Source organism: Mobula hypostoma, chromosome 24 (genome assembly GCF_963921235.1).
Source record: "Mobula hypostoma chromosome 24, sMobHyp1.1, whole genome shotgun sequence".
NCBI classification, from domain to species: domain Eukaryota; kingdom Metazoa; phylum Chordata; class Chondrichthyes; order Myliobatiformes; family Myliobatidae; genus Mobula; species Mobula hypostoma.
Genome location: NC_086120.1, coordinates 35,230,316 through 35,518,673, shown reverse-complemented (window position 1 = coordinate 35,518,673; position 288,358 = coordinate 35,230,316). Strand labels below are relative to the sequence as shown.

General features: G+C 40.6%; 1 protein-coding gene across 1 annotated transcript; it reads left to right on the top strand.

Annotated features, from left to right (window-relative positions):
* Window positions 1-154,066: 154,066 nt before the first annotated feature.
* Window positions 154,067-286,243, top strand: LOC134337361 (guanine nucleotide-binding protein G(q) subunit alpha-like). The gene is made up of 7 exons (XM_063032299.1): window positions 154,067-154,761; window positions 227,784-227,968; window positions 260,291-260,445; window positions 265,853-265,981; window positions 270,639-270,768; window positions 272,134-272,287; window positions 278,279-286,243. Exons 1-7 carry the CDS (start codon window positions 154,626-154,628, stop codon window positions 278,467-278,469), a joined length of 1,080 nt encoding a protein of 359 aa, XP_062888369.1. The 5' UTR covers window positions 154,067-154,625; the 3' UTR covers window positions 278,470-286,243.
* The last annotated feature ends 2,115 nt before the right edge of the window (window positions 286,244-288,358 follow it).

Here is a 288,358-nt window from a genome sequence, read left to right as displayed (position 1 = left end):
TATTCCATTTTCATTATAAGAACAAGAAGTTAAGAAAAATACTTCTCCTTCCTTCTCTATTGCCGCATAATTTTATTGCATTTAAACATTGTCATTGTATTGACCATTACATAACCTCTTTAACCCAGTTCAGTTCAATTGTCAAGGCACGCAGTGACATGTCCCTGTAGTTTGATCTTAGTTGTTTTCAGTCAGTTGGAGAACCACATGATGCTGGGTGTGATATCCAGATAGATAGACATACTTCATTGATCCCAAGGGAAACTGGGTTTCATTACAGTTGCAGCAACCAAGAACAGAGTACAAACATAGCAATACAAAGTCACAAACAATCAAATAATAATATGTAAACCATGCCAGACGGAAATAAGTCCAGGACCAGCCCATTGGCCCAGGGTGTCCGACCCTCCAAGGGAGGAGCTGCAAAGTTTGATGGCCACAGGCAGGAATAACTTCCCATGACGCTCAGTGCTGTATCCCGGTGGAATGAGTCTCTGGCTGAATGTACTCCTGTGCCCAACGGCGTAAATGATGTTACACGCCAACGTCGGGTTGGAGAGGGAGGGATATACACAACAACCACAATTGCATGTGGGATTTCCCTTGGCAAGTAATATGGCCGGAGTCCAGCAGCAAAAATTTCAATATCCAGGCTACAAACACTTTCCTTGATCATAATATGACCAAGATTGCACCATCTGTTGTTAACCAGAACCGCAAGCCCCCCTCTTTTATGCTTACTGCTCTCAGCGCACTTCCGGTCAGCCCGAACAGTCTGGAAGCCCTTTATGGAAACGTTTCGGTTGGGTGCAGCCACGTTTCAGTAAAACACATAACACTGCACTCCCGAAATGTTCTCTGACTCCTGGCTAGCGCTGTCAACTCGTCCATCTTCCATGAAAATTTCAATAGTTCAATCTGTTAATTAGGTTGCAAACTTTATTAGTCCATCAAAACTTCTTTCACTTAATATGTGTTGTGATTCTTTGTAAGTTAACATATAAAACACTAGTAATACTGCATTTGGATTTTAAGTGCTATAAAACAAAATTATTGTTATACTAAGGTTGATTGCCAATTGGGTGTTTCTATAGGGAGATCTGCTTCCAAGATCATTAGCCTGCCCTCTTGATGTTATATACTACTATTTGTTCATAGGTTATGCCAGCATTTATTGACCATTCCTAGTTGCAATTGAGATTCAAGACCACAAGACATAAGAGCAGAATTAAGCCATTTGACCCATCAAGTCTGCTCCACCATTCCATCATGATGATTAATTATCCCTCACGGCACTACTTTCCTGCTTTCTCTTGACACTCTTACTAATCAAGGACCTACAAACCTTCCCTTTAAATTTACCCAATGACTTGGCCTCCCCAGCTGTCCGTGGTAAAGAATTGCATGAATTCAACAACCTCGAACTAAAGAAGGGTTAGGTCAAATTTCATATTTTGTGATTGGGGAAATGTGACAGATTTCCTTTCCTGCCAAACATTAATGAAAAAAAGGGTTTTACAACCAAATGAGAGTTTCATGGTTACTGTTATTGAGTCTAAATATTGCTTGAAATTCCAGATTTATTTAATTACTTGAATTAAATTCCCCAGATTCAAACATATCGCTCCAAATCAATAGTCTGGAATTCTGGTAGTTCAGTAACTTAATCACTGCACACTGTCCACTTTATATCTGATATTTTGTGGACAAAATTTCAGGGATAGTAATCACACTTATGGGAGACAGTCCTAGGTCTACACGACTACTTGTGTGTGATAAGCATTGTTGCCTCTAAGCCGTGTGGGTGTACGGCCGCGCAGTAACTGAAATGATTCCGTGCACATAGCCTTTATTGCCGCATGGCTGGAATTTTCTTTTGAAATTATGCTAATATATTTTTCAAATTATGTTAATATAATTTTGAAATCTATGTTAATATATTGTGAAATACACTGTAATTTAAAGGAGATGTGAGGGGAAAGCTTTTTTCACTCAGAGAATAGTGGGTGCCTGGGGTGGTGGTGGTAGAGACAGAGACATATAGACGGGCAAATGCATGTGGGGAAAATGGAGGGATATGGACATTGTGTAGGCTGAAGAGATAAGCTTATTTAGCCATTTGGTTACTAATTTATTTGGTTCAGCACAACATTGTTGGCTGATGGTCCTGTTCCTGTGCTGTACTGTTCTAAGTTCAATGATGTATGGGGAGCATTAAAATACTGCAAAAATGAACTTCAGAAGATAAAATAATGGTAAGGGAGCAGGGGAACATAGAACTGGGTGGTCCATTTATACAAATATTTGAAGATGGCAGGATAAGGGGCGAGCACAGCTGTAAAATGATCTGGGAGTAGAAATTTGTCCAGGATTATTTGTGCTAAACTTGGAATGAAGGTGCACTTAACAAAGACAGCTTTTGAGGTTACAATCCTAAAGTCCTTAGCAAAGAAATATCGGTATCTTTCAGCTTACCATGCCCATGCCAGTCATCTAGCGTCCAGCTACACTAATCCCAATTGACCAACACTTGGTCCGTAGCCCGCTTGTGATTCAAGGGCCCCTCTAGATACTTCATAAATGTTGTGGGAGTACCTGATTCTATTAGCTTATCAGGCAGTGGGTTCCAGATCAGACATGTTATAAATGGGTATGTGCTGTGACTGAGAAGGTAAAGGCAGCAGATTTAACCATTACTTTCAAATATGAACTGGTCCTTCTGTCTTTTGTACTTGCTTGCTTGGTGATGCTACATTGCAATAAAATTTTTTTTTCCATTGATATATATAAAATTTAGTATACTATTATGTTATCTTGGTTTCTTATGCTTAAATTACATTGTAGTATTTTCTTTTTGGTATTGTTATCTTTTGGAATTTTATTATACTTTAACATTGTATTAATGTTTATATGGCTTACCTTTTTTGTATACTTACTCAATAAAAAGATTTAAAAAGAAAAGAAAGAAAGAAAAATACTGGATTTGTTTCTCTCTACTGTTATTAATTCATTAATAGTGTATACATCATCACATAAAGAATTGAGGGCAAACACGTACCAGCTTACATTGGGGGTTCGCAGTGGAGATTATCAGCCGCTGTTAGTTCCTGGGAGTTAGCACAGAGGATGACCTGTCTGGGGCTCGGTTCTTCACATAGATACAATCACAAGAAAGGCACGCTGGCATCTTTACTTCCTTAGAAGGTGGAGGAGGCTTGGCATGTCACCAAACACTTCTACAAACAAACTTCAAACATCAAAGTTGCTGGTGAACGCAGCAGGCCAGGCGGCATCTCTAGGAAGAGGTACAGTCGACGTTTCAGGCCGAGACCCTTCGTCAAACAAACTTCTACGGATATGCTATTGAAGTATCCTGACTGGTTGCATCATGGTCCAATATGGCAATTAAGATGTGTAGGAATGCAAGAAGCTACAGAGAGTAGTGTACTCAGCCTATCCTATCCTACCCCACCATCAGTTTTATCCATATAAGGCACTGCCACAAGGAGTCAACATCTATCCAGGCCATACCATCTTTTTTCAGCTACATAGGGTAGGAGGTACAGAAGCTTGAAGATGAACACCACCGGGTTCCAGACCAGTTAGCTCCCTTCATGAATCAACCAGGACAACTCTAATCACTATCCTTGTATAGCAACACTATGATCACTTTGCTGTACAAAAGATTATTTTTGTTATTCATTTTGTGATTTCTCATGTAACAACTGTGTATCGTTTATGTTCTATTAATGTTTTCCTGTGAATACTGCTTATCTGGTGTTATGTGCCTGTGATGTTGCTGTGAGTAAACTATACATTGCACCTGTGCATATATGTATTTGCTCATATTGTGTATTTAATATATCAGTAAATATATGATTTGATTGTGCATTCTTTGTTGTTTATATGATTTGTTATGGGTTATTAATAACTATATGAACAGGATATGTCAGTGCACCACCATGTTATATGTAGACACATAGCTTAAAGTAAAAAGCAAGATAGACATGTTACCCTGGCTCCATGTTTTTATTTCTATTAGTTTTGTGTTTTGAAGTTACAAACCAAAACAGTAGTGAGGAGGAAGTTGTAAATGCAACTGAGACAACTTCCTACCTGTTGAAGCGCAGTGATATGACCAAGTTTAAAGAAAAGCCCAACAAGGAACAGTCGAGTTAAAGAAACAGCATAGCACCTGCTTCTTTGGGAATGGACAGACACAGATGAGTGAAGGAAAAGGGAAATTCACAGATTCATAGACAGTGAGTGTCGGGTGTTAATAATCATAAACTTAAAAAAGCAGGAATGGCTGGCAATGTCAGAAAGATAAATGCGTATGATTGAAAAAGTGATAACTGGATTATGTATACTGAGTAAATTAAATTGTAATTTGAAGCCAATTAAATAACCAATGAGAAGCAAGTGCCAGTTTTGCTGATTGCATTGAGTTTAAAGGCCAACCAAACCAGCCAAAATGAGCTTTGCTGATATCGTGAAAGTAATGCAGTAACATTTAGTACTGAAACCACTGTTGACTATTGAACACTTTAGGCTTCATAAGGGAATCAGAAGAAAGAATTGAAGAAATTGTCTTAGACTTGTCAGTTCAACAATTGGCTTAGTGATGCACTGAGAGATCATTGAGTTTGTGGAATCTGAAAAGAAAGTATTCAAAAATGGCTCCGAAATGAAGTACAACTTACATTAAAAAAGAGCAGTTGAAATAACTATATCAATGGAAACCACAAACAGAGACGCATTTGAGTTGCCGTCAGGAATGAAAGTGAGCATGAACAAAATTGTAATCTCTAGACAGAGGCCTGCCTGGCTGAACAAATTGTGTTACCGTTGTGGCAGGGGTTCATATACACCAGAACAGTGCAGGTTTAGAGGTGAAACTTACAGAAAATGCAACGAAGTAGGACACATACGCGTCAAGCTGTCAAAAATTAATGGACTGCAGAGGGAAGAGAAATAGATGAAAAGTCATGTTGCAGTTTCAAAAACAGCACTAATTTTCATGCTCTTAATGAAAAATCTGATAATGATGAGAGTGATACAGGACTGAGCAGCTTTAAAATCCACAATGTGAAAACTATCAATAGATAAGCAATTTGGCTGACATCAGAAGTAAACAGCAAATTAATTGAAAAGGAGTTGGACACTGGGTTGGCTGTTCCAGTCATTCCACAAAATGAGCTTGAACAGCATTTCAAAGATACTAAACTGAAGTCTGTAGATATCCAACCAAGAACTTATATTGGAGAAAAGATAACTCCCGTTTGAATGACATTCGCAACAGTGAAATATAACAACAAACAACTCACGTTGGGCTTGTATGTGGTAAAAACAGGAGGGCCACCATTGTGGCGGCTTGAGTGGCTGAGACAACTACAACTTGATTGTAGAGCCTTCCACAATCTGCATGCCACATCCCCTGCAATAGAGTCAACTGAAAGTGGATTAAGAAAGGTACTGGATGATGCCATAGCAGTGTTCAGGGATGGGATTAGAAAACTCAAACTTATCAAAAGTAAAATACTGTTAAATGAAAACGCCACACCTTAGTTTTACAAAGCCTGCATGGTTCCTTATACTATCCGTGATAAAGTGAAGTAGATCACATGGAGGCTGAAGGAGTTCTTTGCAAGATTGAATGGAGTCTGTGGGCAACACCAATGGTCCCATTAGCCAAGAAGAATGGGTCTGTCAGGATCTGTGGTGGTTTCAAGGACGCCATCAACATTATATTGGAAGTACATTAATACCCTCTGCCCAGGATAGAGGTATCTTTGCATGGGGGAGAATTTACACTCATTAAAGATTATCAACCACGTGCCCATTTTCAATCCACAGCAGGGTGTTCCACTAACAACAGCAGCATGAATGCAGAGAAGGGCTCTGTTTTTGGAAGGCACAATTACATCAAACTCAAGAGGGTGACTAATCATGGAAATGCTGATGGATTGACCCGTGTACCCTTGGAAAAGGAAATAGCTGACAAATTTACAAAGGAGGATACTCCTATTGACATATTTTCCCTATTATGGCAGAGATGATCCAAAGAGAAACCAGCAAATACCCCACACCATCTCAGGCCTACATGGCCACCCAAAATGGATACAAAGAGATAAATATTTAATGAATGTACTGCTGGTGACTGGTAAAAAGACCCTTACAAGGAAATGGTTATCTCAGGAGAGCCCAAATTTAAATGTATGGATGGAAATTACAATGGACATTTACAAAATGGAGAAGATAACAGCATCTGTTAATCATAAGTTGGAACAATTTTATTCATACTGGAAAAAATGGTTTAACTACATAACACCTCATAGGCCTGATTTTATTCTCACAAGTCAATGAATATGTTGTAAAAAAAAATCACTCCCTGCTCTGTACATAGTTTTCTTCTTCTGATTGTTCTTTATTTCCTCTCCTTTCTATAAGTGTATACCTCAGATAAATATTATGTGGAGATTTGCGACAAATATGATATATATGTTAGTATCTGAAATACAGCTAATGGAAATGTTTGTTTGATAATGAAATTCAATAAAAAATAAATTACAAAGAAAAGAAACTCCAGCCCCCCCCCCCCCGCCATCTTTACCAGTGCCAGGATGAACTTGCCCTTGACAGAGGCTGCCTTATGTGGGCATTGAGAGATGTTTTACCAACCAAGCTGAGAGCTAAAGTGTTGGAGGAGCTACATGCTGGTCATCTCTAGGCATGGTCAAAATGAAAGCATTATCTCAAAGCTTTGTCTGGTGGCCTGGGATAGATCAGCAGATCGAGCAGCTTGCCACACACTGTTCACAACATCCAGAAGAAAGGTGTCCAGAGCTGTCAGAACCACTTCCTGCAGTCCCAGTGTCAACTCCTACAACCACCATGGAGGAGGCCCCAGACCCTGAGATAGTTTCACAGCCACAAATCTCACCTGCCAAGCAGAGTGAACCTCCCTGTCAGGAAAGACAGGAAATCACCATCCTCCATAGTGATTAAATCTTTAGGCCTGAATGGGACAATTTAAAATGTACTATGCTATGGATGTCTGTATAGTAATTGTACTGTATCATATACTGTGTATAGTTGAGATGCATTCTGCATTGAGAAGGAGTTTATAGCTCAGCAGGGAGGAGTGTTGTGTATTTAATATATCAGTAGTATTTGAATAATATTGTAGATTTATTGTCTGATTAAGCATTCTTTGTTTATATAATTCGTTATGAATTTCATGTTAGAAGTATGTGAATGGCAAATGCCATTACACCAACATATTATATGTGCGCCCCTCGCTTAAAGTATAAACGGTGTTAGGCAAGTTGTCCCCGACTCCATATTTTTATTTCGGTTAATGTTATGTTTTGGAGTTACAAAGCATTACAGCCCACAACTGTGTTGATCCTTCAAATAAGTTAATTTGAACATACGTGAGAGATTCCCATCACCTGTAAGAAGTTTGTATATTTTCCCTGTGACCGCGTGAGTTTTCTCTGGTGCTCTAGTTTCTTCCCACACTCCAAGGATGTACGGTTAAATAGGTTAATTAGTCACATAGGCATAATTGGACGGCATGGGCATTTTGGGCTGGAAGGGTCTGTTAACTTACTGTATCTCTAAATAAAATAAATTAATAATAATCATTTATTTTAGTAGGGATCTTGTAATAGGGTCTAACACATGAAAAATTAAGAAAAATTATATAAATGCTTGAAAGGAAAGAAACTGCAGAACTATGGGACAGAGCTAAGGTATTAATTGGATAGTTCCTCCAAAGGATCTAAATTGGGCCCAATGTATCGATGCAGCTACAAAGAAGGCATAACAGTGGCTATATTTCGTTAGGAGTTTGAGAAGATTTGGAATGTCAGCAAAACCATTTGCAAATTTCTAGAGATGTACCACAGAGAGCATTCTAACTGGCTTCATCTTCGTCTTGACAAAGGGTTCCGGCCCGAAACGTCAACTCATCGTTTCTACGGATACTGCCCGACCTGCTGAGTCCAGCGTGTTGTGAGTGTTGGTTTGATCCCAGCATCTGCAGAGTATTTTGTGTTTATAACTGGCTGCATCACCATCTGGTATGGGGGGGGGGGGAGGGGGTTACTACTCCACAGGAGCGAAGTTAGCAGCAGAGAGCAGAGAGTCAGTCAGCTTCATCATGAGAACTAGCCTCATTGTATCCAGGACGTCTTCAAGGAGCGATGCCTCAAAAAGGAGGCATCCATCATTAAGGACCCCCATCACCAAGGACATGCCGTCTTCTCATTGTTACCATCAGGGAGAAAGTGCAGAAACACATACTCAATGATTCAGGAACAGCTTCTTCCCCTCTGCCATCAGATTTCTGAATCGATATTGAACTCATGAACACCACCTCACTACTTTCTTATTTCTACTTTTGCACTACTTATTTAATTTAACTATTTAATAATTACATATATGCTAACTGTAATTCAAAGTTTTTTCTCTTATATGTATTGCATTGCACTGCTGCTGCGAAGACAACAAATTTCACGACGTGCTTGTGATACTAAACCTGATTCTGATGCAAGTATGGTCTTGTTGGGCCAAATGGTCTCTTTCTGTGCTGTATTATTCTATGACCTTTGCACATGAATAAAAGGTAATTTTATAATAATAAAGCCTCATTGGGTGTACAGATGCAACATAAGTGCAATTTGTTACAGCAATGCAGTGATGGATACTTTACCAATATAGCACTATTGTAATCAAAATTAATTTATTTTTTATCTACTTTATTAGAGAGGATTTATCATTTTCTTTTAGCCTGAGCTTCCCTTATGATCTATAATTCACCCCGCGATGCATATGCACATTAGCGTGAGACTACAATGGAGCTGTTTTAACTCGCCGGGATGGGAGTGGGTTAAGCTCCACTCCTCTACGGCTCTGTGAAGACAGCGTTCTGATCCAAGCTGTATCTGATTTCCTACAGTTAAAACTTACAGCTGGCCTGATTCCATTTGCATGCCAGACGTTATTAAATTACCAGCCTGACACACAAAAAAAAACACTGAGGTTTATCTTCCCCGCAGAAATTGGCAAAAGGCACACATCAGGTGTTTTTTAACACGTAGATGCAAATCTCCTGCTGTGCATCTCAGGTTAACTCATGAGGTACAAGATAGCAACAGAGAAAGAAGGAGAGATGGCACAGGTTCAAAATTCAAAGGGAAAGGATAGCCCCTCTGGTAACATCATCTCTGACCTCCCCTTTCGATCAGAAGGTTCTGGGTTTGTACCATTCCGGAGACCTAAGCCAATAAACTAGGCTAAAACATGAGGAACTGCTCCATGGTGCTAAATTTCAGAACAGATACTGAAGCAAGCCGAGCTTGTTGCCTCAGGCAGATGTGCACACCAGTGTCAAAACAGGCAGGGAACATTTTAACTTTTCTGTATAGGAGAGTTGAGCCATACTAAATACAAAGTAATATCACAATACTATTTGAAGGAAGACACAGATGTTTTGGCCAACATTTATCCCTTGTTCATTACTTGGAAACCAGATTATCCATCCATTATCCCTTTGGTTGCATCATGAAAATTAGCTGCTGTATTTCCTGCATTGCAACATGGACTACACTTCAAAGTATTTCATTAGCCATAAGATGTCCTGAAAGGAAACAAAAGACCTATTAAGACATTGCTGAGAAGATGATGAGCTGGATACCAGAGATGGTGACAGAGGCCAGCACTCCTGGCTTATTCACAAGTAGTAGAACTGTGGAACTGTGAGATTAATTTGGGTTCTGCGTGCAAAAATATGCTGCAGTCTTGTAACTAAGGTTCAGTTATATTGCCAGTCAGTTCCTGTTGAGAATCCATTATTATGATGTCACAAAGGAATAAATTTTATGAAATCACTGCAGCCTAATTACAATTTTAATCTCAGCAAACACACAATTTAACATGTTATTAGCATCCTTAATTTTATGAGTGTGCTACTAAAGCAGTCCATATTTAGTTAGATACAGGAATTGGCAAGGCATAGAAGAATATTGCCAAATGCAGGCAAATGGGATGGGTTAAAAAGGTTTGTATGGACATGATAAGTCAAAGGTAATTTCTGTTCAGTACAACTCCATGCCTTAATATAATTCACATGTTTAAAACTTGGAACTAACGAATAAAGTCTACTTCGCATTCCGCAAGGATCCAGTAGCTTGGTGAAAAATCACACATAGTGGACTAATGGTCCATTGGATAATTGCACTGGCTGCTTAAGCCTGAGCTGAAATAAATCAGGTTTATGCCAGATCATCTCACTGAAGTGGTCTGGGGGAAGCAAAATGGCGATTGGCTTCAGGCTGAATGGGACTAAGAAATACAAATCGATAGTTGCTTCTGGTTGCCACGGCTCTTGTTGAAAAATATACATGGACAAGGGTAGAATTTTAAAGTTCTTCAAAAGATACAGAAATATCAGTGTTTAGTCTCAGGATTAATATAATATCAAATTTTAAAACTGCTGGTGTCCTTGAAGACAAACAGTATTTTTAAGAGAGAGACCTTTTACCAGCAGATGGCGGCATCGGGCAGTGCTGGTGTTGAAGTTGCCAACAGTCTGCAGCAACTGGGGATGTGACAATGGTATGACCACCTGACAAGGGTTACTCTTCTCCCATACCTAATTGTTTGTTGTCATCTAGAAAGCCATGCAAGATTTTAAGCACAGAGCCCTGTAGTCACAGTCTGGTAGAAATTCAACTTAACTTCACCGTCATATGGTACAAAAATTCTGCGGAGACAGACATATAGTTCTTCACTTGAACACGGTTGCTGACATATTAAATGTTCATAATCCCCACTTTCCCTGACGTGCCCTCCATATGTGCTGCCAATAGTTTATTCAAGAGCCAAGGAGTTAAATAATTGAAGAATTCCATTATACACATTCTTTCCCCTGTAAAGCTGTTGCCAGCACCTATCAGCAGTCCTAGCACACTGTCAGTCTCCAAAGGCCAATTCTTCAAACTGCCATCTGATTATGCCAGCCATAAATGTCTTTCAACTTGGAGCTATTTTCTGTTTTAATAATCAAATATGAGCACATTTCTTCCAAAAAGGCAAGCTGAAGGTTTTATGACAGGGCGGTCATCTAGCGAGAAAATTAGCTAGACATGTGCAGTTTTGGATTCTTAGACTGCTTTCTTATTTTGAAAGGATACAGAAAGTCCTCTTCAAGAATTCAACAAATGTAAGATTCCAGCTGGAACATTTGCAAATTGTTTCTTTCTTCCACATCACAAAAATGATTACTAGAGTCAATTAAAATATAATGCTATATGAAAGCTGCAGTCACTGCAGCTGAGCTGCTGAAGTGTTGGATAGCCATTGTGATCACTGAGGGTCAATTGCCAATGTCAATTGTCATTCAAGTTCTGTGACTGACTTTACCTTGGTGCCAGCCATATCAACACATGAAGCAAAGTCCTCTTGGGAAGGGAAAGGATCAGAGAATGGCACATAGCATTTCTTGTTTACTTCACAAAATATGCTAAAGATCAGTTGATAGTGGTTGATTATGAACAGCGTTCATTAAGATTGGCTAGACTTGCTAGACTGGTGGTACAAGTAGTACAGGGCCTTCGTGCAATCAGGGCGCTACCACAATGATTTGGGAACTTCACCAAATTGATCCAGCAATATATGCCAATGTCTGTATACTGGAAATGATTATGAAGTGACAAAATGACATTGTATCTTTGCCATAATTCTATCATCTAATCCATTTCCCTGTAATTCTAATTTTCTCTTAAATTTTCTGGTTGCTTGAATAGAGATGAGTGATAGCACATTCCAGATTATAAGAACCAGTGTGAATAAATATCTTCCAAATTGCTGCTTCTAATCTTAACATCACATTGTCACCATGCAGAAATATGACAAATGCTAATATTTCCACAATTTATCTTCTAAAACCTTTCCATAGTTATAAACATCACCCTAGTGAGGATTACTGGAGAGGCAGAGGGAGGGAGAGAGGGGGGGAGAGAGAGAAAGAAAGGGAAAGGGGGGCGAGGGAGAGAGAGGGGGAGGGAGAGAGAGGGAGGGAGAGGGAGGGAGGGAGAGGGGGAGGGAGAGAGAGGGAGGGAGGGAGAGAGAGGGAGGGAGGAAGAGAGAGAGAGGGAGGGAGGAAGAGAGAGAGAGGGAGGGAGGGAGAGAGAGGGAGGGAGAGAGAGGAGGGAGGGAGGAAGGGAGAGAGGGAGAGAGAGACAGGGAGGGAGTGAGGGAGTAAAGAATAGGATGAACTTCCTGAAGCACAGACTCAAACTTCAGGGAATTATTAGTAGAAAAGGGATGAAAATGAAGGGCAAATAGCATCATAGACAGTGTGTGCCATTTGCACTAAATTATCTATGCTGACAGGATATCCAATGATTATGCATGTCCCATATTTTGCATGGTTACTTCCTCTTCATTTTCCTTGTTTGCTTCTTTATACATGCCAATAATTTGCTTAGAGAATAATTATGTTACATCTGTTAATAATCAAATATTGTTTATAAAGCGTTTGTATTATTCAAGTGGGTTGGTAGGTTTTTAACTATTTGCAGGAACAGATGGCAGAGATATACATTACTGCAAAAGTCTTCGGCACATGTACGTAGGCAGGGTGTCTAAGGCTTTTGCACAGTGCTGTAGCAATTTTATGTATTGCACTGTTCTTTTTTTATTAATTTTTTATGCATTTCTGCAGTGAAACTACAGAAGAAAACCCAACAAGAAAATGGAGAGTTATACGGTGCGAAACAAACAAATCCAATATGTAATTCATAACAATAAGAACAAAGCCCCCAAAAGAGAACTATGTAGAATTAGTATCCACCCCAACCTCCCACTGAAAAAGAAATACCCAGGCCAACCATTCCTGCATAAAAAGCAAAAAAAAAAAAAATCAATCGGAGCATTCAACCCCAGAGAACTCTAAATATATATAGGAAAAAAGAATATGTAAATTGTTTATAACCAGAAAGTTGACTAAATTTATTAAGTGAAAACATTGAGGATAAGGAGGTAGTCGGGTTTGATATAAAAAGTAAAAGATCGTCAGTATAAAAGGAAACTTTATGCTCAACACCTCCCCTCCAAATCCCCATCACTTCAGCACAGCTACGAAACGCAACGGCAAGTGGCTCTATAGCCAAATCGAAGAGTAAGGGACTTAAAGGGCAACCTTGAGTGCCGCGTTTAAGACTGAAAGACTGGGATTGCTGAGAGTTGGTCAAAACAGAAGCAGTGGGACATGAATATAGCAATTTAATCCATGTAGTAAAACTTCATCCAAAACCAAATTTTTCTAAAACCGCAAAAAGGTAATTCCACTCAACACGATCGAACGCTTTCTCCGCATCAAGAGAAATAACACATTCAGGAATCCCAGATGAGGGTAAATATAAGATATTAAATAAACGCTGTATATTAAAAAAGGGAAGACAATTTTTGATAAAAACAGTTTGATCTTCAGAACTAATAGAGGGTATAATGTTTTCTAATCTACGAGCCAAAACTTTAGCCAAAATTTTAACATCAACATTTAGTGAAGAAATCGGGCTAAATTAAGAAAACTCTGTCAGATCTTTACCTTTTTTGGCTGAAAGAATGATACATGCCTCGTTAAATAATGCAGGCAATTTACTACGCTTAAACGAATCGGATAAAACAAAAAATAATTGAGACGAAAACAGTGAAGAAAATGATTTATAAAACTCTGCTGAAAAGCCATCAGGTCTGGGAGATTTACCCGACTGTAATACAGAGTTGGCAGATGATATTTCTTCTAATGATAATGGTTCATTGAGTTTTGCTTTAAAGTCAGGGGAGAGTGAAGGAATATTTAAACTATTTAAAAAATTCTCAACCCAGATATTCTCATTTAAAGACTCAGAAGTATAAAGTTGAGAATAATAGTTCTTAAATGTGTCACTGATGTCAGAATGGTTCGAAGTAATGTTCTCCCACTTCCAATTTGAATTTTTGTGATTTGTTGTTTAGCTTTAGAACGTCTTAGCTGGTTAACTAAAACTTACCGGACTTATCCCCATGAATATAAAATCGGCTCTTACTTTCAAGAAGTTGGCGTTCAACCAGCCGAGTGGAGATGAGGTCAAACTTAGTTTGAAGTTCTACTCTCTTCTTATACAGTTCAGGATTTTTGGTCTGGGCATATAATTGGTCTAAGCAGGATCTCCCACTGGCCACACATTTTAATTCCACATCCCATTCCCATTCTGACATGTCTATCCACGGCCTCCTCTACTGTAAAGATGAAGCCACACTCAGATTGGAGGAACAACACCTTATATTCTGTCTGGGTAGCCTCCAACCTGATGGCATGAACATCGACTTCTCTAACTTCTGCTAATGCCCCACCTCCCTCTCGTACCCTATCCGTTATTTATTTTTATACACACATTCTTTCTCTCACTCTCCCTTTTCTCCCTCTGTCCCTCTGACTATACCCCTTGCCCATCCTCTGGGTTTCCCCCCCTCCTTGTCTTTCTCCCCGGACCTTCTGTCCCATGATCCTCTCATATCCCCTTTGCCAATCACCTGTCCAGCTCTTGGCTCCATCCCTCCCCCTCCTGTCTTCTCCTATCATTTTGGATCTCCCCTCTCCCTCCCACTTTCAAATCTCTTACTAACTCTTCCTTCAGTTAGTCCTGACGAAGGGTCTTGGCCTGAAACGTCGACTGTACCTCTTCCTAGAGATGCTGCCTGGCCTGCTGCGTTCACCAGCAACTTTGATGTGTGTTGCTTGAATTTCCAGCATCTGCAGAATTCCTGTTGTTTGCGTTTTATATAATTGGTCTGTTGCTTTAATTTGACCAATCAAGTCTAAATGCTCTAAATAGGTCTTTCTTTTCAGATTCACAGTATTTGACCCCTCAAATATGCCTTCACGGCATCCCAGATGATCTGGGATGAGATTTCCGATGACATGTTAGTACTTAAAAAACAAAGTTACCTGGTCCTTCATAAATTTCACAAAATCATTATCCGACAATAAGGTCGGATTAAAACGCCAATGTTTGTTCATTTGAGGAAAACCAGGGAAATTTATGGACAGAGTAACTGGGGCATGAAACACTGTTCTGTTGCCATACAAAAAAAAATGAAATTCATGACGTGTGAGTGATGATAAATCTGATTCTGATACGGTTCTCTATCGTGGACTGAGAAAGGAAAAAGGGGAAGGGACAGGGGAGGGAGTGGATAGCACCAGAGGGACATTCTGTAATGATCAATAAACCAATTGTTTGGAATCAAATGACCTTGCCTGGTGTCTCAGGGCTGGATGTGTCTGCACCCTCCCCTGTCCCTGACACTCTTTCTCTGCCACCAGTCCCACACCTCCATTGCGGTGCTCCACCCTTTCCCAACATTCTTTGCTCCTGCCAGGTTTACAAACTTACTCTCCCACTCCACATTGACAAATCAAATACTTTGCAAAAGCCTTAGGCACCCTAGTCCTATACAGTATATGTGTCCAATACTTCTACACAGTACTGTAGTTCAGGACAATGGCAAAATCGGGCATTTAGCTAAAACAACTATTAGAAGTTTTTTTCTACTTTTTCCAACTTTATACTTTTTTCCAGGTAGAAAGGGTAGATCATTATCAAACAATATTACTGAACTCTGCTTAGAGGTCCCAGGAGATGTGGTGTTACTTGCTTCTGCATTGTATTTCTGTTGTCATGCCTCCAAACAAGAACCAAGATTTTAGGCAAACATTACATGAACAGTGTTGATATAATTTGCCCAGTTTTACACATTAGTGAAGCTAGGCCATATGAAAATTCCAACAAAAAGTCAAGAGTTTGATTACACAACACAAATAAGTCAATCTTCTGTATAGCCCAGATCCACCCCCCCACCCGAGTATGTAAATCAATCTCCAGGCACCGTGTCTTTTTTTTCACAACATTTATTTCCTAAATAAAATAAGACATAAAAATTACAGCCTCATACAAATCCTTCCAGACATCCCATACTTACTGAACCAATCATCCCCATTCTATCCTCCGAAATGGTCTTGATTTTGTCTCCAAACATTGCAGTGTCTGAAGTGGGAGTCAGTATCATCTGATGATAGATCAAATAATCCCATTTGTTCCTCTTATGAGTCTAGTAAATACAGATACTGTAATATAAAATTCTTAATGCAGAAGTGGACAAATTCTGGTGACACCTATATGTTTCATTTATCTTTTATTGGCCTATTTATCATCCATACATATGTCCATAAATACATTCAGTGGTCATTGTACCTCCCTTACCTAATGAAGTGACCACTGGGTGTATGTTTGCGGTCTTCTGCTGCTGTAGCCTATCCAATTTGCAGTTTCTGAGATACTCAAATCACCCCATCTGGCACCAATGATTCCATGGTCAAAGTCACTTAATTATATTTCTTCCCCCATTCTGATGTTTGACCTGAACCTCTTGACCATGTCTGCATGCCTTTATGCATTGAACTACTGCCACAGATTGGCAGATTATATATTTGCATTAACGTGCAGGTGTACAGATGTCACTAATAAAGTAGCAACTGAGTGTATGCCTTTCATTCTGCTAATTGTCAACCTGCTACACATCCCCACCATTATTTCTCTATCATCCATTTCCTTTTTGCCATCCAGCTGTGCTTTTTTATCTCTCTGTCATCCACCCTTGTGCCTCTTTCTGTCTTTTACCATTTGCATCAGCTTTCCTTCTCTCTTCTTTCTATTGACTGATGAAGGTAATCAAGGGGTATTGGGACAGGCAGGAAAAGGAAGTTGAGATGGATCACATCAGTTTTAATTAAATGGCACAGCAGCCTTGAGGATTTCAAGTGCCTAATCTACACCTCCCTATCATCCATCTCCCATCTGTCTATCTATCTATCTTTTGCCTGTCTCTTCTCTCTTGGTATTGCTCTTATTTTTCACATTTCATTCGCAATCCATTTCTTTCACAGTTCCACTGATTGATAGGAATAGGGAAAAATATAATACTTGTGAACTTCTGATTTGGCAAGGGGCAATGTTTTCTCCATTTGTGCTGAAACATAAGTGAAATTTATGTCCGAAATTTGCTAGATTTGAGCTTTATGTTTTTCTAATGCGCGCATCCCCTGACAATTAAATTGGCATTTTGGGAATTCGCAGAGGCTGAGTTCCCATAAAAGCCAGGAACAATATATTGCAATGTCAGTCCAACATGTTAAGCATCCAGAAAACATCTGCAGTTTCTACTCCTGCTGCACTGTTAACAATTGTAACACAGTTTTTACATTATCTGTATTAATATTTAATGTACTTTTGGTTGCAAACCCCCATATGTTTAAGCAGCAGGACACAGTGATAACTGGGGACCAATCACCCATAATCATCATAGTTTGTTACCCCTTGAGAAGCTTCACCACAAAAACAATGTCACTTTAAATTGAGAATCGATACTATGTGGCGTGATCAACAAGATTATGAAACAGGCTATGGGTGTGGCAACTATAAAGCAAGGTTGTCTAGGTAGTGTGCAATCACAAAGGCGTATGAAAATGCTGTTACCTGAAGCAATTCACAAGCGGCTGAAGAAACTCAATGCAGCAAGCAGTACGTGTGGAGGGAAGGGAATAGCCTATTTTTTAGGTTGAGACCCTGCATCAGGACTGGAATATGGAATCGTTGTCAAAGCACTGCAGAAAGGCAGTCTTCCAAATACTGTAATCACTGAAATCATGCCAAACTTTTTTAAAATTATTGCTCTACAGCACAATTTACAAATTACTTGTATAGATCAAGAATTCTTCTTGGAATATTACAAATAAAGACCCTTTAAAGATAGATGTAAGCATGCAACTTCATTCTCTATTCCAGCTAATACTAGGCAAAAGATTGAAAAAATATGGGAAAAAAGTCTACTTTAAGAGGAATGTCAGCATCTAGGTAATTTTTATTTACTAAACTCAATTTATTTCCCAATCCTAATAATTTTTTTTTCTTTATTTATTCCAACAGTACAAAGTTCAGAATGATTGTTTTTCTTTTGTTGGTAGCAGCCACTTTATGTTTCATGTGAAAGATTTCAATTGTTTTTCTAGGTATTAAATAAGTGAAACTGTAGCAATTATTAGAAATTATTAAAACATACAATTACATTCTGGTCAATCAAGTTTGAAGGGCTAAATGATAGTTTCTGGATTCAGACTTTATTGCAAAATAGTAATGAGATATTTGCAATTAAATAATTCAATAACAATGACCCGAATTTAGAATAAGTCATGAAATTGGACTTTCTAGCAACACACACAAAATGCTGGAGAAACTAGGCAGCCCAGGCAGCATCCAGTCCTGCTGAAGGGTTTCAGCCCGAAACATCGACTGTACTTTTTTCCATAGATACTGCCTGGCCTTCTGAGTTCCTCCAGCTTTTTGTGTGTGTGTTGCTTGGATTTCCAGCATCTACAGATTTTCTCCTGTTTGTAAATTGACTTTCTAATCTGATAAATCATCAATGAAATATAAATTGATATAAGATATTGAAAAGATAAGTACTAAGACCAGTCACTTTCTAAGGTAACAAGTGAATGTTAAGAACCTAACCTTCAATGACCTACTACGAAAAAAGTTTCATTTGTATAAAATTTTATCGAATCTTAAAGAAATGTTCCTGAAATATCATGCTAAATGAACTATCTTGAAGTGTGATGATAGCTAATTGATGGTTGCTTTTCCACTCCACTCCTCGTGGCACATCAAGCAGCAACCTTGCCCTTTCTTTAGGACTTATCTGTTTTTTATGAGGCCGAGTTGCTAGCTTGACTCCCAATGCAGCATGGATGGAAAGCGTGCAAGGAGCCAGCCTGATTCGAACCCAGGACCATTCACCTTCAAGTCCGGAGCGGATGCCACCTCACCACTGGCTGGCAAAATTGATGGCCAGATCATCAATTTTTTTGAACAGCGCAAGATGGCACTAGCTCTGAAGAAAGGGTTCAGAAATGAAACATTAATTGTTTTTTTTCCCACAGAAGCTGCCCTGCTGAGTGTTATCAGCAATCTCTGATTTTTACTTCGGACAATCACCATTAATCTGGCAGATTAATTGTCCTTTTTGCAATTCTAGCTGAAGGGTGAACATTTGACAGGAATTCAGAAGAACTTCCAGGTTCTTCTTCAAAATATCTGTTAGGTACTTCCCTCTGCAATAATGTGACTTCTGTTTACGTTCTCATCTTAAAGACGTCGCTTTAGTCAATGAAGTATGTCCTCATTATTGTACCCTAACAATCTAGGATGAGAAAGTTAAGAATCAGAAATTGAACAATTTGCCCCTTGAGCCCACTATATTATCCAATATCATGCCTGAAACTCTGCCTCAACTACTTTCCTGCTCAATTCCATACACAATAAAACTCTGATAATGCAGCACCTTTGCGACTTTGGTATGGCTGGGTTAGCAGATTTTTCAGATTACTGGATTGGCTTTCATTCATTCAAGGGTTGTGAGCTTCACAGGCACAGTCAACATTTAATTGACAATCCTTAATTACCATCAAGAAAGTGATGGTGAGCTTCCTTCTTCAAATGCTGCAGTCCTTGAGGTGTGGGTATACCCACGTCGCTGTTTGAGAAAGAACGGTGATGTACTGCATTTCACAATGGTGTGTGGCTTGCAGGGTCATGTCCGTCTGGTAGTCTACCCCTACTTTTGCTGACTTTATCAGAATCAGAATCAGGTTTAATATCACCAGCATATATCATGAAATCTCTTGGCTCTGTGGCAACAATACATTGCAATTAATAATAATAGAGAAGAAATCTGAATTGCAGTAATGTATATATTAAATAGTTAAATTACATAAGTATTGCAAAAATAAAAATACAGAAGTAGTGAGGTAGTGTTCATGGGTTCAATGTTTATTCAGAAATTGGAGGGCAGAGTGGAAGAAGCTTTTCCTGAATCATTGAGCATGTGCCTTCAGGCCTCTGTATCTCCTTCCTGATGGCAGCAATGAGAACAAGGCATGACCGTGAGGCTTGTGCCCACGATGGAGCTAACTGCATCATACGTTTCAAAATGGAAGATGTTCTGGGTTTAGACGGTGCTGTCTAAGGAGTACTGGAGCATTGCTACAGTTAACACCTCAACACTCTTTAATTTCATGTTCTTTAACGTCAGTTTAAAGGAATGAGGAACTAACCCCATGTGAATTAGAGGGCAGGAGAAAGAACTCGGCCTGTTTCAAGTTGTATGTTCCTACCTGCAGCACTTCATCAACTCCACCTATCAGTCTTTCCATTCTGTGTTCCACCATCTGCATGTCACTCATCACCTAGATTCTCTTATCACTTGCCAGTTCTTCCCCCACCCCTTCCCTTCACCTCTTTATAATTTCCCCTCGACCTTTCAGTCCAGATGAAGGGTCTTGATATGAAACACTGTCTGTCTATTTCTTGAAAAGGATGCCGCCTGACCCACCGACTTCCTCCAGCATCCTGCTTGTTGACAAACCAACCAATGTTTTGCTGTTCCTGACCTTGACTCTGGATCAAGCAACAAATGGCTCTGCATTCTGGAGCCCCTGTTGATGCTCCAGACTCCAGGATTACACTGCCAGCTAATGAGCCAGCTCAATGCTAAACCACCAGGATTTCAAAACAATTGAAAGCAGAGTGGAGAGTATCCTGACAGGTTGCGTCATAGCCTGGTATAGAAACATGAGTGCCCAGGGATGGAACAGTCTATAGAAAGTGGTAATACAACCCAATTCAACACAGGTAAAGCCTTCCCCACCACTGGGCACATTTACGTGGAGTGCTGCCACAAGAAACCAGCATCCAAGATGAAAGACCCCCACCATCTAGTCCATGTCTTCTTCTTTCTACTACCATTGGGCAGGAAGTACAGAAGCCTTACATCCTACACCACCACGCTCAGGAATAGTTATTACTGTACAACCATCAGGCCATTGAAGCAGCATGGATAACTACACTCACCTCATCTCTAAACTGAAACTACAAGGGCTTTTTACAACTCATATTTCCAGTATTTTTTTTATTTGCTCAACTAGTACATTGGATGTTGTTACTCTTTTTTATGCATATTTTGTAAATTCTACAATATCATCTGCAAGAAAAAAAAATTTAAGTTTGTATACGGTAACATATACATACATTGACATTGGATGCAGCATTATTAAAGAATATTCAGATTTCTTCACTATCTCTAATCTATTGATTTGAACCCTGAATACAATCAACAGCAGGAGAGAATTACAGTCTTCTTCATAAAAAAATTTCTCCTCATTTCAATCGTATGGCTGACCTCTTTGAATATGTCCCCTAGTTTTAAGCTTTCCTGTTGCAGAAAAAAAAATCAAGGCTTCTACTCAAACACGAGGAATTCTGCAGATGCTGGAAATTCAAGCAACACACGTCAAAGTTGCTGGTGAGCGCAGCAGGCCAGGCAGCATCTCTGCCCGAAACATCGACTGTGCCTCTTCCTAGAGATGCTACCTGGGCAACTTTGATGTGTGTTGCAAGGCTTCTACTCATTAATCTCTTCTATATCTCCATGAAATTCGACCAACAATGCAATATGACTGCTGTCAGAGAATAGAAAACAGTCTGCCTGACAATTACCTTATATCACAAAGACAGAAGTTTATAATCTTAAATCAACCTAAATTTTAAGGCAGCATATTGTGTGTGTGTGTGTATATTTCTTATCACATTAGAAATAAGATGGGAAGTTACACTAAAATTCCAGCAGATGTCACCTGAAGCCATGCAATTCTTGTATTAAGGCCGCATTAACCAGTAAAAGTTTAAGTGTAGTGGCAATGTGTACAAACATGTTTAATTATGCTCTCTTTCAGTGCCATGAAGAGTGCAATATCTTAAAAGCTGTAACTTCTGCTGGTGGATCCTAACTTTTGCTATTTGAAAAGCAGAATGAGAATAAACATTCAGTGACTACTTTATTAAGTACACCTGATTACTAATACAAGTATCTCATCAGCCAATTATGTGGTAGTAACTCTGTGCATAAAAACATGCAGACATGGTCAAGACATTCAGATGTTGTTCAGACCAAACATCAGAATTAGGAAGAAATGCCAGACGGGGTGCTTTTGAGTATCTCAGAAACTGCTGATCTCCTGAGACTTTCATGCACAACAGCCTCTCAGATTTAAAGACAGTGGTGCAAAAAAAAACAAAAAAAAATTCAGTGAGCAACAGTCAGAGGAGAATGGCCAGACTGGTTCAAGCTGACAGGAAGGTGAAGTAGCTCAAATAATCATGTGTACCACAGTGGTGTGCAGAAGAGCATCTCTGAAAGCACAACACATTGAACCTTGAAGTGAATGGGATACAGCAGCAGGAGACTACAATTAAGTGGCCAGTGAGTGTAAACTCCAGTGTCCTGATGCACTGGATTAAATCACACCTGTGACCATGCTAGTATGGATTTAGAGCCATTTATTTATTTTGATACATGTAATGACATCTTGTTTTACACTCTGTAAAAATCTAATTTTTCTATTTAAAACTTTTGTTCTTAAAATCATGAATTCCTTTCAGCTCACGCAAGTGTTGGAAGTGTTGAAAAACAAGAGCGGGGAGCGGGTGAAAAGATTGTTTACCTTGGCTCAGAACTGGGGGCAGTAGGGTGGGAAGGTCTCAAAGTAAGGTGTAGGCCACTTAAGAACGCAAACACGACGAATTCTGCAGATGCTGGAAATTCAAGCAACACACATCAAAGTTGCTGGTGAACGCAGCAGGCCAGGCAGCATCTATTGGAAGAGGTACAGTCGACGTTTCGGGCCAAGACCCTTCATCACATTTTAATTCCACATCCCATTCCCATTCTGATGTGTCTATCCATGGCCTCCTCTACTGTAAAGATGAAGCCACACTCAGGTTAGAGGTACAACACCTTATATTCCGTCTGGGTAGCCTCCAACCTGATGGCATGAACATTGACTTCTCTAACTTCCGCTAATACCCCACCTCCCTCTCGTACCCCATCCGTTATTTATTTATATACACACATTCTTTCTCTCTCTCTCCTTTTTCTCCCTCTGTCCCTCTGCCCTTCCTCTGGATTTTTCCCCCCTCCCCTTTTCCTTCTCCCTGGGCCTCCTGTCCCATGATCCTCTCATATCCCTTTTGCCAATCAACTGTCCAGCTCTTGGCTCCATCCCTGCCCCTCCTGTCTTCTCCTATCATTTTGGATCTCCCCTCCCCCTCCCATTTTCAAATCTCTTACTAGCTCTTCCCTCAGTTAGTCCTGACGAAGGGTCTCGGCCCGAAATGTCGACTGTACCTCTTCCTAGAGATACTGCCTGGCCTGCTGCGTTCACCAGCAACTTTGATGTGTGTTGTAGGCCATTTAAGACTGAGATTACGATTTAGGGCTGTAATTTCTTCACAGAGAGGTTGCCGAAATTTTGGAATTCTCCATCCCAGAGGGATATGGAGGCTTAATGAGTGCGTACATTCAAAAGCTTACATCGATAAGCTTATTGATATTAAAGAAATCAGTGGATACTGGGATAGTGCAAGAAAATTATGATCGTGTTCTATCAACAACTAATACTTGTATAAATTGTTAACACTATAAAATGTCTCACTGCACTTTACAGGAATGCCATCGAGCAAAAAATGACACCAATCCACATGATGAGCTGTTAGGGCAGAGGACCAGAAGCTTAATCAAAGAGATGGCATTTAGGGATTGTTGTGAAAGGATGAGGAGAGGTAAAGAGGTTTACGAGGGGAATTCTTTAGGTGTACAGATCTATGCGGTGGAATAATTAAATGCCAGAAATGCACAGAATGTGTCAAGAACAAAGTCCATTGTTCGTAGATTTTAAGGTGAGTACAGCAAGCAGGCATCTCAATATACATAAAAATGAAAATTCTAAATATAACCTGAAAATAAATCCAAGTCATGTAATATAAAAAAATGGAGATGTGACCTATTTTAAGGCAGTACAGAACAACATGGAGAAATGTCAGTGTTATTTATTTATCGACACAGCGCGGCATGGGCCCCTCTAGCCCTGCGAGCCACACTGACCCAGCAACCCCCAACACAAACCTGACTCACCCTAACCTAATCCTGTGCCAATCTACAATGACAAATTAGCCTACCCGGTATGCCTTTGGACTGTGGGAGGAAACCGGGGGAGCTGGAGCAAACCCGCACATTCCACGGGCAGTGACTTCTTACCTAATGGTGCCGGAATTAAACTCTGAACTCCGGAAAACCCTGAGATGTAATAGCGCCGCATTAACTGCTACGCTACTGTGGTACCCATAATGACAATGGAGATCAAGTAAGATAAAATACTGAGGGGTTGTCCAAACAGTTCTTCTTGAAACCCTTCCTCTAGTCCAGCAGACATGACTCATACCACCTTGCCAAAGCGGCCATTCAACATACAGCACATTAACTTTGAAGGCTTCTCTACTGTTTGTTTAGGACATTGAAATTGAGTCTAAACACATTTCAAACCTAATGCCATTATGTATTTTACAAGCTGCTTGGTGGCAATCAAAATCAGGACTCACACCTGATATTTTACTTTCCTAATCCTGGACACCAATGGCCATTTGACCATATCAACCACGATATGTTTGGGGAGCATAGTTCCATGGTTCACATGTCTCTTGCATGAAGAAGAACCTTCTACTATCTCTTTTGAATGAATTAGCTCTAATTTTAAGGTTAAGTTCATTATTCTAGACTCTCCCAACAGAGGAATGTGTTTTTCTCTTTCTATTGTAACAGCTTCTTTGATTATGTTAAATGTCTTACTTAAGTTTGCAAAGTGTTCATGTTAAGAATATCCCACGTGATCTGTCTGGGCTAATGACATACTGTTGTGTACAACAGGAATTCTGCAGATGCTGGAAATTCAAGCAACATACATCAAAGTTGCTGGTGAACGCAGCAGGCCAAGCAGCATCTATAGGAAGAGGTGCAGTCGACGTTTCAGGCCGAGACCCTTCGTCAGGACTAACTGAAGGAAGAGTGAGTAAGGGATTTGAAAGTTGGAGGGGGAGGGGGAAATCCAAAATGATAGGAGAAGACAGGAGGGGGAGGGATAGAGCCGAGAGCTGGACAGGTGATAGGCAAAAGGGGATACGAGAGGATCATGGGACAGGAGGTCCGGGAAGAAAGACAAGGGGGGGAGGGTGTGACCCAGTGGATGGGCAAGAGGTATATTCAGAGGGACAGAGGGAGAAAAAGGAGAGTGAGAGAAAGAATGTGTGCATAAAAATAAGTAACAGATGGGGTACAAGGGGGAGGTGGGGCCTTAGCGGAAGTTAAGTTACTGTTGTGTACAGGTACTTCTGAAAATATTCAAGAACTAGGTCAACATTTAAGCTACAATTATTCCGAAGAAAATAATAGAAGTTTACTGTGCATGGCTTTAGATGTGGGTGTATGCTTCCTGCATTGGAACATGAACATGGGAGGAGGTAAACAACATCTAACTTGAAACCATTTCAGAACTCTTGTTTCATTTGATGATACCTTTTGTAAACTTTACGAAGTGATTAATTCCATTTTTTCTGTAGAAATGGCTTCCAGTGGAACTCTTTACACAAAAGCATCTTAAGGAGAGCAATTAATCAATGAAAGTCATTCTCAGTCACAGGAGTGGATTTTATATTTCCCTGGTGATTTATGACTACAAAATAGGCCAGGACTACCAGAGGTCTATTATTACAAAAAATTTTAAAAATCCAGTTGTTAGTGGTCTGACATAAAACAGAAAATGTTAAAAACAAGCAGCCGTTCAGGCAATATTTGCAGAAAGTTACTATTTTGTTAACATATCAGTTCAAGGACCCTTTGTCAAAATGTTGATTTTATGAGTTGCTTAGGTGTACACCTTGGAAAAGCTGAAGCACATTTAAATTTTTATTCAAAGAATCTTGAGTTCAGTCTGTCAAGTGCTCTAAGCTAGTGTTTATTCTGCAAGGGACAATAGCTTTACCAACTAATCAACCCCATAAATTAATCAAAAGAGGTCAGGAAATAGACATTTTCAGAAGCGTTACTTCAAAGCTGAATAGCTTGATTGCCATTTATTTACATAATTTCTGGTTTGAACAAATTTCCTGGGAAAAATGTTTGGGATCAATGACCTGGAATTCTCCCAAGAAACAGCTGGAAAAGGGTGCCAGGGCATCGTGACAAAATGGGCTGAAGGCCCTTTGTCATCAGAATTTATCAAACAATCATTGTGATGGTGAGCTTGAACGTAACATTTGCTGAGTGCTTTTCATAATCTCTGAATGCTTCAATGTGCTTTACAATCAATGAAGTACTTTTGAAATGTTGTAATGTAGGAAGTGAAGCTGCCAAGTTGCAACAGCAAGCCTTCACTATCAGCAATCTGATCACGACTAGATAATCTGCTTCAGAGATGCTTAATGATGATCTCAACACATGGAACATGAAGTCAGATGAGTACCTGAATAACTGTAACTACAACGCTCTGAGTCAGGACCAGGGAAGAGGGATTAATGACTACTTCTTCCTGAGGCAGATTGAGGGCTAAAAATTGGCCAGGATATCAAAGGTAATTTCCTTTTTCACTTTGAGCTAGTGCTTGGAAATTTTTATGTTTACCTAAGAGTACAGTCTAGGCCTTACCTTAAATTCATCCAAAAGTGGTCACCTCTGGCAAAACAGCACTTCCATACTTGAGTATCATTAAGAACGTACAAGTACATTAAGCACAGTACAAGCCCTTCTGTCCACAATGTTGTGCCGACCTTCTAATCTATTCCATGATCAATCTAACCCTTCCCTCCCACATAGCCCACATTTTTCTTTCATCCATGTGCCTATCTATGAGTCTCTTAAATGTCCCTAATGTATCTGCCTCTACCACCACCCCTGGCAGCACGTTTCACAATCCACCGCTCTCCATGTAAAAAACCTATGTCTTGCACAGTTCCCAAATAAATTTTAGAAAGTTAAACAAAGATTTAAAGAAAAATAAGGTCAGACCCTGGACAGAAGGATGACTACTTGGAATTGGAATGAGGATTGTGGGGAATACCTAGACTGAAATCTGCCTATGAAGCAGTTTATAGATGTGGGATCCTCATCTGACGTCCCCCCATACTTTCTTTCAATCACCTTAAAATTATGCTCCCTTGTATTAGCCATTTCTGCCCTGGGAAAAAAATGCTGTCTGACATTGCATTTGGTTGATCTCCTTTAGCCTGTAAGATCCAGCTGTGAGAACAACAAGCAAAAACTTCCATTGAAATAGTACTTTTAACTGGAAAAACTACTTTTCTTACCTTTGAAGCTGTGATCCCACAAAAGTTTTTTTTTTATTAAGTGCAATCGTGAACAATAGCCGGATCAGAAATGTTGATCAAGTCAACTAGTTCCCAAAGAGAACTCTGATAGGCCAATCAGATGGTTCACTGTGGTTCAGTGATAGAACCGAAAAAAATCAGAGGTACAATTAAGAAACATTAAAAAATAGTTACTGATGATGCATGTTTAAAGTTCTGCTGTGCATGGAAACATTACACCTAAGAGATATTTGGTGAGTGGTGAGTGATGGGTTGGGGTGGGTGTTGGCAGGAGGCAGAAAGGAGAAACTTGGCTGTGTCACCAATACTAAGCACGCACAAGAATTTCTGCAACAGTTCTGCACTCATCCCTGCACACTTGGCTGCAAATTCTGAAATGTTTTCTTAAAAATAGGACATCTTGCGTAAGATTTAAAGTAATTACCATGTATCAATTATAATAACACAAGCATAATGCTGAGGTTTAAGAAAAAATGCAGTACAAAGTAGAAAGTAAATTTATTATCAAAGAACATATATGTCACCATATAGAACCCTGGGATTCATTTTTGCAGGTATTGACAGTAAATACAAGAACCATAATAGAATCAATGAAAGACCGCACTCAACAACACCCATGTGCAAAAGACAACAGATTGCAAATCCAAAAAAAGAAAAAAGGAATAATAATAAAAAATAAGCAATAAATATCAAGAACACGGGATAAAGAGTCATTGAAAGTGAATCCATAGGTTGTGGGAACATTTCAAAGACTGGGTGAGTGAAGTTATCCCCTGTGGTTCAAGAGCCTGATGGTTGATGCATAATAACCTTCCTGAACCTGGTAGTGTGGGTTCTGAACTCCTGTGTCTTCTTCCTGATGGCAGCAGTGAGAAGAGAGTATGGTCAGAAAATCTAGCAAACAAAAATGCAATCAGATAATTTCCTTCCCTACTGTCATTCTTAGAGTCATAGAACACTATAGTACAGCAACAGGCCCTTTGGGCTATCTGGTCTATGTTAAATCATTAATCTGCCTTGTCCCATTGATCTGCACCGGGACCATAGCCCTCCATACCCCTCTCATCCTTGTAGCTCTCCAAATTTCTCTTAAATGTTGAAATTGACCCTGTATCCATCATCTCCACTAGCCACTCATTCCACACTCTCACTGTTGAGTGAAGAAGTTTCTCTTCGTGTTCCCCTTAAACATTTCACCTTTCACCCTTAACCCATGACCTCTAGTTCTAGTCTCACCCAACCTCAGTGGAAGAGAACTTGCTTGAATATACCCTATCTATACCCCTCATAATTTTGTACACCTCTAACAAATCGCCCCTTAATCTTCTATGTTCTAAGGAATAAAGTTCTAACCTATTCAACCTTTCCTATAACTCAGGCCCAAGTCCTGGCAACATCCTTGTAAATTTTCTCTGCACTCTTTCAATCTTATTTACATCTTTCCTGTAGTTTAGTGATCAAAACTGCAGACAATACTCCCAATTAGGCCTTCCCACTGCCTTAAATCAACATAACATCCCAATTCCAATACTCAGTATAATGATTTATGAAGGCCAATGTACCAAAAGCTTTCTTTACTACCATATTTACTTGTGACACCATTTTCAAGGAATTATGGATCTGTATTCCCAGATCCCTCTATTCTATCACAATCTCCAGTGCCCTACCGTTCACCATGTAAGACCTAGCCTGGTTGGTCCACCCAAAGTGCAACACTCTACACTTGTCTGCATTGAATTCCATCTGCCTTTTTTCAGCCCACTTTTTCAGCAGGCCCAGATCCTGCTGCAAGCTCTGAGAGTCTTCTTCACTGTTCACTACACCCCCAATCCTGACATCACCCACAAATTTGCTGATCTAGTTTAGCACATTATCATCTAGATCTTTGATACAGATAACAAACAACAATGGACCCAACCCAATCCCTGCAGCACATCATTAGTCACAGAGAGGCTCCAGTTAGAGAGGCAGCCATTTACTACCACTCTCTGGCTTCTCTCGCAAAGCCAATGTTAAATCCATTTTACTACCTCATCACGAATACCAAGCAGCTGAACCTTCTTGACCAACCTCCCATGTACAGCCTTGTCAAAAGCCTTGCTAAGTTCCATGTAGACAACATCCACTGCCTTGCCTTCATCAGCTTTCCTGGTAACTTCCACGAAAAACTCTATAAGATTTGTTAGACACAATTTGCCAAGCACAACGCCATGTTGACGATTCCTAATCAGTCCCTTAGAATACACTCCAATACCTTTCCCACCACTGATGTCAAGTTCACCAGCCTATGATTCCCGGTCTTATTCTTACAGCCTTTCTTAAACAACAGAACAACATTAGCTATCTTCCAATCCTCTGGCACTTCAGTTGTGATTAAGGTGTCTTAAATATCCCTGCTAAGGCCCAGGCAATTTCATGTTTTTGAGGCCATCTCTAAGTACTGGCCAAGATACTCTCTGCTCGGCAAACAGCATCCTGGATGTTTTAAGCTTTCTTCCTGTGGGGTGAAGGGCAATAAGTGAAAGCAAGATGAGCCCATAACCCAGCGTTCACCCAAAAGTCACCAAAGCCCCAATTTTCAATCTAGAGAGCTCCCCAGTATGATTTCCTGAGGACTACTCTGGATCCTCAGTACAGAATCTGGGTAAATCCTGATATGTTGAGACATCCATGTTTGTCAATGTTATCTTTTCAATACTGAGAGAATACTCTAAGTTAGATATTCTACATTTCTCAAGTCTATATTAGTTTTTTTTTCACCGGCTGGTGGCGCAGTGACATCAGCGCCGGACTCCGGAGCGAAGGTTCCCGAGTTCGAACTGAGTCGGGCCGCTCCTGGGCACGCTTTCCATCTGTGCCGGATTGAGTGTGGAGCTCGCAACTCGGCCTCGTAACAAAAAGCTGCGCTGTGAGGAGGACGTGGGGGACCGTGGGGGGTCAGTAAAGCAACTGAAGCCTAGGAGCAACTCATTGAGGCTGGCTGGTTCGGATGAGTGAATAAGAATTGTGGATGAGAAGAGGGTTTACACTCACAGAATGCTTCCTCCAAGACAGCCACTTGAAAAACTGGTTGCCGAGGCACTGGCGGAGTATGGCACACAAGAAAAAAATATTAGCTTTAAGCGTTGCACTCAGACACATCAGTCTTTTACTTACGGCTGGTCCTCTCCCTGACCCCACCGCTTCTTTGTCCTTATTCAATCTTGCCCTGTAACTTAAATTACAATCTCAAAATCTCTCTGCTTCTCCTGATCCACATTTACACAACGACTCCACTTTCTTAAGCTCTTGGTGTCAGGAAGTGTAGAGGAGGCGTGACTCAAACACAGAGCAGTGGAGATGATTTAGTGGTGACCATAAACTTTAATAACAAACTGCAAAATAACAAGTCACGAGGGGTCATAAAACAAGAGAGAGCAGATACTTAAGTCAGTAAAGCAACTGAAGCCTAGGAGCAACTCATTGAGGCTGGCTGGTTCGGATGAGTGAATAAGAATTGTGGATGAGAAGAGGGTTTACAATAGGCTGCAGGGGATGAGTTAGAAATGAGAGGCATGTGACTCCCGCTAGCTTGGTGGAGACTGGGATGAGCCTGGGACAAACCACCGCTCACCCTAATATGACTGGCCTCTGATGACCCAGAACAATATAGGTGGGTCCTGTGGAACTCTCAATGAGCAATGGATCCAAGATGTAACTGGACGGCACCCAAGACCTTTCCCCCAGGCCAAACTCATTCCCAGTTGACCAGATACTACACACCCTCACCACAACAACGTGGACTCATCAACTGTGGCCAAGGACAATGGGCTTGAGATAGGGCACATGACCCTGAGGGACAGTGGCAGCCGGGGATGGTGATTGACTGGATTACTGCAATGGGTAATTTTGATGGGACCGATGAACTGCGATGAGAGCTTGCAGGAGTCAGTGCACAGGGGCAGAACTCACGGGGACAGCCAAACATGGTGACTGGCCAGAGTAGTCAAGCTGGGCACCGACAGCAGCTAGCTTGGCAGCAACAGGCACAGTCCGCAGCTAGGTCAGCCCTCTGTGCCCTCTTCCAAGAATTCTGGTGAACCAGGGCCCAGGCAGACAGTGTCCTCTGGGGGGGGGAGCAACAGGGACTGGCAGCCATGAAGCTACCAACATACCTGTGATACAGCCATGGAGGAGGAGTGTAGACTGTGGGACAGCTCAGTCCAAGCAGATATTTCTTCTATGTGGAAGGGTTAGAGACAGCAAATCATCACAGAAACTTCTCCACTTGCTGATTGGCTCCTCTTGACTGTCCATTGGTCTGCAGATGATAGCTAGAGGACAAAGTCACTGAGGAGTGGCAGAGGGAGCAGGAAGCATGTGAGAAGCGGAAGATGAATTGTGGGCCCCGGTCCACGAAATGTTTGGGGGAGGCCATGGAGGCACACTACATGGTAGATAAACAGGTCCACCATCTCAGCCAGTGACAGAAGTTTGGGGAGAGCAATAAAGTGAACAAGTCCACCACTGTCATGATCACCATGGCCCATCAAAAGATGGCAAACGTGTGATGAAATCCATGGCAAATTGGGATGACCAGTATTGACGGACCAACAGGGACCGCAGGAGCTCACAGAGGGCCACTGATTAGAGAAATTGGACAGGGCACACTGAGGGCAGGCAGCGACGAACTGAAGTACATCTGTAATCATGGTGGGGCCTGCGGAATCTATCCAGGGCCCACCATGTATCTGGATGGCTGGAGAGGGTTGAGGAATGGGCCCACTGGACTGCATCAGAGTGCATGGCTGCCGGCACAAACATGCGGTAGCCAGGCGTGTGGGCCAGAGCAGGCTTGTCCAATAGGACCAGGCAGATCCCAGACAATTGGGGTGAGGATCTGAGAGGACAGAATGAGGAAATGAGAGTTGATCTCCATTTCAGCTGTGTCAAGTTATCATGACAGGGAATCTGCCTTAGTGTTATTGGAGCTTTTTAATTTCGATTTGACCCAAATGGTATCTTCACCCTGATTTAATCAGATCTGAAGTCCATGTGTCAGAATGCCTACCCTGCAATGCCCTAAAGGAACCTGCCCATTTGCCACAACACATCAATTGGGAGTGACTGATTCCTACACTGTCCCCCTGATGTCCCAAATAAATCACTCCTAATGCACACAATGTATTCGTACCACTGTTTTTGACTGCATTAAGCTTATTGTTAATTCGATATTATCTAAACAGGGAGCTTACAATTTTACCTTCTATATCATACTTACTGAAAATTCAGCCTGTCAGTTACGATCGCTGTCAGAATACCTCCAGTCACGCAGATGTGCTGAGGATTTTTAAGACAGATAAAAAATCTTCTTCATAGTGTCGGTTTTGGTGTTAAGGAGTCAATAGAGTGAGATTCTAATTGTTGCATGTTTTGGATGTATGGAATCCTATCAAGGTGATAGGATTTTCTCTTTCATACACTTCCTGTGAAAGTGAAAGGTGAAATATTTGAGGGGAACTTGAGGGGGAATTTCTTCACTCAGAGGGTGGGGTGAATGTGGAATGAACTGCCTGAGGAAGTGGTAGAATAAGGTTCATTTGTAACATTTAAGAGAAGCTTGAATGAGAGATGTTGATGAATACATTGATGAGAGAGGTATAGGGGTCTATGGCCTGGTATAGGTAGACTAGGCAGACAACTGGACTGGATTGACTTAGATGGCCCAAAGGGCCTGTTTCTGTGCTGTAGTGTCAATGTCTCTGTAGAGTGTACACACACACACACACACACACACATATCTATAGCTAGGGTGCCTCATACTTTTGCACAGTACTCTATTTGTCAATGTGGAGCAGAAAGCGAGTTTGTAAATCAGGTGGGAGAAAAGGATATTGTGATTGGTGAAGTTGAGGCTGGAGCACCACAGAAGGGATATGGGGCAGTTGGCAGAGGAGTGCTTAGATAGTAATGGTGCAGGAGCAGACACACCCAGCCCTTTGGCACCAGGCAAGGTAATTTGATTCCAAACAAATGGTTTATTGAACAGTGCAGACTGTCTCTCTGGTGCTTCCCGCTCCCTTCCCCTATTCCCAACAATGATTCCCCTCTCCCTGCCCCCATCCCACTCTCAGACCACAACAGAGACCCACATCAAAATCAGATTTATCATCACTCAGGTGTCATGAATTTTTTTTTGTGTTTGTGGTAGCAGTACAGTGTAATACATAAAATTATGACAGTAAAGTGCGAAAGTCTTAGGCACCTTAGCTATATACTGTATAAGTGCCTAAGACTTTTGCACAGTAATGTAGTTTAGGTGGTAATGTCAGGAGTGAATAAAAAATAATGGGCATATTTACTGTATATTTTCACTGTTTCTTTACACATTATTGTTTTAGAGACTAAGAAATTGGAGAAGGTATTTACCATGATGTACCATGACGTGCAATGGCCCTATACCTGTTTGGTCGGTAACCACATTGTCATAAGTGGGTGGATATGAAAACATTGGAATACAAAAAGGTGCAGTATATTTCCATTTGCTGTAAGTGCTAAGCGATCTCTGTGTTTCTGGGACTAATCATGCCACAGGGGTGTACTGGTAAAAAGTCTGCAGTGGCTGTGCCTTTTGGCAGTCAGGAGTTGTCAAGCGCTGGTTGGAGACCCTGGAGGGGGCTTGACAATAGGTGGGATGGAGTGGAGGGAGACAGATTGTGGTGTCAATTGTGATTATGGGTCACAATGTTGTAATAAGGAGACACTGGGTTGTGAGATTGGGGTTTAGGAGCCAGGGGTGGTGGAGGCGGGGTGGGGGTGGGAACAGTTGATTGTGGTCTGGGGGGGGGCGGGGTTGAAATCATGGAGGGAAGGCCAAAGACTGGACCTCAAGATATAAGAAGGTATGTTCAGAAACTGTATCCATGGGAGTGCACAGGAGTTGAAGGACATAGTTGAGGAGTGGGGGCATGGTTGTTTGTGATTAGGAGCAGAGACCTGATCAAAAATCTGTGGCATATATTGTTCAAAGAGTAATATGAAATTACAAATACCATCACAAAGTGTGAAACTCCCTCGATTTCCTCACTTGCAGACCTCAGTTAGAATGGATTAGCAAAAACAGCTCCACCACAATCACCATCTGCACAGGTGCATCACAAGGCTGTGTGCGTAGTCCTCTGCTCTACTCGCATTATACTGATGAATGTATGGTTAAGTACAGCTCCAATATAAGATTTAAGTTTGTTGATGACATCACTGTTGTTGGCCAAATCAAAAGTGGTGATGCATTGGTATTTTGAAGGGACAGTGAAAATCTGGTTGAATTTCCACAACAACCTCTCAACATCAGCAAAACTAAAGAGCGGATATCTACTACAGAAAGAAGAAGCTGCAGATCCATAAGCCAATCCACATTAGGGGATCGAAGATGGAGAGGCTCAGTAACTTTAAAATTTCTTGGCGTTATCATATCAGAGGAGCTGTCCTGCGACCAGCACACACATGCCATCACAAAGAAGGCACAACACTGCCTCTACTTTCTTAGAAGTTTGCATAGATTTTGTATGTCACCTAAAACTTCGATGAAGTTTTATATATGTACAGTGGAGAATATCCTAACTAACTGCATCATGGCTTGGTATGTAAATAGTGTACAGAAAGGAACAAAAAGTCTCCAAAACTGGTGGATACAGCCAAATCCATCACAGGCAAATCCCTTCCCATTCAGCACATTTAAATGAAAGCAGCATCCATCATCAAGCACATCCACCAACCAGGCCACACTCTCTCCTCGCTACTACCATTGGGCAGGAGGCACAGGAACCTGAGATCCCACACCACCAAGTTCACGAACAGTTATAACCCTACAACTATCAAGCTCCTAAGCCAACATTGATAACTTCACACCCTAACACTGAACCGATTCCACAACATACAGACTCACTTTCAAGGACTCTATACTCCGTTCTTAGTAGGATTTTTTTTTTTTTTTTGCACAGTTCATCCTCCTTTATATGGTATGCATAACAGGGAGGTAGTTACGCCAAAGGAGCAGAGCACAGGAAATTGGGTCACTGTCAGGCGAGGGAAGGGGAAAGGGCAGGCAGAGCAGGGTTCCCCTGTGGCCATTCCCCTCAACAACAAGTATACCGCATTGGATACTGTTGTGGGGGGGGGGATGACTTACCTGGGACAAGCTGCAGCAGCCAGATCTCTAGCACTGAGTCTGGTTCTGCAGTGCAGAAGGGAGGGGGGAAAAGAGGAGAGCGGTAGTGATAGGGGACTCGATAGTTAGAGGTACAGATAGGAGGTTCTGTGGCCGTGACAGAGAATCCAGGATGGTTTGTTGCCTCCCGGGTGCCAGGGTCAAGGAGGTCTCTGATCGCTTGCATGACATTCTGAAGTGGGAGGGTGATCAGCCAGATGTCGTGGTGCACATCGGTACCAACGGCATTGCAAGGAAGAGTCAGGAGGTCCTGGAGAGTGAGTATAGAGAGCTTGGTAGGAAGTTGAAAAGCAGGACTTCGAGGGTGGTAATCTCAGGATTGCTACCTGTGCTACGTGCCAGTGAGGGTAAGAATAGGATGCGCTGGAGGATGAACAAGTGGCTGAGGAACTGGTGTAGGGGGCAGGGTTTCAGATTTCAGGATCATTGGGACATCTTCTGGGGCAGGGGGGACCTGTACAAGAGAGATGGGTTACACTTGAACTACAAGGGGACCAATATCCTTTCAGAGAGGTTTGTTAGTGCTACTGGGGAGGCTTTAAACTAGATTTGCAGGAGGATGGGATCCAGAGTGACAGAGCTGACAGTGGGGCTGGGGTGAAAATAAATTATGTTAAAAGTTCAAGCAAAGCCACAAATAGAAAGGTTGTGAGTGGTGGTAAAAATCTGAGGTGTATATATTTCAATGCTAAGGGTATTGCGGGGAAGGCAGACAAGTTGAGGGCGTGGATTGACACGTGGAACTATGACATTATAGCAATTAGTGAAACTTGACTACAGGAGGGGCAGGACTAGCAGCTTGATATTCCAGGGTTCCGATGTTTCAGATGTGATCGAGGCAGAGGAATGAAAGGTGGGGGAGTGGCACTGCTTGTCAGGGAAAATATTACAGCAGTGCTCAGGCCGGACAGATTAGAGGGCTTGTCTACTGAGTCCTTATGGGTGGAGCTGAGAAACAGGAAAGGTATGGCCACATTAGTGAGGTTGTATTATAGACCACCCAATAGTCAGCGAGAATTGGAGGAGTAAATCTGCAGAGAGATAGTAGGCAACAGCAGGAAACATAAAGTTGTGGTGGTAGGGGATTTTAATTTTCCACATTTTTATTGATTGGGACTCCCATACTGTTAGGGGTCTAGATGGGTTAGAGTTTGTAAAATGTGTTCAGGAAAGTTTTCTAAATCAATATATAGAAGTACAAACTAGAGAGGATGCAATATTAGATCTCCTATTAGGAAACAAGTTAGGACAAGTGACAGAAGTGTGTGTAGAGGAGCACTTTCGTTCCAATGATCATAACACCATTAGTTTCAACTTGATCATGGATAAAGATAGATCTGGTCCTAGGGTTGAGGTTCTAAACTGGAAGAAGGCCAAATTTGAAGAAATGAGAAAGGATCTTAAAAGCGCGGATTGGGACAGGTTGTTCTCCAACAAGTTTCTGATTGGTAAGTGGGAAGCCTTCAAAGGAGAAATTTTGAGAGTGCAGAGCTTGCATGTTCCTGTCAGGATTAAAGGCAGAGTGAATAGGAATAAGGAACCTTGGTTCTCAAGGGATATTGCAACTCTGATAAAGAAGAAGAGAGAGTTGTATGACATGTATAGGAAACAGGGAGTAAATAAGGTGCTTGAGGAGTATAAAAAGTGCAAGAAAATACTTAAGAAGGAAATCAGGAGGGCTAAAAGAAAACATGAGGTTGCCTTGGCAGTCGAAGAGAAGGATAATCCAAAGAGCTTTTACAGGTATATTAAGAGTAAAAGGATTGTAAGGGATAAGATTGGTCCTCTTGAAGATCAGAGTGGTCAGCTATGTGCGGAACCAAAAGAAATGGGGGAGATCTTAAATGGGTTTTTTACGTCTGTATTTACTAAGGAAACTGGCATGAAGTCTATGGAATTAAGAGAAATAAGTAGTGAGATCATGGAAACTGTACAGATTGAAAAGGAGGAGGTGCTTGCTATCTTGAGGCAAATTAAAGTGGATAAATCCCCAGGACCTGACAGGGTATTCCCTCGGGCCTTGAAGGAGACTAGTGTTGAAATTGCAGGGTCCCTGGCAGATATATTTAAAATGTCGGTGTCTACAGGTGAGGTGCCGGAGGATTGGAGAATGGCTCAGGTTGTTCCATTGTTTAAAAAAGGATCGAAAAGTAATCTGGGAAATTATAGGCCGGTAAATTTGACGTCGGTAGTGGGCAAGTTATTTGAGGGAGTACTAAGAGACAGAATCTACAAGCATTTGGATAGACAGGGACTTATTAGGGAGAGCCAACATGGCTTTGTGCGTGGTAGGTCATGTTTGACCAATCTATTGGAGTTTTTCGAGGAAGTTACCAGGAAAGTGGATGAAGGGAAGGCAGTGGATGTTGTCTACATGGACTTCAGTAAGGCCTTTGACAAGGTCCCACATGGGAGGTTAGTTATGAGAATTCAGTCGCTAGGTATACATGGAGAGGTGGTAAATTGGATTAGACATTGGATCAATGGAAGAAGCCAAAGAGTGGTAGTAGAGGATTGCTTCTCAGAGTGGAGGCTTGTGACTAGTGATGTGCCACAGGAATCAGTGCTGGGTCCATTGTTATTTGTCATCTATATCAATGATCTGGATGATAATGTAGTAAATTGGATCAGCAAATTTGCTGATGACACAAAGATTGGAGGTGTAGTGGACAGTGAGGAAATTCATGCCAGATGCAATTTAATGTGGATAAATGTGAGGTTATCCACTTTGGTGGCAAAAACAGGAAAACAGATTATTATCTGAATGGTGGCCAATTAGGAAAAGGGGAGGTGCAACGAGACCTGGGTGTCATTATACACCAGTCATTGAAAGTGGGCATGCAGGTATAGTAGGCGGTGAAAAAGGCGAATGGTATGCTGGCATTCATAGCAAGAGGATTCGAGTGCAGGAGCAGGGAGGTACTACTGCAGTTGTACAAGGCCTTGGTGAGACCACACCTGGAGTATTGTGTGCAGTTTTGGTCCCCTAATCTGAGGAAAGACATTGTTGCCATAGAGGGAGTACAAAGAAGGTTCACCAGAGTGATTCCTGGGATGGCAGGACGTTCATATGATGAAAGACTGAATCGGCTAGGCTTATACTCGCTGGGATTTAGAAGATTGAGGGGGGATCTTATTGAAACGTATAAAGTCCTAAAGGGATTGAATAGGCTAGATGCAGGAAGATTGTTCCCGATGTTGGGGAAATCCAGAACGAGGGGTCACAGTTTGAGGATAAAGGGGAAGCCTTTTAGGACCGAGATTAGGAAAAACTTCTTCACACAGAGAGTGGTGAATCTGTGGAATTCTCTGCCACAGGAAACAGTTGAGGCCAGTTCATTGGCTATAATTAAGAGGGAGTTAGATATGGCCCTTGTGGCTAAAGGGATCAGGAGGTATGGAGAGAAGGCAGGTACAGGGTTCTGAGTTGGGTGATCAGCCATGATCATACTGAATGGTGGTGCAGGCTCGAAGGGCCGAATGGCCTACTCCTACCCCTATTTTCTATGTTTCTATGTTTTCAAAGCTTGCAGAGGGATTTGGACCAGCTGGAAAAGTGGGCTGAAAAATGGCAGATGGAGTTTAATACAGACAAGTGTGAGGTATTACACTTTGGAAGGACAAACCAAGGCAGAACATATAGGGTAAATGGTAAGGCACTGAGGAGTGCAGTAGAACAGAGGGATCTGGGAATACAGATACAAAATTCCCTAAAAATGGCGTCTCAGGTAGATAGGGTCGTAAAGAGAGCTTTTGGTACATTGGCCTTTATTAATCAAAGTATTGAGTATAAGAGCTGGAATGTTATGATGAGGTTGTATAAGGCTTTGGTGAGGCCAGATCTGGAGTATTGTGTTCAGTTTTGGTCACCAAATTACAGGAAGGATATTAATAAGGTTGAAAGAGTGCAGAGAAGGTTTACAAGGATGTTGCCGGGACTTGAGAAACTCAGTTACAGTGCAAGGTTGAATAGGTTAGGACTTTATTCCCTGGAGTGTAGAAGAATGAGGGGAGATTTGATAGAGGTATATAGAATTATGATGGGTATAGATAGAGAGAATGCAAGCAGGCTTTTTCCACTGAGCAAACTCGAGGAATTCTGCAGATGCTGGAAATTCAAGCAACACACATCAAAGTTGTTGGTGAACGCAGCAGGCCAGGCAGCATCTCTAGGAAGAGGTACAGTAGACATTTTGGGCCGAGACCCTTCGTCAGGACTAACTGAAGGAAGAGCTAGTAAGAGATCTGAAAGTGGGAGGGGGAGGGGGAGATCCAAAATGATAAGAGAAGACAGGACGGGGAGGGATGGAGCCAAGAGCTGGACAGGTGATTGGCAAAAGGGATATGAGAGGATCATGGGATAGGAGGCCCAGGGAGAAGGAAAAGGGGGAGGGGGGGAAAAACCCAGAGGATGGGCAAGGGGTATAGTGAGAGGGTCAGAGGGAGAAAAAGGGGAGTGAGAGAAAGAATGTGTATATAAATAAATAACGGATGAGTATGGGGGGAGGTGGGGCATTAGCGGAAGTTAGAGAAGTCAATGTTCATGCCATCAGGTTGGAGGCTACCCAGACGGAATATAAGGCGTTGTTCCTCCAACCTGAGTGTGGCTTCATCTTTACAGTAGAGAAGGCTATGGATAGACATATCAGAATGGGAATGGGATGTGGAATTAAAACATGTGGCCACTGGGAGATCCTGCTTTCTCTGGCGGACAGAGCGTAGGTGTTCAGCAAAATGATCTCCCAGTCTGCATCGGGTCTCGTCAATATACAGAAGGCCACATCAGGAGCACCGGACGCAGTACATCACCCCAGCTGACTCACAGGTGAAGTGTCACCTCACCTGGAAGAACTGTCTGGGGCCCTGAATGGTGGTAAGGGAGGAAGTGTAAGGGCATGTGTAGCACTTGTTCCGCTTACAAGGATAAATGCCAGGAGGGAGATCAGTGCGGAGGGATGGGGGGGACGAATCACACAGAGAGCGATCCCTGCGGAAAGCAGAGGGGCGGGGGGGGGAGGGAAGGATGTGCTTAGTGGTGGGATCCCGTTGGGGGTGGCGGAGGTTATGGAGAATAATATGTTGGACCCAGAGGCTGGTGGGGTGGTAGGTGAGGACCAGGGGAACCCTATTCCTAGTGGGGTGGCGGGAGGATGGAGTGAGAGTAGATGTGCGTGAAATGGGGGAGGTGCGTTTGAGAGCAGAGTTGATGGTGGAGGAAGGGAAGCCCCTTTCTTTTCCACTGAGGCAAGGGGAGAAAAAAACCAGAGGACATGGGTTAAGGGTGAAGGGGGAAAAGTTTAAAGGGAACATTAGGGGGAGCTTCTTCACACAGAGAGTGGTGGGAGTGTGGAATGAGCTGCCAGACGAGGTTGTAAATGCGGGTTCTTTTTTAACATTTAAGAATACGTTGGACAGATACATGGATGGGAGGTGTATGGAGGGATATGGTCCATGTGCAGGTCAGTGGGACTTGGCCAAAAATGGTTCAGCACAGCCAAGAAGGGCCAAAAGGCCTGTTTCTGTGCTGTAGTTTTTCTATGGTTTCTATTAACCTTGTGAATTTTTCTATGGTTTTTTTCATTTTGGTTGTTTGTTAGTCTTTGTTGATATATAGTTTTCATAATTTCACTTGTATTTCTGTTTTCCTGTAAATGCCTGCAAGTAAATGAATCTCAAGGTAGTATTTGGTAACCCATACATACTTTGAAAATGAATTTATTTTTGACTTTGAAAAATAGCTCAGGTACAGTATATTGATCTAAAAATTGTCCAGATTGATCCTCAATCTGTGCATTATGACTTTATCTTGGCCGAGGTGGAAATGGAACCCACAATATTTGGCCTCTGCAACATTGGTTTCAAAAAGGAGGAAATTGTTCTTTTCGCTGATGATTGTCTCGTGATTTTTTTTAATGGATGTAAGTGTGCAAATTAGATGAAAGGTTGCATATCTGAGGCCAGTACTTGTCACTTCAAGGACAATATCTAAATTATCCTCATTCCCTGACAAAGCAGAAACTGTAGTCAAAACCCTGTCATAAAATTCTGTTCTTTTAATTTGACTGCCAAGATCAGAGGGTCTATATGTCAGCCCCTATATTTTAAAGTACTGGAATCTGCTTTCCATAACTCACCAGTAAACTCCCCATTGGTCAGGGTTTGGAATCTGAATTTAAAGAATTATATAAATGCAGCCAATTTAAAATATGTTGATGTCATACATCTGTCTGAACAAGCTGCCACATGGATAGTGAATATGCTGAGCAGATCAGCATTAGACTCTCACTTACCTAATTTATTCAGTTGATCTACTTTCATAAAATATTCCACAAGGACATTGGCAAAGTTCAGCAGATGGTTTTATGTTCATTGAATGGCCAATTGGTCCATAAGGAGGTCTCATTATATACGAACTTCAAATTACAATTGCTTGTTAACAATACACAATCATATTAGTATAATCATAAGTACATTCTAAAAATAATAAACATATCGGTTTTCAGTTGCATAAGATGTCCCAAAACAGCCAAAGAACCACTTTGGAGATCTAGTTACTTCCTAAAGCAACAGATGCTGCAGCCTATTAATGCAGAGAAAAACTCCACGAATGGCATTAAATAAATGGCCACTGAATCAGTTTTTCATGATATTCATTGAAGGATAACGGGTACACAGAACAGGTGGAGAGTTCCATCTCATTTTCAAACAGTACCATGGGATCATTAATTCAAAAAGCTGAATATCTTACATTTTGATCATTAGTTATGTGCCATGTTGTATGATATGGGCAATCATTGCCTTTCCATGACCATGATTGTTCTTAGCAAATTTTTCTACAGAGGTGGTTTGCCATTGCCTTCTTCTGAGCAGTGTCTTTACAAAATGGGTGACCCCAGCCATTATCAATACTCTTCAGAGATTGTCTGCCTGGCTCCAGTGGTCACATAACTAGGACTTGTGATGTGCACCAGCTGTTCATACAACCATCCACCACCTGCTCCCATGGCTTCATGTGACCCTGATCAGGGGGCTAAGCACGTGCTACAACTTTCCTAAGGCTAGAGAAGAGAAGAGCACCTTTCACCTCAGATGTATTTCTACTCTTCCACCCAATCTGACATATAAGCTTCTAAAAAAATTCAGAACTAAGCAAAATCTTGAGTGCTTAAATCAACCTGGTCAATTGCTGCTCATTCAGAAACAACATGGAAGCTGTTGCTGACAGCCCCATCACTTAGCACTTACACTAAGCTGCTCATGGATGGTCATTTAGGCATTACTAGGGCTGCCCAGCTCTTGACCTCATTATTACCTTGGTCCAAACATGAAGTAAAGAGCTAAATTTGAGGAATGAGGGTAAAGTGAGGGATTGATACTGAGGTAGGATTTGATTGAATGTGGCATTTAATCAATTTCCCCCGGGATCAATAAAGTATGACTATGACTATGACTATGACTATCAAGGAACCCTAGAAAAACTGAAAATAGAGGCCAGGTGGCAAACTCAAATTGGCAGAATTCACACCTTGTGTAAAGAAATATAGTTGTGGCTGTAAAAGGCCAATAACTCTAGCCTCTGGGCACCTCTGCAGACGTCTCTCAGCATAATACCCTAAGGCCAAACATCCTCATCATCCATTATTAGATCAAAAGTGGGGACGATAGCTTGTGAGTGCACAACATTCAACTCCACAAGCAACCTCATAAATGGGTGATAAATGGCAAGTAAAAGTCATGCCACACAACTGTCATCTCCAAACAGGGGAAGGCTAGCTACCTACCATCAATGCTCAATGGCTTTACTTTGCTATGTTCTCAATCATCAACACTTAGTCAAATTTAGCAGAAATTTCACTAGAGCAGCCACATAACTACTGCCACAAAAACAGATGAGAGGTTGGGTATTCTGTAACAAGACATTCACCTTCTGAAACTTCAAAGCTTTTTAAGCATTCACAAGTCAGGAACATTATGCAACAGTCCATATAGTCATGTATGAGTGAAGATCCAAGAGCACTCAAGTTACTTGACACCATTGGAGTCAAAGCAGTCCTTTGCTTGGCATTCCATCCCTCACCTGAACATTCATTCCTTCCATTTTTGAGGCAATAAGACTGCAGTGTGCACCATTTACACAACACACTAGTGTACTTGCATGGGTTGCTCTTACTGCAGCTTTCAAACCGACTCCTTCTACCAACAATAAGAGCAATGACAATCACTACCACCTTTAAGTCACACACACCATCAGAAATTTCTCATATCAGTTGGTCTAAATCTTGATCATCTCCATCTAGGAATATTGAGGGACTACTATTTACAACCTCCAGGAGGACCACAAGTATGTCGTTGTTTGGGGGCTTGCGTGCCTCAATGACCTGGAGGGATATGTTGGCTGTAGTCAGGACTTTATGCTTTGGCTCTTGATAGAGTCATCCATGCCCAAAAGGTCAAAGTGTAGAGGCCAGACTAAGAGTGGTCCACCAGTCCTCCAGGTTTGGGGGTTTAGCTCACGGCTAACAACCCTGACTGGTCAAACAAAATTGTTACGGAAACAGCAATGAAGAAGCCTTTGTCATCTGAGTGTGATGGTATTCCAGAGTCTCCACCCAGGACTTTCATGACCCACAACAGTGAAAACCAAGAGGACGCTACTGACATGATGCAGGAGGTCCTGAACACCGCCAGAGATGGAGGACCTTCATTGCTGCCCTAAACACCAGCAGTGTAACAGGCAGTCAGAAGTCAGATTACTTGTTAGACTATAGCAGTCCAAGAGGATGTCTCATCCCTATTATCTCAGGATTGGTTGGAACTGAATGATAGTTGTTGGTTTACATTCCATGAAGAATAAAAATACCTAAACCTCAAATTAATTACTTTATTGGTTCTTTGCAGTTGATGCTATGAGGTGGCCTGGCTTGAGAGGTCGCTGACACAAAGCACAGGGAGAGTCAGCGATGGTCAGTCATGCTGCTTTGTTTAATTGCAGTGTTCCGCCTGGTGGGCTATCGTTTTGCTGCCATGACTTGTTATTACTTGCATTGCTGTTGTTGTATGCTGGTCATTACACCAGGACTATCAGCTATCATTATGAAACCAAGATTGACTTAACGTTGGTATTAGTAAGGATATAAGTAGCATTTTCACAATTATCAGAAGCATATTATATTTACTTTCTGCACACAGTGTTGCTTTATAGAGTGTCTGCATTAGAGGCTGACGGAGGAACAAAGAACAGTGCAGTGTAAAACAACCACTCGCCCTTTGGCTCCAAGATATAACATAATTTACTATGCTCACATCCTTTCCTTGTGACTACTGAATGCCTACGTTACCCTGAACACAACAGGCAAATGTCACTATAAAGAGAATTTGCTGCTGACCTGCAAGATCTCCCATTAAATCGCTACACCTAGACTATAAAAATCCTTGGAATATCCGAAATCATGCTGACTACCAGTTGATTGTTCTAAAGGGAAATGCAGTCATTCAGCCTTTCACACTTCAACAAGTCTCAAACCTCAACAAGTACACAATGAAGGACAGAAGTTTTGAACTGGAGGTCAAGTACTAGAGTTTCTAACTATCTGTTCTGGTACTGGATTCAACACTTCATCATCATCGTTATGTGCTGTGTCATATGAAGTGAGCCATCATGGTCTTTGACCATAACTGTTTTTGGCAATTTTTTTCTACAGAAGTGCTTTGCCATTGTCTTCTTCTGGGCAGTGTCTTTACAAGGCAGGTGACCTCATCCATTATCAATACTCTTCAGAGATTGCCTGCCTGGTTTCAGTGGTCACATAACCAGGACTTTGTTACACACCAGCTGCTCATACAGACATCTACCACCTGCTCCCATGGCTTCACATGACCCCAATCTGGGGGCTAAGGGGGTGCTGCACCTTGTCCTAAGGTGACCAGCAGGCCAGTGCAGGGAAGAATTGTCTTAGACCTCATTTGGTAGAGATGTATCTCCACCCTGCCACCCAACACTTACTCTTGTGATAAATCAGTAGCATGCTGAAAAGTGGGCCTAGATGCATTCCATGTCTAGCACAGCTCTGGCAAGGACCTGTGTAAGAATGGTGACTTCTATCATTTGAGAAAGATTAACAAAACTGGAGAAAAGAATGATTGCTGATAAGTGCTTGAGTGACTTATTTCATTTGTTTTAAATTATTTGTTTGTATTTTAATGCATCGAATTACAGATCTTTATTTTTGTTTTTTTTTAAAAATAATCACATGAATCTTAAACAGTTTTTAACTCCAACTCTCAAAGATAATTAAAAATAGCTGAAACACCTTTGCAGGAAAAAACGCCCAAAGTATTTCTGTGGGTTCTGCATTTTACTTGTGGAGGGTCAACTACTACAGAAAGCCTGGTTGGGCAGGGAAAGTAAGGGGTGATTTTATGCAGCAGACTGGGTCCAGTTAATTCTCAAGAACTTCATAAAGAGCAAAGGAAATTTTACCTTAGCAGTGAAGTATACTACGGGTGAACGCAAACTGACAATGTGATAGATAAAAATATGTTGATGTACTTGCTGGAAACACTTATTCTTGTGGCAAGAACCTTACTCTTGTTGCTCAGGAACCCAGACTGAACACTCATGGTGAGAAGTGCACAGAATGAAGCAATTTTTTTTGGCCCATTCTTTGGGTGCATTTCAAAATCATGTGAAGAATCTGCAGCAAGTACGGTGTGGAAAAAATGTGGACAAAGTGTTCAGAAGGTTAGAAGGTAGTACATATATCCAAAGTAGAACACAAGGAGGAATGCGAGCCAAGATCAAACGGTGGATAGTATCAATTTAGGCAACCACGACAAGATACAAGAGGCATTCAATTTTTTCCAAAAAAAAATCAGATTTTTTTTAAAACTAATAACATAGTGGAAATAGCAATTCAAAGCAACAGTGCAAAAAAAAACTACCCACAAACAAAAGAAAGGCATTCTACTAGCCAACTTGCTGCCATATTGCAGAATAATTGATGTTCCAGTTAGTGAGGTCTTTGAAATGCTGTGGTTTCGTTTTAACCAGCCACCTCAAATATTTTTTCAGGATACATATTTAGCATTTTCAGCCAGAAGTCTGGAGAAACAATCAGCGAGTGAACTACTGTGTTAAAAAATTCAGCCATGGCAGCATTGCGATCTTCCCAGAGTAAATGTTATGGGAATGATTTTAAGATTCAAGATTCAAAAAACTTTATTGTCATTCTAACCGTACATCAGCTCTGCAGGGCAGAATGAGAGCGTTTCTCAGGGGCAGTGCAATCAAACATAACAAACACAACACTAAATAATAAACATAACAATAAATAGTAAACACAACAGCCACATGTCAGTTAAAATCAAGTTATAAGTGTCCAGTGCAAGTTAAAAGTGTCCAAAAGCAGAGTCAGGTAGAGCAGCTACATAGCAGTAAAACTGCCTGTGGGAGGAAGCTGTTTAGTAGCCTTGTGGTTTTAGTTTTGATGCTCCTGTAATGTTTGCCTGATGGCAGAAGAACAAACAGTTCATGGAGAGGGTGTGAGAGGTCTTTAATGATGTACCGTGTCTTCTGGAGGCATCGACTCTGAAAGAGGTCTTGAACAGAAGGTAGGGAGACCCTAATAACCTTCTCTGCTCCCCTAACCAGCCTCTGCAAGGCTTTTTTATCGACAGCACTGCAGCTGGAGTACCAGGTTGTGATGCAAAAGGTCAGCACACTCTCAACCATGCCTCTGTAGAATGTAGTTAAGATGTTAGTGAGGAGTGATGCTTGTTTAAGCTTCCTCAGAAAGTGCAATCTCTGCTGGGCCCATTTCACAATCCCAGTGGTGTTCCTGGACCAGGTGAGATTGTCCAAGATCTGCACCCCAAGGAACTTGATGTTTTCCACTCTCTCCACTGTGGAGCCGCTGATGCTGAGAGGTGTGTGCTCAGGCTGAGACCGTCTGAAATTGACGATCATTTCCTTGGTTTTGGTGACATTAAGCATCAAGCTGTTATCACTGCACCAGCTCTCTAGGTGTTTGACCTCCTCCCTGTACGTTGTTTCATCATTTTTGCTGATGAGCCCCACCACTGTGGTATCATCAGCAAATTTAATGATCAGGTTCTCCTTGAATCTGGCTGCACAGTCATGTGTTAGCAGTGTAAACAGCAATGGGCTAAGCACACGGCCTTGTGGGGATCCAGTGCTCAGTGTGATGGAGTCAGAGATGTTCCTGCCAACACGGACTGACTGTGGTCTCTCTGTCAAGAAATCCGGAATCCAGCGACACATGGCAGTGTTAAGGCCAAGCAGCGACAATTTCTCCACTAGTCTCTGTGGGATGATGGTATTGAATGCTGAACTGAAATCAATGCACAGGATTCTGGCATAAGTGTCTTTGTTGTCCAAGTGAGAGAGAGCTGTGTGCAGTGTGGTGGATATTGCCTCCTCCGTAGAGCGATTTAGACGATAAGCGAACTGTAAAGGATCCAGCGATGAGGGGAGGCTGGCTGTGATATGAGGCTTGACAAGCTGTTCAAAACATTTCATCACTATGGGGGTCAGGGCAATGGGACGGTAATCATTCAGACAGGCTACAAATGATTTCTTTGCTACAGGGATAATTGTGGAGGTTTTGAAGCATCTGGGGACAATGGCTTGACTAAGGGAGATGTTGAAAATGTCTGTCAGGACATCTGCTAATACATCAGCATATTCCTTGAGCACACGTCCAGGGATGTTGTCAGGACCTCCCGCTTTTCGTATGTTGATCCTGGCAAGGGTCCTCTGTGTTTGCTCTGGATCAATGATTGGAGCCGGCTGGTCAGATGGTAAAATGGTAAAAAGGGACTGGCTCTCCCCCTTGCTGTAGTATTTTATGCTTCGAAGCGTGCAAAGAAATTGTTAAGCCTGTCTGGAAGAGAGGCATCGCTGTCATCAGTTTTCTGCCTGATCTTGTAGTCTGTCAGAGCTTTAATTCCCTGCCACATCTGTCTGGTGTCAACCGTGTTGCAGAAGTGTCCATGTATTTTGCCCACGTAGGCCCTTTTTGCTTTCCTGATCCCTAGTGAAAGCGCAGACCTGGCTGAGCGAAGCGCACTCCTGTCCCCCGATCTGTAGGCTGTGTCACGGGCCTTCAGTAGTGAACGCACCTCTGTTGTCATCCATGGCTTTTTATAACCATGTGCGGTAAATTTGGGTTCAGAGGAGCATAAACTCATTAGAACACAGGATGTTATCTTTGATTGGGCATGTAATGTTGCCATTGCCATGGAAATACATTTCAGAAACATGAACTCAAGGAATTCTGCAGATGCTGCAAATCCAAAGAAACACACAAAATGCTGGAGGAACTCAGTCGGTCAGGCAGCATCCATGGAAATGAATAAACAGTCAACGTTTTGGGTAGAAACTCTTCTTCAGGACTGAAAAGAAGCCAGAATAAAAAGGTGGGGGTAGGAGAAGAAGGACAGCTAGAAGGTGATATGTACAGGTTGATGGGAAAGGTAATGGGCTGGAGATGAAGGACTCTGATAGAAGAGAAGGATGGACCATAGGAGAAAGGGAAGAATGAGGAGAACCGGGGGAGGTGATAGGCAGGTGGGAAGAGGTAAGAGGACAGAGTGGGGAATAGAGGAAAATAATTATTTTTACCAAGTGGTGAAATCAATACTCATGCCATCAGGTTGAAGACTACCCAAATGGAATATACATGCACCCTGAGGAGCACAAGAGGAGGTGATGAACCAACATGTGGAAAGGTAAATGGAAATAGGAATTAAAATGTTTGGCTACCAGGAAGTTCAGCTTTTGGCAGATGGAGTGGACGTGCTAAAGCGGTCCCTCAGTTTATGTTAGGTCTCACCAATGTAGAGGAATAGCGTCGTGAGTACTGACACAATAGATGGCTCCAGCAGATTCACAGCTGAAGTGCTGCCTAAAATGTGACAGAGTTTTACTTAATACAGAAAGTAAAAAGGCATGCAGAATTAAAGACTGAGTACAGTAGTCGTGTGTGATCTTCATCAGGCCTGAATCACAGATCTGTGGGAACTGTTTCCAAGGGTACCTAGGCCACTATTGCAGGGTGGCCATTCATCTCAAAATGTAGGGAAGTTCATTGTTTTTGCTGGAATTAAATGATACACAAAGCTTCATCCTGCAAAGCTAGACAAAACATTATGATTACAGATAACCACAGTGACAGATATTCTGACATTGCTCAAAAATAAACAGAGTGGTACTTTACAAATTAGTGAATGGAAACCAGGAAAACTGGGCTTTAAGTAGCACTTACAATTTGCACAGTAATGGGAAAGATCATCCGTAAATATGGTTTAATACATGTACATTCAGTGGCAATGTTATTAGTCACCTCCTGTACCTAATAAAGTACCCACTAAGCTTATGTTCATGGTCTTCTGCTGTTGTAGTCCGTCCACTTGAAGGTTCAACATGTTGAGCATTCAGAGATACTCTTCTGCACACCACTGTTGTAACATGTGGTTATTTGAGTTACTGTCACTTTCCTGTCAGCATAAACCTATCTAGGCATTTTCCTGACCTCTTTTATTAGCAAATTATTTTGCCCTCAGAATTGCAGTGCACTCCATGATTTTTTTCTTTCTCGCACCGTTCTTTATAAACTCTAGACACCATTGTGTGTGAAAATCCCAAGAGATCCACAGTTTCTGAGATACTCAAATCACCCTACTGGCACCAACAGTCATTCAATGGTCAAAGTCACTTACATCACGTTTCTTCCCCATTCTGAACAACAACTGATCTACATTGATTGGCCCTAACTCAAACGATAACATAGTGACCTACAGGGAAGAAGTCATCTCTCTGACGCAGTGGTGTCAAAAAAACAACTTCTTCCTCAATGTCGCAAAAAAAGCTAGTTGTGGATTACAGGAATGGAGACGGGCTAACCCCTATTGACATCAATGGATCTGGGGTTGAGAGGAAACAGCTTTAAGTTCTTCGGCATCCACATCACCGAGGACCTCACATGGTCTGTACACACCAGCTGTGTGGTGAAAAAGGCACAACAGTGTATCTTTCACCTTCGATGGTTGAGGAAGTTTGGTATGGGCCCCCAGATCCTAAGAACTTTCTACAGAGGCACAATTGAGAGCATCCTGACTGGCTGTATCACCGCCCGGTATGGGAACTGTACCTCCCTTAATCGCAGGTCTCTGTAGAGAGTGGTGCAGACAGCCCAGCGCATCTGTAGTTGTGAACTTCCCATAATTCAGGACATTTACAAGAACAGGTGCATAAAAAGGGTCCGTAGGATCATTGGGGATCCGAGTCACCCCAACCACCATCTATTCCAGCTGCTACCATCCGGCAAGCGGTACTGCAGCATAAAAGCCAGGACCAACAGGCTCCGGGACAGCTTCTTCCACCAGGCCATCAGACTGATTAACTCACGCTGATTTGAGTGTATTCTACATTACATTGACTGTTCCATTTATTATAAATTACTATGATTGCACATTGTACATTTAGATGGAGACGTAACGTAAAGATTTTTACTCCTCACGTATGTGAAGGATGTAAGAAATAAAGTCTTTTCATTCTCTTCAATTCAATGTCAGCATGCTTTTACGCATTGAGTTTCTGTCATATCATTGGCTGATTAGATATTTGCACTAATGATCAAGTGTACCGGTGTACTTAATAAAGTGACCTTTGAGTGTATCATAGTGTGGACCAGACAAGCAAATGTTACTTAACAGCAAATGCCGATAAAGGTTTGAATGATTCTTTAACTTCCTATGGAGGGAAATCAGCCCCATGTATTTTCCAAGTGATCATGGATAAGACAGAGCAATGCATTCACCCTTGCCTCTTTAATCAAGCCAACAAATTAATCTCTACAACAATGGAGGAAGAAAACTTGAGAGGTCTTGAACGTGCATTACAATCGCTTCACAAGCCAGCATAAAACAAAGCATGTGTGTGCTCTTCTCCAGAAGGAGTTGGTTATTTGGACCTGCAGATGGAAAAGAATGAACTGCAAAGAAAAGATCAGCAATATTAAATGCCCAAAGATCAAAAATTATTATGAACTTCGTGTTGTCTCTGGGTATGCTCATGTAATATACCAATTTCCTAGCAGACCTTGTAACAACATCAACAATTCCCCACCAACTTCTGTGAAAGAACGAAATGTGGCACTGGAAAAAAAACGCATGACAAATACAAGATGAGCACTAACAATGAGTCATTCCTGGTCACAATGATACTGAACTGATGCCAATACTTGCTTGTGAAACACTTAATTATGCTGATGAAGCCATCATCATTCAAATTATAGATGCTGGTCTTGGATGATCCATTACATATGCTTCTTGCAAACTGACGAATAGTAAGATGAATCAGATGCGCAAATTGAAACGTGGGTGACAATTACAAATTCCAGAAGTTTCTATTGGGATAGCTTTTTACATTCATAACATACCAGAAACATTTGTCAGCCACTCTAGCAGCAGAGATCACCCATCCCATTCAGGACAGCATTAAGGATGCAAAATTGGGTCATTTTGGTTTCCCAGTACAATTATAAAGTAGACCAAAAGACACAAGGGCAGAATTAGGCCTATCGGCCCATCAAATCTGCTCTGCCATTCCATCATGGCTGATTTACTATCCCTCTCAACTCCATTCTCCTCCTTTCTCTCTACAACTTTTGACACCTATGCCAATTAAGAACCTATCAAACTGCGCTTTAAATATACTCAATGACTTGGCCTTCACTGCTGACAGTGGCAATAAATTCCACAGGTACAACACCCTCTGGCCTAAGGATGTTGTCCTCATCTCTGTTCCCGCTGAGAGGGTTGTGCCCTCTGGTCCTTGTCTGCCCCCCTATAGAAAATATTCTTTCACATCCACTCTATCTAGCCCTTCCAATATTCAAAAGGTTTCAACGACATTCCCCCTCGTTCTTCTAGAGTATATGATCTCAAAACAAAATGCCACAGTAAAAGCCATCTTATTCATGGGTAACAAGGCACTTAATAAATAATAATAATAATAATAATGTTATTGGGCAGACTCAACATGGATTATGGAAGGGAAACCAAGTCTTACAGGACTGTTATGGTTTTATTGAGCTTATAACATGCAGCAATAATCACTGGAAACAAATGCATCTGGATTTCGACAAGCCTTCAATGAAATGCCACTCAAGAAGATATTATATAAAACAAGAGCATGTGGGGGTAACATATCACCATGGACAATGTTGGACAGAGTAGTGTGATGAGGTCCTAATTTACCCCTATGAACTGTGCTCGATTACCCTTATGAACTGTGCTTTTGAAAAGAGAGAGAGTCATTTAACACCGACATATTGCTTTGAAAAGAGAGAGACGAAGACTAACTTTTGGACTGTCATTTTAAGGCATCAGGAACTTTTGGATTTCTGCAGAGGGAGAGAGGGGGAGAGGGGGAGAGGGGGAGAGAGGGAGAGAGGGAGAGAGGGAGAGAGGGAGAGAGGGAGAGAACCAAGCAGCTCATAAGTCGCTATGGTGACCAAGGGCGGTGTTATTTGATGGACAATCAATGTTATAGTTTCTCTGGAGTATGTTTATACTTTCTCCAAGGACATTTGCCTTTTTGTACATTTCTTACACAGACAAAGAAAAGAGGAGTTATTTCAATGACAGTTGGTACCCAGTACGGTGAGATAAATAGGAGGTCAGATGATAGACCTCAGGCACATGTTTTGGACACTGAATGAGCTTTGTTGCGCCCACAGAAAAAGGTGGGTTTTTGGAGGATCGACCAGTGGCTCTTGCAGTGAGAAAAAGGAGCAACTGGTGGGGAGTTGTCCATGTGCCCACCCTTGCCTGGGTTGATAGCTCCACCACAGAAAAACAGTCCCCTTTGTTGAAGTCACAGTCGGTGACTTTTAAAGGATTGTGGTGGACAACGAGAAGATTGACGGGGTCAGCTCATCTGAAGACTCAAATCTCTCCCTCTCCCCATCACTACTCAACTCAACACCATGAACTTTACTCATCATCATAAGATCGTATATATTTACCCCTTGACTTGAAGCTTTGTTTTTCATATATATTTCCACACTTACTGATATACTTACTTATATATAATCATTGCTAACCTGTTTGATTTATCTACATTTATACTACTGTATTGTGTAGTTACTAATAAGTATTATTAGTTAATAGCAATAGTGGACTCCAAAGTGTTTTCCATCTCTGCTAGTTCTTTAACCCGTCACGGGGTATGGGACAGTAGGATTAAATGAGACTTTTTTCAAATTTTGAGGTTATCACCAATGGGATGCCTTAGGAAAGTGCTGAGCTGTTTGCTTTCACAATTTACACCAGTGATTTGGCTGAGGTGATCAACAGGAATTAACCAGAATTTTTTACCAAATGATTAAAAAGTATGAGTTGATCTCCAGCGTGAGGAAGGTGCTTCAAGGAAATGTAGACAAGCAGTAAGCAGAAATGATGCAGAAAGTTGTGAGGTCATCTACTATGGTATAAAAATAGAAAGACATGATATTTTTTAAATAGTGTAAGAATGGTAGCATAGCATTTAGTATCACACTATTCTGGCACCAGTGACCCAGGTTCACTTCCTGCCTCTGTCTGTAAGGAGTTTTTATGTTCTCCCCATGGCCATGTGGGTTTTCTCTGGGTGCTCTGGTTCTTCCCACATTCTAAAAACATGAGGGTTAGAAGGTGAGTTGATCACATGGGAGTAATTGGGTGGTGCGGGCTCATTGGGCTGCAAGGGCCTGCTACCGTGCTGTATCTCTAAACGAAAAGCTGGTGTTCAGAGAGGCCTGCATGTCAACTCGATCACTGAAAGTCAAGACACAATTTGTAAAACAAATTGTGTGTTGGACTTTAAGGCATTTGCAAGGCAAATGGCGTGTTGAAAGTTAACGCAGGCAGATTTGAGTAAAAGATCAAAAACATTTTTCTTAAGTTACATAGGGTCTTGAGAGAGTGCATATGGAGTATTGTGTACAAATCTCCCTACCTAAGGAATACAATGAAGGTTCACCATACTGATTGCTAGGATGGGAAGCGCTGTCACAGGAAGTCACCATCTAGGTCATGCTCTCTTCTCCGTACTGCCATCAGGAAGAAGGTACAGAAGTCTCAGGACCCACACCACCAGGTTCCGGAACAGTTATTACCGCTCAACCATCAGGTTTTTGAACCAGAAGGGATCACTCCACTCAACCCATCACTGAACTGTTCCCACGAACTACTGTAGGGACTCACTTTCAAGCACTCTTTACCTCATGTTCTCAAGATTTATTACTTACTTATCATTTTTTTTGTATTTGCACAGTTTGTTGTCTATTGCACATTGATTATTTGTCCATCCTGTTGGGTACGGTCTTTCATTGGTTCTATTGCATGATCTTTGACTTAGTATGAATGCCCGCAAGACAATGAACCTCAAGGTTGTAGATGGTGACACATATGTACTTTGGTAATAAATTTACTTTGAACTTTGAACATTGAACCAACTTGTGAGGAAACATTTGGGAGACAGGGCCAATAGAATTTAGAAGTTCATTGAAATATATAAAATTTTACAGAGTATATAGATAAATGCAGGAATGAAGTTTCCCATGTAATTTGCATCCCAATTACTGACTACTGTTCAGAGGCCTGTACATGACTCCCACTGAGAGCCTTTTTACCTTTGCAGTTTCTTAACTCTACCTGCAGGGATTTTACATCTTCCAATCCTGTCACCTCTTCCTAAGGATTTCATTTCAATTTTTACCAAGAAAGTCACCACCCCTTCTGCCTACCTGCCTATCTTTTCAATCCAATGTGTATCTTTGGATGTTAAGCTCTCAACTATGATCTTCTTTCAGCCACGCCTCAGTGATCTCCACAATGTCAAATCAGCAAATCTCTAAAGGCTCTACAAGATAACCTACCTTATTAGCTGTGTACATTCAAATATAACACTTTCAGTCCAGTATTCATCACTATTACAACAGGAATTCTGCAGATGCTGGAAATTCAAGCAACACACATCAAAGTTGCTGGTGAATGCAGCAGGCCAGGCAGTATCTCAGGAAGAGGTACAGTCGACTTTTCAGGCTGAGACCCTGAAACGTCGACCGTACCTCTTCGTAGAGATGCTGCCTGGCCTGCTGCGTTCACCAGCAACTTTGATGTGTGTTGCTTATTCATCATTATTTTTGTTTTTGCCCTCATGTATTTCTTCAATGAGAGTAAGAGTTTGTCACGGACTAGAAGGGCCGAGATGGCCTGTTTCCGTGCTGTAATTGTTATATGGTTATAGTTCATCCCACTGACTGTGATTTTGACCTATTATCTGTCTGCCCTTCCTTACAGTCTCACTATACACTGAATCTACTTGTATACCAACTGTGCTCATGCACAGTTCCCATCACTTTGTTTGAACCCTCCCCAACAGCTCTCGCAAACCTGCCCACAAGGATACTGGTCCCCCTCAGATTCAGGTTTAACCGATCCTTTTGTTTTGCAGGGTGTACCGTCCCTGAAGTTACCTTCTAGGGAAGGGGTGACCTGTACGAGTGGGATGGACTGCACCTGAATTGGAGGGGAACGAATATCCTGGGAGGGAGGTTTGATAATGCTATTGGGGAGGGTTTAAACTAGATTTGCAGGGGTTGGGGACCGAAGTGAAGAGCAGAGGATGAGGCAGTTGGTACACAAGTAGAGATAATTTGTAGGGAGTTTGCAAGGAAAGATAAGCAGATGATAGAGCAAAGATATACACAGCCAGATGGTTTGAGAGGTGTCTATTTTAATGCAAGGAGTATTATAAACAAGGCAGATGAACTTAGAGCATGGATCAATATGTGAAACTATGACGTTGTAGCCATTACAGAGACATGGATATCTCAAGAGCAGGAATGGCTGCTGAGTGTGCTGGGGTTTAGATGCTACAAGGAGGACAGGGAGAGAGACAAAGGAGGTGGGGGAGTGGCATTGCTAATCAGGGATGGTATCACGGCTGCAGGAAAGGAGGAAGTTATGAAGGGATTTTCTATTGAGTCATTGTGGGTGGAAGTCAGAAACAGGAAGGGGGCAATAACTCTATGGGGTGTTTCTTATAGATCCCCCAACAGTAACAGAGACATCGAAGAGCGGATAGGGAGACAGATTCTGGAACAGTTCAATAATAATAGGGGTTGTTGTGATGGGTAATTTTAACGTTCCTAATATTGACTACCATCTCCTTAGAGCAAGGAGTTTAGATGGGGTGGAGTATGTTAGGTGTGTTCAGGAAGGTTTCCTGATGGAAAATGTAAATAAGGCAACTAGAGGAAAGGCTGTACTTGATCTGGTATTGGGAAATAAACCTGGTCAGGTATCAGTACTCGGTGGGAGAGTATTTTGGAGGTAGTATCTCCTTTACCATAGCGCTGGAGAGGGATTGGAGCAGACGATTTGGGAAAATGTTTAATTGGGGTAGGGGGAAATATGATGCTATTAGGCAAGAACTTGGGAACATAGATTGGAAGCAGATGTTCTCAGGGAAATGCACGGCTTTCTGCATAGGTATGTTCCATTGAGGCAGGGAAAGGATGGTAAGGTAAAAGAACCATGGTGTACAAAGGATGTAGAAAATCTAGTTAAGAAGAAAAGAAAAACTTATGAAAGGTTTAAGAAATTAGGTACTGTTAGAGCTCAAGAAAATTACAAGGGTGCCAAGATGGAGCTGAAGAATGATATTAGGAGAGCTAGAAAAGGCCATGAGAAGGCCTTGGCAAGCAGAATTAAGGAAAACCCCAAGGCATTCTACAAGTATGTGAAGAACAAGACGATGAGTTGTGTGAGAATAGAACAATCAGGAGTGACATTGGAAACATGTGCATGGAGCTGGAGGAGGTAGTGGTGGTACTTAATGAATACTTTACTTCAGTATTCACTAGTGAAAAGGACCTTGGCAACTGTGGGGATGACTTACAGCAGAGTGAAATGCTTGAGTGTATAGACCATTAAGAAAAAGGATGTGCTGGAGCTTTTAAAGGTATTAAGTTGGATAAGTCACTGGGACTGGACAACATAAACACCAGGTTACTGAGGGAAGCAAGGGAGGAGTTTGCTGAGCCTCTAGCGATGATCTTTGTATTATCAATAGAGATGGGAGAAGTACCAGAGGATTGGAAGGTTGCAAACATTGTTCCCTTGTTCAAGAAAGGGAGTAGAGATAACCCAGGAAATTATAGCCCAGTGAGTCTTACTTCAGTGATGGGCAAGTTGTTGGTGAAGATTCTGAGAGGCAAGATTTATGAGCATTTGGAGAGACATAATCTGATTAGGGATAGTCAGCATAGCTTACAGGCCTGATTGAATTCGTCGAGGATGTAACAAAACACATTGATGAAGGTAGAGCAGTGGATGTAGTGTATATGGGTTTCAGTAAGGCATTTGATAAGGTTCCTCATGCAAGGTTCATTCAGAAGGTAAGGAGGCATGGTATCCAAGGAGACCTTGCTTTGTGGATCCAGGGTTGGCTTGCCCACAGAAAGCAAAGGGTGGTTTTAGATGGTTCACATTCTGCATGAAGGTCGGTGACCAGCGGTGTTCCACTGGGATCTGTTCTGGGATGCCTCCTCTTTGTGATTTTTATAAATGACCTGGATGAGGAAGTAGAAGGGTAAGTTAGTGAGTTTGTTGATGACACAAAAATAGGGGGTGTTGTGGATAGCCTGGAGGGTTGTCAGAGGTTACAGAGGGACATCGATAGGATGCAGAACTGGCCTGAGAAGTGGCAGATGGAGTTCAACCCAGATAAGTGTGAAGTGGTTCATTCCAGTATTAATGGTGAGACTCTTGGCAGTGTGGAGGATTAGAGAGATCCTGGGGTCCGTGTCCGTAGCACACTCAACGCTGCTGCTTTGTTGTTAAGAAGGCGTACGGTGTGATAGCCTTCATCAACCATGGGATTGAGTTCAAGAGCCTTGAGCTAATGTTGCACCTACTGTATATAAGACCTTAGTTAGACCCTATTTAGAGTACTGTATTCAGTTCTGGTCACCATACTACAGGAAGGATGTGGATGTATAGAGAGAGTGCAGAGGAGATTTACAAGGGTGTTGCCTGGATTGGACAGCATGCCTTATGAGAATTGGTTGAGTGAACTTAATGCCTCTCCTTGGAGCAACAGAGGATGAGAGGTGACCTGATAGAGGTGTATAAAATGATGAGAGGCATTGATCGTGTGGATAGCCAGAGGTTTATTTTCCCAAGGCTGAAATGGCTAACAAGAGCGGGCATAGTTTTAAGGTGCTTGGAAGTAGGTAAAGGGGGATGTCAGATGTAAGTTTTTCACACAGAGAGTGGTGGGTGCGTGGAATGCACTGCCAGTGACAGTGGTAGAGGTGGATACAATATGGTCTTTTAAGAGACTCTTGTATAGATAAATGGAGCTAAAAAAAAAAATAGAGGGCTATGCGCTGGGGAAATTCTAGGCAGTTTATAGAGTAGGTTACATGGTCGGCACAACATTGTGGGCCGAAGAGCCTGTAATGTTGCTGTAGATTTCTATGCCTTATGTTCCCCATAAGATATCCCAATGATCCAGATATCTGAAATTCCGCCTTTTTGCTGATTCCTCAGCTATGCATTCATCTGTCAAATCATCCTATTCTTACCCTCATGGGCCCGTGGTGCATGAATCAAACCAGAGATTACTACCCCGGAGGTCCTGTTTTTCAGCTTTCTAGCTAACCCTCTATATTCTCTCTTCAGGATGTCCACATTTTTCCTAATTATGCTGTTGGTACCAAAACGTACCGTGACTTCGGGCTGCTTACCCTGCCCTGCAACCCCCTTGAGAATGCCGTGTTCTCGAAGTGGCACCGGGCACCTGTGAGACAGCATACCTTCTGGATGTCTTCTTCATGTCTACAGAATCTCCTGTCAGCTCCCCTAACTATGGAATCCCCTATCAGTACTGCTCTCCTCTTCTTCCCCGTTCCTTCATGAGCTCCAGAGCCAGACACACAGTTGCTGTGGCTTCCCCCAGTACATGGACCCCAGCCCCAACAATATCCAAAGCGGTATACTTATTACTGAGGGGAGCAGCCACAGGAGTACGCAGCACTGGCTGTCTATTCCCTTTCCCTCTCCTGACAGTCACCCGGGTACCTGCTTCCTCTAAATAAGGGGTGATTACCTCTCTGTAGCTCCTATTTATCTCCTCCTCATTCTTCCAATGAGCTGAACATCAGCCGGTGGCAGTTCCAGTTCCTTAGCACTGTCTCTAAGGAGCTGCAGCTGCATGCACTTCGTGCAGAGGTCGAAATCAGGGAGACTGGAGGTCTTTCACAGTTCCCACGTCACACACAAAGAACATACCACTAAGTCTAGACCCATTTTCAGCACACCCGCATCATTGGCAGCCATCGATCCCAGGGGATCACGGGTTTGCACCTCTGGCAGACTGTGTCCTCTCCAGGGCGCAAGCCTGAGTGGGAAGATTTGAAGAACCAGCTGTTGCCCATGCAGCAGGTTCCCCCTCTCCACATCACTGATGTAGTCCAAGGGAAGGGCAAGCGCTGATACAGCTTGGCACCAGTGTTTCTTCGCAGAGGTTGTAAACAACATCAAACTGGCTTAGGGGCCCCGGCTCCAGATTTCTTTCTCAGGGTTTACTCCTGAAGCCTTCCTCATGGGTGGGTATGGCCGCAAGGCAGCGGAGCTTTAAAATCAGAGTTTTCCTTCTCCTAGGCGGACTGCTGTCCAAGGCTGATGAGCCCCACCTGCCCAAATTCAGCACACCAGCCATGTACTAATAGACACAAAAAGGGAAAAAATACTAGAAACTTACTTAGAACCACCACCGGTGCTTGTCCAGGCAAGTTTTGCCGAAGCCTATCGAGCCAAAGTCTCCTTCTTTAACACTGGCCCACTGCACAGCGGCCACTCCACCTACACCACCCTCTTTTTATTGGCTCAAATAAAACTCAATCCAAACAAGACTTATTCTTTTCAAAGGGCACCCATTCAGCAACAGTAGCTCTCTCTCTCACTCGCTACTTCAGATTACGATTCACTCCCAACGAGAATTGTTCTTTTCAAATGGCCCCTGCACTGTAACAACGTCTCTTTCTCACTCGCTACTTCAAATTATATTGAGCAGCAGTAAGTTATGCACGGCAATGGCCAATGGAGTTTAATCCTGATAAGTGTGAGCATTTTGAGGAGTCCAATGAGCGCAAGATATATAGTAGGATCCTAAGAGTACTGAGAAACAAAGGGACTTGGTCATTGAAATGTCCCTGAAGGTAGTGACATAGAGTGGTGAAGAAAGCAAAGGAATTCTTACCCTTCATTATCTGGACATAGAGTATAAAAACAGGAAGATTATGCTTCATCTTGATAAAACATTGGTCAAACCATAGCTGAGGTACTCAATGCCTGTCTGATCAGCACACTATCCGAAGGACGTGACTGCACTGAAGAAAATACACAGTAGACCCACCAAAGCTTTACCTGGATTGTGGCACTTTATGTAGGAAAACTAGGCAGGCTGGGTTCCAGAGGAAGCTGGGGGTGGGGGGGAGGGGGCGACCTGACAGAGGTATACAAAATTCCGAGATGAGGTGAACTGTAGGAAACATTTCCTCATGCCAGAGGAGTGTAAGACAAGGTGACATAGGTTTAAGGAGAAGGGTAAGAAGTTTCGAAGGGATCTGAAAAAGATCTTTTTCTCACTCAAAGAGTGGGCTGCAATCTGGAGTGCACTGCTTTAGAAGATGCAGAGGTTGACAACATTTAAGAAGTATCTGGACAAGCATTTAAAACACCAAGGCATAGAGGCCTTTGGCAAATGGTATTAGAATACAGGTCTTCACCAGTTTAAAAATCTTGTCATAATCTGGGGGGGGACCTGCCCATTGGTATTCGACGTTCACTATGGACATCATGGGCTGAGGGCCCTGTTCCGTATTGCATGCCTTGGTGACTCAATATCAGTGAATCAGGGTTAATGCAGGAACGTGTAGTGAAAGAACAGTCATAATTGTATTGAATGGCATTCGGGGATCTTGTATATGACAAAGATAAACCCCTGATCTCTGTATCTACCTTGTCATGGCTCTGGCAATTTATTTATATTCTTGAACTGCATTTTCTCTGCAACTGTGGTTTGGATTTTGTTTTTCTGTTCCTCTTGTTCTACCTCAATGTACTAATGTGTCTGGATTGCATGCAAACAAAAGTATTTCACTATATCTTGGTACATGTGACAACAATTAACTAATTATCAATATGCCTATGCCAAGGACTCTATGTGAAGAAGTCAAAAGGGGTTGAAAGAATAATTTTTCACATTTTGGCAATAGCCAACAACTTCCCAGACACAGACCTAGTAACCACAAAGGCTGATCAGATCTGCAGTCTCAAACGCACAAAGTGCTGGAGGAACTCAGCAGGCCAGGCAGCATCTTTGGAAAAAAGTACAGTCAGCGTTTCGGGCCAAGACCCTTCGACAGGACTGGAGAAAGAAAAAAAGCAGAGGAGCAGATTTACAAGGCAGTGGGGGGGGGGGTGGGGGGGCGGGGGTGGGGAAAGAAACACGAGGTGATAGGTGAAACTGGGACGGGGAGGGGGAGGGATGAAATAATGAGCTGGGAAGTTGATTGGTGAAAGAGTGCAGTGCTGGAGAAGGGGGAGTCTGATAGGAAAGGACAGAAGGTCATGAAGGAAAGAAAAGGGGGAGGAACACCAGAGGGAGGCAAAGGGTAGGCAAGGAGATAAGGTGAGAGAATGCTAAAGGAGAGAGTGTGGGGGAGGGGGCATTACCAGAGAAATTGAGAAATTAATGTTAACGCCATCAGGTTGGAGGCTACCCAGACAGAATATAAGGTGTTGTTCTTCCAACCTGAGTGTGGCCTCGTCACGACAGTAGAGGAGACCATGGACTGACGTATCATATATAACCATATAACAATTACAGCACGGAAACAGGCCATCTCGGCCCTTCTAGTCTCTGCCAAACTCTTACCCTATCCTAGTCCCACCAACCTGCACTCAGCCCATAACCCTCCATTCCTTTCCTGTCCATATATCTATCCAATTTAACTTTAAATGACAACATCGAAACTGCCTCAACCACTTCTGCTGGAAGCTCGTTCCACACAGCTACCACTCTCTAAGTAAAGAAGTTCCCCCTTATGTTACTCCTAAACTTTTGTCCTCTAATTCTCAACCCATGTCCTCTTGTTTGAATCTTCCCCAGTCTCATTGGAAAAAGTCTAACCACGTCATCTCAATCAATCAACCTCATAATTTTAAACACCTCTATCAAGACCCCCCTCAACCTTCTACGCTCCAAAGAATAAAGACCTAACTTGTTCAACCTTTCTCTGTAACTTAGGAGATGAAACCAAGGAAACATTTTAGTAAACCTCCTCTGTACTCTCTCAATTTTATTGACATCTTTCCTATAATTCAGTGACCAGAACTGTACACAATACTCCAGATTTGGCCTTACCAGTGCCCTATACAATTTCAACATTATATTCCAACTCCTATACTCAACGCTCTGATTAACAAAAGGCCAGCAAACCAAAAGCTTTGTTCACCACCCTATCCACATGAGATTCCATCTTCAGGGATCTATGCACCATTATTCCTAGATCCCTCTGTTCTAAAGCATTCTTTAATGCCCTACCATTTACCACGTATGTCCTATTTTGATGAGTTCTACCAAAATGTAGCACCTCACATTTTTCAGCATTAAACTCCATCTGCCATCAGAATGGGAATGGGAAGCGGAATTAAAATGGGTGGTCGCTGGGAGACCTGCTTCTTCTGCCAGAAGCTGATGGCATGAGCATCGATTTCTCCAACTTCCAGTAATGCACCCCCACCTTCTCCTTCACCTTATTGCCTTACCTGCCCATCATCTCCCTCTGGTGCTCCTCCACCTTTTCTTTGTTCCATGGCCTTCTGTCCTCTCCAATTAGACTCCCCTTTCTCCAGCCCTGTGTCTCTTTCAACAATCAATTTTCCAGCTCCCTACTTCATCCCTCCCCTCCCAGTTTCACCTATCACCCTGTGTTTCTCTCTCCCCTTGTAACTCTACGCCTCATTTTTTTTTTCTCCAGTCTTGCTGAAGGGTCTCAGCCCGAAACGTCGACGGTACTCTTTTCCGTAGATGCAGCCTGGCCTACTGAGTTCCTCCATCATTGTGTGTGTGTTGCTTGGATTTCCACCATCTGCAGATTTTCTGTTTGTGATCTCAAATTACTAATTACCTGTGAGCTGTGCATGTACAACTTAGTTTACACAGTTTCAGTTTACCATGAAACACATGACCTGAAAAATTTCCATTGACTGAAAGAAACAAAAATCACAATCAAATTCACCACCATCTTGCAGCACCGCGAGTATTGTAGGCACACAAAAGTCACTTTGTGTGCAGCAACATATAATAAACAGTGGTGACTTGAATGACTAAGAACAGTCTTTTGGTGTAGTTGATTCAGTGACAAAAAGACAAGTACACACATGCATTTCTGCTAGAGGTCACTTTGAGATCTCCTTATAATATGAAAGATGCTTGATGTGCAAGTTTATTTACTGAGCAGGTGGGAATAAATTCTTTGCTGGCTTTATCCCCTTCAACTCAATGATACAAGGTCAGTAACAAAGTTTGTATCTTTTCCCAAATGAAATTAGATAACATGGTGCAAACCACAAATTAGAAACAAACTCTGGGAGCTTCCTGGTTCGTATGGTTTTGCTAGTCACTTCCTTAATTATATAAGTCATTGGAGGAAATGAGATAACTTTTCCTGTTTGTTTCACAGAAAACAGTCTTTGTAAGGTCGCTACATACTTTGCACAGGTACAATGGGTAACTCTGAATTCTGAAATAGAATTGGGATAAAAATGTAATCAATTGATCAGTGTATTTTACTGAAATTGTAGAAGGGTTGAATTTATATCATAATTCATTTCTATAATTGTTTTTCTGTGCTCGAAAAAATACGCAGTGAAGTTATAATTAATTATTTTGTATTCAGAGGCCGGGGTGGGAAGGGAATAGCAGAGGATGATTGGAAATAGCATGTCATCTTGGCCTGTGATTGGAGTGTGGTGCACTCTAAGAGAAAGTAACATAATTCCTTTTTCGAGTAAAAATGTCTGAAGAGTTAAACTCTACATTGTTTAGTACTTTTAAACGACACCATCTTTGCCAATTGGTTCTTGTAATTATTTCCTAAGATCGTGTTCTAACACTGACTGACTCACTGAAAATAACCAGGAGTCAGTCTCACACTATTTGGGTTTAATACCTTGTGTACCATATCTCCAACGCAGTGCAATTTACCATTGTGAGATAAATATTTTCTGTTGATTGTTGTGGAGCATTGTTTAGAATTGATACTAGTGGGAATGTGAATTCAATACTGAAATATGTTCAGGAAGGTATAATTTACCTGCTACCCCTCCATATAGAAAGGATGATTTTTAAAATTATTTCTTTATGAATTGGTACTCACACATTTTAGTATAGGAGGAGTTGTTAATACTCTGTTTTCATACCCTACACTCCTTCATTTCCTGTAAATGATTCTGCTCTTTGGATTTTCTGTGAAGCCTTTTGACATGAAAAGAAATTGATGTGAGCCAGTATATTATGGTTTTAACACCACGTTGGGAAAGGTAAAAAGTTGCTTTGGGGGTGATTCATTTGGCAAATTTTGTCCACAAATTACTTTTGGACTTAGAACAAAATGTTGAAATTGGAAGTGATACAAGGTTTGTTGTGAGAGCAAGGAATTATCTCTTGAGTTGATGACTTTGCCCAAAATATTTTAAAATTATCTTTTGGGAAGCCCAGCAGTTATTGCACATCAGTAGCTGAGCTTGAAAAGGTGAAGGTGATCCTTTGTCTTAACTACTGCAGTCATTCTAATGAAAGCTCTCCCATACTTCCGTTAGGTAGAGAATTCCAGGATTTAAATATACCAACTATGAAGGAATGGTGATTTGTTAACCCAAGTTAGGGTGATATATAATTTGAAAGGGAACCTTCAGCAGATGGTGTTTCCTGGCACCTGTACCTTTCATTTTTTTGGTTTGAGGGGTGCTAATGGAGAAGCATAAGCAACTGACTAAAGTGCATTTTGTAGACGTGATATATCAGACACACTGTTCACCAGCTATAGTGTCATATAACATAGTAGCAGACTTTTTGGCCCAGTGAGTTCAAGCACCAATTTTTACATTAATCATACACTACAGAATTTGTTTGAAAGGTTGAATATGGTGGGCACATCAGATTCTCTCCCCATTAATACATCAATGAAAAATGGGCCTTTACGGCGACCTAGAATGTATGGTCATCATTGTGTTTTTCTCCCCTATATTCCAGATTCCTAGTTTAAAATTCCAATTCTATAGTTGCCTTTGAACACGAATTCACAGTTGCAGTTGTTATCTTGTTATTTAATAATTACAGCAGTGCCATCGCTTTGTAAAGCTGTAAATCAACAAAAACAGTTGTCTTTCTGAATAACCTTGCACTGTTAAATTATTTGCATACTTCTTAAACCTTCCCTATTTCTTTCAAAATAGATTTTAGCAACAGGAGATGCAAACTAACAATACAAACGAAACATGTGACTGAGACATAAAAATTAGTAAATGCTGGAATTACTCAACATGTCAGTCGGAATGATGTCCGGATAATGAACTTGCATCATACATCATATATCTTCTAGCACCTACATTTTTAAGGGACAGGAAGGATTTTTTTTGATAGAATATGGATCTGTGGAAGATACAGTACTACCAGTAGAAGCAGTTAATGCAGAATGAAGCACTACCAAAGGTAAATAGTGATCAGCTGATTATTGGGAGAGTTGGAAATTAACACGTACAAGGGTTTGTAATTGTTGAAAAGGAAGTCAGATAAAATGGCTTTAAATTCCCAGTTCATAATAGGACTATTAAAAATCCATAAGGCATTAGAGCAAAATTTGGGCAGTCAGACCTTCGAGTCCCCTCTGCCATTCCATCACAGCTGATTATTACCCCTCTCAACTGCACTCTCCTGCCTTTTGCCGATAATCTTTGTGTCATAAGGAGGGCACCGGGAAGCGGACCCAAATGCAAGACACCGACACCAAAGTACTAGGAACAGGACTAGCTGTGACAAGGAAGCAAGGGAAGTGGGGAAGAAACGACGCTGGACAAGACACAGGCCCTGGACGAGGCTAGGGTACAGGGCCTGGGCTAGGACTAGACTAGGAAAGCGGGACCTGGACGAGGAACTAGGAACTTGGAACCTGGACAAGGACTCCGAGCCAGAGACTAGACAGGGACCCAGAACCTGGGTCTTGACTCGGGCGTGGAACCCGGATCTAGGTGAGGACAAGACGTGGTTACAGTATGTGGCATGGCTACAGGATGGGACGTGGGACTCCTGGACAGATGAGGGACTCCAGCACAGGATGAGGGAACCCCAGCACTGGGCTGGGCGAGGCACATGGACAGGACGAGAACACGAAGCCTTGACTTGGTCGAGGGAGAACAGGAACGCAGAACACAGAGCCTTGGTAATCTTGGGAGACAAGAACACGGAACACAGAGCCGGACCCCTCCTTGGGAACAGGACTAGGGCCAGGACTCATACACAGAATGCTGAACACGACGAGATGGTTCCCAACACAAGGTAGCAGCAAACGGCCAGATCTACCTAGTGAAGGCGTGGACACAGAGACAGTTCCCAACACAAGGTAGCAGCAAACAGCCAGACCTACCTAGCAAAGGCATGGACACAGAGACGGTTCTCAACACAAGGTAGCGGCAAACAGCCGGACCTACCTAGCGAAGGCATGGACACAGTCGAAGGTAGCAGGCGAGGCTTCAGAAAGAAGGGGAAGGGGAGGGAACAGTCCAGTAACTGAAGCTTCTTCTTCTTCTTTTTTGCTTAATGGCGGTTGGCAACCAGTTTTCAGTGCATTACCGCAAAGTAACTGAAGCTGAACCCGGAGTTGTTTATGTAGTCAGCCCAAAATCAGAATCATGTGCCCCAATTAAGGCACACAACAGGACAAGGGAAAACCAGAAAACCTGAAATAAGGATCGATGGACCGGACCGGGAACCAGAAAAAGGACTTCACGGACCGGACCATGACACTTTGACACTCTGACTAATCAAGAACCTATCAATTTCCACTTTAAGAATACTCAATGACTTGGCCTCTACAGTCACCTGCGACAATAAGTTCCACAGATTCACCACCCTCTAACTGATGAAATTCCTCCTCACTTCTGTTCTAAATGGATGTCCCTCTATTCTGAGGCTGTGCTTTCTGATCCTAGACTCCCCCACCATAGAAAACATCCACCCCACATTCACTGTTATCTAGGCCTTTAAATATTCAGTAGGTTTCAATGAGATCACCCCATTCTTCTAAACTCCAGTGAGTATAGGCCCAGACTCATCAATCACTCCTTATATGTTAACCCTTTCATTCCTGGAATGATTCTTCTGAACCTCCTCTGGACCTTCTCCAATGCCAGCACATCTTTTCTCAGATAAGGGACCCAAGACTGTTCACGGTACTCCAAGTGCAGTCTGACCAACACCTCATAAAGCCTCAGCATTACACCATTGCACTTATATTCTAACCCTTTCAAAAATATTACTAACATTGCATATGCCTTCCTTACCACTGACTCAACCTGCAAATTAATTTTCAGGGAATACTGCATGAGGACTCCCAACTCTCTTTGCACCTCTGATTTGTGAATTTTCTTCCAGTTTAGAAAATAGTCTACACCTTTATTCCTTCTACCAAACTGCATAACCATACACTTCCCTATACTATATTCCATCTGCCACTTCTTTGCCCATTCTCCCAATGTCTAAGTCCTTCTGCAGACTCCCTGCCTCCTCAGAACTATTTGCCCCTCCACCTATCTTCATATTGTCTACAAACCTGGCCACAAAGCCATCAATTCCATCATCAAAATTATTGACATATAACATGAAAAGAAACAGTCCCAACACCGACCCCGGCAGAACACCACTAGTCACCAGCCGCCAACCAAAGAAGGCCCCCTTTATTCCTACTCTTTTCCTCCTGCCAGTCAGCCAATCTTCCATCCATGTTAGTATCTGTCCTGTAATGCCATGTCCTCTTATCTTGCAAAGCAGCCACATGTCCAGCACCTTGTCAAAAGCCTTCTGAAAATCCAAGTAAACAACATCCACCGACTTGAAGGTATGATTTTGGGTACTGTTATAACCTTGAGGTATTATTAATAATTCATCTTGTTGTCTCTGAAGGACAATTCATTCAGTCCTATTCCCTGATCCTCTCTCTCTATATCCCCATAGCCTTACAAGAATATCTCACTCAAATGTCAACCCAATTTTTTTCTACATCACTGCTAAATTATTTGCAACACCCTTGTAAGCAATACATTCAAAGCCATTACTACCAATAGCATTAAAAAAAAATCTTCCTCACATTCCCTTTTCTGGGTCAACATTTTAAAACTGTCTGTCCTTCAACCATCAGTAATGGAAAGAACTTGTCCTTGTATAATTATCAGAATCTGTTATTATCTTATAACCTATCAAATCTCTCCTCATTCTTGGCTCCAGAGAGAACAATCCCAATTTGTCTAACTCAATGTTGTCTAACTTCAAGTGGAGTGACCAGAAATAGATGCAGTGCTGCATTTTTGGCCTCACTAGCACTTCAAAATGGTTCAAGATAACTTCTCTGTCTTTTTTGTACCCAATGTATAGGGTCAAGATCTCATTTGCTTTGCAAAGTCCTTTTTCTGCCTTCTTCAAAGACCAGTAGATAAGAGCCCCAAGACGTATCAGTTTTTGCATATCCTATGGATATGTACTATTGCCTCTCTCTATTCATTGTGCTAAAATTCATTGCTTCATGCTTCTCCTGATGAAGGGTCTCAGTCCGAAATGTTGATTGCTTATTCCTCTCCATAGATGTTACCTGACCTATTGAGTTCCTTCAGCATTCTGTGTTTGTGTTCATTCGGGATTTCCAGCATCTGCAGAATCTCTTATGTTTACTTTATACTTCTCTTCAACTCTTTTCAGTTTGCTATATTTTATGTCCTGTTGAAGTCGTTTGGTTACATTTTCACTGTTCACCGAACCTAAACATTGAAACTTCAATTTGCCTTCAAATATCTATATAATTTATTTATACCAAAAACTACAGTTGCTGTAACAATTTCCTTTGAAGAAAATCCACTGATTATCATTCTTCTGACTTGTAAACAACTATTCTCCATGGCAAACTGTTTTTCATCCTTCAGCCAATATATTTATTCAAGCTTGCCCTGACATCCAAATCCACAAACCTCAATTTTGTTAACCAAACTTTTATGCAGAACCTTGTCAATTATCTTCTTTTGTCGTTACAACATTTAACATCCACGTCGACTTTTGTGTTAATTAATCATTTAGGTTAATCAAACACGATCTACTTTTTACAAGAGCCTGCTGGCTCTTCTTAATTAAATCAAACTAATCCAAGTGCCTGTTAATTTTCACCTCGCTTATTACTTCTGAAGTATTACCTACCACTGATTTTAAACTGACCTGTCAGTAGTCACTGGAAAACAGTTGTTATCCCTCAACTATCAGGTTCTTGAATCAGAGGGGATAATTTCTCTCAACTTCACTTGCCCCATCACTGAACAATTCCCACAACCCGTGGACTCTTCATCTCATGTTCTCTATATTTGTTGCTTATTTGTTACTTATCGATTGCTTATTTATTTATTTTTTTTCTTTCATACTTACACAGTTTGTTGTCTTTTGTACACTGGTTGTCCACCATATTGAGTGCGGTCTTTCATTGATTCTATTGTGGTTACTGGATTTACTGAGAATGCGCACAAGAAAATGAATCTGAGGGTTGTATATGGTGACATATATGTACTTTGATAATACATTTTCTTTGAACTTTGAACTTTAATGAATAAATACAGATTGAAATGACAGAACATTTCTTTATGATCTTGACAGGGCCACCATGGCACTCAAGGTTGGCAAATACCATAGACAGGTATTGTGTAATTTCACTCAATTCCATTTACAAATGATGGATTTGCTTTTGGCTGAAATTTCCCTGAGACATTTGTGGAGTCACATGAACAGTGAGACAGAACTAGAAAATTTCATATTGTCCAAACTTATACTAAATCTATCTTTTTAGCCCCCAAATATCCTGCTTCAGGAAACCATTGTGATATTTCTAATTCTTCCCAAAATTTATCTCCGACGGGATATCAAAGCCAACATGAGCAGCCATAAGAAAATGTAAAATCTTAATTTAATAATAACTGCAGGCTTCCTGAAAATACTTATGGAACCAATTTATACACCTACACCATGACACTACACTATCCTTCTGCTTCAGTTGTAATATATTTTACTGCAGAAGGGATAGAACCTGTATTTTTAAGAAAAATTACTCAGAAAACTTGTTTGATGTACAGAGTAGGGTCCGTCGATGTGATACCTCTTGTTGTGGGAAGGGTAATGCTTAATATTTATTTTTCATTGGATGTTGATCTCTTGCTGCACTTGCATGATTTGTTTGAATATATTTCATTAATCCTACAGAAGGGTGTTGGAACGAGGCAGCTGAAAAGGCCCAGTCATAAAAAGGCAATGTAATGGTTGACCTCTATCTTTCTGCCTTCACTTTTATCTTCATTCCACTGCACCTCCTCTGTTTTACCATGCTATTGAACTCATAAAAGCACATAGCCAATGTGACATCCAGGATGTGTTAAATGAAACAACAACAAACTGAAATCTTCTACCTTTGATTCCAGATTTAATCATTTTATGACTTGGTTTAAGCAGCTATTTGGACCCTATATACTGTGCAAACCCTGTTTCAATTGAGGAAACCATACCAAGTTTGGATTTAAATTCTCAAAATTGTCATTTGATCTTTCATCCTTATCACCTTCACTCCTCAAGCTCAAGTTAAAGTACAGCTCAGTTTGCCTTGGATTGTATTTGTTGTCTATTCAATGGACTGTTTGGACTGTTAGGACTATTAGTAATTGGGTTATTTTAACTGTGCGTAAACAAATGCACATAGAAATAGTTTGAACAATTAAGATTAACCATATTTCCAGACTCAATCCAACATCACAGAATACAGAACAGTACAGCACAGTACAGGCCCTTCGTGCCAACATTTTATCCTTCTCTGAGATCAATCTAACTCTTCCCTCCCACATTGCCCTCTATTTTTTCTTTCAACTAAAGTATGTGACTATAAGAGTGTCTTAAACTTCTATAATGTCCTTCCTGTACCACCTCTAGCGTGTTCCATACACCTATTAAAACTAATTCTGACATTCACCCCTCCCCTATACTTTCCTCCAAATACCTTAAAGTTATGCTCCTTCATATTAGTCATTTCTGTCTTGTGAAAAAGTCTCTGACTGTCTACTCTAACTATGCCTCTCATTATCTTGAGCACCTCTATCAAGTCATCTCTTACCCTGCTTCTATCCAAAGAGAAACCAATCCTCAGAAGACATGCTTTCTAATCCAGGAAGGCTCATGGTATACCCCCTCTGCACTCTGTCTAAAACTTCCAATCTAAGATTCATTTGGGTCATTTATTATCAAAGTATTCATGTAGTATACAGCTCTGAGATTTGCCTTCCCACAGATAGCCACGAAACAATGAAAAACCTGAAGCCCATTCAAAGAAAATCATCAACGCCCCCCCGACACACATGCAAAAAAAAGCAAATTGTGCAAATGGCAAAAAAGAAAAAGAACAAGCAAAAAACACAGAATATAAAACACAAAATTGAAAGAATTCATGCATATTCAGCTTAGCTCAGTTCATTTCAATCTAGTTCTGTGCAATTCGTTATCTGCAGGCCACCCTGATCAAAATCACCCAAAATAGCAACAGAAACTAGAAACACAACATAACGTGTACTACAGAATCCAATATAAAAACTGCGTCAATTAAACCTTGCCGCAGACCTAGGAACACGCATCAAAGTTGCTGGTGAACGCAGCAGGCCAGGTAGCATCTCTAAGAAGAGGTACAGTCGACATTTCAGGCCGAGACCCTTCGTTAGGACTAACTGAAGGAAGAGTTAGTAAGAGATTTGAAAGTGGGAGGGGGAGGGGGAGATCCAAAATGATAGAAGACAGGAGGGGGAGGGATGGAGCCAAGAGCTGGACAGGTGATTGGCAAAGGGGATATGAGAGGGTCATGGGACAGGAGGCCCAGGGAGAAAGACAAAGCGGGGGGGGGGAACCCAGAGGATGGGCAAGGGGTATAGTCAGAGGGACAGAGGGAGAAAAAGGAGAGTGAGAGAAAGAATGTGTGTATAAAAATAAATAATGGATGGGGTACGAGGGGGAGGTGGGGCATTAGCGGAAGTTAGAGAAGTCGATGTTCATGCCATCAGGTTGGAGGCTACCCAGACGGAATATAAGGTGTTGTTCCTCCAACCTGAGTGTGGCTTCATCTTTACAGTAGAGGAGGCCATGGATAGACATGTCAGAATGGGAGTGGGATGGGGAATTAAAATGTGTGGCCACTGGGAGATCCTGCTTTCTCTGGCGGACAGAGCGTAGGTGTTCAGCAAAGCGGTCTCCCAGTCCGCGTCGGGTCTCGCCAATATATAGAAGGCCACATCGGGAGCACCGGACGCAGTATATCACCCCAGCCGACTCACAGGTGAAGTGTCGCCTCACCTGGAAGGACTGTTTGGGGCCCTGAATGGTGGTAAGGGAGGAAGTGTAAGGGCATGTGTAGCACTTGTTCCGCTTACAAGGATAAGTGCCAGGAGGGAGATCAGTGGGGAGGGATGGGGGGGTATGAATGGACAAGGGAGTCGCGTAGTCGGCTGGGGTGATATACTGCGTCCGGTGCTCTCGATGTGGCCTTCTATATATTGGCACTACGCGACTCCCTTGTCCATTCGTCCCCCCCCATCCCCCCCCACAGATCTCCCTCCTGGCACTTATCCTTGTAAGCGGAACAAGTGCTACACATGCCCTTACACTTCCTCCCTTACCACCATCAGGGCCCCAGACAGTCCTTCCAGGTGAGGCAACACTTCACCTGTGAGTCGGCTGGGGTGATATACTGCGTCCGGTGCTCTCGATGTGGCCTTCTATATATTGGCGAGACCCGACGCAGACTGGGAGACCGCTTTGCTGAACACCTACGCTCTGTCTGCCAGAGAAAGCAGGATCTCCCAGTGGCCACACATTTTAATTCCACATCCCATTCCCATTCTGACATGTCTATCCATGGCCTCCTGTACTGTAAAGATGAAGCCACACTCACGTTGGAGGAACAACACCTTATATTCCGTCTGGGTAGCCTCCAACCTGATGGCATGAACATCGACTTCTCTAACTTCCACTAATACCCCACCTCCCCCTCGTACCCCATCCGTTATTTATTTTTATACACATATTGTTTCTCTCACTCTCCTTTTTCTCCCTCTGTCCCTCTGACTATACCCTTTGCCCATCCTCTGGGTTCCCCCCCCCCCCGTCTTTCTCCCTAGGTCTCCTGTCCCATGATCCTCTCATTTCCCTTTTGCCAATCACCTGTCCAGATCTTGGCTCCATCCCTCCTCCTCCTGTCTTCTCCTATGATTTTGGATCTCCCCCTCCCCCTCCCACTTTCAAATCTCTTATTAACTCTTCCTTCAGTTAGTCCTGATGAAGGGACTCGGCCCGAAACATCGACTGTACCTCTTCCTATAGATGCTGCCTGGCCTGCTGCATTCACCAGCAACTTTGATGTGTGTTGTTTGAATTTCCAGCATCTGCAGAATTCCGGTTGTTTACGAAGACCCAGGACTCCAGCATAATCCTTCAGCAGCATTGAGAGAAAGAGAAAGAAAGGTCTTTCGAACACAGATTCCTTCCTCTGGGAGTAGTGAGAAAGAGGGAGAAAGAAAGTGAGAGAGAGAGAGAGAGAGCGAGAGAGAGAGAGACCCATCACACATGAACACCTCCCTCGAGCAGCGGTGAGCGAGAGGCTGATAGATGGCGCTGAACACCAGTTTACCTTCCACTCACACTTCGATGATTTCAATCTTCTTCGGTGAGATCGCTTTAATCAGTGAGATTGGTGAGAAATGGAGTCAATCATGGGCTCCCACCCCATCTCCAGGCTTCTTGGCTTCAGGTCAGATGCTTTGCCCGAAACCTCAACGAACACCCTCGGAGTCTGCAAAGTGCCAGACCGCTCAAATGGCCCAAAAACACACCACAAAAATGTAAGCCACAGGCTTCAACAGTAGTAGAACCACATTTGAAAGAAAAAGAAGAGGTAAAATAAGTGAAAGAAGTAGTTTCAATTCATAGTCTTCCTGTAATGAAGCAATCAGACCTGAACACAATGCTCCAAGTGCGGTCTGACCAGGGGTTTATAAATATTACCTCACAGCTCCTGAACACAATACCCTGACTAACGAAGGCCAACTCACCATGAGCCTTCTTACCAACCCTACAAACTTGTGCTGCAGCTTTGAGGGATCTATGGAAGTGGACACCAACATCCTTCTGTTCCTCCACACTGAAAGAGAACCTTGTACTTTGCCTTCAAGTTTGACCTTTTAAAGCAAATCACTTCATGCTTTTCTGGATTGAGCTCTATATACCACTTCTCAGCCCAGCTCTCCATCCTATCAATGTCCCATTGTAACCTGTGACAAACTTTCACATTATTCACATCACCAGCCTCAGTGTCATCTGCAAACTCAATAACCCTCATCCAAGTAATTTATAAAAATCACAGGGGTAAATAAGATGTACAATAAATGGGACTAATGAAAGAGATTTCCAGCTTTTTCAGTTTAAAATACAAAATATACTTCAACAAGTGCAGAATTTTATTTCATAGTTGCCCATTTTAAAGACAAAGTTCAGCTATTAATTTTGGCCATGTGTTCATTACTGTCCAATAAGTGGCCCATCCTATGGGTGAAAGGATAGAACCTTAAGCATATTCTGTGGTCTGTTGTCAGCCTTATGAGGTAGGATCTGCTGTTATTAAGCATTTAATATTCTAATTACAAGGATGTTATGACAAAAGCCATCAAAACCAGCTATTGAACTTTGCTTATTAATATGCTACAATGACTTCTCAATGCAACAAGATGAGCAATCCTTACACTCAGTCGCCACTTTATATGGTACACCTGCTTATTAATACAACTATCTAAACAGCCAGTTAATCATGTGGCAGCAACTCAATGCATAAAAATATGCAGACACTGTCAAGAGGTTCAGCTGTTCAGACCAAATGTCAGAATGTAGAAGAAATGTGATCCAACTTTGACTGTTGGACTGATTGTTTGGCTTGAGTATCTCAGAAATTGCTGACCTCCTGAGATTTGCACTCATAAAAGTCTCTAGAGTGAGGGTTCCCAACTTTTTGTTATGCCGTGGATCCCTACTATTTAACTGAAGGGTCCACAGACCCTAGGTTGGGAACCCCTGCTCTAGAGTTTAAAGAGAATGTTGCAAGAAACAAAAAAAATCTAGTGAGTGACAGCTCTGAGGGTGAAAATATCTTGTTAATGAGAGAGGTCAGAGGACAGTGGCCAGACTGGTTCAAGCTGACAGAAAGGCAACAGTAACTGAAATAACCATGTGTTACGGCAATGGTGTGCAGCACAGCATCTCTGAAAACACAACATGTCGAACCTTATAGTGGATGGGCTACAGCAGCAAAAGACCACAAACATACACTCTGATGCCACTTTATTAGGTACTTGAGGTACACATTGAGTGCCCACTTTAATAGGAACAAGAGGTCCATAGTAAAGTGGCCACAGAGTGTATATACAGGGCAACAAAAATTATGACTCTAGCATCTCATTTACTATCAAATCTTTAGGAAAGAAGATCTTTGTTCCAACCTGATCTGGTCTAAGTATGACTCCCAACACACAGTAATGTGTTTAAAATCTAAAATAACCATTCAAATGAATCAGTAAGTCACTTTATTCAAGAGCAATAAAAGATGCACACCCATGTCCCATGCATGAACAACACAAAAAGATTAATTACAAACATATGAACATATGAATTGGGAGTTGGATTGACAACTTACCCCTCACAATCTGCTATTCAATAGTATCACAATAGATCTGATTGTGATAACCTTTCACCCACACTATTCCCAACTTCATAATCAGGAGTCTATCAAAAATTTATCCACTCTGCTTTTTAAGTATTTGGAGACATTTGTTCCACTGAACTATGAAGAAGATTGTGGCAAAGACTCACAACCTTCTGAAAGGAAAACTCTTAACTCCATCTCTGTCTTAATTAGTGGTGTCTGGTTCCAGATTATCTCAGAAGAGGAAACTCCCTCTCTCCATTCACCCTTTCAAGATTCTTCAGGATCTTATAGACTTCAGCCAAGTCTTCTTTCACTCATCTAAACTCCAGTGGATATGTCTTGTTGGTCCAAACTTTTCTCACCAGTCATCCTTCCCATTCTATGTATTTGTTTAGTAAACCTTCTTTGAACTGTTCCAATGGATTAATATCATTCCTTCAATAAAATTATTATACTCTATTGCTATTCAGACTTTAAATTTTGCAACAGCACAATTCAATTCCATTTCTGGAACTAATGAAAAATGTATAATTTTATTTTGTAATAACCTTTGGATTGAGCCTGCAAAAAAGCATGGAGGACATTGCTGAGCTTCAAATCACCATGTTAAATCCACAGGGACAAGGGAAGGACTGTCCAACTCTTCGCAATTTTTCCACACTGTAAAGCTGGTAATTTTGGGGTCTAAAAATATTTCTGCTAGCCAAGTTCACAACCTCACCCATGAATATTTTTAGAAGTGGGCTGTGTCATGTTCTGTTCACTGTACTGAACAAGGACTGCAGGCTATGGAAATCACAAATACTTACACCAGGAAAGCTATTTTGTTCAAATACAGAATAAGAGAATGAAATATTTAGTTTACTTTTTTTCTAATTGATGATATTTTAGAACAAATATTGTAATTCCATTTTCCACATTCTACATTCCAATTTCCAAATCCCTAATAAAGACTTCTATAGCTGTTGATTTCTCACTTGCTCCTCCCTAATTTCTCTTTATTGTTTCATGATGGTTTTTGGGGAAACCTGTAAATTCCTGTCTTAGCAAGTTTTCATGTTATGCTCCACTGTCTTGGTCCCTGAAATCACAGCACAGTTGCAAGACTGGTACACACAACAACAGATTGTACCCAACATCATCAGATCTGACTTGACAATATCATCCACTAAATCCTCCTTTCACTGCAGCTTATTGCAGCAAATACAGTAGGTGCAGGATTATCTGGTTTATATGTTTTTGAAGTATCAATATTCAAACTGTATTCCTTGTCCTTACTGAGATCTATGACCTTCTCTAACTTCAAATGCAATTTCACTTCAAAGTTTTGACTGCTTAGCTCATGGAAGGTAAAATCATAATCACTCAGCTTCCTTGCCTTGAGATCATTCCAGGCTGCTGTAGCTCAGCTTTGCTATATCTCACCATTTGCTATTCACTGCTGCAATAAAAACTTCACCCAAACTCCACACTGAAGGAGAGTAGGCGTTGTGTGGTTTTCTTTCGATGCTCAGGAGCAGGAAGTGTAAGCACAGCACTTTGATTACACTTCAGGCTTCCACAAGGCTACACTCAAATCCACATCAAACCTCCCTGCTTACCTATTCAAAAATTGCCTGCCTACAGCTTGAAAAACTCTGTAGAATTGTTGAAGAAAGAAGATAATTCAGCAAGCCCTGCTTTTCACTGTTCTGTCCAGGTCACTCAGCTCCACAGAAAGCTCTCTCCAATCTCCTTCTACCATTGCAGTGTTTGTTCATGCAGCAGCCACACTCTCCAGTAGTTGGAAGGGTGCTATCTCTGCAGGATAATGTTGATTGCAAAGGACAAATCAGATGGGCTTCTTACTGACCTGCAGCAGCAGCAAGTTTTTTTCAGCTCACAATTGAAATTCTGTATATTGATAAAAAAATTCTCAAGCCATGCTCTTTGATGCTAAAGAAAAACACTGTGGAACAATTTATACTTTATACTTTATACCTTATCGTCGCCAAACAATTGATGCTAGAACGTACAATCATCATAGCGATATTTGATTCTGCACGCTGCTCTCTGGATTACAGATCGATAGTAAATATTAAAAATTTATATTATAAATCATAAATAGAAAATAGAAAAATGGAAAGTAAGGTAGTGCAAAAAAACCGAGAGGCAGGTCCGGATATTTGGAGGGTATAGCCCAGATCGGTGTCAGGATCTGTTCAGCAGTCTTATCACAGTTGGAAAGAAGCTGTTCCCAAATCTGATATTTCTAGGGTAATATCAATAAAATTCTGAATATAAGTCATCTAGAAACTCTCAAGGCTTCAGCAAGTTAAGGGCAGTGTGTCAAAAGTTGACTGGTTGTTAGCAAATCAACTGTTAACCTTTTGATTTCAATAATCAGGGCATTTTGGATACAAGGGGAATCAAATGTTTAAGGAAATAGTGCAAACACTGCAACTGGGCAGCAGATCAGTCATGGTCTTGTTGTGCAAAGAACCAGGCTCCAGGAGTGGTATAGCCTATTCCTCCTCCAATTCCTTATACTTTTTTTAATATCAGAATCAGGTTTAATATCACTGGTATATGTCATGAAATCTGTTGTTTTGTAGCAGCAATACATTGCAATACATAATAATAAAACAAAACTACAAAACTATAAATTACAATGAGAAATTCATATTGAAAAAAAATAAATTAGTGCACAAAGTAAGTGAAAAAATGGTGAGGTAGTGTACAGGGGTTCAATGTCCATTCGGAAATCTGATGGCGGAGAGAATGAAGCTGTTCCTAAACGGCGGATCCTGACCCGGATCTGGGCTGTACCCTCCAAATATCCAGACCTGCCTCTCGTTTTTTTTTGCACTACCTTACTTTCCCTTTTCTATTTTCTATTTATGATTTATAATTTAAATGTTTAATATTTACTATCAATTTGTACTCCAGGGAGCGTGAAGCGCAGAATCAAATATCGCTGTGATGATTGTACATTCCAGTATCAATTGTTTGGCGACGATAAAGTATAAAGTATAAAACATTGAATGTGTGCCTGCAGGCTCCTGGACCTCCTCCTTGATGGTAGCAATGAAAAGAGGACATGTCCTCAGTGATATGAGTACACGGTTACGTTCTGATCCACGACTTCTATTCCAACCTACATTATTCTGCAACTTTTTCACCTTCTCTTGTCTGCAACCTTGTTACTTTATTGCCCTCAGTTAAACAATATTAATGTTTCATTTTGAGAAAATTAATGCAGTAGATAAGAATGTATCTTGGTGAAAGCACTTCAGAAGGATGGTACAGAGAAACTGCAGCTAGTAACTAGTCAGTGTTTTCAATTGGAAAATATTACTAAGGGAGCATATATGTTTCATCATCTCAATGGCCTATACCTAGGCTCCAAAATAGGTGGAGTCTAAATAAACAGTGGCAATAATTTTGCTATAAAGTCATTTGCAGGAAGTGCAATTCTTGGGAAAAAAAGGCATTGCAGTGGCATAGTGGTTAGCACAACACTACTACAGCATGGGGCACGAGTTCAGCGATCAATTCCAGCACCATTTGTATGGAAATAACAGGAATTCTACAGATGCTGGAAATTCAAGCAACACACATCAAAGTTGCTGGTGAACGCAGCAGGCCAGGCAGCATCTCTAGGAAGAGGTACAGTCGACGTTTCATGCCGAGACCCTTCGTCGTCCTGACGAAGGGTCTCGGCCTGAAACGTCGACTGTACCTCTTCCTAGAGATGCTGCCTGGCCTGCTGCATTCACCAGCAACTTTGATGACCATTCGTATGGGGTTTGTATGGTCTCCAGGTGACCGAGCGGATTTCCTTCCGGTGCTCCTGTTTGCCCCTACAGTCCAAAGGTGTATTGTCAATAGATCATTGTAAATGGTCCTCTGCTTAGACAAGTGGTAAATAAGTGGGTTGCTGGGCGGTATATCTCTAGAGATATATCTCTAGATATATCCGCGGTATATCTCTAGAGTCATAGAAAACTACAGCACAGAAACAGGTCCTTCGGCCCATCTAAACTGCCTAGTCCTATCAGCCTGCACCCACAACATAGCCTTTCATACCCCTCCCATCCATATACCTATCCAGACTTCTCTTAAATGTTGAAATTGAAATTGCATCCACCACTTGCACTCATTCCATACTCTCACCACCCTCTGAGTGAAGAAGTTTCCTCTCATGTTCCCATTAAACTTTTCACCTTTCAACTTTAACCCATGCCCTCTAGTTCTAGTCTCACAGAAATTCAGTCTCACTGTGTAAGATCTAGCCTGGTTGGTCCACCCAAAGAGCAACACTTCGCGCTTGTCTGCATTAAATTCCATCTGCCTTTTATCAGCCTATTTTTCCAGCTGGCCCAGATCCCACTGCAAGCTCGGATGGTCTTTCTCGCTATCCACACCACCTCCAATCTTGGTGTCAGCCATAAATTTACTGATCCAGTTAATCACATTATCATCCAGATTGTTGATAAAGATGACAAACAACTCCAAGGAGGCAAATCATTTTCATATTTTCTGGGATTGCCCTAAATTAAGTCTATTTTGGGAAGGTATTCATAGAACATTAGTTAAGGTACTTAGGTCCCAGATACCTCTGAACTTTGAGACGCTCTATTTGGGGCATGTATTGTTCCTTGAACAGAAGGAAGATATAAAGTTGCTGCAGGCCCTCTTAGCGGCAAGTAAGAAATCAATCACTAGAAAATGGCTAAATCCAATACCACCTACATTAGAAGATTGGTACGAAATTATCTTGGAAATATTTAAAATGGAAAAGTTGACTTACTCCCTGAGAACTCAAAAAGAAACATTTTATCAAATCTGGAATAAATGGATTGAATATATAACCCCAATGCGAGCAGACTTTAGATGACTCTCCTAATGATTTATATTGCTCTTCTCATCAACACAGTAATATTGCTAACGTAAGCACCCCTAGTCTAAATGTTTGTTGTTTTTTTTTGGAAAATAGAGAATTAACACAAGTAAAGGGAAAGATTTGGGAAAGGGATAAAAAAAAATGAAAAAATTAAGTAAATAAGTACATAGGGATTGGATAATTATGTCTGCGGGCAGGAACAAGCACGAACAAATTGGGATATAAACACCTACAATGGTTGGTATATAGGCTTGTATGCAACATTTTGGACCAGTGGAAATGGTCCAGAAGGGTTGTATGGAAACTATTATTACCATTTTTCTTAACAACTAATTTCATTACTTAGCCTAATAGGTTAGATTTACCACAGTACATAATTATCTATTTAAATGTTTATTTTCCTTTTATATCATCTCAATGTGTACTTAAGAATGTATAAATAATTGTAGTTTTATACATATAAAAAAATGGAAAAGGTTATATGTGTGAAAAAAGTACATGATAATTGTGAATTCCTTATCCAAATAAAAATAAAATTAAAAAAAAAAGATGACAAACAACAAAGGACACAGCACCGATCCCTGCGGCACACCACTAGTCACAAACCTCCAGTCAGAGAGGCTATCATCTACAACCACTGTCTGGCTTCTCCCTCAAAGCCAATGTCTAATCCAATTTACTACCTCATCTTGAATACCAAGCAGCTGAACTTTCTTGATCAACCTCTCATGTGGGACCTTGATAAATGCTTTGCTAAAGTCTATGTAGACAAAATCCACTGCCTTGTCTTCATCAACTTTCCTGGTAACTTCCTCAGAAAACTCTATACAATTGGCTAGGCATGACATATCACGCGCAAAGCCATGCTGACAATTCCTACTCAATCCCTGTCTATCCAAATACTCATATATCCCGTCCCTTAGAATACCCTCCAATAACTTTCCCACTACTAATGTTGCACGTCTGCCCGCATCCCACCACACCAGGGATTGGGTTCCTCTCGTCCTCACCTACCACCCTACTAACCTCTGCAACCAGCACATAATTCTCTGCAAATTCTGCCATCTTTCCAGCACTAATCACATCTTTCCCTCCCACCCTCCACCCCACTTCCTGCTTCCCACCAGGGATCACTCCCTACGCGACTCCCTTGTCCACTCATCCTTCTTCACTGATCTACCTCCTGGTGCTTATCATTGCAAGCAGAACAAGTGTCACACCTGCCCCTACACCTCCCCCCTCACTACCACTCAAGGCCCCAAACAGTCCTTCCAGGAGAGATAACACTCCATCTGCGAGTCTGTTGGGGGTCATCTATTGTATCTGGTGCTCCAGGTATGGACTCAGGTATTTCAGTGTTATTCAACGTAGATTTGGAGATTGCTTTGCCAAGCACCTACTCTCCATCTGCCAGAAAAAGAGGAATCTCCCAGTAGCCACCCACTTCAATTCTACTCCCATTCCCATTCCGACATATCTGCCATGGCCTTCTCTACTGCCACAGTGAGGCCACACTTAGGCTGGAGGGGCAACAGCTTATATTCCATCTGGGTAGTCTCCAACTTAATGGTATGAACATCGATTTCTCTATCTTCTGGTAATTGCCTCCCCTTCACCATTCCTCATTTCTATCTTCTCGCACCTTATCTCCTTACCTGCCCATCACTTCCCTCTGGTGCTCCTTCCCCATCCATTTTTTCCATGGTCTTATATCGTCTCCTATCAGATTTCCCATTCTCCAACCCTTTATCTCTTTCACCAATCAACTTCCCAGCTCTTTACTTCACCCCTTCCCCCTCTCCAGGTTTCACCCACCTCCTACCATCTTGTACTTCTTTGTCCCCTCCCCCCACCTTCTTTCTCTGAATTCTCCTCTTTCTTTCCAGTCCTCATGAAGAGGCTTGGCCTGAAATGTCAAATGTTTACTGTTGTCCATAGATGCTGTCTGGCCTGCTGAGTTCCTCCAGCATTTTGTGTGTACTACTTTGATTTCCAGTATCTGCAGATCTTTTCGTGTTACTGATGTCAGACTCTGTGGTGTGTAATTTCCTGGTTTATTCTTGCAGTCTTTCTTAAACAGTGGAACAACTATCCTGTAATCCTCCAGTACCTCACCTGACGCTAAGGATGATTTGAATATCTCTACCAGGGCACCAGCAATCTCCGCACAGGGACCAAGGGAACACCTTTTCAGGCCCTGGGGATTTATCCACACTGAGTAACCTCAAGACAGCAAACATTTCCTCCTCTGTAATCTGTATTGGGTTCACGACCTCACTGCTGTTTTGCCTCACTTCTATAGCTCGTGTCCGCCTCCCGACTATATGTAGGTGTAAAAAATCTATTTAAGCTCTCCCCCATCTCTTTTGGCTCCACGCATAGATTACTATTCTGATCGAGGACCAATTTTGTCCCTTGCAATCCTTTTGCTCTTAACATATCTGTAGAAGCCCTTAGGATTCACCTTCACCTTGTCTGATAGAACAACGTCATGCCTTCTTTGAGCCCTCCTGATTTATTTCTTAAGTGTTCTCTTGCATTTCTTATACAAGTACTTCATTTGTTCTTACCTGTCTCTACCTGCTATGCACCTCCTTTTGTTTTTCTTAACAAAACCTCAGTATCCCTCAAAAACGTGTTATCTTTGCCTTTTATTCTGAGAGGCACATACAAGTTTTGCACACTCATCACTTCAGTGAAATAAAATAAATTAGAAGCAATGCATTCATATTATCTTCTTCCTGGCAAAAAAATTACCTTCTGATTTGCTTCTAGGTCACAAGATTTCATGGGACACTAGTTCAGCTATCTGCGTAGGGGCAGGGAAAGATTTTCCTGTGCAAAAATGCAGCAATCACGGCTATTAAAATGATGTTGTACAATGTTCAACCAACAGGCCAATTAAAGATTATGTATTACTGTTCATTGTGACACCCTCACAAGCAGAAAAGCAAAAACACAAGTGTTGTTAAATTTGTGCATGCTGTGCAGATTGGTACAAGAACATGTTCTATTTTAGAGCTGCAATAACACAACTATTGAGCTTTGCTCTCATCAATACATCGCACCTTGTTATGTTACTGCCTCGCTTTACGTGTATAGATAGTGGGATGAGTGTACTGAGTTTGCAGGTACATTTGCTAAGATGTTTCTTTTCCGCATTAGATGCTTTCTAGTGTTACATCATTAAATCTATCTGTTAATAACAAATAAATAGGTCTGTAATTATTTACTGCCTGCCCAATGAATTATTGAGGTCACAGTGGCAAGAGAACAACATGAGACATCTGGAGAAACAGAAAGTAATGTTTTACTATAGTAAATTTCTAGGTCAGGGAATTTTATGTGAACGTGTTTAAAAAGGAATGTTGTCAAGTTTTGGACAACACTGCCATGGGCGGTATTTATTACTGCAGCAGTGGGTCTACTATAAAAGTATACTGGGCCTCTTCAGTGGCAGTTATAAAATCAACTACTATCTTAATCTGGAACTGAATTTAAATATATAGGAAAAATTAGATCAGTATGGCAGACTTTCTTCCTTACTGAAGGATCAATTCCACTTTTATGACAACCCAATGCACTCTGATCACTTTCACAGACACCGTATTTAAAATAAACATAAATGATCACACTAGTCAAGTATTTTGTCAGCCTGAGAATGGAGCATTAATAGTGGCAGGTTTCACAGCACAGTTAATCATATAAGTCAGATAAAACAGTTAGCAGCGCAGAACAAATATTTGAGTGAAGTTTGTTGTGCCGTAGAAGTGCATTGTGGCTTAAAGCTTTTCAGTTGGCTGCTTCAAAGAGTGTTCTTTGAACTAGAGCCAGATTCTTTAGACAGGATGCACTAATAAATTAAATTGTAACAGAAACCAACTACTACACTGAATGAGTTATTTCCAAAAATATGCCTGCTCTGTGCTTAAAGGTCAGAATTTAGAAACCTGTAACACTCTGGAAAATAATGCTTTTTCCTAAATTGGCTTGTAAAGAACCCTTGCTTGGTTGATTTTTAGTCATTGGGGCTTGAAGTTTGTCTTTGCTATTTTTGGTTAGCAAGTTAGGACATCAGAATCTACATTGCCTTGTAATGAAGTCAATAATCCTTCAGGTTAATGACCTGGTAAAAATAATCCATCCATGTATTTACCATGCACAGGTTAACCAACATGCTAAAAATAGTGCATTAGAGGTATTTCAAGTCTCTAATTATTTTTTTCTTTTAGCTCTCCGTGTTCTCTTATCTATTTCGATGAGAGTCTGGATTAGGTAATTCCCCCAACGCGAACATTTATGTTGATTTTAACATACAACATGAAACAGGCCCTTCGACCCACAATGTCTATGCTGAACACAATGCCAAATTAAACTAAATTCTAAAAAAGATCTAGTGCTTTGCCGCCATATATGATGAATAAACTCCTCTCCGGCTTCCAGCCAGGTACAGGTATTGATTCTAAAATCGATACCTGTACCTGGCTGGAAGCCCAAGAAGAGTTTATTCATAAACTAAGTTACTTTTTCCTGCACATGATCCATACCCTTCTATTCTGTGAGTCTATCTAAAAGCCCCTCAAACAGTACCGTTATAACTGCTTACCCCTGGCAGTTCATTCCAGGCATTTACCATCCTCTGTGTAAAAACATCCCCTGAACATCTCCTTTAAACATCTCCCTTCTCACCTTAAATGCATGTTCTCTTTTATTTGAAATTTCGCCTCTGGGAAAAATATTAAGACTGTCCATCCTATCTATTTTCCTTATAATTTTGTAAATTTTCAGGTCTCCCTCAGTCTCTGGCGCTCCAGAGAAAACCACCCAAGTTTGTCCAGCTTTTCCTTATAGCTCATAACTCCTAACCCATTACATCCTGGGAGACCTCTTTAGTACACATTCCTCCACATCCTTCCTTTAATGGGTGTGACCAGAATAGCGCACAAAACTCAAGTGTAGCCTAACTAAAGTTTTATACAATTGCAGCACGACTTACTTACTCTTCTATTCAATGCCTTGACCAATGAAGGCAAGCACACAATACACCTGCTTCATATTTTGCTGACTTAATTGAAAAAACATGCTCCTATATTGTTCTCATCATTCCCTATTTCATTCATATTAACGTGAAATTGAATATTTCCAGGGATTTGAGCAGAAAAACTCGGCCGACATCCAGTGCCACGATGTGAAAATCTTGTACCAGATGAGACATTATATCAAAGCCCAATCACCTCCCAAAGGAGATGTTAAATATTCAACCAAGCGCTACATCGTGATGATGTGGGAGGAAACCAGAGCACCCAGGGGAATCAACGCAAACTGCACACAGACAAGCATCAGAGGTCTGAATTAAATCTGGGCTACTGGAGCTCTGAAGCACCTGTTCTACTTGCTCTGCCATTGTGCTGCATATGTTCGACAAAGTCTTATTTCAATGAATTCAATAACCGTCTTGATTAAAGGCCTGGTAAAAAATAAGTTGCCCATGTACATAGGTTAGCCAGGAACCTAAAAAATTAATGCAAAAGATAATTTCGACTTTCTAATTAATTTTCTTTTAGCTCTCTGTCGTTTTCCCACTAAACTTGAAAAAAAAAGATTAGATTTCCTCAAAAGGCAAACACTTCATATTCAGACAAAATACTGGAGGAACTCAGCAGGTCAGCATCAATGGAAAAGAGTAACATTCGATGTTTCGGGCCGAGACCATTCTTCAGGACTGAGAGGGTAGGGTGCGGGGGAAGGGGTGTGAGGAGATGCCTGAATTAAAAGGTGGAGGGAGGGGAAAGAGGCTAGTTGTAATGTGATAGCTGAAGCCAAGTGGATTGGAAAGGTCAAGGGCAGAAGAAAGAATCTGATAGGAGAGGAGAATGGACAATAGAAGAAAGGGAAGGAGGAGGGGTCCTAGGGGGAAGTATCAAGAAGGTGAGAATAAGTAAAAGGTCAGAGTAGAGAATAGGGGGCAGGGGGAATTTCGTTCACCAGAAGGAGAAATCAATATTCATACCATCAGGTTAGAGGGTACCCAAATGGAACACAAGGTGTTGCTCCTCAATCCAGAGGGTGGCCTCATCTTGGCACTAGAGGAGGCCATGAATGGACACGTCAGAAGGTGGATGGGAATCAGAATTAAAATGATTGGCAAATCAACACACCTGAACATGTTGGAATTTCAAAGTTCAAATTTCTTTTATTATCAAAATATGTCTATATTATACAACCTTGAGATTTGTCTCCTATCAGGCAGTCACAAAACACCCAAAAAACCCCAAATGTGTGAAGCAAAATCTCTCTGCCTTTGTAGTCAATTCCCAGAGCAAATAAATAATAACATTCCATTAGTTTCCTAGCTACTACATTAAAATGTATGCTATGGGAGATTGCCAAAACTTTGCGAATGGTTTGGAGTAGTGATAGTATACAGTACTTCGGCCTAGGTTTTGTAATCTTTGTGATGTGCACAGCTAACATTGTAAAAAAACACACATCAGTATGGTAATTGTTACTGTATCAAGAATGTGGTAAACAGCTTGATTAAATCTGATTGCTATAGTGCTCTGTCATATGGTAGGAATAAGTTGTCATGTGACAGGAAGTTATATATTCCAGATACAAATGAAGGACATCATGGTATTGATGGAAAGAACGTCTTTGGATTTGGAGATGTGAGGGTGCTAAGGAGCAGAAACAGATGACATATTTAAATAGATTTTATGTGGCACTTTTTTTGAAAGGCTTCTGGAAGTGTGTATACATTACATTGACTCAATTCTATTTGTTAACACAACAAAGAAATTCTATCAGATTAATTAAATGATTTACACAGATAAATTCATGTTGACGACTTAAATCATTTTCTTCAAGGTGCCTGATAATTTTCCCCAGTTCAATGCTTCTAAAAGCTTTCCCACTACCACTGGCATCTAATTCAGGGATTCCAAACTTTTTTTATGTCATGGACCAATGCCATTAAGCAAGGGGTCCATAGACCCTGGCTGAGAACTCCATGGTTTAAGCTTACTCCCCTCTTTTGAACAAAGCAATAGCATTTGCTGTTCTCCATTTCTCTCACACCACATCTATATCTGAAGAACAGTTGGAGACTGTAGTCCATGATTTTCTCTTGTGCTTCTCTCAAAACTTTACAATTCATTACATCCATCCTGAATGGGGTGCGCCCTCAAGGAGGCAACATCCATCATCAAAGTTCCCCACCATCCAGGTTGTAATATCTTTTCGCAGCTACCATTGGGCAGGAGATACAGAAACCTGAAGTCTCACACCACCAGCATATACAGGAGACAGTTCAGATAAGATGATAGAGGGATGGAGGGGTTATGTTATGAGGAAAGATTATGTGGGATGGGGTCTGTGCTCGATGGGTTTAGAATAATGAGAGATGACTTTACTAAAGTCTGACAAGATGGGTGCTGAAATGATAAATCCTCTCATGAAGGTATTTGCAACTGAGACACAAAGTTTCAGAAGAAGAGGTTGCCCAGCAGAAAAAGAGGAAGAATTGCTTTTCACAGAAGGTTGTGAATTAGTGATATTTTCTATTTAAGAGATCTGTGGAGGCTGCATCATGGAGTGTATTCAAGGGCAAGATTAAGAGATGTTTGGTCTTCAGTCGAGTCAAGTCAAGACCAAGGAAGTATCACTTTAAAATGCCTTTGCTGTTATGGAAGAAGTTCTCAGATAAAGTGCCGTACAAGTCCAGATAACATTTTTTGTTGTTTGTTTGTCTACCTTATTTAGTGGAGGAGAAATTGTAAAAAGTGCTGATTTTTCTTATTTATTGCACAATTTATCTTCAAATTGGGCATAATTATCCGAAACTCTTGCAACTCATTTCCATTTTGTCCTATATTAAAACATCAAATCTCAAGTGTGTAAAATGGGACCAAGCAACAGAAAAGACTTTCACACTGGTCAAAGGAAAATCTATGTTATTATCATTTACTGACTTATTTACATTCTCTACTCACTTTGGAGTATTTACACTCAGTAGTTTACACCTGTACACCTGCTCATTAATGCAAATATCTACTCTGCTAATTATGAGGCAGCAACTCAGTGCATAAAAGCATTCAACCATAGTCAAGAATTTCAGTTGTTGTTCAGAGGAGAATGGGGAAGAAACGTGACCTAAGTGACTTTGACTGTGGAATGATTGTTGATGCCAGATGGGGTGGTTTGAGTATCTCAGAAACTGCTGATCAGCTAGGATTTTCATGCATAACAGTTTCTAGAGTTTACAGAGAATGATGCGAGAAACAGAAAAAAAACATACAATGAGCAGCAGTTCAGTGTGTGAAAACACCCTGTTAATGAGGGAGGTCAGAGGAAAATGGCCAGAGTGGATCAAGGTGACAGGAAGGCAACAATAACTCAGATAGGCATGCGTTACAACAGCACTGTGCTGAAGAGCATCTCTGAATGCACAACACGTCAAACCTTAAACCATCAACATACGCACAGTGACCACTTTATTAGCAGGAGGTACCTAATGAAGTGGCCACTGAGTGTACATTCTCTACTCACTGTTGACTCTGAAGAGTGTACTAGAATTAGACATAGCTTACTCCCACATTCATAATGGCCAATCTTGGATGCCTGGCCAGTTAAATTAATGTTAAACCATTTGTTTCTTTCCATTAGCCCTGTAAAGAATTGGTTCTTCTATCTTATGCAAATCTCAATTTTGAACACTCTTTCAGCCTAAAAACAGACAGGATTTGAACTGAAATCGTAGAACTATGTAGGAAATATCGAATAATATGAAAAATGCTGGTCGTTCTGTACGAATGCATTTCCTAAAAATATCAGTTTCTTCTAAAATGACTATGAAGGCCAAATTAAAGCTGTGGTATTATTTGTGAATTGTTGTAATTTTTTTTGTTGTGCACAATGTAGTCAAATGGGGATTACTGTTGTTGGACAAAGGTCAATTTCCATTTACTGTATTCAATTTACCCATTGATAGCAAATTGTTATCAAGAGTTCAATTTACTGCTAAACGACAGCAGGAGACACAATTTATATTGAACTTTGGTTTTCACACTTTCAACAGCAATTCTGAATGTTAAAGTACTACAGCTATGGTTTTGGAAAGGGACTGGATTAACACAACATCTCCATGACCTGAGTTAGGTTTTGTGTGAGAAATGTTTGAACATGGCTGAGTTTAGTTATATGTTGGTCCATATGAATAAACTGTGGAATGGTCTCTGGCATTCTAACACTTCCCCTCTGTTTAGAGGTACTGACCCAGCAGAGGCAATTAGTGGCCGAGCTGATGACTTAGCGGGTACAGATTATGGTCTATCCTCTAGCTTTTCGATTAGTCCTTTTCTCCTAACCCACCAAAAGTGAGAGTATGATGCCTTTGACACTTCAAAAGTATCTTCCTCATCCCTTTTTCAGTGAGAACATAGCAGCTTTGGGCCCCTTATCTAAGAAAAGATGTGCTAGCATTGGCGAGGATCCAGAGGAAACTCACAAGAATGATTTCAGGAATGGAAGAATAAATATGTGAGGAACATTTGATGGGGTTGTACTCACTAGAATTTAGAAGATGAGGGGGGAATCTCATTGAAACTTATTGAGTTTTGAAAGGCATAGATAGAGTGGATGTGGAGAGATGTTTCTCATAATGGATGAGTCTAGGACCAGAGGGCACAGCCTCAGAAAAGAGGAACGTCCATTTAGAATAGAAATGAGGAGAAATTTCTCCAGCTAGTGGAAATCTTTACCACATACAGCTGTGGATGCTGTTACGTACCCCGTAACTGGGTTGCCAAACCAGCAGAAATGGATCACTCAGTTGGAGTCTGGAGTACTAGAACTAAGAAAGTTTTATTAAAGAAACAAGCAACACAGTAATCGAAAGGATAATAAATGCAACAATTCAACAATGATAACCACACATGTGCACAGAATTAAGATAACAGCATCAATCAAGCTCTATCGTTGTCTAGGGGTAAATGACCAATTTCAAAATGACTCAAAGTTCAGGTCGCAGTAATCGTTGCCATGGCGATGGACAAGGTGGGGGAAGAGAGACGGAGAGAACAACTCATCATTCAGCACAGCTTCACTCACAGACCAGCGGGATGGCTCACAACCAGCTTTTGGGCGGGTCCTTGGTGATGTCACCTGAGGTCACCGACTGTGACCCCTCCTCCAGATGCGGTCGATCCTCTGCAGTGAACCCGGCACCCAGGCAAGGGCGGACACACACCGGGTTCCCGCTGATCGTACCTTTCCACCCTGTGCGTTGTCCGGTTCTTCTCACCACTCGTGAGAGGCGCACCGCTTCCAGGGTCTCGTTACCTCGGGTGGCGTGTGTGTCTGTCTTAGCGAACCTGTCCCTTTTTATCCCCCTGCTGGGGTATCGCCTGTCCATCACTTCAAACAGTTCAGGGCTCAAAGGGGGGAGCCGCTCCAGACAGCTCTTCCTCCCACATCCCTTCATTACACATCTCCAGACGCTGCTCCATTGTTCCTTATCTCTCCTTCCCCTGAGGGCAGGTGGCAGACCAACTGCTGATGCCACTGATGCTAGCCCAGGCCAGCAAACATCTTAATTTTATGTGTATTCTCGTAACAATGCCAAGACATTGGGTTTATTTAAAGCAGATGTTGTTTGGTTCTTGATTAGTTAGGGCATCAAAGGTTATGGGGAGAAGATAGGAGAATGGGGTTAAGAGGGATAATAAATCAGTTATGATGGAATAGTGGAGCAGACTTGATCGGCTGAATGGCTTAATTTTGCTAACACGAGGAAATCTGCAGATGCTGGAATTTCAAGCAACACACATAAAAGTTGCTGGAGAACGCAGCAGGCCAGGCAGCATCTTATGAAAAGGTGCAGTCAACGTTTCGGCCTGAGATGTCGACTGTACCTTTTCATAGAGATGCTGCCTGGCCTGCTGCGTTCACCAGCAACTTTTATGTGGCTTAATTTTGCTGCTACGTGTTATGGTCTAACTTGCTTAATCACTCTTAATAATCCAAATATCCATCACAATCTTCCTTCAAACGTCTGGTTACTTTCTACAGTGTCCTCTCATTTGCTGCAGCTTGTATTTTGTACTGTGGTGACCAGAATTATATATTATTCTCAGAGTAAGTGCCTCAATAATCTATAAAGTGTTGGGAGTACCTTGCTATTTTGGCTTAATATTGATATTTGTTGTGGATCATTGGGGTGCCAGTAGATCTGCTGCCTTGTAGCTCAAATAATATGGGTTCAGTCCTGCTGTGAGTGTGGAGATTGCGTACTCTGTCTGTGACTGTATGGGTTTCATAGAACATAGAACATTACAGCTGGTGCAAGCCCTTCATCCCATGATGTTGTATTGACTTTTTAGCTACTCTAAGATCAGTCTAACCCTTCCCTCCTACATAACACTCCAGTTTTCGATCATCCATGTGCCTATCTAAGAGTTTCTTAAATGCCCCTAATGTACCAGCTTCTACCACCACCCCTAGCAGAGTGTTCCACGCACCTACCACTCTTTATGTAAAGAACCTGCTTCTGACATTGCCCAATCACCCCCATACTTTCTTCCATCACTCTAAAATTATGCCTACAAAATGCTGGAGGAACTCAGCAAGCCAGGCAGCATCTATGGAAAAGAGTCGATGTTTCAGGCAGAGACCCTTAGTCAGTCCTGAAATGTCGACTGTTTACTCTTTTCTATAAATGCTGCCTGGCCTGCTGAGTTCCTCCAGCATTTTGTGTGCGTTACTTTGATTTCCAGTATCTGCAGATTTTCTCTTGTTTTTAAAATTATGCCTTCTTGTATTAGCCATTTTTGCCCTAGGTAAAAAGTCTCTAACTATCCGTTCTACATATGCTTCTTAACATTTTGTATTCCTCTATCAAGTCTCCCTAATCCTTCTTTCACTCCAAAGAGAAAAGTCCTAGCTCACCCAAACTATCTTCATAAGACATGCCCCTTAGTTCAGACAGCATGCTGGGTAAATCTCTTCTGCACCCTCTCTAAAGCTTCCACATCCCTCCTATAATGAGGCAATGAGAACTGAACACAATATTCCACGTGTGAACTAACACACATTTTATAGAGCTGCTCTTGAACTCAATCCCACCCCCAAAAAATGAAGGCCAACACACCGTTCACCTTTTTATCAACCCTGTCAACTTGTGTGGCAATTTTTAGAGATCTATGGACACGGACTCCAAGATCCCTCTCTTCCTCTATACTGCCAAGAGTCCTGCCATTAACCACATATTCTGCCTTCAAATTCAGCATTCCCAAATGAATCACTTCACAATCACTTCCTCTGCTTTCCTCCCACGTCCCAAAGGCAGGCAGGTTATTGGCCGAAGTAAATTGCCCATAGTCTAAGTGAGTGATAAATCATAGGGAACTTGAAGGGAATGTGGTGAGTAAAAAATGGGATGGACGTAAGATTAGAGTGATAGGCAGTCACACAGACACAGTGGGCCGAAGTGTCTGCTTGTGTGCTGTGTGGCTACGTGGACATATGACTTTCTAATACGGCCTGTCACCTGATTTATTTACTAAATGTCATATGGCATAAATGTCATTGTGCATTAATAGCAGTTCTGAGTAAAAGGTCATTGATCTTTCTACTTCCACAGGTTCTACTTGTACTGCTGAGTATGACTAGCATTTTTTATTTCAGCACCTGCAGTATTTAGCTCTTGTGCCATTGTGATAGTTTCAGTTTACTGGCCGCCAGGAGCTACAGACCTGTTAATTCCCAGGCATATTTTCATTCAGGTTTTTATTTGTTTTCTCCATGTGAAGCAATATGCATTCTTTAATGACATCCACCATCCATCTGGTCCTCTTTCAAGTTCATTCAAAAATGATTCAAATCCATAATTTATCAGCATCCTAAACTGGGGAGAATCCAAGCCAGGTTTGTAGAAAATAGTCTTATCATTTTAAAGCTTTAAGCTGACCTATTCCTGTTCTAGTCCAAATATATGTTTAGTGCTGTGTGAAATCCATAAATAAATCTTTTATTCCACACATTAGGCAAAGAATCAGCACAACTGAAGTGGTATCAGTTCTTCATCTTTGAATTCCAATATCTGTTCAAAACTCCAGAACTTTTTTGATTCTACTTGACATATGTGTAGTATCACTTAGTGAAGTGTACAACTTCTTTTGTTCTTGAATAACACCTGCATCCCCATAATTTCAGTTTGACTTTTCTAGTTCCAAAAGTGAGCTTAAATTTATCATTCATTGAACCTGAATATCTTACATTGTAATTGTCTACTCATCTCTTCTCACGAAGTTATTGTCATCCATAAACTTAAATGTCACATTCTCCATTATTTCCGCTGTTTGTTAATGTACAGTAAACATCTAAGGTCACAAACCAGTACTGACCTTTCACATCCTAGCAATCAGAGGGTGAAAGAAAGTTTTTCCCTATTCTCTGTCTTGCATCCCAACTAGCTATAGACCCGTATAACCAAATTACCTCCAATTCAATGCCTTTCTCAAGAGCCCTAAAGATTATCATTAATTGAATTCAAGAATAGACTTTTTTTTCAAAATACAAAAATGGATTCTTGTTATTTAGAACCAGATCAGTATTGAAGTAAATCCTTCGGAACGCTCTGCTCTCCACTCCCTCCGCACTAATCCTAACATTATTATTAAACCCGCTGATAAGGGGGGTGCTGTTGTAGTCTGGCGTACTGACCTCTACCTTGCCGAGGCACAGCGACAACTCGCGGATACCTCCTCTTATTTACCCCTCGATCGTGACCCCACTAAGGAGCACCAGGCCATTGTCTCCCACACTATCAACGACTTTATCCGCTCAGGGGATCTCCCATCCACTGCTACCAACCTTATAGTTCCCACACCCCGCACTTCCCGTTTCTACCTCCTACCCAAGATCCACAAACCTGCCTGTCCTGGCCGACCTATTGTCTCAGCTTGCTCCTGCCCCACCGAACTCGTTTCTGCATACCTCGACACTGTTTTATCACCCCTTGTTCAATCCCTTCCGACCTATGTTCGTGACACTTCTCACGCTCTTAAACTTTTCGATGATTTTAAGTTCCCTGGCCCCCACTGCTTTATTTTCACCTTGGATGTCCAGTCCCTATATACTTCCATCCCCCATCAGGAAGGTCTCAAAGCTCTACGCTTCTTTTTGGATTCCAGACCTAATCAGTTCCCCTCTACCACCACTCTGCTCCGTCTAGCAGAATTAGTCCTTACTCTTAATAATTTCTCCTTTTGCTCCTCCCATTTCCTCCAAACTAAAGGTGTAGCTATGGGCACCCGTATGGGTCCTAGCTATGCCTGCCTTTTTGTTGGGTTTGTGGAACAATCTATGTTCCGTGCCTATTCTGGTATCTGTCCCCCACTTTTCCTTCGCTACATCGACGACTGCATTGGCGCTGCTTCCTACACGCATGCAGAACTCGTTGACTTTATTAACTTTGCCTCCAACTTTCACCCTGCCCTCAAGTTTACCTGGTCCATTTCTGACACCTCCCTCCCCTTTCTAGATCTTTCTGTCTCTGTCTCTGGAGACAGCTTATCCACTGATGTCTACTATAAGCCTACTGACTCTCACAACTATCTGGACTATTCCTCTTCTCACCCTGTCTCTTGCAAAAACGCCATCCCCTTCTCGCAATTCCTCCGTCTCCGCCGCATCTGCTCTCAGGATGAGGCTTTTCATTCTAGGACGAGGGAGATGTCTTCATTTTTTAAAGAAAGGGGCTTCCCTTCCTCCACTATCAACTCTGCTCTTAAACGCATCTCCCCCATTTCACGTACATCTGCTCTCACTCCATCCTCCCACCACCCCACTAGGAATAGGGTTCCCCTGGTCCTCACCTACCACCCCACTAGGAATAGGGTTCCCCTGGTCCTCACCTACCACCCCACCAGCCTCCGAGTCCAACATATTATTCTCCGTAACTTCCGCCACCTCCAACGGGATCCCACCACTAAGCATATCTTTCCATCCCCCCCCTCTCTGCATTCCACAGGGATCGCTCCCTACACAACTCCCTTGTCCATTCGTCCCCCCCATCCCTCCCCACTGATCTCCCTCCTGGCACTTATCCGTGTAAGCGGAACAAGTGCTACACATGCCCTTACACTTCCTCCCTTACCACCATTCAGGGCCCCAAACAGTCCTTCCAGGTGAGGCATCACTTCACCTGTGAGTCGACTGGGGTGATATACTGCGTCCGGTGCTCCCGATGTGGCCTTTTATATATTGGTGAGACCCGACGCAGACTGGGAGACCGCTTTGCTGAACATCTACGCTCTGTCCGCCAGAGAAAGCAGGATCTCCCAGTGGCCACACATTTTAATTCCACATCCCATTCCCATTCTGACATGTCTATCCACGGCCTCCTCTACTGTAAAGATGAAGCCACACTCAGGTTGGAGGAACAACACCTTATATTCCGTATGGGTAGCCTCCAACCTGATGGCATGAACATTGACTTCTCTAACTTCCGCTAGGCCCCACCTCCCCCTCGTACCCCATCTGTTACTCTTTTTAATGCACACATTCTTTCTCTCACTCTCCTTTTTCTCCCACTGTCCCTCTGAATATACCTCTTGCCCATCCTCTGGGTCAACCCCCCCCCGTCTTTCTTCCCGGACCTCCTGTCCCATGATCCTCTCGTATCCCCTTCTGCCTATCACCTGTCCAGCTCTCGGCTCCATCCCTCCCCCTCCTGTCTTCTCCTATCATTTTGCATCTCCCCCTCCCCCTCCAGCTTTCAAATCCCTTACTCACTCTTCCTTCAGTTAGTCCTGACGAAGGGTCTCGGCCTGAAACGTCGACTGCGCTTCTTCCTATAGATGCTGCCTGGCCTGCTGCGTTCACCAGCAACTTTGATGTATGTTGCTTGAATTTCCAGCATCTGCAGAATTCCTGTTGTTTGAGTATTGAAGTAAATCTCAGTTCCTCTTTGGCAAATCATACAAAACTGCCTTCCATTTTGGCACTTCATTATATCAACATGGCTGATCCTGGCACTGAAAAGGCCAATTAGCTCATTTTCAGCTTGCTAATTATTGTATTTAATTGGATATTTTAACTTATCAATGTCCTTGCTCAACCAATATCAGAGCATTCTATTCACAGATTTTCCACAAAGGAACTAATACTAACCAGCAAGGGGAAAAAATAGGGTCTTTATTTCTTTGAATTGGGGTAAATTGTTCAATTCTTTAAATGAAAAAGCACATTTTAGGATTATGTACAAGCTAATTAGAGTGGACTGCTGTGTGAATACCAAAGCCACAGGTATTTTATGCAGCACTGTTTCTGCAGCAGTTTGGAGAGCTTTTTGATCAGAAGTATTAATTTATAATAGGTTTCATAACAATTGCACTACCATCAATAATTTCATAAGACAGGAGTTCACAACCTGGGGTCCATGGAATCCTTGCTTAATGTTCTTGATCCATGGCATAAAGAAGGTTGGGAACACCCGCCATAAGATATATGAACAGAATTAGGCCATTCAGCCCATCAAGTCTGTTCCACCATTCCATCATGGCCGATTTACTATCCTTCTCAACCCCAATATCCTGCCTTCTCCCCATAACCATTGACGTCTTAAATTAATCAAAAACCTATCAACCTCCACCTTAAATATGACTTGGCATCTACAGCCATCTGTGGCATTGAGATCAACAGATTCGCCACCCTGTAGCTAAAAAAAATCCTCCTGATCTCTGTTCTAAAGGGACAACACGAGTGAAAGAAAATATTTCATAATGTGATTAAAATCAACCACATATATAATGTACTTTTTTATGATTAGCAACCAGTTTGGAATTATTGTGAGTGATTTAGCTGCTTATAAGTTCTAAATGAGCTTATTAATTTTAATAAGGGTAAAATGCTTTTAAAATGTGAGAAGGAAAATTTGAAGTAGTCCACTGAATGTTGTTAGAATGGTAGTGTTGACGGCCTCAGATGTATTGGATTCCTAGAGCCTGAATGGCTAAAGTAGGATGAAGTAGATTCGTCCCAATGCATACGGGGGTGGGGGGGAGTGTGGGAGAATGGAAGATGGTATGGCGAGGAGTAACCAGGAAATGCCAGAAAGGTTGAGGTTTGGTAAGGTTTAAAGATAATACTCATTATTATTTACACAAGAGATTCTGCAGATACTGGAAATTCAGAGCAAGCATACAAAATGCTGGAGGAACTCAGTAGGTCAGGTAGCATCTATGGAGAAGAATAACAGTCAACATTTCTGGCTGAGATTCAATCCTGATGAAGGCTCTCAGTCCAAAACGTCAACTCTTTATTCCTCTCCAGAGATGCTGCCTGACCTGCTGAGTTCCTCCAGCATTTTGTGTGTGTTAACCATTATAATTTGTTAATTAAATTCCTCATGCATGGAGATCAGCAAGTAGCAAGCTCAAAACAAGTATCAGCCACCAAGTGGAAATTGTGGTTGAAAGCTGCAGCTGGCGGTTGATAACAAGGCTGCAGGAACTAGGGATGCAGCAGCATCAAGTATGGAGCAACCGTCATTGCTATTAAACAACGTCAGCATTGTATTTAATGCCTTTTATGGCTTTTAACCTACCATAACAAGTATTTTTGGATTCTCTGAGATAAGAATAAGTTTGGAATCTGCACTGACTATGGTCTCCTGTTGAGGAAGTCAAGGATCCAGTTGCAGAGGGAGGTACAAAGGCCAAGTTTTGGAGCTTGTTAATTTGAACTGACTGTGTAAAACACTAAACTGTAATCAATAAACAGCAGCCTAGCGTGGTTATTGCTATTATCCAGGTGTTCCAAGGCTGAGTGCAGAGCCAATGAAATTGCATCTGCTGTAGACCTTTTGTTGTGATAGGAAAATTGCAGCAGGTCCAGGTTATTGTTTAGGCAGGAAATGATTCTGGCCATGAATCAACTTCTTAGACCATAAGACCATAAGATATAGGAGAAGAAGCAGGCCATTCGGCCGATCAGATCTGATCAGCCATTCAATCATGGGCTGATCCAATTCTTCCAGTTATCCCCACTCCCCTGCTTTCTCCCCATACCCTTTGACACCCTGGCTAATCAAGAGCCTATCTATCTCTGCCTTAAATGCACCCAATGACTTGGCCTCCACAGCCGCTCGTGGCAACAAATTCCACAAATTTATCACCCTCTGACTAAAGTAATTTCTCTGCATCTCTGTTCTAAATGGACGTCAAATGTTCCTCATACGGTAACCCTTAAAACATTTGGTTTAAGTGTTCTTAAAACACTTTATCACAGTAAATGTGAGTGCAACTGGGTGCTAGTTGTTGAAGCAGCTCACCCTGCTCTTCATGGGCACAGGTAAAACTGTCATTGTTTTGAAGCAGGTGGGAACTTCCAACTTCAGCAGCGAGGTGTTGAAGAAGTCCTTGAACACTGCCGCTAGTTGGTTGCCACAGGTTTTCAATGCCCTATCAGGTACACCATCAGGGCATGACACCTTGCAAGGGTTCGACCTCATGAAAGGTGATCTGACGTCAGCCTTCGAGACAATGAGTACAGGGTCATCAGATGCTGGAGAGATTCGCACAGGTGTAGTTTTATTCTCCCTTTCAAAGCATGCATATAAGGTGTTGAACTCATCTGGGAGTGATGCATCACAGCCGTTCATGATGTTAGGTGTTGCTTTATAGAAAGTAATGGCCTGCAAACCCTGCCAGAGCTGACGTGCATCCAATTCCGTTTCTAACTTAATTGGAATTGCTTTTCCACTCTTGAAGTAGCCTTCTGTAGGTTGCAACTGGACTTCTTGGACTTCTCTGGATCACCGTTTTTGAATGCTACATACCTAGCCCTCAATATACTATGAATCTCCTGGTTCATCTACACCTTTTGGTTTAGGCATGTCTGGTATGTTCCCGAAGACATACACTCATCCACACAGGTCTTGATGAAGCTGGTGACATTCAGATTCGAGGATGAATCCCTGAATATTGTCCAGTTCACCAATCCAAAGCAGTCCTGTAAGTGCTCCCCTGCCTCCCTTCACCATACCTTCTTGGTCCTCGCCACAGGTGCTGTAGTCTTTAGTCTCTAGTCTCTGCCCATATGCCAGTTGATGGGACTTTCCACAGTGTGGGTGTGGGATGGCACAGCATGGTAAGCATTCTTGATAGTGGTATAACAGTGGTCAAGTATGTTGACAGCTCTGGCTCCACAGGTGGTATGTTGGTGGTAGTTGTTCAGGGACTGCTTCAAGTTTGCCTGGTTGAAATCCTTTGCAATGATAGGGAAGACATTAGGGTACACTGTTTCTTCATTGCTGATTATGATGCTCAGATCCTGCAGTGCCTGCCTGATGTTGGCCTGAGGTGGAATGCACACCGCTACCAAGATGACGGAAGAAAACTACCCCAGCAGTTAAAATGGATGACACTTGACCTCTAGATGTTCCCAGTCAGGTGAGCAGGATTAGGATTAAGACAGAACCACCATGTCTGTGCACCATCTTAAAACCTACTCCACCTCCTCTACCTCTAAAAAACTGAGTTGTTCTCTCTTTGCTGAGAATGGTGAAGCTATCGGTCTGTACCGCCGCATCTGAGATAAAATGGGTGAGCCATGTTTCTCTGAAGCAAAGTTCACAGCAGTCCCATTTGTTCCTCTGGTACTGCAATCTTGCTCTGAGGTCTTCAATTTTATTTTCCAGGGACTATATATTCAGCAGCAGGATAGTCAGGAGTGGAAGTCTAGGTTTCTATCGTATCGTAGCCCTGTGCAATTTCCCCACTTCTGTTTTCTTAAAGGGGAATTGCACTTGTGACCAGAGTGTGCCGTCTGAGGACCATTGATTTTGAGTATCGATAGACTTTTAAAAAGCGTTTTATAATGATTTTGCTTACTGAAGTATCCATGGCTATGACTGTGGATTTCACCTGCAGTAATGCTAAATGGGAATATTTGATCATTCCTATTGAAGCTCCATGCAAAGAGTCCCCACTTATCTGCACTACCTTGATTCCAGACTCTAACCACACATTATTGTGAGAAAAATGTTTCCTTATGTCATTATTGGTTGTTCTGCCAGTTGAGTTCATTCTATGTTTCTCAGTTCGCATTAATGTGCTTTTTCTTTCTTTAACTGTCATTGCAGCAAGAAGAAGAGTGAAGCTCACCTCATAGGATCAAAAAGAAGTGCAGAAGGTGGCAGAGGCAGCAGTGGGACACGCCTCTGAGGAGACTGACAGAAAGGATTCTGTGAACTCAAGTAAACATGATCCTCTGGATGCCAGGGACACATCATTGGATCTATATACTCTATACAGTACAATCTCAGCCAGAGATGTGACAAGGGACGGGCATCAAGCCTGATCATGTTTAATATAGAGCACTACAGCACAGAGACAGGCCCTTCGGCCCATTTAGTCCATGCCGGACTATTATCCTGCCTTGTCTCATCATCCCACATCTAAACCATAGCCTTCTATACCCAGTAGTGTAGTGGTTAGTACAACACTTTACAGAACAGACAATCCGGGTTCAATTCTCACCACTACCTGTAAGGAGTTTGTACGTTCTCCCTGTGACCGCATGGGTTTCCTCTGGGTGCTCTGGTTTCCTCCCACATCCCAAAGATGTACCAGTTGGTAGGTGAATTGGTCATTGTAAATTGTCTGGTGATTTTTCCTGCCTCTGTGCAAGCACAGCAAAGCCAGTTTAGCAGATAAAACTCACTCAGGCTATATCCATTGCAGATCTGCTGTTGCCACCTCCGAGCAGATTGCTATTTGGCATGCAAAACATTTTGTTACATAGGAAAAGAAGAATGCAAATCTCAAGCTAAGAGCAGCAGTGTGTGAGGGATTCCTTGGTATAGGAAGGGAAGCATTAATAGCAGCTGTGTGATCTGCCTCACAATGTCTCGCCAGTCCCCTGAGAGTCTAACTCAAATAACTGAGTGGGAACATGTTGACCTCTCTCAAGATGTATTCATATCTCCTGGCAACACTGGCTCTCACATGTCCTTGTATGTACCCCCCCAGTCTGCATTCTCAAACCACACCCAATCCTGTGAAATATAAATCTGAAAGTGGCCCATGAACAGAAAGAGCCACTTGTGAGCTTGCAACACAGCCATCTGAGGCTGAACACATGGATGAGCCTTCCATACATCTGGCTGTAGCCACAATGAAGGCACAGCATCACAGCTCAAGGATTATTAAACCCACGGGCAAAGTTCTGCGTATGAAGTGAAGAGTATATAAATAAATTGCATGTGTAAGTCTCCTTTCTTTTAAATTTCTGCAACTTAAATAATAATTTTGCTTGAATCAGAAGAAGTGCTGTCTTTGGGTGAGAAGTAAAAGCATTTGTGAGTGAATATCTCACACATAGATTCACAGATAGAGGGAAGTTGGAGTAACAGAGCAAATTCATGTAGATATTCATTCACTTTAGTAAACCTTTAGCTGACCATGCACATTTCATTAAAAATGCATAAGATGAACCAAATACTCTTTCAAGAGGAGGAGAGGCTTCTTAAATCTTGCCAGATCCCATAGCAGTTTTCCTTCTTTCCTCAATTCCTTGAGCGATGCTTAAAGTATTTTTACCATATTGAATCATCTAATAAAGTTAATAATGTAGTTCATAGTGTTATTCTGTTGACATGCTGGCAACACATGGACTATGGCAATGTTACACAATGCCTTAAATGTTCATTATTATAGCAGTTTCCAATCTTTGGTGATGATATAATTGAGGGGGCGGCAATTAGCAGTACATATCCAATGAATGCATTTCAATAGGAGGCCACTAATTATATACTGTATATCTTCAGATCCAATGACATTACCAATGTTGGGGTTCAGTTTACCTTAAACTTCACTCAAAGCAAAGTGGTTTTGAAGAGCAAGATAAGGTCCTGAAATCTCAGAATCTATATCTGTAGAAACCGAATTATAAAGCTGCATTTAATTGTGGTGGCTGTTGCAGTACTGCGGTCTGAAGTGTGGGTGTTATAAGCACCTCACAAGAGAGTTCATTGAAATGATTGAAGATTTTATGACTGATAGCTTTAAAACAGGATGTGGTTGTGCTTGGAGAAATCTAAAAATTGAGACGGGTTCTACATGACAATGTGTTGAATAAGTTAAATTTTAATGTCGTGATCTGCGTTGACATCTATTGAGCAGATTAAATCAGATTGAAGCCTTTTGTTGGAAAATACAGTTATGAATTAAGACATAACTTTAATAGGAACCGCCATCAAACTTGTGCCATTTATACACCTGAAATGATCTGGGACATCAGAAGGTAGGTCTCTACAAGGATACCAAAACTCTCACAGACATGAGAAAATCTGCAGATGCTGGAAATCCATAGCAACACACACACATGATGCTGGAGGAAATCGGCAGATCAGGCAGCATCGATGGAAAACAGTAACAGTCAATGTTTTGGGCTGAGAACCTTCTTCAGGACTGAGAGGCAAGGGGGGGAAACACATGACTTAAACAGTGGGGGGAGGGGAAGAGGCTGGCTGAAAGGTGATGGGTGAAACGAGCTGAATAGGAAAGGCCAAGGGCTGGAGAAAAAAGAATCTGATAGGAGAGGAGAGTGGGCAATAGGAAAAAGGGAAAAGAGGAGGGAACTCGTGAAATTAATTAGCAGGTGCAAAGAAGTAAAAGATCAGAAAGGGGAAAAGAGGAAGGAAATTTTGTTCACCAGAAAGAGAAATCGATATTCACACCATCAGGTTGGAAGGTACCTAGACAGAATATAAGGTGTTGCTCATCCACCCTGGCCTCATCTTCACACATCAGAACAGCAATGGGAATAGGAATTAAAACATTTGGCCTTCTACTACCTATTGTGCTTTCCCCTATTCCTTCTTCACCTTTCTTGCCTATCCCTCCTTGCTTCTCCTCCCCCACCCCTTTATCTTTCCCCTGACTGGTTTTTCACCTGGAACCTACCAGCCTTCTCCTTCCCACCCTCCCCCCACCTTCTTTAAAGGGCCTCTGCCCCTTCCCTCTTCAGTCCTGATGGAGGGTTCTGGCCCAAAACGTTGACCGATCATTTCCACGGATGCTGCCCGACCTGCTGAGTTCCTCCAGCGTGTTGTGAGTGAACATATTTGGCCACCAGGAAGTCCCACTTGTGGCAGATGGTATGGAGGTGCTTGATGAAGTGGTCCCCTAATTTGTGACAGGTCTCACAAATGTAGAGGAGGCCGGATTGGGAGCACCAGACACAATAGACAACCGCAGAAGATTCGCAGGTGAAGTGTTGTCTCACCAGAAGGAATGTTTGGGGCCCTGAATGAAGGTGAGGGTGGAGGTGTACGGGCAGGTGTGGCACTTAGGTCACTTGCAGGGGTAACTGCCCGAAGGGAGATTAGTGGGGAGGGACAAATGGACATGGGATTTTCAGAGGGAGCAATCCCTGCAGAAAGTGGGGGGAGGGGGAGGGATGTAAATATATGTTTAGTAGTAGGATCCCTTTAGAGATGGCTGAGGTTTCAGAGGATAATGTGTTGGATACGGAGGCTGATGGGGTAATAGGTAACGACCCTCGCCATTACAATGGTGGGAAGATGGGGTGAGCACAGATGTATGGGAAATGGAGGAGATGTGGGTGGGGGTAACATCAAGAGTAGAGGGAGGGAAACCCCATTCTTTAAAGAAGGAGGACACCTCTGATGTTCTGGAATGGAAAACTGCATCCTGAGAAAACATGGGGTGGAGGTGAAGAAACTGAGAAAGGGAAAAGCATTTTTACAGGAGGTAGGGTGGGAAGAGGTATAGTCGAGGTAACTATGGGAATCAGTAAGTTTATAAAAGATGTTGGTTGACAGTTTCTCTCCAGAGCTGGAGACAGAGAGGTCAAGAAAGGGGAGGGAGGAGTCCCAATGAATTTAGGGGCAGGGTGGAAGTTATTGACTGGCAGTTTTGTAGGTGAAAACACCTTGTTCATAAGAGAGGTCAGAGGAGTATGCCCAGACTAGTTCAAGCCGACAGAAAGGTGACAGTAGCTCAAAGAACCATGCATTACAACAGTGGTGTGCAGAAGAGCATCTCTGACACACAACACATTGAACCTTGAAGTGAATGGGCAGCAGAAGACCATGAAACTGTGCTTAGTGGACACTTTATTAGGTACAGGAGGCACCTAATAAATGGCCAATGAGGTGTACTTGGGGATGGTGGCTCTTGGAGCCCTTTTTCCTTTGAAGCCTACAGTGCCAGATCCTCGATGTTATGTAACTGTAGAGTTATCCAATCTCCCATTTGTGAATGCTGTAGGATCTGGGAGATACTGTACAGTGGCGTAAGTGATTCAGCCAAGCCTTAGGTCAAAAGGTGTGCCTTGATCAGCAGCCTGCAGAAACTATGAATGGTTCTTTGTACCAAGTAATTACGGTGCAAACGTTGCTAATAAAGGATGGTCCTGCCGAGAAAGACAAACAACTATTGTCAAAAATGGTAGGCAACATGTTCCAGTATTTCTTTCTGCAAATTTAAAGGACTGCAAAGTAGGAAATAATGTAATCAGGCATGTGACCCATGTTAAGATGTTATCAGCATGAACTCGAAGCAGGATGGGAACATTTCTGTTTTACATCCAGCAAGGTGTTAGGCCTGTGCAAAAAACAATGTGTTGCCATATTGTCACCAAACAATCCATATCAGATAATGATGCACTGAGCAAATGAGGCTAAATGGGATTAAATATAACACTAGATGGTTTGTTACTATGTTCAGATTCATTAGAAGTAATGAATTTATCATCAACATTTTTGAAAAGATAGAGGAAAAATAAAGTGTATGACAGAAGTCTAGTGGTATCCTCAGCAGGGGAGGGGGGAAAGAGAGAGAGAGATAGAGATAGAGATGGAGATGGAGAAAGGGGCTGATGGAGAGATGTGGGTGGAGAAATGGAGAGGGAGATGGAGAGAGGGAGAAAGGGAGATGGAAAGGGAGAGAGAGAGATAGACAAAGAGACAGAATGAACAGTTCACTGAATTTTAATAAGAACTGTTCAAAACAGGGAGCATTGTCACTGTTTTGGTCAAGACTTAACAAAAGGAAAAAAGTTAAATACCATTACAAAGAAACCCTAATTAGCTGGAACGTGTGCATTCTCACGTGCGTGATTGCTGTCTTCTTTCAGCTCCCCGCCTGTGAGAGCACCTAGCCTCTGTGGCAGTGTCCACGGTTGTGACAGTGTGTATATTTTAATAAAAGTATATTCTGCTGATTTGATTCCTTTGCAACATGAACTGAATAATATAAAGGAATAAAGTCCAGCAATGAATTATCTTTTAGATTGCACAGGTTTGTCATTTATTTACACCTTCCCAATAAGTCTTCTTGTAAAATAATAATGTAGCAACTCTGTTCAAAATTTTTAAAGTTAAATGAAATGGATAGAACAGACAAACCCTGCCTGAATGCATATTGTATTTTATAATCAATGTATTTTTGTCTCTCTGTAAGTGCTCCATGAAAGGGAAAGATTTCAGTAGTTTGTCGGCTATTTCCTCCCTGCTGTTCTTTCACAATCATGGGATGGCATAAGCATCTAAGAACTACATTTACTGCAGTTAATAAATATTAATCACACTGTTAAATTATACAGAACTATGAACTGTACCAGCAATTATGTCAATGAACATGGAAATCAGAAAGTAAACAGTCTAAGTCTCAAATCACATTCTTTGTATATGGGTGATTGGCTAGTTTATTCAGCAGAATAAATAACCCCAGTCAGTGTATTCATAGTTAATTTTTCAGAAAAGAACTAAAGCCAATCATTCTTCTTATATATTGAATGTGACACATATTAAAGAAAATTGTGTGTTTTATAATGTTAACTCAAAAGGCAATTAAAAGAAGAAGTTCATGACTCAGTACATTGACTTGATTTATGGATTCATAGTAAATAGAATGTGATAACATTCTCTTGTCAGACTGCCTGAGAAATAGGAGCAAAAGATGGAAGTCCATCAATTTGCAATGAAAAAGACAAATGTTGCTCTTTTAATTTAAAGTTTTTGACTGATGATATAACTTAAGGAGATTTAACCATGATGGTTACTATCTTGGTGATGACTTGGATTAAACATTGGATTGGGTTGGGGTCATAGAGATTCAGATCTGTTGTCTGTATCTATGTTGCCATCTTAAACACGTCCGGACAAACTGCCAGGTTTTTAAAGAAAAGCACAGCTAACAGATCTCTAATGTACAAAACACAATGAGAGGCAAAACAAAACAAGATTGGGTTTCTAGCTTTAACTATAAAGAGGATACCAGAACTCTGAGGTTGCAAGTCTACTTATGAAAAGCATAATGATCTAGCATTGCATTCAGACATCATTGTTCCTACTATGAGGAGAAGCTACAAAGATCCTTAGATAAACTAGAGGATCTCTGCAACCTCTTGACATAGTAGGAAGACTTTCCATTTTTGACTTAATTGTTTCCATGAAGATACTGCATTTCTTTTAGAGCATGATTCTCTAATTAAGATAAACAAGTTGCTGGTGCCCTCTACCACCGTAGCAAAGGTGGGTCATCCTGAAGCACCACCATCATATCTGGAAATTAGTGAATTATTGGTGCTACTAATAAGTGGAAATCCAGCGGGTGGACTTCAAAGATGAGTACAGCACAGCACAAGCCCTTCAGTCATTAATGTTGTGTCAACCTTTTAAGACCATAAGACATAGGAGCAGAATTAGGCCATCTGGCCTATTTTAACCTAGTCCTAAATCAATTTAACCTTTCTCACCTACATAGCCCTATACCTTCCTTTCATCCATGTACCTATCTAAGAGTCTTGTAAATATCTCAACTGTATCTGCTTCTACCACCACCCCTGGCAGTGCATACCATGCACCTACCATTCTCTGTGTAAATAACTTACCTCTGACATTTTCCCTATACTTTACTCCAAACCCCTTAAAGTTACGTCCTCTCATATTAGCCATTTTCACCCTGGGAAAAAATATCCGGCTGTCCACTCTATCTATGACTTTAATCACAGACACAAGAAAATTTGAAAATGCATCATATCCGGGCAACACATACAGAATGCTAGAGGAACTCAGCAGGCCAAGGCAGCATCTATGGGAAAGAGCAAACAGTCGACATTTCATGCCGAGACCCTTCATCAGGACTTCTATCAAGTAACCTCTCCTCTTCCTTCTCTCCAAAGAGAAAAGACCTAGCATGCTGAACCTATCTTCTCTAGTCCAGGCAGCATCCTGGTAAATCTCGTCTGCACTACTCTAAAGCTTCCACATCCTTCCGATAATGAGGCAACCAGAACTAAACATAATATTCCAAGTGTGGTCTAACCAGAGTTTTATAGAGCTGCAGCATTACCTCATGGCTCTTGAACTCAATCCCCCAACTAATGAAAACCATCCTATCAACTGACACTGGAATTTTGAGTGATCTGTGGATGTGAACCCCAGGATCCTGCTGTTCCACCATGCTGTTAAAAATCATGCCATTAACTCTGTTCATGTCCCATTTCTCTTCTGCTGTTCTTTTGAACTATGCTGTGCATCTTTTTCTCTTGAAGTTATGACGTCCTCTCATCCTCCCATTTCTTGGAATGGATTTTTATAAATTTTGAGTGAAGCGTATTACAATAACTTCTCTTCAAGGTGATATATAACTGTGATAAGACTGCTGAACGGATCCTGACCTGGATCTGGGCCATACACTCAAAATATCCGGACCTGCCTCTCGGTTTTTTTGCACTACCTTACTTTCCATTTTTCTATTTATGATTTATAATTTAAAATTTTAATATTAACCGATTTTACTATTATTAATATTTTAATATTTAATATTTGTAATCCAGGGAGCGGGAAGCGCAGAATCAAACATCGCTGTGATGATTGTACGTTCCAGCATCAATTGTTTGGCGACAATAAAGTATAAGGTATATTTTAGGCTTCAAGTTACTCCTATTGAATTTGTGTATTGAGGAGTTTAATTTCCACAGCAGAACAGATAACATTACTCTTCCCAACTTCCACGTAAGTTGACCCAGAGTATAGTCTGCTGAATGAGATATCAGATTCCAGCCACGTTGTTCAAAAGCAATGTCCATTATTGTACTAGCCTAGAAGATCAAACTCAAATATTGATAGATAAAAGCTGTAAACAACAGAAATATAATTTAAAATCACGTTCATGCAATGTACAGCCTTACAATGTACATAACCCACTGAAGCACTTCAATTCTCAGAACCACCCTCTCAATTTTATTATTTGCTTTACAGTCTACTTCCAAAGCCACTCTTCACTGTAGTTAGGAGGCTTCAAGTTCTACTTTAAAACACACTACTTCTGGTTAAAAGTTTCCCCTTCCAGTCATTTTAAATGCTGCACATAGTAGATAAACAATTCTAGTTTCAGTTTTCTTTGTGGTTGGTTTTGTGGAAAAAGATAATAATAGAATATATATCAAGCACCATTTTATCTTCACTGCTGACGGTCGCATAAAGTTGGTTACAGATTTAGTGATCGGCAATATCCTGTTGGTACCATCCATGTTATAAAACTAACATTTTGGCTAATGTCTCCTTGTGGTGTGACCAGACATTTGCCACACGCCTTCTAATAATAGATATCAAGAAAGCTGCAAAGTAATGAATGCGCCAACCTAATCGTAATAACCTTACTGATTGCTCTGATGCTCTGAACTCGCTACTTCTGTATCGTCATTGAACACTTCATTGAAATGCTAACAGCATTGCCGCAGATGGGCTTCAGACTACCTTGGGAGCAAGTCTGAGAAGGAAATACTTGGACAGCATATGTGGAGATGTGCCTGCAAACCCAAAAAGCCTTGTAACGCTCACAGCACTGAACTGCTAAGGGATTTAGAGCAAGAAGAATATTTAGGTTCTGGGTAAGATCATGTGCTTTTCAGGGAAAAAGTTATAGAAAATTCACAAATATATTAAGGAAACAAGAGTATTATGGAAGTAAGGAACTAAAGAACATTTATATCAATAGGAAGAAACACTATTACAGAGAAGCCAATGAGCCTCAACACCCAAGAAGTCTATATCCTCAGGTTTGAAAGATTTTGGTATAGATACAATGAACACTCTAGGTATTATTATCCAATAGATTCAGTAATTGCCCCTGCAGATTGGAGAGAAGAGAAAAATGACTTTGCTATTGAAAGGAGGGAGAGAGTAAATTGGAAATGGCATACATTTGTTTGACATCATGATTTGGGAAAACACAATCTATTATGAAGGATATGATATCAGGACACCTAGAAAATAATAACATGATTTAGTAGAATCAAAATGGATTTCTGAAAAGCAAATTGTGTTTCACTGATCTTACTGGAGATCTTTTGAATATGTATCTAGCAGAATAGATATGATCAAAATGGAATTGTTTTACAGAAGGCCCACAAAGGCCGACAAAAATAAAGCGGAAGGAATTGTAGGTAATTATACTGTTATGAATTGAGTGCTGGTTAACCGGTAGAAGACAAGGTTGTAATTAAATAATAAAACTCAGCCTGTGACCTGTTGGCTACCATAAGAATTTGTTCAAAGGCCCCTGTATTTTATAATCAAAATCTATGATTCTGCTGAAGGGATCTGTAACTTTTCTAAGTTTGCTGATGTATAAAACTAATTGGAAAAGTGAGAAATTATGATGCAAGGAAGCTTCAATAGAAATTGATAAATAAGCTAAGTGAGTTAATGAAATGGTGCCAGATAGAGAATATTGTGGAAAAATTTGAGGCAGTTCACTGTGTGGATAACACAGGAATGCTGGTGATGAATTGAAAAACATTATTATTCATCCCAGTATGAATCAAATTGTTCCAACTTATGATTAACAGATGCTGTTATCTTCTCCATTTTGTAAATGTCCATTGTAATTTCCATCCATGCGTTTAAAGTTGGGCTCTCCTGGTAAGAGTCACCAGCAGTATATTCATTAAATATTTATCTATTTTCAACCATTCTTGAGGTATATACCCAAAATATATGGTCTTACTTTCTAAGGGTATTTCACAAAACTACATAACACCTCACAGACCTGATTTTATTCTCACAAATCAATGAATTTGTTGCAAAAAAAAAGATCACTCCCTACTTGTACATAGTTTCCTCCTTTTGCTTGTTCTTTCTTTCCTCTCTTTTCTATAAGTATATACCTCAGATAAATATTATGTGGAGGTTTGTGGCAAATATGACTATATGATATATATGTACAGTATCTGAAATCCATCTTATGGAAATGTTTGTTTGATGATGAACTTCAATAAAAAATAAATTACAAAAAAAAGAAAAAAAAATAAAAATATTATTATTCAAATAGGCTTGGGTTTCCTTGTAAACATATCACAGAAAATGAATGCAAAAGTACAGCAAGATAATAGGGAGGTAAATTATTGCAAGCAACACACACAAAATGCTGGAGGAACTTAGCAGGCCAGAGAGCATCTATAGAAAAGAGTACAGTCGATGTTTCAGGCCGAGATCCTTCAGCAGGCCTGGAGAAAAAGAGATGAAGAGTAGAGTTAAAAGTTGGGGGGTGGGGAGGAAGAAACACAAGGTGATAGGTGAAACTGGGAGTGGTGAAGTGAAGAGCTGGGAAGTTGATTGGTGAAAGAGATACAGGGCTGGAGAAGGGAGAGTCTGATAAGAGAGGACAGAAGGCCATGGAAGAAAGAAAAGGGGGGAGGAGCACCAGAGGGAGGCGATGGGCAGGCAAGGAGATAAGATGAGAGAGGGAAAAGGGGATGGGGAATGGCGAAGTGGGGGGCATTACCGGAAATCGATGTTCATGCCATCAGATTGAAGGCTACCCAGATAAAATATAAGGTGTTGTTCCTCCAACCTGAGTGTGGCCTAATCACGACAGTAGAAGAGGCCATGGACAGACAAATTGGAATGGGAATGGGAATGGGAAGTGGAAATAAAATGGGTGGCTATTGAGAGATCCCACTTTTTCTGGTGGACAGAGCAAAGGTATTCAGAAAAGTGGTCTCACCGACAAACAGGAGGCCAACTGGGAGCACCCAGACACAGTATATAACCCCAAAAGACTCAAAAGTGAAGTGTTGCCTCACCTGGAAGGACTGTTTGGAGCCCTGAATGGTAGTGAGGGAGGAAGTGTCGGGGCAGGTGAGTCAACCTATAGCCAGGGAAGTGATGACACTCCCCCCCCCCCGTTAGATTGTTTGGGGTAACTTATTTTTTATTCTTTCTTACTTCTTTTCTAATATTTGTATATCTGTGCACTTGTAATGTATACAGTAACACTGTAATTTCCTTTCGAATTAATGAAGTATCTAGTTATTTATCTATCTTAGGCTCCTTTCTGATGGTAGTAACATGAAGAAGCCATGTCTTGCATGGTGAGGGTCATTAGTGAACATAGCCACCTTCATGAGTCACCAGTTCTTGAAGATGTTCTCCATGGTGGGGAGGTTTGTGCCCCTGATGGAGCTGTTTGAGTCTACAAAAATCTGAAGCCTCTTGCAAGACTCCAGACCAGGTTGTGATGCAACTAGAAAGCTATTTGCATACACTATATAAATTGGCAAGAGTCTTACAACCCCAAACTCCAAACAAAGCAAAGCTGCACACATGGTTGCATTAATGTGTTGGGCCTTTCGAGATCTTCTGATTTGGAATTGGATGAAACTGGCAATAAAAACACATGAAGGAGGTTGTGGGAGTTAAGGAATGGGATAATAGAAGATAGGTCAAGGCAACCACTAACAAACAGAAGAACCATGTGTACAATCAATTCTACCTCTCTGAACTTAGAAAATAAGACGTGAACACAAGCATTTGAAAACCTAGGAGATATCATAAGACCATAAGACATAGGAGCAGAATTATGCAATTTGGCCCATCAAGTCTGCTCCGCCATTTCATCATGACTGATCCAATTTTCCACTCAGCCCCAATCTCCTGCCTTCTCCCCATATCCTGTCATGCCATGATCAATTATAAATCTATCAAACTCTGCCTTAAATATACATACAGACTTGACCTCCTCAGCTGCCTGTGGCAACAAGTTCCAGATTCACCACTCACTAGCTAATGAAATTCCTCCTCATCTCCATTTTAAAATGACACCCTTCTATTCTGATGCTGTGTCTCTGATTTTAGACTTTCCCACCATAGAAAACATCCACTCTATCAAGGCCTTTTACCATTCGATATGTTTCAATTAGCTCACCCCTCATGCTTCCGAATTCCAGTGACTACTTCAGTGCTCTGCAGTCTCTGAGAGGATTCTGGGAGACAGAATGCATGAATTTCATGACAGGAAGGCTGTGGGATGGGATGCAAGCCATTGTCAGAGTCCATTTCGATGATTAAAGCTTCCATTGTTTGCCAATTAAAGCAACAAGGGAGATTTAAGCATCGAGGGAGTGCAGAGGGTGAGTACCAGCCGCCTGTTATTTGATTGTTCTGTATGGGAGAGGGAAAGGTCCACCGCTGGGCCCAGAGAATGTTCCCCAGATTTTCTGCGTTTTGGATGTAAACTTGGACTATTATTTCAGTCTTATAGTTTGTGGGGAGCAGGGATTTAGGGGTTGATGTGCCTGTTCCATTTTCGTTCTTTTTTTTTTGTTCAGGAGGAAGGATTTTGGGGTTGACATGTCTGCTCTGTTTTTGTTCAATTTTTTGTGCACGGAGGAGGATTTTGGTGGGGTTGATGATCGTGCTGCCTTTCTATTCTTGGTTTCATGGCTACACAGAGTAGAAGAATTTCAAGTTGTATACTTTGATAATAACTGAACCTTTGAACCTTTTACTGGCCCAGAGCAATCAAATGCTCTTCATATGACAAGCTGTTCAAACCTGGAATCATTTTCATGAACCTCCTTTGAACCCTTTCCAGCTTCAGCACATCCTTTCTAAGATAAGGGCCCAAAACTGCTCACAATACTCCAAATGAGGCCTCACCTGTGCTTTATAAAGTCTTAACATTACATCTTTGTTTTTATATTCTAGTCCTCTTGAAATGAATGCTAACATCACATTTGCCTCCCTCACCACAGACTCAACTTGCAAATTAATCTTAAGGGAATCCTACACAAGGACTCCCTCTGCACCTCAGATTTTTGTAACCCTCTCATTTCTTTTACCAAAGTGCATGACCATACACTTCCTAACACTGTATTCCAACTACCATTTCTTTGCCCATTTTCAAACTGTCTAAGTCCTTCTGTAGCATCTCTACTCCCTTAAAACTATCTGCTCCTCCACCTTTCTTCATATCATCTGTAAACTTTGCAATAAAGTAATCTAAGTCATTAACATATAACGTAAAAAGAATCAGTCCCAACAAAGACCCATGCGGAACACCACTACCTCACTGGCAGCCAACCAGAAAAAGTTCCCTTTATTCCCATTCTTTGCCTCCTGTCATCAGCCACTGCTTTATCTATGTTAGAACTTTTTCTATGGGCTCATAGCTTGTTAAACAATTTCATGTGTGGCACCTTGTCAAAGGCCTTCTGAAAATCGAAGTACACAACATCAAGCAATTCTTTTTTGTCAATCCTGCTTGTTGTTTCTTCAAAGAATTCCAACAGAGTTGCCTGGCAAGATTTTCTCTTGAGGAAACCATGCTGACTACAGCCTACACGAGGAAATCTGCAGATGCTGGAATTTCAAGCAACACACATAAAAGTTGCTGGTGAATGCAGCAGGCCAGGCAGCATCTCTAGGAAGAGGTACGGTCAACATTTTGGGCCGAGACCCTTCCTCAGGACTAACTGAAAGAAGAGCTAGTAAGAGATTTGAAAGTGGGAGGGAGAGGGGGAGATCCGAAATGATAGAAGAAGACAGGAGGGGGAGAGATGGAGCCAAGAGCTGGACAGTTGATTGCAAAAGGGATATTGAGAGGATCATGGGACAGGAGGCCTAGGGAGAAAGAAAGAAAAGGGGGAGTGGGGAAGCCCAGAGGATGGGCAAGGGGTATAGTATGCCCTTACACTTCCTCCCTTACCACCATTCAGGGCCCCAGACAGTCCTTCCAGGTGAGGCGACACTTCACCTGTGAGTCGGCTGGGGTGATATACTGCGTCCGGTGCTCCCGATGTGGCCTTCTATATATTGGCGAGACCCTACGCAGACTGGGAGATCGTTTTGCTGAACACCTACGCTCTGTCCGCCAGAGAAAGCAGGATCTCCCAGTGGCCATACATTTTAATTCCACGTCCCATTCCCATTCTGATATGTCTATCCACGGCCTCCCCTACTGTCAAGATGAAGCCACACTCAGGTTGGAGAAACTACACCTTATATTCCGCCTGGGTAGCCCCCAACCTGATGGCATGAATATTGACCTCAAACTTCCGCTAATGCCCCACCTCCCCCTTGTACCCCGTCGGTTATTTATTTATTTATATACACACATTCTTTTTCTTTCTCTCCTTTTTCTCCCTCTGTCCCTTTCTCTATACCCCTTGCCCATCCTCTGGGCTTTCCCCCCTCCCCCTTTTCTTTCTTTCTCCCGAGGCTTCCTGTCCCATGATCCTCTCATATCTCTTTTGCCAATCAACTGCCCAGCTCTTGGCTCCATCCCTCCCCCTCCTGTCTTCTCCTATCATTTCGGATCCCCTCCCCCTCGCACTTTCAAATCCCTTACTAGCTCTTCTTTCAGTTAGTCCTGATGAAGGGTCTCAGCCCGAAACATCGACCGTACTTCTTCCTAGAGATGCTGCCTGGCCTTCTGTGTTCACCAGCAACTTTTATGCGTGTTGCTGACTACAGCCTATTTTATCATGTGCCTCCAAGTACCCTGAGACTTTATCCTTAAGAAATCAACTCCAACATCTTCCCAACCACTGAGGTCAGACTAACTGGCCTATAATCTTCTTTCTTCTGCCTCATTGAAGAGTAGCTGACATTTGCAATTTTCCAGTCTTCTGGAACCATTCCAGAATCTAGTGATTCTTGAAAGATCATTACTAGTACCTCCACAATCTTTTCAGCCCCCTCTTTCAGAACCCTGGGGTGTATACCGTCTGGTCCAGGCGACTTATCCACCTTCAGACCTTTCAGTTTCCCAAGAACCTTCTCCCTAGTAATGGTAACTTCACATGCTTCATGATTGCTGACACCTGGAATTTTCACCATACTGCTAATGTCTTCCACAGTGAAGACTGATGCAAAATACTTGTTCAGTTCATTCACCATTTCCTTGTCCCCCATTACTACCTCTCCAGCATCATTTTCCAGCTGTTCCATATCCATTCTCACCTCTCATTACATAGTACTTGCTATATAAGTAATTAGAGCTAGTCAAGCAGTGTTCAATGGTAGCGAATAAAAGTAGTAGATGTGAAATTTTGTAATGATGAAAACTGAGTCAAAGTAATTCAGTAATCTCACCACTTTACTAATCTTTCAACTCAATCTTTCTGATTGAGTTGACTGTGCCGTGGGAGGAGGAATGGGAAGAGGCCCACGAGAGAAAGGCCTTGAAGTATCAGCCCTTAATGCAGGAGTGTAAAGACAAGGGATGGCAGGCATGGTTGTTCCCTGTGGAGATCGGCTGCAGAGGTTTCCCAGCCAAATCAGCATGGTGGTTGTTGTCAGATCTGGGCCTGGACGAAAGCAGCAAAAAACAAGCAGCTCGTAGGATGGGGAAGAGGCAGAATGAACTTCTTTTTGGATTTGGAGTAGGCGAGAGGAGGAGAGCTGGAAGCCAGGAGCAGATGGGCAGTGATTTGGCCACCACTGACGGCCCACCAACTGGAGAGTGTTGTGGTTAAGGGTCGAAACACCCGGTGAAGGTTGGAACCACCTGATGACATCTGCTCCTGGCTGAAGGCTACGGTTACCTTATCAGGTAACTGGAGAATGCACCCTAACAGGTGTATGTAACAAGTAATCTCTGGTATCATGACAATTAATTTTTGCATTCTATCATACAAAAAGATTGTTGCAGCAGCTGTGAAGATGTATAAGCGAGAAACCAGAATGATCAAAGGAGGGCTATGATGGAATATGAAGAACAGTTTGATGTGAAGAAATGAAGAATCATCGACAGAATTCTGAATTTCCACATTTACTTGTGAATATGCATACTCATTGTCAGATTCCTGGATAGAAGGCAAAAGAATGGGGTTGAGTTAGATAACAAATCAGCCGTGAAGGAATGACAGAGTGGACTCAATGGGTTGAATGGCCTAATTCTGCTCCTATGTCTTATTGTTTTATCTCATCCATCTCACAGTGGATGTTGATAATTTGTCCATTATTTTCACTGCAAATTTTAAAACAGCGTAATTGTTAGTTTTGAGATTCTAAAGAGGCGGAACAAAATTTACAATGACACCGAAGGTGGAAGGCAATGGTGGGGAAGCAGTATTAAAATTTTATGATTAATAAATTGTCTCTCCACAGCCAGATATTTGACAATGCAAAGCACTACAATACAAAATGTGCATGCCTGTGGTGACACAAGGGCAGGGTTTCACTTTTCTAAACATTAATCCTCTCACATCCATTTAGAAACTAGGAAAATATTGGCTTAAAAATTGTCCCGAGAATAATGGTGGATTTATCAGCACACTGTTTAGCGGATGAATGATAACAAGTTTGCATATTTGTTGTTAAACATGTAAATTCAGAAGTTGTTGTCAGTGATTCACCACCTCTCTGCAGTTTGTACTGCTGCAAGTTTAGTTAATGCAAAATCAGTGAATCAATGTGAACTTCAATTATTTTTCCAAAATAACTCAAAATAAAAATCACTGAAAAAGTTGCATTATATGGAGTAAGGTGCAAGATTTCTCTTGTTTATTATTAAAGTTCAAATAAAATTTATTATCAAAGCACATATACAGGCATGTCATCACATACAACCCTGAGATTCATATTTTGCAGGCATACTCAATAAGTCCATAATAGGATAATAACTATAATAGAATCATGAAAGACAACACCAACTGGAGTATAAAAAACAGTGTGCAAAAGACAACAAACTGTGCAAATACAAAAATAAATAAATATCCAGAATGTGTGATGAAGTGTCCTTCAAATTGAGTCCCTAGATTTTGGGAACATTTCAGTGATGGGGCCAGTGAAGTTGAGTGAAGCTATCCACTCTGATTCAAGAGCCTGATGGTTTATGGGGATTATTATTCCTGAACCGGGTGTGAGTCCTGAGGCTTCTGTGCCTTCTTCCTGATGGCAGCAGCGAGAAGAGAGCATGTCCTGGGCGGTGGGGATCCCTGATGATTGATGCTGCTTTCCTGTGACACTTCGTGTAAATGTGCTCAGTGGTGGGAAGGGCTTGACCTGTAATGGATCAAGCTATATTGACTACTTTTCGTAGGATTTTCCATTCTAGAGCATGGTGTTGCCTTACCAGATTGTGATGTGATGCAGCCAGTCAATATTCTCTCCATTACACAGCTATAGATGTTTGTCTAAGTTTTAGGTGTCATGCTGAATCTTTGAAAACTCCTAAGGAAGTAGAAGTGTTGCCATGTATTCTTCATAATTGCACTTACATGTTGGGCCCAGGTCAGGTCCTTCAAAATGATAACACTTATGAATTTAAAGTTGCTGACCCTCTCCATCTCTGATCCTTGGATGAGGACTAGCTCACGGAACTTTGGCTTCCTCCTCCTGAAGTCAATAATCATCTCCTTGGTTTTGCTGACATTGAGTAAGAGGTTGTTGCTGTGGCATCACTCAGACAGATTTTCAATCACCCTCCCTCGGACGACTCAGAGTTGGACTGTGGTCGGGTATGGCAGGGAGAGTTTTCTTCCTTCTCCCGTCTGCGTGAGATGTGGGACTTCCGAGAGACTTTGAACTTCTTATCGTGCTCATGGCCTGTTCTTCATCAAGTTACGGTATTGCTTGCACTGTTGTAACTATATGTTATAATTATGTGGTTTTTGTCAGTTTTTCAGTCTTGGTCTGTCCTGTGTTTCTGTGACATCACACCGGAGGAATATTGTATCATTTCTTAATGCATGCATTACTAAATGACAATAATGCGTGTCCTCATAATCTAATCTAATCTAAATACTGAGTCGTCACTACCTTTGCTTTGGCCCACTACAGGATGTGGCTAACAGCATTTGCCCTTTATCTGACAACAGGGTGTATCTTTTGAAGCAACTGTAGCAGACTGTTGCTGTACATTGATTTGGACTTTATTAAGTTGACAATGTTTACAGCCATGAAATAATATAGATAAAAATTAGACATCATAATCCAAAAAAATGGCAATTGCAACATCATTTCAATGTCTTCCAGTTGCAATTATTATTCTTCATGCATATGAAGCTTACTTAGAAAGAATGTACAGCTTATTGTTTCAATAATTTTGACTAGAAACAGATGACTGCTAATGAAGTAAGTATATGCAGGTGATGCTGGAAATTGTGTTTTACAAGGTACATCTGTTCCCTGTTACCACTGTCAGATACAGATTAGGTTCACTTCCTTTGAGAGCAACAAAGTACAATGAATATAAAATTGAAATTGAATACAATAAGCTCAATTTCAGACACGATCGTTGGAAACAACAAAATACTATTTATTAATCATGCATATCTCAGAAAATGAATCACATGGCTTTTGTCATTGTTAGGCAGCTATAAATCAAATGAATGATTAAATTTACCAATAAATAGTAAAATATTGAAATTGTTACTTCCATCCATCTACTAACATTAAGAAATTTTTGGCATTTTTCACAAACCACATTTGGTATGTTTTATTTGATTTTGTCATGCATTAGTCATTAATTTTCTAATTTTCACCTGGTTTCCATCTCTCCTTCATGAAGCTGGTGATAACCAACTAGTCTCATTTGTTTGGAAGCTGTATTGCTCCATCCAGTATATTATCCAAGTTGTATTCTTCTAGCAGGTGTTTTGGCATTGTTTCATTTCTCTATTACAGAAATATTGGGGCTAATGATACACAATTGGCAAAAAATACTAAAATAAGTTTCAATATGCACCTTCTCAGGAAAATTTTTTGTGATCCCTGATCCAGAGCAAGTTTTTGAGTCATGCAGTGAGAAACTGAGTGAACAGCCCCAAATTTAAAACAACTTTTTCTTGCAATTAAGTCCCACAATAGTCACGTTCTTCCTCACCTCAAACCCTGTAATATCCCTACATTAACAGATACTCTTTTAGGTGTTTAAAATTCCCTCCTTAAATCTTGCTGTCTTCCTCTAGATTATTCCTTTTAAGTTACTTCTCTAAGTTTTAAAGTCTTCCGTCCTAATACTTCCTTAAGTAGCTCGGTTGCCATTGTAAATCACCAGCATACCTGTGGTTGCTAACAAACAGACTGACGCCTTGACAACTCAGTAATTTTTTTTAAGCATTCACATTCTTGTTCTCCCCAGCTTCCTTGTGCAAAAATATTTGAGTGAGTCCCTGTGTTTGGTCTTTCACGGCATAATTCAAATAAATGGATTGTGGAATGAGGTTATTGAATTCCTAACGTGCTCCTCCCTATCAATCACAAAACTGACAATACACGGTCTGGTTGAAGACACCACCCTAACTCACCATCCATAGAACTGAAAATAAAAGCTATACAGATTATGGCCAGCTATCTGACTGAAATTATTTCTGAGATCACTTAAGGGAATTTGCATTGAATTAAAGGTGTACCGTAAAGTGTCAGTAGTAAGTTCTGACAATATGAAGATCTCATTGTTTTCTGACAGCAAGGTTCCACCATTGATATCCAACAATACATCAACTTTTTAAATCCTTCTCTTCCTTTTAAACCATAAACTCCTCCAGATCTCATGCATGTTAAGATCTTTGCTCTTCTCAGACTTCTGTCCTGCTGCACAAGGCTGGTAAATATTGTTCCACTGTTGGTTTTCATTACTTGAGTTGTCTGAGCCCTCAGCTTCAGAAATCCCTCCAAATGTTTTTCCAACTCAGTTCAATCTTGTCTTCTCATTCACAGAGCCATTACTTGCCTGTTTAGTTATCACTTTATGTAACATGGTGTCAAGGCTACAAAACAATTCAGAATGCTTTATTAAATGTACAATAAAAATGAACCCTTATTCATGAAAATGATGGTTCCTTATGGTTGTTAAAGTCCAGGATGGGAGTGGAAATAAACTCCCACTACCTATTGAATGCCCCCTGTGGTGTGTGTCTCAGATAGCCTCTGACAACCAAGCCCAGCTCCTGGCCTTCATGTATGGCTTCACTACTAAGCCCAGTAGAGCCAGTTCTACTGACAGGAATAGGGGCAAAGGCTGTTTACTGGTGCCTTAAAACCAGTCGCTTTGGGCAGATGGGTCTCATCAGCCATAGTTGGCAGCTCACCTAGGAGAATAAAAACTTTGATCTCAAACTTACGCTGCCTTGCGGCTATACCCAATCATGGGGAAGGCTTCAAGAGTAAACCCTGAAGAAAAATCCAGAGCTGGACTCCCTAAGGCAGTCCTACGTTGCGCTCAACGGTGACTGGGAACGGCTGCAACGCCGATGGTGCCAAACTGTATCAGTCTCTGCCACTCCTTTGGATTCATCAGCTGTGAAGAGAGGGAGCCTGCTACATGAGCAACAGCTTCCTCTCCATAATGTACTGTCCTAGCTTGCACATCACATGGATAGCTGGGAAGCAACATCCATGGACGAAGCATTGAGCAAGATGACTTAGCTTTGTACAAAGACAAATATCCCAAGTGCTGTGTAAAAAAAACCTGAATTTTCCTGTAGTGATTCACTAACATACATAAATAAAAATATATTTTATTTTGTGTATGAAAATATTGCTTTCTAAATTATTGAAATAGACAGTAAGGTTTGATTTTGCTCACTGCATGACTAACAACGATTTAATTGGATTTCAATGAAACTGACAAGGTAGTTCATGGTGTGAATTATGTAATTATTATTGGATTCATTCTTGCTGTGGAATGTTTTCTAGGTGGAGCTTTGCATTCCTGACATTCTCATTAGTTTTCATCCATTAAAGAATAGATATAACCATTTTTTTGCAATTAAAAATATTACTGTTACTAAGAATTGTAAAAGATAGCACTTCTGAATATCTGAAATATCAGACAGATATCTATGTGTAGTTATGTTTTCTGCTCATGAATGTTCACAATGCTGGCGTAACACGTTCATGAGCTGACGATAGGCCGTGTTAGTAGTTCTTCTTTCCCAACTATGTTTGTCAATGGCCAACAGAGATTCTTTCCACAAAAATTACTGGTTGGAGAAATTCACTGTTTTGTGTTTGAAGCTGCTTTGACTTTCATTGTCCCCAAACAAGAAGCTATTCCTCCGTGTATGGATGTGAACCAAAGAAACCAAAACCTGCTTTCATTTTCCAGCAAGTCATGTGATTCTGGTGACAGCTCCTTACACTGAGGCATTAAGCAGCTAGCTTCAATGTGAAAGTAAATATACTGAAATTCTTTTAAATCAGTACACCAGATTCGTTTACCATCCTTCTTTTAATTTTCTTTTCAAATCTTGGCAGTTTTAGGCATTTATTGCAGTAAGGTGTGTGCTTATCCTCAGTTATGGTATCCTTCTCTTTCACGTGATTCAAACTGTGTACGATCTAACTCACACAACTGGAGAAGGAGATGGGGGGGGGACGCAGGGAAGGACAAATTTTCTTGCTGTTGTCTGTAGTTGCAGAAGAATTTCTGTTTTAAATACTTCACAGAAATTTTTGCCAAACCCTGAAGTTACAGTAATGGATAACAGATGGAAGTCTATAGAATGTGTGCTGACAGGGATGTGGCTGAGGTTCTTCTTGTGTGTATTCATTACAGAGAAAGGCAGGGACTGATTAGGCATCGTCAGCATGCCTTTGTGAGGGTGGAGGGGGGGAACCTTGTCTCACTAATTTGACTGAGTACTTTGCAGAAGTAACAAAGGAGATTGACAAAGACAGGGAAGTAGATACTGTCTCTATGGATTTTAGTAAGATATTTAATAAGATTCTGCTGGTCCTAAAGGTTAAGGCACATGGGAATAAATATTTTATTTCTAATGTTAATTTTAATTGATTTTATTCTAATCCTCCTTTGAACAGAGTTTGTAGTCTTTGACATTTGGATGGAGAAACTAAAGGGGTAGATGACCCCACTCCCAAAGATTTTGACCCTTGCATTTACATTGTGCCTTCACTATGAACCATCTTAAAGTATTTACTGTAACAGGAGAACTACAAAGCAAAGAAAATCGATATGAATCGCACAGAAAAATGACAAAGGTTTAATATGAGAGTTGTGTTTCAAGCAGTGTCAAAGATATGGAAATGTGAAGAACTCAAGGCAGAGAATGCCAATGCTTCAGGACAAAATGGTGAAAAGTATCACTAATGTAGACATAATTAAAACCAGGTAGATGTGAGAATCTGATGTGCAAAGTGCTGGAAAAGACTTCAGAAAAGCAAGGGACAGGCTCGTAAAGGTACTTGAAATCAAGGATGAGGAATTTTTAAAAATTACTCTTCTCATAGCAGATGCAAGCAAAAGCATAATTGGTGGCCAAGATCTTAAGCAGTTATATGAGATTGGAGTCTGAAATAAAGAGTCAACATCTTGCAAAGATGAGAGATTACAGAAGTGCAGAGAAGCATTTCAACAGCAGATGAGGAAGTCTTGGCAGAGACAGGAAGAGATTTGGAGGTAGAAAACGATAATTTATGAATGAGTATTCAGCTCTTGTTCACACAACAGTGAGGCTGAGGGCTGCTTGGTTTAACTGCAGTTAATTTCCTGAAATGGAAATGGTAACCAGAGAGAAGAATATCTTGTGGAGACTAAAACTATGATTTCATCCTGGATCATTCTACATTCTAAGTACACCTCCACCCAATATATGTCTTTCTGTATTTGAAAAGAAGCATTCCCTCTATAAACTCTGACCCACTCTTCCCTAATACAGGCACAGATGATGAAACAAATGCTCTTACATTTTCAACATTAGGTAAAAGGCACATAACATACATTCCAGTTCAAACAGTCATTTAATATTTGATGCTCAGGATGCGACACCCGCCCCCCACCCTGCCATTTTGGGGATTACAAATTCTAATGAGGTAATCATATTGTTCAACACCTTCATTTAAGATAATAATAAGACTTTTAACTTCTGGTCCTTTTCACTCTAATCTGTATACAGTATCTTGGATCTTCTATACTATTCCAAGGAAGCTCAAAAGAAACTTTACCATTTGATTAGCTACCTGGTGATCTTCTAGTCTCAGTACCAAGTACAATACTTTCAGTTCAGAGCTACTGCGGCCTATCATCAAACAAAATATTTTGGTTATGGGTTTTTGGTTAAGGGTCCAGAGAAGGTTCACAAGAATGATTCCAGAAGTGAAAGGGTTAATGTATGGGGTGCATTTGATGGCTCTGGGCCTGTGCTCCCTGGAGTTTAGAAGAATGAGAGGGGGATCTCATTGAAATCTATCGAATATTGAAAAGCCTAGATAAGTGTTGAGACAATGCTTCCTATAATGGGTGAATGTAGGACCAGAGGGCACAGCCTCAGAATAGAGGGGTGTCCATTTAGAACAGAGATCTAAATGAATTGCTTTAGCAAGAGGGTGGTGAATCTGTGGAATTCATTGCCACACATGGCTATGGAGTCCAAGTCATTGAGTAAAGTTACAGCAAAGGTTGATAGGTTCTTGGTTAGTCAGGGCATCAGTTTTTCCTTCTAGATTCACCTTTTGCTCTTTTACTTGTCCCTTTGCCCTTTTTTTAACTTTGGCCTTTGGTTACCTGAATCATATCTGCCTACTGCTTGATCACAAACCTTCACTATTGTTCTTCACCTCTCTTTCTCTGCTACTGTCCCTAGTTTAAAACTATTGCTTCTATACTTTTCCATCTTGATGAAAGATAATCAAATTGTAAAGGTTTCTCTTACTCTGCATCACAAATCACAATTCTCTACGTAGAAATTTATTTCTTCTTGCTTCCTTTGATTTTTCCACCAATTATATTAAATCATGTTATCTTTTAACATTGGTCAGCTTCTCTCCTTATCATTTATCTTATCACTTGTGATTTTGAACAACACCATTGTACCTCCTCTTGTACTTCTCTCCTTATGAAAAACTATCCCAGTTTATCCAGTCTTTCCACATAACTCTCATCCTTGGTATCATTCCAGTAAATCTCCTCTGTACTTCTCAAAAAAAGGCATATCTAAGAAAGTTACCCAACACTGAACATGGGGCTCCAGTTATGGTTAAGACAGTGTGTTATGAATGTTTAGCACAACTTTCTTGTTTTTGTTTCTATTTCATGCCTTTACGTTCCAGTTTAACCTCAGTATTGAAGTAGATATTAAAAAATTAATGCTTCTGTTAATGTTGTATGCCAAGAATTCTAATGCAAACCTTCTTGTTTCCTAATAATGTCAAACACTATGTAAGAGATAAGGGTTTCCCCATTTAAACAAAAAAAGAGTATAGCTGTAATGTAGCTGTTGGCCTCTATTGCAATTAATTTGTTCATAGACTTGCACAGTGTGAAAAACCAGACCTTCTAACTTGTCCATGCTGAATAAATTGCTCAACTGAGCTAGTCCTAGTTGTTTGTGTTTGGCCTATATCCCTCTAACCCTTTCCTATCCATGCAGCTGTCCAAATGTCTCTCAAATGTTGTAATTGTACCTACCTCTATCAATTCCCCTGGCAGTTCATTCTGCATACACACAATCCTTTGTGTAAAAAAGTTGCCCTTTGTGTCCTTTTTAAATTCTTCCCCCCCCGCCCCCACTTTAAACTTGTGTTCTCTAATTTCGGACTCCCCTACCCTGGGGAAATAAATGCTGCTATTTGCCTTGTTAATGGCCTTTATTATTTTATAAATCATCCCTCAGCCTCTTACACTCCAGGAGAAAAAGTCCCAGCCTATCCAGCCTCCAGTCCCAGTAATGTCCTTGTAAATCTTCATTGCACACTTTCCAATTGAATGGCATCCTTCCTAAGGCAGGTTGACTAGAAATGTATGCAAATATGACCTTACTGATGTCCTGTTCAGCTGTCACATGATGCCTGAACTCCAGGACTCAATACCCTGAATGAAAATGACAAGCATGCCAAGTGTTATCTTCACCACCTCTATAGCAGTGTTGTCACTTTCAAGTAACTGCGTACTGTACCTAGACCCATGTCTCCCGATTTTATAATGCTTCTCAGAGCCCTACTCATTTTTACTATGTAAATCCTGCCCTTCTTACTAAAATGCAATCCCTTACATTTATCTGAATTAAACTTAGTACGCCATTCCTTTGACAAATGTCCCAAGTAGATCAAGATCCGATCATAATTTTAGACCCTTTCACTCTCCAATATACCACCACTTCTTAATGCCTCTGAAAACTTACTAACTTTGTCACCTAGATTCAGATTGTGAATATAAATGATGAGCCAGATTGGGCCCACAGAACTCTGCGGTACACAGCTAGTCACAGGCCTCCAGTCTGAAAACAAATCCTCTACCACCACCCTTCTGTCTCCGACTGCTAACCCAATTTTGTATCGAACTGTTTAGCTCACCCTGTGAACTATCCCAAGTGGACCAGCAAATCATGTGGTTCATTGTCAAAGGCCTTGATAAGGTCCATGTACCTTACGTGTTCTGCACCACCCTCATCTATCTTCTTGGTCACCTCTTCAAAAACTTAATTAAATTCATGAAACAGGATTTCCTACATACTGACTATTCTTAATCAATTCTTGCCTCTCCAAATGGATGCATATCAGTTCTTTCAGAATCTGTCCAATAGCTTACCCAGCACCGGTGTTAGTCTTGATGGTCTATAGTTCTCTGGCTTTCCTCACAGCCCTTTTTGAAATTAAGGTGCAATATTAGCCCCCTCCAGTCTTTTGGCTCTTCAGCTATCCTTTGCAACATATAAAGCAGAAAGCAAAAGTGCTAGAAATACACTGCAGGTCAGGCTGCACCCGGAAAAATTAAATTTCAATATACTGTAGTTATCTCATAATATAGGACACAGCATTTACTGATACACTACAGAATACTCAAACCACAACATGATAGCCAATAGAGGCCATTACAAACCTGTACCAGTTAACTACTCTGGAAAAAAAAATTCTATTTAACTGGAGCTATAGTGGTTACTGTACTGTACTTGCAGCATGCCAAATCTGGCTCTGTTTTCAAATTAATTATACTTCTCTGTCCTTTCCCTATTAAATGGTCTTTCTCTGCTTCAAGCATTAACAGAATTGCCCTTAAAAGTGTGATGATTTCAATTTCAAACGCTCAGTGACAGAATAATCTACACTTTTATTGAAGTGTTTCCTTTTGCTCTCAAGTAACTTTTCAACGCCCTGATTATAGTGTAAGAGAGGTTATGTATTGCAACTTTTACTTTGGTCACCTCTTCTTCTTTCCCCAAATCCATTATTTCCCTGTGTGGCAAAATTCTATGAAGGGTATTTACCTATTAATCTATTATCTAAATGCCATTCTTCCTTTGTGAGGTAGGACGATATGTTTTCCTGTGCTATTCCGTGATGGGGTATCACAGGCAAAACAAATCATGATCAACTACAGAGAAGTAACGCTCTGGATTCAATCGAAATGAGGAATTTTAACTGATTTCCTTTCTGAAAGGAACTGCAGTGCTAGATAAAATTAATTGACTCAGCACAATTTGAGAATCCAAACCTTTCTGTATTTTATTGTCTTTCTAACGCTAAATAAGTTCTTTTCATAAGGGCATTGCAGCTTATCACTCCATTAAATCATTCTGCCCAATACCTTATTACCTGCCTTTTATTCAAATTTCTTCTAGTGTGGCTCTATCATTCTGATTGCACACATTCTTGCGTGATTCTTCACCAACTATCACTGGTTTTGAGACAGGAAGAAATAGCAGTGGAGAGCAGAAAATACTTTGCACAGGGAGGAGCTGATAAACTGGAGCAAAGTTCACAGTCCAAAAATTAATCTGACAGACATAGATAAAAGATAATTGATAAGGGTCACGAAGGCAAATCTGTATAAACTGACAATGATTTCAGTTGAGCGAAAGAACTGCCACATACTGCTTTTTTCAGAGCCAGGTGATGTCCAATGACTACTTGAAGTAATCCAAGGCATGGAAGACTACAGACCAAGAACTGGTAACTGGAGTTAGAATATAAATGATGTTTGACATGTGAAGAGTGGGCTACAGGATCAGTGACTCTATGGCACTAAATTTATGCAGGGAAGAACCAAGTTCAAGAATATAAGATTGATTAGCTGAGCTACTTTTCTGACATAGGTAGTTGGCTATGCAACTGAGAGCTCAGGATGGCCATTGTGGAGTGATTGAGCTGCCAGTTGTGTGCCATTTCAATTCCACTTCCCATACCCATTCTGACACTAACCTGCCCATCTTCTTCGCTGCCAGGGCCCAGTGCAAACTAGGGAATCAATACCTCATGTTCTACCTGAATACTTTTGAACAGTGAATTGTTCAAGTTCAGGTAATCCTCAAGCCCAATGTGTTCCCCTCCCCCCACATTTTCCTTCAAATCCTCCTTGGTCCCATTATTTTTATTTCCTTTCCCATATTGGAGGGAGGAGAAGATAGCGGTGTGACGCAGCTCGCAGCAGCCACTCTGGTGGTAAAGTCTGTTATTTGTCAAGTAGGGTGCCGTGCACAATCCTGATTTGATGGAGACGAATGTGAGAGTACAGAGGAACATCTGGTAAAACTTCTGAAATGCCTGCTTCGCTGCTGCTGCTACTGTGTGGTCCTGAACCTCCAGAGGGGAAGGCCCTGAGTCCTCGGCTTTGTTTGTTGCTCAGCGGCCGGGGCGGGGTCGAAGCGCTCAGCAGAGGATGGTGCTCAGAGAGGCTGTGTCGGAGGTTCGAAGTTTTCGGATGGACTCAGAGTCCGCTGCTGTCGGGTGCTTCCAATGGTGCTGCATCAGCAAGTTTGTGGCGCTTGGAGGTCATGGCAGGGAGAGTTTCTCCCTTCTACTGCCTGCGTGAGATGATGAGGCTATTGGGACTTTGAGACTTTTTTTTATCGTGCCCATGGTCTACTCTTTATCAAATTATGGTATTGCTTTGCATTGTTGTAACTATATGTTATAATTATGTGGTTTTGTAAGTTTTAGTCTTGGTTCATCCTGTGTTTTCTTGTGATATCATTCTGGAGGAATGTTGTATCATTTTTTAATGCATGCATTTCTAAATAACAATAAACGAGGACTGAGTGTCCTCATAATCTAATATACTGCTTGCAGGATCCCATCACCCTTTTCTGTTCCCTTCCTGGTTCCATCAACCTACTATTCACACATTTCACCCATCCGCTCTACCCAGTCCTTCACCCGGTTCTGGTTTGATCTGCTTTTCACCTCCTCCACCCCTCCCCCCTACCAACCAATGATTCCTACAATCATCTTTCTTACTTGCCAGATTCCAACACTGGTAGCCTTTGTGTTCCAGATTATTACCCTTGATATGCTCCTCCCCTCACCTGGCAACATCTGCCTTTTTTTGTCTGCCTCCATCTATCATTCAGCTGCCTGTGTCTCCTAACTCCACCCATCTGTCTGCTCGCCTTAGCTTGATCTGTCTGTTATCCTTCACTCCCCTTTGGTCTACCAATCATCCTTGGCCCTGCTTCAACACACTGACTCTTCTCTTTATACCGGTTATCTTGGCTCTTTAGAGTCCTGGTGTGGGATTTCGACCCAAAAAATCCAGTTTAGAAACAGCCTCTCCCCCTCTGCCATCAGATTTCTGAATGGACAATGAATCCATATACACTACTTCACTATTCTCCCCCTCTTCTTCAAAGTTCAAAGTAAAATTTATTTTCAGAGTACAATCCTGAGATTCTTTTTCCTGCGGGCATACTTAGCAAATCTATAGAATAGTAACTAAACAGGATCAAAGAAAGAGCAAGTGCATGGAAGACAACAAACTGTTGAAATGCAATAAATAACGAGAGCATAAAATAACAAGATAAAAAGTCCTTAAACTGAGATCATGGTTGCGGGATCATCTCAATGGACGAGGGTAATTATCCTCTTTCGTTCAAGAGCCTAATGGTTGAGAGGTAGTAACTGTTCTTGAACCTAGTAGTGCGTGTCCTGAGGCACTTGTACCTTCTGGCTCATGGCAGCAGCCAGAAAAGAGCATAGCCTAGGTGGTGAAGATCTTTGATGATAGATACTACGACAGTGCTTCTTGTAGATGTGCTCAGTAGTTGAAAGGGTTTTACCCATTATATACTGGGCCGAATCCACTGCCTTTTGTAGGATATATATCTTATTGTGACTTAGTGTTCTTATTATGTCTTGCACTGTACTGGTGCCTCAAAACAACAAATTTCACAATGTACATATGCCAGTGATATTAAAACCGGATTTTGATTTAGTTCCTTTGCTCCCACAGATGCTGCCTTGACCAACAGAGTTCCTCCACCACATTGCCTGTTGCTCTGGTACAGTTCAATTCTGCTCAATTGTTCCTCATAGGTCAATTAATTTATCTTCAGAATCAATTCAATGAACCTTTGCTGAACTCCCTCTTACGCAAGGACATCCTTCCTCATATTAGATGAGCACAGTATGCAGCACTGCATTTGTAGTCTCACCAAAGCCTTGTACAATTGTAGACATTGTTCTCTTCATATTGCCACCTCCCTCAAAATATAGATCATATTTTGAATACATTACATTCAGTAAAATTAGCAATATGGACTGTAAATTCCTGAGGTGTCAGCAGTAATCCTTAAGGCAGTGCAATAGAAAACAATCCTTTTATCCCAGAATTTTCATTTATTAGCAGGCTGCACATGTGAGATGAAACTACTAAAGGGAATAAACAGCTAACTCCTAAACAACAATGAATTGACCTGGTTTTGACCTGCCATAGAACATATGAAAGTGGTATAGTCACTAAAACAAACGTTGCACAAAGAATTTTGCAGGATGTGACTGTGGCAACCCTGATTAAACAATGCATCACATAATTACAAATATTTGACAGTGGCATTAAATAGATAAGCTCCTTCTTCTCCAGATCTCTTGCTTGATTAACTGCATCTATAATTATTACTTTTAAAACAGCTATTCGAAGGAGCAATATGAGACAATTTTAAGAAGCATTTTCCCTTGCTCCTCTATTCCTATGGATTTCTGGAATTATTTTAACTTTTGAAGCTAATGTCTTGTATTTAAAAGCAATTGTTAACTCAACTTATTTAACTACCGGATAGTAGCGACAGCATTAATGAGCAAAGCAGCATTTTTATTTTTTGGATGATGGATTTATTAGGGGTGGATGGAATAATGGAAAAGGAAGAGAAAAGGAAAATATTACTAATTTTGTAGGTTGCTGGTAATAATAAATCAATACATCAAAAAGGAAATGAAGGACGAATGGTTTTATCCAACAAGCAGAATGATCGTAGAACTTATTATTATAGACTTATTATTATAGAACTGAAACATCAAATGTAAGCAAGGTTAATATACATTTTGCTAATACGTTTTAATAATTATATTACAACATTGGCTCAGGCATAATCACAAGATGGACCTATGGAGTCCAGGGATCTTTCTTTGATTAATCTATGAGATAATTCAAAATAAGGGTAACATGAGTGAACAGGCACATCAGAGAAAGATCTCACTAAAACAAAAAAAAGTGTTTTTTGCCACTTTCCAGAAGAGCTCATTATGGAGTCTATCACTATACTAAAAGAAAATTGGTTATCCAGCCTTTATTGCTCTTGGGGCTGAGAAACAATGACTGATTACTGCAATGAAGGTAGCTTTTATATTGTCTTCACCATCTGTTACTGACGTGTGGGTCTTCTGTGGCTACTTTTTTTTTAACTGGAACTTACTTAAGTTTGACAGATTTTGATTACATTGCAAAAGCAATACATAATCCATCATTCAGGGCATGCACCTAGTAATTCTCTACAAAGATGGCACAACATTGCTTGTTGTTATCTTGCCACCAGTAAATGTGCTTGCTCACTACCAACTGGGACAATCTGCCTGTGAAATGAACAAAATACTTCTCACAACCACCTCAGAGATGCAATGTGAAGATGGGTGAGCTAAACACGCACAGCTGATGATCAACATGAAGAAAAACAAAATTGTGCCTGTAACCCTTTAATAAACTCAAAACAATCCTGAATGATGATGTCCCATAAAACATGAATTCACGTGAGTCACTGCCTCATGATACTGCTTCTTCTGATATTTGCATTGTAAATTATGTTTCCGTTGTTATTTATTTCGCACACACTTCCTGCTCTGAGGTGTTGCCTTTCAGATAAAGACCTTGCACAGAAGCCTTGCAGGCTCTCATTGATGAACATAGTTTTTGGAAAGTCCATTAAGAGGGACACTCAGGATGCTGAATTGTAATACCACTAGCTGTCCAGTTATTAATTATACAGTTACTGCATCAAACATTCATCAGAAACACAGTGGTGTAACGTAAAATAACTCAGATCAGTATTCAAGTGCTGAAATTAACTGGAAGAGTGATTTTTATAATGTGAATATTTTATTGGACTGCGTGTTCTTGCAGTCCAGTGCAAAATGAAGTTTAATTAAATTGGGATATGAATATTTTATATTTTAGCTAGGTTACTTCTAATGATTAGGGAGATAAGTAATGAAAAAGGATCTAGTGCTTTCCCGGCATATATGGCAAAAAAAGTCTTCTCAGGTTTCCAGCCGTACACGTATCAATTTTACCAACGTTTCAATGACAAACTCTGCCACCTTTATCAGGGATGATGCCCGCGCATATGTAGTCTGGTGGTATTTATACCCCTGCCCTTCGTCCCTCCTGATTGATTAGTCCTCATCCAATCATATTTCTGCTGTCCCACCTTGTTTACAACCAAATTCCAGTTCTTACTTAGAGTGAGACCTTGATCTTTGTTAAAATTCTTTTCCTCTGGTTTTATTTTAATGCCTTCCTTCACCAGGTAGTCCCAAAAAGCCATTGGCGCTTCACGGTAGTTTTGTGCCCAAGTCAATCCTATGGCTATTGCGAATGCAACGTTCCGCTACCACCAATTTCTCCGGTAACCCAAATGGATACATGAGGTCCTTGATGTTGTTTTCCACCATGCGTCCTGTCTGGCCAATATACTAGAGGAAAAGAATTTTAACAAAGACGAAGATCTTGCTCTAAGTAAGAACTGGAATTCAAGGAAAATCGTTTAGTCAATTCCACACCAGAAAATTAAAATTCAAATTACCTAAAATGCTTTCTAAATCTTTTAAACCAGCTTTCTGCTATTTTTTTCCTGTTAGGTGTCTTATATGCTTAATAAAACATTAAATATATACATATTCTATTTATCATAACATAGATAAGCATAACTTTAAAATAATTTAAGTACCTAGGTATTGTTGTTAATCTTTAAAATAAACATTATAATTTGCATACATTTGACTTCTATTTGTTATTTTCCCCCCAAGCCTCTTCACTTGTCAATGAGTGATGAAAAATGCCTGCAATTCTCAAGAAATAACAATTAGAATAGGTGCAGGTAATGTGCAGAATTACTAAAAATGGATCAGTGCTATGTAGAATTTGAAATATACTCTGTTTGAGAGCTACTTTGGTTTTTCCTAATAATTCAAAATAGCATGTTGAATTAGATAGAAAAAAGTTTCCACAGGTGAAATTTTGCACTGAAATTATTGGTCCACATATTGTGTGAACCATTGGCAATTACCCATGTAATTTTGTAATATTTCTTAAAGAGACTGTCAAAAATTTCACAATTTTCCCCGGTACATGAAACTTCCATGGTTGTTGTCATGTGTTTAGCAAACTAAAGATATATGCACATCATGGAGTTCAGTGAGAAAACAATTCCTTTCGTGGGACATGGTCTGGTTGGGCTGAAGGGTCTGTATCCATGCTGTATTGTGCTGTGATTCCATAACTACCGTATATATGTCAGGCTGTCCCAGTGATATGGACAATTTCTCTGCATCTTACAGTTTTGTGACAGATTTAAGTAATAATTTAGACTTTTTAAATTGAGTTTATTTCTAGTGCTAAATTATTTAGTTCATTTTACTGTGATAAAAGTTAACACGTTATATTGTTTAATACTTTAGACAGACTTTGAATGTTTCTGTCAGCTTTTCTGACATCTTTCAGCTGGCTAAACCAGGGATTCAACCTTAGTCAGATGTTAATGATCTTCTAAACTGTGGTGAGAAAGGCTTGTTCTGGATACAGGGTTTCTTGATTAATGGTGCTCCATGCATTTTCCCAATGGAAAAACAGCACAAATTCAGTCCAATTTCCCCCCCCCTTTTTTGCAGATCAATAAAGGATCACTACTTACAACGATTTCTAAGTGATTGCTTTTATATGGAAATTGTTCATTTCTGAAATGGAAGACCAAGACTCTTTGGTAATAACAAAGATGAGGGCATTGACAACGTTATTCATTATTGGGTGAACTGACAATTCATGGTTGATGTTTCAGGTCAAGGTTCTACATCAGGACTGAGAATGCAGCAGGAATATAGCTGGTATAAAGAGGTGAGAGAATAGGTAAAACCAGATGAAGTAAGGGATAACGGCAGATGGAGTAAGGTGGGTGATAAGTGGTAAAACTGAAAAGAATTACGATTAGTGAAATCGAGTCAGGTGGTGGGGAGGGGGATAGAAACAGAGGCTGGAATCAGATAAGCAATGAACGATAGGCAAATGTGGAGAAGATAAAAATGGTAGGACAAAGTAGAAAAATCCTAGGTGGAGACATAATGGGTGATGAGCAGATTGAACCAGGTAAGGGAGGACAACATATCTGGGGGACAGCGCATGAATTGAAAGGTGAACAAAGGAAGAGAGAACCAAGGTAGGCCAGTAGGAGTGGGAAAGGAACATAATGAGTGTATGTTACCTGAAATGGGATATTCAATGTTCATAGCATTGTTCATAATTACCCTGTATGTTCACTGCAAAGGTTGCTGAACCAGCTTAATCAAATTTAAACATTTGATCAATATTGTTTAATCAAATGTATGGAGTTTATGAGAGAATACCAATGATCTCACTCTCAAACCATCAAAAATTAAGTTTATAAATGTTGAGCCTCATTACTTCAGAAGTCAATGTAAGTGTGGCTGTTTTCTTTTATGAATGTGCACTTTGCTAATCAAGTTATTCTTCATGTGTCTATCCATCCAACCACTTATTTCACTTTGTATGGAATAATTTAAACATGATATTTATTTCCTGCTTTATCATTTCTGCACTGCAGTCTGTTAGTTCTTCAATCTGATTGATCATGCTTTGTTGCTTTCCCTGGTTGAAGACTCAAAAGATTCCTAGCAGCAGGCAACAAATTCAAATTGATGTCAGAAAAGAGTAGCTCCTTGCTATAAATTTGCATATAGTTTTTCTCAAGTTAAAATGCAAATGCCATTCTTCTGTCCTGAGGACCAATTCCATATCATCTATTGAATGAAATTTCTTTTGTTTTTATCTGAGAATCAAAATATTGACAGTTATGTGAAAAAGAATATATGTTTCCTGGTATACAAAATTATGAGGGGTATGGATAGGGTAAGTGCTAGCAGGCTTTATCCACTGAGGTTAGGTGGGACTACAACCAGATTCTTGGGTTAAGGGTGAAAGCTAAAAAGTTTAAGGGAAATATGAGGGGAAACTTCTCCACTCAGAGGGCCATGAGAGTGTGGAATGAGCTGCCAGCACAAGTGCTGCATGCATGCTTAATTTCAAGAGATATTTGGATAGGTACATGGATGGTTGGAGTATGGTAGGGGTAGTGTCGATGGGAAAAGGCAATTTAAATGGTTCAGCATGGACTAGATGAGCTGAAGGGTCTGTTTCTGTGATAGACTTTTCTATGACACTATGATGCAAATTGAAACACAATATTCTTTATTCTTTAGAGAGATTTTTGAGTTGCTTTTACATTCCAAAGGCCTGTATTGTGCTGTAGGTTTTCTATGTTTCTATGTCTTCTATATCTGTCACCTCTGAATGGAACATCAATACCAAGTTATGATTGTTTCCGATGTGGGGGCAAGGTGATGCTATTATTTAACGTGATGTACACATAAACATTATGCGTACATCAAGTACAATATATGAGTAAATAGTGCCAATATGTGAATTGTTTATGGGTTTGATCAATGATATGGAAAGCATAATCTGGAAATTTCTGCACGATAATCCAGCTGCTAATCTGGTGCTAGTTCCCAGGTATCACTTACACAGGATTTCTGTGCATGCCTTTTGTATCTTCTGAAATGCTTATGCAATAGCATCTGTACTGCAGTCCTGTGCACCAGCAGAAACTATATGCACAAACTAACATCATGCCTTCACCTGTTAAATAGAAAGTGATCGATCACAAACTTCCATCACTGTTAAAAGTCATGTGTAGCTCAGAGAACACCTCTGAGAATAAGGTAGACAGGTATGACAACAGTCACTCATAGAAATGCTGGTGAAAGAGTTGAACCAGGATTTGTTTTCTCTTGGACAAACAGAGCAAAACAAGTCCAAGATGAAACATCATTTGACGGAAGTAGCAAGGTATATGATCTTAATGAGTAATGACACTGTAGATTTGATCCCAGTCCAATAATACTGTTAAAGTCTACACAGGTGTAATTAAGATCAATGAACACATGAACAAAGCCCACCTTCAAACAACTGCAGAATTTCATGCACACTGTGGGCATTCTATGTTGGTGCCAGAAACATTGCAACACTTGTGGGCTGCCCAGCACATTGCTCAAGGATGCATTTCCCTGTATGCTTCGAAGTACATGTGACAAATAAAGCTAGTTATTTTTCTCTGTCCAAATCATTAATGTACATAATAGTAAGAGCGGATCCCTATGGTACACCACTCACTGGTCACAAGCTTCCACCCACAAAGACAGCCTTCCACCATCATGCTCTGCCTCCTTTAATAAGGTGAATTTTGGATCTAATGTCAATTTTCTCTGGATCATATAGGCTCTAACCATTTGGACCAGCCTTACTGAAATCCATATACATTGTGTCCACAGGACTGTCCAAATCAATAGCTTTTATTTCCTCTTTGATCAATCATATTGATCAGACAGGATCTCTCAAATAAAACCATGCTGACTATCTTTGATTAATCTATGTCTTTCAAAGTGCAGATTAATTTTGACCCTCTCATATTTTTTTTCCAATAACTTCCCTACCACTGATGTTACAGGATGAATGTGTGCTTTATAGTACTCGAACCACAGTGCTCTTGCATTCCTAGAAAGCACACATTAAGATTTTTCCTTATGATGTGGAGGAGGTCTTAGGTAAATACAGCATATCAGGTTTAGACTAGAAAGATCAATGGGGGTGGTAAGGCAATTTCTCACTTTGTATGGTCTGAATTATTCATTATCTTTCAATGTGCACCCTTAGAAGCAAGTGAAAAACAATTCTTCATCATCTTTAGGGCTGAGAGAGTAGTTCTCTGACTACTCCAACGTCTTCTTTGTAAGTGGTGGGAAATAATTGCAAGGTTAGTAAAGAAGCCTTTGGAGCCCATGAAGCCCCCAACATGCTTCTAATGACACAACAATTAAAAGTCTGTTTCAGGTCAGACTCTGGTCCTTCATGATCTCCAACGTATTGCTGGTGAAGAATTGGATAATGGGTAGCAGTTCAACGCTAAGAATAAATGTTGAGACAGCCTGTTAAGAAGGTGATAATTGTCAGATACAGAAGTTGTTGACTTTAACATCACTTAGTGACTCTAAATCCAAAAGGCATTAAGTTTGGATCCAGCAAGAGGAGGTGGTTGAAACTGTTCTGCTGGAATAAATTTCTTGCATGATCTTCAAGTAGGTTAGGCACACCCTGACAGCATTTCTCTTCAATGTCATACTCTGTCATCTACTTTGTATCATTTTACCTTCTTCCTATCCTTTTCCTTCTGCTTTTAATCCTCAATGCTGTGTAATGGAGGCGAGGTCAGAGCAGTCAAGTCAACAAAATCTTATTTGGACAATCAGGATGACAATCTCCATAATGATCTTAATTACCCTATGGCTGAAATTGTCCAATGAGTGTGGCATGATTACAGTATTAAAATCACATTTTCAATCCAAAATTGCATACATCTGACACAGTAAAATGCAATTCATAGCAACGTACTGTATACAAGATGCTGGAGGAACTCAGCAGGTCATATAGTCGACATTCCAGCCACTTCTTCAAACTTCAGTTCGCTCAAGGTACGATGCAATCTACTGATTGGCAGTTACTGTTAATCTTACTCACCCTTTCAGTTAGGCAGCATTCTAAAAAGAATGCACTTCACGATTGAATTTCAGGAAGTCGTCCAACACCAAATGCCTTTCATACTAGCAGCTGTGCACAAAATTATTTAAATTACTATATTTATGAAATTGAGAATCTTTATAACAAATACAACAGGGATATTCATTTTGAGTTCCAGTGAATCTCTTAGCTTAAAAGATCCAAAAAAGATTTGCTAACTCAGGTGACCAGATATTTATAATGGACATTATACATTTTGGGAAAATTGTTACTACTTACATCACTGTTGTGAACAAAAATTAAAATTGGTGAATGAATCTAATACAGCATCAGAGACCCACTTCTACGTTCAGGTCAAGGAAAAATGGTTCTGATCTTCAAATCAGAGGTATTGAATAAACTCTCTTAAAACAAAGCAACTAAATTCACATACTGCAACATCCTCAATAAAATGAAAACAGAACTAATGATTTTGCCAAGTAAAGCTACCATATTATATGAAAGTTTTATGACATTATACTACAACAAACTACAAATTATTTTGCAGTTCAAAAGTACTTCAAAGAGGCAAATCATTTTATTCTATACTGCATATAAGTATGGAATTCATATTAACAGGAAGTGACCTAAAATCTCACAATATACTTACACAAATTTACAAAATTTTGCTTGAGGTGTAAGTACAGTATGAGATATAAATTTATGCAAATTAGTAACATGAAACAGTATACCAAAATGAATAAAAATAATTTTATACATGAGGGCATATTTGCATAGAACAGTACAGCACAGGGACAGGCCAGGAAAAGGCTCCTCCACACTTGATATCTGTGCCAGCTATGATGCCAATTTAAACTAATTCCGTCTGCCTGCATATGATCCATACCCTCAATTCTCTGCATGTCACGTGCCTACAGTACTGTGCAAAAGTCTTAGGCACATACATATAGCTAGGATATCTAAGACTTTTGCACAGTACTGTATTTGTCAACGTGGAGCGAAAGTGAGTTTGTAAATCTGGCGGAATCAAAGGATGTTGGGAATGTCGAGGGCGGAGAGCAACAGCAAAGGCGTGGGACGGGTGGAAGTGAAGGAGTGCCGGGGCAGGGGTGGTGAGGCTGCAAACACACCCAGCCCTGAGACACCAGACAAGGTCATTTGATTCCAAACAATCGGTTTATTGATCATTACAGGTCTCTCTGGTGCTTCCCACCTCCTTTCCCCCTTTTCCCAATCGTGATTCTCCTCTCCCTGCCCCCTTCCCACTTTCAGTCCATAACAGAGACCCATATCAGAATCAGATTTATCATCACTCACATAAGTAATGAAATTTGTTGGGGTTCTTTTGCAACAGTATAGTGGAATACATATAATTACTACATTACTGTGCAAAGGTCTTTGGCATCCTAGCTATATATATGTGCCTAAGACTTTTGCACAGTACTTTATCTAAATGCCTCTTAATAGTCATAGTCATACTTTATTGATCCCGGGGGAAATTGGTTTTTGTTACAGTTGCACCATAAATAATAAATAGTAATAGAACAATGTCATTTTATGGCAGATCTTCCACCAGATCCAATGGCATTACTTTGCAGGCACTTACCTCTTGCTGTGAAAAACTTGCCACATATTTCCTTTAAATTTTCCTCCTCTCATTAGCTATACCCTCTAATATTTGATCTCTACCCGTGAAAAAAACTATCTGTGTCTTACAATTTTACAAACTTGTGTCAGATCTCTCCTTGGCCTCCAATGCTCCAGAAAAAAAAATAATTTGGTCCAGTTTCTTCTTGTAGCCAATACTCTTTAATCCAGGCAACCTCTTGCTGTATCTCTCCTGTACCATCTTCAAAATCTCGGCATCCTTCTTGTAATGCAGTGACCAGAACTACACACAATACTCCCTCCAAATGTGGCCTAAAGAAAGTACTTGACTTTTATATTCAGTGCTGCAATGGATGAAGGCAAGTATGCTTTATGCCTATATTACCACCATATCTACTTGTGTTACCACTTTCAGGACCTATGGCTTTGCACCCCAAGAGCACTCTGTACAGTAATCATCCCAAGGGCCCTGCCATTTACTGTACAACATGTAAAATTTCATGTTGAAAATGGATTAGTTAGTTGTCTGTTAACATGTTTTAATTAAACAAAATATTAAAACAAGTGCTATTTGAAATTTTATTTGAACTATTATTTAGAGGTTTGCTTTGCTAACTAGAATCAGTTGCATCTAAGTCACGTCACAAGACTTTAAAGCATTAAACTCTTTTCAAAATGTCAATGGCACTGTTGGAAATAATTATCCTGAGCATTTTTCTGCAATCCTAATATTAAAAATTACCCATTATTTGTAAATCTATTTGAATTGCATTACTATAAACGTAACTTGGAATTAGGTTCATATTTTCTGCAGTTCACTATTATATAAACATAATGTAGGTGCCTCCAATTTAGCTGAGACATAAATACATCAGATTGTTCAAACTATGTTATCACTCATCAACCCTTGAACCTTTTCCCTCTACACATGAATGCAGGTCCACTCTGCAATTCTCATCAATTAATGCATCAGTCTTCAAGGTTCCAGAAATATTTGGTTATCTTGAGAATAATGGTAGCTTCAAATAATTGAAATTCTGGATAATGAATTATCTTTGCAAAAGAGTAAGAAACTATCAGATAATTAACTCTTTCTCAGCATAGGAAAACATACAGAAAAAGTAATTGATCTTGATCTGTTACCATTAATCCTAAAAAAATGATGGGAAAATGTCAAAATTCAAGTACATCTATTATCAAATAATGTATGAATAATAATGTATGAACTATACAACCTTGAGATTTGCTTGCTCACAGGTAGTCACAAAGTAAGAAACACGAAAGAGCCCAATTAAAAGAAAAAAAGAATAAAAATAAAATTAAAACATTTGATGCACAAGAGAAAGAAAAAAATACAAATCATGCAAATAATTGACGAAAACATCAGCATAATGAACCAAGACTGAGTCCTCAGATCCGAACCCTGGAGCAGCCCAGAGTAAGCCCAAAGCCTCACTTTTCAGTTCATCTTATTAGTGGGCATGGAGCACAGCGGCAGTAAATATTAAAAAAGAATGAATGTGTCAGCTATGGATAACTTTGCGCAAAATATATGAAATGCTGAAAACAAAAAGTGAAAAAAAATTGCAAATAGGAAAAGCAAAAGGCATGAAGAAGCATTAGCAAGTAAAATCAAGGAAATTCCAAATACTTTATAAATGCATAAAAGAATAAGTGGTTGGCTGGAAAAAGGGAGAGTCTATTAGAGAGCACAAAGCTCACTTGTCTGCAGTGGCAGAAGACTAATGTGGGATCCTTGATAAATGCTTTGTATCTGTCTTCACTAAAGATGGTGACAATGCTGATGCTGTAGTTAAGGTGGAAGCCTGTGAGATATCAGATAGGCATAAGAAAATGAGAGACAAAATATTAATCATTGAGTACTTTTCAAAATATTTAAGTCACCTTGCCCAGATGAAATATTACTCAACCCCCTGAACATGTTCTATCATTTAATATGATCAGGTCTGAACTGTGTGTAACTTCTCCAGGTTCCTTTCTATGGGTTGACACTTCACTCCCCTGCTTATCAAGAATCTATATATGGTTGACTTAAAAATATTCAAGAACTATGCTTCCATCACTCAAAGTCTGATGATCCTCTGATATATTAAAAAAATCTCCTTATGCCTTTCTTAAATGGGTGACCCCCGGTTTAAGTTCCTCCTACAGGAAGCCACATCCCTCGGGTTTTGTTTCGATCAAACCCATTTGACTTTTCTAAATTCTTGTAGGTACAAGCCTAACCTGTATATCCTTTCCTCAAAATCCAGCCCAGCAATTTTTGGCTATTTTGATATAACTTACAACCTTTATCTTTCAGGTTTTGCATTTCATTCTGTCACAAACATTGTAGTTCCTAGAGACTGGCACACTTTTACTATTAATGCTTCTGAATTTGGAATAATATATAAGTGAGATCATCAGTACTTAGAATCTTGTACATCCATTAAATATTCATTAACTTTCACAGGAAACGATAATAGAGTTGATTGATTTTTCTGATGCAACAATTATAAGTGGTCCAGTTGTCACGTTGGTGCTTTTAAAGAATCGTTATCCTGAAGACCTTCCATTTTTATTGCCAGTTTAATGCCTTTTTAATCCAATAAACTCAAATAAAGCTTTCCAAAAGCACCACCTACAATTTCATCAATTATGGAAATACAAGACATGGTGCTTTCCAGATGGATAAACCGTAACAGTTCGATGTGCGTTTGGCAAGCCAAGAGAATTCAAAGGTCAGCTGAAGGGTTAACCAATCAGGACCGAGGCAAACGAACGGGAGCCTTTATAAACACGAGCACTCCCAGAGAGAAACACAAACAACCGCGCACTGAGGATGTCACCTCAGCAGGTGATGGAATATCTGCAAGCTAATTGCCAAGCTCGGCAAACCCCGCAACATCAGATGCCTTAACCCGAGCTACCAATATTCCAAACCTTGCTAAATAGCATCACTCAAAGACTTCCAAATTTTCTATAGATGTACAGTGGAAAGCATTCTGACTGGTTGTATCACAGCCTGGTAAGAAGCCTGCAATGCACAGGATCACAAGAGGCCACAGAGAGTAGCAAATTCAGTTAGCCTCTTCATAGGTACAACCTTCCCCATCACCGAGGACATCTTCAAGAGGCCTCAAGAAGACAGCATCCATCATTATGGATCGTCATGATCTGGGATAGGCCGTTTCTCATTACTATTGTCAGGAGCCTAAAGACCCACAGTGATTCAGGAACAGCTCCTTCCCCTTTGATATCATACTTCTGAATAGCCCATGAACCCATGAATAAGATCTCATTATTTCTTTATTTTTGAATTATTTATTTTGCCATTTAATGTTATGCCTTTGCACCATTTTGTTGCTGCAAAACAAGAAGTTTCACATCATATAAGACAGTGACAATAATAAACCTAATTCTGAAGCACAGCAGAAAATGTAACACACACAAAATGTTGGAGGAACTCAGCAGGCCAGGCAGCACCTATAGAAAAAAAAAACTACAGCTGATGATTCGGGCCGAAACTCTTCGGCAAGACTGGAGAAAAAAAGCTGAGGGGTAGATTTGAAAGGTGGGGGAGGGGAGAGAGAAACACCAGGCGATAGGTGAAACTTGGAGGGGGAGGAATGAAGCTAAAAGCTAGGAAGTCGATTGATGAAAGAGACAGAAGACCATGGAAGAAAGAAGAAAGATGGCAGGGGAGGAGCATCAGAGGGAGGCGATGGGCGGGCAAGGAGATTATATGAAAGAGGGACAGGGGGATGCGAAATGGTGAGGGGGGGATTGGAGGCATTGATGGAAATTTGAGAAATCGTTGTTCATGCCATCAAGTTGGAGGCTACCCAAATGGAATATAAGGTGTTGTTCCTCCAACCTAAGTGTCGGCTTATCCCAACAGTAGAGGAGGCCATGGATGAACATATCAGAATGGGAATGGGAAGTGGAATTAAAATAGGTGGCCACTGGGAGATCCCGCTTGTTCTTGCGGACGGGGTGTAGATACTCGGCGAAGCAGTCTCCCAATCTACGCTGGTTCTCACCAATATACAAGCGGCCACACCCGGTGCACCGAACACAGTATGTGACTCCAACAGACTCACAGGTGAATTATCGCCTCACCTGGAAGGACTGTTTGGGGCCCTGAATGGTAGTGAGGGAGGAGGTGCAGGGGCAGGTGAAGCACTTGTTCCGCTTGCAAGGATAAGTGCCAGGAGGAAGCTCAGTGGGGTGGGACGAATGGACTAGGCAGTTACATAGGGAGTGATCTCTGTGGAAAGCAGAAAATTCAGGGGACATCTCCGTTCCAGAATGAAAAGCCTCATCCTGAGAACAGATGCGGCAGAAACAGATAAATTGAGAGAAGGGGATGTCATTTTCATGAGTAGCACGGTGAGACAAGGTATAGTCCAGGAAGCTGTGAGAGTCCATTGGTTTATGATAGACAGCGGTGGATAAGCTGCCTCCGAAGATAGAGGCAGTGAGATCGAGAAAGGAAAGTGTTGGAAATAGACCAGGTGAATTTGAGGACAGGTGGAAGTTGGAGGCAAAGTGGATGAAATCGACCAGTTTAGCACAAGTGCAGGAAGCAGCACCAATGCAGTTGTCGATATAGCATAGGTAAAGTGCGGGACGGTCACCAGTATAGGCTTGCAACATAGATTGTTCCATGTAGCCAACAAACAGGCAGGCATAGCTGGGACCCATGCGAGTGCCCCTGGCTACCCCTTTTCTTTGAAGGAAGTGGGAGAACCCAAAGGAGAAATTATTAGGAGTGAGGACAAATTCAACAGGGGAACTGGTTCGGTCTAGTTTCCAGAAAGAAACGGAGAGCTTTGAGGCCTTCTCTATCTCCGGAGGCAGCTTATCCACCGACGTCTATTATAAATCAACGGACTCTCACAGATACCTGGACTATACCTTGTCCCAACGTGCTACTTGTAAAAACGCCACTCCCTTCTCTCAATTCCTCCATCTCCGCCACAACTGCTCTCAGGATGAGGCTTTTCATTCTAGAATAAAGGCGATGTCTTCCTTTTTCAAATAAAGGAAATGGACTGCCCAGTCCCTTTATGTTTTTTTTTATATAGTGTAGTGGTTTTTTTTCCCTTTTCATTTAAAACCCAATGTTTTTTCCTTTCTCTTCATAAACTGGTAAGAGGAGAATTGTTATTTTCATTTTTTTATTATATATTTTGTACTAGTTTAACAATATCTATGATTTTGACAATGTCTATTTTAATCTTGGTTTATATTGTTACTGATATATATATATATTTGAACTAATTCTCCTGTTTGTATTTATGCTTTTTTAAAAATCAAAAAAAAGATTTATAAAGAAAGAAGAAAGAAAGAAAGAAAGAGGCTTCCCTTCCTCCATCATCAACGCTGCCCTCAACTGCATCTCTTCCATTTCACACACGTCTGCTCCTACCCCATCCTCTGGCCACGCTACCAGGGACAGGGTTCCTCTTGTCCTCACCTATCACCCCACCAGCTTCCGCGTCTAGCACATAATTCTTCGAAACCTCCTCCACCGCTTACTAGATCCCACCCCCAAACACGCTCCCCCCCCTCCAACTTTCTGCTTTCTGCAGGAATCCCTCCTTATGCAACGCCATTTGTCCCACCCCACTGATCTCCCTCCTGGCACTTATCCTTGCAAGCGGAACAAGCCCTTCACCTGCCCCTACACCTCCTCCCTCTCTACCATCCAGGGCCCTAAACAGTCCTTCCAGGTGAGGTGACACTTCACCTGTGAGTCTATTGGGGGCCTTGTACTCTGTCCGGTGCACCCGGTACAGCCTCTTGTATTTTGGTGAGACCTGACGTTGATTGGGAGACCACTTGACAGAGCATCTACGGTCTCTCTGCCAGAACAAACGGCATCTCCCAGTGGCCACCCATTTTAATTCCACTTCCCATTCTGATATGTTCATCCATGTCAGGATAAGGCCAAATTTAGTTTGGAGGAACAACACCTTATAACCCATTTGGGTAGGCTTCAACTGGATGGCATGAACATTGATTTCTCAAACTTCTAGTAATGCCTCCAACTCCACCCCCGCCCCTTAACCATTTTCCATCCCCTTGTCCCTCTCTCATGTCATCTCCTTGCCCGCCTAACGCCTCCTTCCGGTGCTCCTTCTCCACCCCCCCACCTTTCTTCTTTCTTCCATGGCCTACTGTCTCTTTCACCAATCAACTTTCTAGCTCTTTGCTTCATTCCTACCCCCTCCGTTTCACCTATCGCCTGGCGTTTCTCTCTCTACTCCCCCCACCTTTCATATCTTCTTCTCAGCTTTTTTTTCTCCAGTCCTGCTGAAAGACTTAGCCCGAAACGTCACCTGTACTTTTTTCCATAGATGCTGCCTGGCCTGCTGAGTTCCTCCAGCATTTCGTGTCTGTTGCTCGGATTGCCAGCATCTGCAGACATTCTCTTGTTTGTGATCAGAAAATGTAGCTTTCAGTTACGAGAATGGGAGATGCATAAAGTTTTCCAGGGACAGAATGGGAGGTAAACCTTGTCCTCTTCTGGGCGATAGATTCTGAAATTGTGCTGAATAGTCCTGGTTTATATAATGCTATAGGTGCAAAAATATTTCCAACATAGTGGTGAATTGCAGTTGTGCATTTTCAAAAGATTTTCTTTACATGACAAATTGGATAATGCAGGGGTTCACAGTAATACTTACACTGGAAATACCCAGACCATGAAGTTCTTAATGGCGTTCTTCACAGTTGATTTGATATTGGTTCTGCCAAATTCTGATACCAAGATCTAGGTAAAACCATGTTAAACATTCAGGGCAAAGCTGGTGTTTAACAGCAGGAGGAGCTCCCCAATCTGTCCTACTTAAAGATATTCTCAAAGATTTGCAAATTTAATTAAAGGTTGGTTGTTTCAAGGAAACAACATTTATTCACTGAAATTGCGAGATAATGTTATATTTTCTGCAGGGCATTCTGTGTCTTTCTAAGTTCAAACTAATTTTATTAACTAAAGACTCAAAGACTTTGTTTATGTATGTTTAGAAGCCAAGGCAACAAACAAAGAAATGTTAGTGCTATACTATGTGACATGTCTAGCAGGTTAGACTGTGTTAATAAAGAAAAAAAAATGAGTCACCATCACAGATGTATCATTTATTAACACAAAAAGGATGGTTCAGCTAGAAGCAGAAAGTCACCTGAAGATGCAGAATCTGATAGGCTCTAGAAGGCTGAACTGTGTTAGATAGAAGTTCATCATACTTACATTATTGTAACAGTGTAGAAAGTCAGCAGCCTACTCAAGCTTTCATTTGCTATTGTCTCATATATTCTTTCCTAATGTGAATGTTACTTTCCTCACCTTTAATTCTCTACCACTTTTTCCAATACTCTTAGATTTCTTTCAGGCTTACCTACTTACTTCGTAAATAATATAATTTCCAACATGATTGGCAAAGAAGATGCCTCTTACACTGAAACAAAGATTTTGTGTCACTGTCTTCCACAAACCAAATATGGTTCTCGAGATTTTGGCTGAACAATTTTTCAAGCCCTTCCTAAGTTACTTTTCATGCCATTTTTATTGAATCTCTGAACCACATTGACACTATCTTCTGCAACAAGCATTGGAACTTTTAAACCGTAGTTTCTTCATTTTGATTCTGAAAATGTTGTTGCCTGGTGATCAGCTTATACTTGAATGAGCCGATGTTTGATCTAGTATTTTTAATGTAAAGTTAATAATAGGACCAATGGTGTATCAATGTAATTTTGTATTTGTTTTGAAGACTGAGGACTGTGTGAGGAGATACAAGAGAAGCTGGAGTAAAGCATAAACTGGTGGAGCAACACAGTGGGTCAAGCAGCATCTCTGGAAAAAAAGGGATAGCCAACATTACATCCCAGTCCAAATCATTGATTATCGCTGTGTATCCATAAGTGCTGCTTGACCCACTGAGTTCCTCCAAAAGTGTGTACTTATCGGATGATCTTCAGTGTACACGCTAAGATTAGTATTCCTTTGCTGTTCTAGTTGCCGACATGTCTGACAATGACTATTATACCCCGTATATTTATTAATGCTTATGAGAAAATAAACCCATTTTGGGAACCATGAAGATCTAATTTTACAAATATATATATGTTTTTTTCCATTATTAGTATAATAGTTTCAATAAAAATAAAATGGCATACGTCAAAGATTGCTCAATTATTATAGTTAAAGGTAGCCAATGGCTCTGTCACAAAGTCTTTCAAGCACAACTGTTATGTTGAAGGGGAGGGGGAGAGGGAGACTGACTGTGTGGCGGGCCACTCCTCACATAGACATTTTTGCAGTATTTTCCCTTTATTTTACAAGGTCGAGTTGCGATCTTGACACTCAACCCAGCACGGATGGAAAGAGTACTCGGGAGCGGACCCGACTAGTTTCGAACCCGGGAACCTCCGCTCCCAGGTTCAGCGCCGATGTCATTGTGCCACCAGCTGGCCCTATGTTGAATTTTGTAAGAAAGCCAAACCAATTCCAATTTGGAGTAGCATATCCAGAAGATAATGGACAAAACCTTCCATTAAAAAACTACGAGTACTAGCTTGAATTTAGTTTCTTAACCATCCCAAATCTCTCTACCTGACTAAGGAGTCCTTACTACCTATCCCATGATCAAGATTTCGGTCAACTACTCCAAAACCACCATATATGGCTTGAGGTATTTTTAAAATTATTTGTTTACTCTATAAATGGGACATAAATATGACTGCGTATTTTTTGTGTCACTGACCTTGAGTCTTCCTATCTTTGAAGCAGCTTTATATGATTATTAGATTCTAATTGTTCTCACTGCTTCTGTAGATTTGTTTTGTTAGTTAGGTAAATTGAGCAGGATTTGGGAAAAAGATAACATGTAGGATGCCTGTCATTGTCTGAATTCTGAAAATTTGTGCATAATGATCTTTTCTTCAGGGGACCACAAACTCCAATGTTACTGTGGTACAAAGAAATGAGCCATCACTGTTCCATCAATGTGCTAAGTCAGGGCTTCCCAACCTGGGGTCCACAGACCCCTCAGTTAATAGTAAGGCTCCATTGCTTAAAAAAAAGTTGGGAACTCCTGTACTAGGTGCATGCCTATCCTGTTTTGCACATTTTCATAGTAATTCTAAAAAGTGAAAATGCCCATGGGCACCAATGGATTTTAATGAGGAAAAGTCAGTCCAACTAGAATAATTGGCAAGAGTCAAAAAGCAAGAAATTTATAATATAGTGAATAGCAAATTGTGACTGTTGCACCCAAACTGATAATCTCAGCTATTCATACAATTTTGAGAAAGTAGCTCATCTGATGGGCCCACCGAAGGACAATTCAAGCTTTTGAAATAGAAATGTAATGATATCACTCAGAAACCTGCCATGGATGGCCCCAAGCACAGCTGCGAAAGGAAGAGGGTGGACTTGGGGCTAGCAACCCCATCGCGTAAAAACCCAAGGCTAAAGAAACACCATCAGAAGCTCCAAAGACTGCAACCCCGGGAGAAGAAGAATTTTACCAAAAAGATAGCCTACACCTAGGGTCAACTTGAAAGAGGACTCTGGCAAGCTGCTGTCGGTTACCTGTGAGGTGGTGGGCTTAAATAAAAGTAAGTACATCAGTCTAGGAAATTACTAAAAAAAACACCGTCAACTAAGTTTAGTCAAATTCAAAACTGTCTGTAATCCAAATATGGGTTTTCCAAGGTTTATCTCTAACTGCACACAAATGACTATTAGGAATCATAGCTACGGAATCATGTTATGTTAACATCAGAAGTCAGAGATGGTAATTCTTCAAGACAGGTTGAAACTGACTTTCAAAGGCTACATTTTATACTTACAAATGTCTTTTGAAAGCTTAATCCTAGAGCAGGATAACAGGGAGGTTCGGAAAAATGTCACTGATTAATCATGAAAACTAAGACATGGAAAAGAAAAGTGTAATTAATGACTAGATTGGAAGAACACAAGATCATGTCAACGATGCAATGTTTGGGCTTCAAATCAGAACTTTTTAAAAAAACTCAATATACTGTGCAAAAGGCATAACTTTGTAAGGAACAGTACAAACTATTAAACTGAATGATACCTCAAGCTCAAATGCATTTCCATTCCATTTCTCTTGATGTTATGAGGCCTCGACAATTTGAAAAATGTCACATATAATGATGAACTGAATGCCGGTAGCTCCAAGATAGACAGAAAAAAATCATAGGATTACAAAAAGGATGTACAGCACAAGAACTGGCCCAACCAGTCCATGTTAGCAATTACGCTCTACTTGAACAGTCTCTCATTATTTCTCATCTAATATTGGCATAATATTCGGAAGAACTTCCACATCACTTTCAGAATGTTCTAAGTTCTTTCTGAAGTATTACCACAGAATTAGAATCATAGAATGGTTAAGGCATGGAGAGAGGACACTCTGTCCATGGAATTTGTACCAGTTCTCTGCAAGTGCAATGAAGCATTTCCTTATCTGCTGCCCATAGTATTGCAGATTATTTCCTTTGCTACTTTTCCAGCTCCCATGAACACTACAACTGAACTTACTTCCACATCAAGACACACTCTACACACCCCAGCTCCCACCATTTCATTGGCACATTAACAGTTCAATGCTTAATCTACCAGCCTGCCCATGTTTTGGAGTAGAGCATTCTAAAGAAACTTTTAAGGAGTCACATGGAGAACATGCAAACTGAAGGTCAGGACTGAACCGGACGGGGTCTTTGGAGCTGTGAGGAAGTAGCATTAATGTTTGCACCTGTGCAGTGCACTGTATGCAAAAACCTGTATCTTTTTTCAAGCTCATAACTTCAACAGGATTCTACACCAAACACACCTTTACCTCCCCCCCCCCCGCCACCCAACTCTCCGCAGGGATTGCTCACTCCATGAATCCCTTGTCTATTCATCCCTCCCTACCAATCACCTTCCTGACACTTATCCCTGTTACTGGAAGAAGCACTACACATGTCCAGTCACCTCCATTCAGGGCTCCAGGGGAGCCAACATTTCACCTGCAAGCCTATAGGGATCATCTACAGTATCCAGTCTTCCCAATGCAACCTCCTCTAAATTGGCGAAATCTGATGTAGATTGGGGGACTGCTTTGTACAGCACCTTCGCTCCAACCTCAACCATACAATTCCAATTTTCACTCCTGTCTGACATGTTGGTGGCCTTCTCTACTGCCACAATGCAGCCATTCTCAGGATGGAGAAGCAACACCTCATAGTCTGTCTGGGTAGTCTTCAACCGGATGGCATCGACATCAATTTCTCTAACTTCCAGTAATTTACCCCATTTCCCTCCTTCTTCCATTCCCCATTCTGGCTCCCCTCTTACCTTCTCTCTTCTCACCTGCCAATCACCTCCCCCAATGCCCCTCCTCCTTCCCTTTCTCCCATGGCCCACTCTCCTCTACTATCAGATACATCCTTCTTCAGCCCTTTACCTTTTTCACCTATCACTTCCCAGCTTCTCACTTAGTCACACCTTCCAGTTTGTAGCCCTTCCCCTCTCCCCACTTTCTTATTCTGGCTTCTTCCCCCTTCCTTTCCATCCCCGATTAAAAGTTTCAGCCTGAAACATTGACTGTTTATTCCTTTCCATAGATACTGCTTGACCTGTTGAGTTCCTAAAGCATTTTGTTTATGTTACTAAGTGAGGGAAAATATCAGTTGGGACTCTGGAGACACACATTGGCCTTATTCAAAATATAATCTTTTACATCTACTTGAATGAATAAACAGAGAAAAATCTGCCATCATATCCAAAAATCAGTACCACACGGAGATGAGATTTTTGTGGTCAAATCTCTCAACCAGAACTTGAACCTCTGCTTAAGATGCACGTGTGCTACCCCAGAACTACAGCTGGTAGTCACCGTTTTATGGTTATTGTATAGATGGAGTGCGAAGATATATTTAAATCACATGGAAATAACATAGTAGAGTGGTTGGACTATAAAAGTGGCAATTTAAGGTAGATAATTACACAATAAAGCACAGAATTATTTTGCACACATTGGGAATTAACTTCACAGTTGAACCTACAGCTGTACTATTCAGCCATATTTTAAAACAAATGTATATAAATATCCCTTTTAACATATAATCAGAAAAGGTACATGACAAATAAAAACAGGAGTGAACCGTTAGGTCCCTTTTCATCTGGTGTCACTTTCTCACTAATTCCATATCCCTTGATTACCTTTCTATTGATAAACATATTAAATTGTCTTGAATATTCCCACCAATTGAGCCTCCACCGTCTTCTTGGGAATTAGGGTGGCGCCGTAGCATAGTGATTAACGCAATGCTTTCCAGTACGAGTGACATAGGTTCAAATCCTACCATCGCCCGTAAGGAGTTTGTACGTTCTCCCTCTGACCACATGGATTTCCTCCAGGTGCTCCAATTTCCTCCCACAGTCCAATGACGTACCCATTGGTAGGTGGTCGTTGGAAATTGTCACCTGATTAGGTTAGGATTAAATCAGGGAATTTTTTTTTGGGAGGGGTGCATAGTGTGAAGGGCCAGAAGTGCCTACTCTGTGCTGAATCTCAAATAAAATAAATTCTAAATGTTGATTACACTCTGCAAAAAGAAATTTCTTTCCATCCTTTCCCTTAATCGTCAGTTGCAAAATTTATTTTTTGCATTTTTTAATGTAATTTATAGATTTTTATGTCTATTCACAGTATTGCTGCTGCAAAACAACTAATTTCATGTCATATGTCAGGAATAATAAGTGATTCTAATTCTTTCTGAAATTGTTCTGGCCAGGAGAAATCTCTTCATTTACCCTGTCAACAAACAGCCAAATAATCTACTTGATTAAAAGAATTTAGACACATCTATGGAGATAAGAGACAAGTTAATACTTCATGACCAGTGTGTAGTTCTGATACACAAATGAAACAGTTAACATTCTCTCATCTATCATATTATGCTAACTGACCTGGGAATGTATCCAACATTTTGTACTTTATGTCGCAGCTTTCCAGCATTTTTCTTGCACAACGGTGCTTAAAAAAATCAAAACAAACTACGACCTGTGGCAATCAGAGAATATTGGAAACACTAAGTAGGTCAGGGGCAGTGTCGATGGAAAGGATCAGGTTCACTGGATAATGCCGCTTTTCTAATAGAAAATTAAAAAAAAAAGCTAGACGCAATCATCAAAAACTTTATCTGCAGCAAAATGAAAGCCAGTAAATGATCAGCGAAGCTCAGGACGGAGGCATCCTCACCGACCGGCTTCCCTATACCTTGGACATTCCTTATCTCAACGCGTCCTCGCCGGGACCGGCGCGCGCGCTTGCCCGCCCGCCCCGCCGCACCCCTCGGCGTGCGGATCCTCTCGCGCGCGGCCGCCCCGCCCCGTTCGCCGACTGGCGTCCGCCGAGCTTCGGTCTGATTGGCCGCGGCCCGACATCAGTCAAACACACGGCGGGTTCGGGAAGAGCCCCCGAAGCTCCCGAGCCCTTTTTGCAACCCCACCCTGATTCGCGCTCAAACGCCAACTGCCACCGCGTGCGCACGTGAGCGCGCCGATCGCCCTACCTCCCTTCTCACTTTCTCTCTCTCCTCGCCCCTCCTCCCCCACATTCCCCGAGCCTTCGCTTCCGGCCGTCAAGTTGGTACGAACGGGGGTGTGTGTATGTGTGCGAGCGAGTCCAGCGAGGAAGAGGGGACGTTTTATTATTGTTTTCGCTCTAAAATAATCGAAAAAGGAGGAGGCGGTGGCGGTGAACAGTTGGAGCGAGAAGGGAGGAGGAAGCAAAAAAGAATTTGACGGATAGAAGGATTATGTGGGAAAAAATATAACCCGTAAGCGGGTCTTCGTTTTTCTTCCGCCTCCGTTTCTGTTTTTCATTCTTTCCCTTCATGTCGGCGTTTCTGTGAGGAGAAAGTCATTCCTTCCTCTTGTCCCCCTCCCTTCCTCCCCACCGACCCCCTTCGGCCAGCCCCCCTCTACAAAATACCTCAGGCTTCATGACTCTCGACTCTATCATGGCGTGCTGCCTTAGCGAAGAGGCGAAAGAATCCAAGAGAATCAACGCCGAGATAGAGAGGCAGCTGCGACGGGACAAGCGGGATGCGCGCAGGGAGCTGAAGCTGCTGCTTCTGGGTGAGTAAAGGCCGGAGAAAAGGGGAGGAGAAGTGGCGGGGGGGGGGTGGCGGGCAGAAGATAGAGAAATCCCCCCCGCCCATCATTATCCCCCTCTTCTCTCCCTCACCATTCTCACCCTTTCTGATTCCTTCATATTGGATTTCACCCCTCCTTTCTTCTGCATTCCCAGGGATTTTTTTTCTGTGTGTTTGTGTTAAACACCGTTTTCGTTTGGGAACTTGACACGCAAGACATGTAATTGGGTTTCGTTTGCTTGAAGAACGAGGAGGGAGAATGTTGAGTTTTGTTTTCGTGATCGGATTTTATGTTCCTTCAGCGACCGAGGAGATTGATCAATCCCTTGAAAGGCCTAGCCAAGGCCTGGAATATGGAGTGGCATTTCTGTTAGCTATCGAGAACGTTGCTTGGCTTTTTCCTGTGGTTAAGCATATTTTATTTTTATGTAATTAATGTTGATCCTCGATTCTAAATTGCATTGGGGAAATAATGATTCCCAACAGAACTGCTTAACAGAGTTTAATTATATGGACGGCAGTTTTTTTGCCTTATGTTAAAGGAGACTATTTTTGGTTTATATCGTTGTAATCTCTTTGGTGAATAGTGTGTGTATAGGTGATAAGTTATAGAATTAAAGACTGGAAATGTACAGCAGCATGGGTAACGTGTAGAGTTCACGTTCCTGCTTGACCTTCCCTCAGAATAAGTTGTCAGTTCCGATGAATGTGATGTTATATAGGACTGTCATTGAAGGTTTTCATTCTTTCTGTAAGCCCTATCAACGTTTTAGCTCTTGTGGGTATTTAGACTTGTTAATAAAAGGCTGTATAGGGGTTTGTGTTCATATTATTGTGAAATTTAAATAGCAAGGAATTGATCAAAAGTTTCTCATGAGCCAAAGATTGGTTAGTTTTTGAGTCTAATTGTTAGCTATAATAATTGCCAGTTGGTTGTATGATTTACTCTTTTATATGCTGACCTGTTGTTCAAATAGAGCAAGCAAGCAAACAAATTTACAGAAAACTTGACAATGTCAGTTTCCAGTTTAATTTTGGATAAATATAGAAGTAATGAGTGCCTATAGAAAAATATATATTTTTGTTTATCTTTGTCAAAAAGGCAAGTCAAGTCTCATTGTGGTGAAGGAGAAATGATATTTGTGAGGAATTCTGCCATTTGTACGACTACTGCAGAAAAAAACTTTTTGTTAGGTTGATGCTGTGACCTATCCTTGTGATCTTCACAATCAAAAAGAGCTAATAGAAGGCAGCAACTGATTGGAGTTGTGTGCAACAGTCTGAGATCTTTAGAAAATGTGGAAAAACTGTCTTTTTTCAACTCAATAACCTGCACACAACATTGTGAGCTTATGTTAGATACAACATGGAAAATAGATACGAGTTTTTTTGTTTTTTTAAATCTTCATAGCCTAATTTTATTCCTCCCAATAATTTTGTGGAGAAAAAAAATCTGTGCTTTGTAATCATTTTCGTGTCATAAGTGCTCTCAAAAAAGAGGGAAATATATTTAACTCTTAAGTTATCCATCTTAACATTTCAGTATATGATCTGTATTAATAACTAAAAAGAACTATCAAATTCCAATTTATAGTCTTTATTTTGTTGGTTTATAAGTATTTTTGCATTAATTCCAAGTCATGAGCTTGGAAACAACTTTTAGACTTCTGTCATACAATTGGAGGTGCACAAGAGTATAGTTGTGTGGAAGTATTGAAATTTTTTTCTTTCTTCCTGTTTTTGCCCTCCAGCTGATGGCATGAATGAGATCAGTGTGCAGCCAATTGAGCGGGAACCTGTATCCTTCCAGCCTTTGGCACTGCATGTTTTAGTTGCCTTCCACTTGTTACACTTCTCAATAACCACATTTAACAGTTTCTTATTGACACTTGCCAGTTTTTGTAACACAGCTGTGATTGTCCAATTTTGTAGTTACGAGTACTTCAACTTTGTGTTCCTAATTTGTACATTAATATATACAAGGTCAGAGTGGTATTAACTATTATAAGTACAACTATATGCTTTAGAATATTCTGTGCAAGTATGTACTTGGAAAAGTGGCCGCGGTAAAGTGGTGCCCTTAGCCAGTTTCATGAAAGGCAGAATCAGATGGATTCCCACTATGGTTTATGAAATTCTGTTTTTATTGTTAACACTTATTTGTCCACTTGGAGCTAACATCAGTTTCTTTAGTTTTATTTTGTTGGGATCATTAACAAAGCTAGTTAACACCTTGTTTTATTTCTAGGACCAAATTTTAAATCAGTATCACAGAAAAGATCTTACGTGAAGTGGGTTGTGTCCACTTCAGCCTAGGGAATGTATCTTTGAATTCTGCATGTGATATCATTTAGTCAGGTGTTCAAAGTGAAATAACTGGTATAGGTATATTGAGATGCCTTGGGGGTTGTGTACAGTATTCATTTCGATGGTACGTAAGAGTTTAATCGTCTTTATGTGAATTTAAAAGCAAAACTTGGTAACTATCTTGTAAAGCATAGATTATGTGCACTGTTTTGGGTATTAGGATTAATACGGTATGAATTTAAAAAGACAAACTAGGCAATTTGAACTATGTTTTTAATCTAAGCAAGTATGCAGGAGGCAGTTCAAAATTTGTATTGTAAATTGCGCTGTGGACAGCTGAATGAAATGTATACAAAAACGTTGGCTGTGAGAAGCAGCAGCAGATGTCTCCACCTATAATTGGTTCATAATCTTTGAGCATGGGTAGCTTTTTTTTTAAAGTTGGTATCTTGGATGACAGGTTTTTACTTTTGCCACTTCCATAATTTTAGATCACTAAAAATTGGGAGTCAGTTCTGGCATTATTCCCACATGCTGCATCATAGCAATACATGGATCTTGCTTATGATTACTTGCACTTGAGAAATTTTAAATGCTATGTTGGATAGTTGCCAAGATAAAAATGGGTAATTTACTTTCACAGATTGGAAGCGGGGACATCGGGGAATGCAACAAAATAATAAATTGCCATTATATCAAAATTATACGTCCTATAGCTTTATTAGAGCATTTTCATTTGGTCTGTGAATGCTGGGACAGTACATCTTACCAGTCAATGTACGGATTTTTGTGATGAGTTGTGACTGTAAATAACCAAGAATCAATGGGATGAGTTTGTATTTGTATATAGTTTTTAATGTGACTAAAATCTTCCAAAGTACATCATTAAATGGGAATTTTATCTCAACAGAAGTTGGGGAAACAGCCAAAGAAAGAGTTAAATAGTGGTGATGCTTAGGAACACTTCTGAAAGTAGATAAGATGAAATGAAAGAGCTTTGGAAAGCAGTAATATATATGTGTGACTGTATATCACTCATGATCATATGGAGGAAAGGGCAACTGTTGAATTGGACCCTTGCAGGGCAGATTTTGAGTCTTTGATAAAGAAGTATGTAACTCAAGTCGCCCTTCTTAATATAACTGGTTGCAGCTGATGTATGAATTGGGAAAATTTCAGTAAATTATTCTTGGGATGTTTTTTCCACAGAAATTACCAAGGGATGTTAAGCTCTGATTTTCTTGTCAATTATTGAGATATTTAAAAAAATACACTACTGTTTTAGTTCTTACAGTGCATTGATCATAGTGTTCAACAGTTACAGCAATAACTTGTTTCTGTCATTAGAAAATATGATTGTCTTTCTAGATGAAAATTCCTAAATTGCTTTTCATTTTTAAAGTGTTGCAATGAATGAAGAAACACTTAACTTTGACAAATTGGAATAACTTTCTATCTCCTGGGATTGACGTGAATTTGCTGTCCATTTCATTCTCAGGCAACTTAGTTGTATTCTTTGGGACAATATTAAACGGCTTGAAGAACTGTAGATTGATATATGGGTGTAATATACTATTTCAGGTGAAGTATGGGAAGCAGCAATATTTAAAAACATTGTAGAGCTCTTACAGTTATAAATAAGATACGTTTTGATGAGGAACACTAGAAAATTGGCATATTTGGTGAGTACATGTTCAAATTGAATAACAAATAAAAATGATTTGAATATTGCCTCAACCTGTCATGTTGTGGAAAAATGGTTCAAGAGCAAGGAATTTAAATTAGATGATGCTTATTTTGTTTAAAGGTAATATCATTATGTACTGCATGTCAATCAAAGCTATCAAGCACAAAATAATAATCTGTGGGGTAAAACTGATTCTGCAGAACTTTTATATGTCCTGTACTATGGGTAGGTTGAAGATGTGATAAATCTCTGGATTTTCATCATGTACAGAATCTCATGTTTACGAAATCTATCAACCTTCCTGTTCCATAATAAATCAGTAATGACAAAAACTGCACATTCAAAGTTCTCCATTGCTACCTTATGTTGATTTCCCCTAAAGTTAATAAATCATGTCACTGTATATTACTTTCTATCAGATGTTCACAAGCAAATTTATTAGGCTGGCATTCAGTGGATGATGTACTAATTTAAATTCTACTGTTATTAAAGCAAAATGTATGATTAATACTTAAGATAATTTGATTTTATTGATATTTAAATAATGAAATCGCAGGTATTTTGTTCTCAGTTCTTGGCAAACTGAAAATTTCTAAGATGTTTCTTCTCAAATTCTATCTCTTGCACAAATTGCTAATGTACTCTAGTTTCCTAACAGTAAAATAAAAATTATTATTTTTCAATCTTTGAGATGGCTAATTTGAACTCATGATTTGGAAAGGGATTGAAATTTCACACTCAGTGTTAGTTCACAACTTTATTTTACCATCTTGTACAATGATGCAAACAGTTTGCAATTGTACTACGTGAAATAGTTAAGTTCAATTTTGTCTTGAGCTGGGAAATGGTATTTCTTTTGTAAATGCTGAAGTTCAAAATGTGGTTCCAAATAGGAAGGGAATAAACTGAAACTTCTTAATTTTTAGATATTTTAGCTGGCATTAGCTGTACTTTAGTGTAATATCATGTAATCCATTCCGCTGGTATCTTATTTAACTTGACTGTATAATCCTTTATGGGAAGAGAAGATACCAAAATAATTTTTGTTAGTGTAAGTATTCACTGAAGCTGAAGGGTTTTTTTGTTTAATTACTTTTGTGGAGGTTTACTATGTTTTTGTATTACTGCAGTTAATTTGTGGCAAGGTGATATAATAGGAAACATAGAAATTCAACAGGATTGACAAAGTCAGCATAAATTTATGGAATGGAAATCATGCTTGAAAAAATACCTAAAGGCGTTTTTGTTTTAGCATATTAATTAATGGAGTTTCTGCGGGGGAAACCAGTCAATGATATGTTTGGATTTTCAAAAGCAATTATAAGTACCATATAAGAGTTTAGTGTGCGGAACTAAAACACAAAAAAACTTAAAAGACAGGATCAGTAGGAATAACTGGATCTTGGGGTGGCTGGGAATGACTTTCAGATATTCCAGAATCAGTTCTTGACTTGCAGCTGTTCATACTATATATCAACTGTATATCAGTGATTTGGATGAAGGATGAGCCAAATATTCCCAAGTTTACTAATGAAACAAAACTGTTATGGAGTTTGCAAAGAAACATTAAAATAGTAAGTTAAGAGAATGGGCTAATACACGGCAGATACGGTATGTATCATAGATGAATGTAAAGCTATTTGCATTGCTTTTCAAAACAAAAACAGGAATGCAGAATATAATTTAAATTGAAAGATTGGGAAATACTGATGTATTTGGGTGTCCTTGTATGCCCATCAGTGGAAGCAAACATGCTAGTGCACTAGGCAATAAGGGCAAATGAAGTATTTGCCTTCATTCAGTAAGAAATTTTATTGTACCCTGTTGTATCTGATCATAAAAAAATCAGAATCATTACAAGTGATTTTAATGCTAGGGAAAGAATGTCGTATACAGTTACATAGGGCCTTGTGAGTACATCTGGAGTATTTTGAGCAGGTTTGGGTTCCATAACTGAGACAGGGTATACTTGCTATTGAAGAATTATAGTGAGCATTCACAGAAAGGATTCCAGAGTTAGCTGGGCTATTGTGTCAGTAGAGACTGGGTCAAGTGGGCATATATTCACTAGAGCTTTGAATGAGAGGAAGTGAATTGGAAGGATCAAAACAGATGTATGTAGGACAGTGCTCCCACAGCTGGGTATCTAGAACTGAGGGGAGGAGTCACCATCTTCAAATAATGGTACTAATTTGAACTGAGATGAGAAGAAACTCCTCCATTCAGAATGTAGTGAACCAGTGTAATTCTGTAAATTTGAGGGGAGAGAGATTTTTTGACACAAACATCTAGCAGCATGGAAGAGGGAAGGAACATAATAGTATTGAAATAAACGATCTGAAGCACCATATTGAATAGTGGAGTACTCTTATTTTTTTGCTAATAGGTTCTACAAATTGATCAGTATTTGATAGAGAAGTGATTAATGTATTGTTTTACAGTAAAGAAAATGGCATTCATAACAAACATATTGGAGAACTTAATGTACATTTGAGTCAAAAGAATGAGGCTTTTAGCTGATCCAAAAAAAAGCATGTTTTGATCTAGCTGGCTTCATATTCTGGCTGTACTTTTTAGTAGGTATTATATTCATGCATGAGCAAAAAAATGGTTTAATAATTTGGAAACACTGCATGCCCCTGTAAAACACGAAGCCTTTCTTATTACTTTTAATTCCATGGTTATTATGAATTTTCTAAGTAGTGAGAAAGTAGAATGGGAGGATTGTGATCATGACACAATTTTGAGCGATGCTTTATTCATACTGAATTTTCAGGTTTGAGCAGTTTTATATCAGATAGTAGTAATAACTTTTATATCAAGCTGAAAGCTTTCTCCTACCAACTTCATGGGGAGGACTAGCCATTGTGTTAGAAGTAGTGGAAAAATTAGGGAAACAATTTTAGGATTTTTTTTGAAGGTGGTAAGAAAGATGGCTGGATGGAACAAATATTTTTGTTAACAAAGTGGTTTATCAGAGCTGAATGGACAGTAGTGGAGTTTGTGCTTTAAAGGCAGGTTGGAATCATTAAGGTGAAAGAATGGTTTAAAAATTTTGTATTCAAATCCTATTTGCATAACAAAGGAACATCTTTTATGCAGACTGGAGAACAAAAAACTAGCAGCTGGATTGATGTGTGGGAGGGCTTGTGATATGAGCTAAATGTTATAGTATCCAAGATCAAAGGAGGAAGGCTGATGAAGGTATTGCTGAATGAGCTGGACTCTTTCAGCAGCAGTGGAATTGATGGTAGCACATAATTGGGTGGTGCACCCGGGGAAGAAATTGAGAACGTACATGGAAAACTCATTTAGTGTTATAGTAATGGAATGCATGTATTATATTCTGAATGTTGATAGTTGAATAACTTAGTTAAATATATTAAAAGTGAGAGTAGAGCCTTTTCAATTAAGCAAGTTTTTTTTATAGCAATGCACAAAATTACATAATTAATCCTAGTTTGCTGTAAAAGGATTGGTACTTAGATTACATTGTTCACTGTTAAGTATGATGTAAATTGTCAGGAAATTTTTTGAAATTAACTGCAGAAAATGTCATAGAGGACCAAAAAAATGTAAACTAACATAGAGAAAGGTGTGATTGGATATAACTTGTGTTTGCACAGATTGTCTTTTTTTGTACATGGGCTGTTTATCAGTCTTTGTAATTTTGAGTGATTCCATTGTATTTTTTTGTTTTGCCTGTGAATATGTGCAAGGAAATGAATCTCCAGGTAGTATATGGTAACGTATGTTATTTGGTAATACTTTTGCTTTGAACTTTGAATTTGAATGTTGCATTCAGGATTATTTATTTTCCTGGGATTTTATTTTAGTTTTGAATGATCCATTTGGGAGTTTTCCTCTATGAGTTGTTGTGCTTATGTTCAAAAGTTTGAATCAAGAATGACAGTGGCAGTGTTTTTTTTGTGGCCACATGACTACCCTCATGACTAAAATAGTTACGCTGCTGGTATCACACAGTTAAACCATAGAAACTATACCATTTCATAGTAACCGACTATGCTGAAGTTTGATAAATTTGACACCATAGTTTTTCAGCTTTCTGTTTGCTATTACATTCAAAAAAATTATAGCATAGATTTTTTTATATTTAACTCACTAGGAATGTTTTCTGAGTTGCAGGTGTATGCATAAAATGGAATGCTGTCAACATGTCTACCTTGCCCCATTTCTCCAAAATTATAATGAAAATTATAATTTATAAGGGTTGTATTCTTAGTATCTTAATTGTTAGCTCAATGTATTTGAAATGTTTGGCACTGTTATCAGAATAACTTAATGATTGCACTCTGGAATGCATTTCATATTACTACATAAGTAATTGATAAACTATGTATAATTAATATACACTAACCTTATTTATTAATGCTCTTTATTAGGTAGGGAAGGGTGATGGTCCCAGAATATTGTGCCAAGTAATTGTATAGTGCTAAAGAACTTGAAGTATATCATTTCTAAGGTATTGATGCAGTTTTATCCAAAGCTGAACTCGGTTGCTGTTGATTTATGAATAATCGCCTTGGTTTTAATTCCCACCTTCCTCTTCGTTTTTGTTGTATTAAGAGTACACACTCATTCCTCTCCTAAATGCTTATGAGCGATCAGTTGAGTAACTACTTTGGAGATGCTGAAAACCATCTTGGCTGTGAGAGTTTAGTTATGGAATTATAGACAGGAATGTCTAATCTTAAATACAGTGAAAGGTATAGTAAAGTGTGTTACCAGAAGAAGCATAACACTGGTTCATCCAGACCAAACCAGGGGTTGTTGGAGAAAGAAGTACTATTTACTATAAATTCAGCTTCTTAAGTCACATAAGTCAAGTTCATGTATTTTTTAATTTAAGTCATACATAGAGTAAAATAGCTTTTCAAGACCATGAGACGTAAGAGCAGAATTAGGCCATTCAGCTCCATTGATCTGACTAATTTATTTTCCCCTTTCAATCCCATTCTTGTACCTTCTCCCAGTGACCTTTGCCACCCTTATTAATTAAGAACGTATCAAACTCCATTTTAAATATACTCAATGACTTGGCCTCCACAGCCACCTGTGGCAGTGAAATCCATTGTTTCACCATTCTCTGGCTAAAGAAATTGCTCCTCATCTCCCACTATAGGAAACATCCCCACATCTACTCTATCTAGGCCTTTCAATATTTTGTAGGTTTCAGTGAGATTTCCTCCTCGTTCTTCTAAACTCCAGTAAGTGCAGGCCCAGAGCCATCAAATGCCTCTAATTCATTAACACTTTTATTCCCGATATCATTCTTGTAAACCTCCTCTGGACCCTCTCCAATGCCAGTACATCCCTTAGATATGAGGCCCAAAACTTCTCCAATCTCCTAATGTGGCCTGGCCAATGCTTTATAAAGCCTCAGTGTTAATCCTTGTTTTATGCTTGCATTATTATAACCTGTGTTTTATGTAAAAGACTTGTAGAAGAGGACATAGATAATGTGAACTTAAATTACATTAAACAACAATCACCTGTCCAGCTCTCGGCTCTATCCCTCCCCCTCCTGTCTTCTCCTATCATTTTGCATCTCCCCCTCCCCCTCCAGCTTTCAAATCCCTTACTCACTCTTCCTTCAGTTAGTCCTGACGAAGGGTCTCGGCCTGAAACGTCGACTGCGCCTCTTCCTATAGATGCTGCCTGGCCTGCTGCGTTCACCAGCAACTTTGATGTATGTTGCTTAAATTACATTAATTTATACAAGGGTGCAAAATAATGAACTACACTAGTACAAAATTGAGAAAGCTGTTAAGACTGGTTATCAGCTTGTTTCTTGTCCCTTAGTTCTCAAGCTTTGAATAGTGTTGGCCAAAAAGTCACCAAGAATGTAGTGCATCATTCTATACTTGTTCTAGGTATAGCTGCAAAAACAGTTAAGTATTTCCTGGTTAATGTTAGCAGCCCATTGATACAATGTATGAAACATTTTTCACATTTCTCTTGGAAAAATGTTTTTGTTACTGTTTTAGATGCCTCAAACAAATTGATAGGACTGCTTTAACAGGGTTTTCCAAATCTCCAAACTTCAAGGCAAGGGCCAATTGTTTCATAGTCACTAATCTGTACCCTTCACAAGTTCACACTATCATGAGGTGGACAAATGAGTTTGTGAGATGGGCAGAGCAATGGCAGATTACTATTGTGTTGCATTTTGGATAAAATAATACAGCTGATCATTCACAATGAATAAAACCATAGAAGTATTAAGGAACTGAGGGACTTTAGCAGCGCAGATGGTGGTTAAAAGGCATCCAGAATAATTGCCTTTTGATTACCAGACCATAGAAAATAATATCATGGAGGTTATGCTACATCTACAGTATATAGAGCGTTTGTTAAATAACAGTGGGTGTACTGTGTACAGCTTTGTTTGCCATTCTATGAGATTGGTGTAATTGCACTGAGGAGAATAACCTGAATGCTCTCTGGTATGGAGTGCTTCAGTTATGAAGAAAGGCTAGATTGGCTGGGTTTGTTATCTTTGGAACAGCAGAGAATGATGGGGACTTTAAAGAAGTGTATAAAATTTGACGGGTAAATAGAGTAGATGCTAGAAAACACTTCTCTGTAACAGGCATATCTAAATCCAGGGGGAATCAGTTTTAGGTAAGGGAGAAAAGGCCTAGAGATGAAAAGCTTCGTGAAGTTTGGAATTTAAAATGTATTGCTTGATAGGAAGTGGAAGCAGGTCCTTAGAGAGGGTTCAGAAGTGGAAAAAGTGAACAAGTTCCTGGGTGTCGATATCTCTGAGGCTAATCTGGACCTGACATTGATGCAGCTATACAAAAGCTAGGCAGTGACTATATTTCATTAAGCATTTAAGGAAGTTTGATATGTTACTGAAAAAATTCACAAATTTCAACAGATTTACCATGAAGAGCATTCTAATTGACTGCATCACTATCTGCTATGGGAGAGCTACTGAACGGGATTGAGATGAGCTACAGACAGTTGTAAAATTAGTCAGCTCCATCATTGGGCACTAGCCTCCGTAATATCCAGGACACCTTCAACGAGTGGTGCCTCAAAAAGATGGTGTTCATCATTAAGGATTCCCATTTACCCAGGATGTGCCCTCTTCCCATTGCTACCATCAGGAAGGAGGTACAGAAGCCTGAAGACATATACTCAATGATTCAGGAGCAGCTTCTTCCGCTTTGCCGTCTGATTTCTGAATAGTCATTGAACCCATGAGCACTACGTCACTACTTTAATTCTTTTATTTTATGCTACTAATTTAATTTACTTATTTTACATATTTATATTTGTGTGTATATAATGTGTGTGGGTGCATGTATACATACATACACACACATACACTTCACTTTTTTCTATTATTATGTATTGCATTGTACTACTGCTGTAAATTAGCAAATTTCACGACATATGCCAGTGATATTAAACTTGATTCTGATTCTCAAAAGAAATGAACAGGATCCAGATAAGTGCTTGAATTGCCAAGTACTTATAAATGGCTTGAGTTAGATTGATATTTGATAGCAGGTAAGAGTGTGGTATGTCAAAGTTTCTGTGCTTGTGGTTCCATAGATATAGTTCTATTATTGTAATTTGGGGGAAGTTACTGGGACTTGCACGGAACAGTGTGTAGGAGAGTATTTTTATCACAAAGTGATAACAGCTTTAACAGCTGGATTTCCAATAGTCATACAGCATTGATACAAGCCCTTTAGCCCAACAGCTCTATGTTGGCCACCAATCACCAATTTACATAATCCCACTTTTATTCCCCCCCCCCACATTCTTTTTAACTCCTCTTCAATTTTACCACTAACTACAACTAATTTTACCACTAGGTGCAATTAATTATGGACAAAACAGCTTCAGAGTTCAAAGTAAATTTATTAAAGTACAAGTATGAAACCACGTCACCTTGAGATTAATTTTCTTGCAGGTGTATACAGTAGAACAGAGATGTACAGTCGGCCTTCCTTACCCGCGAGTTCCGCATGCACAAGTTCTCTCTCCAGCACTCGTTCGAGCATTGTTCACCTCGTGTCTTGTTCGTTTGCTTTTGTTTCTATGAAAAAATGGCTCCTAAAAAGCAATTACATGGTCAAAGTATTTCCTCAAAGACTAAGACAGAGCGTTAAATGCTATCTCTTGCCGAGAAATTAGAAATATTAGATCTTTTGAAAAGTGGCATGTCGCATTCCGAAGTGGGCGTAAGGTCGGTAAGAACGAATCGAGTATTTGCATAATAAAGCAGAAAGAAGCTGAAATTCGTGGAAGTGTTAGTGCTAGGGATGGCTGGCTATGTAAAGCACTACAGCCTCAAGAACTTAAAGATCATGGGAGAATCGGGATTGGCTGATGCTAAGGCAGCATCAGCATTCTCAGAAGAGCTACAATAGTTGCGTCTGTACTGAACATGTACAGACTTTTTTTCTTGTCATTATTCCCTGAACAATACAGTACAACTATTTACATAGCATTTACAGTGTATTGGGTATTATAAGTCAACGGAACAGAAACTGCGGGCAGCGGGTGCTGTGCTGGGTTCTAAAGTCCAGTGGCACTGAGACAGGTTAAATAAGGTCCGGAGCTACCCCGGGTCCTAAAGTCCACCCGCACAGGTTAAATAAGGGACTTCAGCATCCACGTTGTTTGGTATCCGCGGGGGGTCTCGGAACCAATCCCTCGCGGATAAGGAGGGCCGACTGTACAAATGAATCAGTGAAAATCTATGCACAAACAAGGCTTGACAATCAAAAGACAGGTTTTGCCTGTGATGGTGGACACAGTGCAGCCCCACTTTTAGTATTTTTTGTTCATGGATATTGGTGTTTCCAAACCTGGCTGTGATCTAACCAGTCATGATATTCTCCATTATGCGTTTGTAGAAGTTTGTCAAGTTTTTTTGATGACCTGTGGAATCTGCATAAACTTCGAAGACAGTCGAGGTTGTCATGCCTTCATTGTGGTGGCATTTGTGTGCTGGCCACTGGGCATATCCTCTGACATGGTAATACCAAGACTTTAAAGTTACCAACCTTCTCCACCTCCAATCCCCGAATGAGAACTGGCTCATGGTCTTGTTCTGGTTTTGTGCTAGTTGGCCCGAAGATTGAGGTGTGCTTGTTAAAATTGCCATACTTTCATATTTTGATTTGTGTACTACATGAGACTACAAGTTATAATTTGTTGCTGAAAAATCAACCAGGAGAGTGGTGAGCAGCTGATCTGCACAGATAAGGAAAGTCTGTAGCTACTTCTCAGTCTGTGCTACGGGAGGCGGTCAGATGTTGTGGTTAGAACGGATTCATCTAAAACAGTATTTGATAATCTGCATTTTGCAGCATTACCGGCAAGTGCATCCCTAGAATCCCAAGATCAAAACTGTATATTTGTGTCATTTTATCAAATCCATTTCATGTCCTTTTCTACTCCAACCTCCTTTCAATATATAAAAAACCCTTATTTATTTTCATACTCATGCGTAAATTTTCTTCTGTGCACTCTGCTAATACAACTATTTAACATTGTAAAATACTTTGCCAGAATTCAAAAAATGGAAATTTTTCATTTTTCCAAGTATTATATTCTTTCTGCCACCTTTCCTGCTTCAAATATCTATCCATTTGTAAAATAATTTGATTTATTTGTCACATGTACATTGAAACAAAGAAGTGCTTTGTGTCACCATCCAGCATGGTTGGAGGATGTGCTGGGGACAGCCCGCAAGTGTTGCCGTGCTTCTTGCATCATTCTAACTGCTATGCTACTGCGTCACCCAGTACAGTATAAACTTCTAGTGTACTCCTAAGCAATTATTTGCCCACATGTTTTTTGTATCATTGATAAACATGGATGTATTTCATTTATTCATTTTTGTCATAGATCATAAACCAACATGTATGAACAAATGCTTGACGCGTTTATTTGCTTATTCTGAAGTAAGAATACATTCGGAAAACAACTGAAATGCATTATTTTGCTTTGCGCAACACCATTAAATGAGTCCATATGCAACTGAATAAAATCTAATATGGTCACATTAAAAGCCATGATTTTTTCCAGCTATTTGTACAGAGTTATACCGTTTGGTGACAATTGCTAATTTATTTCAAGTGTGCAAAGGTAATAAATGTTACAGTTATAGTTAATGTCCTTCTACAATGTCTGTAAGTTGAGAGTTCCTTGTGATCTAACACTTTTTTGCCAATATTTGGAACCTAGGGTAATTAACTCAGAAACCAAGTAGTCTTGGCAGAATCCCAGCTGAGTAATGGTGAACAGCTTGATGGTGAGTAAGTGCTGTGTGATGACGCTGCCAAAAGGCTCCTTCATTTGGCTGAGAATTTGAGAGCAGTTTGATAGGTTTGTAATTGCATAGATCCTCCTGTGTTTTGTGAACAGAGCATACCTTGACATTTTATCACTTTTTTCATTGTCTTCATTGTTGCCTTTATTGGAACAGCTCATCTAGGCATATGACTAGTTCTGCAGCAACAAATAGAAATCAATCCTGTAGATGGTATCATATTGCACAAAGGAAGATTATGATAGTTCTTGCACTAGAAGTCAGGATGCTGCTGCTGATTTCCTGGATAAATTGAATGTTAACATGGAATTGTAGAATACCACTAAACAGGCCCTTTGGCTGTCTAGTCCATGCCAACCTGATCTTTTGTCTAATCACATCAGTCTGCACCTGTACGATATCCCTACAGCCCCCTCCCATCAGTCTGCATTTTTCTTTTATTCATGTGCCAATCTAAGCGTCCTTCATGTATCTGCCTCTACCACCGTCTATACCAGTGCATTCCACGCACACACCACTTTCTGTGTAATTCTGCATTTAAAAAAAATCTATCTCTGAAATGCTCCCTGTACTGTCCTCCAATCGTCTTAAAATTATCCCCTCTCATTATAGCCATTTCTGCCCTAGGGAAAGTCTCTGTCAATGACTCTAATCATGAAATACATCTCTTATCATGTTACCTCTCATCCTGCTTCGCTTCAAAGAAAAAGTCCTAGTTTGCTCAACCTGTCTTCACAAGACCTCAACTCTGTTCTATCCGTCCCTAGTGCAGTCCCTTCCTACCTACATCTGTGACACCTCACAGGCTCTTCAAGGATTTCAGTTTCTCTGGCCCCCATCATCTTATTTTTACTATGGATGCCCAGTCCCTGTATACCTCCATCGCCCGCCAGGAAGGCTTAAAAGCTCTCAGTTTCTTTCTGGACTCCAGACCCAACCAGTTCCCCTCCACCACCACTGTCCTTTGCCTAGCGGAACTTGTCTTCACTCTATATAATTTCTCCTTTGGCTCCTCCCAATTCCTTCAAACAAAAGGGGTAGCCATGGGCACTCGTGTGGGTCCCAGCTATGCCTACCTGTTTGTCGTCTATGTGGAACGGTCTATGTTGCAAGCATACACTGGTGTCCGTCCCACACTTTTTCAATGCTACATTGACAAATGCATTGTTGTTGCTTCCTGCACCTGTGCTGAACTCGTTCATTTTATCCACTTTACCTCTAACTTCTACCCTGCCCTCAAATTCACTTAGTCCATTTCCAACACTTCCCTTCCCTTTCTCGATCTCACTGTCTCTATCTCCAGAGGCAGCTTATCCACCAGTGTCTATTATAAACCAATGGACTCTCATAGCTGCCTGGACTATATCTTGTCTCACCCTGCTACTTGTAAAAATGTCATTCCCTTCCCTTAATTCCTCCATCTCTGCCACATCTGCTCCCAGGGTGAGGCTTTTCATTCTGGAACTAAAGAGATGCCTTCTTTTTCAAAGAAAGGGGTTTTCCTTCCTCCACTATCAACGCTATCTTCAACTGCATCTCTTCCACTTAACGCGTATCTGTTCTTACTCCATTCTCTCACCGCCCTACCAGCGATGGGGTTCCTCTTGACCTCACCTACCACCCCACCAGCCTACATGTCTAGCACATAGCTCTTGGAAACTTCCGCCACCTCCAACAGGATCCCACCACCAAACACATCTCCCCACACTTTCTGTTTTCTGCAGGGATCCTTCCCTATGTCACTCTCTTGTCCATTCATCCTTCCTCACTGATCTCCCTCCTGGCACTTACCTTTGCAAGCGGAACAAGTGCTTCACCTGCCCCTACACCTCCTCCCTCACTGCCATTCAGGGCCCCAAACAGTCCTTCCAGGTGAGGCGACACTTCACCTGTGAGTCTTTTGGGGTCATATGCTGTGTTTGGTGCTCCCAGTGTGGCCTCTTATATGTTGGTGAGACCCGACGTAGATTGGGAGACTACTTTGCTGAGCATCTACACTCTGTCCGTCAGAACAAGTGGGATCTCCCAGTGGCCACCTATTTTAATTCCACTTCCCATTCCAATATGTTCATCAATGGCCTCGACCACTGTTGGGATAAGGCCACACTTGGGTTGGAGGAACAACACCTTGTATTCCGTTTGGGTAGCCTCCAACCTGATGACATGAACACTGATTTCTCAGACTTCCAGTAATGCCTCCCCATCTTTCTTCCCCCCCCCCCCCCCGCCAACCCTCACCATTTCCCATCCCTTTTTCCCTCTCTCGCGATCTCCTTGTCCGCCCATCGCCACCCTTCGGAGATCTCTTCCCCCCCCCCGCCTTCTTTCTTCCATGGCCTTCTGTCTCTTTCACTGATCAACTTCCTAGCTCTCTGCTTCATCCCTTCCCTTCCAAATTTCACCTTTCACCTGGTACTTCTCTCTCTCCTCCCCCGCCACCTTTCAGATCTACTCCTCAGCCTTTTTTCTCCAGTCTTGCCGAAGGGTTTCGGCCTGGAACGTCGACTGTACTTTTCTCCATAGATGCCGCCTGGCCTGCTGAGTTCTTCCAGCATTTTGTGTGTTTCTCATAAGATGTGCTCTCTAATCCAGGCAGCATCTGATAAGTTTCCTCTGTATCCTCTCTATGGCTTCCACATCATTCCTATAATCTGGCAACCAGAACTGAACACAGTACTCTAAGTGTAGTCTAACCAGAGTTTTATCCTATCAGTGTTCCATTGTGACCCACGACAGCCCTCCACATTATCGACAACTCCACCAACTTCATTTCATCTGCAAATTTACTGGATCCCAGGCCTCTGGCTTTCTGAATGAGATTACCATGTTGAACCTTGTTAAATACATTACTGAAATTAAATTAACTGTGCACCACATCCTACCTTCATGAACGCATACAATGCTGGAGGAATTCAGCATGTCAGGCAGCATCTATGGAGAGGAATAAACTTCGAATTGAGACCCTTCAGGACAATTTGTTTGAATTCTTTAAGGAAGTGACAAATCAGGCTTGAGGCACAACCTGATCCTTCACATAGCCATGCTGACTATCCCTCATCAGACTGTTTCTGCAAATTCTTGTAAAACTTCTGTCTATGAATCCTCTCCAGAAATTTTCCCACCAATTACTTAAAACTTACTGTTCTGTAATTCCCAGGGTTATCCCTATAACTTTGTTTTGAACAAAGGAATGACATTTTCCACTCTTCAATCTTGTACTATTCCTGTGGTCATTGAGGACACAGAGATCATAGCCTAAAGCGCAGCAGTTTCTTTCCTCACCTCCCATAGTATCCTGGTCAAATTGTGAATGGCCCTGGGGACTTGGCTATTATGTTTTTCAAATTTTCCTGCACATCTTATGTTTTAAACTTTGACATGCTTCAGTATATTAGCCTGTTTATATGGTGTCCTCATCCATCAGTACCCTCATTGACAAGAGAATACTGAATGAAGGTAATCATTAAGAACTCCCCCTACTTTTTAACATATAACTATATAACAATTACAGCACGGAAACAGGCCATCTTGGCCCTTCTAGTCCGCGCCGAACTCTTACTCTCACCTAGTCCCACCAACCTGCATTCAGCCCATAACCCTCCATTCCTTTCCTGTCCATATATCTATCCAATTTAACTTTAAATGACAACATCGAACCTGCCTCAACCAGTTCTGCTGGAAGCTCGTTCCACACAACTTTCTTCGACTCCATGCACGCTTTCTCTATCCGAACCTCCCTTAAATGTTTAATCGAACCAGCAGCTACAGCTTCTGCTGGCAGCTCATTCCACACTCACACCACCCTCTGAAGAGGGTTCTGCTTAGATTCCTCTCAATATTTCATCTTTCATCCTAAACCTATGGCTTCTAGTTCTTGCAACACACATCAAAGTTGCTGGTAAACGCAGCAGACCAGGCAGCATCTCTAGGAAGAGGTACAGTCGACGTTTCAGGCCAAGCCCCTTCGTCAGGACTAACTGAAGGAAGAGTTAGTAAGAAATTTGAAAGTGGGAGGGGGAGGGGGAGATGGAGATCCAAAATGATGGGAGAAGACAGGAGGGGGAGAGATGGAGCCAAGAGCTGGACAGGTGATTGGCAAAAGGGATACAAGAGGATCATGGGACAGGAGGTCCGGGAAGAAAGACAAGGGGAGGGGGGGAACCAAAGGATGGGCAAGGGGTATAGTCAGAGGGACAGAGGGAGAAAAAGGAGAGTGAGAGAAAGAATGTGTGTATAAAAATAAAAGATGGAGTACGAGGGGGAGGTGGGGCATTAGCGGAAGTTAGAGAAGTCGATGTTCATGCCATCAGGTTGGAGGCTACCCAGACGGAATATAAGGTGTTGTTCCTCCAACATGAGTGTGGCTTCATCTTTACAGTAGAGGAGGCCGTGGATAGACATGTCAGAATGGGAATGGGATGTGGAATTAAAATGTGTGGCCACTGGGAGATCAATTAAAATGTGTGGCCACTGAGAGTTGGCTGGGGTGATATACTGCGTCCGGTGCTCCCGATGTGGCCTTCTATATATTAGCGAGACCCGACGCAGACTGGGAGACCGCTTTGCTGAACACCTATGCTCTGTCCGCCAGAGAAAGCAGGATCTCCCAGTGGCCACACATTTTAATTCCACATCCCATTCCCATTCTGACATGTCTATCCACGGCCTCCTCTACTGTAAAGATGAAGCTACAACATACCTCAGAGCCCTACAACATACCTTAGAGCCCTATCATTCACTGTGTAAGTCCTCTGAAGTGCAACACCTCACACTTGTCTGCATTAAATTTCATCTGCCATTTTTCCCAGATAGTCAAGATCATGCTGAAAGCTTTAATGGCCTTTCCTCACTGCTCAGTACGCCCCCAAACTTGGTGTCATCTGCAAATTGCTGATCCAGTTTACCACATTATCATCTAAATCATTAATACATATGATGAACAACATTCAACACTGCCCTCTGTGGCACACCCACTAAGTCACAGACTTGCAGTCAGAGAGATGACCCTCCAATATACTTTCTCTCCCTAAGTGAATGCTGAATCCAGTTTACTACTTCATCCTGAATGCCAAGTGACTGTACTTTCTGGACCAGCCTCACATATGGGCATTGTCAAATGCCTTGCTAACGTCTATATAGTCAACATCTATTGCTTTCCCTTCATTAAACTTTGTGGTAACCTCTTAAAAACTGTATGATTGGTAAGGGATGACCTACCATGATGACTATTCCTAATCAGGCCCTGTCTATCCAAATACTTGTATATTCTGTCCCTTAGAGTACCTTCCAATACTTTACCCATAGCTGTTGTCAGGCTCACCTGCCTATAATTCCACACCTGATGTGTAGATTTGAACAACAGAACAGCATTAGCCACCTCCAGTGCTCCAGCATCTCCCCCATGGCTAAGGACATTTAAAATATCTTTGCCAGGATCTTTATAGTTTCTGTACTTGCCTTCCACAAGATCCAAGTAAACACCTTGTCAGGCCCTGGGGATTTATCTATCTTAATTCATCTCAAGTCAGCCATCTCTTTTCTCCATAATCTGGGTACAGTCCATGACCTCACAACTCTTTTACCTTAGTTCTATAGTTTTTGTGTCTGTCAAGTGAACTTGGTTGTAAAAATTAATTTAACATCATCCCCATCTCTTTTGGTTCCATGCATAGATGACCATGCTGAAATTCAATTTTTGTCCCTTGCTATCCTTTTGCTCTTAATATAGCTATACAAACCTTTGAAATTCTCACGTCGATCAGAACAACCTTGTGTCCTCATTTAGTGCTCTTGATTTCTCTCTCAAGTGTTCTCTTGCATTTTTTATAATCCTCAGGCACCTCATTTGATCCTATCAGCAAAGCAGGTCCTCAGAATCCTTCAGTAACTAAGATTCCCTCTTTCACTGGGCTATATTTACAAAATAATCAAGTTGTAAAGTGATCAATAACTCAATGTGCTACTTTCTTTAATAAAAAGTGGTGGACAAGTTGTTGGAGAATATCTCGAGAGGCTGGATATATGAGCATTTGGAGAGATGTAATTTGATTAGGGATAGTCAGCATGGCTTCGTGAAGGGCAGGTCATGCCTTGCGAACCTGATTGAATTCTTTGAAGATGTAACAAAATACATTGAAGGTAGAGCAGTGGATGTTGTGTATATGGATTTCAGTTAGGCATTTGATAATGTTCCCCATGTGAGGCTCATTCAGAAAATGAGGCATGGGGTCCAAGGAGACCGTGCTTTGTGGATCTAGAATTGGCTTGCCCGCAGAAGGCAAAGGGTGGTTGTAGATGGTTCGTATTCTGCGTGGAGGATGGTGACTAGTTGTGTCCCGCAGGGATCTGTTGTGGGACCCATCCTCTTTGTGATATTTATAAATGACCTGGATGAGGAAGTAGGAGGGTGGACTAGTAAGTTTGCTGATGACACAAAAGCTGGGGATGTTGTAGGTAGTTTGGAGGGTTGCCAGAGGTTACAGCGCGACATTGATAAGATGCAGAACTGGGCTGAGAAGTGGCAGATGGAGTTCAATCCAGATAAGTGTGAATTGGTTTATTTCAGTAGGCCAAATTGTAAGTCAGTGCAGAGAATCAGTGAGATCTTGGGGTCTATGTTCATAGGACTCTCAAAGCTGCTGTGCAGGTTGACAGAGTTGTTAAGAAGGCATGTGGTATGTTGGCCTTCATCCACTCTGGGATTGAGTTCAAGAGCCGTGAGGTAATGTTACAGCTATGCAAGACCTTAGTTAGACCCCACTTGGAGTACTGTGTTCTTTTCTGGTTACCTTACTACAGGGAAGGATGTGGATACTATAGAAAGAGTGCAGAGGCGATGTACAAGGATGTTGCCTGGATTTGGAGAGCATGCTTTATGAGAATAAGTTAACTGAACCTGGCCTTTTCACTTTGGAGTGACAAAGGATGAGAGGTGACCGAATAGAGGTGTAGAAGATGATGAGAGGCATTGATCGTGTGGATAGCCAGAGGCTTTTTCCCCAGGGTTGAAGTGGCTAACATGAGGGGGCATAGTTTTAAAGTGCTTGGAAGTAGGTACAAGTGGGATGTCAAAGGAACACACATCAAAGTTGCTGGTGAACGCAGCAGGCCAGGCAGCATCTGTAGGAAGAGGTGCAGTCGACGTTTCAGGCTGAGACCCTTCGTCAGAACTCTTCCTACAGATGCTGCCTGGCCTGCTGCGTTCACCAGCAACTTTGATGTGTGTTGCTTGAATTTCCAGCATCTGCAGAATTCCTGTTGTTTGGGATGTCAAAGGTAAGTTTTTCACACAGAGTGGTGGGTGTGTGGAATGCACTGTCAGCAAAGGTGGTAATGGAAGATACAATAGGGTCTTTTAAGAGACTCTTGGATCAGTACATGGAGCTTAGAAAAATAGAGGGCTATGCGATAGGAAAATTCTAGGCAGTTTCCAGAGTAGGTTATATGGTCGGCACAACATTGTGCGCCAAAGGGCCTGTGATGTGCTGTAGATTTCTATGTTCTAAACCTAATAACCTTGTCTTTTATTTTAACAGGAGTCTGTACTCAGCATTTCCCCTTTTAACGCCTTACACTTGCCAAGCATCTCTTTGTTAGAAAACAGCCTAGCCTAACCTAATCCACACCTGCCAGATCCCTTCTGATGCCATCAAAATTGGCCGTACTCCCAATATAGAATCTCAACCTGAGGACCAGTTCTGTCCTCCATGATTAAGTGGAAACTAATGGAATTATAATCACTAGATCCCAAGTTTTCCCCCTATACACACTTCTGTCCCCTGCCCTTTTTGATTTCCTAAACAGATACCCAGTATTGTGCTCTCTCATAGATGCCACTATATATTAAGGAAATTTTCTGAACATATTTGACAAATTCTACCCGATTCCTTTACAATATGGAAATCCTAGTTGATATGTGGAAAAATAAAATTACCTGCTATTGCAGCCTTTTTTTCCTCCCAGCTGTCTGTTATTTCTCAAAAGATTTGTTTCTCTAAATCCATCTGGGTGTTAGGTGGTCTATAAATATAGACCCATTAATGAATCACCTTTTTATTCCTTAATTCCACCCATATTATCTCAGTGTGTCCTGAGCACTGCCGTGAAATATATAGTGTTTTATCATTTATATATTGCAATGTTCTGCTGCCATAAAACAAATTTCATGACATATTAAACTTGATTCTGAACCCTGGAATATTAAGCTGCTAGTCGTGCTCCTTGTACAGCCAAGTCTCACTAACGATCACAACATCATAATTCCATGTGCTGATCCATGCCTTGCCTGCAATACTCCTTGCATTGAACTAGATGCATCTCAGATCATTGGTCATCAGCCAGTTCTGTCTTTGCTTGTAGACTTAACATTTATTATCCCCACAGTCACTCCATTTGCTGCCCTGCCACTAGTTTCCAATCCCCTGCAACTCTAATTTAAACCCTCTAAGCAGCACTAGCAAAACTTCCCACAAGGATATTGGTCCCCCTCCAGTTCAGGTGTAAGCTGTTCCATTTTCCCCAGAAATGACTCCAGTGATCCAAAAATCTGATGACCACCCCCCACCCTTAGGCACACGTGAAACTACTGTTTTCTTATTTCTTGCCTTATGAGCATGCGATTACTGGTAACAATCCTGAGATCACCATCTTGGAGAATACTGTATTTTAACTTGGCATCCAACTCCCTGAGCTCACTTTGCAGGACCTCATCACCCTTCCTGCATATCGTCATTGGTACAAATATGAACTGTGATTTCTGACTGGTCACCCATCCCCTTAAGAATGCAGTGGACTCAACCTGACTCCCTAAGCGACTCCCTTGTCCATTCGTTCCCCCGCCGCCCCCCATCCCTCCCCAGCGATCTCCCTCCTGGCACTTATCCTTGTAAGCGAAACAAGTGCTACAGATGCCCTTACACTTCCTCCCTCACTACCATTCAGAACCCCAGACAGTCTTTCCAGGTGAGGCGACACTTCACCTGTGAGTCGGCTGTGGTGATGTACTGCGTCTGGTGCTCCCGATGCGGCCTTCTGTATATTGGCGAGACCCTACGCAGACTGGGAGATCGTTTGGCTGAACATGTGCGCTCTGTCCGCCAGAGAAAGCAGGATCTTCCAGTGGCCACACATTTTAATTCCACATCCCATTCCCATTCTGATATGTCTATCTATGGCCTCCTCTACTGTAAAGATGAAGCCACACTCAGGTTGGAGGAACAACACCTTATATTCCATCTGGGTAGCCTCCAACCTGATGGAATGAACATTGACTTCTCAAACTTCTGCTAATGACCCACCTCCCCCGCCTACCCCATCTGTTATTTATTTATTTATATACACACATTCTTTTTCTCTCTCTCCTTTTTCTCCCTCTGTCCCTCTCGCAATACCCCTTGACCATCCTCTGGGCATCCCCCCACTCCCCCTTTTCTTTCTCCCTAGGCCCCATGTCCCATGATCCTCTCGTACCCCTTTTGCCAATCAACTGTCCACCTCTTGGTTCCATCCCTCCCCCTCCTGTCTTGTCCTATCTTTTCGGATCTCCCTCTCCCCCTACCATTTTCAAATCTCTTACTAGCTCTTCTTTCAGTTAGTCCTGATGAAGGGACTCGGCCCGAAACGTCGACTGTACCTCTTCCTAGAGATGCTGCCTGGCCTGCTGCATTCACCAGCAACTTTTATGTGTATTGCAATTCCAGCATCTGCAGATTTCCTAGTGTTTGCGGACTCAACCTGAGATGTCTCTGTAATGCAATGTACCATCCAGGAGTCACTTTTTCATCCATAGAATCTCCTGTCTGTTTCCCAGACTAATGAATCCAGTAGCATTTCTGCCCTACTCTTTCCCCTCTTGCCTCCTGATCTACAAAGCCATTCTCAATGTCAGAGATATGGCTGCTGAGGCTTTCCTTGCCTGCTTGCAGCAAGTCCTAGATAACATTGTGGCACAGGCTGATTAGTATAATATCACTGAGTGCCATTAACAGTCTAACCATCTAACTTTCAAATGCAATGGTCTTGTTATCACAGTCTCCCACCATGAACATTATAGTGGCCACTATTGACCAGAAACTTAACTAACCACACACACAAATACAGCTACAGTAACAGATCAGGCTATTAATTCTGTAGTCATTCCTTTCATGATGGTTTAAAAGGAATATGTTGGAATACTTTCTGCTTTTAGGAAGAGTACAGTCTACAAGCTGGTTTTCAACAATATTTGAATGTTTTGGTTGTGGGGGCCAAAGTCAGCCTAACTGATTTGTTATCCTGTCGGCTTCAAAATGCAGTGGAGTTACTAACGAGACATTTCAGCAGCAAAGGCTGTTGTAAATCTAGTCAAGAAGAAACGAGCTTACGAAAGGTTCAAAAAACTAGGTAATGATAGAGATCTTGAAGATTATAAGGCTAGCAGGAGGGAGCTTAAGAAAGAAATTAGGAGAGCCAGAAGGGGCCATGAGAAGGCCCTGGCGGACAGAATTAAGGAAAACCCCAAGGCATTCTACAAGTATGTGAAGAGCAAGAGGATAAGACGTGAGAGAATAGAACCAATCAAGTGTGATAGTGGAATAGTGTGTATGGAACCGGAGGAGATAGTGGAGGTGCTTAATGAGTATTTTGCTTCAGTATTCACTACGGAAAAGGATCTTGGTGATTGTAAGAATGACTTACAGCGGACTGAAAAGCTTGAGCATGTAGGTTTTAAGAAAGAGGATGTGCTGGAGCTTTTGGAAAGCATCAAGTTGGATATGTCAACGGGACTTGACGAGATGTACCCCTGGCTACTGTGGGAGGCAAGGGAGGAGATTGCTGAGTCTCTGGTGATGATCTTTGTATCATCAATGGGGATGGGAGAGGTTCCAGAGAATTGGAGGGTTGTGGATGTTGTTCCCTTATTCAAAAAAAGGGAGTAGAGATAGCCCAGGAAATCATAGATCAGTGAGTCTTACTTCAGTGATTGGTAAGTTAATGGAGAAGATCCTGAGAGGCAGGATTTATGAACATTTGGAGAAGCAAAATATGATTAGGATTATTCGGCACGGCTTTGTCAAAGGGAAGTCATGCCTTATCAGCCTGATTGAATTTCTTGAGGATGTGACTAAACACCTTGATGAAGGTAGAGCAGTAGATGTAGTGTCAAATGCCTTGCTGAAATGCATATACAAGGTACCCCATGCAAGGCTCCCCATGCAAGGCTTATTGAGAAAGTAAGGAGGCATGGGATCCAAGGGGACATTGCTTTGTGGATCCAGAGGTGGCTTGCCCACAGAAGGCAAAGAGTGGTTGCAGATGGGTCATATTCTGCATGGAGGTCGGTCATCAGTGGTGTGCCTCAGGGATCTGTTTTGGGACCCCTGCTCTTCTTGATTTTTAGAAATGACCTGGAAGTGGAAGTGGAGGGATAGGTTAGTAAATTTGCTGATGACACAAAAGTTGGGTAGTGTGGGGGGCTGTCAGAGGTTACAGTGGGTCATTGATAGGATGCAAAACTGGGCTGAGAAGTGGCAGATGTAGTTCAGCCCAGATAAATGTGAGGTGGTTCATTTTGGTAGGTCAAATATGATGGCAGAATATAGTATTAATGGTAAGACTCTTGGCAGTGTGGAGGATCAGAGGGATCTTAGGGTCCGAGTCCATAGGACACTCAAAGCTGCTGCGCAGGTTAACTCTGGGGTTAAGAAAGCATACAGTGCATTGGCCTTCATCAATTGTGGGATTGAGTTTAGGAGCCGAGAGGTAATGTTGCAGCTCAGTTAAATGGTCAGACCCCACTTGGAGTACTGTGCTCAGTTCTGGCTGCCTCACTACAGGAAGGACATGGAAATCATAGAAAAGGTGCAGAGGAGATTTACAAGGATGTTGCCTGGATTGGGGAGCATGCCTTATGAGAAGAGGTTGAGTGAACTTGGCCTTTTCTCCTTGTAGTGACGGAGGATGAGAGGTGACCTGATAGAGGTGTATAAGATGATGAGAGGCATTGATCATGTGGATAGTCAGAGGCTTTTTCCCAGGGCTAGAATGGCTAGCATGAGAGAGCACAGTTTTAAGGAGCTTGGAAGTAGGTACAGAGGAGTTGTTAGGGGTAAGTTTTTTACGCAGAGAGTTGCTGGATGATTGGAGGTTAGGTACTGGTGATCCATTGTTTAAGAAAGGCTAAGAATAAGCCTGGAAATTATAGGGCGATAAGCTTTCCATCAGTGCTGAAAAAGCTATCGGAAAGCATTCTAAAGGGACAGAATATATATTTGGATAGACAGGGCCTGATTGGAGATGGTCATGGTGGCTTTCTGAGTGGTAGATTGCATCTAACCAATTAGTGTTTTTTGAGGAACTCACCAGGAAAGTTGTTGAAGACAAAGCAGTGGATGGGCTTTAGCAAGGCCTTCGATAAGGTCCTGTAATAGGAGGTTGATCAAGAAGGTTCAATTGCTTTGCATTCAGGATGATTCGTGCTTGCCTCAATTCTTATTGGCCAGTTCCATGTGACCCTTAATTACTTGGACTTTTTAGTGCGGTGGATTCTGGTTAATTGGGCCATCAGTTAATTGGGGCAGTCGCTTATTTGGGATAACTCAAAAATAACAAAAATAATTAAGAGCGTAGCCTTTGTTTATTTGGGACACTGCTGCTTAATTGGGACAGAATACTGTTGCCAAAGAGTTTCTAACTAACATCAGTTGTGTGCACTTGTATGGCTGCTAGCCTCTACACCATACTTACAATTAATAATTTTTAAATGGCGTTAGTTGAATGTGTTTGTGCTGGAAAAAGTAGCGATTTTTGTCACTGATAGTTGGAAAAAGTAGCGATTTTTGTCACTGATAGTTGGTGAGAAATAAGCAGTAAGCCAGTTCAGAACTGCTTGGCGCACTGGTTTCAAGCATTCGGGCTTGGAGATGCTCGAACCCTTCAGATGTTATGAAGCAAACAGTTTCTAAATAGCATCAGTTGCATGTGCTTGTATTATACTATCCATTTGAATTGGCAAATGTCGATTCAAAGAGCAGTGATTTTTCATCATTTTGTTTTTTATTTTGACTTTATGCAGGATGGTAATGAAAGTATTCCATTATCTGCATGATGTGTTCATTTACTGTCATTCAAAAGAACACGGTAGCGATTAATTCTTCCATCAATAACTGTAAGGAACTATATACAATGTTATAATACTGTAGTAGTATTGGTAGTGTTCTAATTTGTTCTGTATTTCAATTAAATGTCACAGTTAAACGATAGTCTGTCTTTGTTATGCCTTTCAATTATTTCTGTGAGGTTGGTCACGACTAGACTGAACTCCTGCCTCAGCAAGGACCTGGACCCATTGTAATTTGCCTATCGCCACAATAGGTCGATGGTAGACGCAATCTCAATGGCTCTCCACACGGCTTTAGACCACGTGGACAACACAAACGCCTATGTCAGGATGCTGTTCATCGACTATAGCTCAGCATTTAATACCATCATTCTTACAATCCTGATTGAGAAGTTGCAGAACCTGGGCCTCTGTACCTCCCTCTGCACTTGGATCCTGGACTTCCTAACTGGAAGACCACAGTCTGTGCGGATTGGTGATAACATTTCCTTCTCGCTGACGATCAACACTGACACACCTTAGGGGTGTGTGCTTAGTCCACTGTTCTACTCTATATGCAAGACTAGCTAGGCATAGCTCAAATACCATCTATAAATTTGCTGACGATACAACCATTGTTGGTAGAATCTCAGGTGGTGACAAGAGGGCGTACAGGAGTGAGATATGCCAACTAGTTGAGTGGTGCCGCAGCAACAACCTGGCACTCAACATCAGTAAGATGAAAGAGCTGATTGTGGATTTCAGGAAGGGTAAGACGAAGGAACACATATCAATCCTCATAGAGGGATCAGAAGTGGAGAGAGTGAGCAGCTTCAAGTTCCTGGGTGTCAAGATCACTAAGAATCTAACCTGGTCCCAACATGTCAATGTAGTTACAAAGAAGGCAAGACAGCAGCTATACTTTATTAGGAGTTTGAAGAGATCTGGCATACCAGCAAATACACTGAATAACTTCTATAGTTGTACACTGGAGAGCATTCTGACAGGCTGCATCACTGTCTGGTATGGAGAGGCTACTGCACAGGACCAAAAGAAGCTGCAGAAGGTTGTAAATCTAGTCAGCTCCATTTTGGACACTAGCCTACAGAGTACCCAGCACGTCTTTAGGGAGCGGTGTCTCATTAAGGCAGTGTCCGTTGTTAAGGACCTCCAGCACCCAGGGCATGCCATTTTCTCACTGCTACCTCAAGTAGGAGGTACAGAAACCTGAAGGGACACACTCAGCGATTCAGGAACAGCTTCTTCCCCTTTGTCATCTGATTCCTAAATGGGCATTGAATCTTTGGACACTACCTCAGTTTTTTTAATATACAGTATTTCTGTTTTTGCATTTTTAAAATCTATTCAATATATGTAATTGATTATTATTATTTTTTACTATTTTTTTCCCTGCTAGATTATGTATTACATTGAACTGCTGCTAAGTTATCAAATTTCACATTACATGCTGGTGATAATAAACCCGATTCTGATTCTGATCTGGGGTATCCTGCAGTGCATAACTTGCTGCTCAATACCTGAATTGGAGCATGATTGAGTACTCTTCATGTAGATGAGTAGCTCCATCAATTCTCATGAGAGTTGACACCATCCAAGAGAAAGCAGTCCAGTTGATTGGCATCTAATCAGCTACTTTAAATATTCATTTGCAGTCAATGCACAGTGTTGCTAATGAGTACCATTGACAAAATGTACTGCAATTAAGCTCGTCAAGCTTGTATGATAGCAGCTCCCAAGCCCACAGCCTCTACCACCACAAAGGGGCAGCAGGCAGATAAGAACATAACACTTGATGATTGCTATCTAAGTTGCACATAGACCTACCTGATTTGGAAATGTGTCACCAGCCCTCTGTTGTTGCTATGTCTATGTAGTGGTGCTTACCATCTGACAGCTCTGTACAAGTAATTTTAGGGTAAATAATTACTCATTTTAATGGAAAATGAAAAATAATAAATTTGAACTCCCTTTTGAAAATCAGTTTGTATAATGAAACTTCCAGTTTATGTTGTTTGAAGATGATTGGACTTTGAAGTCTTTATTCTTGGGTCAAAAGCAGTTGCTTCTGTCTCATGAGCTGGCTGTTTTGATGTGGTGTAGCATATTTGTTTACATATTACATTGTGTTATATTGGTATTAAAGTGAGTTGCTCCAGTGCAATCAAAATTTCTTACTGTTGGGAATATGACAGAGAACTTGTAATTTGAAAATTGATACACCAATCTTTATTGCACACCAGGGGCATGAAAGGTAGTAACGTTTGATCAAGCTTGAAGTTTTTCAGAGCCACTGCATTGGATGAAGGTTAGTGAATATGGTTGTGAATTTGCCATAGTTTTACTGGATATAATTTGGAGTCACTGGCACAGTTAATTTGGGTTGTGTATAGCTGTATTTTTGATAAGTTTTATATTTATTAACTGGCAATGTAAGAGTTATTGGCTAGATGTGATTTTCTTTTATTTTTGTAAGGTGTCTTGTTAAACAATCTGAGAAATGAAGAGTATAATTATCTTTTGAAATGCAGACAAAATTCAGACTTAAATATTGCACCTGGCTCCCTGTCCCACAAACAGTGGGCTAAAAGTTCTTTACTGTGATCCATCTTTTTTTTCAGCTTTGCTGACATTTCTTTAAAACTGTGTTTCATGGTTTACTTGATGGACAGGTTTTTTTTTGGAACACCAGTGTCTAATTATGATGGGTAAGCTGTATTTACTTCAGATATTCTGCTACTTTGCATTTTTCTCTTGGATGCCCTTGTTAGTCAGGTTATTGATTTGAAAAACTGTATGTTGGGACAGTTAAAATCAATTTGTTCTTGGATTTGATTTTATTTTATAAATAAAGATCTATTCAAAACAAGTGCAATTTCAAAATATGTTTTAAGATTCAGTGAGTAAAATGTGAAAGAATAATCCAAGTACTTCTAAGTAAAATATGAAGGTATAATACAATTAAATCATGTTGCCAAAAGTGCTCATTTATCAATCCATTTCAGCTTATTTGAATGCCTTTGCAGTTTAAGTAATGTCAGAGCTGGTTCATATTTTATTTATGTGGATCACACTAAAATCCAATATTTAACATGAAATAAACAATTTATAATAGTTTTCACCCCTTGATGAATAAATTGAAATATTCTGGAAATAATTTTCAGTTGTGCAATTTTGTTTTCAATCATTTCTCTTTGCATGAGATTGTCAGGATAAAATAAAATTAGAATATGAGCTTGTGAAAGGCAAACATACAACTTATTTCTCAACTAGAGATTTACCCAAGTGTTTCATCTCAAATGATGTATTTGTGTACAGAAGTGGCAATGTTTCAAACGCAGCCTTAAGGTTGTGTAGCTAAAACTCATAAGTAATAAGGGATGAGTGACCGGGTAATGTTGATTCTGCATTTTAAATTGCAGCTAAGTATTTTTTCAATTTACTGAAAGCCATCATTTCCAGTAATGCAGCAAGTTCTCAATACTGCATTCAAAGTGTCAACCTCATAAGACTGAGGGGAAATAATGTTGATCATTGAGACCAGGCAGATTTCAAGTGTGATTATTTAACTTGAGATGAAAAGTACGTTAGTTTGCACTTACTACAGATTTGTGACAATTTTCCTTTATAAATAAAAGCTAGGTTTTCAATTTGATCGTGGTTTATATTTTTATGATGGATTTGATAGGTTGTGACATCTACTTGTTTACTGTTGCATGTCTGAACTCTTCAGTATTTGTTCAAATGTCAATATAAAAAAAATTGCATCTCAGTGCTTGATCCCTAAATATATATGATGCTGATTTTGCTGACGCACTTCGAACTTAGTGTGAATATATTTTTGTAGAGAGCATGTTGCTGTGAATTTTCTTGCTTATAGCTGGTAGTTCTGAAGGAAAGCACAGCATTTAGCCTTTTTGATGGAAATGTGTCCTGGACTTCCGCAGTCTAGGTGTAAGTCTGAAACTTGCTAAGTGACAATGCTGTGTCTGCTGCTACATTTTCTGTTCTTGTACTCCACATGAAGTATGATGATGGAGTACAATCCTGTTGCAACTTCTCAGCATACAGTGAAGAAATAACCTCACATCGTATCTCAGGTCAGATCTGGCACAATGCTGGAGACTGTTTTTAGGGATTTTCAGTCTGTGGATTAGGAAGCAATAGTAAGTAATTTTAAGTGGAGTGTAAGCAACACACATCAAAGTTGCTGGTGAATGCAGCAGGCCAGGCAGCATCTCTAGGAAGAGGTACAGTCGACATTTCGGGCCAAGACCCTTCGTCAGGACTAACTGAAGGAAGAGCTAGTAAGAGATTTGAGAGGGGGAGGGGGAGATCCGAAATGATAGAAGAAAACAGGAGAGGGAAGGATGGAGCCAAGAGCTGGACAGTTGATTGGCGAAAGCGATATGAGAGGATCATGGGACAGGAAACCTAGGGAGAAGGAAAAGTGGGGGGGGGGGGAACCCAAAGGAGAGAGAAAGAATGTGTGTATATAAATAAACTATGGATGGGGTACGAGGGGGAGGTGGGGCATTAGCGGAAGTTAGAGAAGTCAATGTTCATGCAGTCAGGTTGGAGGCTACCCAGACGGAATACAATGTGTAGTTCCTCCAACCTGAGTGTGGCTTCATCTTTACAGTAGAGGAGGCCATGGATAGACATATCAGAATGGGATGTGGAATTAAAATGTGTGGCCACTGGGAGATCCTGCTTTCTCTGGCGGGCAGAGCGTAGGTGTTCAGCAAAACGATCTCCCAGTCTGCGTCGGGTCTCGCCAATATATAGAAGGCCACATCGGGAGCACCGGACGCAGTAAATCACTTAATATTATATTAAGTGGAGTGTAATCTTTTGCATGTGTTTTACTTGAATTTAAATTTTTTTGAATTGGTATTTTCTAATTTACATTAGTCTCAATATTGAGGGACTCATGACAAAGCTTCAAACCCCATTTTGACTTCTCTGAAAATCTGTCAGGTACTCTGGGTTGAGGTCTAAGTCATATGTTGCCGTACTCCTTGCCATGAGAACTTGGTCCCAACTTGTAGGTGTGAGATGGTGGGTCTCTATGATTGACCGTCTATGTGCATCCCAGATGAGTGTGAGCAGATAGTGGGCCTGGTAGAGAAAGCAATTGCCCATTAGTAATTGGTATTGTCACTTTTGCTGCCAGAAAGTACATTATATTATTTAAATCTAGCTTAGTTGTAGATTGTTGCTTGGACTTCAGTTTTTAACCATATAACATTAACTGGTTTACTAATTGGTTTATCTGTGGGTTTAGATCTTCATTTTATCCTTGCCATATAATTTGTTGGTTATCAGATTTTTTTGTTTGTTTTAATCTCAGAACTTTTGAGACCCTAGTTTAGAGACATCCGACGCAAAATGCTGGTGGAACGCAGCAGGCCAGACAGCATCTATAGGATGAAGTACAGTCGACGTTTCGGGCCGAGATGTCGACTGTACTTCTTTCTATGGATGCTGTCTGGCCTGCTGCGTTCCACCAGCATTTTGTGTATGTTGCTTGGGGCATCTGCAGATTTCCTTGTGTTTGTGTTACAGACATCCGAGTCGGAAACATTTTCCATGTCAAGCCCTTAAAGAAATCTATATGTTTCAATACCATCACTGCTCATTCCTTTAAATTCTTGACAGTTCAGCTGTCTTATTAGGTGTGCTTGTACAGTGGCATGCAAAAGTTTGGGCACCCCGGTCAAAATTTCTGTTCTGTGAATAGCTAAGCGGGTAAAAGATCAACTGATTTCCAAAAGGCATAAAGTTAAAGATGACACATTTCTTTAATATTTTAAGCAAGAAAACTTTTTTATTTCCATCTTTTACAGTTTCAGAATAACAAAAAAGGAAAAGGGCCTGAAGCAAAAGTTTGGGCACCCTGCATGGCCACTACTTAGTAACACCCCCTTTGGCAAGTATCGCAGCTTGTAATGCTTTTTGTAGCCAGCTAGGAGTTTTTGAGTTCTTGTTTGGGGGATTTTCGCCAATTCTTCCTTGCAAAATGCTTCTAGTTCTGTGAGATGCTTGAGCCGTCTTGCATGCACTGCTCTTTTGAGGTCTATCCACAGAATCTCGATGATGTTTAGGTCAGGGGACTGTGAGGGCCATGGCAAAACCTTCAGCTTGCGCCTCTTGAGGTAGTTCATTGTGGATGTTGAGGTGTGTTTAGGTTCATTATCCTGTTGTAGAAGCCATCCTCTTTTCATCTTTGGCTTTTTTTTTATAGACGGTGTGATGTTTGCTTCCAGAATTTGCTGCTATTTAATTGAATTCATTCTTCCCTCTACCTGTAAATGTTCCCCATGCCACTGGCTGCAACATAAGCCCAAAACATGATCGATTCACCCCCCCCCCCGTGCTTAACAGTTGGAGAGGTATTCTTTTCATGAAATCCTGCACCCTTTTTTCTCCAAACATACCTTTGCTCATTGCGGCCAAAAAGTTCTATCCAAAAGGTTCAAAGGAACATCTAAACAAGCCTGATGTATTTTGGAAACAAGTCTTGTGGACTGATGAAGTTAAAATAGAACTTCTTGGCCGCAATGAGCAAAGGTACGTTTGGAGAAAAAAGGGTGCAGGATTTCATGAAAAGAACACCTCTCCAACTGTTAAGCACGGGGGTGGATCGATCATGCTTTGGGCTTGTGTTGCAGCCAGTAACACGGGGAACATTTACAGGTAGAGGGAAGAATGAATTCAATCAAATAGCAGCAAATTCTGGAAGCAAACATCACACCGTCTGCAAAAACAAAAAGCCGAAGATGAAAAGAGGATGGCTTCGACAATAGGATAATGAACCTAAACACACCTCAAAATCCACAATGGACTACCTCGAGGCGCAAGCTGAAGGTTTTGCCATGGCCCTCACAGTCCCCTGACCTAAACATCATCGCGATTCTGTGGATAGACCTCAAAAGAGCAGGGCATGCAAGACGGCCCAAGAGTATCATAGAACTAGAAGCCTTTTGCAAGGAAGAATGGGTGAAAATCCCCCAAACAAGAATTGAAAGACTCTTAGCTGGCTACAAAAAGCATTTACAAGCTGTGATACTTGTCAAAGGGGGTGTTACTAAGTACTGCCATGCAGGGTGCTAAACTTTTGCTTCAGGCCCTTTTCCTTTTTTGCTATTTTGAAACTGTAAAAGATGGAAATAAAAAAAAGTAATCTTGCTTAAAATATTAAAGAATGTGTCACCTTTAACTTTATGCTTTTTGGAAATCAGTTTATCTTTATTCACTTAGCTATTCACAGTAACAGAAATTTTGACCAGGGGTGCCCAAACTTTTGCATGCCACTGTATTATCCTTGTAGTCCAGAAGTGGATCTGTTTAAGTTGTATTGTGTTCCTTATTTCACATGTATACTCCTGGGTTGGAAAATAAGACTTGTACACTTGTATCTGCTCCTCTCCTGAAGACTGTGCTTCCTCTATGCATTCATACTGCTACCCAGAATTGTATCCTCAGCAAACTTGGGTATAACTTGACAGAGGTGTCTAAGGTGATAAGAGGCATAGATAGAGTGCATAGCCATCTAATTTTTTCTCAGTGTGGAAATAGCTAGTATGGGAGGGCATAATTTTCAGGTGATTAGAGTGAAATATGTGGGGGTGTCAGCGGTTTTTTGTTTTTACAATGGTCGATGTGTGAAATGCACTGCCGGGGTGGAGGTAGACACAGATACATCGGGGACATCTAAGTGACTCTTAGGCATATGGACAAAAGAAAAATGGAGGACTTTGGGAGGAATGTGTTAGATTGATCTTGGAGTAGTTTAAAAGGTCAACACAGCATCATGGGCTAAAGGACTTGTACAGTGCTGTACTGTTCTAATAACACTTGCTCCCTCATTCAAATCATTTATCTTAATAGAGATCCCTGCAGTGTTTCTACTAATATCAAGTTAATTAATCTATAGGTCCCTATTTTTCTTCATTTCTTAAAAGTGGGGCTACATTTTGTTTCATGTCAGTCTGTGGGAACTTTTATAGAATCTATAAAATTTTGAAATATAACAGTTATTGCATCCTATATTTCCATAAAAACCTGCTTCAAAGCCATGGGATAGAAATCAACTCCAGGGACGTATCAATTTTGAACCCCTTTATTTTCTCCAAAAGTGTTCTTTTTGAACCTAACATTGATTTAGTTTATAATGCACTTTGCCACATTGTTCTCTGCTATTTTTGGGAGGTTTTCTGTCTTACATGAAGGAGGTCACAAAATATTTGATTAATTTCTGGACCATTTCCTTTTTTCTTAATGCAATTTTTCTGGTCCCAGTCGTATTAATTTATTTTCCTTTTAGGTTATATGTAGATGTTTTTGGACTGTTTTAAACTTCTCATAATTTAACTTGCCCTTCCTTATTAATTCATTGCCCTTCTTTGCTGAAACACTGAAACTTTAACAAACCACAGGTTTTTTGCTCTTCATTACAAAAATATTCTTTTGATCTTGTATTCTGTAGGTAGCTAAGGCGATTTTTGTGCCATAAAGGGATATGTGCAGTACTGTGGAAAAAGTCTTGGGTACATGTTAAAAAAATTCTGTAAAGCAAAGATATTTTCAAAAGTAATGAAATGAGAAGTTTTGAAATATCCAAAAAATTACTATAAAGATCTATAACGTGTTTTTAAAAAATCAAATCAATAATCTGGTATGACCACTCTTTTCCTTTAAAATTGCATCAATTCTCTTAGGTGCACTGTTGTGTAGTTCTATAAGAGAATCTGGTAGGTATCTTAGAGAACTTGTTGCAATTCTGTTGCAGGCTTTGGCTGTCTAACTTCTGTCTCTCCAGGTAATCCCTGACAGCCTGGATGATGTTGTGAGGGCTCAGTGGAGGACGTAGTCTGTTTTTTTTTCCACTAAAGAAAGTTCCTTTTGTCCTCAGCAGTATACTTTGGGTCATTGCCCTGCTGCAGAATGAAGTTGGGACCGATGGTAATATGTGATAGATGAGAATCTACTTGTACTTCTCAGCATTGAGGATTCTATTAATTCTGACCAGATTACCAACTGCATTTGCAGAAATGCAGCTCCATATCTGCAGGGAACTTTTGCCATGCTTCACTTTTGAATGCAAGCACTCATTCATGTAGCACTTTTCAGCTCTTCTACATGGTGAGTCTCTTGTCTTTGTTTCCACTTTGAAGTAATGGCTTTTTGGCAGTGACTCTTCCATGAAGATTTCTTCTGACAAGACTTCCCCAAACTGTAGATGGGTGTACTTGGGTTCCATTGGTTTCTGAGTGCAGAGCTAGTAGAAGTGCTGGATTTGTTTCAATTTAGAAGAGACGTCAGTTTGATGTATCTCTCATCTGTTGCACTCCATTTCCGTGGCTGGCCACTGCGTTTCTGGTTCTCAGCTTTCACTGTTTCTTTGTACTTCTTCAGAAGAGCTTGGACAGCACATTATGAAACTCCTGTCTGCCATGAAATTTCTGTGAAGGAAAGACCTTGTGATGCAGGATGACCACATTGTGTCTTGTTTCTATGCTCACTCTTACCATGGTGTAAGAATTTGAAGATTAAACTCTGTATGAATTGAAGATTAAACTGTCACTTCTGCAACATCTTCACCTTTAATTTGGTTGTCCTTTGCCCAGTTCGATTCCTTTTACACCCATTTGTTTCAATTAATCAGTTCAATTCATTCAGCTCATTATGTCATTGATCATTAACATCTTGTTTATTAACTGTCTCCCAACAGATGCCTCTTGATTTGTGAATATTTCTGCATTTTCTATATTTCACATTCTTTAATTCGGTTATTGATTGTAAGTATAATTTAACATCTCTTCCATCTTTCTATCAGCAGCGCTCATGGTATCCTGTCAAGGTATTTTGAGAAGACTTGATTTATCAAATACATCTCTCCAAAGATTTCTTCCAACCACATGTTTAGATGAAATGTGTATTGATTATTGAATGCTATTTTTATGGACAGCATGCTTTTAATTTTTAAAAGCCAACTTTCTAGATTGCTTTGAACTTGGTGATTAGACTTCAGTGGAGAAAAGATTTTGTCAGCTTTTGTATACAAAGTTAGAGGGGAAAAATGGAATGGAAAATCCTAATTCAATTTTTCAAATGATTGTAATGCATTTGAGTTGCTAAACATGAATATTCTATTATCACTGAATATTCCTAAGACATTTAGGCCATTAACAAAGGCAAGTGATTATAAAACATTGATTTCCTTTGTTTTCTAGAAAGCTAACTGGATCAATTTTGTTGCATCACTTCCTTTGGAATAAGCTTTAATTTGTATAGCAATACTATGTTTACTTCTAAAACGACTTTAATGTGACTTTGCTTTTCGAAAGATGTTTGTTCTTTGATTACCCTTTCCTGTAAAATAAGAATAACCTCATATTGAGATAACTTCACCTGGAAAATGCAACACCATAGTAGTTTAACCTCTGTATCTTGGTTTTAAATCTATCATATTTCAAATCTTTTGGGGGTTACCGTAGTAGAAAGTCAAAAGCATGCAAGTCTTTTTATTGCCATTCATTTGAAAGTTAAACTTTTAAGACATGTAAAGATGTGTTTCAATTGTAGATGTATAGGTGTGGAAAAAGGTGGCTCTTCAGCATGTCTTTCCAAATATTTTGTGTTTTGAATTACATTGTGCAGACTTGTTTCTGAATTTCAGGAAATCTTGGATTACTTTTTCTGTGGTGTAGCATCTAACAAAGGTTTTTGATTTTTTTACTTGTATGCTGTAGCCAAACTGTTACTCATGCAATTACAAACAAATTGGAGCCTTAAAAAATTCGAATTTATTTGGACCTACTTCAGCAATAAATTCAAAAAGAACAGTTCTTGCTCATGGCCAGAATTCTTTGATCTGTACAATTTTGTTACTTAAAAATTTAGAAAAGCAAAAGACAAACCAGTTGGATTTATTTTAAATATTTATTATTTGCTGTCTGTTTTAAAAATCAGGTAGAAGTTCTGAGTCAGATCTACTGGATTTCAAATAATGAAGATATGTTTCTTTAACCCATTCTTTTTATAACTATTTTTAATATATTTAGACCTTGTTTTTAAGATATAACTGAGAGCAGGATAAATCTGGGTGAGAGGGAGATTGGATGATCTAGTGTTAGATACTGAACTTTGACACCTCATCTAAATTTAGGTCTAGCCCAGATTGAAATTCTGTTTTCTCCATAGGCTGAAAGGAACACAGATAAAATGTGTTTTGGTCTTTCAAATGAGTTGATGCTCAAAGTACCAATCTATTGAAATTTGTTTCTGTTTGACAGTCTTTTCCAAAAGACTTCACTCATTTGCCTAGTGTTTGGGAACAAATCTGGCTAATCAAAATTCCAAGTATATTTTTTTATCGGAGTACATATGTCACCACATACAACCATGAGATTCCTTTTCCTGTCAGCATTCTCAGCATTTCTATAGAATAGTAACTATTACAGGATTAATGAAAGATCAAGTAGAGCATAGAAGAGGACAAACTGTGCAACTGCAAATATAAACAGCATTGTTGTTGACATCCCTCTGTCTCAATGGACAATGGGTGACGATCATCATCACAAGCCTGGACAGAAGGTGTGGAGATGGCCAGTCGTTAAGATCCCCCTCTCAGTGCAGTCCAAAGGAAAGCTTATGAAGCAATACATTTGGTATCAGCTTGGTTGCAGGAGCTGCTGGAAGGATATTCAATGACCTCCAGCTGCCTTAGGAGCTCCACTCCGGATTTGCTGTCTGGGTTTACTTCCGTAACCTTCATCTCTACCAACTCTGCCCACAAGGCAGTGGGGCTATTTACCCATAGCTGGGGATCTGGTTCACGAGCACTAGGGCGTGTCCACACACCGGTAAGCCTGCATGCTACATGTGCAAAGGCCAGACCTCTGCCAAGTCCTCGGTAGTTCAGCATAAGTCCAAAAGGAATTCAGTTTCCGTGTATCGCTCTTGAGGAGGCACTACATGAGGCTTGCTGTTGGAGAGGCTATGTGCTGGCTGTGAGAGACTTACACATTAGGCTCTCCTTTTCACAAGACTGCTAGCCAGCAGTGGAAGCTGAAAGTGAGAGTGCCAAAGTGCCAAGCACTACCACATTAGACGTGTCACAACAGCCATTTTGACGATTTAAATAAATAGTAATAAATAATGAGAGCATGAAATAAGATTAAAAAGTCCTCAAAGTGAGATCATTGGTTGTGGAAACATCTCAATAGATGAGTGCAGTTATCCTCTATTGTTCAAGAGTCTGATTGAGGAGTAGTAACTTCTTGATGCAAGTAGCTCTGGTGGCGCGAGTCCCCTTGCTTTTCTACCTCCTACCTGATGGCAGCAGTCAGAAAAGAGCATCCTCCTTTGACTTTTTCTTCCTTTAGGATGTTTCATTGTTTAAAACCCTGTTCTGTTTTCTGTAATTTTTTTTTAAAAAAAAGATGCCTACTACTAAATTCATTTAGATTGTTGCGACTTCCCTATTTTCTCTATGGTGCCACAGTGACCTAAATGAGGTATAAAAGTAAGAAGTCAGATCTCTCAATGACTGGCAAACTGCCAAAGATTGATTGGTTGCCCTTGTTCTGTTTTTCTTCAAGCGTAATCTTGGACTCAACATTCGACTGGAAGGCTGCCTTCCAGCTGACAGGCAAGATCCAGTGCAGTGCAGAGCTTATCTGAGTAGAACTAGCTGACTTTGTCCCTGAATAATTTTGATAGCTGGTAAAGCCATGCCCTGGGCTCATGTGTTAAAGTTGCTTAGCATTTTTTTTTAGTTTATTTTTATTGGTGTTGCTACCAAGGCAATCATTTATTATTTTCTAATTGTTATTGGGGAGATGATAATCACGGCCTTAAATCACTGCATTTTGCCTGCTGAAGATGCTTATTTAGACTAGCAACAATGAAGGATCAATAATATTTGTCGTTGGAGTTGTGTTCATTCAGGCAAGTGGAGAATAGTCCATCATGCTGCTTATCTGCTTGTAAATGGTGGAAAGCTTTTGGGGTGACAGTCTTTGCAAAAGCAGCCTCTGATATGTTTGAATTGCCAAAATATTTATATAGATGCTTCAGTTGCTTTTCTGATAGTCATAGAAAAGTACAGCACAGAAACAGGTCCATTGGTCCATCTGTGCCATTTAAACTGCCTACTGTCATCGACCTACACCCGGACCATAGCCCTCCATACCCGTGCCATCCATATACCGATCCAAACTGTGTTGAAATCAAGCTTGCATGCACCACTTGCATTGGCAGTTTGTTCCACACACTCATGGCCCTCTGCAGAAGTTTTTCCTCATATTCCCCTTAAACTTTTTGCCTTAGTCCTACCCTACCTCAGTGGAAAAAGGCTGCTTCCATTTATCTTATTATACCCCTTGTAATTTTCTATACATCTATCAAATCTCCCCTTAATCTTCTGTTTCAAGCAATTAAGTTCTGACCTATTCAATCTTTCCTGAGGTTCTCCAATCCCAGCAATACCTGTGTAAATTTTTTCAGTACTCTTTCAGCCTCCATTACATCTTTCCTGTAGGTCAGTGACCAAAACTGTGCACAATACTCCAAATTAGGCCTCACCAATGTCTTACACAATTTCAACATAAAATCCCATTTCCTGCATTCAGTACTTTCATTTATGAAGGCCAGTATGTCAAAAGCTATCTTTATGACCCTATCTACCTATGCTGCTACTTTCAATGAATTATGAACCTGTATTTCCAGATCCCTTTTTCTACCACACTCCTCTGTGCCCTACTGTTCATTATGTAAGACCTACCCTGGTTGGTCCTACTGAGGTGGAATACCTCGTATTTGTCTACATTAACTTCTATCTACCATTTTTCAGCCCATTTTTCCATTTAATCTAGATCCCGCTGTAGTCTTCCTCGCTATCCACTACACCCCCAATATTGGTGTCATCCGCAAATTTGCTGATCCTTTAACCACATCATTCAGATCATTGATATTGATGACAAACTACAATGGACCCAGCACCGATCCTTGCTGCACTTCACTGGTCACAGGCCTCCAGTCAGAGAGGCAGCCATCTACGGCCACTCTCTGGCTTCTTCCACAAAGCCAATATTTAATCCAATTTACTACCTCATCTTCAATGCCAAGCGACTGAACCTTCTTGCCCAGCCTCCCATATGGAACTTGTTAAATGCCCACGTAGACAACATCCACCGCCTTGCCTTCATCAACTTCCCTGGTAACTTCCTCAAAAAAAAACTAAGATTGAATAGACATTACCTACCACACACAAAGCCATGCTGACTATCCCTAATCAGTCTTTGTCTATCCAAATACATATATAGATAGATATAGATATATTCAGCCCCTTAGAATACCTTCCAATAACTTATCCACTACTGATGTCAGGCTCACCAGCCTATAATTTCCTGGTTTATGTTAGAGCCTTTCTTAAATAGCAGAGCATAATTAGCTACCCTCTAACACTCCGGTACGATACCTGTTGCTATGGATGATTTAAACATACCTGCTAGGGCTGCGGCAGTTTCTGCACTTGCCTCCCACAGGATCTGATGGAACACCTTGTCAGGCCCTGGAGATTTATCCATCTTAATTTGCCTCAAGACAGGAAATATCACCTCCTCTGTAATCAGTATAGGGTCCACGACCTTGCTGCTGCTTTGCCTCATTTCTGTCTGTCTCCTGAGTAAATATAGATGCATAAAAAATCCATTTAATATCTTCCCCATCTCTTTTGGCTCCATGCATAGATTACCATTCTGATCTTCCAGAAGACCAATTTTTTTCCTCTTAATATCTGCAGAATTCTCCTTCAACTTATTTGGCTAGGACAACCTTATGCCTTCTGATTTCTTTAAGCGTTCTCTTGCATTTCTTGCACTCCATAAATATCTCATTTGTTCCTACTTCCCTATATCTGCTATGCACCTTTTTTTTTAAACCAAGGCTTCAATATCTCTTGAAAACCCAGGTCCCCTAAATCTGTTATCTTTACATTTATTCTAACATACACATATAAGCTTTGTACTCTCAAAATTTCACTTTTGAAGACCTCGCACTTACCAAGTACACCTTTGCCAGAAAGCTGGCTATCCCAATCCACACTTGCTAGATTCTTTCTGATACCATTAAAACTGGCCTTTCCCCAATTTAGAATCTCAACTTATCTTTTTTCCATATTTACTTTGAAACTAATGGCATTATGATCACTAGATGCAAAGTGTTCCACTACATAAACTTCTGTCGCTTACCCTGTCTTATTCCCTAATAGCAGGATAAGTATAATGCACACTCTCGTTAGGATTTCTATATACTGATTAAGGAAGTTTTCCTGAGCATGATTGACAAACTCTATCCCGTTTAGTCCTTTTACAGTATGCAAGTCCCGGTCAATATGTGGAAAGTTAAAATCGCCTACTATAACAACCTTGTGTTTCTTGCAACATCTGCAATCTCTACATTTTTTTCCTCTAAGTCTATGGACTGTTAGGTGGTCTATAATATAGCCCCATTAATGTGGTCATACCTTTCTTATTCCTCAGTCCCACCCATGAAACCTCACTAGTCGAGTTCTTCAGTCTGTCCTGACTGAGCACTGTCGTGACATTTTCCCTGACCAGTGATGCTCCCCTTCAAACCCTCCTGGTCTGTTGTGTCTAAAACAATGGAGCCTCAGAATATTGAGCTGCTAGTCCTGCCCCTCCTGCAATCAAAGCTCAATTCCATTCCTGACGAAGGGTCTCGGCCTGAAACATCGACTGTGTTTCTTCCTATGGATGCTGCCTGGCCTGCTGTATTCCACCAGCATTTTGTGTGTGTGTGTGTGTTGCTTCATTTCCATTAATAGTGACTCCAAGGATGTTAGGAGAATCAATTAAGGTCATCATAATCATCGTTGTGTGCTGTGTCTTACGATGTGGGCAATCGTGGTCTCCATGACCATGATTGTTGTCGGCAAATTTTGCTACAGAAGTAGTTTGCCATTGGCTAATTCTGGGTAGTGTCTTTATAAGACGGGTGACCTCAGCCATTATCCATACTCCTGAAAAATTATCTGCTTGGCTTCAGTGGTTGCATAACTCGGACTTGTGATATGCCTCAGCTGTTTATACAGCCGTCCACCACCTGCTCCCATGGGTTCAAGTGACTGTGATCAGGGGCTAAGCAAGTGCTACACCTTGCCCATGGGGGACCTTTAGGCTAGTGGAGGGAAGAAGCACCTTACACCTCCTTTGGTAGAGACATACCTTCATCCTGCCACTTAAAATAAGGTAGTGATGTTAAATACCAAAAGTAAGCATTTAGACTCTCCTATTGGTAATGGTTATCGTCTGGACCTTTTATGTCACAAATGTTATTGTTATTTATCAGGCTATGTTTGAATATTGTCAAGTTTTTACTGCATACAGACATGGGGTACAATGAGTTGGTTTATTTTCTGATGTACTGCAAAAATATTGTCAGCAACCAATCATCAGCAAGCATCCACAGATATGATCTAATGGAAAGTAGGCCATGTACAAAGCAGCTGAAGAAATTTGGGCATTGAATACGTCTCTTTGGAAAGTTGGGCAATTTCAGTTGAGCAATGTTTGTGTCAGTTTCAGCCAACATCCCTTATGATTTGTGACTCCAACCAACGGAGTGTTTTCCCATTGTTACCCCTTTAATTCAATTTTAAAAGACTTCCTATATGCTACACTAGGTCAAGGATAGTTGCCAGTCAGGTTGGCCGAAAGTTTTGATGTCAAAAGAAAAGTAGTCCTTGGAAACCCAAACCAGCAGATTATTGATGAGCAAAATCCTCTTGATAGCACTGTTGATTAGTGTGCTGTGAACAAGACATGACTGGGCAAATTTTGGGTACATGCTTGTGTTTATAACTGTAATGGAGTAGCTCGGCTAGAGATTCATCTAAGTTTGGAGCACACGACTTCAGTAGAAGAGCCAAATGTTGTCTGGTCCTATTATCACTGTCTAGTGTTCTGTCATTTCTTGATGCTACATTGATTGAATTGACTTAACAGTTCATACGACGCTATTACAGCTCAGGGTGTTCCAAAGTCAGTTCTGGTGCTGTCTGAAACTAGTTTGTACATTCTCCCTATGAGCCACATGTTTCCTCTGGGTGCTCCGGTTTCCTCCCAGTGTCCAAGGACTTGCAGTGTCCAAGGGTTAATTGCTTGTTATAAATTGTCCTGTGATTAAGTTGGTGTTAAATAGGTGGGTTGTTGGATGCTTCAGCTCATTGGGCCGTAAGGGTCTGTTCTGCGCTGTATTTCTAAATAAATAAATTAAAATTAATTTTTGTTGAATACTGTTTTCTGATGGTGTGGCTGTTTGAAGATAGATTGCGTTCTGCATTTCTTCCTGAACATGGTTTGAATACTTAAGCCTATCAATATCGAGAGAGTACCAAAGGGATTGTCTCATCACTGCTGTGGACAGAAGCATCTGTAACTGTAGTTCAGCATTGCAAAGCCATATTCTATTCTTAACAATTTGTGGTTTTACATTTGTTTTTTTTAGTAAAACAGTGATTTGGTTTTGGATGATTTTGTTTAGAGCATTTTCATTTGTGATTGCAATTTTGAGTAGTTTGTGTTGTAAAGTAATCAGGAAAATGTTTGTTACATGACTATAAGATAGGTGGTACTTAATCAGAAAATTACTTAACATTGTGCTCTATGAGGAACTTGATTCCAGTGGCTTTGGGGTGACTCGAGATAAGTAGTCATCTTTTTAAGTATGCTTCTTGCGTAGATAGTGTTTGTATATGTCAGGAAAGAAATGGAAATTGGGACACAAAGGAAGAAAGACTGATATACAGTTGCAAGGAAAGATATGCAAGTCCTTTGCAATTACCTGGTTTTCTGCATTACTCATAATATGTAGTCTAATCTTCATCTAAGTCACAATAATAGAAAAAAATCTGCCTAAAATAATAACACACAATCATTTGTACTTTTCAGGTCTTTATTAGATACATTGTTCAATCATTCATAGTCCAGGCTGGAAAAAGTATGTGACCCCTTGTATTCAGTAACTGGTAGAACCTCCTGTAGCAGCAATAACCTCTAGTAAGTGCTTCCTGTAGCTGCTGATCAGACTTGCACAACTGTGAGGAAGAATTTTAGACCATTCCTCCATACTAAGCTGTTTCAGTTCATCAATATTTCTAGGATACCTTGCATGAACAGCCCTGCTCAGGTCTCAACTGGGTTAAGGTCTGGACTCTTGGCTTGGACATTCCAAAACATGAATTTTCTTCTTCTTAAACTGTTCTGCTGTTGATTTACTCTTGTTTTGGATCATTGTCTTGTTGCATCATCCAACTTCTATTAAGCTTCAGCTGGTGGGCCGCTACCCTGTCGTTCTCCTGTAAAATGTCTTGATACAATTTTTTATTCATTGTTCCCTCAATGATTGCAAGCTGTCCAGGCCCTGAGGCAGCAAGGCAGCCCCAAACCATGATGCTCCTTCCACCATGCTTCACAGTTAGGATGAGGTTTTGGTGTTAGCATGCAGTGCTCCTTTTCCTCCAGACATCGCGGTGTGCATTTCTGCCAAAAAGTTCAACTTTTGTCTCATCTGTCCACCGAACATTGCCCCACAACCTTTGTGGAACATGCACGTGGTCTTTTTTTAAAGCTTGAAACGAACAGCGATGTTTTGTTCACAAACACGAGGAAATCTGCAGATGCTAGAATTTGAAGAAACAAAAAATGCTGGTGAACGCAGCAGGCCAGGCAGCATCTATAGGAAGAGGTACAGTGGCCGTTTCGGGCCGAGACCCTTCCTGATGACTGTACCTCTTCCTATAGATGCTGCTTGGCCTGCTGCGTTCACCAGCATTTTTGTGAGCAATGTGTTGTGTTTTTTTGGAGAGCAGTGGTTCCCTTCGTTGTGTCTTTCCATGAACACCATTCTTGTTCAGTGTTTTTCTTATAGTGGACACATGAACAGAAAGTTTAGCATGTTCTAGAGATTTCTGCAGGTCTTTTGCTGAAATCTTTGGGTTTTTCACCTCCTTCAGCATTACACATTGTGCTGTTGGTGTGATCTTTGCAGGACGCCCATTCCTGGGGAGAGTAGCAGCAGTAATGAACATCCTATAATTATAGACAATATCTCTTACTCTGGACTGATGAACACTCATGTCTTTAGAGGTGCTTTTGTAGCCTTTTCCAGCTTCATGCATCTCTACATTTCTTCTAAAGGTCCTCTCAGTTGTTTTGATCAAGATATGATGCGCACTAACAGATCTTTCTTAAGAAGGGCAGGTTCTGTCAGTAACCTGATTTTGTCTTTTTTTATAGGTCACGGTATCACACCACCCACACCTCCATTCTCATCTCACTGATTGGAACACCTGACTCGAAATAGCTTTTGCAGAAGGCATTACCCCGGAGGTTTATATACCTTTTTGAACCAAGTTGAGGTTGTTAAATGGTGTACTCAGTATTGACAAGATGTACAATTGTTCATGTGTTTTTTTAGGCAGATTGTGTTTGTCTATTATTGTGACTTAGATGAAGATCAGTCCACATTTTATGAGTAATTCAGAAAACCAGGTGATTGCAAAGGGTTCATAAACATTTTTGTGCAACTGTATCATCACATGCACACTGCCCAAAGGTGATACGTATACTTTTTATTTATATATAGGCTAAATTGCCTAATACGTTTTATTTTAACCTCAGTACTATTACTTTCCAGTCAGTCAATACTTTGAATCCAGGAAATTGATTAAACTTTCAGATATGTTTGTAAGTGCATGTAAGTTTTCAAATCAACCTTTTAATTCTATCCGTGTTTTTAATTAGATAGTAACTTGATAAAGCCAAGTTTTTTAAAAAAACTATGCTGTTAACTTAATCACTATTTTGGTTACATTTGATAAATTTATAATCGGGAATATGATTTGGGAGCATTGTTTTGTTAACGACAAAGAGGAAAATAGTTTCGACAACAATCAGTGAAATTTTTGTGTAATCTTTGGTGGTAGTAAAGAATTGGCATTTTAGGCAACATAGTAAGGGATATGATTTCGCCTTTAAGGAAGAATGGAAGCATCACTTTACATTGAAAGGCCTTGTGATGCCGCCATGGTGAATGGCATGGACAGGATGTTTTTTTTTTCCCCAAGGTTGGGGAATTGAGAACCAGATGACTTAAGTATAAGTTAAGAGGAAAGATACTTAATGGGAATCTGAGAGGCAGTTTTTTTTTTGACCCAGAGGATTGTCAGTATATGGAATGAGCTACCTGGTGAAACAGTTGATGGAGATAAATTAACAACATCTAAAATCTATTTAGATGGGTACATGGATAGTAAAGGTTTAGAGAGATATGGATTGACAGCAGGAAAATGAGATTAGCTTAGATGAGAAGCTTAGTTATTATGTACCACATAAAATCCTGGAGGAACTCAGCAGGCCAGGCAGTATCTAATGAAGAGTACAGTTGAAGTTTCGGGTCAGGTACCTTTGACAGGACTGTGTTGTGCCCTGATGATGAGTCTCCGCCTGAAACATCAACTGTACTCTTTTCCATTGATGCTGCCTAACCTGCTGAGTTCCTCTAGCATTTTGTGTGTGTTGCTTGAATTTCCAGCATCTTCGGTTTTCAGTACCGGTTGGGCCAAAGCCTCTTTTCATGCTGTGCTCATGCAAGAACTCAAGTCGAATATAATGTTCTCCTAAGAGGTTGCTCAGGTTGGATTCTCTTAATGGAGAATGTCTGTGCAAGATTTCATTTAAAATGGGGAGGCAGATGCACAGGAAGCCACCACATGGTCCTTGACAGAGCATGGTCAGGGTCCAAGTGGCTTGAAATGCAAGATTATTGGGGATCTTTACTGCTGCTGCCTTCCTCTGCCTTCACTGTCATTGTAATGTGTCATCATCTTCCGCTAGCTCTACTGTTGAGGTCTTAATTGGATCGCTCTTTGTCTAGAGCCTCCTGTTGCCCTTACTGTCATGGGTGACCCTACTAGGTGCTAAGCACCAACTGACTGAACTCTAGGCAGCATTGCTTTGTTTCTTCAGAACACACAGGCCTCTCCATCATGACAAGGTGATGATCCTCTGAAGTTCCGTGCTTTATGACTACACATAGATATGTCACACTGCTGATGTCTAGTTAAGTAATATTTGCTTATTTACCTTATGGTAACAGGTTTGTTCCTCAGAATGTTTTACCATCTTCAGCTAGCTTTCCATTTAGTTGACTGTTCCTTCGTCTCTGCTGTCTGCTTTGGTAAAATGGCATCAAGTCCCACTTGCCAAGTCAGTCATGCAGCATGAAAATGGGCCCTTCAGCCCAATTGGTTCATGCCTACCAAGATTCCCATTGAAAACTTGTCCCATTTGTCTGTATTTGGCCCATATCCTTCTAAACCTTTCCTATCCATGTACCTATCCCAAGTACCTTTTAATGTATCTGCATCAACTACTTCCTCTGACAGCTTCCTTATATTGACTACCCTTTGAATGGGGGGGAAGGTGGGGGAAACTGACCTCCAGAATCCTACTAAATTTTCACCCTCTCACATTAAACCTATACCCTTTAGTTCTTGATTCCTATACCTTGGGGAAAAAGGCTTGCACATTCACCCTATCTATGCCCCTATTCAGCTCTAAGATCACTTCTCATTCCTATACCACTGGGGGGAGGGGGTGTAGAATCCCAACTTGCTTTCCTCTGTAACACAGTCCCCCTGCTTAACTTTGTACAAATTTTTGACAGGTGTAAGTTTTATTTTATTCAATAAAGTAGGTCTTCAGTTTTTCTAATCAAAGGTTTTGCAGATTATACACATTCACCAAAGTTATTATGCTGTAATGTCAAATTATGAAGAAATGTGGAATTTTTGGTTTTAAAAATTAAGGAATGGTATTGTGAACTTTGTAATTTTACAGGTGAAATATGGGGGAAGAATTGCCTTCTGTGAAATATGTGATGGGCTTTTTACATTTAGAGCCTGAATATTTAAAGATGGAGAACGTAAATACTTAATTTCTCAGAAGGTTTGTATCATATTAATTTTTTTTTCCCAAACAGTTTAGATGCAAGTTCATTTCAAATCTTCAAGACTGAAGGCAGTGTTCCATATTTGTGTCGAGGGATTTGGAGCAAAAAGCTTCCAGGAAGAATGTACTCAGCTACAAAATGTTCAGTGAATAATCACAAGTATAATCCATGTGCAAAATATGCTTAGTAAGTTAAAGAAATAAGCATTGATGCAAATGGATTGGAAGCACAGATAAGTCATAATTTCTGTACAATTACAAAGTGCTGTGATCTGGATCTGCTTTGAATGATAGACAGCACTTAAAATAGTTCTGGAATCAACAAATTTGTGAGAATTGAAGCATTTCCTACAGTAATTTTGAGTAATCAGTTTTTATTTATTTCCCCCCATCAGTTAGTTCTTGGGGTACTGTTCTCAATGTTTTGATGAACATGTGGCTTTTGCAACTGGTACAGTAAGGAAGTAGTTATCTCCATGAGTAAGCCACCTTAATTTTATTTCCGATGTTTGTGGTTTTCCTGTGTTTTTTTTCAGAAATAACATTGTGTGCAGTTGCGTTTATGGTCATTATTTCCGTGAGCATATAGTTCTTGTTATATGTATTGAGTGTGGCATAATTCGACTGTCACACCAGTGTTTTCTGCTTGGTCTTTTAATTGTTTCCTTAACTCCAATCTGCTCTTCTCATCCAAAATTTTTTTCAGTTACATAATCAAAAGTTGTAACTGCACAATTAAAATTGTTTGCAAAATAGTTCTGAAACTGTTCCTGAAAATTAAAAAAAAACTTACAGATACTGGACATGAGAAATAAAAACAAGATGCTCTAAACCTGTGGAAAGAGAAACAAATCCACTATTTTAGCTGGAGGACCATTTGTCAGAATGTAGAAGAATGCCAGTTGGTTTTTAAATTGCAGTGATGAGGTTGGGAGTTGGTAGATAGGAGTATGGATAAGACCAAGGTAGTATCTCTGAGAAGAGGCTAGATTTACTTGAGGAAATAAATTACAGAAATCATCTGGCCAACTAGGTTAATTTGGACAATTAGAAAAATAATGGAATGGGGCAATGAGATGAGGGCAGTAAGAGTGAAAATATAGAGAAAAGAATGTGAAAAGATGTGAACTGTTTTAAGTTCTGCTTAGCATGTCAGACTTTGCTACCCTGTATAAAACATTTTGAGCCAATATAAGCTGAGATGGACAGTTACAGCTGAAATGAGAAAATAAGATGCCTGAAATTATAGGCTTTCATATTGAGTCTGAAAGGCTGCAACATCTTCATATGGAGGATGAGGTGCTGTCCTTCAAGTTTACTGTGGAGTCTCATGATAGTACAGAAAGCCACAGCTAGATAGGTCAAAGTGGGAGTTGGATGGAGAATTAATGTGGCTGACAAAAGGGGAACTTTGAGTTGCTCCAGCACCCTGACTCCACATATTCTGCAAAGCTGTTACACAATTTTCATTGGGTTCTCCATTGTAGAGCTGATCACATTTATGAACACAGACTGCAGGAGAAGTGCAAATGCTTTTCCATGTAACCCTTTCCCTTCCTATTATTTAGGGATTTAAACAGTTCTCCCAAATCAAAGGTTCAAAATGAGGCAGCAATTCGCACTTAATCTAATCTATTGCATTCTGTTTTCACAATGTTATCTCTATATATTGGAGAAACCAAACACATTTGGTTTCAGGAGCTACTCTGGGCTTCTGTTGTCTGCAACTTTTAATGTTTCACCCCACTCTCTGTCTCTCACTTATTTTGAAGCCAAATGTAAGTTGAGGAATCTGTCCACATCTTTTATATAGATGTGTTGAGGCTTTCCAGACTGTTGAATTCTATAATTTCAGCTAACAAAGTTATTTCATTTTGGAACTGCTTATTTGTGCAGTATGCCATTCATCTGTTAGTTTTCCTTTCCCCTTTAGTCAACACATTCTATCTCTATTTCTCGTTTGTATTCTAAAAGCAATATGTATTCCACGTACAAAAAATACACACACATTTCAGTCTATTCTCACAGTCTAATTGTACTTACCTCAAAGCTTTTGTTCAATTTTATATATCTTCAATTACTTCTGTAAACACATTGACCAGATAATTTCTATAATCTCTCCTAGCAACCTTTGCTTTACCATGTCATAATATTTCCTTGGTTGCATACATTCTAACACTGCCCAGTTCTACATAAAACTAAATGTTCTCTTTTCCTGATTTGATCTGTTTCAAGGTGGTTGACTGTTTCTCTTTTTCATAGATAATACCTAAACTGAATGTTTCCAATATATACTAAAACAGTTGTTCAGCAAGATCAGAATTTTGAATACCTGACCAGTTGTTTGGGATCTATTATCAAGTGGAAGATCCTATAGCTCACCTTTGTTCAAGGTGAATAGGTTAGTTTTAAAAAGTTTTTCCATACTTTAAATTATTGTCAGATGGCATTAAAATGCTGCTCCCCCACCCCCTCCGGCAGTGGCCACAATGTTAGCAATCGTTCAGTTTATTAGTAGGAAATGCATGTCAATCTCTGTTAGAAATAAAATTATCTTCTAAGCAAGAGAAAATCATTCAGCAGTTGATTCCTGCTCATGCATGAGTTTTCTTTCCCTTCAATGCCACTTTTCCACACTTAACCCATATCTGTTGATTACCTCAATGTCTAAAAATCTTATCACTCTACCTTTTAATATATTTATTTGAGTCTCCTGGCACAGTTGGGTAGAAAATTCCAAAGATTTGTTTTTGATGAAGAAATACTGTCTTGTGTGCCCTGAATTACTGACCCATTGTTCTGAAATTGATTCCTGATTTCAGACATTCCAGCTGAGAAATCTTCAACTCAGTATCTACCCCATTAAGCCCTATAATAATCATCCGTGCTCACTGAGATTGATCTGTTCTAACTTGTAAGGATCCTATCTGCTTCATAATTGGACTAATAGTAAAGTTACCACTTGATGAATTAATCTGCAAGCCCTCACGGCGCTCCTATTACAAATATATCTTTAGACAGGGAGACTAAACATGCACACAGGTACAGTCTCACTAAGGCCCTCTATCTCTGAAGACACCTCTGCAGTTATCCAATCCTCCTTCAGTATAGTCACACATTTGATTTGGATTTCTAAATGTTTTTAATACTTGTACATGAAATGTCATTGATTCATGTTTAAGTATACTCAGTCCTCAAGAATTTTGAAAAAACTACTTTGTTTTAGCAAAGTGGATGGCCTCGCATTTTTCACATTTTTGTTCTGCATTGTCGTAACTATTCTGCATCCCAAGATATACCTTTCCCATGAGATATATCCTCTTAGAGTTCATGTGGATATCCAGCTTTGTAAATAACAAACATGAATGCAGTACTTTTGCTTCCTTTTTCTATTTGTCTATATCATTGATTTTTAAAAAAAAGACCTCAATTCTGGTAGTTTTCAAGCCTCACTATTCCAAAATAACCTATTTATTACTACTTAATTTTCTTTTTCTTAATCTATTCTCAGTTCTTACCAGTTTATTGGTCACAAACTATGTGCTCTAACTTTTTAAATAATGCGCTGTGTAGTACTTCATTGTCTTCTGAAAATGAGAGTACAAATATTAGAATAGATGAGGGGAACTAGTGGCACCCTCAACATTTGAATTTCATTTATTTTTTTTGTGTATCCATGTTGGTTATGCCCAATTCTATTATTTTATAAATGCTCAGTTACCAATTACATAAGTATAATTTCCAGGATTTTCCCTCCTGATGACATGTGATGACCACATTTTCTCTGCTCCCACTGTTTTTTTTTAAAATGGAGTTGCATTTGCCTCCTTCCATTTTAGACACTTTTCTAAAATGTATTAAATTTGGAATATAACTGCCAGTAATTTGTGATCTACATGAAGATAGGAACTGTAACGATACTATTTTTAAAAAAATGGGAATTGTAAACTAATTGGCTTGATAAGAAATCCTAAATGCTTTAGGCAAGCTAAATAGGTGTCTGCAATATAGATTTCACATCAAGAAAAGTGATATCACTTATTAAGGAAGTGGAAACACACTATAAGAAATAAATAATATTGAGCAGAACTAATATGGATTAATGAAATCATAATTGACAAATGTGTTAGAACTTTTATTTGAGATTATAACTTGTGGAAGAGATGTCAGAATGGTGTGCAACTCATAGGTGGCCCCCACAGATGATATAGTTAGTATGTGGGTCTAAGGTGGTGTTGGAGTAGCCCAGGAATTGAATTGTATTTCATAGATGATAGGCACTACAACCAGGGTACATTGCTGGTGAAGAAATGCTGGTTTAGCATTGCTTTGGTTGGTTTAGAGTGCCAACCAGCAGGCTCGTCGTTCTGAATAGTTTAGAATATTGAACTGCTTGTTGGTTGTTTTAGCAGTAACCCATAGAGGCAAATTGAGAGCATTTTACCATTCTCTTGACTTGTAGATTATAGAAAGGCTTTGGGATTATTGGAGGGGACTTTTGCACCACTGAATACCCAGCTGACTCAGTGTTTATCTCGTAGTTTTGGATGAGTAGGGCAATCTCATCGAGGGTTAGGCAAAGGTGGGTGGACTCTTATTTTGTGACCGTCATTGATGATCCTTTGGTGCAGACACTATATACTGCTTATCAATCCGGGCTCATAATTGAGCATCTCCCTTTCTGACCTTGTAATGGAGGAAAGAAGGATCATTAAGGAAGCTCCGGAAACTGATTGGACCTAGGACATGGCTGAGATGAACTCCTCAGGGCTCAGAAGATCAACTTCCAATAATCACAGCTATCTACACTGTATTACTTGAGTCATTGGTGTGTTTTCCCCTGATGCCCCATAAGGTACACTTGTTCAAATACTTTCTTGATGTAAAAAGTAATTGCTCTATGGAGTTTGGCTCTTTTATCTATGACTGAACCAATACTGTTATGATTTCTGTATCTGAATAGTTTTTCTGAAACCTGATCAGCTCATCAGTGAGCGGGATATTGATTAGCAAGTACTGCTTGAGGGAAGGTTTTGAACCTTTGGAAGTCTTTACACTGGTGGTCTGCAATATTCTTTAAAACAACTATTGTTAAATTTCTGGACATTTGGGATTGTGGGATTAATGCTGGGAAATGGCATAGCGGTGAACCATGATATCAATAAATGGAAGAGCTAGGTCAAGTTGCTAGGTGGTGTTCTCATAAGAACAAAGGAAATGAGACTGGGTTGCACACTAACAAGTAACAAAATCTGCAGATGCTGGAAATCTGAGCAATACACACAATGCTGGAGGAACTCAGCAGGCCAGGCATCTAGGAAAAGCGTACAGTCGACGTTTTGGGCAAAAACCCTTCGGCGGGACTGGAGAAAAAAGCTGAGGAGTAGATTTAAAAGGCAGAGGGACGGGGGAGAGAAACACAAGGTGATAGGTGAAACTTGGAGGGGGAAGGATGAAATCAAGAGCTGGGAAGTTGATTGGTGACTAGCAGATCTGCGTAAGCACGTGGTCTCAAGAGTCAGAGAGCAGCAGGGAGAGCAGTAAGAGGATTTCACTGAACTCAGTTGAAGGGAAGATTTAAATTCCTCAGGGTTGGCATTCCTGGGCGAGACTTCTCAGAGTAGTAATCCAATCACAAGTAAGAGAAAATCTGCAGATGCTGGAAATCTGAGCAACACACAAAATACTGGAGGAATTCAGCAGGCCAGGCAGCATCTAGGAAAAGTGTACAGTCGATGTTTTGGGCTGAAACCCTTCAGCAGGACTGGGGGAAAAAAAGCTGAGGAGTAGATATAAAAGGTGGGGGAAGGGGGGATTTATACTATTGAAGCCACCTTCTATCACTTTGAGTGCCAGCAAACAGGGTAGGAACTAACTGAGTTGGCTCATTCCTTGTGAATAGGGCACAGACTACAATTCTCCATGTTGCTGGATTGATGGCAGTGCTGTAACTGTATTGCAACAGCTCAACTAGAGGTGCAACTAAATCTAGATTGTGCAATTTCAATATTGCAGCTTGATCCCACAGTTCAGTGCTCTCAACTGTTTCTTGGTATCTCAGAGTGATGGAATAGTAGAAGACTGGCTTCTGTGATAATGGGGAACCAGAGGAAACTGAAGTGAATCCAGTAGTCCTTCTGGCTGTGCATGGTTACAAATGCTTTGCAAGTGAAGCCACACATGTCAGTGGTAGACTGATTATCCATTGCAGATGCTTGTTATGCCAAAGTTGGAGAGGTGAACATTTCTCGGAGAGTTACAAGAACAGAAGGCAATGAAGTCGAGTGAAGCAATAATAGTATTTGAAAGCCACAAAAAATTTTGAACAGATGAGAATTTGAAATTGCCTGCATACTTTCATCGACAACGTAGGGTACAAGGCTGAGGTGTGTACAGAATGTGATGCAGATTTGAGAAATGGATCACAGACTTTTGAATAACCATAAATTTATGCAAAAATAGTCTGCAGGAAACAAGGGTTTCAAAAGCAGATAAACTAGGCAGACATTATTTGAAATTAGAAATGAGTGGTGGTATTGCTGTGGTCAGAACTTCTCTCAGGTCAGTTAATCTTGTTCAGTCCAATATTTAAACCCAAGGTAAAAAATGTTTGATTGCCACAGAACATTTACGTTGTTATTTACAGATAGGAAAGTAAAACAAAATTGTAGTCATTAAACCATTGATATTTGAATGATGTATCTTTTTTTATGGTCTCAAAAGGAAATGGAAAATTCTAATAATTCAACCTAGTGTTTTGTTCAGATTTAGATTCTTGATTCTGAATCCTGTATTTATCACATTTATGTTGAGGCAGATAGTGAAATTATCATTTACATTCCAGCCAGCACAACCTAAGGATGTGCTGGGAGCAGCCCGCAAATATTGCCACACATTCCACACCAACATAGCATGCTCATAATGTTTAACAGATGAACAATAACAGCAAAATAAACTAAAATAAACCCTTTTTTTACCTAGCAGCCCGCGTTCTGGTGGCCCACTGACCATAGTCCATGACCACTGAGATCATTCTTGCCATAGAGGGGGTACAGGAAAGACATTCTTGCCATAGAGGGGGTACAAAGAAAATTGATTCCTGGGATGGCAGGACTTTCATATGATGAATGACTGGATCGACTAGGCTTGTACTCTCTGGAATTTAGAAGATTGAGGGGGGATCTTATTGAAACGTATAAGATTCTAAAGGGATTGGACAGGCTAGATGCAGGAAGATTGTTCCCGATGTTGGGGAAGTCCAGAACGAGGGGTCACAGTTTGAGGATAAAAGGGAAGCCTTTTAGGACCGAGATGAGGAAAAACTTCTTCACACAGAGAGTGGTGAATCTGGAATTCTCTGCCACAGGAAACAGTTGAGGCTAGTTCATTGGCTATATTTAAGAGGGAGTTAGATAAGGCCCTTGTGGCTAAAGGGATCGGGGCTATGGAGAGATAGCAGGTATAGGGTTCTGAGTTGGATGATCAGCCATGATCGTACTGAATGGCAGTGCAGGTTCGAAGGGCTGAATGGCCTACTCCTGCACCTATTTTCTATGTTTCTATCACTGGCCTTTGATTACAAAGCACTCCAACCACCAGCTCCTGCTTGACCTTTAACTCATTGCTCTGTCTCCAAAACCATCAATACAAATCTTAAAAGAAAACAACCAAGTCTGAGCACGACTACGATAGACATTGCAGCTTAGCACTATCTTGAACTAGAAATATTATTGCATAGCATCTGAAATATTGTTTGCACCTAACACAGATGTTACTTCCCTGAACCCTGCTGAAAAGGTTTATTATCACTGATATATGTCACAAAATTTGTTTTGCAGCAGCAGTATATTGCGGAATTACTAAGCTACATGGACTGTTCAGAAATCTGCTAATAGAGGGGAAGGAGTTGTTCTTAAGTGTTGAGTGTCGGTTTGCAGGCTCCTGTAGCATCTCACCAATGGTAGTAACATGAAGGCATCCCCTCGATTGGATGTCCTTGATGGGGAGGGCATTTAATGATGGATGTCATGGTAGTACAGGTGCACATTCCTTTATCTGAAATTCTGAAATCCAAAAAGCTCCAAAACCCAAAGTTTTTTTCGCCAACAGCTGACGTCACTCAGGTGTGACGTGGCAGCACTACCGGAGGCTGCCAGGCGTCAGTTGTGGCTCAGCGCTCGTACTGGTTACACGTGCATTTGCTGTTTGCTGATATTTTGTGTTCACTGTTGACTTTGTGTTTAATTTCACTGTGAAAATGTGAAAAAGAGCTGCAGATACCCCTATGGGTAACAATGAGAAAAAGAGAGGAAGCATCTATCATTATCAATAACGCAGAAAGTGGAGTTATTGCAGAAGCTTGATCGTGGTGTGTCTGTGCGGCGTGTTACTGAAGAAAATAGTGTCGGAGCTACCACTGTATATGGCTTAAACAAGCAGAAAGACAAGTTAATGAAGTTTTATAGTGACAGTGGCATTCTACATTTATTCCAATAGGTTATTTACCATGTGTTTGATTTGGTTTTTTTGAAGCTGTATGTTTTTATGTTTTATTGAATGTTTTTGTTGGAAATAAAATTTCTTCTTGTCATTATTCCCTAAACAATACAATATAACAATTATTTACATAGCATTTACATTTTATTAGGTATTGTAAGTAATCTAGAGATGATTTAAAGTATACGGGAGGATGTGTGTAGGTTTGGTGCGCCACTGGACCAGGTTAAATAAGGGACTTAAGCATACGTGTTTCTTGGTATTGGGGGGCGGGGGGAATCCGAAAAATTCTGAATTCCGAAATGCAACTGGCCCCAAGGATTTTGGATAAGGGATTGTGGACCTGTAACCTGAAGAAGGCACGTCCACTTGATGTCCTTGATGGTGGGGAGGGTTGTGCCTGTGATGGACTGGCTGAGGTTACATCCCTCTGCACCCTTTTGTGATCCTGTGCATTGGAAGATCCATATCAGGCTGACAGTGTTGAATGCCAAGCTGTAATCGACAAACAGCAGTATGGCTTAAGTTTTGCTGTTGTCGAAGTGCACTGAAGTGGAGTGAAGAGCCAAGGAGATTGTCTGCTGTAGGCCTCTTGTGGCGGGAGGCAAACTGTAGTGGGACCAGATCTTTGTTCAGGCAGGAGTTCATTCTAGCCATGACCAGTCTCTCAGAGCATTTCATATAGTTGATCTGAATGCTGCCAGGCAATAGTCGTTGAGGTAGCTCACCCTGCTGTTGGGCATGGGAATTGTAAATGCACTTTTGAAGCAGGTGGGAACCTCAGACTGCAGCAGTGAGAAGTTGAAGATGTCCTTGAACACTGCAGCCAGTTAGTTGCCACAGACTTTCAGTACTCTGCAAGGTACACGATCAGGGCCTGACACCTTGCAGAGGTTCACCCTTGTGAAGGATATTCTCACCACACCCCCCCCCCCCACCCTGAGACAGATCACAGTATTGCCAGATGCTGTGGGGATTTGCATAGACAGTGTTATTCAAAGCATGCATAAAATGCATTGAGTTCTTGGGGGAGTGAAACATTACTGCTGTTTATGTTGTTTGATTTGGCCTTGTAGAAAGTAATTGCATGCAAACTCTGCCAAGCTGTCATGCATCTGATTGTCTTTCTAATTTTACACAGAATTGCCATTTTGCTGTCAGTGGCCTTCCATAGATCGTACCTGGGCTTCCTTGTAGATTTTTGGATAACTGATCTACCTTCAAGGAGTGAGAATCTCTGGTTGGTTCAGGGCTTCTGGTCTGGGAAAATTCAGTGTTTACTTTGTTTACCTTTGTTTCCTTGAACCACTCATCCCATTCTCAATGCAAATTATTATATAAAAATGAAATGTTTTTTGGACGAGTTGTGATTTGAGTGCCACAAGGTGTTTATATTAAATGTAAGTTTAAAGATAACCTTGTGTTAAGTATAAGTCTGCTTTACTCAGAAAACTTGATTGATGAGAATGAGGACTTTCACTTCTAAAGAGATATAATGAGCATGAGTGGTCAGAATCAGAATCAGGTTTATTATCACCAGCATGTGTTGTCAAATTTTTTAACTTAGCAACAGCAGTTCAAAGTAATACATATTATATAGAAGAAGAAAAATAAGCAAATCAACTTACAGTATACATATATTGAATAGATTAAAATCGTGCAAAAAAAACCAGAAATAATAGTATATTAAAAAAAAGTGAGGTAGTGTTCACAGGTTTATTGTCCTTTAGGAAACAGATGGCAGAGGGGAAGAAGCTGTTCCTGAATCGCTGAGTATATGCCTTCAGGCTTCTGTACCTCCTACCTGATGGTAACAGGGAGAAAAGGGCATGCCCTGCGTGCCGGAGGTCCTTAATAATGGACGCTGCCTTTCTGAGACACTGCTCCTTGAAAATGTCCTGGGGACTTTGTAGCCCAGTACCCAAGATGGAGCTGACTAAAGTTACAACCCTTTGCAGTTTCTTTTGGTCCTGTGCAGTAGCTCCCACCTCCCCCCCCCCCACCAGACAATGATGCAGCCTGTCAGAATGCTCTCCACGGTACATCTTTAAAGGGTTTTGAGTGTATCTGGTGACATAACAAATCTCTTCAAGCTCCTAATGAAATATAGTCGCTGTCTTGCTTTCTTTGTAACTGCATTGATATGTTGGGACCAGGTTAGGTCCTCAGATCTTGACACCCAGGAACTTGAAGCTGCTCACTCTCTCCACTTTTGATCCCACTATGAGGATTGTTGTGTGTTTCTTCATCTTACCCTTCCTGAAGTCCACAATCAGTTCTTTTGTCGTACTGACGTTGAGTGCAATGTTGCTGCGATACCACTCCACTAGTTGGCATATCTCGCTCCTGTACACCCTCTTGTCTCCATCTGAGATTCTACCAATAATGGTTGTATCATCAGCATATTTATAGATGATATTTGAGCTATGTCTAGCCACACATAGAGAGAGTAGAGCAATGGGCTAAGCACACACCCCTGAGGTGGGCCAGTGTTGATAATCAGCAAAGGAGGAGATATTATCACCAATCTGCACAGTTGTGGTCTTCCGGTTAGGAAGTCGAGGATCCAATTGCAGAGGGAGGTACAGAGTCCAGGTTCTGTAACTTCTCAGTCAGGATTGTGTTAATAATGGTATAAAATGCTGAACTATAGTCGATGAACAGCATCCTGACATGGGTGTTTGTATTGTCCAGATGATCTAAGGCCGTGTGAAGAGCCATTGAGATTGCATCTGCCGTTGACTGATTGTGGCTTGTTGTGGGTCATCAAATACTACTTTTTAGTTCTAAACAATGTTGGGATATCTTTTGGCACCTTTTCATTTTAATAGTCAGCCATGTATCTATTAAGTGCTGATTACAAACAATGTAAAAATGTTGCCGAAATAATTTGATGTGCTGCAGTTTTTGCTTCTGTTAAAATGGCAACATTTACTGGTAAGGTTTTTCTTTTAATGCTCTTTGCTAATAACAATACTTGTCTTTGAAAAAGAGAATTTAATTCACCGTAGTATCCAATTAGTTTCAATGGGCACTGCAAAACCGAGCCTTAGGAAAATGGCCTATGTGGTTTAATGGAACACGAGGGCTAAATTATTTTGCAGAGGTGAAAGCTGAAGTTTCACCAAAAAATTTTAAGCTGTCAGTCATAAACACAAGATTATGTAGATAGTGGAAATCATTGGCAACGTATACAAAAATGCTAGAGAAAGTTAGTAAGCTAGACAGCATCTATGGAGGAGAATAAACAGTTGATGTTTTGGGCCAAGACTACCTAACTTTGTGCAGTGCAGATATATATATCTTGATAACTTGAGTGAGAGATATATATATAGTTAATAGCAGAATTAAGGAAACTAGGTGGAACAAAGTGATTACCTCTGACAGGGTGAGAACAAAGATGCAGGAGTTAAAGGCAGATTCTATTTGTTTGTCTCTATTTGGTGTTGAATAGCAGGGATGTGGGGTGCCCAGCTGGTCAAGTAAAACTAGTAGAAAGGAAATACTGAACAAAAATCACAGTTAAGATAGCAGATTAAAAATGGCCAGATCTATTCCAGGCAGAAAGGAGGAGCAAGTTAACTAAAGTTTGAGGATCCGGACTGTATTGACTCCACCAGACTGTATTGTGCCCAGATGGAGGATGAGGTGGTGTTCATCAAGCCCGTGTTAGGCTTTGCGACCATGTACAAGGTCACTGCAGAGGTTGGAGTGAGATGACATTCAAATAGTAGGCAACTGGAAGCTTAGGGTCATTCCTACAGACTGAACAGATCTGCTTTGTAAAGCAATTACCTAATTTCTTTCTGGTTCCTCCATTGGAGAGACCATATTGTGGAGATGAAAGCTGAAGTTTCACCAAAAAATTTAGAGCTGTCAGAAACAAGATAGTCTACAAATGCTGGAAATCTTGGGCAATACACACAAAATGCTAGAAGTTAGACAGCATTTATTGAAGGGAATAAACAATTGACGTTTTGGGCCAAGTCTACTTGACTTGTGCAGTGCAAATGCTTCCAGCATTTTGTGTGTAGAACTGTCAAGTAAAAAAAATGCTAGATTTAAGTACAAATGCACCACTTCTTGCAGAAGGACTGTTTGGGTCCTTTGGTGAGAAGGGTAGGGGTGAAAGATTCAAACTCCTGGGTTTGCATAGAAAAGTGCCTTGAGAAGGAGTGGGCTGTTGGGGACTGAATGTGGATCAGTATGTCGTGAAAGGAGTGTTCCCTTGAATGTTGAAAGGGGAAAGAAATAGCAGGTAGTGTAGTCTTGTTGGAGCTGATGAAAATTGTGAATGGTTTAAAGTACATTGCACAACTTTGATATTCGTATCCTAACAGGCAGCCATGAAACAAAGAATCCCAAAAAACCTATTTTAAAACAAGACCATCAAACACCTACTGTGCAAAGGGAGAGGGAAAAAAAACATCATGCAAACAATGAACGCAAGTAAATAGTGTTCTGAACTGAAGTCCAGAGTTCATTCACGGTCTCTTGGTTCAGAGCGAAGCAGCAAGCTGAACCAGCCCATCCCTTGATTCAGGCCCCGACACCCAGACCTTTTCAATCTGGCTCAGCACCTAAATTGTCATTCAAATATCGGGTTCAACCACTTCGAAACACTCTGAGGCCAGGACCCCTCCACCTCGATTTGGCATGTAACCAACCCTTATGATTTAGCTTGGCGCTTAAATTGTCATCCAAGTATCAGGTTCAGTTGCTTCGGTGTGCTTTGGGGTCTGGACCCCATCACCTCAATTCAACTTTTATGCAACCTTTCTGATTCGGCCCAGCACATAAATCGATCGAACCTCTGGTCTTCCTTGCTCTTGGCGACAGGTTCATTGCTTTGTCTTAGTTCTGCCACATCGAATTGCCTCCAAGACGTAAGGGAAGTTGCAGGCTGTTGCTGGCAGTGATCATTTACCAGAAAAAGTGATTAACGAATTACTTAGTTTTCCTTAATTTCATTAGCCAGCAGCCAGAATTTGCTGAGATTCACCAGCACCATCTTAAACTGGATTCTTTGGATACAGTGAATGTTTGGGTGGAAGGTGAGAAGTAGGGGAAATCTGTTCTTAAAACTTTTTTTTAAGAAAAAGAGAAGCCGAAAGCAGGTGTAGAAAGTTGATCAGATGTGGTTCAGAGTTCTGTCCACTAGAATTCAGTAAGACTTTTCAGAGGATTGGAGTAATTGTGATTAAAAATGGAGAAACATGGAGAATAGAAAGGGGAATAGGAGGATGTATAGTCAAGAAAACTGGGGAGATCTGTGGGCTTGATGGAACTAGTTTCGTATTTTTTAAAAATTGAATCCCTTGCTGGTGGCCTAACTGCATTAACCTCATGACATTGAATTCATTTTTACCCAAATGGTAACCTAGATATCTTGTGCTTTTCCTTGGAGTTCCTGTGTTACTAGAATACATTTTGTTGCAATCAATCATTCATTTTAACAGATTTGGTTCATTCTGTGCCTGCAGTTAGTTACATACGTGGGTTCCTGCAAAAATAACATTTTTACAGTTGATAATCTTTCATGTGAATGTGTGAACTGAAGCTGGCCATTCAGGTTTTCAATCTTTTTTCACCATTCTGTTAGATTGTGACTGATTTGCATCAGAGTGCCAGTGTCCATTATGCGAAGTACAGCACAGGAGCATGCCCTTAGGCCCACAGTACTATCCTGAACTAAATTAATAATCAAATGCCCAAATTAAACCAATCCCTTCTGCTTACATGATGTCCATATCTTTCCATTTGCTGCTAATTGCCTCTTGAATAGCCCTTTCAAATTTGCTGCCTTCACCGGCCCAGGCATCCACTTGTTTTTCACATCTCCTTTGATCTTACTCCCTTTGATATTAGGTATGTCAGCCTGGGGAAATAATACTGCCTGTCTACTATTTGTATACAGCTCAATCTTAGAAAATCACCATCAAGTCTCCCCATAGTCTCCTCCACACCAGAGAAAAGTCAAAGCTTGTCCAATCTCTCCTTGTAATACATGGCCTCTAATCTAGTCAGCATCTTGGTAAACTACTTCAGCACCCTCTTCAAAGTCTTCACTCCTTCCAATCATGGGGTGACCCAGAAATGAATGCAATACTCTAGTTGTGGCCTGAATAGAGTTTTAAAAAGCTGTAACATCAACTTTTGACATCAAAGTTGCTGGTGAACGCAGCAGGCCAGGCAGCATCTGTAGAAAGAGGTGCAGTCGACGTTTCAGGCCGAGACCCTTCGTCAGGACTAACTGAAGGAAGAGTGAGTAAGGGATTTGAAAGTGGGAGGGGGAGATCCAAAATGATAGGAGAAGACAGGAGGGGGAGGGATAGAGCCAAGAGCTGGACAGGTGATAGGCAAAAGGGGATACGAGAGGATCATTTGACAGGAGGTCCGGGAAGAAAGACAAACGGGGGGGGGGGGTGACCCAGAGGATGGGCAAGAGGTATATTCAGAGGGAGAAAAAGGAGAGTGAGAGAAAGAATATGTGCATAAAAATAAGTAACAGATGGGGTACGAGGGGGAGGTGGGGCCTTAGCGGAAGTTAGAGAAGTCGATGTTCATGCCATCAGGTTGGAGGCTACCCAGACGGAATATAAGGTGTTGTTCCTCCAACCTGAGCGTGGCTTCATCTTTATAGTAGAGGAACTCCTCTACTGTAAAGATGAAGCCACACTCAGGTTGGAGGAACTCCTCTACTGTAAAGATGAAGCCACACTCAGGTTGGAGGAACAACACCTTATATTCCGTCTGGGTAGCCTCCAACCTGATGGCATGAACATCGACTTCTCTAACTTCCGCTAAGGCCCCACCTCCCCCTCGTACCCCATCTGTTACTTATTTTATGCACACATTCTTTCTCTCACTCTCGTTTTTCTCCCTCTGTCCCTCTGAATATACCTCTTGCCCATCCTCTGGGTCCCCCCCCCCCATCTTTCTTCCCGGACCTCCTGTCCCATGATCCTCTCGTATCCCCTTTTCCCTATCACCTGTCCAGCTCTTGGCTCTATCCCTCCCCCTCCTGTCTTCTCCTATCATTTTGGATCTCCCCCTCCCCCTCCAACTTTCAAATCCCTTACTCACTCTTCCTTCAGTTAGTCCTGACGAAGGGTCTCGGCCTGAAACGTCGACTGCACCTCTTCCTACAGATGCTGCCTGGCCTGCTGCGTTCACCAGCAACTTTGATGTGTGTTGCTTGAATTTCCAGCATCTGCAGAATTCCTGTTGTTTACATCAACTTTTGAGCTCACTTCCTTCACTAAAAGGCAAGCATGTCATATTCCTCCTTTACCACACTATCAACACGTGTCGCCACCTTCAGGGAGCTATAAACTTTGTCCCAAGATCCCTCTGCAACATTTAAAGGTTTTGCCACTAACAGTGTATTGTCTTTTTACCTTTGATTTCCCAAGATGCAACACTTAAGTTGGCTGGGTTAAACACCATCTCCCAGTGGCCATCCATTTTAATTCTACTTCCTATTCCCATTCTGATGTGTCTATCCATGGCTTTATCTGCTGTTGCAATGAGGCCACACTCAGGTTGGAGAAACAACACCTTGTATTCTATCTGGGTAGCCTCCAACCTGATGGCATGAGCATCAATTTCTTGAACTGCCTGTATTGCCCCACCCCCTTCACTAGTCCCTATCCCCTTTTCTCCCTCCACCCTTCCCCCCTCCCCCCTCCCCCTGCCTGCCCATCACCTCCCTCTGGTGCTTTCCCCCCCTTTTCCTTCTGACCTTCTATCTTCTTTTGTTAGATTCTCTGTTCTTCAGCTCGATTTCTTTCACCAATTTTCCAGCTCTTTACCTTATCCCTCCTCCTCCCAGTTTTAGCTATCACCTTGTATTTCTCCCTCCCCTCCCTCCACCTTTCAACTCTACTCCTCATCTTTTTTTCTCCAGTCTTGCTGAAGGGTCTCGGCCCAAAATGTCAACTGTACTTTTTTCCATAAATGTTGCCTGGCCTGCTGAGTTTCTCCAGCATTTTGTGTGTGGCTTAAACTCCATTTACTATTTCTCCACCCATATCTGCAATTGTTGTATCCTTTGCTGGTCTTCTATACTATCCACAACACAACCAATCTTGGTACCATAATTAACCCACCCATTGAAGTCATTTATATGTATCAAATGCCAGAACTTCCAGAGCAGATCCCTATATTGACTGATAATCACTGACCTCCAGCCAGAATAAGTCCCATTGATCTCTATTCTATGAGTAAACTAATTCTGAATCTTGACTACCAAATTCACTGTCGATCCATGCATCTTAATCTTTTGGATGAGCCCCCATAAAGGACCTTGACAAATATTTTACTAAAGAGCATGTAGGCAACATTCACAGGTCTATCTTCATCAATTGCCTTCCTTACTACTTCAAAGAAAAACTCGTTAGACAGAACTTGCCTTGCCCCTCACAATGCAATGAGTTATGCCATTGCTTTCTAATTGCTCATCCTATTCAGTAACTTCCTCAACACTGATGTGAAATTCACTGGTTTTATAGTTTCCAGGATTATACATTTCTCTTCTTGAATAGTGGAACCTTAGCTATTTGCCAGTCCTTCAAAACCTAGCCTGTTGCTAGAGATGGTACAAAGATATTGATCAAGGCCCCAGCTCATCTCTCAACCTTAATGATGAGTATATTCCATCGGGGCCTGGTGACTTTTCCACCTTGAAGTTTATTGAGATCCAATTTACCTCCATCTTAATGCTGCAGCATGTTAGCACATTATGTACTGATTTCCCTATCCTCCATGTGCTCTTGGTAAATACTGAAATTGGTTTATTGTTGTCGGATATATGAAGGTACAATGAAAAACTTATCTGGCATACTGTTGACACAGATCAAATCAATGCACGCAGTGCATTGAGGTAATACAAGGTAAAACAATAACAATGCAAAATAGTGCAACTACAGAGAAAGTGCTATGCAGGTGTGTAATAAGATGCATGAATGTAATGGGCTAGTTTCAGGGTAGAATCTGCCCTTGAAACTAGTAGTACATGCTTTTAAGCTTTTGTATTCTGTGTCATGGAAGAGGGTATTTCTATGGTGGGTAGTCTTTGATCATGCTGGCTGCTTTACTCAGCTGTGATATTGTCCCCAATTATTAGAGGATCTCAAACCCTCCCCCCCCCACCTTTTTTTTAAAAAAAAGTCCTTCTCCATCTTAAACATTGAAACCCTGGAATATTAAGCAGCTTTCCTGTTCCCCTCTCACCAAAGTCTTTGTTAATGGTCACAATATCATTATCCATGTAATGATCTATTCTCTGACTTCAACAACCTTACCCATAATATTCCTATCATTACAATATACACACTTCAACCTGTCCATTCTAGTGTCCATTACCTCGTGCCTTTCCTACCTTTCTCTCAATTTGCCCACTTTCTGACTTAGTGTACTAGTACTCATCCCCCTAGGTGCACTTCCCGTAGATGTCATCATTAAGGAGACTGGAGTTCCCTGACTTTCTATCTCTTGCATGAGGAGCATTCCATTGTCCTAACTGTGTTCCTGCTGAATCAAGGATTACAGATGAATGACAAAATTAAAACCTTATTTGTTGTTCCTTGTGATGCTTCATTGAAGCTTTAAAAAAAAATGCACTCTTTCTCACTCGCCTATGTTTGGTGCTGTTTACTCCACCACTTTGTGCCAAAGCCTAAGCTCTCCATCCATTCTGATACTGGCCACTCTACTTGACCCTAACTTTGTTGCTGTCAGTTAGCCAACCAATTATTAACTAACAATTTGCCCTCTAAGGTCCTGCTCAGTGAAACTCACCAGCAAGTCCCAAAACCTACCTCTTAAATGTCACTCTTGAATAGTATAATTCATAATTTAAGATTAAGCCAGCATTTTCCAACCTGTAGCCACCCTTTTGCATTCACAGCATCTTGATTAGTCACGTCATAACCAAATAAATTCAGTGAATATAAACAGATTTTATTGAGATTCAAAATGTTAATCTTTCAAGACCTTTTGTAGACCTGTTCCATTTCCTTTATTCCGCATATTTTTGCCATGACTAAGTAACTTAAATTTTCCCTGCGCTTTTGCGTCCACATAGAAACTGGTGGTTTGGATAGATGCCAACTGCTTTTACCTGCTTGTGCCATGGACTCTTCTCTGTGCCTTTCTTTTCCTTAAATTTTCAGTTAGAGTTCTTCATTCTGCTAATCTGGTTCGACTAAGGAAGTTAACAGCTTCAATTTAGCATTCCAGGATTTCTAGAGGCCATATTATGGCTTTTAATTCCAACAGTCCATCCTTTTGCCAATTTTCTCACCCTTACAATGTCCCAAACTTTGTCCAGCATTTTGTATGCATTGCTTGGATTTCCAGCAGACTACCTCGTTGTTATCCTGTTGTTTCTGATCTTTGTGTTCATCAGCAAAAGTAACGGAAGACACTGTTAGGAAGGAGCTTAAGAATAGACTTGGGAAAGCTAGAAGAGGACATAAGAAGGCCTTGGCAAATAGAATTCAAGGAAACCTGAAGGGATTCTACACATGAAGAATAAGAGGATGATTAGAGTGAAGGTAAAACTGATCAGGCTTAGAGGAAATGCCCCTGGAGTCGGAAGAGGTAGGGAAGTCCTTGGTGAATACTTTATTCACCAGTGAGAGGGACCTTGATTGTGAAGTCAGTGTAAAACAGGCTCATATGCTAGAACATGTTGACATTAAGAAAGATGATGCACTGAAGCTTTTGAAAAACCATTAGAACAATAAATCCCCAGAGCTGACTGGTTATACCTCAGGTTACTAAGGGAAGAGATTCCTGCACCTTTGACAATGTTCTTTGTGTCTTCACTGGCCACAGGAGAAATACCAGATGATTGAAGAGCGGCAAATGTTATTCCTTTGTTCAAGAAAAGGGGTGAGGATAACGCTAGAATTATAGACCAGTGAGTTTTACTTCAATGATAGGCAAATTATTGTAAAAGATTTGTAGACATAACATTTACCACATTTAGAGACGCATAGTCTGATTGGGGACAGTCATTGTGTCTTTTTGAGTGGCAAGTCAGTCATCACGAGTCTGATTAAATCTTTGAGAATATGAGAACAAATTGATGAAGGTAGAGCATGTGGTTTTTTTTTAATAAATTGTTTTTGTTACTTTTTCTATTTTTGTGAGGGGTTATCAGGAGAAGACAAATATCAGTTGCGTTGTACATGCATACTTTGACAATAAAATGAACCTTTGAGATTAGATGAGGAAGTGGAAGTGTGTGTTAGCACATAGCATGAAGGTTGGTGGTGTTGTGAATAGTGTTGTAGGTTTTCTAGGGCAGTGGTCCCCACTGGGCCGTGGACTGGTACCGTTAAGCATGTGCTACCTAGCGGTGAGGAAACAATATGATTTGGCGATATGAAACGATGAGTCAGCTGCACCTTTCCTCATTCCCTGTCACACCCACTATTGAACTTTGACACACGCGAGGTCATCAGTGACCCTAGACGTGCAAAGGAATGGGTCCGTGACCCATTTGTGAATGTTTCCGGTGAATCTTCCATGTCAGTACGAGAAGATGATCAACTCCTCGAGCTTGCAAATGACGGTGGGCTGAAAAGTATGTTTGACATAACGTCTGTGCCGGCATTCTGAATCAAAGTCAATGCTGAATATCTTGAGGTAGCCACGAAAGCACTGAAAACGTTGCTTCCATTTCCAATGTCATATCGCTGCGAAGCGGAGTTTTCTGCAATGAATGCAACGAAAACTAAATTGCAGAATAGACTGGATATAAGGAACCCCTTTCGAGTATCACTGTCTCCCATCACCCCTCGGTGGGACCGTCTTGTTGCAGGAAAACAAGCCCAGGGCTCCCACTGATTCAGCCATCTTGGTGCGTTGCAATGATTTTATATGTTCATACGAGGAAAATATGCGCTGTGTGTTTAATATCCAAACGTTACTTAAAATGTTATGATGTTATTGACTTAAATTCAGTGGTCCCCAACCTCCGAGCCACGAAGAATGCAGCGGTAGCTGGAATGCACCCAACACATCTTTAAGAAAAAAGCCGAAGTAAACAAGCTAATTTATTAGGTGCCGCCCGGCACGTAAATGTCGGTCCAGATCAGAGGGGATTGCCGATTGCGTTGCCTCTGATCTGGGCTGGCATTTACATGCCGGGTGACACCTAATCAATTAGCTTGTTTATTTCAGCTTTTTTCTTAAAGATGTGCTGGGTGCGCTCTGGCTACCGCTGCGTTCTTCGCGGCAATATATTGGTCCGCGGCCCGGAGGTTTGGGACCACTGTTATAATTGACTTATCACTACATTCATGGGAGGAAAATATGCTCTGTGTGTTTAATATTAAATTCGTTAAATAAACCCCTTCAGAAACGAAATTGAGTGTATTAACCACTTATAACTGACTTATCATCTATATTCCGGTCGTGATTAACACCCCCCACCCACCAGGTCGGCTGGTCCGCAAGAATATTGTCAATATTAAAGCAGTCTGCGGTGCAAAAAAGGTTGGGGACCCCTGTTCTAGGGACACCCCATACATGGCAATGTACACCAGATGAATTCCTCTGTCAATTACTATTAAGAACTAAAACACAGTTTTGTAGTACTGTAGTAGGATTGGTACTGTTTTAATTTGTTCTGTATTTCATTTAAATACACAATTTGTTACTCAGTTAAACAGTAGTTTGCCATTTTTATATCTTTCAACTATTTCACCTACAATTTCCCTACAATTCGCCTACTGACGCAACCAATTGACAGATGACGCAACAGCCATTACTCTACGTACTGTCCTTACACATCTGAAGAAGAAGGATGCTTATGTGAGAATGCTGTTCTTGGACTACAGTTCAGCATTCAACACCATAATTCCATCCAGGCTCAACAAGAAGCGCAGAGACCTCGGCCTTGACCCTGCCTTGTGCAGCTGGATCCTGGACTTCCTGTCAGATCGCCAGCAAGTTGTAAGAGTGGGCTCCCTCACCTCCAACCCTCTGACTCTCAATACAGGACCCTCTCAGGGGTGTGTAATGAGTCCCCTCCTTTACTCATACCCATGACTGTATCACCACCTGCAGCTCCAAACTGCTAATTAAATTTGTCGACGACACTACATTGATTGGCCTTATCTCAAACAAGAACGAGGTGGCTTACAGGGAAGAAGTCATCTCTCTGACACACTGGTGTCAAGAAAACAACCTCTCCCTCAATGTTGCAAAAACAAAGGAGCTGGTTGTGGGTTACAGGAGGAATGGAGGCAGACTAACCCCTATTGACATCAATGGATCTGATGTTGAGAGGGTAAGCAGCTTCAAGTCCATGCCACCATGTCATTCATCTGTGCCTTGCTTAAAGTAAAAATGAAACTAAGCACATGTCTCTCTTGGTTCCATGTTTTCTTTCAATTAGTTTTACGTTTTGGATTTCCAAAGCATAACAGCGAATCTCTGTGTTCTACTGCAGTCACTGTTCACCACGGAAGTCTTATCCTGGTTCTTATTCGGACCCCTTCCCTTTCAGTTCTGATGAAGGGTCTCAGCCCAAAATGTCAATGGTTTCTCCCTCTCCGTGGGTGCTGCCTGACCTGCTGAGTTCCTCCAACACTTTGTGTTGCTCAAGATTTCCAGCATCTAGGTATCAGGGGATATGGGGGAAAAGCCGGAAACTGGAACTAGATGAGAGAATAGTTTAGCTCACAGTGGAGTGGCGGAGCAGACTTGATGGGCCAAATGGCCTACTTCTGCTCCTTTGTCTTGTGATCTTGTGCAGCAGCAGCATCCCTCAGCATCCACATCACCGAGGACCTCACATTGTCTGTGCGCAACAGTGCCTCTTTCACCTCAGACATTTGAGGAAGTTTGGTATGAGCCTCCAAATCCTAAGAACTTTCTACAGGGGCCCAATTTAGAACATCCTGACTGGTTGCATCACCGCCTGGTATTGGAACTGTACCTCCCTTAATCGCAGGTCTCTGCAGAGAATGGTGTGGACAGCCCAGCACATCTGTAGTTGTGAACTTCCTATGATTTAGGACATTTACAAGGGCAGGTGTGTAAAAGGGGCCTGTAGGATCATTAGAGAGCCAAGTCATCCCAATCACAATCTATTCCAGCTGCTACCATCCAGGAAGTGGTACTGCAGCATAAAAGCCAGGACCAACAAGCTCTGGGACAGCTTCTTCCACCAGGCCATCAGACTGATGAACTCGCGCTGAATTGAGTGTACTTGTAAATACATTGACTATTCTATTTATTATAAATCACTATGATTGCACATTTAGATGGAGACATATTGTAAAGATTTTCACTCATATATGTGAAGGGTGTAAGAAATAAAGCCAATTCAATTCAATTTCAATGAAAATTTGGCTAATTGGGGCAACTGCTCAATTGGGCAACATGTACCTGATGTGTCCTAGTTAACCGGAATCCATTATTTGTGGTTGGTAATGTAACTTTTGGGATGCATTACATAATATGAACTTGTGGTTGCACTGTGTTAATACAAAGCAAATTTGACTTAGTTACATCAAATCATTTCAAATCTAAATAGCAACAGTATAATTTATTGCCAGTCACTATCACTGAGACTGAATTACTCTTAAGTGTGGAGTCTTATTTTTTCCAACTTTTGATTATTGAGAATTATTTTCAAAATAGATGCAAAATTTCTGTCCAAAATGTGAAGTGATATAAGTAAATGAGGAAAATATGACCTTGGTAGCAATGGGATTTGGACCTCTGGGGGATAAGAGTGTGTATGTGCACAGATCATACTTGGTCCAACTGATTGACACAGCAAGGATGTTTTTATGTTAGAAGATTCTACTTTAAAGTGAAGATATTCAGTTATTTGTTTTTAATGTTAGCATAATTAATGGAGAAAAGTCTAAAAATGATGTGTATTTGTTACCTCAATAGAAGCATCTTCAAAGTCAGTTATAATTTTATTTGCCATTCTTATATTTGCCTTTGTATTTTCAAAATAATAGTGTAACAAAATATTTAAACTGTCATTTATACCCACTGACCTTGTGGAATTGTTCCTTTCTAGGTACGGGAGAAAGTGGCAAGAGCACATTCATCAAGCAGATGCGGATCATTCATGGAAGTGGATATTCAGATGAAGACAAACGAGGTTTTACTAAGCTGGTCTACCAAAATATATTCACTGCCATGCAGTCGATGATCAGAGCCATGGAAACGCTTAAAATCCAGTACAAACATGAGCAAAACAAGGTAACTTTATAAAAAGAGAAACAACTTTTATTATTATTGCAATAAAGTGCACGCATCTGCTAGCATGTTGCTTTGCTTGCCATTTAAAATAAAAGTCTGAACAATGCACCTCAATTTTTATTACTTTTAAGTAGTTCAATTTTAAAAAAAGTGTGTGTATGTGAAATGCAGACGATTGTGCTCTTGTGGCCCATACTCCGTAGGATCTTCAGACTGTCTTTACTGTGGCGGTGAGAGCATACAGCAGGATGGGGCTGACTGTCAATACCATCAAGACAAAAGTGGTTTGCCAATGGAGTACCAGTGTCCCATCCATTCGACCTGCCTTTATTGTTGGTGATAAAAAGCTGTTAGTAGTGCTATCTTTCAAATATCTGGGGAGCATTCTCTCTGAGGATAGCGGCATTTACGACATCCAGCACTTCATTAAACTGGCATCAGCTGCCTTTGGGAGACTTCAGCGTAGAGTCTTTCAGAACAGGAGCCTTTGTCCCTCCACAAAGGTCGCCGTATACCAAGCAGTCTGTGTCACCACCCTCCTTTATAGCTGTAAAGCTTGGGTAACCTACAGCTGTCACATCAAGTCCTTGGAGCGCTTGCAGATAAGCTGCCTCCAGCGCGTCCTGGGAATTACCTGGCGTGAGTGGGTGCCTCACACTGAAATACTTGTAAAGACCAACTGCAGGAGTATTAAGGCCATGATCACCTAGCGTCAGCTGCAGTGGCTGGGGCACGTGATAAGGATACCCACACGTCGGCTACCCTGCAGAGTGTTATACGGCCAGCTACATCATGGTGAACGCTCAGCTGGAGGGCCGAAGAAGTGCTATAAGGATCAGATGAAGAATGCTTTAAGAAAGTGCAACATCAGACCCAAGGACCTGGTGGATGTTGCTGCTGACTGTACCACTTGGCGACAGCTGTGTAGGGATGAGGTTCGTATTCTGGAGATGGAAAGAGCAACCAGAAGACAGAAGAGAACCAGGAGATATGCAGCCATGGTTGCCACCACTACCACATATACATGTTCCACCTGCAATAGAGCTTGTGGGTCCAAGATAGGACTGTATAGTCATCAAAGATCTCATCTGGAGTGGACGTTGTCATTGGATTTTGATGGACAACCAAAGATGTGTGTGTGTGTTAAGATCAGTTGAACTTGAGTTTGCTCTACCACTAAAGATTCTGTCTGATCTGAATGTAACTTAAACTCTATTCCTGTCTCATCCCAGTAACTCTCTCCAAGGTATCAACATTAGGACTAATACCATATTTTAAATTTTTAAAAAAACTGTTTCCATGCCCTTTGAGGAAGTGAGTTCGAAAGACTCAGGATCCTCTGAGGAAAAAATTCAGTTTAAAAAAAAATGTATATTTTTTCGAAGTATGATCCTTAGTTTTAGATGTTTGCATAAGAGGAAACTTTCTCTTCATATACAATATTGAGGAATCTTGATGGAATGAATGGATTAAATCCCCTCTCGCTGTTTTGGATTCAAGCACATACAAGCATGTCTGTCCAACCTTTCTTAATAAGACATCCCACCCATACCAGTTATTAGTCCAGTAATACACATCTGATCTGCTTTCATAGTACAGTTGGCCCTCCTTATCCGCAAGGGATTGGTTCCAGGATCCACCGCAGATACCAAAAAGCGGGGATGCTCAAGTCCCTTATTCAACCTGTCTGAATGCGGTGGACCTCAGGACCCAGCGAAACCCCGGACCTTATTTAACCTGTCTCAGTGCGGTGGACATTAGGACCCGGCGGCAGAGCTCTGAATGCGTAGTGTTTCTGTTCACGAAAATAATCACGATTGAAAATAAAGTGGAAATAATAAAGCGATCAGAAAGAGGTGAAACGCCATCGGTCATTGGAAAAGCATTAGGCTACAGTCGGTCAACGATCGGAACAATTTTAAAGGATAAAGTGAGAAAGGCCCTGTCCGGATGAAAGCTACAGTTATTACTAAGCAATGCAGTGGCTTTGGGTTTCCGATCCTCCACTTCAACCTGGCATGGATGGAGAGTGCGCTCGGGAGCGGTCTGTCACTGGGTCAAACTTGGGAGCTTCCGTTCCCGAGCCCGGCGCTGAAACATACGTTTCTTAAGTGTTTTATATGCATAGAAGGGTAAAATATATACTATATACTCAGACAAACATTTGACTAACTGAAACAATAATACCGGATGTACCTGTTCCGACTTAGTAAGAGAACTTCCGTTTTTTTCGATCCCAATCCACGTTAACCTACGCACATCCTCCCGTATACTTTAAATTAGCGGTCCCCAACCACAGGGCCGCAAAGTATGTGCTACCGGTCTGCAAGGAAACGATATAAGTCAGCTGCACCTTTCCTCGTTCCCTGTCATGCACTGTTGAACTTGAACATAGGGTTGCCAACTGTCCCGTATTTGCCAGGACATCCCGTATATCGGGCTAAATTGGTTTGTCTCATACGGGACCACCCTTGTCCCATATTTCCCCATATTTCCTATGAAACCTTTCGTGCCGAAATGGCATAAAGCAAAGATGCAATTACCATTAATTTATATGGGAAAATTTTTTGAGTGTTCCCAGACCCAAAAAATAACCTACCATATCGTACCAAATAACACATAAAACCGAAAATAACACTAACATATAGTAAAGCAGGAATGATATGATAATTTTACACAGCCTATATAAAGAAGAAATAATGTATGTACAGTATAGTCGGGAAGATTAAGGCAAAACCGATTTATGGAAAAAAAATCGGTACGTACGTGCATGCATGTGCACACAAGTGCCTGCGCAAGGCTTCATGGTCATGGTAGTCTTTCTTGGGGTAAACACAAGTGTCCCGGGGATTTGACTGCTACTTTTGTCCCTTATTTGGGAGTGAGAAAGTTGGCAACCCTAACTTGTAAAAGACATGTTGAGGTGATTTTCACCCTACTTGAACTCGCACCCCCCGGATCGGCTGGTCCACAAGAATATTGTCAATATTAAACCGGTCTGCGGTGCGAAAAAGGTTGGGGACCCCTGCTTTAAATCATCTCTAGATAGTTGTTATACTGCATTGCTTAGGGAATAATGACAAGAAAAAAAAGTCTGTAATGCTCAAACAACAAGCGCTGGAAGAGCACTTCCAGGTTTTCTCAATTGGCAGTTAGTTGACTTCGCGCATACGGAACTCACGGATAAGGAGGGCCGACTGTATTATCATCCTCCCTTAAATAAGGACACCAATAATGCATCCAGATGTGATCTCACTTTTGCCTCATTTCATTGAAGTATAATCTACATGTGTATTCAATTAATTGAGCAAGAAACAATAATGTTTTTAGCTTTCTAATTGCTGACTGTATCAGCATAGTAGCCTTTTGTGAATCACACATTAGGCCACCCAGATTCCATTATTTGATTAGCGATTTTTCATCAAAGGATTTTTTAAAATTTTATTTTCCTGCCAAAATCATCAGTTGCACATTTTGCTACATTATACTCCAGTTGCCAGATCTTTGCACATTAGATCTGAACATTTCTCTCAATGGTTATCTCCTCTTCCCACAGGAAACAAGATACTTGCTCACTATTCTGACTTGACAAGTTAGTTGAGTGACTATAGCTGATGGCCAGTATTTCTAAGTTACAGATTTGCAGCTGTCTCAAAACAACAATAGTTGGAAATGAAAGCTTAATTACTCTGCTAATTTTCTATGCACATGTGATGTTGGTGTAATTTTTTGACGACAGAACATGTAATTTTGTATTGCATTGCAATTGCTGGATCCAGAAAGTGATCTGAAGATATTACATTATGATGTATTTTGACTGCCTTGTGTTCTTCTGGATCAGTGTCACTTTATACAAGACTTTAATTCCACAATCTTGTTTAACTGAAGTTTTTTTTTGCAATTGATAATTAATAATTTCCTCAAATTTGATTGGCTGTTTTATTGAATCACTGAGTAATTGAAACAGCTTTGGGGGGGAAAAAGTCAGAGTCAACAACATTGGCCAGACCTATATAGGACATTTTCATTCTTAAATGGTATTAGAGAACTGTGGATATTTACCTTTGAAGAGTTCCACATATTTTGAAATGACTGTTTCAGTAGTTATTATTTGATGTGATATCAGTATTTGTAATCAATTACTGAAGAAATTTTTACCAGATTTACTTGTGGTATGGAGTTTGATCTATACATAAAGGTAGGTAAGTATTTATGGCATTATATCTCATCTTCCTTAATTATTTTGTCTCATTCAATTAGCTAAGCACAGAAATGTATACAACACCGGTAGCACAGAGGATTAGCTTTTTACCCTGTAATATGTATAGCTAGAACAAAATATACTTTCAACAAATTAGTCTCCTGAGACAATGTAGGAGCCATAATACTAAGGTCAAAGCAAATTAGAATTTAATTTTTACACATTTAAAAGAGACTACCAATTAATCTGTGTTCATTTATCTTCTGTAATATACAGTGTACTTGCATTCTGTAATCATCCTAACTTGAACTGTAATCTTAAAACAAAACAGAATTCCACCCCTGCTAAATTGTAATATCTTATGCTTAGAAGGTTCTCCTTAGAACCTTAGAACTCTTAGAAGGTGGGTATCATAATATGATGCAATTCACCCAGCAGTTCGAGAGGGAAAAGCTGCAATTGGATTTATCGGTATTGTGGTTGAGTAAAGGTAACTATAGAGGCATGAGAGAGGAGCTAGCCAAAGTTGATTGAAAGGAGACACTTGCTGGAATGATGCAGAGCAGCAATGGCTGGAGTTTTGGGCCTGAGAGTGAAGAAAGACCTAAGGTTTGATTGATTTAAGTGCTGAATCAAGGCAGTGGGGCCTAGGCCCAAGAACATATTGAAGAGGCAGGACGTGGTCAAAGAGTGAGGAACGACTTAAGGTTTGGACAATTTAAGCGCCAGGTCAGGTTAAAAAGATCAGGGTGTCGGCAAGGCCAGTTTAGCTCGCTGCTCCACAAGGTTTATCTCTGCACGAAACCAAAGCTCTGGCTATTGCAACTAATGGGCTCTTGATTCAACTGCGGTGATGACTGGCTTCCTGGCTGTTCCAAATGTTATGTGCTTATTTTTATTGATTTGTTTCCTTGCACAATAGGTGTTTTGACAGTTTTTAAAATTGGTTCTATTGAGTTTCTTTGTTTTGCTGCTGCCTGTAAAGAGAAAATTTCAAGGTTGTATATAGTATACATACTTTGATAATATATGTACTTTGAACTTCCAGCTTTATGTAGGGCCATAGGTTTAATGGGAGTGTAGTTTCACAGTGAGTGATTGGGATAGTACGGTGACAGTGTATTATCTGTTTGTTTGAAATTGACTAATTTATCTTTTTGTTCCTGCTCCCTAAACCTTCATTTTCCCACTGGTGAGAGAAGATAGATGGTCAGGAAGTTGTGTAACTCTTCAAAGTGTTTTGGTCAAAATGTTTACAAATGGGTGTTTGACTTTCTGAATTATATTTTGAAAGGCTGTGATAATATTCTGCAGCTGAAGTCAAATAAACTGAAATTTCTGAGTTTCCAGGAGGGAAGAGGATTACCTTCTGCGGATTTGTTCATCCACTAATGTAGGAACCAGCTACTATTCCTAGCTTCAGTAACTGAGAGAATCCTTTGCTTAACACCCTGTGGAATGTTGCTTTGCCCTTGTTGAAGAATCTGCAAAATTGCCCAATAGTCAGTGTTAACTGAGAGCTGAATATGGACAGTGTCCTTTGGTAGTCTTGAACCTTAAAACATTACATACTCTAAACTTGGTCTTGCTGACATTGAGTAAGAGTTTGCTACTGTGGCACCACTCAGCCAAATTTTCAACCTCCCTTCTATATGCTGATTCAGCCTGCAACCGTGATCCAGCAAATTTGAATATGGTGTTGGAGCTGAGTTTAGCCACACAATCATAAGTGTAAAGCAAGTAGAACAAGGGCTAAGCACACAGCCTTGGAACCTGTGCTGATGAAGATTGACGAGGAGATGTTGTTGCCAGTCCAAACTGACTGGGGTCTTCAAATGAGAAAATTGAGAATCCAATTGTACGAGAAGGTATTGAGGCCAAGGTCTTGAAGCTTGTTGATTAGAGACAGCATGTAATATAGCGAAAATAAGTAGGAAGCCAAAGGATTGTGAACCCCTTAAGAACAATAGAAGGCAATTAAAAAAGCAAAAAGAGTAACAATGAAATATGAAAGTAAGCTAGTCAGTAATATAACAGATGATGCCAAAAGATTATTCACATATATAAGAGTAAAACAGAAGTTAGAGTGGACTCAGACTGCTGGAAAATAATGCTGGAGAGGTAGTAATCAGCTGACAAAGAAATAGCAGGTGAACTGAATACACAGATGGACAATGTCCACGGTTCTGAAAAATTTAGTTGAAGAGGTAGTGGAAGCATGAGAAGTAATCTTTCACTTGATTCTGAAATCGTTCTGGAGAACTGGAAAATCACAAATGTCACATCACTTTTTAAGGGAGGGAGGCAAAAGACAGGAAATTATAGGTCAGTTGGCATTAACTTCAGTGGTTGGTAAAATGTTGGAGTCCACTATTAAGGATGAGGTTTTGGGGTAATTTGAGGCATATGATAAAATAGGCTGAAGTCAGCATGGTTTCCTTAAGTGGAGATATCTTTGAAGAAGTAACAAGCAGGATATTTAGGTAAGTAGATGCATGAGAGGGGTATGGTGGTACAGGTGGAAAGGACTAGGTCAGTACAGACTAGATACACCAAATGGCCTGTTTTTGTGCTGTAGTGCTCTATAACTGACTCTGCTCAACCTCTAGCACAAATGTAATTATTTCTGTATCAGTGTACTCTTGTTAGAATTAAGTTTGATGACCAGGTTTGGAGATTATTTGCATTTGTTCAGTTCAGCCATAATCTACTATCTATCGTAATTGGTCACTGTTTCAATGTAAGGCAAGAATTCATATGCCAGGTATGTGGAATAGGTCATGCATACATTCTTTTTATTTTCTGCCCTTCAGGCATTTCTTGGATTCATTTGCACTCCTCAGGTCTCAACCTTAAATGTTTTTGTTGTTCTATATCAGAATACCTTATCTATAAGCTTCATCTTTGAATCTTGCTTTTATTTTGAAGTTCCTCTCATTTCGGAGGCATTGAGTACATTGTTATAATGTTAATCTTTATTCTCCAGGGTTTTTTTTTGCCTTTTATGAGATGAAATCAACAATTACAGATTGGCTTGAAAGGGTAATGTTTTGAAACCCTCCATTGCTTCACATCATGTGGGATAAAATTGTACAAAACAAATCCAGTCTACTTATTCAGTTGAACTGTGATTTGTCAGGCACACTAAGCCATTCTTGCACGTTTAAGTTTTTGTCCCCAAATAGTCTTCTGCTTTTATAAATTTCTCATTGCAATATCTTAAGTGTGTGGCATACTACCAAACATTCCAGATTAGCAAATGTTAGAACTGTAGATTACACCATGATCATAAGAAATAGAAGCTTTGGAAAGTTACCCATTTGTTTTCATGTGGTCTACCTATAAAAGATCTAAACAAATTCACACCCTCAATCCTTAAGTCTTTCAATTTCCAATAATAAATCAGTTTGTGCTTAAAATGGACAAACTAACTGAAACCCCACAGCTGTCTGGAGTTAGATCACAGTGCTTCAAATAAATTTCTCCATTTCAGTAATGCAGTGCAACTCTGATAATCTGGTATATTTTGTACTTTAGCTCCACTCTGGTAAATTTTCTGGCTGGTTGGATATCAGTCCCATTCATACAACACACTTGTAATTCACATTTTAAATGGTCACATAGTTAAATGGTGAATTTTCCAGTGAATTGATGAGTTTAAAGGGAAGATGGGAACAGGGTCCTGGTGAGTTTGAAAGGAATGTGGAATGGGGCCACGGCACGTGAAAGGAGCACAAGTGACTGAACCCAACAAGCTAGATGCCAAACATTCAAATTATCAATGTCTTGAATTCGATTGTCTTAGTATATCAGCACTTTTCCTTTTCAAGTCCTTCACAATTTTTGGGTTTCATTGAGATAAATTTTGAAATTCTAAACATGCATTCCTCAACAAAGATGACATTCTGATCCCAGGAAATGATGAATCTAAGCATTTTGCTTTCAAGGCAATTATGTCATTCAGTATGGCAATTAAAACTGCAGACAGCAGTACTCAGATATGGATTTTCCCATTCCTGTATGACTGCAGCAAGGCTTCACTGTTCCTATACTGAACTCCTGTTTAATTTGGCTAACTTATAATGTCCGTCCTGATTGCTTGCTGTTCTTACTTGTTTGCTTTGTTTAATAAGCCGATATACTTGGGTACCCATGTATGTTATTTGTATATTTTGTTAACCCAAATTAATTATTACTTTAACCAAGATTATTTTCCATTTGCTCTCATCCACTTGTTTAACCTATGGTCCTTTGAGAAGCCCTGATATCACAGCTTGCTCTTCTAGATAGTCTTGCATCTTCAGCAAAATTGCATGTGATGCCCTTTTTAAAATTATTGATACAAATGATAACACTAAAGGCTTGTTATTTATCTTCATAGCATACTTCGCGTAAATGTTTATAAGCCTGAGATTGGCTATTTGTTTCCTATTAGTTCATAATGGTCACTAACTTCATACTAATAAAGTGTACCCAATCTTGTTAACTATTATTTTAGAAAACTCCTATAGGCTCTATCAAATGCGTTTTGAAAGTGTTCCATTTACTAGTTTTCCCATATTTAACTTGTAATGCCCCCAAAATTGAACTGAAGCAATTTTTTGTGTGTCCTGTTAATACGCCATTCATGGATTCCATTATTTTATAAGTCATTCTTACTTTTCTAATGTTCAAGTTAACTATATCATGCACTAATAATTCCCTATGAGAGAGCTCAACACTTGTCATTGGTTCTTTACTGAAATTTTCCAGGATACCGAAGTATGCAGTACTTCCCCTCCTTGCTGGGATCTGTTTATCACTTGCTAGCTCTTGCTCCATTCTTTGACCTCACCTCTGCTGGTCATCTCCCCTCTATTTTTCAATCCAGATGAAGGATCTTGGTTTGAAATGTTGATGGTCCTTCCCCTCCCCCCCCCACCCCCCAAGATGCTGTCTGATCTGCTGAGTTCCTCCAGTGTCTTGTTTATTTAGTACTTAGTACATTTTCAAAAGGGATGCAATTCTGGAAAATCTGAGCAAATACCTATAGATGTACTAACATAGAGCATTCTAACTAGTTCTATTACTGTCTGGTAGGGGTGGGGGAGAGCCACAGCACAGGATCGAAATAAGTTGCAGAAAGTTGTGAACTCAATCAGCTCCATCATGGGCAGCATCCAGGACATCTTCAAGTAGTGATGCCTCAAAAAGGTAGCACCCATCATTAAGAACCCCATTACCCAGGACATGCCCTCTTAATGCTTATTTATTTATATTTCATTTAATTTAGATGTAAGTATTGCAAAGTGTTGCTGCCACATAACAACAAATTTCACAATATACACCAGTGATATTAAACCTGATTCTGAAATGGTTCATTAAGCAAAATTCCATGAATTGAAAAGATTTTTAAAAAAATGATTTATGGACATACTGATACTAAGGATTTCAATGTGAGAAGAGTGATGCCTCCTATGTAATGTCAAAATTTCAAAGAAAAGTTGTAAATTGAAAGGTTGTCAGAAGAATACCATAAATGCTTGACTTGCAAGTGCACTCAATGAAAAGTTACACACATCAAAGTTGCTGGTGAACGCAGCAGGCCAGGCAGCATCTATAGGAAGAAGCGCAGTCGACGTTTCAGGCCGAGACCCTTCGTCAGGACTAACTGAAGGAAGAGTGAGTAAGGGATTTGAAAGCTGGAGAGGGAGATGCAAAATGATAGGAGAAGACAGGAGGGGGAGGGATGGAGCCGAGAGCTGGACAGGTGATAGGCAGAAGGGGATACGAGAGGATCATGGGACAGGAGGTCCGGGAAGAAAGACGGGGGGGGGTGACCCAGAGGATGGGCAAGAGGTATATTCAGAGGGACAGAGGGAGAAAAAGGAGAGTGAGAGAAAGAATGTGTGCATTAAAAAGAGTAACAGATGGGGTACGAGGGGGAGGTGGGGCCTAGCGGAAGTTAGAGAAGTCAATGTTCATGCCATCAGGTTGGAGGCTACCCATACGGAATATAAGGTGTTGTTCCTCCAACCTGAGTGTGGCTTCATCTTTACAGTAGAGGAGGCCGTGGATAGACATGTCAGAATGGGAATGGGATGTGGAATTAAAATGTGTGGCCACTGGGAGATCCTGCTTTCTCTGGCGGACAGAGCGTAGATGTTCAGCAAAGCGGTCTCCCAGTCTGCGTCGGGTCTCACCAATATATAAAAGGCCACATCGGGAGCACCGGACGCAGTATATCACCCCAGTCGACTCACAGGTGAAGTGATGCCTCACCTGGAAGGACTGTTTGGGGCCCTGAATGGTGGTAAGGGAGGAAGTGTAAGGGCATGTGTAGCACTTGTTCCGCTTACACGGATAAGTGCCAGGAGGGAGATCAGTGGGGAGGGATGGGGGGGACGAATGGACAAGGGAGTTGTGTAGGGAGCGATCCCTGCGGAATGCAGAGAGAGGTGGGGAGGGAAAGATATGCTTAGTGGTGGGATCCCGTTGGAGGTGGCGGAAGTTACGGAGAATAATATGTTGGACCCGGAGGCTGGTGGGGTGGTAGGTGAGGACCAGGGGAACCCTATTCTTAGTGGGGTGGTGGGAGGATGGAGTGAGAGCAGATGTACGTGAAATGGGGGAGATGCGTTTAAGAGCAGAGTTGATAGTGGAGGAAGGGAAGCCCCTTTCTTTAAAAAATGAAGACATCTCCCTTGTCCTAGAATGAAAAGCCTCATCCTGAGAGCAGATGCGGCGGAGACGGAGGAATTGCGAGAAGTGGATGGCGTTTTTGCAAGAGACAGGGTGAGAAGAGGAATAGTCCAGATAGTTGTGAGAGTCAGTAGGCTTATAGTAGACATCAGTGGATAAGCTGTCTCCAGAGACAGAGACAGAAAGATCTAGAAAGGGGAGGGAGGTGTCAGAAATGGACCAGGTAAACTTGAGGGCAGGGTGAAAGTTGGAGGCAAAGTTAATGAAGTCAACGAGTTCTGCATGCGTGCAGGAAGCAGCGCCAATGCAGTCGTCGATGTAGCGAAGGAAAAGTGGGGGACAGATACCAGAATAGGCACGGAACATAGATTGTTCCACAAACCCAACAAAAAGGCAGGCATAGCTAGGACCCATACGGGTGCCCATAGCTACACCTTTAGTTTGGAGGAAATGGGAGGAGCAAAAGGAGAAATTATTAAGAGTAAGGACTAATTCTGCTAGACGGAGCAGAGTGGTGGTAGAGGGGAACTGATTAGGTCTGGAATCCAAAAAGAAGCGTAGAGCTTTGAGACCTTCCTGATGGGGGATGGAAATATATAGGGACTGGACATCCAAGGTGAAAATAAAGCAGTGGGGGCCAGGGAACTTAAAATCATCGAAAAGTTTAAGAGCGTGAGAAGTGTCACGAACATAGGTCGGAAGGGATTGAACAAGGGGTGATAAAACAGTGTCGAGGTATGCAGAAACGAGTTCGGTGGGGCAGGAGCAAGCTGAGACAATAGGTCGGCCAGGACAGGCAGGTTTGTGGATCTTGGGTAGGAGGTAGAAACGGGAAGTGCGGGGTGTGGGAACTATAAGGTTGGTAGCAGTGGATGGGAGATCCCCTGAGCGGATAAAGTCGTTGATAGTGTGGGAGACAATGGCCTGGTGCTCCTTAGTGGGGTCACGATCGAGGGGTAAATAAGAGGAGGTATCCGCGAGTTGTCGCTGTGCCTCGGCAAGGTAGAGGTCAGTACGCCAGACTACAACAGCACCCCCCTTATCAGCGGGTTTAATAATAATGTTAGGATTAGTGCGGAGGGAGTGGAGAGCAGAGCGTTCCGAAGGAGTGAGGTTGGAATGGGGACAAGGTGCGGTGAAGTCGAGACGGTTGATGTCCCGTCGGCAGTTGGCAATAAAGAGATCCAGAGCAGGCAGAAGACCAGAGCGGGGTGTCCATGAAGAAGAGGAGGGATGAAGACGGGAGAAGGGGTCATCGGTGGGGGTGGAAGAGTCCTTGCCGAAGAAGTAGGCTCGGAGACGGAGACGGCGGAAGAAAAGTTCCGCATCATGGCGAACACGGAACTCGCTGAGGTGTGGGCGAAGGGGGACAAACGTGAGGCCCTTACTGAGAACAGAGCGTTCTGCCTCCGACAGTTGAAGGTCGGAGGGGATGGTAAAGACCCGGCACGGATGAGAGCTGGGATCAGAGGGGGGAGGGGGGAGGCTGGGGGTGTCAATGGAGAGGGGAGGGTTGGGGTGAGAGGAAGATGGAGCCTCTGAGGGCCCAGGAGCTGACGGTGGGATCTGAGGAAGACGGGGCTGCGGAGTGGTGGTGGGGGAAGGGGAGACGGGAGTCACAACAGCAGCACATAAAGACCCGGCCTGGAGTTCAAGGCTGGAGTCGCAGTTGGTGGTTGTGCGATCGCTTTGAATGTCTCCATGGTCGTTGCTGGAGTCCGGGTTTTGAATATGTCCTGAGGTGTTGGAGCCGCCGAGACCAACGGCAGGGGCCGCAACCGAAAGTTCATGCCTGCTAGCGTCGGGGCCGGCAGGCTCTGCAGTCCGTAGATGTAAGATCTTGCGATCTTTGCCTAACATGACAAAGTCAAAGAAACGGCGATTGCAGGCGTGGATCCGACGGAGGATGAAATAGCGGGTAGGACCATTACAGACGGCGAAGAAAGTGTCCCGAAGGTGTGGAAGGGTCTGGGATAGGGACACCAAGTACCTCCTCATGGCGGAGAGCGTCGCCTTCAGAGCTTGACGGGAGAAGCGGCGAGAGGCAGAGTCAATGAAATGTGAGTACCTGGGATCCTCAGAAGGTCCAAATTGAGAGGCTTGGAAACGAATCCTAAAGCCAACTGGAGTAAGTTGGCGACGGAGGCACGTTCCAAGAAAGGATACATGGCAGTGATAGCGAGTTTGAGTCAAAGTCTGGTCGAAAAGTTGAAGAGCCGAAGAAATCACAGATGGGGAGCAGTGAGAGATGGTTTCACTGAACTCCCGTCGAAGAGAGGATCTAAACTTCTTCGGTGTAGGCATCACCGGAAGAGGCTTCGCAGTAGTGAATTTAAACGCAAACAACAGGAATTCTGCAGATGCTGGAAATTCAAGCAACACACATCAAAGTTGCTGGTGAACGCAGCAGGCCAGGCAGCATCTATAGGAAGAAGCGCAGTCGACGTTTCAGGCCGAGACCCTTCGTCAGGACTAACTGAAGGAAGAGTGAGTAAGGGATTTGAAAGCTGGAGGGGGAGGGGGAGATGCAAAATGATAGGAGAAGACAGGAGGGGGAGGGATGGAGCCGAGAGCTGGACAGGTGATAGGCATGAAAATGAAAAGTTAATCAGTTTTGCTTTTGCATTGTTAATCTGTAAGAGGGATGTAATTTATTTGAGCACCACACACAAAATGCTGGAGGAACTCGGGAGGCCAGGCAGCATCTAGGAAAAGAGTACAGTCAACGTTTCGGGTTAAGAAGTTACTGGAATTTTCTGACCATGAATTTTGGATTGTAATCATCTGGATGTTTTTGTCTCCATGACTTTTATTTCCTCCTTTTAAAACAGTTTTGGACCTGAAGTGGTTGGAAGCCATCTAATCTTAAGCTGTTTGTCAATCAATTTAATAAATGACAGTATCAAACTTGCATAATTCTATTGTGAATTTTATATCTATTTATATACATTATTTGTATATATTTATATTTAGAGTTAGATACATATAAAATAATTAATATATATTTCTCACCCCTTGTGGGTGGTGTGTATTTGTATTTTTCCCTCCAATCTCTGCTCCTCTACCAGAGTCCTGGGAGCTTGAAGGTATGGTGCAGTATCGTTGCTGTTTCCAGTAGTGCGCTCTTCTGGACCGAGATCACAGATGTTGTTTCCTGGATTTGTTGGAGCCACTCTTCTAGTTCAGGTGGCACAGCCGCAAGTGCTCCTATCATCACTGGGATTACTCTGGCTTTAACCTTCCATATGCTTTCTATCTGCTCTTTCAAGTCCTTGGTATTTCACCAGCTTCTCATATTCTTTCTTCCTGATGTTACTGTCATTCGGGACTGCCATATGTACTACTATTGATTTCTTCAGTTCCCTGTCTGTTGCAAATGATTTCTATTTCTTCCTGAGTATAGGCAGAGACTGAAGACTGCAGCACCAGTAGTGAGGACCAAGAAGGTATGGTCAAGGGAAGCACAGGAGCGCCTACAGGACTGATTTGAATCAGTAGACTGGACTGTATTCATCTTCAAACCTGGATGAGTATGCTGCAGTTGTCACCAACTTTATTAAAACCTGTGTGGATGAGTGTGTGCCTACAAAGACTTGCTGTACATTCCCAGACCAAAAGCAGTGGATGAACCAGGAGGTACGTCGTCTGCTGAAGGCTAGATCTGCAGCATGCATTCAAGTCTGGTGACCCAGGCCTGTACCAGAAAGCCAGGTATGATTTGTGGAGGGCTGTTTCAAGGGCAAAGAGACAATTTCGAACGAGGTTGGAGGTGACGTTGGATGTACCTGACAACTCTGGCAGGGTTTGCAAGACATTACTTCCTACAAAGTGAAACCCAATAGCATGAATTGCAGTGATGCTTCACTACCAAATGAACTCAACACCTTCTATACCCTCTTTGAAAGGGAGAATATAACTACAGCTGTGAAGATCCCTGCTGCACCTGATGACTCTGTGATCTCTGTCTCAAAGGCTGATGTTAGACTGTCTTTAAAGAGCGTGAATCCTCGCAAGGCGGTAGGTCCCAATGGAGTACCTGGTGAGGCTCTGAAAATCTGTGTCAACCAACTGGCAGGAGTATTCAAGGACATTTTTAACCTCTCACTGTTACGGTCAGAAATTCCCACTTTTTTCAAAAGGGCAACAATTATATCAGTGCCTAAGAAGAGCTGCCTTAATGACTCACCTGGTAGCACTCACATCTACAGTGATGAAATGTTTTGAGAGGTTGGTCATGAATAGACTGAAGTCCTGCCTCAGCAACCTGGACCCATTGCAATTTGCCTATCGCCACAATAGGTCAACTGCAGATGCAATCTCAATGGCTCTTCACATGGCTTTAGACCACCTGGACAACACAAACACCTATGTCAGGATGCTGTTCATCGACTATAGCTCAGCATTTATTATCATCATTCCCACAATCCTGATTGAGAAGTTGCAGAACCTGGGCCTCTGTACCTCCCTCTGCAATTGGATCCTTGACTTCCTAACCGGAAGACCACAATCTGTGCAGATTGGTGATAACATTTCCTTGCTGATGATCGACACTGGTGCACCTCAGGGGTGTGTGCTTAGCCCACTGCTCTATTCTTTATATCCATGACAGTGTGGTTAGGCATAGCTCAAATACCATCTATAAACTTGCTGATGATACAACTATTGTTGGTAGAATTCCAGATGGTGACGAGAGGGCATACAGGAGTGAGATATGCCAACTAGTGGAGTGATGTCGCAGCAATAACCTGACTCAATGTCAGTAAGACGAAAGAGCTGATTGTGGACTTCAGGAAGGGTAAGATGAAGGAACACATACTAATCCTTATTGAGGGATCAGATGTGGAGAGAATGAGCAGTTTCAAGTTCCTGGGTGTCAAGATCTCTGAGGATCTAACCTGATCCCAGCATATTGATGCAGTTATAAAGAAGGCAAGACAGCGGCTATACTTTATTAGGAGTTTGAAGAGATTTGGTATGTCAACAAATAGACTCAAAAACTTATATGGATTTACTTTGGCTGCATCACTGTTTGGTATGGGGGACCTACTGCACGGGACCGAAAGAAGCTGCAGAGGGTTGTAAATTTAGTCAGCCCCATCTTGGGTACTAGCCTACAAAGTACCCAGGACACCTTCAAAGAGCGGTGTCTCAGAAAGACAGTATCCATTATTAAGGACCTCCAGCACCCAGGGCATGCCATCAGGCACACACTCAGTGATTCAGGAACAGCTTCTTCCCCTCTACCATCCGATTCCTAAATGGACATTGAACCATTGAACACTCCCTCACTTTTTTAATATATGAGGGGTAATGGATAAGTTCGTGGCCTAAGGTAGAAGGAGTCAATTTTAGAAAATCTAGCACATTTATTTTTCAACATAGTCCCCTCCTACATGTACACACTTAGTCCAGCGGTCGTGGAGCATACGGATCCCTTATTTGTAGAAGTGGTCCACAGCAGGATTGATTGATAACTTTGTGGCCTAATGTAGAAGGAGATGAGTTATACAGCTCTCATTACATGCACGTGCAGTTCAACTCCCTGAGTGAAAATGCGGAAAGTTTGAAGATAATAACTCATCTCCTTCTACCTTAGGCCACAAACTTATCAATCACCCCTGCTGTGAACCACTTCTGGAGGTCCAAGACGCTGACCTCTACAAAGAAGGGATCCATATGCTCCACGACCGCTGGAGTAAGTGTGTAAATGTAGGGAAAATAAATGTGCTAGGTTTTCTAAAATTGACTCCTTCTACCTTAGGCCACGAACTTATCAATCACCCCTCGTATATTATTTCTGTTTTTTGCACAATTTTTAATCTGTTCAATAAATGTATACTGTAATTGATTTATTATTAATGTGCTTTTTTTCTTCTATATTATATATTGCATTGAACTGCTGCTCCTAAGTTAACAAATTTCACGACACATGCCGGTGATGATAAATCTGATTCTGATGTTATATCTGGTTGGTTGGCCAGTACCTGCTTAGCGGTCTGTATTTGGGAGTCCTACCGGATCTTGGCTCTGTCATTCTCCACTATATTCGCGAGTGTTTCCTATTTGGACTTGGCAATGCCCAGTCCATACTCAGTGCAGATGTTCCTGTACACAATTCCTGCAATTTGGTTATGCTATTCAGTGTATGCAGTTCCCGCCTACATCATGCACCCTACTACTATGTGCTGGATGGTTTCAGCAGATTCCTTGCATGGTCCGCATCTTGGGTCTGGTCTGGTGTAATAGATACCTGCTTCTATTGCTCATGTGTTCAGCGCCTGTTCTTGTGCAGCCATGAGCAGTTCCTCAGCCCTATCATTTCCAGCCATTGGTGGGACTTTGTTATGTCAGCCACCTCTGATATCTGGCAATGGTACGTTCCATACATGGCTTATCCTGCCATGGCCTCTGGCCCTCTGGCTCTGCTTCACCCACTACCACTTCCATATCCCCTGCCTGCAGTCTGAGGTATTCTTCCAGCAAGTCGTCCTTGTGAGCCATTCTCGTGACATACTCATGGATATTTCACATTTCTTCCAGGACTTTGGCCTTGACACTTCCAAGTTCCCATCCTCCTTTATTCTGGCAGGTGTAAATAGAGGGCCATGAGTAACCCTGGGTTATTTCTAAGGTAAGGGCATGTTCGGCACAGCTTTCTGGGCTGGAGGGCCTGTATTGAGCTGTAGGTTTTCTATGTTTCTATATGTACAGTTGTTCGACGTTGGACTTTGGATGGAATCCTCCATGTATTGTTAGTAGTTTCCGGGTCTTGTTGTCAGCAGCTTCCAGTTCATTCCTTGGCCAGCACACTATTGCAGCAGGGTATCTGATGACTGGTAGGGCAAATGTATTGATGGCTCTGATCTTGTTCTTCCCATTCAGCTGGCTTTTTAGGACCTGTAATACTTTTTGGAGATACTTGGATGTTACAGCCTTCCTTGTGCCCTCATTGTGGTTTCCATGCGCCTGCAGGATCCCCAGGTATTTGTAGCTGTCCTGTACATGGCCTTCAGGTAACTCTGTTCCTTCAGTCTTGAAGAGTTTGCCTCTTTTCATTACCATCTGGCTGCATTATAATACTGGTTATTGGCCATTATTTATTGTTCATCCCTATTTTCCCAGAAGCTAGAGATGTGTCCACCATTTTGAATGGTAGCAGTCCTGTAGGCACTCGTACTTTTAGTGGTTCCAGTGATTACCTCAGTAATATTGAAATGCTGTTTATTTCCAAGCAGTGCTCATAGTGTCAGTGCCATATTCTTAAAACCTTTGTCTTTCAAAAGTTTCATGGGTTTTAGAGGTGATGTCAAACAAGACTTGATGGTTCTTACAGTGCAGTTTATAGATGTGCAGATCAGTGTGAAAGGAGTAAATATTCAAGGCGGTACTGAGGTGCCAGTTAAGTGAGAGTGAAGTTGTGTTATTGGAGCTACGCCCATACATACAATTAGAATGTGTGGGCGTGTTTCTTTACTTTGCTGGCTTGCCTTGTAGATAATTAAAAAGCTTTAGGAGTCAAATGGTGAGTCACTTGCCATTGATACCCAGTCCTTCTATCCACAGTACTTTGATTTTTTTAAATTAAAATTAACCCCAGGGTGTTGAAAGATTTAACCTTAGTAATGCTTTTGATTGTGAAGATGTTAAATTCTTCTTGGTCATAATCAGCCACTTCTGCAGTGCAGATGTAACTTAAAGCTATCAGAGCAAGCCTGAATGTTGATTAGATTGTGCTGTACATAGTTGTAAATAGGCTTAGTCACTGTGATCAACAAATATCCACTTATCTTCTTCTGGAAGGGGAAGTATTAGATGATGCGGCTAAAGATGATTGTGCCTGAAGAACTGTGCAGCCATGTGTGCTTCGACTGAGATGATTAACTTGTAATTACCATAATTATAAGCCTACTGCTCGAACTGGTACTTCAGACTAGGGATTGCAGGATTTCTAATTATTCTGTTCCATTTCAGAAAGCTTATATCGTTGGTTTGCTTATAAACCTCTGAATATTTTTAAGCACCACACACAAAATGCTGGAAGAACTCAGCTGGTCAGACTGCAGCTATGAAGGGAGATGAACAGTTGACATTTTGGATTGAGACATAGGTGGTCAGCAGTAAGTCCCAGCCTTTATGACTGTTTAGTCACTTCTCTTCATGCTGTATGATCTGCTGAGTTCCTCCAGCATTTTGTAAATGTTGCTTTGGGATTGCCAGCATGTGCAGACTTTCTCATGTTTATTATTTTCTCTCCCTTTCTTTTCCAGTCCTGCTGAGTGGTCTCAGCCCAAAGCATGGACTGTTCATTTATTTCCATAGATGCTGTCTGAGCTGAGTTCTTCCAGCAGTTGGTTTGTTTACTTATTTATTGAGATACAGTGTGAAAGAGGCCTTTGCCCCCCCCCCCCCACCACCACCACCACCCACCGCAACCCCCGATTAACCCTAGCCTAATCATGGGATAATTTACAATGACCTATTAACTGATATATCTTTGGACTGTGGGAGAAAACCCACACATTCCACAGGGAGGACATGCAGATTCCTTACAGATGATGTCAGAATTCAATGCTGAACTCCGCCCGAGTCATGCTAACTGCTGTGCTACCAGTTTGCCCCATATGTGTTTGCTCAACATTTCCAGTGTCTGCAGAATCTCTTGTTTCTGTATTTTTTTAAAATGTGGATAGTTTAGGATGAATGTCTTTAGTGAAAATATGTTCTTGTTCCACACTTCAGCAAGACAACTATACTTGGGTTTCATACTTTATACTTACAACTGCAAGAATAAGTTTGTGAACCCTTTGCAATTACCTGGTTTTCAGCACTACTCATAAAATGTAGTCTAATCTTCACCTAAGTCACAATAATAGACAAACGCAAACTGCCTAACAACACACAAACAACTGTATTACTTATATAACTATTACAGCACGGAAACAGACCATCTCGGCCCTTCTAGTCCGTGCCGAACTCTTACTCTCACCTAGTCCCACCGACCTGCACTCAGCCCATAACCCTCCATTCCTTTCCTGTCCATATATCTATGCAATTTAACTTTAAACAACAACATCGAACCTGCCTCAACCACTTCTGCTAGAAGCTCGTTCCAGACAGCCTCCACTCTCTGTGTAAAGAAATTCCCCCTCATGTTACCCCTAAACTTTTGCCTTTAACTCTCAACTCATGTCCTCTTGTTTGAATCTCCCCATTCTCAATGGAAAAAGCCTATCCACGTCAACTCTATCAATCCCCCTCATAATTTTAAACACCTCTATCAAGTTCCCCCTCAACCTTCTACGCTCCAAAGAATAAAGACCTAACTTGTTCAACCTTTCTCTGTAACTTAGGAGATGAAACCCAGGCAACATTTTAGTAAATCTCCTCTGTACTTTCTCAATTTTATTGACATCTTTTCTATAATTCGGTGACCAGAACTGTACACAATACTCCAAATTTGGCCTTACCAGCACCTTACACAATTTCAACATTACATCCCAACTCCTATACTCAATGCTCTGATTAATAAAGGCCAGCATACCAAAAGCTTTCTTCACCACCCTATCCACATGAGATTCCACCTTCAGGGAACTATGCACCATTATTCCTAGATCCCTCTGTTCTACCACATTCTTCAATGCCCTACCATTTACCTGTATGTCCTATTTTGATTAGTCCTACCAAAATGTAGCACCTCACATTTTTCAGCATTAAACTCCATCTGCCATCTTTCAGCCCACTCTTCTAACTGGCCTAAATCTCTCTGCAAGCTTTGAAAACCTACTTCATCATCCACAACGCTACCTATCTTAGTATCATCTGTATACTTACTAATCCAGTTTACCACCCCATCATCCCGATCATTAATATATATGACAAACAACATTGGACCCAGTGCAGATCCCTGAGGCATACCGCTATACACCGTCCTCCAATCTGACACATAGTTATCCACCACAACTCTCTGTCGTCTCCCATCCAGCCACTGCTGAATCCATTTTACTACTTCGATATTAATGCCTAACAATTGAACCTTCCTAACTAACCTTCTGTGTGGAACCTTGTCAAAGGCCTTACTGAAATCCATATAGACAACATCCACTGCTTTACCCTTGTCAACTTTCCTAGTAACCTCATCAAAAAATTCAACAAGATTTGAACTTCTCATCAATACTGAGTACCATTTAAGCAATCACAGTCTAGGTTCAAAAAAAAGTATGTGAACCTCTAAGGTAATGCTAAGTCAGGTTACTGACAGCCTGCTCTTCTCAAGAAAGATCTCTTTCTGTGCACCATGCCTCAATCAAAACAACTTGCAGAGAACCTTAGAAGGAGAATTGTAGCTGTGCATGAAGCTAGAAAAGGCTACGAAAGCACCTCTGAAGACCTGAGTGTTCAACAATCCACATTAAGAGAAATTGTCTACAAATAGAGGAAATTTGGTACTGTTGCTACTCTCCCTAGGAGTGGGTGGCCTGCAAAGATCATGCCAAGAGCACAAGGTGCAATGCTGAAGGAGGTGAAAAGGAACCCAAGTGTTACAGCAAAAGGCCTGCAGAAATCTTTAGAACTTTATTCATGTGCCACTAAGAAAAACACTAAAGAAGAATGGCCTTCATAGAAGGACACCACGGAGGAAACCACTGCTCTCAAAAAAAATTGCTGCACTTCTCCTGTTTGCCAAAAACCATCTATATGTTCCATGACACTTCTGGGACAGTATTCAGTGGACAGATGAGACAAAAATTGAACTTTTTGGCAGAAGTGTACACTGCTGTGTTTGGAGGTAAAGAGGCACCGCACATCAACAGCAAAACATCGTCCCAACTGTGAAGCATGGTGGAAGGAGCATCATGGTTTGGGTCTGCTTTGCTGCCTCATCGCCTGGACAGTTTGCAGTCGTTGAGGGAAGAATGAATTCAAAATTGTATCAAGACATTTTACAGGGGGATGACAGGGTAGTGACCCACCAACTGAAGCTTAATAGAAGTTGGATTAATGCAACAAGGCAATGATTCGAAACATAAGAGTAAATCAAGGTGAAAATTTGTGTTTTGGATTTGCCATGTCAGAGTCCAGACCTTAACCTAATTGAGATGCTGTGGCGTGACCAGAAGAGAGCTGTTCATGCAAGGTATCCCAGAAATATTGATGAACTGAAGAAGTTTTGGAGGAATGGTCTGAAATTCCTCACTATTGTGCAAGTCTGATCAGCAGCTACAGGAGAGATTATTGCTGCTAAAGAAGGTTCTACCAATTATTAAATACAAATGCACACATACTTTTTCCAGCCTCGACTGTGAATGGTTAAGCAATGTGCTCGATAAAGACGTGGAAAGTACAATTGTTTGTGTGTTATTCATTCAGGCAGATTGTGTTTGCCCATTATTGTGACTTAGATGAAGATCAGACTACATTTTATGAGTAATTAATGCAGAAAATCGGGTAATTGCAAAAGGTTCACAAACTTTTTCTGCAACTATATATCTAAATGTGTATTTTGGAAACTGGCAGGATGTATTGAAATAGGTTTCGTGGCTGCTGCAGAGATTTCGGACATCTTATGCCAGGTAGGAGCATGACATTCCTTGTGCCTTTCCATCCCATCCCTCTCCTGATAAACAACAATCGGGATGGGTTGAGCTGAGAATACTGCGTAGACTTGCTTACTGAATGATAGAGGGGAAGCCTTTTAGGACCGAGATTAGGAAAAACTTCTTCACACAGAGAGTGGTGAATCTGTGGAATTCTCTGCCACAGCAAACTGTTGAGGCCGGTTCATTGGCTGTGTTTAAGAGGAAGTTAGATATGGCCCTTGTGGCTACAGGGGTCAGGGGGTATGGAGGGAAGGCTGGGTTCTGAGTTGGATGATCAGCCATGATCATAATAAATGGCGGTGCAGGCTCGAAGGGCCGAATGGCCTACTCCTGCACCTATTTTCTATGTTTAATCAATGAAGCCAGCTGGCAGCCATTCTTTCTGCACCTCTTCACTTTTTTTTGTTGCGGGTATATCTCTGATCCTCTCCTACACATTCTTTTTATTCATTTTCAATTTATGACAATGTTGGTCTACTAATTGTTCTCGAGGCCTATCGTATCATGGGGGCTGCTTGTATCTTCATCTGTAAAAGTAAACTTACTAGTTGATAGCATTCACATTCTATGGTCCTCTGTGACAAAAGTCATGAATACTTAAAAAAAAAACATTTAACAATTATTAAATTAAGTCATGTGCATAAAAATCTTAATTTTAAAAATTGCTGCAGACACAATTTAAAAGTGTACTAAACTTGTTCTTGGTTTCCTTGACAATTGTAAAAATGCCCATTCAAGTGAATGGATTTGTGGATCATTGCCAATTCTTACAATAGAGGGCTCTGCATGTAAATTTCTCATTATAAATTACAGGAAATTCTGGTGAGTCTTGCTTTACTACTGGAGTCCAAGTAAAGTTCATCAGTAGAGCAGTAGGAAAATTATCGGATGAACTAGGCCAGCAGGTTTGGGACTGGCATGTTTGTGCAGAAGTTCCAAACATGATGGTATATGCTGAGAGGTGCTGGCAAACTCTAGCAAAAAATTGCTGTATTCAAGTGGTATGGTTAAAAGGACGCACAGAATTCCAAAGTAAACAATGAATGAATTTCAATTTTTTTCCCTTTGTAGTTGATCATCTTTTTTTTGCATGGCTGTCCTCACAGTAACTCTTAAATTCCTATCCTAATTTGCTGTGGCAATTCACCATTTTAAAGTCTCACAACAGGTGGGTTTTAGTAATGATGAAAGCGTGGCATGTGATTATTAGAAAATAGTTCAACTGTAAATTTTGGAATGCTGATACTTGTTTCAATTTAAAGGTGAATTTGTGGAAATACTAATAAATTTTGTCTGAATTCGTGATGTTACTCAGCAAGAAATAAAATGCATCTTCAGTTTTAAAACTATTTACCATGTTGTGTTTTTTTTTCTTACAGCATTAACAGTTAGTGTGTAAGGCAGTAGCCCAGATAGTGGGAACACTGGAGATCAGTGGCTACCTGGGGATCGGCAAGGACTGACATTTCAACCTTAAATGCTGTCTCCCTTGCCTTTTGGGTCATTATTCAAGCCTCTTAGGAGCTGTTAAAGCTTAGTCTTCCGGATGAGATTTCTTTCCCACTGTTAAAACATTCATCCAGCAACATTCTACAAAATTCTTGATTTTTTTTTTAATGCCTCATCCTCAGATTTCTCCATTGACATATCCATTGCTATTTCTATGATTACCCTTGGACTTAAATGCCTCTGAGATATCTGCACTTTTTTGATTTTAGTCCTTTGTGCATTACTAATTTTAATTGCTTGCCTTTGGCAGCTATGCTTACAACTGCCAACTCCCTAAGCTCTGAATTACCTCACTAATTTGTTATATGGCTCTAAGATTTGTTCATGCAATCAAATATCTTTCCTTCCCCTCCTTATGATTGATTAATACTAAACCCTATGCTGATCAGCTGGCTAGAGTGTTCACTGAGATCTTTAACTTCTCACTTCTGTAGTCTGAAGTACCCACCTTCTTTAAGCAAGCTTCACCTTGTACTGGTGCCTAAAAGAACATGGTAACCTGCCACAATGACTATTGTCTAATAGCACTTGCATCCACAGTGATGAATTTTTTGAGAGGTTAGTGATGAAATACATCAACTTCTACCTGAAGAACAACTTGTATCTGCTTCAATTTGGTTACCCTGCAACAGGTCCACAGCAGTTGCCATTTCATTGTTTCTTCACCTAATCCAGGAACATCTGGACAGCAAAATACATATATCAGGATGCTCTTTATTAACTGCAGTTCACTATTCAATGTTGTCACCCCCTAAAAATTAATCAATAAACTTCAGGACCTTGGTTTTAATATCTTGTGCAATTGGATCCGCAGTTTTCTCACAGACCCTGGTCAGTTCGGATTGACAACAACATCTACTCCGCAATCTCCATCGGCACAGGTGCAGCTCAAGTTTGTGTGCTTGGGCCCCTGCTCTACTTGCTTTACCTTTATGACTGTGTGGCTAAGTACAGCTCCAATGCCATATTAAAGTTTGCTGATGACACTACTGTCATATGCTGAATGAAAGATGGTGACAGATTGGCATATAGGAGGGAGATTGAATATGTAGCTGAGTGGTGCCACAGCAGCTTCGAACTCAATGTCAGCAAGACAGAGGAACTGATTTTTGACCAGGAGTGGAAACTGGAGGTCCATGAGCCAGCCCTCATTGAGGATGGAGAGGGTCAGCAACTTCAAATTCCTTGGTGCTATCATTTCAGGGGACCTGTCCGAAGCCTAGCACATAAGCACAATTATGAAGGAAGCATTTCTGTTTCCTTAAGAGTTGGTGAAGATTCGCATGACGTGGATCTGAAACTTGAGAGCAAATTTCTATATATTTGTGGTGGAGAATATATTGATTGGCTGCATCCCAGCCTGGTATGGAAACATCAATGCCCTTGAATGGAAAATACCACAAACAGTAGTGGATTAGGGCCAGTCCATCACAGGTAAAGCCTTCTCCACTACAGAGCGCATCTACACAGAGTGCATTGTTGCAGGAAAACAGCATTCCTCATCGGGGACCCCCACCACCCTGGTCATGCTTTCTTCTCAGTGATGCCATCAGGAAGAAGGTACAGGAGCCTCAGGACCTGCACCATCAGGCTCAGGAACTGTTATTACCTCTCAGTCATCAGTGTCTTGAAGCAAAGGGGTTAACTTCACTTGTCCCATCACTGAAATGTTCCCACAACCTATGGACTTGCTTTCAAGGACTCTTCATCTCATGTTCTAGATAGTGTGGTCTTTTGTTGATTCTGTTATGGTTATTGGATTTATTGAGTATATCTGCAAGAAGATGAATCTCAGCGTTGTTTATGGTGACATGTATGTACTTTGACAATAAACTTGCTTTGAACTTTGAATTTAAATCAAAGTACAGTAATGAGTACAGGAGTTGGGATGTTATGTTGAAGATGTATCAGATGTTGGCAAGGCCAAATTTGGAGTATTGTGTGCCGTTCTAGTCATCTACCTACAGCAAAGATATCAAAATGATTGAAAGAGTGCAAAAAAAATTTACAAGAGCATTGATGGATCTTGGGGACCCATTGAATAGGTTAGGACTTTCTTCCTGAAGAATAGGAAAATGAGATTTGATATAAGTATACAAAATTCAGAATCAGAATCAAGTTTATTATCACTGGCATGTGATGTAATATTTGTTAACGTAGCAGCAGCAGTTCAATGCAATACGTAATCTAGCAGAGAGAAAAAATTAAATAGTAATAAAATAAAAATAATATAATAAATAAACAAGTAAATCTATTACGTATATTGAATAGATTTTTTAAAAAGTGCAAAAGCAGAAATACTGTATATTTTTTTAAAAAATTGAAGTAGTGTCCAAAGGTTCAATGTCCATTTAGGAATCGGATGGCAAAGGGTTAGAAGCTGTTCCTGAATTGCTGAGTGTGTATCTTCAGGCTTCTGTACCTCTTACCTGATGGTAACAGTGAGAAAAGGACATGCCCTGGGTGCTGGAGGTCCTTAATAATGGACACTGCCTTAATGAGACATCACTTCCTGAAGATGTTCTGGGTACTTTGTAGGCTAGTACCCTAGATGAAGCTGACTAGATTTACAACCTTCTGCAGCGTCGGTCCTGTACAGTAGCCCCTCCATACCAGATAGTGATGCAGCCTGTCAGAATGCTGTCCACGGTACAACTATAGAAGTTGTTGAGTGTATTTCTCTTCAAACTCCTAATGAAGTATAGTTACTGTCTTGCCGCCTTTATAACTACATTGATATGTTGGGACCAGGTTAGATCCTTGGAGGATTTGACACCCGGGAACTTGAAATTAAGAGCTTTTGGATTCTATGTTTTTAATCCAATGTTCTTTCAGAATTCAGGAAAAAAGTGCAAAACTTGTTGCTCCACAATTGTTTTATTAAGAGTTAATAGAACAAAGAAAATTGAAAACAGTAACAAAAGCAAAGGCTTTTAGCAGAAGGGAGAGAAGAAGCAAAAAGATGATGGAGCTCAATGGTCAGCTCTTTTATACCCCATAGATAAGGAACATACCATTCAAATTTGCAGATAAGACTCAACCATTCAGATAGCCCCTATTCAAATAATGAATGGGAGGTGTATGGAGGTTTATCGTCTGGGTGCAGGTTGATGGGACTCGGCATAGTAATCATTCAGCACAGACTGGATGGGTTGAAGGTCCTATTTATGTGCTGTAGTGCTCTGACTCCCTGCTTTTAGCACCTCTACAGCGTACCAGAGCAACATCCAGAGTCCTGACTGATCAGTAAGGGTGTGAGTTTGAATCTTATCATAACAGCCAGGAGGTTTAAATTTGAAGAACTAAACAAATCATGACTGAAACCAAAACCAGTTTGATTCACATGTTGTTTTGGGAAAGAAATTTGCTATTCTGGCGTAGATCCCAGCAAAATAGTTGCCTTTTAATTACCCTCCAAGGTAACTACCCTCAGTTCAGGGGCATTTAGGGAGGGACAGTAAATACTTTGCTGTCAATAACATCCACATCATGGACAGTCTACAGGATTTTATTTTTCTTCTCTTCCCAGTACCCCATGCCTCTGCTTTTTCCTTCTTGAGTGCTGTCAAAACATTCTTGCCAGTTAAGGAAATGATACTTGTCAGTAGTTAGGGAAGTGGTGGAAAGGAATGATTGGTGGCACCACCTGGTGCCGGGGCATGTGAGAATAGCAAGCTACTGAGGAATCCTGTGGAACTATTTTTGGTCAAAATTGGTTAGTGTTTTTTTTTGTTGCATTTATTATATGGCTTGTTATACAACTGAAGTTGCAAGCCACCAGTTGTTTGTATTTTGTTTTTGTCAAGCTTATTTACTTTAAAAAGTAACACACATCAAAGTTGCTGGTGAACGCAGCAGGCCAGGCAGCATCTATAGGAAGAGGCGCAGTCGACGTTTCAGGCCGAGACCCTTCGTCAGGACTAACTGAAGGAAGAGTGAGTAAGGGATTTGAAAGCTGGAGGGGGAGATGCAAAATGATAGGAGAAGACAGGAGGGGGAGGGATAGAGCCGAGAGCTGGACAGGTGATAGGCAAAAGGGGATACGAGAGGATCATGGGACAGGAGGTCCGGGAAGAAAGACGGGGGGGGGTGGCCCAGAGGATGGGCAAGAGGTATATTCAGAGGGACAGAGGGAGAAAAAGGAGAGTGAGAGAAAGAATGTGTGCATAAAAAAGAGTAACAGATGGGGTACGAGGGGGAGGTGGGGCCTAGCGGAAGTTAGAGAAGTCAATGTTCATGCCATCAGGTTGGAGGCTACCCATACGGAATATAAGGTGTTGTTCCTCCAACCTGAGTGTGGCTTCATCTTTACAGTAGAGGAGGCCGTGGATAGACATGTCAGAATGGGAATGGGATGTGGAATTAAAATGTATGGCCACTGGGAGATCCTGCTTTCTCTGGCGGACAGAGCGTAGATGTTCAGCAAAGCGGTCTCCCAGTCTGCGTCGGGTCTCACCAATATATAAAAGGCCACATCGGGAGCACCGGACGCAGTATATCACCCCAGTCGACTCACAGGTGAAGTGATGCCTCACATGCTACACATGCCCTTACACTTCCTCCCTTACCACCATTCAGGGCCCCAAACAGTCCTTCCAGGTGAGGCATCACTTCACCTGTGAGTCGACTGGGGTGATATACTGCGTCCGGTGCTCCCGATGTGGCCTTTTATATATTGGTGAGACCCGACGCAGACTGGGAGACCGCTTTGCTGAACATCTACGCTCTGTCCGCCAGAGAAAGCAGGATCTCCCAGTGGCCATACATTTTAATTCCACATCCCATTCCCATTCTGACATGTCTATCCACGGCCTCCTCTACTGTAAAGATGAAGCCACACTCAGGTTGGAGGAACAACACCTTATATTCCGTATGGGTAGCCTCCAACCTGATGGCATGAACATTGACTTCTCTAACTTCCGCTAGGCCCCACCTCCCCCTCGTACCCCATCTGTTACTCTTTTTAATGCACACATTCTTTCTCTCACTCTCCTTTTTCTCCCTCTGTCCCTCTGAATATACCTCTTGCCCATCCTCTGGGCCACCCCCCCCCCCCGTCTTTCTTCCCGGACCTCCTGTCCCATGATCCTCTCGTATCCCCTTTTGCCTATCACCTGTCCAGCTCTCGGCTCTATCCCTCCCCCTCCTGTCTTCTCCTATCATTTTGCATCTCCCCCTCCCCCTCCAGCTTTCAAATCCCTTACTCACTCTTCCTTCAGTTAGTCCTGACGAAGGGTCTCGGCCTGAAACGTCGACTGCGCCTCTTCCTATAGATGCTGCCTGGCCTGCTGCGTTCACCAGCAACTTTGATGTGTGTTGCTTGAATTTCCAGCATCTGCAGAATTCCTGTTGTTTACTTTAAAAAGTGCTCACTCACACTGACGGTTTTCAGAGGAGTTTTTATCTAGTAGGTTTAAAATGGAACATCTATATTAATGTAGTCATCTTGCTTTAATTTCTGAAGTAAAATATTCTTTTGTTGAGTCTTGATTTGGAAAATGGTGTTAAATGCAGATAGGTATTGATACTTTCCTGCAAAATCAATTTTGGTCTTCATTCATTTTGGAATGGGGGGGACTAGTATTCATTCATGATTTTTATTATGTGATTCCTGAATGTGGGCATCGCTCATAAGGCTGCAGACTTACTAGGCTTCCTCAGAGGGCAGTGAAACATCAACTACTTTGTAGGTGTCGAGTCATGTATAAACAAGTTAATGTACCTCAAGAAAATCAGTAACCAAGCTGGATTTTAAAAGCAATTTTGTGACAATTTTTTAAATTCCCAGTTATCTTTTAAGCAGAATTTAAATTTTGCACCAATCAGAAGCTCTTGCCTTACTAGTACAGAAACATAACCATTTCTGTATTGACTATACTGATTACTAGTGACAATAATCAGTTTTGAAGTTCAGGATGAAATTGTGACTGATATAGAAGTAGTGAATTTAACCCCAGTTAATTTGATTAATTTTATTACATTAGTATACAGTGGCATGCAGAAGTTTGGGCACCCCTGGTCAAAATTTCTGTTACTGTGAATAGTTAAGTGAGTAGAAGATGAACTGATCTCCAAAAGTCATAAAATTAACGATGAAACATTCTTTTCAACATTCTAAGCAAGATTAGTGTATTATTTTTGTTTTGTACAATTTTAGAGTGGGGGGAATAAAGGAAAGGAGCACCATGCAAAAGTTTGGGCACCCCAAGAGATTTGAACTCTCATAACCTTTACCAAGGTCTCAGACCTTAATTAGCTTGTTAGGGCTATGGTTTGTCCACAATCATCATTAGGAAAGGCCAGGTGATGCAAATTTCAAAGCTTTATAATACCCTGACTCTTCAAACCTTGTCCCAACAATCTGCAGCCATGGGCTCCTCTAAGCAGCTGCCTAGCACTCTGACAATACAAATATATGATGCGCACAAAGCAGGAGAAGGCTATAAGAAGATAGCAAAGCATTTTCAGGTAGCCATTTCCTCAGTTCGTAATGTAATTAAGAAATGGCAGTTAACAGGAATGGTGGTGGTCAAGTTGAGGTCTGGAAGACCAAGAAAACTTTCCAAGGGAACTGTTTGTAGGGTTGCTCGAAAGGCAAATCAAAACCCCCCTTTGACTGCAGAAGATCTTCAGGAAGACTTAACAGACTGTGGAGTGGTGGTGCACTGTTCTACTCTGCAGCAACACCAGCATAAATATGACCTTCATAGAAGAGTCATCAGAAGAAAACCTTTCCTGCATCCTCACCACAAAATTCAGTGTCAGAGGTTTGCAAAGGAACATCTAAACAAGCCTGATGCATTTTGGAAACAAGTCTGTGGACTGATGAAGTTAAAATAGAACTCTTTGGCTGCAATGAGCAAAGGTATGTTTGGAGGAAAAAAAGGTGCAGAATTTCATGAAAAGAGCACCTCTCCAGTTGTTAAGCACGGGGGCGGTTCGATCCTGCTTTGGGCTTGTGTTGCATCCAGTGGCACGGGGAACATTTCACTGTTAGAGGGAAGAATGTATTCAATTAAATACCAGCAAATTCTGGAAGCAAATATCACACTGTCTAAAAAAGCTGAAGATGAAGAGGATGGCTTCTACAACAGGATAATGATCCTAAACACACCTCACAATGGACTACCTCAAGAGGTGCAAGCTGAAGGTTTTGCCATGGCCCTCACAGTCCCCCGACCTAAACATCATCGAAAATCTGTGGATAGACCTCAAGAAACATTAGTGCATGTATGCTTTTCTAAATGACAATAAAAGAGGACTGAGTGTTCTCATAATGTAATCTAATCTAAAGAGCAGTGCATGCAAGACGGCCCAAGAATCTCACAGAGCTAGAAACCTTTTGCAAGGAAGAATGGGCGAAAATCCCCCATTGAAAGACTTGAAAGACTCTTAGCTGGCTACTAAAAGTGTTTACAAGCTGTGATACTTGCCAAAGAGGATGTTACTAAGTACTGACCATGCAAGGTGCCCAAACTTTTGTTTTGGGCCCTTTTCCTGTTTTGCTATTTTGAAACTGTAAAAGATGGAAATAAAAAAGTAATCTTGCTTAAAATATTAAAGAAATGTGTCATCTTTAACTTTATGCCTTTTGGAAACCAGGTCATCGTTTACTCACTTAGCTATTCACAGGGATGCCCAAACTTTTGCATGCCACTGTATATTTTTAAGGTTGACTTTCTGGAATTATGTACTGACCTAATTTAAAGTAGGATCAGTCAACTACAGTAAAATCTGAGTTTTAGCTTTATTCAAGTTGAATCTGTTTAACACTTTCAGTAAATGGCATTGAGGTACAGTTCAGTCAGAAATTAATTGAATGAAGGCTCAAATGAGTAACTTGGGTTTACGTTAATCATTAGTGTGGTAGGTAAACCCTTTAGCTTTGAGCAGAATTGTAAAAGATTACCCCTATCCAGTGTGTTAGTCTGAAGGTAACTGAGACTCATGATCCAGAAGTCAGTCATGAAGGCACATATATTTGGGCAATAATTTAATCAAAATCGTATTGAAGAGTAGTACTTGGAAATAATATCAATGTTTAAAGGAAATACAGAACCAGAGTTGGGTTTTACTTTGGTGACATTTGCAGAAGGTTGGAATGGCCACTGTAGTGTCTAGCCATGGGGCCAAGAGAGAGGTGTGTGCTTAGATGGTGAGTATCTGGTTTGATTAGTTGCAAATGAGCAAGTTTTAACTTGTCCTATTTATAGAAATTAATATGGGTGCAGGTGAAGTGTAATTAATGTTTTCTGTCTCTTGAAATAAAATGACAATTCTATGTAATCTTGGTGAAAAACCAAGTTGTAAAACTGTTTTTTATTTGATTTGTAGGTCAATGCACAATTGATTCGAGAGGTTGATGTAGAGAAAGTAGCATCATTTGGTAGTCCATATGTAAGTGCAATAAAGACTCTGTGGAATGATCCAGGAATACAAGAGTGCTATGACCGAAGGCGAGAATATCAATTGTCAGACTCTGCTAAATAGTAAGTATGTGAATTGTTTGGACCATCTTGGATAAAACCAGGATATGTGATCCTCTGAATTCAACCTATAAAAAAGCACCTTTTTAGCAAGGTGTATGTATAATGTAACTTTATATTTGCAAATGTGTTGGTTAGTTTTTGTGTCATTTTAAAATAAACTAATGTTTGCTATGAATCATAAATTTGCCAAATAGTGAAATCCAGCGTGATGTGGAGTTTTACAAACTTAGATTAGTTCAAAACATACTTTCAATTGTCAGGAATTGGATATTGCTGCCAGACTCTCTTAGACTCCAAATAAAATCAAATTATAGTATTTAAGTTTTATCTTCAAAATTTACTTAAGAATGAAGACTGTAACCATTAACAATAATTGGTGACATTCTAAATTTTTAGTTCTTCTCACGAATGTTGAGGCACGCAAGTACCCAAACTTGTATCTAAAGCTGACGTTTAGAAGTTGCCTTATTCCATTTTCCCTCGAATTCCTACCTTCTGAAGAACTTGCTTCAGTTGGAGTTTCATTAATGCCAGCTGAATTTAAATAGTAATTATGCATGTGTATTTCAATGATTCACCTGTGTAATCATCACAAATAAGCTGCTTCTATCTCCCATCCATCAGGTAGTAATAACAATGATCACACAGTAGTAGTATCCATAATCAGGTTCCTTTCTGTTAAGTTGGGCTGCTTTTGGTTCACTTGGAATATTGAACTTCTGCTTACACGGTGATTTAAATTCAGAAGTCGCTCAAAAGGTTTCAGATTTGATGGAATCAATCTCAAATAGTAATAAAAATATAACTACTTCCAATAGCAGTAATATTCATTTAAAAGATGGTGAGTGAATAATTATTGCAACATTATGATTGGAGAATTTAGTGTTCCTGTGATACCAGGTTAAAATCTGATTTGTTGATTTATGTATGTCTAATCTGGTGATAGCTTTTACTCAATGCCTTTAAAGAACAGTGAAATTAATTCTGAATACTCCTGTTGCTACAAGAGGTGTTTTGTGCTCCATGTGAAAGTAAATGCTTTGAATTCTCCCTCCTAAAATGTCTCCGTTTAGTCAGTAATTTGGTCTTCTGATCTTGGGAAATATTGAGGCAGTGATAATACAATGCAACTTTCATAATCTATGCTATCCAGCTAAATGGCAGTCTTTGCAACATACACAAAATACTGAAGGAGCTCAGCAGTCCAGGTAGTACCAGAGTAAACAGACGTTTCGGGCCTAGACCCTTCGTCAGAACTAGAGAAAATAGATTGGGAAGCCAGAGTAAGAAGATTGGGGGGGGGGGGGTTTGGTGGAGTAAGAAATACAAGGTAGTAAATGGTAAGTGAAACTGGAGAGGGAACGGGATGAAATGAAGAGCTGTGAATTCGATTGGTGAAAGACATAAAGGGCTGGAGAAGGGAGAATCTAATGGGAGAGGACAGAAGGCATGGAAGAAAGGGAGGGGGAAGGAGCACTAGATGGAGGTGACCGGCAAGTAAGGAGATGAGGTGAGGGGGGGCATTACTGGAAGTTCGAGAGGTCAATGTTCATGCCATCGGGTTGGATGCTGCCCAGACAGAATATAAGGTGTTGTGCCTCTGACCCGAGTGTGGCCTCACTGCGGCAGTAGAAGAGGCCACGGACTGACATGACAGAATGGGAATGGGTGGCCACTGGGAGATCCTGCCTTTTCCGCCGAATGGAGCGTAGGTGCTCGGTGAAGCAGTCTTCCAATCTGTGTCGTGTCTCACCGATGTACAGGAGGCTTGTGAGTCTGTTGGAGGTGTTCCCGGTGTAAACTCCTGTATATCCTGACATAAATTGGGAGACTACTTCGCCGAGCACCTTTGCTCCATCTGGCAGTAAAAGCGAGATCTTCCAATGGCCACCCATTTTTATTCTACTTCCCATTCTGACATGTCAGTCCATGGCTGCCTCTAGTGCCATGATGAGGCCAGACACGGGTTGGAGGAGTAACACCTTGTATTCTGGGTAGTCTCCAACCTGAAGGCAAAAACATCAATTTCTTGAACTTCCAGTAATGGGCATCTCCTCCCCCCACCACCATCCCCCATTACCATTTCCCTTCTCACCTTATATCCTTACCTGCCCATCACCTCTGTCTGGTGCTTCTCCACCTTCCCTTTCTTCCATGACCTTCAGTTCTCCCCTATTAGATTCCACCTTCTCCAGCCCTTTAGCTCTTACACCAATCAGCTTCTCAACTCTTTACTGCACTCCTCCCCCTCCCATCCCTCTTTCACCTATCACCTTCTACCTTGTATTTCTTCCTCCCCTCCCCCCACCTCCTGACTTTCCATCTTTTTTTCTCCAGTTCTGGTGGAGGAGCCTTGGTTCGAAACGTTGACTGTTTACTCTTTTCCATAGTTCCTGCCTGGCCTGCAGTGTTCCTCTAGCATTTTGTGTGTGTTGCTTGGGTTTCCAGCATCTGCAGATTTTCTCTTGTTTGGAAATGGAAGTCTTTATTTGTGACTTAGCTACATCTGTTGCAATTCCCATTCATCCAGCTCCTGGTTTCCTATGTTCTGTTCTACTCACCGGGGCCCATTTCCTGCTAATTTGAGTTTCTCTAATGCTCAAAATTTGTAGTTGTTGTGATTGCTACTGCTTTTAAGTAGCCTTTGGATTCCTGCATTAGAAGGGAAGGTTAGTGTGAAATAGATTATTATACTTCTTTGTACCATTAATATTGTATATATCATGTAATTGGATTTTTTATCTTGGTAAAAGTGGTGTTTGTTAAGGGAACTCGCCTTTCACCCATCTGCTCTGAAGTATTGTCAGTGTGGAATTTATTTTTCTATCATTTTCTTTCTCATTCAGAGTAATTTAGAGCAATAGTTTGAAATTATTCTGCTTGGCTGAGTGTAGTCATTGAACCAAGTCCTCACATTCTTAAAAATCTTGTGTCAGCTATTATGCAATAGTTATTCCATATTAAAATAATTTGTGCAGTTATCTTCAACTTATGAATGAAGTGGTAGCAAGTCATCCTCAATTCTGTCGGACAGCCAGAGGAGGATGAAGATTTGCTGAAAATTGTTTTTGAGATTACAAAAAGTTAGATAAAATGTCCTTTTGAGCTTCTCAATTTATTTAACATAACACCTTCAAGGTAACAACCAGCTGTGATAGAGTTGGTAAAATGGTTGCTGTTAAACAATGTATGTAGGTTAACAGTCCTGAGGGTCAGTTAAATGTATACTCAGACCCTGCGTAATGCTACCCTGCATAACGCTTATTCATTACAATGTCGTTATTCAATTCTTCATTGAAATTTTTGAAAATGACAAAAATTCATTCTAAACAACATTTCAAACTTCTCAAGAGCGGCTGCCATTAAATAAACATTCAGTCAGCCAGTGAGAGCACTTTATATGTACTCTGAGCCACTCACAGCCAATCATGTATTAGTTCACGCTCTGCCTTCCCTGTGTGTGTAAATGTTCTTGCTCCTTCGGCAATTTATTCAATTTTTTCACGCATACTGTCTGGAAAGCAGCCTGTAACTTGCAATGAGTGTAGTACATCTAAGATGTCTGGGAAAAGCATTAGCGTGGATGTTAAACTGCAAGTGATGTGGCATTTGGAAGCTGGTGAGTGTCAGGTTGATATTGGCACCTCTTTGAAATTGGCTACATCGACGATCAGAAAAATTATTTTAAAAAATGCAGACAAGTTAAAAGCTTCTGCAATGATGATCTCAAAGTTATCATCAACGAAGGCTATGCTTGAAAACATTGAAAATAGACTAAATATGTGGGTGGATGACCAAAGACAACGAAACATGCCCCAACGCCAGTTGATAATAATGGAAAAGGCAAAAAGCATCTTCAATCATATTCAAGAAGAAGGTATGTCGGTAGCATTCACAGCCAGCAAAGTTGGTTTGGTAGATTTAAACAGTGCAGTAAGTAACCTCCATAGCATATGTATCTCTGGTGAAGTGGTTAGTGCAGGCAACAAGGCAGCCCAGGATTTTCTTGCGACACTGAAGGCTGTAATCGAAAAGGACGATTTTACTCCCGAGCTTGTCTTCAATGTGGATGAATCGGGCCCATTATGAAAAAGAAAATCACCTTGTACTTTCATCTCCCGATAAGAGAAACGTGTACCTGGGTTCAAGGCTGCAAAGGGCTGGTTAACTCTCTTGCTAGGAGGCAATGCTAAAGTATCACTCTGAAACACCACGAGCAATGAAAGGCATTTTAAAGTCAAGTCTACCAGTGATTTTGAAATCAAACAAGAAAGCCTGGGTGAAGATTGATGTTCTCCAAAATTGGTTTGTTTCACGTTTTTGTCTAGCAGTGAAGCGGTATTGTGAGGAGCATGGCCTTGAACCTTTGTTGGTACTTGATAATGCCCGAGGTCACCCTGAGAATCTTGATGCATTTGGTATCTGCGTTCCTGTAAAAGTGGTTTCCACCCAACACCATTACTCCAACCAATGGAACAAGGAATAATGATCGAATCTTAAAGCCAACTACATTTGCATGTTCAAGCAACTTGTAGAGGAAACAAAAGGTAAAACCAAACAATCCATCAGGCAATTTTGGGAAAACTACAACGTCTTGATAGCCATGGACAATAGCAGCCTGGGAAGAAGTAACTTCAAACTGCATAAACGGAGCATGGAAGAAGATATGGCCAGAAGCATGCTTTGAGATCCTAGGATTTCAGGCAGAACCAGTCATACAAAACATCGTTGAACTGGTCAATGAAGCGGGATTAGAGGATGTTAATAATGATGATGTTGAAGAATTACTGCATTCTAATGGTGTCAGCCTTAATAACGAAGAACATCGAGAATTGGCAGAGCAAATGCATCCTGAGCAATGAAGACACAGATGGAGAAGAGGAAACATCACAAGAAGCCTCACCACAAATTTCCTAAGCACTAGCATCATCCAAATCACACAAATCATGGATCAGTTCATCGATAATGACCCTGACTGGAAGCAAAGCAATAAGCCAAAGAGCCCTCTGCTCCTGCTGCGATGTATTGCTGCTCCACTGATTATACAGGTTAGGCCTATTAGTGTGTTTGTTACTCCACAAGTTAGTGTATACATAAAATAATGTACATCTAGGGTTTCATTTTTAATATATCAGGCACACATGTCCATTTACGTAATGTATGATGACCCTGCATAGAGCTGATTTACATAAAGCATACCACCTCCAAGGAATGCATCCTCAGCATTCAGCGGGGTCTAAATGTAATCTGGATATTAGCTGTACAGTTGAGCGATGGGGTAGTCGCAAGGAAGTTAGATTTGTCACCATATTTATTAGTGATAAAGGTAGCTGCTGAGGGAAGCATTTTGGAGCAACCTTGTGTTTTCATTTTTTTTTTAAACACGTGTTTTTCTCTCTCTTTGCAGTTACCTTAGTGATTTGGATCGTATATCTGATCCTGCCTATCTCCCAACCCAACAGGATGTTCTTAGAGTTCGAATACCAACAACAGGGATCATTGAATATCCCTTTGATTTGCAAAGCATCATATTCAGGTTGGTAGTTTCTAAAAATATTGTGATCTTAATGTAATATGGTTATTTTTGAATTAAAGCTGGTTCATATCCATATCTAAATATTTTTAAATTCAAGGATGATTTATAAACTAAGTCAACTTTAATAATAAAGTTTTTATTTGTAGTAGTTTGGAAATATTGCTGTAAAATCTTGTAGTTCAAGTAAGTAGGGCAAATTAAAATTAGGTCATTTGATAGTATTTTTGGTCTATCTCTGCAAGACATCATTTGTCAAACTGGTAGGTTGACAGGTACTGAACACAGGGACTAAATGAACTTGCGCAGCATCTTTTTCTTTACCAAAACAGTTGCTATTTGAAATTCCCTTTGACTTTAATGTTCTTTCAGGTATTAACTTTCAGTCTACATTTTGTTTCTCGGAAATGTTTTCCTGTCTGGTAAAGGTGGTATCATTAATCTACCATCTTTTATGTTCCTCTTTAATGAAAATGGGTTGACAGCATTTTAAAGTTACTTTGTAAATATCAAAATAGATAATCCTTTGACCCCTATTTAAATAGTACTTGAAAGAGAAAAAATATGCAGGACCTTAAACCAGATTTTGATGTTAGAGAATCTTAGTCATCTCTTTCTGCTGTCCTTTTGTATCCACACACAAAATTTTTAAAATAACCAATCCTTCCTATAATTTAATATAAATGCAAATTATTTACAGCATAACATGCATAAATATATTTTTAGGAAGTGCTAAAACATTAGAAACCATAATATTAAATAACCTTTTTGTAAATGATAGGGATTATCAGCATCGTGGTAAAATGATACATTTTTAAATGTATACACATCACCCCTGCCTTCCAAAAAATTTTGTTCTCTAACTCCCCTGCTCACTTCTACTCCCCTATTCTACATTTGGTCTTGTACAATGCCGAAATCACAATCAGTCCTTGCCCCATTTAACTTTTGTGTGATGCACGAGATCAATCATATTCTTTATCCTTGCCTATTACTATTTCTTTTTGGCTTACCATAATCTCTGATTGTCTGCTCTTGAGTCATTTAGGTATTGAGAAACTCACTGTGACTTTCTGATCTGTCTTATTCAACTGTGTCCAAAGTTCTTAGCCCTCCTTGGAATTTTGATGACCTTAATTTTTCTCCCTTGAAATAGATAATCATTTGGGTATATTACATCATTTGTTTGATAATATTCAAACCACCCTTGCATCTGACACACCAATAAGCTATGAGATGAAATAAAATGATAACATTTTCATGTTGTAAATTGATTAAGAATATCTTAAGCCACTTATAAGTGTAACAGATCTCCAATTATGCTTCCATTCGGCAATCAGCATTCATGATGCGGTCTCCTGTATACTAGAAAAACAAGCACAGACTGAGTAATTGCTTTGGAAAGCACTTGCATTCGCTTTGCAGAGGCATTTTAGATAAGCCAGTTATCTTAACACTTCAGTGCTTCATCCCATTTTTGCTCTGACCTATCGGTTTGTGGTCTCTTGCATCATTGTAATGTAGCCCAATGTAAACTTGAGTGTCTTCTGTCTGGGCATGTTGAAGTCTCTTGGTTTGTATTGAACTGTACAACTTCAAGTCATTTGCTTTCTCTCTCTCAATCTGACCTTGCTGTTTCTGTCATTATTCATTTATAATATTGATTTATTTTTTCTGTCTCCATTAATGCAACCTGATAAACTAACTTGTGTCACAGCCCTGCATTTTGCAGATTTGCTGTTCTCGGTCTTTAAATGCCTTCATTTCATAGTTATTTATTCTCTGCTCTTCTTGCTATTAACTTCAACCCTGGGCTCAAGCTGTCAGAGATATTTCTGTATCTAGCCTTTTCCCACCCTTGCTGTTTAACACCTGCATCGTTCCATCAATATACCAGAGTTGCTGCTTTTCCAGGTTTTTAGAAAAATTTTCATGGTTAACATCTTCCTGGCCTCTAACCTGTTACATTGTTAGGTACTGAGTTTTATGTTTCACTAAGATTTATTATTGTCAGAACTCCAAACAATACAATCACAGTCTACTTGATCTCTATCACAACAAATCTGCAGTCGCTGAAATTAATGTGGTTAACCTAAAGTAGGCTTCCCTTTATGGCAAGAGTACACAATATTCAGGTGCAATTGGGGGAAAATAAAACTTGTTTACTCTTGTAATCAAAACCTTTTGCAATACTGACTAGAATACTATTTGCACTCCTTCCGTGATTTGTGCACCATCACACCTAGGTTCCTTTGAACGTGAGCATCAGCCAATCTTTCAACTTTTTAAAAAAAAACAGTTCTACTTTATTATTTGGTGTCAGAAATAGGAAACCCCAATTTTTCATTCCATCTGCATATGTGTCAACCTATCAGGTTATCTATTCCTCAAAGCCTTTTTACATCCTCCTGCATAATGTTGTCTATTGTCAACAGACTAGAAAATGATCCCATTTGGTCCCCTTATCCAGAAGCTGTTACCAAAGATTTTGGAAAGTTGGGGCTTAAGCACCAAATGCCCTGGTACACACTTGTATCAGTTTTCACTTTGAGAACAATGCATTTATTCATAATAAACAGTTTTAAACAAGGTATATAAAATCCTGTGGACAAAACTCATATTAAACGCAGTGATCTTTGCTCTCCTGTATGCTTCTGAAGCATGGGCTATCAATGGCAGGTATCCAAAAGCATTGAAGAGCTACCACCAAGGTTACTTCTGTAAAATTCTCTAAAACCACTGGTAGGATAAGCTTTCTGCCCCAGGTCAACATCCCTCTTATCAAGGCCTTCGTTACATTCATTCAGATGCAACAGGTCAGCTACGTTGTTCATATGCTTAACAGCAGACTCCCTAAATAAACCCAATTCCAAGCTATCCATGCACCTTTTTTCAAGCACCTAGTGTCCTATTTGTCACAGTGCCTTTGGGTTCCACATCAACTACCTCAGAATCCATAGAACTGGAGCTGAAGTCAGTCCTCCTAGATCACAAAGAGCTACTTAGAACAATGGTGCTATGTGCCCAGATACATCCAGTAAGCAGCTGTTTTTTGTTTGTATGGCACCACATTACCACATAGGCTCTTGTCATATTCATATTATCATGTATTTACATATGACTACTCTCACATGGATTTTGCTATCTATTTCTTTTGCTAATTTAATAATTAAAATAATGCCAACTATTACCATTGGTACAGTGATTTCCAATTTAAAATTATGATGGATTAGCCCAAAAAGTTTCTTATCCATAGCAGAAATATTTGGCTTTTCTCAGAGTTCGGTTAAGTGCAGTGTGGTAAGGAGAGCCCTTCACCTGAACAATGGTTAATCCTGGTAGCTCTTGGAGAGTATTTTTTTTGTAGCTAAGCTGATAAACACCACCATTTACCAATAGAGCATTTCATCCCCAGTGCAAAACTGTTGACTAAGATTTTGAAAAGTTAGGGCTTAAGCATACCATCAGATAGTACAAAATTTTAAGTATATAGAACTAAACAGAATTTTAAGAATTTTTTACCATTCATAAACTGGCCAGCTTGTTTCCACCTTACAAACAGAACATCGTAAGTTGTTTATCTGCATTGTCATCCTCAAACTTCTTTCACTACTTCCATTGGTGAGTAAGTTGAGTGCACATTGGGTATTATACTGGTGTGGATTAAGATTTAAAAACAATGTTGGATATACAGGACAGTCAGCAGTGGTGAAAAGAGAAACAGTTAACATTGTGTGAAAAAGGAACATTTGTTTAAGTAGTAGATGGGGGGGAGAGGAGGATGAGTAGATGAAGAAAATTTCAATGCTAATTGGAGTTGGTTAATTAAAAGCAGAATATGAATAAAGTGGTCTTTTTCAAATTGGCAAGCTGTAGTTATGTCTTGCAGTCATATGTTAAGCTAATTGAAAGGAAAACTAGACAGCTGGGAATACGAAACTAACTTCATTTTTACTTTAAGCGAGGTGCGTACATGTGACATGGTAGCATCATAACATATATAATTCACCTATTTTTACAGGAATTAGTTATTTAAACAAGAATGCTTAAACAATATATTTACAGTATTGTACAAGTACTAAAATATTAAATACTCAACAGTAGTGACTGTTTCTTGGGGCAGCTGGTCATTTCCTATATGAACAATATGGCCAATTGGGCCATATATAACAACTATTTTGGAATGTGAGTAGTGGTTTCAATGTGCAGAAGTTTCAAGGTGATGCAGACAGAGGGTTTCAATGCAGAGAAATTTGTACTTGAGCCCATCAGTACAAAAAGAAACAAAAATACTGAGTATTTAGTAAATTATGAGAGATTGGGAAATGTTGATGCACCAAGGTACTTGATGTAATTGCACACAAACCATTGCTAATTTATCGGTATAGCAGCCAATTATGAGGGCAAATGTGTTTTGGCTTTCATTGCTGGAAGATTTGATTATAAGACTAAAGATGCCTTGCTGCACTTTTAAGAAGTCTGAAATAACCACATTATTTCCCTTTTACGAGAACTGGAGTCACAGACTCAAATTAAGTGGCAGGCCATTTTCCTCTGTTTAGAGAGGAAAATAGTCACAATGTTGTTGAATGGCAAAACAGGCTCAAGAGCTGAATAGCCTACTTCTATTTATTCAGTACATTTTGTATTTTCTTTTTAGAATGGTGGATGTTGGAGGTCAGAGGTCAGAAAGAAGGAAATGGATACATTGCTTTGAAAATGTGACATCAATTATGTTTTTAGTGGCACTTAGTGAATACGATCAGGTTCTAGTAGAATCTGATAATGAGGTATGTATATTTTTAAGAATACATGTTCCAACAAATTGGATTTGAAGATCAAAATGTGTTAAATGTTGACTCTTAATTTCTATTATATTGAAAATACTTTTATAGCTTATAAAAATGTAAAACAGTATGTGAAAATCCATGAAAATAAGCATGGTGGTGCTAGTATATTTTTTCTAACTTTTCCTAATTGTATATCTAAATAAAAAAGAAAAGTTTTTTTGTGTATTTCTAATCATACTAAGTACTACAGACACCCTCCACATTGCGGGGACTTGCATTCCTAAAAAAGAACAGGACACATTTTAAGTTTTCTTTAATGTGAAGCCACGTCACTGTATATGTGTAAAGAAGCACAAGATGAAAGCATAAATTTGGTGTTGAATTATTTACTTTTATTCACCCAAATTCCATGAGAGTAAATTTTATTCCTATCTCATTTTTGGATAATAATTTCTAAAATCTATGAGAATTAATTTCTGTAATTCAGCAACAGGAATGAGAGGGCTGCCTGTACTCTAGTTTTGTAAAAATAACTATTTACTTAAAATTATTGTGTTTTTTTTGTTGCAAAAAAAATTTGGTATCAAAGCTTGTATCAGAGTAAAGCAACACACACCAAAGTTGCTGGTGAACGCAGCAGGCCAGGCAGCATTTCTAGGAAGAGGTACAGTCGACGTTTCAGGCCGAGACGCTTCGTCAGGACTAACTGAAGAAAGAGCTAGTAAGAGATTTAAAAGTGGGGGGGGGGGGCGAAGATCCGAAATGATAGGAGAAGACAGGAGGGGGAGGGATGGAGCCAAGAGCTGGACAGATGATGGGCAAAAGGGGTATGAGAGGATCATGGGACAGGAGGCCCAGGGAGAAGGAAAGGGGGGGGCAGAACCCAGAGGATGGGTAAGGGGTATAGTCACAGGGACAGAGGGAGAAAAAGGAGAGTGAGAGAAAGAGTGTGTGTGTATAAATAATGGATGGGGTACGAGGGGGAGGTGGGGCATTAGCGGAAGTTAGAGAAGTCAATGTTCATGCCATTAGGTTGGAGGCTACCCAGACGGAATATAAGGTGTTGTTCCTCCATCCTGAGTGTAGCTTCATCTTTACAGTAGTGGAGGCCGTGGATAGACATGTCAGAATGGGAATGGGATGTGGAATTAAAATGTGTGACCATTGGGAGATCCTGCTTTCTCTGGTGGACAGAGCGTAGGTGTTCAGCAAAACATTCACCAGCAACTTTGTGTGTTGCTTGAATTTCCAGCATCTGCAGAATTCCTTGTATCAGAGTAAAGCATCACACTAATTAATGTAAGCAGAAATGACAGTTACTTTTGGTGTACCTTTCAGAATTTACTCAAGTAAATCTCTTTCCAGAATCGAATGGAGGAGAGCAAAGCTCTATTTAGGACGATAATCACGTATCCCTGGTTTCAAAACTCTTCAGTCATTCTGTTTCTTAATAAGAAAGATCTTCTGGAAGAAAAAATAATGTACTCCCATTTGGTTGACTACTTTCCAGAGTTCGATGGTGAGCAAATGTATTGTTGGATATCATTTTTTCTTGTGAGCTTGAGAACAATTAGGAAAGAACTGTGAATGAGGGATGGAGTATTTTGAATTCCGTTTACTCCCAGTGATATGCATACAATAACTTATGGGCAGCGAAATACAGTATGTTCATTTAATTGAGTCCTCAGTTAATCAGAGCTGCCACTTATTAGGGACTACTCTGAAAGAGCAAAAGCTAATTGAGAAACTAGCTGGGATTCCTTTCATTTATTTGAGAGATTATGCCGCTTAACTGGGGCAGGAGATTGTTACCAAATAGTTTCTTACTAGTGTTAGGCACCTGCACTTGTGTGGTGGTCATTAGGTATGACACTATGCTTAGAGTAAACAGTTTTTAACTGCTCACTGCAGTTTCAAACATTCAGGCTTGGAGATGCTAGTACCAGCCGGGAGTGAAACTGAAACAACTTCAGTACTTCTAGAAGTTGGGAACAACCAAAAGTTTGAAGGATTTGACATTCATCTTGAATGCTACAGTGAAAATGAAGTTTTTGAGGATGCAATTGTGGACAGCGTTATATGAAGGAAGTCCATTATCTGCAATAGATGTTTGTGATGATTTTGTTCATTTACAGTCAAAAGAATGTGAAGTGGATAAATTCCACTGTTGAGTATTAGGAACTAATATAGTTTTATAGTACTGTAGTAATAGCTGTGTTCTAATTTGTTTTGTATTTCATTAAAATACACTATTTGTTACTCCTTTTTGTCTTTTTATACTTCTCATCTATCTCCTTGAAACTTCAACTAACAGGGACAACTGTTTAATTGAGCCAAATTGTATTGGTTCCAATATGTTCCAATTAACCGAAATCTACTGTATTCTACTGTGTTGCAAATGTTGTATGGCAGAATTGAAAGCATAGGAAAAATGGCACAAGTAACCTGCAGTGATACTATTTAGCTGCATATACTTGGTAGAATGAACATTATGCACTAATCAAAGATTAAAATAAAGATTAGCTCTGCTTGCCACATGTACATCAAAATATACAGTGAAATGTTTGTATCAATGACCAATGCAGTCCACAGACGTGCTGGGGGAAGCCCGCAGGTGTTTCCATGCCTCCGACATCAAAATAGCACATCTTCAATTTACTAACCCTGACCTATATATCTTTGAAATGTGGGAGGAAACCGGCGCACACATAGGAATTAAAACAGTTGGCTGTTGTTGCACACAGGTTGTCACTGACCCCATCAAGTCTGTGCTGAACTTGAAGGAAAAGTTAGTTTGTCTCCTGCTTTTACCTGTCTCCCTACCATATTTTTTCAAATATTGAATTGCTTTGAAGATATTTAAAGTTTAAAGTTCAAGATCAAAGTAAATTTATTATCAAAGTACGTACATGTCACCATATACAACCCTAAGATTCATTTTCATATACAGTACATCCAAGAAACAGTAGAATCAAGGAATGTTTGCACCCAACAGGACGGACAAACAACCAATGTGCAAAAAACAAAATGTGTAAACCCAAAAGAGAAAATATAAATAAGTAAAGAAAGAATAAGTATCAAGAACATAAAATGAAGAGTCCTTGAAGTTGAGTCCACAGTTTATGGGAGCAATTCAGTGTTGGGGGCAAGTGAAGTTATCCTCACTGATTCAAGAGCCTGGAGGGGTATTTATTGAATCTATGACAAGTTATGATCGGTCATTGCAGAAGTGTTTCCTTTGCAGATCCTAGTTCTTAAGCCAATTTCCTAAAAGTCAATTTTCTGGTTATTGACAATTCATTTGTTAACTCAAAACTATTTAAACTAATTATGATTTTAAATTTCCCTGTTGATTTAACAATTATCATAACTTTATTTCTGAATTCATGAGATGTAGCTCAAGCAGGAGTATATCAAGGCAACCAGACAGGTTGGAGGAACAACACCTTATATTCCGTATGGGTAGCCTCCAACCTGATGGCATGAACATTGACTTCTCTAACTTCCACTAGGCCCCACCTCCCCCTCGTACCCCATCTGTTACTCTTTTTTATGCACACATTCTTTCTCTCACTCTCCTTTTTCTCCCTCTGTCCCTCTGAATATACCTCTTGCCCATCCTCTGGGTCACCCCCCCCCCCTGTCTTTCTTCCCGGACCTCCTGTCCCATGATCCTCTCGTATCCCCTTCTGCCTATCACCTGTCCAGCTCTCGGCTCCATCCCTCCCCCTCCTGTCTTCTCCTATCATTTTGCATCTCCCCCTCCCCCTCCAGCTTTCAAATCCCTTACTCACTCTTCCTTCAGTTAGTCCTGACGAAGGGTCTCGGCCTGAAACGTCGACTGTACCTCTTCCTATAGATGCTGCCTGGCCTGCTGCGTTCACCAGCAACTTTGATGTGTGTAACCAGACTTGCTGTGTTGTCTGGAAGAAGTTTTGCCACTCATCTGAGAGGCTTCTTCAGTTCTGATCCATGGCGGGTAGTTTTCCAGCTTATAAACTCTTGAGCTGTTTAAAGATATAGCAATCACATGAGGGTCATTAAGTCATAGAGGTAATACGAGCGTCATTAGTCTTACCTTTGAATGGAAGTGTGAACTGTTGTGGAGACGCCAGGGTAGAGACATTCGAAATGCACTGCAAGTAGCTGATGGGTGGTGCCGTACCCCAATCTCTCTGTTCAGGGATGAGTTTTCCAGTTTAACTAAGATGGCTTCTTTAACCCCTCTTTCACACCTGTCCAAAATATGCACATTATCATCAAAGGAGTGTCCCTTGTCCTTTAGGTGTAGATATGCAGCTGAGTCTTGATCAGAGGTGTTAGCCCTCCTATGTTGGGCCATCCGTTTATGAAGTGGTTGTTTTGTCTTGCCAATATACAGATCTATGCAGTTCTCATTGCATTGGATAGCATATACAATATTACTCTGTTTATGTTTGGGTATAGGATCCTTAGGGTGTACAAATTTCTGTCTGAGTGTGTTTGTAGGTTTGAAAAACACAGGGATTTAGTACTTATTGGAAATCCTTCTGCTTTTCTCTGAAATTGTAGCTACAAGCTGAAAAATCCATCCCTGAACAGAGTGGGTGGGATATGACACCGCCTATCAGCTATTTACAATGCATTCTAACATCTCTAGCCCTGCATCTCCACAACAGTTCACACCTCCATTCATGCAAAGATAGGGCCCTCTCATTACCTCTAAACTCTTAATTCATGTGAATGCTATACCTTAAGGCAACTCAGAATTTATAAGCCGGAAGACTACCCACCATGGATCAGAACTGAAGAAGCCTCTCAGATGAGTGATGAAACGTCTTCCAGACAACATAGCAACACCAGTTGCCTTGATTTACTACTGCTTAAGGTATAATGTCCTAGATGACTGAGAATCTTCATAGACATCAGATGTAGCATATCTTAATGCTTGAGAAAATTCACCAGTTCTTTCACTTTGTGATTGATATGGCTGAGCATATTTTATTTGAATAATAAGCACTAGATCCATCCCTACTCCATATTCAAAAAAAGTTGGTTCCTGATCAACCTTTTGCTAAGGCACGCAGAATATCTTTGTTCTAGATTTACTTTGCCATCTACTAACAAGTTTAAGTTAGCCATAAACTCATCCTTGTATTTGTGTTATATAAATAATTTAGACAAAAAATGTAGCTAGTCTGATTAGCATGTTTGAAAAGTGTTGGTTAAGCCACATTTGTAATACTTCAGGTTCCTGCCTTATAGGAAGGATGTAAAGGCTGGGAGTGGATACAGAAGAAGTCTTTTAGGATGTTGCCCAGATTAGTCAGTATGGATCACTGATAACATCTTCTCTTTGCCGATGGTCAACACAGGTGTACCTCAAGGATTCATGCTTAGCCCATTATTCTACTCTTTGTACACATGACTTTTTATTGCTATGTGAAGTGGCTCAGATATCATTTATAAATTGATTACATCATTGTTACTAGTAAAATCTAAAATTAAAATGAGGGGGCATACAGGAGAGAGAGAGATGGATCAGCTGGTTGAATGGTGTCATGACAACCTTACATTCAACTTCAGCAAGAACAAGGAATTGATTGTGGTCTTAAGGAAGAGAAGGTCAAGAGGACACCCACCAGTCCTCATTGAGGAGTCAACATTGGAAAGGATGAGCAGCTTTAAAATTCCTGATGATCTATCCTGGACGCAACACGGTGATACAACCTTGAAGAAGGCATGCCAGTGGCTCTACTTCATTAAGAGTTCGAGGAGATTTGGTATCTCACAAAGACTCTTGCAGATGTGCAAAGAAAAACATTCTGACATCACAGCTTGGTCCGGAGGCTCCAATGCACGGGATCGCAAAAGGCTGTGTAAAATGGTAAACTCAGCCAGCTTCATCATGGGTACAACCCTCTTCACATTGAGGAGATCTTCAAGAAGCAATGCTTCAAGAAGGCAGCATCCATCATTAAGAGGCCTCGCCATCTGGGACAGGCCCACTTGATACTTCAGTCGGGGAAGAGATACAGGAGTCTGAAGGCCCCTATTCAGCGATTCGGGGAACAGCTTATTCTGCTTCATCAAATTTGCAAATGTTACCTCATTCCATTTTTTTGCACTATTTATTTTGTAACTAATAATAATTGTGTCTTTATACGGCTTCTGCAAAAGAACAGATTTCACATCATTTAAGACAGTGGCAATACTTAACTGTTTTAGAAATATTTCTATGCAGTACTTTCCTGGTTAGTAAAATTTTGTGAAGAGGTGCAGGGGGCACGAGTCTTTGGCAGCGAGATTAGATGGAATAGCGAAAGTAGAGTTCATATGCCCAAGTACATGTATACGCAGTTGCAATGAAAAAACCTGCAGGAGCATCAAAGGTACATAGCATCATGTAAGCAGCACTCAAGAAAAACATTGAATACAATTCTTTAACGAGTAAACACAATTTTAACCAAAAAAAAGTCCATTTTAGTGCAGTGTCAAAGGGATCTATATTGATCTTGTAAGCTGACTCAGTGCCATCTGTGATTTGTCTACCAATAAGTGTCATTGGCAAACTGGACGATAGCATTGGAGCTGTGTGTAGACACAAGTGTGAATAATTGACTTTGTGAAAGGCATCTTAAGATATTCTGCAAGGCAGAGTTAGTTTATTGCACAGAATGGTGGACCAATAGATGGCATAATAGGTTATAAACATGAGATTCTGTAGTTGCTGGAAATCCAGAGCAACAGCCACAGAATGCTGGAGGAACTCAGCAGGTCAAGTCAGCACCTATGGGAAAGAACACAATCAACGTTTCATAATGAGACTGAAGGGTCTTGGCCTGAAACATCGACTATTTATTCATTTGCATAGATGCTGCCTGACCAGCTGAACGCCTCCAGCATTTTGTGTGTATAACAAGATTTTTTTTTCCTGAGATTAATTGTCAATATAATCTTTTAAAATGCTACACATGGGAAAGAATAACTGTTTTCATTAGCCAGTTATGGATGTTTAGTGTTACATATCCTCTATTTTCATTTTGGCCATTGATCTCTGTATATCATGCACGTGTTAGCACTTAAACATTAAACCTGACTACTTTTACAAAGCTACTTTCATAACTGAATCTTCCTGATGCTGTAGGATCAGTGAAACATTCTTTTGTATGGATGATATCACTAAGTGCATGGACTGCTATGTTGTCCCTCCTGATAGAACCTTATATCCATATTTGCCAAAGTGTTGCTCATATAGATGTTAATGCATGGAGGAGCAGTTCCCAATCATGCAACTGGTTGCAGGAGAGCTATTTGCATATTAGAGAAGTAAATAAGACCACAATAGTTCAGCTCTCCATAGTTGGAATATAAAAGCAACTATTTAATTGAGATTGAATTACTGCTGACTAAACATATAAGTGTTTGATGGACAAGCTAATCACTATATTTGTGGCATATGACCATTGTTTCTTCATAAACTTGTAGATGTTACAAAGACAATTGTTTTTTTTTCTTTATTTGCTTATAGGTCCACAAAGAGATGCACAAGCTGCCAGAGAATTCATTCTGAAGATGTTTGTTGATCTGAATCCAGATAGTGATAAAATCATCTATTCTCACTTCACATGTGCCACAGATACGGAGAACATACGTTTCGTTTTTGCTGCCGTCAAAGATACAATTCTACAACTGAATCTGAAGGAGTACAACTTGGTCTGACCTGACCAAAGCAGTAAAGAATGGAAATAAGAAATTTTAAACCATAATGATCGCAATTGTTATGATCTGTGAAGTTTGCAAACTGCTAATTGTCATCCTGGATACTTGTCTTTGTGCGTCCACGGAGTTGTAGCTTCTTTAAAAAAAAATACAAATTGTTTTATTCAACAGTGCAGGGTGGGGAGGGACAGGGGACACAACATTTTTAATGTGCATCTTTTTTGGTGCCAATCTACATTTCCATTTTTTCAAATATCACTTAATAACTAGCTGTATAACAGATAGTTGGCTTAAGCTACAATCTCTTTAATGCTTGTTCAAACAAAAAAATAGCAAGTGTTCTTCCACTTGCCAAATCAAAATGCAATGCCACTCCCTCTTCATGCTCTTTTGGTTATGCTGGCCTTCTGCTGTCTGATCACAGATATACTCTGTGGTGCGAAGTGGTGATGTTTCAGAACTCTGTCTAACAGAAACAAGGGCATCACTTGCTTAATTGATGTACTGTTTCTGGTTTGTTTGTTTTTTCCTGATCAATGAGAAAGTATTGATACTGTGATTTATTTTTTTGATTTTTTAAAATAAATTATTGATGTTATACATATAGTTTGCTACTTGCTGTACTTCAGCCATGGACTACAAAGATGGGAGCTCACTAAGCAATTTCATCTTGAGCAAATATCATGGGGAAAACTGGGGGTGGTGGGGGAAATTTGCTCAAGTACTTAGAAACCTGAGATGTGGAAATAATGATTACTTGGCAAATAAATGAAGCCAAATCTAGTATAAAGAAATAAGTGTATTTATCTAATTTATGGACCAGTATATCTAGGCTTGATTTCAGGTTAGAATGTTTCTGTATTAATTGGTTTACAGATGCTCACCTGTTGCCAAACTTCGATTTTTTTTTAAACTGCTGTACACTACAGTAGCAGGTTATGGAATTTTTTTTAGGATGACTTGCTAAACTAAAGTAAGTTGACAGTTTATGCTAATTATAGCTAGATGAGGGTTTTTGACCTTGAAAGTTTTTAATAGAAGGATAGTTTTATGCAGTCAGGTACTTTTTACAGAATCTTTTTTTTTAATAGGTATATCAGGCTTTGAAAAGAAAACCTCTGTTTTATAGGAATGCAGGTGCCAAGACAGTTGCACTACACAGCTCTTAATTTGTGATTTCTCTGTACAAAAGTGAAAGGATGGCTTTTATAAATGCTGCACAGTGCCATAACTATAATGTACCTTACATTTTTAAGTTCTGACCTCACCAAACGAATATCAAGACTGCTTTGTAATAGTAATAATTGTCAGTAGTCCTGATATAAATGCTACATCTCACAGTGGTGATTTGGTACAGGCCATCTCCGGGTTATGAGTGCCCAAATTATAGACACCCCTATATATGAGCTCCCATAATACTAAATTCAATAGTCCAATGTGCATGCATACATTTGTTCCTATGAACAGCAGAATTAGTTTCCCCTCTCACCACTTTCAGTAATTGTTTCTTACCAGTGTTTAGTGCTTTTGATGCTATTCATTACAATACTGCAGAGGTGTGGTTACAAAATTGATGAGTTTTGTGTATTTCCTGATTTGTGGGCAAAATTGACTAAAGGGCATCTGTAAAAATGTATCCCGTTTGTTACTCGGGGACGGCCTGTATAGCAGAATATGGCATGTTCAGAAGTGTGTGCGCTTTTTAAATTCCTTATGCAGCTGAAAATGTATTTTTCCTGCATTCAAACTATTTTGCTGCTCCCTACTCAATGATAGTATAGTTGGTAAGTTTAAGTAAGCCTCTGACTTGTAGTTCTCGCTGTCACCATAGGAAGTGCCCTATCATTTGCTCTGAGTTTTGGCAGCGATAGGGCACCAGATTCAACATTGTGGTGAATGATATATATGTATCTTTTCGCACTAAACAACTGGGATAGAATGAATTAGAGCAGCAAAGGCATAACATTTTGCATTTTATTGTTCAATTATAATCCAAGAAATGCTTTCTCAAGTATTGCGGTCGGTTCAGAAGTATAGCTGTAGATAATAGGCTTTGTTGTATTTTTTAATGGAATGCAGATTGATGATTCAGAGTTAAATAAATCTGTTGTTATTTCAAACATGGCCGAAAGTGTAATTTGATAAGCAGTGATATAATGGAATGAGTCATCGTGAGAATGCCATTGTAACTACAGAATAGTTTATTCATATTAAGTTAGGTTAAAACAGTGCAGGCTAAAAATTTTGATTGACAGAAATATATTGTAACGGGTGGCAGGCAGTGTAGATCTGTGTTACACTTTTTTCATTTTTTAAAAAAGTAATCTTTGATCTGAGTATTAAAATTATCTGGAATTATAATAGTGCTATTTTTGGTGAAATTTTAAATTTTTCTGCAGTTGCATCAAATTTAAATTTAAAGCTCCTTCCAAAACGTTTCTCTTAAAATAAATATACCATATCAGAATAAAGAGAATAAAAAGAGCACCATCAAATTAACCTCTCTATGCACATACCTCTTCTGTTTCTACCATTGGAATGCTTTGGGATTTTAAGTACCACAGAGTTCAATTTTGGAGCTAGTAGATGTGAAGTAATACATGCAAGTATCATTTGACTTTATTTAAAACACTTTGAATGTCAGGTTAGATTGAAAGAGAAATGTGATTATTTTTACAAAGTTCTTTCTTTTTCTCCCCTCCCTGGTCAGCTTAAATTGCTGTTTAAAACAGTCAAGTGTTCTCTACACTACAGACCATTATCAAACATTTTAATTGCCTACAAAAGTTTCATGTTTATATTCAGTGCCATTTTTAACACGCAATATAATTATTACAACATAAGGTTTCCTTGTTTACATAAAATCTCTTGGACATTTTGACAGTACTAGACAATGTCAGGGGGAGCAGGTACAGTGGGTGGGGGAGATAATTTTGGATACAAAATGGTGAAAGAATTGTGCATTTTAACATTGTGCAGCAGGAAGAAATCTGGGCAGTGAAGTATAGAGTGCCTTACTGAATCCTGAAGTAAGCCTATAATATGTATACTTCAGATTTATTACATAAGATTAGAACAAAGGTTTTTCTCCTTTAAACATTTTCCTGTCCCTCTTGTATTTAACCATTAAAAAAATCTAATAAGTGAAAAAGACATGTAATTCAGGAGTGGAATTATATTGTTATAATCTTTGCAGAAAAGTGGGAATGTTATGATAGAGATCAAGGGAAAATTGGGTTTGCAGAATGAAGATTCAATACTTGGTGTGTTAGCCCAACTTTGACTAATATATAATTTTTATTAAGAGAGCTTCTTTCACCCCATAATATTCTTTATTAATAATAACTCCCATACCTTTCCTAATCAGAAGGAATGATTTAATTATCCCAAAATGAATAGCATCTTTGTATAATGAATAGTGTTCATTTATCTTAGTCTGAATGGTATTGGACAAATTAGAATATACCGTAGAATGCAACTCTTCATTATTTACATTGAATCTCTGCAGCAGATTATAATGCTATTGAACTTTTCAATTTCTAATATTTCAGGAAGGATGCAATTTTTGCATAATTAAATTTTTTTGAAAAGAGAATTAGCAGAATTCTGGAACTGAACTTTGTGTGCATGCAGTTATAAAACATAACACTTTATTTTGAGCTCTGTGGATAGATGTCATTATTATGAAATGTTGCAATTTTTAAATAACACTAAGTAATTTTATGATTTGGATAGCTGGTGATCCTTTAGTTCAGAATGTTGAACCAGTGTCTCTCAAGTCCCTAAGTAAGGAAAAACTGACTTTTAAATAGTTTGTTTACATTTATAGTGGATTTGATGGTTGTAGGACATGTAGCTTTTGAACATGTTACTCAAGTTAAGATTAATAAATTGAAGATTGTAAATGTTATATCGCAGTGGAAATTCAAGTCTATAATTTTCAAATATAACCAAAAGATTTTTTCACTTCTAACATTCAACAATGTATAGCTTGTTTTGATTTTAAAGCCAACCAGCCTATGTAAATAAAATTTTGTTTCACTTTACACCCTTTACCATCCAAATTTTCCAAAGAAGAAGCTACTTCTCTTTGGATCCAAATGTTTATTACTAAAAACACTACATAAAGCATAGAGCGATATATTATTGGCCCTGGGTTTTGTGCAGTTTTGAGTTTTATGTATAACTTGTACACTTCATGTTGAGAATTTGGACCCATACAAGGAAAGGTTACGTCGATTCTAATTAATACTTTTTGCACATTTACTTTTGTGAATATGGGTCTCAGTGTGATGTGAAACAATTTACCAATTTGAGGATGGTAGTTTTTTTTAACTTTAACCCAGATTTGCAAAAGAAATTGTATAAAATGTATGTAGCATATGCTTGCATATTATAGGGGAGTAACAATGGGAAATGCCTCTGTGGTGTATTTAAACCAAGGGACCAAACTTTGGTCACAGATCTTTCAGTTTATTCCCTGAGGCAGCCTAACAAGTTTTTGTAGTAGTGGCATATTTGCAATTGCATTTTAATCTTTCTAGTTATCCGCTTTACAGTTTTGAATGGTATTGGCTTTTTTTCCCCACATTCTTTTCATTATCTCAAGCTTCTGTGTTTGATGGTATTCAGCAGATATTTGGGGATCCAAGTGAGAAATAGGGGTTTGAGTGATCACAATATCGTTAATTTATCATGTCTGATTACTTTTCCATATTTGAAAGCCTATATCAATCAGTGAAGGAAATATTTAGTGCTGTTTGCAAAAGAATGATAATAAATAGATTATCTTTAAAAATTGGGACTGGAGATAAACTTTGTAAGTAGTCATCTGCCACAGAAACAGGCGCTACACCCATTATGTTGGCACGAACTATCAAGCTTTTTATGCTACACTTACTGTATTCTCTTTACATTTCTATCAATACCCCTCAAGTTCTACCACTAACCTACACAGAGCTATTTATAGTGACCCATTAACCTATCAACCTGCTCGTGTTTTGAATGTGGGAGGAGACGGAATCATTTGGAAGAAGTCCATAGGTCGGAGGGAGAATGCAAAATCCACAGAGGTAACACCAGGGATCTAGATTGAGCCAGGTCACTGAGCTGTGGGACAATTAAATTTGAAAGTATTTATTACTGCAATGAATTCTGCAATACAAGTTTTGATTTTAATCTGATTCATTGTAAGTTATCAGACTAGTTTTTTTGGGAGGAAATTGTGACAAAGGAGGGCCACTTAAATGAAGGGGGCAGTTTATAATTATTTCACTGTTATTTTGCTATTGTTTTTATATTTTTTATACCTATCTTGTCAGATTATTAATGAAGTCATCGCAAAAACTAATTTTAAATTACTAAAGTGTCATGTTGACATTACAGAAATGAAAGGATATTAGGTTGTTGCAGGAAACTAGAAACTAGGATTGAGATGAACGTTGGCAGCCATGATCTTATTGAATAGTTGAATAGATATGAGGGGTCAAATGGCCCATTCCTAGTTTTTCTTCTGTTCTAAATAATAACTGCTAGGAAATTTCTTTGGTTTGATTACCTACGGAAGTTCTTAAAATAGAAAGTGCGGAAATAACATCGCACAGAAGCTTTCATAATATAAAATGCTGGAGGAACTCAGCAGTTCAGCATCTGCAGATTTTCTCATTTGAGCTTTTATAACGTTTCAGCTGAAATATTAAATCTGGGATCTTCTCCACAGATATTGCTTGACCTGAGTATTTGCAGCACTTTCTATTTTCATTATAGAATTCTACCATCTGCAGTACTTGTTTTTGCTTTCAGAAGCTCTCATGACACCTGCCGTTCTGCCCCCTACCACATTGGCCATTCCTACACAAATAATAATTCAGTGAATATTAAATCAGTTTCCATGTTTAATTTTGTTACATGAAGATGCAATTACAAATTTTAAATAATATTTCAGTGACTCATGGTGTGTATGAGATGAGAATATTTATACTGTAACATTTGCTCTGTGGAAAGTTATTCATAAATGCTTTGGTATTAGAATATTAGGTGGTAACCTGTACCTGGAGGTCTTTGTTTCCCTTATTTTCCATGCTCTTTGGCAGGTCTAACAACTTTACTGGCAGAAGCAAAGTAAAATTTGAGTTAAAGTGTACATATACTATGCCCATTGAGAAGAATAGTACCTGCGCTCTTGCCTAGAGAAGGTACAGGAGAGAAAGTAAACTATCACAATAAGCAATTTCACTGTTTCTGCTCACTTACTAATTATCAAATTTCCATCCTTGTGGATCCTTGCACTTCAACATTGACTTCTCTGTATTCGTGAAATTTCTGGCTAGATGGGATGTAGCATTGGTTTCTGATTAACAATAATTGTTGCTACTTGTAGTCCCAGCTATCCTGGCATTCACAGTGATTAAGGATGTTCTGTTGAAGTAAAATGTTTTAATATTTTTGAGGCCTTTTGTTGTACTGCAAATACTATCACAACCTGTTACTAAGTATATTTTCTCAGTGTTGGAAAGAAAAACGCAATGTGATCATTACAACATTCCAGTAGGTATGCAAGTTGAAGTATGCTGAGGGTGGATTAAATCTGAAATGCTGCTGAATAACTACTGTTTTAGGCACTGTGTTTGAGAGAGGAAGGCATATGCATCATCTAACACTGTTTTATCTGGCTGCATATCCCTGCACCATGAAGTTAAAATGTTAACAATTGCTTATCATTTTTGTTTGGTTGGTAAAGGGAGCAGCTAGAGGAGACTGTAATGTTCTCTTTCTGGCAGCTTTTAATGGTGAAGGCAACTCTTGCAGAGCCATAAAATAACATATTAAAGTTTTAAAACTGATAATATGTTCATTCATCAGTAGGGTAATTAGAAGATTAAAAATTTCCATTGCTAGTATATTGTTAGATAAACAGATTTAAAAACCCAATGATGTACAGATTTTATAGGGTTGGGAGACTATGTAAGCAACAATCTCACTTTGCTTCAACACAGCAAATCATACAAAGCTGTCCATCCAATAATCAAGGTACTCAAAGCTCCATGTGGAAAAATAAGCCTGTTCAGTTTGGGGGGGTGGGGGGAATTGCAGTTTGAGCTGAAAAGTCATCTTTAGCTTCAGTAAGGTTGTGTGTAGAATGAATATTATACCTCCTGTAGATGTCCTGCCTTCATGCAAAGTAACTGTTCTGTCATAGGTTTGGGATGTTAACATTTTATTATTCATTTGGTGGGATATACAAACTTCATATTTTGTTGTGTATTTCTATGCTTGTAACTTTTTGAAGAAAATTGAAGCATGGCAGCCATCAGCAGTGGTGTATTGAACTAAAATATGTATTACTGATCTTTCACAGAATTTTTTTTAAGTAAACCAAATGTAAATTATGTAGAATAATGAATTGAAGTGTGCCAAGTCCCTTCTTTGTAGTGCCAGACTCTCCAAGTGCCAATGTGGTGGAAATTTAGGTTGGACTTGTATATTAGGTCCTGTTAAAAGGAAACTTTAAACTATTTAAGAGCTATAACTGCTGTTTTTAAATTGTCATTTTAATGCATGTATTGATGTTTGGGGAGGGACATAGTTTTTGAAAAATAAAAAAAAATCTTGTATAATTCACCCAAGAAGGGTCTTACTGGTTATTAATACAGTATTTTTCGGCCATAATTTTGTAATAGTTTCATTTGACCTCTGTAGCTTGACCCTCATGGAAACATGAACTTGATTTTCATATCCTTATCCTGAAATCTGTTTTAAATTGGAATAAATTTTGTTCCTATATGGTTTGCACGTTGTCATTATTTTAATGCAAATTACAGACATAAGCACTTGTTGAATATAAAGAAGTAGTGGATTTGTAGCTGTTGCGAGCAAACTTTGCATAAGATAATTTATGAGTCTGATTGGAGGGTGATTAGGTCTGGTTTGTTTATGGAGGGCTGGGGAGAAGTGCAAGTTATCAGTGGGGGCCAGTGGTTGTGAACTTGTTCCTGAACTTGGGAGTTGTTAAATAAATTAATGATGAACCTGTGTCAAACCACCAGTGCTTGGCTGAGGTATGGACTGATTAAATCATGCAGCTTCACTGCAAGCAGGGTTATTAGAACTTGTTTGTGTAGAGAGTACCTAATGGCAAGTGAGCTTTAAGATGACATTTCTCAGTTTCTAAAAGTGCTCCAGATGAGCACTGCATGGCAAATTACATTACATGAGCAATTACAAAACAGCTGATCTGTATAGCAAAGTTTGCAAAAAAGAAATTGCATAAATGAATTGCAGTAGCAAGTAATTCAGCTGTGAAACCATCATAGTCTCATGACATTCTGGGAAATATTGATTCATATGTGCCATGTGAGAAAAGTGCAACAGAGCAAAACTTCAAGTCAATCTTTTCATCAGTGTCAAATATGTGATGAGTTGTTCCAATGCAATATCACCGACTTTAAATATTTGTATTGGAGATCTTAAATTTGCATCAGGTGAGCACTATTGGAGCTCTGTTTAGTCCATGAGGATGACCCTGAGATTCCAGTTGCTTGTCACTGATTCCCCATTCTAACCTCCACCTTTAATTGCTTACTCTAGAGTCATATAGAGAGACAACAGAAACAAGCCTTTCTGCCACTACTTCAAGGTTGACTGTCAAACTGGCACTGCTACCCTAACCCCACATTGTCATTTATTTACCAAACCACAAGTTCTCAGGATGTTGGAAGATACTTTATTGTCGCCAAACAATTAATACTAGAATGTATAATCATCACAGCGATATTTGATTCTGTGCTTCCCACTCCCTGGATTACAAATCGATAGTAAATATTAAAATTTTAAATTATAAATCATAATAGAAAAATGGAAAGTAAGGTAGTGCAAAAAACCGAGAGGTGGGTCCAGATGTTTGGAGGGTACGGCCCAGATCTGGGTCAGGATCAGTTCAACAGTCTTATCACAGTTGCAAAAGAAGCTGTTCCCAAATCTGGCCGTACGAGTCTTCAAGCTCCTGAGCCTTCTGGAGGGAAGAGGGACAAAAAGTGTGTTGGCTGGGTGGGCCGTGTCCTTGATTATCCTGGCAGCACTGCTCCGACAGTGTGTGGTGTAAAGTGAGTCCAAGGACGGAAGATTGGTTTGTGTGATGTGCTGCTCCGTGTTCATGATCTTCTGCAGCTCCTTTCGGTCTTGGACAGGACAACTTCCATACCAGGTTGTGATGCACCCTAGAATGCTTTCTATGCTGCACCTATAAAAATTAGTGAGGGTTTTAGGGGACAAGTCAAACCTCTTTAGTTTTCTCAGGAAGTAAAGGCGCTGGTGGGCCTTCTTGGCAGAGGACTCTGCTTGGTTGGACCAAGTCAGGTCATTTGTGATATTGACCCCGAGGAACTTAAACCAGAGTACCTTGACATCCATACACAAGGCGAATGTGAAAACTTCACATAGTATCAAAGGTTGGGATCGCTCCACTTCCTGTGCCATTGTGCGGCCTCATCCCAATTATTTGAGCAAAGCTTTACATTATGCTGGAGGAACAGTACAATTTTCAACAAGGCACATTGTAGCCCACCACACTTAACGAATTGTAGGAGAACTGCATTTGATAATCTGTCTACTGTCGAACCCTGGTGTATTAGGGCCAAGGTGATGAGCAAAGCAAAATGCCTAAATTCACTTATTTTGTAGCTGTATAGCTACACTTTATAGCTGTCGGTGCTTATCAGACCACATATATGGCCTGATGCTAAGGTAACTGGTGTGTATGTGTATATATATATATATATATACAAGATAATAAGATATAAGAGTAGAATTAGGCCATTTGGCTCATTGAGTCTGCTCTGCCATTTCATCATTGCTGATCCATTTCCCCCCCGTAACCCTTCATGCCTGGACC

Bases quoted from the DNA above. Each gene is read 5' to 3' on its own strand.
- LOC134337361 (XM_063032299.1), top strand. From the start codon at position 154,626: ATGACTCTCGACTCTATCATGGCGTGCTGCCTTAGCGAAGAGGCGAAA. The intron at 154,762-227,783 runs GTGAGTAAAGGC...GTTCCTTTCTAG, and splicing joins GCTGAAGCTGCTGCTTCTGG to GTACGGGAGAAAGTGGCAAG. The intron at 227,969-260,290 runs GTAACTTTATAA...TTTGATTTGTAG, and splicing joins ACAAACATGAGCAAAACAAG to GTCAATGCACAATTGATTCG.